The sequence below is a fragment of the Euprymna scolopes genome, chromosome 8, assembly GCF_053919585.1.
Source record: "Euprymna scolopes isolate OS-2025 chromosome 8, ASM5391958v1, whole genome shotgun sequence".
Classification (NCBI taxonomy): Eukaryota; Metazoa; Mollusca; class Cephalopoda; order Sepiida; family Sepiolidae; genus Euprymna; species Euprymna scolopes.
This window is the reverse complement of record NC_136489.1, coordinates 134,802,340-135,051,739: the sequence shown is the minus strand read 5'-3', so window position 1 is coordinate 135,051,739 and position 249,400 is coordinate 134,802,340. Positions and strand designations below refer to the sequence as shown.

At 33.5% G+C, this 249,400-nt stretch overlaps 1 long non-coding RNA gene across 1 annotated transcript; it reads left to right on the top strand.

The window, feature by feature from the left end:
- The first annotated feature begins 7,616 nt into the window (after positions 1–7,616).
- LOC145284066 (uncharacterized) lies at positions 7,617–196,109 on the top strand. Its single transcript, XR_013868795.1, has 2 exons — positions 7,617–7,895; positions 195,806–196,109. It is a non-coding gene; the product is annotated as an uncharacterized LOC145284066 (long non-coding RNA).
- Positions 196,110–249,400: the final 53,291 nt, after the last annotated feature.

Sequence of the window (249,400 nt, the reverse complement as noted above, 5' to 3'; positions counted from 1 at the left end):
GCTACTCTTCAAACGACAAAATACACTATTTATGCATATATGAATATCTTCATATTCTCTATTTTAGTAGAACAAGCATTTGGACCTACCTCCATCCCACTCTTATATTTTCTGTTTGTGTTTTCTTAGAACTTAGTAATCACCCCATTTTCATATTTCTACTTTTTAAATGATATTTCAACCAATTGCATATTTTAATATTAATTATCCTCTGTATATTTTTATATTTTAGTAATTTTTTCCACAAAATAAGTATTTAATTGATTTATTTTCTAAATACTAAATTAAACTTCCGATTCTAGTTCCCACTAAGGTGTTCCAAGTATATCCTCCTCAATCTATAATAGTTTCGTATCAACATCGTTTACATTTTACGATCTCATAATAAATTTTGTTTAATATTAAAAAAAATAACTGTAATTAAAAGGTAAATTTAAATAGTATTAAAATTCATCTTCATCCCAGACTAGTCGTGTCAATAATTCAAATGTAAAGTTTAACGTTTTAATTCTTATTATTATTCAAGTATTTAATTTTAATTTTTATCGCCCTCTTCGTTATTATTCGTAAAAGCTTAACGTTTTAAGAGATATTACTCTGTTTATTCAATTTTTATCAATTTACTAATTTCTGAAAATTTCCATTAAATTTATTTTATTCCATCACAATCTGTTTGTCTCAATATCTTAAAGTTACTTAATGTTAGATTTTTTTTCATTCCTGTATTCTTGAAATAACTCGGCTGTAATATTATTACCCTTAATGATTATTAAAACCAAAACTACTTCTGTTTGTATTTTTAGGTTATAATTTTTAGACTGGTTTGAGAAAAACCTCAAAATACATGCACAATATACTATATCACATGGCAATATATCACGATTGTTTATTTTAAAAAAAATTAATTGTTCGATTTTTATATTTTAATGTTTTCCTCGTCGTCTTATTAAAACCAAAACTACATCTATTTGCCCTTTTAAGGTTTATAATTTTTGTAGTTTCTATAGTTTAGTTTCTATCTCTTTAGTTTATGATCTACTAATTTATTTATTTATTGCACTATTTTAAAATCTTAGTAGAGCAGAACCCTGGAATACAGCATTAGAAATTAGTAACAAAATACAATACAGCATATAATACACACGTATTTAATCAAATAGCATTATGAATAAGACCGTAAAGCTGGGCAAACGTCGTCACCAAGGGCTGGAAAAACATCATATTCAACATCGTAACGTGAAAAAACAGTATCCTAGGGCCAAATACATTTAGTACTCATTAGGTATATTTTTACTATTATCCACCTTAACTTCACAATTATATAGAATTTCAGAAATTAGCAATTTCTCTACAATGGACATTCGTTAGATAGTCTACAGTTACATTTTCTCACCATATTTAGTTCACTTGATTCAATCCTATTATTAATCACGATCATTATTCCTATTGTTCGCTTCATTATTATTTTTAACTTCATTCATTCTAGTGTTCTTATTACTTTATGCATGTCTTTATTCTTTACACTTTTACTTCCTTTCATTTCAATGTTATATGATATTTTGTCTTTCGTCCTGCTATTTTTATTATCCACCTGCTTTATTTGTTTGATTTTACTTTGATATCCTGATCTAATTAAAGTTTCATAATAATAATAATCATCATTCTTATTGAATATATTCTCATTTTTGTTATAACCTGAATATTATTTTTGATATACTAGGGAATACAGCTTTTTTTTTCACACACTTAGGATGATTGGATTTATAATCTATATAAAATAGTGTTTGATTCGGTTTGTGAAATGGTTACGAAAACAATTATAACACATATGAAAAATACTCGATATTGTGTTCAAATTTTATATATTTTGTAGTCTTGATATTTGCGAGAGGATTATATATATATATATATATATATATATATATATATATATATATATATATATATATATACTAAACCTTTCACCTCTCTCTAATAAAATTATGGGGCGTTCGTTCGCACCTGACCTCCATAGAATGGAAATATGTCAAAGTTTAACAAGGTTTTTTAATATAGATCCACAGAATATTGTGATAAGTGTTTCAGTATATATATATATATATATATATATATATATATATATATATATATATATATATATATATATACTAAACCAGTATTATGTGACTATTCTTGTGGGCTCGAGAGTGCAAAGGATATTTTCTCTTCACACACACACACACACACACACACACACACACACACACACACACACACACATATATATATATATATATATATGGGGGGTGTATATATGTGTGTGTATGTGTGTGTGTTTATACATGTGTAAAAAATCGTCGCCGAGAAGAAACTGTAAGTGGTTTATTTAACCAGATTGCTGTCACTCTATGATGAGTGTCCAGTAAAGTATATGTTAGCTACCTTTGGATTAATACCGAGGGTACCTATATTATTTAGATATCTTTTTGTGCATATATAAAAAAAGTATTTATCGTTATTTAAAAAATTTATCGATCGTCAAACATTCTGCTGAGGGTATTAGTCATAAACAATACGCACACACACGCATACATATCTGCATGTGTATGTAAGTGCCCGTTTAAAAAATTGATCCTATTCGATTTCTTTTTAAACCCATACACACTCGCCCCATATATATATATATATATATATATATATATATATATATATATATATATATATGAGATTTGTTCAAAAAGTAAATTCTCTTATTTCCATTTCCAAAACTTAAATAGCTATGAAAACAGTAAAGCTCAATGAGAAATCTTTAATCTGACGCACGTGAACTCTTAAGGCGGTCACACCGTCAATATCCTCAACAGATTAATATAACTTTCAGGTAACAAATAAGTTAAGTCATCCTTTATGTATACAAGGGTGAAATATAATTGAATATATATATATATATATATATATATATATATATATATATATATGTATATATATATATATACATATTCATATATATACATATATACATATCTATATATCTATATATATATATGTATATGTACATATACATATATATATGTATATATATATATATTTATATATATATACATACATATTCAATTAAGATATACGTGTTTATTAGAGATGTTACTGCAGTATAAATTATATTTATAAGCATGTTATATATTATATTAAAATTTGTGTGTGCGTAATAGATTATATTTAAATGTGTGTGCGTATTAGATTATTATTTCAATATAGTCTGAATATGTCTGTGTCTCTGTATGTGTGCCTGTGTGTTTATGCATTTATTATATGCGTATGTATAAATTGTGTTTCTAAAGGTATTTTGTTGTTTATTTGTAGGTGGTTTTCATTTAATAGAAAATAATAGATCGAATAAACTCAAACGTTATATTATTACTTACCCTGTGTTCGTATATTTATATTTTTTGTAATTAATTTTATGTTAATCTCCGAAAGCATCTTACAAAACAATTTCAACACTAGCAAATCTTAAATCGAAATATATTTTGCATGCGCTAAAAATATTATTTACTTCTAATTTATTTATTTGTTTATTACACAAACCTCAACCCACATGCAAGCACATGTATATATATATATATATATATATATATATATATATATATATATATATATATATATATATAAGCAAGTCTACCGGCGTTTCCATTCGTAAATTACGCTAAATATGAGTTTAAATTGACGAAGATTTCCTATTTATTATTATAGAGCCATCTCTTTATTGATTATTTTATGGAGCACAATCTATAGTAGCGGCTACCGGCGTTGCCCGGTCATAAAATACGCAAAATATATTTTAATTCATGCTGATTTAATATTTTTAATTAAAAAACTAATATTCTATTGATGATTATATTGTACCCAATACATTTTAGTGATTTGAAGATGTATAGAACTTCTCTGCAATCAGCTAGAATCAGACACAAAATATATAGCTCTTCACCCGTATTCATTAAAGCTTAGTCTAAGTGTATATACAGACTAAAACCATAAAAACGTTGGTAAAAAAAACGAATTTGTTCCATTAGTCTACACCTCCTTATATCAAGTCTTTAGAAAAAAAATTGGCCGAGTAGTTTATTAGAGACCGTCCCCCAAAATAAGTAGAAATAAAGATAATTAGGCATGGTCACTCATATATATATATATATATATATATATATATATATATATATATATATATATATATATATATATATATATAAATCAGTATGTGCCTGGGCGTCAGTTCTTTTGTCTTTCTACATAGATCAATGTGCTAAACTCTCTCCCTCTCTTTCTCCCCTCTCCCTCTCTTTCTCCCCTCTCCCTCCTCTTTCTCCCCCCCATCTCTGTACATATATATATATATATATATATATATATATATATATATATATATATATATATGCATATTTGTTGTCGTGATTTACGATAAGCACTAAGATTATTGTTCATTTATTTTGTAGATAAATGTACATTTTTCGAATATTCTTCTACTTTATATCGACACATGTCATTGCTAACGTAATATATATTTAGTGATATGCACACGTACACACACATATACACACATACACACATTTATGTATATATAATGAATGTTGGTCTTTTGTTTATGTTAAACATATACATGAACTTAATTGATCAATTAATATATATATTATACTTTATATATATATAATACGTTTTATCTATTTATACATAAACATTTAGCTATCGCTACACATTCATGAGTATATTTCAGTAAACTAGTTTAAAATAACAAGGGACTTCGTCAGGGGATACTGCTTTTACGAAAGCCGAATCTTTAATCAATTTAGGACTTAGCCTTTGTAAAAGCAACACTGCTTGAAGAAGTCTCTAGTTACATTTTACTAGATGACTGAAACATACTCCCGAATATGTAGCGATATATGTTTTTTGTAAAATATATATAAAGTATATCTTGCTCTACTTGAGCATTCTTGTATAAATCTTGTTAAATTCATCAATGGATGTTTACTCTATGAACAATATAAACCTGGTATGTATATATATATATATATATATATATATATATATATATATATATATATATATATATATATATGTTTATAAGAAAAATTAAAAGTGTAAATTGAACTTTACAATCCAAATTTATTGTTCGACAGAATACTCCAAAAAACAAGTTACAAAGTGTTTTTTGGAGTATGCAGTCGAACAATAAATTTGGATTGTAAAGTTCAACTTACACTTTTAATTTTCTTTCTCTTATAATACGCTCTTCTCTCTATTGCGTATTGAGCTTTTTTATTCGGTTGGGATTTAATTATCTATATATAAATACTGTTATCTATATTAGTTTGAAGTTTACCATTGCGTATACCAGGTAAAAACTACACCCCTTTGTTTTAAATACTATATATATATATATATATATATATATATATATATATATATATATATATGCTAGACTAGTACTTAGTAAAGCAAAATTAATTACCCAAAGGAGACAGTTTTGTACAAATTGTCAGGATTTAAACCAAGATATAATGATACTTATTCTCATATGTAGAATCCCTAATCTCATTTATAGCCGGATCAGTTACACTGTTTTAATACTCGAGAATTTCTAAAATTGTATGGAACTTATTTAGTGCAAAACTAATGTATTCGAGTATAACCATATTATTTCCTGCAAAGTCTCCATACAAATATTCCAAAGAAATTTAGTAAATATTAATCCACTTATGAATAAAGTCATTATAAAATTTCACAAATTCGAATATATCTGGATTTCTATGAAAGGGTACTAATCTATTTTATGATAAAATTCAAACAAATATAGCCGACATCACGCGTTGCAGCTTTGCTTCAAACTTTATAATGGTCTGTTAATTATTTTAGGATAAAATGTTTTACATACACATATATTAACATATAAACACAAATATCTAATTTGATATAGATCTTTAAAAGAATAAATATATCAGGGCGATAAAAGTATTTTTTCGAAATAAAGAGTTTTGTACGAATTTTATATGTCATTAAAAAGAAATCAAGTAATTCTAAACTTTACGTGTAGTATTTTATTCTAATTTCTCATCAAAATCCATTAAATGATGTTATTAAAAAATAAATAAATTTAAGAAATGTTCGGATAAAAACTGAATTTCATAACATTTTGTTTAATTGATCTATAATAATAATGAATACAATTCAATGCGAATCTTAAAAAATGTGAGAGTGTTCTGATATTATGCACCTTAAAACTCCTGTAACGACCGAAAACAAAAACCCCTTAAAATTTAGGGGAATAAAAGATTTTGAAGTATCTTATTGTCCAATACGCTTTTCAATCCTTACCTTTTTTACGACCTTTGCATAAAATTCAGCTAAACTAAATATAAACCACATGAATACCTCTTATGCCTACTAATGATGATCGGTTTTCGGTTCATTATTTTAGAAATGAATAAAAATATATAAACATATAAACGTATATAAGTATATATAAATAGGTGAGTACTTTGGGGTAATTGCGCCAAGTCCGCTGTAATTGCACCAACTAGTTAAACGTGCTCCTTTGTTAACCACGCATATAAAGAGCACTTATATATATATATATATATATATATATATATATATATATATATATATATATATATATATATATATATATATATATATATAGGAACAAACCATGTTATGTGTTCATCAACGTTTCGTCTTTATTTCGAGACTTCATCGAAATAAAGACGAAACGTTGATGAACACAACACGGTTTGTTCCTTTTTATTTTTCTATTTTGTCGGAATACTATTTCCATTATTCTCATCATATATATATATATATATATATATATATATATATATATATATATACATGTATATATATATTTGTTTATTTATTTATTTATTCATATACAGATATATATATATGTATATATATATATATATATATATATATATATATATATATATATATATATATTGATTATAATGTTGAGGTGCAACTCTTTTTGTATTTATGTTTATAATATTACGTCTACTACTACTACTACTACTACTACTACTACTAATAATAATAATAATAGTGATAAATTTTAGGTCAATTAACTGTTGCTGATATAATATGAAAATCCGAATTACACTATATCGGGCCGCAAACTAATATGGTTAGGAGTTAAAAACAGTATTGACAATTTTTTACAACCATTTAATTGGTTTTCACCTATATTTTTTACAATTCCTCATTTTAAAGTCGTTCAGCTATAAACATTGATGAATGAACTTTGAACGCTTGACCACAGATACACAGACTATCTAAGTCCTGAAACAACCCCGTATTCCTGAATTTATCAAGGTGCCCTGTTCTGGAGGTGTATAAATTATCAATAACGAGGCTAGGGGCCTATGTCAGATAATTCTTTCCAACTCCAGTCGAAAAACGTGGGAAAGTTAATTTGTCTCGAGGGGATGGATAGCTTAGTCCTAATGTGCAGAACATATCCGTAATAGTTTAGAATTAAAATAAATTGCTTGTGAGACAAATTCCGTTACTTTTCAGACATATATCGTGTATATGAAGCTACGCGTGTGTGTGATGTCTAATGCGTATATATCTATATAAATACGCTTCTTTGAATATTTTTACGTGATTTACCGATTCGCGGATTGTTGTATGATCACAGACAAAGAAAGTATCAACTACAAAAACACAAAACAAAAACAAAAACAACAAAAAATAACAAAGTAAAAAACTAAACAAAAACAAAAAAAACAAACAAAATAAAACGAGACGAACGATCAGTAACCGCGAAAGAATTCCCTACTTCCCGTGAATACATGTGTTTCTCTGCTCTATGGGTATGGCTGTCCTCACACGAAGAGGAGTGACTAAGAGAGACCGAGGTGAGCGTCATGTTTACTATGTAATGTCTAAAGAAAAGGGGGAAAAAAGGAGAAAAAAAAATAAAAATGGCAAGATGCCATTTTAGTAATAATGTTTAACCCCGCCATCTGATCTGACCCCTAGGTCATTTTTTTTTTTTTTTGAAACTTAGCTGCGGGTAGAATCCAGGGGTGAACTTATAGTAGACAAAGACAGACGAACGTCGAAACCCACTGTTTATATATGTGCGTACATGTGAGGGGGATGTTTCATTAGCGAGAGTAGTATAATGACCTCATCTATCGCAGGTCTTTTATTGTTGTATATATGTGTAAATAAACACACACACAGTCACACACACACACACTCAAATACACCCACACACACACACACATATATATATATATGAAGAGAGAGAGAGAGAGAGAGAGAGAGAGAGAGGTAGAGAGAGAGAAAGACAGAGAATAGAAAGAGCGAGCGAGCAAGAGTAGATAGATTCTATATATATGGACACATGCACGTGCGCGTCTTTGTGATTATGTAAATGCTTACGTGCACGTATATGCATATACAATGTTTTTTTTTTTTTTTTTACCTATTTCTGCTAAAACGCGCGATCATATCAGCGTGCGCTAAGTTGAATATGGGCCATAGCCTTTCGCTACCAAATCCCACGCGAACCTCACTACAGTAGCAAAATAACATTGCAATATGTGAAAGATCTATTCTTGCATAAATAGTCGCACACATATATACGCGCTCGAACATGTAAAAAAAATTTTGTATTCGTATATTCGTATATCTATCTATCTCTCTCTCTCTCTCTATGTATATATATATATATATATATATATAAAGATATATAAATACATACATGTATATATATATAATATATATATATATATATATATATATATATACCTACACATAGATACATACGTGTGTGTGGGCGTTTGTGTGCGCGTGTGTGTAAATGTATATATATGTAGTATATATTGTATACACATGCATATACATACGCGTGTGTGAGTGTGCATATCTGCAGGGGGATGAAAAACAGCATTAATTGAGACATGTCTTATATCTAATGTCTAATAAATTTTATTTTCATTTTTCTAGAATAAATATCTTTGAAATTAATTATATATATATATATATATATATATATATATATATATGTATTTTTATGTGGACATTTTACAAAAACATACTGTAAGACACAAGCTCGGTTTTTAATGTAAGGAACGTGAACCTCTTTCCGATTGGGCATTCTTTGTTTACACGCTTATTTTTAAATTAGTGTAGTGTAGAAAGATTTCTCTTCTAGTGAATGAAGATGAAGACATTAACTAAAACGGGATTACCACAATATATATATATATATATATATATATATATATATATTGTATTTCAAGTTTCCTATCCCTTCATCTTTTACATAAAAAACAACATTCAACAACACACTACTAGGGCACATTGTATATTGAAAACATCATTATTATACGCATCTTTATATATATATATATATATATACATATATATATATATAGGTATATTTATATATATATGTATATAGACATATATATATGTATATTATTACCGTTTTATATATATATTTATACTATTAACGTTACCATTATATATGTGTGTGTATATATATCATATATTTATATATATAAATATCTTTATTTTTTATCATAATAATTGTATAAATATATATGTATATACACACACATATATATACACACATATATGCATTACTGCAGAATAAAATATTGTAAATACACACGCAGACACTCACACACATATTACGTTGAAATTTTATTTATTAGTACGCACTTGTTAGTACACACGTGCGTGTGAAATAGACATATTACTCCAAACATCATCTATATATATGTGTGTTTATATATTTCTGTAACACAAAATATTTATAATATACACGGAACACACACACACACAAACACCCACACACATATATATATATTTATACATGTATATCGATATAAATATATATATATATATATTTGCATATATATACACTTATATACACACAAATATATAGATGTATGTATACTTGAACATAAAATATCAAAAAATCATTCATGAGTTATATGTAGGTATACAATATATATATATATATATTTATTCACATATATATATTTATAATATATGAAATAAATACACATATGCATAAACACATATACACATATTTATATGTATATATTTATGTTTATAACATATTTACATGCATATTTATATGGTATAAATGTATTAGTCAAATATAAAAGGCTACATCCCTGTCTTTCTGTCTCCATATTTTCAAACTCTATCTCCGCCGAAACTAAAAGTAGCTGAGCGACTCTTAGACGTTTCAAATGTTTGCATTTTTACGTACCGTTCTTTTATTTGCCTTCGGCCGGTGAAAATAGTTTTAAGGGGTAAAACATGGGTTAAAATTTAAAAAGAATGTCATATATTTTATACTTTAACCTTAGTTTATTTTTAATTTTGGATTTTTAATCACTTCATATACGTCGGTACAGTGGTAACGTCGGTGTCACGTCGGTACAGTGGTAACGTCACCAGCTTTGAGTTCTTACAGATGGCATCCGAATACATTTTTATTTACTTTTGAAATCACAAATTTATACGAAATATGGACAAATTCAAGTATAATATTTAAACATATTTTACGCCTGGGCATAGCTGCCCCGCCTAAGTAATATATATATATATATATATATATATATATATATATATATATATATATATATATATATATGAAATTGGTATATATTGGAAATATATATATTTCCAATATATACCAATTGTGTGTATATATATATATATATATATATATATATATATATATATATATATATATATATATATAGGTGTTGTTTTGATTTGGTTTTAGCGATATGTTTTGAATGAATTCAATTATTTACGAAAGTACATTTTTACCTAAATGCGAGTTGGGAATAATTTTCCCTTTTAACCAATTTGGTACACCCACATGGGGAGCAGTATAAAAATAATATATATATATATATATATATATATATATATATATATATATATATAGAGAGAGAGAGAGAGAGAGAGAGAGAGATACAGACGCACACAGACGCACACACACACACACACACATATATATATATATATATACATATATTAGGTATACAGTGTTATTTTATTCTTTTAGTCTTTAATTCACATAAATATGAGAGATGAACACTACTTTAAGAGTGTATGCAGAAACTCGTAATATTCCTATATAAATTCATAATTTCATACCGCCACGCGCACATCCAATAAACATTCAGTTGCAGAAAGGCGGTCTTGCGTATTTATATATTATGCCCATTTTTGGTATATATACATATATATAAAACTGTGGAGTCTATATCTGTGTATGAGTGTGTCAGTGTGTATTTGAGAAATTGTAGGTTTGTGACGGAGAGAGAAATAGAGAGAAAGAGTGTCAGTGAGAGGGATGAGAGAAGAGACAAGCTGCACATGGTTTGTGGGTCATGCACATTCGCCTTAGTTCATCGTTTTGTAATAGCTCAATTAGCTGAATGCGACTCTTTATTATTACCGCAGTGCATTAAAGGACACTTAAACTACCGCGGATAATAAGCACACCACACGCACGAATCGACAAGTATTCATCATATTAAAGGAAATACGCAACTAATAAAAGCAAAGTTCAAATTATCTTCATACGCACACACGTGTGTACTATCAATCGTATAATATATATATATATATATATATATATATATATATATATATATATATTTGTTTACTCACGGTCAGCCTTAACAAGGTATATCGCCACTTAATGTAAGAGGCTACTATTTGGGACCAGGCCTAGGAAAGAATAACAAGATATTAGTTTACGTTGTGTTGAAACTTCTGCAAATCAGTACAGTCAGAGAAGCAGGTAGTAGGGAGGGAATTCCAAAGTCTATTTATCAGAGGGAAGAATCTATTAGAGTAGAAAGCTTTAGGAACTTCAACAGTGATAGGGGTAAGTCTAAGAGGGTATGTCGGAGATATGTGCGTCGAAGGGCATATATGCAACGCGTTCATCAGAACACTTTCCATGAAACTATTCGTAAAACGGGCACAGAGATGCAACATTGCGGCAATGGCACAGGGGTTGGAGCTTAGATGAAAAAATGAGATCTTTTTGGGCCCTATCTAAGATGGAGAGGTAATTATACACAAACTATAATACATAATACATCATATCTGTACACAGTATTCGTGTTAAATATTTCGAAATGTGTCCTTATCTCATTATTCTTGCAACTACAATGTCTACTGATTAGAAATAATGAAGTTATTAGCCTTTCCTACGCAAACAAATTTTATGATAGAAATATATGTAAACTGTTGCATTGCCATCATCATTACTATTTTACTTTGATTTCATTCGAAATTTCATAAATTCTGACTTCTACTGAAAAATTCTTTGAATAATTAAAAAAATAAGTATGTTTACTTATCTATTATTCACTCACAAGGGGTTTTCACACAGGTTATCACCAATAAATACTCTTTGAGGACAACTAGTGGTGTTCTACTGTGTCTGAGTGACAATAAGTCTCCCCAAACTTCCAGTACTCGCCACCTCTTTCGATACCATTTGCAAATTAATTTGCGTTATCGCACCAAACGTTTTTTTTTCGCTGGAAAAATGTAGAGGAAAAAGAATTGAGGTAAAAGAAATAGGGAGATGATAGGACAAGGAGGAGGATAGCCATATTTCACATTTGGTGTACCAGTTCTCTTGGTTGCGCCTTTTTGTTTTATTTCTGTTGCAGTTTATATATACCCTGTTAGAATTTGTCACACATGTGACCTAGTTTCTGCACTCTTTGATATTTCAGCTATTTTCAGCATTACCATTCATTGTATAATCTCTGCCTTCCTGTCGATTCCGATTACCCTTAGTCTTTTTTCCAAGTTTTTTAGAACTGTTCCTCGTGCTCCTACAATTGTTGTGGAGTTGAGGTTTCATATTGGAGAAATATGACGCCGAGTTAATATTGGACCAATACATATAACGGATATAACGATGATGATGACAGGAAGACATTTATACATATTACGATAGTGATTATAGGGAGAGAAACATTTATATATCAGTTGTTATATTTCTTATAACACATATAGAGAGGAGGAGGGATACATATTCTTGTAAGGGCTACACAAAGTTCGTTATAAGATGATGATAGACAAAACACATTTACCTTTTAATTTGTGGAATTACGACACGAAGACAAACAGTTACAAAATATCGATGGTGATTCTTTATTCATTGGACCGGTCGAATGATGATGACGTCAGGAATTCGGGATCTACATAGTTTAATCTTCTACCCTTCGCTTTCAAAGGGGCAGCTGACCACTGACTGCCAAACTCAACTGTTCTGCCTCAACTGCCCTGATCTGACAACTCTAGCTCCTATATTGAGACCCCCCTTTTGCTATGACGTTAGAAGTGTGTTTCCCAAACGTGACCAATTCACGTGGCTATGAACACGTGTTTCCAAAACAAACTTCTGCAATAAAGAATCCTCTCGTAACCTATTTTTAAACTAATCTATTTTTTAACAATGTATTTTTAATTTGTATTATTCATTCTTTTTAGCTGACATTTTTAATATTCAGTTTTGTAAAAGAATGAACGATCAATTCTTTTTTACAATATAAACAGTATCTAACTATTTATAATAGAATTTTACAATATACCTTTTTAACATTCTGATTTCTAACATTATATTTTTTAACCTTGCCTACAAGGTTCGAGTCTTGGCTTATCCTAATCTCATTTTCACTTATCTAATGTTCTTCTTATTTACATGGAAAGGGACAGCCCTTTTTCCTGTAACACAATGATTACTATTATATTGATTTTCTTCAGATTCATTATTCCCCAAAGTTCTCTAGCAAATTCTGCATATTTGTTTCGTTTATCTGTTTCTTTGATCTTCACCTTGAGGGGTGTTGGGACGGCAAAATCTCTAATTTGGCAGTTTCTTTTCTTCTTGTTAATTATTATGACATTCGGTCTTTTTGCTTTGACGTGTTTATCTGTTTGTATCTCCATGTCCCAAAGGATTTTGTGGTTTTTGTTTGTCCTGCACTACTTCTGGTTTGTGTTTGAATCATTTATCAGTATGTTCGATTTGTAGTCAACTGTAAAGTTCTCAGTGCACTATCTCTCTTTTGTAGTCGTGCGTGTTCTAATATTCAATTTGGGCTAGTGTTGTATTGTTGGTTCTGGGTGTGTATATTCACTGAATGGTCATACTGCGAATGTGACGAAAGGGTTCATCAGAATGTTTATACTTGTCATTAAATGTCTATGGTGGTCCTTTACTAATTAAACCTAAGCTTATCATGTCGCATTCAAGGTGTTTTCTTAACATTTTCTTAGTGTGTAATTAACTCTTTTCTTTAGCCCTTTTAACCCTGCCATGATTGTCAGTAGTGTCTCTTTTAGTGTATGTGTGTGTGTGTGTGTGTTTGTGTGTGTTAACATATAACACGAATACATAAACGTGGAATACATGGTTCTGCTGGTCAGCCTTTTTCTGCAAGGTTCTTCTCTCATCTTATTTATTTCTGGTATCATCGTTTCCTGTATTGTTGTTCTTGGTGGTGTCTCTTGCTGCGACGATCAATCTTTCTGACTTATATACTTTTCTAGATTTTATTCTTCCTTCTATACGATCTTCTACGTTTTCGCTCATTTGCACATAGAGTCAGTCAGTATCGTCTTTTGGGTGTAATGCATTGTGCATTGTCACTAATTCCAACGTCCTCTGACCAAGGTGTCTATGTTCTTCCTATGATTGGTTCAGAATATCTTATAAGCGATACTACCCGTGTTTATTCCCTTAATTAAATTTCTACTGTATAGCTTTGTTTACAAACAGTTTCCTTATTCTTCTCAGGTATTTTTTTCAAGATTAGCTTTCATTTCTGTAGATTTAATGGTGTCTGCTTGTAGTAGCCTTAGATATTTGTGTCACTTTTATTGAGCGCTCTCATCTTCTTTTAGTTCAGGAGTTCCGCCCTTTCTGATATGTCTAGTTTTCCTTTTTCATCTCAAGTAACGCACATTTGTCCATGTCATTATTCTATTCCAATATCCTGATTGAATATTCTGGTTGTATTTATAAAATTTTCCAGATCCATTTTTTATTTTACCAAACAACGACAGGTCCTCCATATATATAAGGTTGTTTATTCTTTGCTCTGTGTCTGTAAATTTGTAATCAGTATTACGTTTTCTCAGTATGTAGTTTAGTGGCATTATGACTATTATAAACAGTAGTGGTGATAATGCGTTTCCTTGGAAGATTTCTCTCTGTATTATTATATCAGCAGGGTGCTGTCCTCTAGCTGTGAGTTCCAGTCTCAAGGTTTCTATTGCTTTCTTAATAATATTAATAATTTTGTCAGATATTTTGTACATTTAAAGACATTCTATTATCTATGTTTGTGGGGTTCTGTCTTACGTTTTTTTAATCAATCCATGCCATGGTTATGTTTTTCTTATTTGCTTTTTACTTGCCTTACCATTTTTTGATCTATATATAATAAGGCGTGTGTCTCCCCTTTTCCTTTACGACATCCTTCTGTTTCTCAGTTGTGCACTAAAAAATTTTCCACATAGTCGGTAAGTAGGTTATCGGTCTGTAATTGCTTTGAGTTGTACCTTTTTGTGTCTTTTGTATAAACGTAGTCGTTCATTTAGTCACACATTCTGGTACTTATGTTTCATAGATTCATCTTTTCAGGCTTTGCACCAGTCTATCATGTAACGTTCCTTCATGTTTTGTCTCTGCAGCAGTTCGTCTGGCTCATGTATATTAGTCCCCGCATTCAAAGGTTTTCATTAATATTTCAGCTGTTTTCATTATTGTTATTCGTTGTATCTTTCCAGTAATTCTTCTGATTCCAATTCCTCATATTCTTTTTTTTTGTTTTGTTTAATTTTTCCAAAATTGTTCTTAGTGCTCCTACTATTATAGGTACTATCTTGATTTTTTTATCATTGATATCCCTTTAAGTTCTCTGGCTAGATCTGTGTATTTTTTTCCGTTTCTCTTCTTCTTTGATTTTTATCCTGTGGTCAACTGGAACAGCAAAGTCTACGATTTGGCAGGACTTTGCTTTATTGTTAATTATTACGACATCCGGTATTTTTGCTTGGATAGGTTTATCCGTTTGTATGTCCATGTCCCATAGGATTGTCTGATTCTCGTTTTCAGTCACTGTTGCTGGTTTATGTTTGTACCATTTGTCTGCGCGTTCAAGATGCAATTGTTTACATAATTCTTAGTGTACTGTCCTTCCCACATGGTCGTGTCTGTTCTTGTATTCCTTTCGGGATAGTTTGCTATATTCACTTACTATATGGTTTATCGTTTTGTCTCTTTGTTCACAGAGTCTGCATTTGCTGTTTTCTTGTGTTTTGTCGATCTTTTCTTTGATGTGATTGGTTCTCATCGAGTTATCTTGTGATGCCGTTATTAGGGATTCAGTTTATCTGTTTACGTGTGATTTTCTCAACCATGTCAAAGTTTTTTCGTTATTTTCGTCTTCTCTCATCCTTACGAATCGTCCGTGTAGTTGTTTCTCTTCCCATATTTCTTTCCTCGTTTTGTCCTTTGTCTTTCTGTTTTCTGTTTAGTTGTTTTCAATGTCTCTCGCTGTCATATTATCCATTCAGTGTTTTGCCTAATGTATTTTTCTAGTTCTTCTTTGGTGTCATTCACACAATCTGCTATACAGACCAGTCCCCTCCCGCCGTCTTTCCTTTTGACGTAGAGTCGGTCAACATCGTCCTTCGGGTGTAGTGCGTTGTGAATGTTTCCTAGTCTTCTAATCGAGCTGTTTCAGTTCTTCTTTAGCCCACATTATGAACGATCCAGATTATCTTACTAATGATACTGCCTATGTATTTATACCTTTTATTAGGTTTCTGCTATATAATTTAGTTCCCAGAAGTTTGCTTGTTCTCCTGGGGTATTTCTTTCAAATACTCTCTTTCATTTCTGTTGCTTTGATGGTGTTTACTTCCAGAAATCCCATGTATTTAAAGGCATCTTGCTCCCCTAGTGCCCTTATTTCCCTTTGTTTGGGTAGTTTCATGCCTTCTGTGTCTCCAGTTTTCCCTTTCCTGTAACTAGTAGTGCACATTTTTTACATACCAAATTCCATTTGGATATTCTAGCTGAAGATCCTGGTAGTGTTTATTCATATCTCTAGTTCATTTTATGTCCTTGTTAAAAGTTTCAGCTCATCCAGGTGCATCAGGTGGATCATTTTTTCCTCAGCTTTAAAGAACTTGTATCCGGCTTGGCACTTTCTCAGTATATTGTTCAGGGGTATCATGGCTACGATGAACAGTAATGTTGATAGTGAATTTCCTTGGAAAATGACTCTTTGTGTGTTAAATTCTTTTATGTGTTGTCCATCAGCTGTCAGTTCTAATCTCCACGTTTTCATTACATTTTCTATCATGTTGATGATATTGCTTGGTGTTTTATACATTTTTAAAAATTCTATAATCTAGCTTTGGGGGACCTGTCGTATGCTTTTTTGTAATCGATCCACGCTATGGCGAGATTCTTTCTCCTTCTTTTCTCTTTAGGATTTTTTGTCTATCTATACATTATGTGTTCCGCTTGTACTTTTTTGGCATCCTTTCTGTTCTTCGGAAAGAAGTCTCCGATTATTCATGGAGTGGTAGATTTGTTCTATCAGTTGTGCTGTTAATATTTTCCATGTATTGGGTAAACACGTGATCAGCGTATAATTGCTGGGTGCGGTTCTTTTATCTGTGTCTTTCTCTATCAGTGTGGTCTAACATTTTGTCAACCAATCTGGCACGTTTATTTCCTCTATACAATTTCTCAAGCTTTGAGCTAGCCTTTCGTGTGATGTTGTGAATTTTTTTAACCAGTATGCATATATCCCGTCGTGTCCTGTTCAGTGCGCCATTTTTTGCTATGGTCTTTCAGGTTTCCTTGCTAATTTCATTCACTGTTCCTTCTTCGATTTGTTGTAACTCTTCTTCATATCTCTCTGCCATTCGGCATTTCTATTATGATTCCGTTGTCTTTCTCATATCTTACTCCAGTAAAGATTTGTTTCCGTCGGGTTTGGTTGTTCTGTTTTTGTTTTTCCTACGTACACATTTTAGGAGAATTGGCTTTCATTGTTTTCAAATGTCCTTGCACTGTTCAGATTTGCCACTATTATCTCAGTATTTTGCTGTTATGTTTTGGTTCAATTCTTCCTGTTTCTTATTTAGCCTCTCCCTGATAGTTACATTTACAATATTTTATCTTAACCACGTCGAGTTTTTCTTGTTTATCGTTTTAGCTTCATTTTTATGTTCGTTTTTTTAGGGTTTCTAGCCTTATTTCCCATCAAAGTTTTGTCGATGCATATTTCCCCGGTTGCTTTTTTGATTCGAACTTCATACATACCATCTTGGCTCCTGCGTAAATTGAATTGTTTAGGTTTTTGATTGTATATATTGTGATTTGTGGGAGGTTCCTCGTTTCTGTTTTTAATCTGTGGTGTTTCTACTTGTGGGGTTTCCACAAGTGCGGTAACAGTGGGGATGCTTCACACTCGTTTTCTTCATTTATTTTTCTCTGTATTTCTGGTAGTTGTTTCATGTCTAGTTATGTAGTGACTAATTTTATATTCATAGACAGATAATAACAAATGACTATATGCTATACACATTGTCTTGTCTTAGGCCTCAAGTACTTTTCGCAAGATTCTGGTGGGTCCTAAGAAGGCAGTCTTCTGAAGAACTCCAGCATCACAATGGATGCCAATTGTGTTTATATCACTTGTCAAATCCATTTGTCACAATCCCTAAGGTTCACATCACAAAACTTGCAACTTCTATCTTTCTCAACTCCACAATCTGTTTATCTGCCTTTTATTTCAAATCCCTGTTTGGTTCGAACATTCCTTCTTATTCCTACACTCATATAATCTGGTACAGTTTTATCAATGATTATTAACTTGTGTTCCGTTTTCGACAAGACTAAATTTAGTTTCCTTGCTTCAATCAAATTATCATATTAGATATTCATATCTCACATTAATTTCACGTTATCACTTTCTAAAATATGCTCATACAATTTTATCATTGCATACAACCCCACTTTGCTTGCATATATCCTAATGAAAGTTTCTCGTAATATTGTAAAAACGCCACGTTTTAAGCTAGGTTCTCACAATTACTGACAAGTAGTTGTACATTCTCACTATCCTGCCCACATAGGCGACGTATTATTAATGCGATACTTCACATGGATCGTTCTGAGCGCTTGCGCCTGTGCGGAACATATCAGAGCTTCTGTCATAACCACATTGTTTTAGAGCTTCTGTTCCAATCATATTTTTCCTAGCCAAATGCCTCCGGTAGAACCCTACTAAATAGACTATGCATTTAATCAAATCACTTAAATGTGGCTTTTTGTTCATTTATTGCCTTAAATTCTATAAGTTTTTACTATCTTGCTTTCACGTTTTCTAATTTTGTCAAACGATTTATAATTTTTTTCTTAACAGTTGAAGATGTAAACTTTCAGATTATTTTCATCTTCTTTCACGCATTGTTTGACACCTATTAGTACTCGTTGTCTTTTCTTTTCAGATATAACCTATTGATATTACTCTTTCGTTGAACATCTCCAGTAATAACCGCTACTGTTCCCTTTGTGCTCTTGTCTATATCTTTATTATTTTCCAAGTAATATTTCACCTTCTCTCTTGCAACCTCTTACTTTTTTCACTTCAGTCTTAGTATACTTTCCTTTTTCAATTCCTAATAAAGAGTTTTATTACTTTCAGAAATATTGTTAGTCAGGCTTCATTCCTCTATATTTACCATGTCTTCAACCTTAAGAAAGCCTCAACCGCATTCGTTTTTTAGTAGATACAATTGATCTACATATCCGTTCTTTGCAAAAGTCTAATAAATGGTAAGTATTTCTCGTGTTTTATGTGGCTAAATAATTTAATTTATTACGTTTTACACAGGCTATCATAAAATAATTTTTTAGATCAATCTGTGCCGTTCTCTGGAGTTTAAGTGACAACAAGTTTCCTCAGATTTCCAGTACTCACAACCTCTCTCGACAACCTTTGCACATTAGTTTGCATTATTGAAATAGGCCTTTACCATAGATTTCTCGTTGAGAACGATCATTGATCTTCACTGGAATTTTAGTGGCAATACACCTCCCCATGTTCCCTGTCCTTTTTGCACTCATCCAATGGAGGTCTAGTAAGTGCTTTCTCTCCTCGGTTTTTTCATCCTCTGTGCCCCTCCTCGATTATTTGTTGAAGCATCAGTTAATGCCGACACTACAATTTTTGTTTTCTGAGGGAGTTACTTACATTTGTATAATTTTTTCATGATTCCATGTTTTTTTTTCCTTTTTACAGCTATAACAGTTTCTTTACGTTCGACTCATTAGTTTCCACATTCAAGAGTTTTCCTAAATATTTCAGCCGCTTTCATTATTATTATCTCTTGCATTTTCTCAATCATCCCTCTCATTCCAATCTCTCTCATAATTTAACAAATATTTTTCGGGATTGTTCCTGGTGTACCTACTATTAGTGGTGTTATCTTCATTTTATTCATCTTCCATATCATTTTGAACTCTCTAGCTATTTCCCGTATTTACTCCGCTTTTCTGCCTCTTTGATATTCACCGAAACGGCGAAATCTACAATCTGGCCTGACTTTTCTTTTGTTAATTATTATGATATCCGATATTCTAGCTTGAATAAGTTTATCTGTCTGTATATCCATCAATTATAGGATTTAGTGACTTTTATTTTCAAGTAGCACTGCCGATTTGTACCTGTATCATTTGATAGTGTGTCCTAGATGCAATTGTCTGCATAAAACTCATTATTATTATTATTATTATTATTATTATTATTATTATTATTATTATTATTATTATTTAGTTGAAGTAAAGCGATTTATCATCTCGCCGTCCAAGTTATATACGAGTTAGTTCTATGCACAGAAGTACACATGGAAGATGCCGCATCGAGAAAAGTCGTGCAATCTTTCTACAAATGCTCACAGAGACATACAAATATTGAAGAGCGTTTGAATTAACATAGAGAGCGATATACAAACGATAGCTAACATATTGTGGTCTTTGTTTTGGATTAATTATGCATCACAGCTTATTAGGACTATCAAAGCGGAATGTTTTTCAAACATCACTGAATTTCAATACTACAGTATATTTGAACATATTTGTTTAAAATTATTAAGATTTCTAGGCTCTACGTTGATAAAAACATTCATCTCCGCTTTCTTGAATTATGCGCTAAAGAACTCAGAATATGCTTAAAAGATTAAGTATAATGATAATAAACACATGACTCTCCGTTTACCTTTAGTAATTACACATAAGTTTTCTAACACTAAAACAAACCATTATATTAAATTTAAAAACAATAATAATTGCAACCTGCATATCCATAATAACACTATCATTCTAACGATAACTTAATTGAAAGAGTACTATCTGGTTTGACCATCTTTTCAGCTCCAAGGTAAGAAATATTGTAGAAAAATGATTTAAGTACCTTCATAGATACAGTGCTATGCTTAATAAAAATTCCATTAAGATTTCTTGCAGAACAATACTTAACTTAGCACACACAATAATCTCATCAAATAATAAGAAAAATTAAAGCAGCGCAAGACATTCATTTCACCTTAGTCTCTAAAAATAAGTGTACCTACGAAGAAATGTGTTATTGCCCTCTCAGAAACAATTGCATCCATAAAGATGTTGTTTATTCTTGCAGTGTAACCGACATATGAACTAAAACTGCAAAAAAAGCACTGCAAATCATTCTCGACCTCCAACCTTTCGTCAATAAACTACAATGGACCACGTCTCTTTCATTACACCAAAACTTCCACCAGATAACAACATTGACAATATGAATAGTAACAACATTTCGCTTAACAATTCCCATAATAGAAATACCAACGACCCATTTCTCCTCCCTGACCTTACTATTGTGTCTCTTTCAGTTCCCTCAATAAATAATCACAAAAATTATGATTTACTTTCTTTCTTTGCCCAGAGTCATTATAGAAACTACTATTACAGCAACAATAATCAGACTCAACTCAAAATATACACATACATTATATATATATACTTCTACTTAAATAAAGCTAAGATCTCTAACCACACATTTTCATTTAATATAAAGCCAGATAGTTATCAAAGGACAATTTTAGCGACTTTTATAAAAAAACACTTTGATCTAACAACATTCCCTTCTTAATCAATTGGGCTATAGTCAGTATATCTAAATCATATACCCCAAGTTTTAATCATGTTACCTGTGTATTTCTGAGCTGTTAGCATAATAATATCCTCTCAATGTTAAAGAAGTGAATATTAAAACCGTACTAAGTTTCCAATGCAAGCATAAGGCAAAATGCAAATACAGCAACTTTAAAATACTTAGCCTCAATTAAATCCTGTAGGCTACCTAATCACCAATTTGGAATAACTACAACATTTCGCATAACATCTATAACGTACTTCTGAGAAATTAACCAGAATTTTTCTAAGTATTTTACTTCTATTGTATTTTTTAAATCTATCTTTTCGCAATTACAAAATTTGGTAATCGACCATAGAAAATTCTGTTATGCTAGTTCTGCTACCTTAGTAAAAAAAAAAACTTTAACCATTCGAAATAATCTATCTTCTTCGACTACTTGCAAACAGGATTTCTCTAAAGACTGGAATTACACGCATTTTGGATTTTTAATTTGGATCTATCTGTCAACATTATAAATCCGACTTTTTTCATTGTAACTCTTATAATCAGTTCCTCTTGGAAATACCTAACTACTCCATATTTTATCTGAATTTTTTATGTTTAATTTTTAACCCACGTTTTTATTTTATTTTTCGTTTTTTTTCGCCATTTCATGAACTAAAACGTTTTTTGCATATAAATGCACTAAAACTTTTTTTCTTTACATATAACGCAGTTTTAATTTATGCCTGCACGAGCAAATTCATCATTTATTTGCTAATATCTATCTGCCCTCTGATGAGAACTTCTTAGAACTCCGCGGATTAAGAAACTCTTAATATTTCTTATTTGAGTATTCCATCAAACAATGCATTCATTTAAAGTATAATCTATAGTCCTCAATTGTGTTCTCTCTCTGTCTCTCTTTCTCTGTCTGTCTGTCTTTCTGTCTGTCTGTCTCTCTCTCCCTATATATATATATATATATATATATATATATATATATATATATATATATATAAAGCTATTTTAAGTCATATGCAAACGCTAAAACACGCATACACATATTGCACCATTAATATTACAATGTAAACTAAAATTAGCAGAATTTATATATTTCATATGCAAAACACGCTATTACGACACAGCTCCCTCTGATAAATATGCCGGAGCATTTGTCTATTCTCTATTCTTAATGATAACTGAACACATTTCTAAAGAAATGGCAGAAACACTAGAGGAAGACCTCCAATCTGTGGTGGAATGGGGACAAAAGTGGTTGGTCGCATTCGATGCTGCCAAGACTAAACTTGTTTCATTCAATAATTACAAGAAAGCCTCTCTACCACCTATAGCAATGGCCAATGCCTCTTTATCTGAGAGTACATCTTTCAAACTCCTTGGCCTAACGTTCACAGGAAACATGAGTTGGAACAATTACATTGAAGGCATTGCCAGGGCCGCTGCAAGAAAGGTGGGCTCTCTCTACCGTGCTAGACAACTACTAACACCCGAAAGTATCATGTACCTCTATAAGGCCACCATTCGCCCATGTATGGAGTATTGCTGTCACATCTGGGCTGGTGCATCTGCTACTAGTCTCTCGCTCCTTGATAAGTTTCAAAATAGAGTTGCAAACCTGATAGGCCCTGAACTGGCATCTAAGCTTCAGCCTCTGTCCCATCGACGAAATGTTGCATCCCTCTGCCTGTTCAACAAGTATTTTAGTGAATGCTCTGATGAACTGCAATCACTTGTGCCCCCGCGACGTGAGCACCCTCGACAAACCCGACAGGCTGCTAAATCACTGTAGAGATCCCTAGATGTAAAATATATTTTACTCCAATAGTTTCTTCCCCAGAACCGCTAGACTCTGGAATTCCATTCCAGGTCACTGCCTCACTAACAGTACAGACGTGCAGAAGTTCAAGTGTAACGTGAACCGACATCTTGCTGCCCAAATCCCTACATAGTACCCCAGTAGTTGTTGCCCCTGATAGTAACCCCCTACACCAAAGTGGCAATTTACCTTGTTTGGGGTGAAAATGTAATTAAAAAAAAAAAAAAATTCTTAAAAATAATATGCCACGACTAAGGGATTTATAACTTAAGGGCACAGACTAAATCCAGTAATTTAACTGGTTATGTTTTATGAGTATCATTCTAATTTACATATTTCAAATCACACCATTTCCTTATCAATTTAATTTTATATAAAAACTCAGTGGCCATAAAACGATTGTGAGGACTTGGTATTTTCTAACTTTGTAAAACTCTTGCTATTCGTATGAACGTACAAGTCGCTATGTATGACAGTGTTCTACAGAATAATAAAGAGAAACATTACTTTTTATTAATATTCAAGTAAACAAATTGATTTTGTTATAACGTCAGTCTCTACTATTATATAAAAGTCACTTTGCGTATGCGTGAGTTCCTTTCTGATAGGTTTCAAAACGACTGAGCTTTAAAAATAGGTTTCAAAACGAAGTAGCTTTAAGTGAAATTTGCAAATGATATCATTTGCAAATTTCACTTAAAGCTAATTTATATGTCTGGTAGTGTTCTTTGATACGTTCAGACGGAATTTGATGAACGACATTATCATTATTTTTATATTTTTTTGCGAATTAGTCCATCGAGCAAATTCTTCCTCGTCATAAATAATAATCAATAGAGGATTGATCCTATAATAATACACACGCAATCTTCATAAATTAAAATATGTTTAAGCGTAGTGTACGACTGGGCAACGCCGGGCTCCCAGCGAGTGAACAATTAATACCTTCAATGTAGAAAAGTGTATTTCCAAACGAAATTCTTCTTATCCTATATACACATTATATATATATATATATATATATATATATATATATATATATATATATATTAAAAGCACTCACATGCTTGATTCACATATGTTCAATATTAAAAGCGTCCTTGCTTCTTTCTGCTTGTGTGGAAGGTAATTAGCTTCCTATTAAAATATATTTTGTATCAAATAGACCTTTTTCCTTTTCGTCTAAATGTTTCGGTGTTTGGGCGACGACTGTGTTTTCTGATACTAACGTAATTTTGGTTCTTCTATGTAGGAACTATTTATAAAGTTTCTATAAATCATCTAATATATAACATTGTGGCAATCACAGACTAGGCATGTCGGTTCACTGCAAATATGTTTGCCATATTGTGCGGAATTATCTCTCCTTCTCTTTCTTTCTGTCTGTCTGTCTGTCTGTCTGTCTGTCTCTCTCTCTCTCTATCTCTCTCTCTCTCTCTCTATATATATATATATATATATATATATATATATATATATATCGATGTTTAGCAGCGCTGTAGATCTTTAGTAGGACAAGTTTTTCATATTGTGATTCCAAAACACACTCTATGATCAGAAGTCATGCCTTTCATGAAGTAATACCTTTTATTACGTCATGTTCTTTTTATTTTCCTTCAATCATGTACCTAAAAAGAACTTCTTCTTAGAAATAGCAATGTCTTACTCTAAGTGGTCGCTGTAAACTTCAATACAAGATAGTTCAACTTTATACACACACACACTCACATACACACACACACATATATATATACGTATATATATGTGTGTATACATGTGTGTTTGCATATTTGTATGAATGTGTGCTTATGCGTTGTGCATGCATGTGTTTTTTTATTTTAAGCTGTATATATGTCTGTGTGTATGTGTGTGCTTATATATATAAATATATATATATATATATATATATATATATATATATATATATATACTCACACACTATATGTACTTGTACTGACCTGGGTTGTTTTTGTATTTGACTTTTTTAAACTGGTAAAAATACTAAAATGTTTCAAACTGAAATCTAAACCCTTATAGAAAAAATAAAATTTAGTTGTCTTTATATTCACCATCTGTTTTTAATTTATTAATGCGTATATTTCCTAACTAATGTAACTTTGATGAAGATGGATTTATTTTAAATCACTTTTACACCCATATGCATGCAAATTAGTTACTTATTCAACTAAGTAGCCCATTCAATAATCATGTATATTTTAAAAAGGCTTGTGATTATGACAAATTATTTTTGTAGCTGTAAACTGATTTCTTGTACAGCTGAAAGGAAGTTTTCCGTTATTGTAAAGAGAAGACAGAAAGTTTACTCATGGAAATAGTACGCAAACAAAAAGCTTTAAAAGGTAAATTTTATCACTCGGTCGTCATTCTCTATACACGTAAATATTATAATTAGTAGTGAATGGTTTTTATTTGTCCGGAGAAAATATAAAAGTGTAAACATCGTTTGAAAATATTACTTTTAGAACACAAACAACTATTTCTTTCATCTCATTAGCTAAATAATTATTTAATTTTTGTAAGCAAGCTTTTGTGATAAACTGTAAACAGGTGAATCTGTTTCATGACTTTTCCAATTCGCCTTCATTTCCCAAATTAAAATAGGTGAAACATTAATGTAAAATAATAAGCAATTTATTTATATTTTACTTTGAAACGCGAAACAAAAATGTTCTCATTTAATTAGGGCTAACGATAAGTATTCACACCATAGTATGAATATATTATGGTGTGCATGTTTATATGAACACAACTTTCTGTTTGAAAATGAGCATTAAAATTTATTCATAATCATTAACCATCATGATGCTCTAAATTTTAATTTCATCCAAAGTTTGTCACAGTTAAAGACAAGTTATTGCTTGTATTAAATTGGGAAAAAGCTTTGGGGGATCATCAACTCAGTCTCGATAGAAAAAGTAACACATGGATGTTAGAGAGTAGTTACCCACGATGGTGTCACACACGCACCCAAAGCTCATCTGGCATCTATAAAATGGAGTTTTTAATTTTTGTATTCTTTTCATTTTATTATATACTTGTTCACCCCTGTGAACCCTTTCGGCAGTCGCCCACGTGAGAGACAGGGATGCGCCTAGAGGAGAAGATGAAGGAGAAGAAAGCGACGGAAAATATTGGGATCGGCGATGTTGTCGATCACATGGCCATGTTTGTTCACAATAATATTTCCTAAATTAAAAAACAAAACAAAAACAGAATAATTTGTTATGTTTTATGATTCTTCTGCTATTTTGACTGTACAAAACAAAATGCAACAAAAAATTTTACTTTCTATAATATTCAACTTTAACTATCAACATCTTGAAAGTATGACTTTCTAAAGTAAAATAGTTGTTTAAGTAGTTAATGCTCTTTATCTATGTTTTAAATAAGGAAAAACTATTTTTCTTTCGTAATTTAAACATGACAAATCTAAAACAGTAATTTTCTAACGCCAGTGTAAACCAGATACCTGCTTAACAAAATTAAGAAATGAGGACTGTGGTAACTTTGTTATTCACTACGTTAACCGTTTGATTGTATCACTTTTCGGCAAATTTCGGTTACATGCTGTAAAAGAAAATAAATGTCGCACAAAATGATACAAAAATGAGATTAAAGAAAGGTAAAAAGTAAAATTCCGTCTGTCACGAAATTCTGTCTTTTAAACATCTGATACTAAAGACAATTAAATTGTCGGCCACGTTCGCTACTTTCACATGCATGTGTGTTAAGTTACTGATTCGTAAGCGAGTTATAATGTTGGGTTTTGTTATACCACGCATTAAACTACTGCAATAAAAGCGGGAATTATTTCTTTTAATGCTAACCACATTTATCACTCTTTTGCTCTGCCATAAAAAATTAAATGTTTTAGGAGGAGTGGCTGGTTACTTTTAATGCATCTAAAACCAAGCTTCTATCTTTACATCATCAACGTTCTGATCCCCATCTGGCATCAATTAAAATGAATGGCTCTCGTCTTGGGGAGGCCTCAAGTTTTGACAGACTTCTGGGCTTGACCTTTACTCCTAATCTTAAATGGAATACGTACATCAAATCTGTTGCCAAGGCCGCTGGAAAAATGGTCAGTCCAGTAGATATCTCACTGCTGATGCAATTATCTATCTATATAAGAGCCAGATACGTCCAAGGATGGAATACTGTTGCCACATATGGGCAGGAGCTGCTAGAAAAGACTTATCCTGCCTTGATAGGGTTCAAAATAGACTTCGTGACCTGGTGGGAGATGTCCTTTTCTCTTCGCTGCAACCTCTATCTCACAGAAGAGATGTTGCGAGTTTGTTTCTGCTTTATCGTTATTTTCATGGAAAGTGTTCGACTGAGCTTCAATCTATGGTCCCCCCTCGCCAAACTTTCACAAGAAACACTAGACTAGCTGAAAACATTATCAATAATTTCCCCCACTCTTTATCTGTGCCTAAACCTAAACATAGATTCCATGATAAAAGCTTCTTTCTTAGAACTGTATGCCTGTAGAATTGTCCTCCGTTTTCCTGCTTTCCAGCTGTCTATAATATGGTTGTCTTCAAGTCCAACGTGAACAAGTTTCTGATGAGCCGTTCCACTTAAGTTAACAAATTTATCGAACTTCCATTACTATCGATTACTATATTGTCCTTTTGACTACTGTACACTCTTTAACCCTTATCCTTGAGTGGCCTATCGGCCTTGATATGTGGTGACGCCTATGTAAAAAAAACCTGCTCAATCACAAAAGTTTTTTTTTGTCATTTTCTCGTGTAATGTATATAACAATATATTACGCAACACCATGTTGGTTTGAACGTTATAACGTTTCAATACATTTGAAAAATCCGAGATCGCCCTAGCGTTGAAGATGCGATGTTGATTAATAATATTTTAATGCCATTGTTGCGGCTCTAAGAAAGTGCTATAAAGAAAGACTCGAACAACGGGTTCAGGTCTAAAAGAATATATTGTACAGTTATGAGACTCCTCCGACTGTTATACAGTCTGTATTGTCGCGGTAATTCCCCACGAGAGTATTAGACTCGGGACTTTTATAATGATTAGAAGAGTCTGTACTCGTAAATCGATGAGTCCAAATAACTCTCCCTCCAAGACATTTACTTCGTAAGGGGTACTCGTACTTTTTTAATCGATAGTTAAACGATCCATGAAGTGTATTCTTCTTCCCAGTCAGCGACGTTAGGGGACTTCTTGAGGTGGTTCGATGTAGAAAGTGTCATATATCTTCTCAATTCATTCAAGGTGTGTTGTTAGGATAATCTCTTGTCGTGTAAGACAATATATTCAAATAAAGTATACGTTGTTTTCTTTCAATCCATGCCCAAAAGTGATACAATTATATCGAGAGATTTGCGTCACGTTGGACGCCAACAGAAACAACAAATTCTACAAACTTTTGGAGAAAGAATCCCATGCGCAATACAGCTACATACAGCAGATGAAGGATAGTGTTGTTGAATTCCACATCTACCGTTAATATTTATCATTTCGTATAGAAATACTATTGTTGATAGTAAATTATACAAATACATAAGGAAATTATCCGTAGATTTTCTAGGGGTTCGCTGTAAATCACTTAATTTACATCACTTGCTTTGTCGTTCGAATTTTTCTTATAGAAAGATGAACAATTTGTCTTATTTAGAATATATACGCTACTATCATAATGTTAGTAGTGATTAACCAAACGTTTCGGCAGGTATAACTTCAAAACTTCTTTAGTTTCCTTTATTGTTTTTAATACTCTATGATTATTGCTAGTTTTGCACTAACAAATTATAGAATATCTTACATGAAAATTTCCAAGGTAGTTTTACCATTAATGATCCAAAATTTAATTTTATGATAATTAGTATTACCTCTTTCACTATTAAATTATACAGAAAATATATGCAAATGTTTTCTTATATGGTATTCTTTCTCCCCCCCTCTCTCTCTCTCTCTTTCTCTCTCTCTCTCTCTCTCTCTCTCTATATATATATATATATATGTATATATTCATTCTATAGGTCATTTCTGACTATCTCATTCTTTTCCCGTAATCTTCTATCCGTGTCTTCTTACTTTTTAAATAATTTGCGTTTTCTACTTCTGACTAATTCTCTTATTATTTTTCCTAAAGACACACAGTAAGCACATTGACGATATAAAAAGAAACATAATACCATTTACAAAACGTTATTATATACATGTAGACGGCTTAAGATTTGGTCGTGAATACCAAACCTGGAACGTTGAGAATTGGAAGAAAGTCCTGTTTTCTGATGAGAGAAAATTCAATTTAGATGGCCCTGATGGCTTCCAGCGATATTGGCATGACAAAAAATTGGCCCTTGAAAATTTTCCATACGTCATATTGGTGGAGGGTCCGCAATGGTATGGCGTGCCTTTTCTTACAGAGGAACGATGGAGCTCCAGGTGGTGCAGGGTCGTCAGACAGCAGCTGGTTATGTTAGCATGCTACAAAAAGCATATTTGATGATGGAGGATCATCGCTTGTGTGGGGATGGATGGTTATTCCAACAGGATAATGCTGCAATCCACACTGCAAATCGACCTTGAGCTTGCTACAAGAAAATGGAGTCTATCTCTTGGGACACCCTGCATGCTCACCGGACTTGAATCTAATTGAAAATGTTTGGGGATTGATGACAAGAGTGATTTATCGAAATAGCAAACTGTATTAAAAAAATGAACTTCGTGAAGCCATATTCAGAACTGGAGCAGGATCTCCCGCACCTTAATGAAGATCCTTATTTCTAGCATGCCCCAAAGAATTTTTGAGGTCATCAAAAGCAGTGGAGGTAGAACTCATTATTAAGTTTGATTGTTGAATGTTTTCATACAATTTTCATACACTTTTGGTACAATTTAATAGAATTTTTGATCACGCGTGGAAAGCCTGATTTAATAAAAATGTAAAGTTTAAAAATAAATCTTGAGAATGTAGCTTTTTGTTCCCATAACTTTTTAGATTGTAGTATTCGTAACCTTAAGCCGGAAGAGTTTAAAATCTATCCTTAAAAAAAAAAAATTTTTTTTAAGATTTTTAAGTGGTCTTTTGATCAGCAGTATATATATATATATATATATATATATATATATATATATATATATATATATATATAAATATATATATGTGTGTGTGTGTGTGAGGATTTTTCTAGTTTATCCGTTAATTGTCAAATATGAAGAGTAGAACGTATTTAAGAGCCATGAAAACTTCTTTTTCAAATAGAAACAATCGTATCGATACGTTCATTAGCAAACTGAAACTAACATAATAGCTGCACGTTCTCCAAACACACGTCATATTATGATTTATGAGATTCTTATGTGTTTTTTTTTTCTGTTTTTATTTCGATCGAAATTTTGCAGAATTGATTTCGTTGGTTTCTGTTCCCTGACTGTGTTCTATCTTACTTTGACACTTTGCATAAAGATAAAGTAGTGCGCGGTATATTAATGCCTCAAACTAGAAAAGATTTCAGTAAAAATACCAGCGTTCACTAAAACCCAGGATTGTTTCAAAACTTATTGTATGCGTTTTTAACTATTCCACGTAAATAGGTGATGTCTTTTTCAAAGGAGCTCATACACAAAAATCAATGAAATTAAAATTGAACGAATTGAGATTATAGACAATATAGTTTCAGCAGAATTTATGTCCGTAGAATTTGTCCAACAGCACATCATAACGATTTCTGTACATATGACAAGATGCCAACTTCAAGCGGGCATACATATGTCTACATGGTAGAAATTCTCTTCAGACATTTTGCCATCACACTCGTAGCATCAAATTTCATGACAACAAGAGCGCTGCCGAAAGATGCGGGAGAGCATAATGCCATTCTTCCAGATACCATTGTACTTTAAAAGACCTTAGGATACATGTGTCAGATATTATCAAGTCAGAAGTTTTCATGAGTGTTGTGTAACACGTCTTAAGAGATGTATTCGACTTAAAATGACTTTGGTTGACATGATGAATTCCTCCATACATTTTCTATAAAGTGTAAAGATTGTCATCATTCATGCCTAGAAAGTCTTTATGTGATTTCCAAGAAGAAAGAAAAGCTGAAGCGAAGAGAACTTCTCGGTCAAAAAAAAAATGTATATATATATATATATATATATATATATATATATATATATATATATATATATATATATCTTCCATCCTGTTTGTGGCTTACGGTTTTAACAAATTCGTCTGTTTACCTATTTCATGGCCGCCCTGTCTTAAGTCCGATTTTAAAAACCATTGCTACGATTCAAAGCATGCAGAGGTCAAAAATATCTCTTTGTTTTAATTAATTTAAATTGTTTTCCTTAAAAATAAATGTAAATAAAATTTGTTGACAAAAAATGATTTTTATATAAATATATAATACATAATTATAATCATATGTATAACCTATTTACTGCTTTTAGTAAACTTCCTGTGGATTCTGACGATTTATTTTTGTTTCAGGCCTTCAAACATATTTTTTCTTCAAGTTGGATTGGGTAGAAACATTTTTTTAGTAGCGTTTTTATTAGAACCTCCCTAATTTTAATTAGTGCTCTGGAGGCTTCCTATGTTTTATTTTTTTCACTCGTCACTTAAAAAAAAATGAAAATAAAAGACAATATAATCTCAAAATCACTTTATATATATAAATATATATATGTATATTTTTAAATAGTACTAGTCCCCCTCTCTCTCTCTTTCTCTCTCTCTCTCTATATATATATATATATATATATATATAGGGTTGCTTTATTTTGCACACACTAGTAATACTATTACATCAAACATCTGAATATATCTATAATAGAGTTAATGTTATAACTAAGTATAATAAAATAAGGTTCGAACACGATTCCTATCTGTGCTTAAAGGGGCAATTTAGAGACGTTGTTTGTTTATTATTCGCTCACTCGACTCTACAGTTATTCTAGACTATATATATATATATATATATATATATATATATATATAATCAATTGCTTTTGATGCAGTTAGGAGATTCGGCGTTCCTATCCCGTTGAGGTTTGCTACATGACAAAGGCCAGACGAATGGTTGACCGAAACGTCGTGAAACAAGTAGAAGATGAGGATAATAGTCCGAAATAAATGAATAAATAATGGAAATTACTCATATCAGTAAGAATTACAATTAGTTAAATAATTAATTCGCTATTAGTTTTTTTTTTTTGTTGTTTAGGTGATGCTCATTTTTAGTTAACTGTTACGTGTAATTATATTCATGCAAATATTCTACATTATATTTATACTTGCGTAATCTCGGCGTAAAAGGTTATAACGAATATAAACCTCCTTCTGTATATATTAATGTATGCGTATATATATTTGTTTCAAAAATTGGCTACCAAACTCCTCTGTCAGTTTGTGTCTGCAGACATGAAACTTAATATATAGGATATTCGAACCAATGTGAATCTTTATATTTGGATTTTTTTCCAGGAAAATTGGTGCAAAAGTGTGTAAATTAAAAAATGAATAAATTTGCCAGGTAAAGGTCGAACTACGGCATTATGAATATGAATACGTAACGTTAAAGCTATTGGTTCATGTTGCAGTAAATATTCATAGCTCAGACATTAACGTCAAAGGAAAAAAGTAAATCGTAAGCTAAACGTTTTGGTCTCGATTCCCGGTAGTGGCGCACGAGTCATTTATTTGAACTGTTTAAATTATTACTATATATTGGGTCCAATATAATCTATATAAAAGTGAACTTTTCTCTGTGTGTGTGTGGGTGTCTGTGTGTCTGTGTGTGTGTGTGTGTGTGTGTGTGTGCACATTTCCCTACTAAACTACGCTGTCTATTTTCAGTCTATAGATTTTCCCAAGTCTCAATGTATTGAGATTTGGAAAATCTTTTTCATCGGTTTTCCACGAGAAGTTTGGTTGTCAAGAGGTCAAAGTTCAACAATTTGACCTTTAAAAACTCTACCATGCTCCTCCAGCAATTTTGGGTCTGAACACTTGAATTTTAGATGCGCGTTACTCGGACATTTATCGAACATTTTAATTTAATTTGAATATAAAACAAAAAAACTGGTAGGGGTCAAAATTTGGGTCAAATTTAAAAAAAAATTGATCTCTGCCATCTCTACCAAATTACTCAGTCATTTTATAGACTAAACATTTGAAATTTTATCTAAAGTGTATTCATACACAGCGCGAGCTTTTTAATTGGTTTTTGGTCGAAGATTTGGCTGCCAGTGGGTCAAAGTTCAAAAGATTTGACCTTTGCAGTCTCTAGCAAAGTATTTAGCCAATTTTAGGTCTAAACATTTGAAATTTTACATAAAAGGCAATCGGAATTTAAGCAAGGTTTTTGCTTTGTTTTTGGGCGAAAAGTTGGCTGCTTAGAGGTCAAAGTTGAAAGAGTTAGCCGATGCAGACTTTACCAAACTACTCCGTCGATTTTGGGCCTAAACACTTGAAATTTTAGATGTTGGTTATTTGGACATGAGCCAACTTTTTAATATATATATATATATATATACATATATATACATATATATATACATATATATATATATGTATATATATATATATATATATATATATATATATATATATATATATATATATATATATGTATGTATAAGGAATGTAAAAATACCAGCGGTGGTTGACGTTATGTTTTGAGAAAAATAGAAAAGCCGAATGAAATTATTAAAATAATCAACGTTTCGTCCTTATTTCAGAGGACATCTTCAGGATAATTGAAGTAAAAATGCAAGAAAAGAAAAAGTCACAGATCTTACGAAAAAGAGGACAGTTTTTGAACCCTACCCATGTCGGGAAGGACAAACATGTGTGCGTATGGGAAGGTTGGGTTGTTCGATGTCTATATATACACTTTTAAAATGCGATAAAATAAATATGTACATTTTTTTTCTCCTGTAAACTTATTCATTTTGTTGAAATATTTAAGGAAAAATGGTTAGCCAGGATCTGTTTTGATATTTTGTTCTTTGATTATTATTTTCCCTATGCTAGGGGTTAAATGGTAGAATCCTTTTCTTTGCGTAATAGTATTAGTATTTAATATTAGTGCTGATTCTAAAAGTCTTCTTTTAGCTCTATCTATCACGTATTTAATAATTTTCGCTTGATCTAAATTAAATGATTGATCGTGTTCTTCACAATGGCAAAAGAGTGCATTTAGGGCGTTACCATTCCTTATATCTCTTCTGTGTTCGTTAAATCTTAATTTCAATTTTCGCTGTGTTTCACCTATGTACACAACGCATTTTTAAAAGTGTATATATAGACATCGAACAACCCAACCTTCCCATACGCACACATATGTTTCTCCTTCCCGACATGGGTAGGATTCAAAAACTGTTCTCTTTTTCGTACGATCTATGACTTTTTCTTTTCTTGCATTTTTACTTCAATTATCCTGAAGATGTCCTCTGAAATAAGGACGAAACGTTGATTATTTTGATAATTTCATTCGGTTTTTCTATTTTTCTCAAAACATATATATATATATATATATATATATATATATGTGTGTGTGTGTGTGTGTGTGTGTGTGTGTGTGTGTGTGTGTGTACATATGCACATAAAGTCGATAGGACTTGAGCAAAAGCCGGGCTGAATTGCTAGTATAATAATAAATACGAAATCTGCATTAATCAAACTATCATATTTAAGCGCATTTTACGACCGGGTAATGCCGGGTGGCCTACGAGTACTATATATTTTCTTATTTGTTTCATATTTTGCTACGATTAAAGTATTTGTGCATTTTCTCCGCCCAGAATCAGTGTCTATATTGGAGTCTTGTTAAAATTGTGTTCACCCTATGATATATATATATATATATATATATATATATATATATATATATATATATATACCCACACACACGCGTATTTATGTGTGTGCTTGTGTGAGTGTGTCTATCTGTGTGTATACAACATACTCCGGCTATTTATATACAAATACTTTGACGTTTTTAACTGCAATTGTCCGTTTCTTTATTTTGTTTCAGCCAAATAAACAAACACGGGTTTATTTAATTTTTCTATATAATTCTTGTCGCTTTTGTCTTATTCGGCAAATAACCATTAAAACAATCCAAACATGCCGTTAGCTGTTTTATGGTTTGACAGTACATGTACATCAAACAGTTACATATTTTTTTTCTGTTGCTGGTTATTATTATTATTGTTCTTTTTCTTGTTTATTGTCTATGCGTTTTCTTTTCGTTTTGCTTTTTAATTTAAGAAGGTGGAGTAATCTCTGTTTGTTTGCTGTTTATTTTTTTAATACAAAACGTGTATACAAATCTATAATTTTTCCTTGTCTATGATATAAACATTTATAATGTGATAATCAAAATAGATTAAATAGTAATATGTTTTACTAAAAGAAAAGAAAATACACAAGACATTGAAAACAATAGGTTTGAAAAGATAAGATAGGATAAAATGATTAAAGCGGAACTAGGAAATGGGTGAACTGTTGTAATCTTATGCAGTCGGGTCTTTGCTGATTTATTTTTTAACAAGATAACGGTAAAGTATCTATATTTGTATATACCTCGACCTCACCCTATAAAACAAAACTCATACATGTTAAAATATACAAATAAAAATTTTATATGATAATATAAAAGACAAGAAAGGAGAATGGCGACAAAGATGGTTCGGAAATACAAAGAAAGATGCCGTCTCGAAACTTGATTTTGCATAAAAAACCATCGGGAAGCGCCGGGGAGCAAGGCCGATGATGATATAGGCAAACGCACAAAGATATTCTTAAAACCAGCCTTCATCTTATCTAAGCCTAATATTGTTGACAAAAAATTCATTATTGTGATCTCCACTTTAGTTTCGGATTAACGCATAAGAAAATATTACTACTACTACTACTACTACTACTAATAATAATAATAATAATAATAATAAGAAGAAGAATTAGATGATGATGATGATGATGATGATGATGATGATGATGTACCGTTGCAGAATAAGCGCAGGAGAACATGAAAGTTTTTTAATCCAACATAGGGTAGCAATATGAACTGTGTGATTTATCTCATGGTATGCATTGTCTTCATGATAAAAAGGAAGACACGTCTATAACTAACTTAATTAAAAACCTTATATATAAAAAAACACACTTTTTTAAAAAATGGACTATAAAGAATTAAAAAGCATATACACGAGAACTAAATCTTTTCTGATTAGAATATCAGAAGCAGTAAGGATAATTACTACTTTTCCAAATAAAGAATAGGTGCAATAAATAATGCCCCTGACCCACTTCCCATAGCAGTAGAGCAACGAAACTTGGTCTTTCCATACATAGGAACCACCAAGAGTTATGCATTTCTCCCATCGTTGATGCAGCTCTGGAGACTGTTTTTGTAGAACAACCCAGGTTGGTCATCCAACCACGACGTGACTTCAGAAATAAAGGCGGCATAATCTGGGAAACGCTTTTCTTTCAAAAACAACTTCATGGCTGGGAAGAGGTGAAAGTCAGAGGGTGAAAGATCAGGAGAGGATTTTATAACCACACGCCCGTGCTTCTGATTTGGCGACATGCGAGTTGTGGACCGGAGCGTTGTTCTGCAGGAGGAGAGTACCTTTGCTGATCTTGCCCCGCCTCTTGATTTTAATAGCTTCCCTTAATTTCCTCAAAAGTGAAGCATAATAGGCTCCTGTAATTGTAGTGCCCTTTACCAGGAAATCTGGCATCACTACTCCGTCCTGGTCCCAGAACACTGTGAGCATGACCTTGCAAGCGGAGGGCTGCACCCTTGCCTTCTTTGGAGGTGGTGAGTCCAAGTGCTTCCGCTGCATTGACTGGGCTTTGGTCTCTGGATCATAGTGATGGACCCAGGTTTCATCCTGTGTAATCAGTCTTTTGAAAAACTTTAACTCATCTTCTTAAGACATCTCCAAATTTCTCCTCGAGCACTCGACGCGTTCTCGCTTCTGGAATAGTGTGAACAACCTGGGAATCCATCTAGCAGACACCTTATGCATATGTAAATGGCCATGAATGATAGTTTCTACAGACTCTGTACTAATCTTGACATCTTGGGCTATTTGGCGAATAGTAATGCACATATCTTCCAAAATGGCAGCCTCAACTTGACGGACAGGTGCCTCATCAATGGCAGAAGGGGGCGACCAGGTCTGGGAGCTGTTTCCACAGACTTCCGGCCATGTTTGAATTCAGGATGCTAGCGTTTTACAAGGTCATATGATGGGGCATTATCACCAAGTTTTTTCATTTCATCAAAAGTCTCCTGCGGTGTGCGTCCTTTCAAATACAAAAAACCGCATGACTGCTCGCCATTCAACAGGCTCCATTTCACCCCTGACCCAGTTCAAACACCTGTAAAACAGAAACCACAATTAGTTCAGAGCTGGAATTTGCCACATAACCCGTAGAGATATAAATAATTGCACATTTCAGCTAGATCAGACAACTGGAAGTGGGCCAGGGGCATTACTTATTGCACGCCCTTGTATTATCAATACGAAAAATAAGCTAATTTCACATTATAAAGACATGAACAAATTCAAATATAAACAGCTAGACATGTTTGCAAATATAATTCTTAATACTTCTTATTTAAAATATGTTCCTTATCATCCCGCAGTCTCTATATATACTAATATATCTATATATATATAAAAGTGAACGTGTCTGTGTGTGTGTGTCTGTGTGTGTGTCTGTGTACATTTCTCTACGCAATAACTCTGTCAATTTTTAGTCTACAGGCTCGAATTTTGACATACAGGGTACTGAGATTTGAGAAAATCGACGTGATCGGTTTTTGGTCAGATATTTGGCGATTAAGGTGTCAAAGTTCAACGATTTGACCTTTGAGAACTCTACCAAACTCCTCCGACAATTTTGAGTCTACGCACTTGAAATTACTTAATAACTTGATTTGAGCCCAAAACAATAAATTTTAAGGGGTCATAATAGGGGTCAAAGTTAAAAAAAAATGACCTCTGCGGTCTCTTCCAAATTACTCAGACAATTTCTGGTCTAAATATTTGAAATTTTACATAAAGGGTATTCAGAGATAGGGCAAGCTTTTTCATCAGTTTGAGTCGAAAATTTTTAGTTATTAATATATAAATGTATGTATGTATGTATGTTTGCATGTCTGTCTTAAACTTTCAATAGGGGCGACGGATTTTTCCAAGATCAGTATCGTTTTAAAGTTCGACCTTTCATAGGACAAATATCGAAAAATTGGCTAAAAACATTAATATCTCCCCTTCAACTAGACACTTTTCTACAGGGGTGGGGGTCATTTTTTTCGTCGATATTTTTGAAAGTTATCCTCTCCTTTATGTTGTCTAGCCGGTTTGGCGGTGGTCGTAACAGCCTAAATGTTAGGTTTTACCCCGTTCTTTTCCTCCTTTGCGGTACGGGTTCGAGCCTGCCTTCCTACTACCACTTTTTTTTTTTTTTGCTCAACATACACATCCAAACACCCGGGCAATGCCGGGCTGAAATGCTAGTATATATATATATATATATATATATATATATATATATATATATATATATATATATATATATATATTTTAAGAGTATACGATTTAATACTAGCTATGTACAGAGCGAATTTATAATAATGATGAATTTAAAAAAGATGTTATAACGCGGGCTAAAATTTAGGTTAATATTAATTAAGAAAAAAATATATGAGATAGAAATATGGCGTGGGACAAATAGAAGAAACAAGGCAAACTCCAGATAGAAACTATATATAAAGTCCTAAAAGATGTTTCATTGTTTGCAAAAAGAAGGTCACAAGGACATAATATAGATAGTTTCTTAAATTTTCAAATGAAAGATAGTGTGACTTGCTCAAAAGAAGAACAAGTCGACACTGATGTTAAAGGCGGTTATTTATTAAGTACCCACAGATGGTCGAACCATATGCAAAACACCTGATATCAAAGCTTGGATGAGACATATTGTTTGATACAGGAATCTAAAGTTTGTGATGTCCGCCCAACGTATTTCACAACTACATTTAAATAAACAATAGAATTATCATGATGGGGGAGACGACCTCTTTTTGAATAGAAGACAGCACAGGACTTTTGGAAAAAAACGAAGACTCACACAAAAAACACTGTTGAACAGAAGTAAAATTTGTCTGGCAAATCGATCACTAATGTTACCTAGTCAAGGTATGCGAAGGTAAAAAAGGTCTCTATCTACTTTTAAACTTGTAAAGTTTATTTTTTTTATAGTAGATTTTACCATATCCAAAGTACACTGAGTCTAAATGATGAAGTGTATCTCATCATTCTAATAAGGCTGTAAACAAGTCACTATAGCGCTCTGCTTTAATTAAATTCAATTTTTGTTCTTTTTTGGGGGGAGGGCAAAAAAGTCCCAGCGGGTAAAACGACCTCAACTTAGGTTAACGACAAACAGAAGTAAAAAATCAAAAGAAGTCTTAGAAACAAATACATACAAAAATAAGAAGACTAGAATTAGTTTCTTTTTTCAACTGTAATGGGTGAATTTTACATAAAAGGTATTCAGAGATAGGGCAAGCTATTTTAGGGCCGCATGGTATCGTCAACGTAACAGAAGCAATAAAGTATATATATATATATATATATATATATATATATATACATATATATATATAGCGTTTTTATGTAGTTTTTAGAATATTACTTATATCATAAGTATAAACTTTTGTGCGCATCATTAAAATTAAAACTAATCAATATAAGAGTTATTTTACTAACAATGTTTCTATTCCTTGAAACTCCATAGAATAAGGAAATAATTATCTTGACTTTGTAACCGGTGTTGCACATAATAATTTGCAAATATTTCACTTCATTTTATACTATGCTTTATCTCGAATATTGAACATTTTCATCTCGAGAGGATTTTCCTATAAGTTTAAGAATGAATAATTATATATTAATTTTAAGATTTAAAATGTTATACATTTAACTCTGAACTATATATATATACACACACACACACACACATATATATATATATATATATATATATATATATATGTGTGTGTGTGTGTGTGTGTGTGTGTGTGTGTTGCATTTTCTACAGTCGCAAATTTTTTACTTCCATGAGTCGTATTTAAGCGAATAATAAATTAAAAAGAAGGCATAACTTTTCGACGGTCCATCGTTTAAAATTTGTGCTTTCCCATAATATTAAACCTGGTGACTAAAAACTAGCAATGCTGTGTATGTTTTTAAATGCCCTATAGGGGTATCTGTCTAAAAAATCAACTCATACATCGGAATGACTAGAACCACTATACCTCGCCGGCTTACATGTCACTTGTCTTCTCCGATAAGCTCCATCTACCAACGCCTGGTAGCACATGACACTCACAAAAATGAATGTAGAAACACCACCATTTTAGTTGTCTGACATTGTAACTTGCATAACATACGCATAAATAGACGGGTCAATCACCAGGCTCAATATTAGTGGGAGAGCACGCTTAAGTGCTTTTAACAATTTATAACGATTTTAATTGATTTTTTCAATAAATTCAACAAACGCAATGTTTTATTCATCATCCACTTCGAGACACCTCATGGAGGTGTCTTCAGCTCATAATTGATAATATGAACTTCTTTAATAGAAAAAAATTATACGGGGGACAAAAAGTAGATCGTTTTAATAGTTCGACTCCCGTCTTTGTAATTCTTTTACTATTCGGGTTCAAAAGATCGATGGTCGTTCCAAAAGTAATCCTTATTTTTAACTCAAAATATTGCACGACTGTGAAGGTGGTAGTGGTACCATTAAACTAGCAACTTTTTGTGATCCCGAATTTATTTTTTCTACATAGTTACCATCATTCTTAATGCACCTACGTCAGCGAGTAATGAGAATCTAAATGTCTCGCTCTTAAAATCCAGTACCTGCCGATCCAGCCCTTTTTTTCACAGCCGCGTCTATGGCGTTGTTGTTGGGGAAATACTGTGCATGCAAAGTACCATTGAGAGGTCAGAACAAATGAAAGTTTGACGGTTCCAGGGTCGAACTATACGGTGGGTGAGACAGTACCTTCCAGCTGATCTTTGTCACACATTTTGTGCTCTTCATACTTGTGTATGGTCTAGCGTTGATGTATTGCAAGCGGAATGTTTCCGTATTTGTCTGACTTTACCGGAGCACTCCGGGCCTCAACTTAATAAACTATGGTTCCAGGAGACGGTGCGCATCACTTTAAATGTAGATGTACTCTTCTTGATTTTTTTTCTTTGCTGAGGAGGGTGAGTGGGATCAATTAATCATATGCCGAAATGCAAACACTTTGCTGTATCTGAAACATGGCAACATTGTTTCCAGTGATATCGCATTCCACACGTTTACGGTTATCCACCGATGAGCGCAGATGAGTTTGTTTCGATGCACACTATTTTTATAAAGTGGTGGCTGTGCATAAGTGTTAGGAACGCGCTTTGTCACATTTCTATCTTCCCTCTGAAATTGACGGACCTATCTCTAACTGTGCTAACATCAACTGCATTAGCTCAGTAAACGATCTAACAGGCGCCAGTGAATGTTGATGGGTTAAATTTTTTCATATGGATTTGTTCAGTTGAATCTTTGCTTGTGGCGCACGCCCGTTACAGAGGGTACTTTCTCAGAGTGTCACATTTCAATATTTGCAACAGAGAGATTAACCTTTAAGATCATGAATGCATCAGTTTAATCACCATAACAGTGCAATTTGATCCATTACGGCGGAAATGAAAAAGGAGGCAGTCATAGGAGTTTTTTGTTAAAACCACCCTTGTACTTTTAAGAGTTTTTATTAAGATAAAGTGATACTAAAACTTATGTTGAGAATCATTTTTCCAATTTGATCAAAATATAATCCGGGATTGTATTTTTGTAAAAGTCAAAAGGCAGTAATAAAGTTTGAAATATCTAAAAAGATCACGAAACTAAAATAAATCTTGCTTCATTGGTGTCTAACGACTATGAATCAGATTAAAAACAAATGTGAAATATATGAATTTTTAAATGAAATCTAGTGCTCATTTTAATAAACCTAGTGCTCATTTTAATAAACCTTTTAAAATACGTTAAATAACATGATAACTTTTTTAGGAATATATACTAATTGTTATGCAATAGTATTTTTGGGATTTTCATAAAAATCAAGAATATCTGAATATTTACGAAGTTCGCCGACTCCACTTTTGTCTCCTTTGCATAAAACCAAATTAAATTAAATAAAACCAAATTATATTACCCACGTTTAAACTTTTTCCTATTAACAAAAGTGTTAAAATACATAATTATTCATGATTAGGTTGGTAATAAACACCGTATATACAAATATATAAACGTTTAGTTAAAAAAAATATTTGGGGGTGGGCATCGTTTTCTATTTTTATAATACAATAACAGAATTATTTTGAATTGCTTGGATTTAACATGATACTAATTTTACGATCTTGCCACAAATACAATCATCAGCAGCATCATCAGCAGTAGTAGCAACAGAAGCAGTAACAGCAGCAGCAGCAGCAGCAGCAGCAGCAGCAGCGGAAGCGTCATCATCACGATTATACTTTTGGCTATAGTATTTTCGAGTAATACCCATTTCTTCCACCTCCACATCGTCTATTTCTTCCCACAGCTATTTTTTCTGCCTGGTTAAAGCAATATAGCCATCCCTTGCTGGCACGCGATTCAAGTAACCACGTGTTCAGTAGAGCAAGAAAAACGCAGCCACGTGTCAGACAAAATTAACAATAAAAATGCATCAGGCAGCACTTAAGCTACCCCCTTCCTCGCCGAACCGGGTGCGTTCTCCGAGGCATTTACTTACCGCTGAGTATTAATGTATAACACATATCAAGTATATAGTCTAGGAAAGAGTCACGTAACTATGATGAATTTACATGTTTTTTTTCTTGGTCACCTGACTTGATAAATTTTCTTACTATTACAGTTTTGCCTCCCATAAGATCATTGTTACTATTACATTTTTGTTACTTTAATATTTTTGTTACGATTGCATTTTTGGTAGTATTATATTTTGTTCTTGTTACATTTTTGTTACTATTACATGGTCTTGATATTACATTTTATTTCTATTACATTTTTGTTAATATTTCATTTTGTTACGATTATATTTTGTTACTATTACATTTTGTTAATATGACATTTTTCTTAATATAACATTTCGTTTCTATTACATTTTTTTGCTATTACATTTTATTATTACGTTACTATCATATCTTTGTTAATATTACATTTTATTACAATTACATTTTTGTTTATATTACATTTTGTTCGTATTATATTTTGTTCCTATTACATTTTGTTACTCTTACGTTTTGTTACTGTTACATTTTTGTTTATATTACATTTTGTTTCTATTACATTTTTGTTACTATTGTATTTTGTTTCTATTACGTTTTTCTTAATATTACATTTTGTTGCTGCTACATTTTTCTTAATATTACATTTTGTTACTATTACGTTTTGTTACTATTACATTTTGTTACTATTACGTTTTGTTACTATTACATTTTGTTACTATTACGTTTTGTTACTATTACATTTTGTTACTATTACGTTTTGTTAATATTACATTTTGTTACTATTACGTTTTATTACTATTACATTTTATTACTATTACGTTTTGTTAATATTACATTTTGTTACTATTACGTTTTATTACTATTACATTTTATTACTATTACGTTTTGTTAATATTACATTTTTCTTGATATTACATTTTGTTTCTATTACATTTTGTTACTATTACATTTTATTTCTATTACGGTTTTCTTAATATTACATTTTGTTGCCGTTACATTTTGTTTACTATTACATTTCTGTTATTATTATATTTTGTTACTGTTACATTTGTGGTATTGTTACATTTTGCCACTCTTACATTTTGGTAACGATTACATTATGTCACTATTATATTTTTGGTTCTATTATATTGTGTTACTATTACATTTTGTTACGATTACATTTTTGTTAATATTACATTTTGTTACTATTATATTTTATTGCCGGTCTACTTTTTTATCTTTTACTTGAAAATGTAAGATTTACTAAATTGGCATCTTTTAATGCTGATAATATTTTCCATTTAAAACTGTTTTATTGATATAAAAGTGAGCTTGTTTTTTATAACGATACACACATATACATATATATGTGTGTGTATTTTTGTGTCTTTGTATATATATATATTATTTACCCTTTCTATCTCTATTATCTCTGTATCTATCTCAGCTTTTATATATATAATATATCTAGGTTATTAAGACTTGTTCAATTCCACATAATGCTTAATGACACTATGTTGAATTAAAGAATTTTCAATAACCTAGATAGAATGTAATACCCATTTACAAGATCTTCAATCGACACAAGCACTTTTTATAATACATTTTTATTGGTTCATTTTCTATAATTTAAGAATTTATACTAATTTCCACGTGAAATGTGCGCGTTTTACATGGAATACGTTTGCTTAAAAGTTCATAATCTACACACGCACCCTATTATTTTCTTGTAATCATTTTTCTATCGATTCATTTTCTATCATTTTTGGAATTTATACAAGTTTCCACCAGACACGTAAATAGGTAATATTGCTTTTACCTTAAATACTTTGCTTTAAACAATATCTAATAGGGTAAATACCCTATTTAATTACTTCATGTATTGATTATTTTCTCATAAATTTTTGAATTTCTACTAATTTCAACATGACAGGTAAGTAGGTAATAAATATTTTTCCATGAAATACGTAAGCTTAAAATGTCTGATCTACACAAAAATTCTATGCTGGTCGTATTTTTCTATTGTTTCATTTTATATACATTTTGGAATTTATACTAATTTCGACATGACAGGAAAATAAAAGAAGAAGAAGAAGAAGAAGAAGAAGAAGACGAAGAAGCAGAAGAAGGTAAATAAAAAGAATAAGTAGGATGAAGAATTATAATTTATTTATTCGATCAGTTTTATTAGCTAGAAGAAACTGGCTTAATCGGCCAACGAATATATAGGAAGTGTTTCGTAGTATATTTTTAACTAGGTGATTTAGGTACTATTTCTAGAACATTTTATTAGGCAGTAAATTATTTCCCAAATTTTTTATTAAATTTGAATAAAGAAAATCAAATTATCGAAGACAGTGCAATATTAAACTTTGAAAATCGAGTGAAAACTACACAGAGAATTTCCAGAAAATGGATCCATCAATGGAATATACGAAGACTTTACTTGACTTTATACAAAAGATTATTTTCACTTTTAGGTAGATTTATTTTTTGTTCAAATTACTTATCTTAAAAATATTGATTGGTAAATTGTCAGGAGGAGGATGAAATAGACAGGCTAGTTGGCCGAAAGACATATCATGTGATTGTTTTTATAAGGTTGAAAAGACGTGTTACAGCAGAAATATCTGCAAATTAAATTGTATTTCACATGTACTCATATAGTACGTCGTCAAACAAAAATTGAAAACAATATTAACAAACCGGTAAAACTTGAAGACACATATGCCTGTCCTTGTGTCAACCTGTAACCGAAACTTATAAAATCATTAATTAACAAGAGCAATGGCTACTAATGAATTCCGTTGGTTTAAAGACCAGTTGTTAATCGTATATACTGCAAATGAAATGCTGAGTTAATCACTCCTTCGGGATTACTTTGAAGTGATTGCTCTGATTTTGTCAGTTAAAGAGCGATTACTTTCTCGATAGAAGATTGGTCGTTTTCATCTTGATGAAAATGGCTGCTGAGAACCAATACAACTTGAGCAATCATTACAGAGAAAGGAAAGACATCGACAAGATAAACTGGAAGTCGGAGTCAGGCGGAAATTGATATAATCCGCCATAGTCAGCAGATTGTAAAAAGGTCTGATAACATCGATCTTTCTATTTCAGTGAGAGATCTGGGTGAACGGTGAAGATAAGAAATGGCCAAGATTTAGCAAGTTATCATTAGAAATAGAGAAAGAAAAAATACTTCATAAATGAAAGATCAAAAGTATTCTGAATAATCAATCGATAACACCATCCTTACACTTATATACATATACATATACGTATATATATTTTTTATTCTATTTTCACCCCAAACAAGGCACAGTGCCACTTTGAAGCAGGGGGTTACTATCAGGTTCTTAATTTGTAGGGGCATTATGAAGGGAGATGAGTAGAAAGATGTTTGTTCACATTACCCTTGAACTTCTGCATATCAGTACAGTTGGGAAAGCAGAATCCCGGAAGGGAGTTCCAACGACCTGCAGTTCTGGGGAAGAAACTATTGGAATAAAAGGCTTTCTTGCACCTAGGGATCTCTACTGTAAAGGGATGAGACTTACTAGCTTGTCGGGTTTGTCGGGGGTAGTTACGTCGAGGAGGTACAAGTGTTTGAAGTTCGTTAGAGCATTCACCATTAAAGTATTTGTAGAACAGCAGAGGGATGCCAAATCTCGTCGATGGGACAGAGGCTGGAGCCTAGATGACAGTTCAGGACCTATCAGGTTGGCGACTCTCTTTTGAACCCTGTCCAGGAGCAAGAGACAAGCAGCAGATGCACCAGCCCAGATGTGACAACAGTACTCCATACATGGGCGAATGGTGGCCATATAGAGGTATAGGATACTTTCAGGCGTAAGTAGTTTTCTAGCACGGTAGAGGGAGCCAACCTTGGCAATGCTCTCAATGTATCTATTCCAGTTCGTATTCCCTGTAAACATTAGGCCCAGGAGTTTAAAAGAAGTACTTTCAGGAAATGTGTTCTTAGTCATTGCTATTGGTGGTAGAGAAGGTTTCTTGTAGTTATTGAAGGAAACAAGCTTAGTCTTGGCAGCATTGAATGTGACCATCCATTTTTGTCCCCATTCCACTACAGATTCGAGGTCATCCTCTAGTGTTTCTGCCATTTCCTTGGATATGTGTTCATTTGTTTTCCCCTCATACCTGTTATAGAGAGTGGTGTCATCGGCAAATATACCCATCTCCGATACAATTTTATCAGGAAGGTCATTTATGAATATCAGGAATAATAAAGATCCAAAGATAGACCCTTGAGGTACTCCCGCATTTATATCATATTGTTTATATGTACGACCGTCGAGAACAAATTGGATTTTTCTCTTACTTAAGAATGATTTAATTACATTATATATTCTTCCAGTGATACCATATAATCTAATTTTCCTTAGAAGACCATTGTGCGATACCCTGTCAAAAGCCTTAGATATATCAAGGGCTACCGCTCTACCCTCCCCTGTTTTGTTCAATGAACGGCATATACGTTTGCATATATTACGTGTATATATGTATAGACATATACTTGTTGATTTAAATCCGTTTAAAATCACGTTGTAAAAAAAGGGATTACACAATTTTAGAGAAACATTGTTTATTATAAGATATAGGAAAAACAAAGTAACAATGTCTACACGATTTTAATATTTACTTAAATATAAGTATAATCAAAATTAGGGATCTCCTATATATATATATATATATATATATATATATATATATATATATATAGGAGATCCCTAATTTTGATTATACTTATAATATATATATATATATATATATATATAATATAATATAATATAATAACTTATTCAGAGAAAAATGTAAACCAGAATAACTAAACAGTTTCATTCAAAACAGTGATTTAGAAGTCGAAAACTATTTTATCTGATTTTTTGTTTATAAGGTTCGGTTGGAATTTTGAGATGAAGATTGGTAATTCGTATAATTTTGATTCTTAGGATTACTCGCAAGCATCCATGACGCAGTGGTCAGAGTACTTGGAAAATCTCTGTTGTAATATTCTCCTTAAGGTTCATGTCTTAGTGGGGGCGACCAAAAATACAATTGCGAATAACATAAGTCGTCTGTCCAGTCATGGCAGACCGAACGAAAGCATGCTACTCTCTTGATGTAAATAAAGTATTCCGTTCAAAATTACGACCAGATTTCTGAGTTCGACATAAACATTTTCGTGTTCGAGAAGATACACCTTCAGGTCGTAGGTTATATCGACCAAGACGTGAAAATAACTCTCAAGATAATCACAATAGTTTAAAGGGGTATGATCGCAACTGTTCTTCTAAGGTGGCGATGTGTTCTTCTTCTGATATACCCAAAGCGTTACACTGTTCATAACCGGCTTCTGTGATCGCTTTAGGATTTATGAAAGTAGTGATAGTCATGCTTCCTTACATTTTTACACAAGGTGTTAACGTTAATACTACTGGGTATATTGATGTTCTTAACGCCTAAGAGACATAAAATGCTATCGGTCAAAAAGACGCTTTACCTTTTCACTAAACCAATGAAACGATGGACGGTAGCAGCATAGACGCATGTATTGACACTATTTCCGGTTGATGTGCGAAATGAATGAGGAGAACATAATTTATACTTGAGAAGCAATCATTGAAGCCAACGGTAAATTCATTACAAATAATTAAAGAACTACCATCAAGTATGGTTTATGTATTTTGATTGAAATATATACATGTTTTGTTTAATTAATTGTTATATAATTAACATGCTAAAATGCTTCTCTTGTATTTAGACGCATATATATGCAGTTATAACAATACATAATGTCATGTGATTTCAGTATTAATGCAGATATTGACAGTGGTTCATATAAAATAAATCTTGCGTAATAACGGTGTATTAGAAAATGGAATAACTTTAGAAACTTTAAAGCAAATTGCCAATTTTCGTTGATGTATGAAGACAACATATGTTTCTAATGTACGATAGCATTTTTGTGCGAAAATAGCTTTTATATAATAGCAATGAATTTGAAATGAGAGAAGAAAATGTGTCTAACTAAAATGTGTCTAACTAAAAAGTTATAAGGCTGTCACAAAATCTGGGCACCGTGGAGTTCAGCAATTATCTTATGTTGTATTCATATATACGAGTTTACCAATAAAAACATTGTTTATTTTGAAAACTTCAAATAAGGAATAGAAGTGTTTAAGACATTGCAAAACTAGAAAGTTAAGTGCACTAAGATGACGTGTCTTGTGTAAATAAAGTGGACACAAATGCAAATAAACGTGTACGATCTATTTACTTTTATGGTGCGCACTTTTCATGTAAAGACATTATTTTACACATTTTCATAATATTCAGTAACAATAAAGTTGGGAATAGCTATGTGATTTGCGATTAAAAATTACGTAGCACGATTACTAAACGCTAACCTTACAAGTAACAGAGTGACCCCAAAATGAACGGTCCCGGCAGCGATTTTGTCATATATCTTTCAGCGAATCATCAATTTTTTTTTTTTTTACATAGGCGTCACCACTTATCAAGGCCGATAGGCCACTCAAGGATAAGGGTTAAAGAGTGTACAGTAGTCAAAAGGACAATATAGTAATCGATAGTAATGGAAGTTCTGTAAATTTGTTAACTTATGTTGAACGGCTCATCAGAAACTTGTTCACGTTGGACTTGAAGACAACCATATTATAAAAAGCTGGAAAGCAGGAAAGCGGAAGACAATTCCACAGGCGTGCAGTTCTAAGAAAGAAGCTTTGATCATGGAATCTATGTTTAGGTTTAGGTACAGATAAAGAGTGGGGGAAATTATTGATAATGTTTTCAGCTAGTCTAGTGTTTCTTGCGAAAGTTTGGCGAGGGGGGACTATAGATTGAAGCTCAGTTGAACACTTTCCATGAAAATAACGATAAAGCAGAAACAAACTCGCAACATCTCTTCTGTGAGATAGAGGTTGCAGCGAAGAGAAAAGGACATCCCCCACCAGGCCACGAAGTCTATTTTGAACCCTATCAAGGCAGGACATGTCTTTTCTAGCAGCTCCTGCCCATATGTGGCAACAGTATTCCATACTTGGACGTATCTGGCTCTTATATAGATAGAGAATTGCATCAGCAGTGAGATATCTACTGGATCGATAGAAGGATCCCACCATTTTTCCAGCGGCTTTGGCAACAGATTTGATGTACGCATTCCATTTAAGATCAGGAGTAAAGGTAAAGCTCAGAAGTCTGTCAAAACTTGAGGCCTTCCCAAGACGAGAGCCATTCATTTTAATTGATGCCAGATGGGGATCAGAACGTTGATGATGTAAAGATAGAAGCTTGGTTTTAGATGCATTAAAAGTAACCAGCCACTCCTTTCCCCATTGTACAACGTGATCAAGATCAGAGGAGAGAGAATCGGAGAGAACTTGGTCGTTTACTGTCTTAGATGTGCTACCATAGATGGTAGTGTTGTCAGCAAAAATGTCTACGAATGATGTGAGGATGTGATTTGGAAGATCATTAATGTAGATCAGGAAAAGAGTTGGGCCCAGGATGGACCCCTGAGGGACTCCAGCATTTATACTGTGAGCTTCTGATTTTTGCCCATCAACAACTACTCTAATGAACATAGAGAGAATTGATTTAATAACTGAGAAGACATTTCCAGCTATACCATAGCTGGAGATCTTGTGAAGTAAACCTTTATGCCATACCCTATCAAAGGGCTTTGATATGTCGAGAGCAATTGCCCTAGAAAGGTTGCCTCTGTCGAGAGATTCGCTAATCCTATGAGATATAACTGTAAACACATCTGTTGTAGATCTAGCAGAACGGAAACCATATTGTGTGTCACTAAGAAGATTATTTTTGCTGAGATGGTTGATTACTTCTCTATTTAACACAGATTCCAGCAACTTACTCATGACGCACAGGAGACTTATTGGCCTGTACTGAGAGGGGGATGAACGATCACCTGAATTCTTAAATACAGGGCATCCTGATGAGATTTTCCAGGGTGATGGGAAGCAATTTTCCTTAAGACAACGTTTAAACAGTTTTGTAAGTACGGGTGCTAGTTCTGGTTGAAGTTTTTTGAGTACTATAATTGGAATACCGCCAGGGCCGGTTGCTTTACAGGAATCAAGGTTTTTGATTAGCTTGGCAACATCACATACAGATATTTGTATATCACATAGTGTGTTTTCTGATACAGGAGGAAATATTGAGGGTTGGCGGCCTTGGTCGCAAAGGGTAGAATTGGCTGCAAAGTTCTTGGCAAAGAGTTTGGCTTTGTCTGATGCTGACGAGAGTACCTCAGTTCCATTAATGATAGTTGGGATAGAGCACACGCTTCTGTTCAGGATTCTGTTTGCTATTTGCCAAAACTGGTGGGAACCAAGCCGCTGCTCATCTACTTTGGACTTGACGGACTGAGCATACGACTCTCTTGCGTTCTTTATTACTTTCTTACAATGGTTGCTGGCAGTCCTGAAAGCGGCTTTAGTTTCCATACATCTATTACGTTGGAAGCAGTGGAAAAAGTGATTTCTGTGCGCAATAGCAGCAGCAAATTCTGGAGAAAACCATGGCTGGCTGTTTGTTTTTTGCTGGAACTTTTTCAAGGGTATGAAATTATCTATACCTACAATTAACCATTCTGTCAGGTCGGATACTATAGACGACACATCCTTTTTAAACATGGATCGCAGAGGAAGATCCGATATAAATGTACGGAAACTATCCCAGTCAGCCATAGTGTATCGATATACTGAACGATAGAGAGGTACGTCTGAGGACTTATTACATTTCATTTTTATCTTAATTGATACAACTGATTGGTCGGAAGATCCAAGAGGAGACAGAAGGGAAACTGAACATAGTTCAGGGCAAGTTGTGAGAAAAAGGTCTAGGAGACTTGCATACTGGCCGTCATTGTCGGGCACACGGGTGGGTTCATGAACAATCTGAGTGAGGTCATAAGCAATGGAGAAATCATGACAGAATCTCCCCTCATCATCGGTCTGGTTTGAGTGGGTCAACCATTCTACATTGTGAACATTGAAGTCGCCACATACGTGAATGTTAGCTGAAGGATATGCTGATAGAACTTGGTCAATTTTCTCAGATATGCTTTTAAAGATAGTAACTCCGCTGTTATGGGGGCGATAGAGAGTAAATATAAATGCCGTAGTGTGAGCTAGTGCTACTCGGAAGCACATATAGGGTAAGTTATGGTCTTCTCTGGAGATGTCCCTACCACATGGAAAGCCATCTTTTATATAGGCACATATTCCATGCCCATGGCGATCTTGGAGGTCAGATTTGGAAGTTAGGTTAGAGTATCCTTTAATTACGAACTCATTGAGGGAAATAGTCCGACCAATTCCAGTTTCGCTTAAAAATAAAAGGTCTGGTTTAGTCTCCTGTAATTGGGCTTCAACCTCTGGAAGGTTAGAACGTAGACCCCTGATGTTGGAGAAGGAGACATATTTTGCAGAACTGATTAATCAATATATGAAGAGAAATTGAAACCTATTAGGCACCTTCCTCGAGTATGGAGGGTTTCTATATACAGGTGTTTGTAAGGACAACCTGGTATAAGGATTTTTTCTCTACAGGTAAACTCTGACTAAATATTCCAAATAATATACTAGTCGTGGCCCAAATAAAATCTATTCGATATGATTCACTTACAGTGGCTTGTATATGAAACGATATATCGTCTTCAAGTGATTTGGCTTTTCGTAACAACATTAAGCTGGATACTTCACCTAACAAGATGTAATTTGCCCTGGAATCTAGTAAAAATAATAGACCAGAAGATAGGTATACTATAACATACTTATTTGGTAAACTGGGGAGATTTATGTTCTTCCGTGCTGACAAATTTGTAGACGCAAAAGAGAACTTTATTGGAATATTGTAATACTTGCGTACCTTTATTGGAACGAAGTATAAACCTCTAGGAAGTGGCACTTTTATTTGTGGGATCTTCGACTGAATTAAAAAGGTAAAAACCATGTTTAAAATAGGAAATTAAGGTTTCAATGGATTATTTTGAGAATATAAGACAGGGGGAAACTCAACTGAAACTAGTGACCACAATCCAGTCATTTAAGATGCCTGAATATGTGTACATCTGAGTTTATCGCTAGCCTAGAATGAGTTTAATAGAGTATAAAATACTATGCAAAACAATGTGTTGAACAACCTATACCCTTCGCTTACTTAAAAGATTTCGTTGCACCCAAATAGAGTAAAGTTTCACAATTCAAACCTGTCACAAGGTTCTATAAAAATAGTTATGTTATCGGGTTCAAGAGTTATGTGTGCGCACTCCGCAGTCAAGAACTTAGCCCACATGTTTTTCTTTATAAGAAATTTCAATAAAAAGTTGTGCATCGAACAGCATGATCATTACAAAACACAAAGATGCCAATAGGAAAGAGGTCAGAGAATCGTTCAGTTTGTTTATAAAACTGTTAAAGACAGAAATGCATTGCACCCTCTAAATGTGTAGTGAATAGGTAAGTGCCTATATGCAAAAGTAAAAGCAATGTTCAAAAATATTGCGATGGCAATGGGTAACGAAAAGCTGGCATTGTACTGTTATACTATATTAATTAGAATTTCATTTGAGTTTGGTTTGTATATGTAACATTTAATTTGGTTTGGTTTGGTTTGGTTTGTATATTTAACATTTAGTTTGGTTTGGTTTGTATATGTAAGTTTGTAACATTTAGTTTGGTTTGCTTTGTATATGTAAGTTTGAATTTAGTATTTTATGTAAACAGTTTCTTTTCTATATTTTGATATAATAAGGAATAAACTGGATAATTAGTTATATATCAGCATGTTTGTTATACTACTAATGATGTGATAAATTTGGTACAAAAGTTAAATTTTTATAATCCCTGTCATTATCAAACAAATAATAACTATATTTATGCAAATTTTGCATATAAAAATGTCTATTTTGAGATAAGAGAAATCTGGCGTCCGGATCGACATTCTTCTAATCATCTATTGTTAGAGACATTAGAACGTTGTTTGTGATACAACTTTTAGACATGTAGATTTAATTAGTGATAACAATGGACGCAAATATGAAAGCCTTTTATCATCCTCATTCGATTTTGCTAAATAAAATGCATATTTTGGCATTCAAAGAGAGACACTTCCTGTTTGTAAAAGTTGACATGTCTGGTATAATTATTGCGGCATAATTAACTTGATGACACTGCATATTAGTAAGATGTTAATGGATTTTATATGATATAATAAGATAAAAAGTAACATTTTACATTGATAATCCAGGTTTCACTGTATCACAAAAGCGTTATCAGACAAGCTAATTATGTCAAAATTTTCGAAATATCAAACAGTGTATTATTCAATAAACCTAGCTTTTTAAATATTTACATGCGTAAAAATTTAATTTAAAATTTAAAATTAAATTTAATAATAATTAAATTAAAATTAAAATATAATAGAATTTATTACATTCGGGTTGTCTGTTTTACAGTATATCAAACGTATTTCTTATCATTTATTTCCATAAGTTTAAAAAAGGTTTTTGTATATAAATACTATGGCTATTTAGCATAGGCAAGGGAATGGACTACTAAACAGAAAAAATTAAAAAAGTTTCTTTCTTTCTTTCTATTTATCTCCCTTATTGTTTGCCTTCATCTGCCACTATCTTTTTCTTTGTTTTCTCAGTCTCCTTTCTCCCGTCCATCTCTATCAGCTCTCTACTCTTTCTTAGTAAAGGATGATTTCCTCATATCTGACTGGGGACTGAAGAGATATTACACTTTGAATATTTTCTTTGCACAAAATATAAAAAAAAACATACAAATTGAACAAATTCACTTATTTAAGCTACTGAGAGGGGAACCTATCGTCCTCTTACATATAAAATATTACTGAGCTTAGTTGTTTTAATAGAGAGTTTAGAATGCATTGTTGATACGTAGACCATATAATTCTCCCTCCTCTTAATTTCAAAGAGAAAAAAAACGCTGCATATTAGGTCGGCAGACTTTTTGTATACATTTGTCGTTTGAGATGTCGAAATTTATCTCTTTCTATCTCTATCCTAGTGGCCATGTCACTAATAAGCATTCTCGTAGTAAACGTTTTTACTGGGCATACGTTATCCGCCTGAGAGTTAGGGACTCTAAACTTGAATTAACCCCGAACAAGGTCGTCCGATTAGCAGGTGCAAAGTACTGGGGCCGTTTTATTGCCATTCAGTGAATAGATTCTGGACCATTCAGTGATTTTTAGTGGGGCTTCTCGGTGCCATATAAGTGGGTAATGTTATTATATTACCTTTTCATTGTCTGCAAAAAACAATTTTTTCGCTTCATTTTCCCCCTTACTTTCCCGCTCTGCTCTGGTATTATGAACACTGCCGACTTCTTCCACATATACCCTTATATTCCACCATGAAAAGTGTAAAGTTTTGAGACATTATGTTGAACAAAAATGGCGGCGTAGTTGAGATCAGTAATTGGCACTATTTTTATAATCATTTTGAAAGGTTTTCATTGGTTGTTTAGCACAATGGCAACACTATAAAGGTCCGAAATGGCTTAAATCTTTCTTATTCTCTCCCATCTGATCTTGAGCACGTGGTTCAATGGTGAAAAACTTTCTGATTAATTTTAGAGCATCTAAAAGAAATCTATCTTTCCATCATCAATGTTTTGACCCATATTTTGCCTGAATTGAAATAAACGGCTCTCGTCTTGAGTAAGCTTCATGTTTACACAAGGTGCTTGGTCTGATCTGAAATACATTGCCAAGGTCACGAAAAATAGTTGGGTTTTTCTACCGCTTCAGTAAATATCTCCTCTACCTGTATAAAGGCCAAGTTCGGCGTACCGTTGCCACACCTTGATAGGAGCTACTCGGACCACCTTTTCTGCCTCGACACGGTTCAAAACTAACTCATAATCTAGTAGTGATGCTCTTTTCTTCCTCTGCAACCTCTTCCTCGCAAAAGAGACGTTGCTAGCCTGTCTGCGCTCTATCGTTATTTTAGCGGCAAATGTTCTACTAAATTATTTTACTCCTACTCAATTCGGTGGTACCCCTCGCCAATCTTTTTGTCGGTACCTACCCCTAAACGTGGATCCATGAACAAAATTTCTTTACTAGAATTGCCCGTCTATTGAACTCTGTTTCACTAATCTGCTTTCCAGCTGACTACAAGTCAGTTCAAGTAAACAAGTTCTTATTTAATCGACTTCGTAAATAATCTAATTACATCACAGCTCCACCACAGTCGATTATTAAACTATTGTATCAATGACTACCGTACACACATTAACCGTTATACTCGAGTGGCCTCAAGATCTTGATATGTAGTAATTCCTTTGTAGAAAATAGGAAAAACATCAATAAAAAATATAGGGATAATGGGTGCCGTTATTAATCCTTAGTCTAAAATAGAGAAACTTATCTATCCTACTCTTTACCAGAAATGTTTCAGCATCCACAATACCACATTTACTCTAAGGACTTTCCTACCTAAAATAAGCTAACAGTTAATTGACGCTTCGACCTTACCTTGACTACTCTCCTAAGCTGAAGGCCTGGTTCGAACAATATGCCAATGATTCGAACCGGGTCATCCGTCCAGCAGAAAAGTGCTGAAAGGTGGTGATGCCGCTCCATATAGACAACTGCTGTTCGAGTGATTTCCTACGATTAATTTTGGCTCCTGTAATCGTTCTGTAACATATGAGTGCCTCTGTCACCGCTTCAATCTCTTGAAAGAACGGCAAAACACCGAACGCGGAAATTTTAGTTCGCGATCCACCAGGCAATGCGATTCCGTGCAGAACTGGACTAGCAACTACACTCATTAGCGAAGGATTGCGGGCGCTTCTCATTGACTTTCACGACTGCTGTAGATGGGCGTATAGAACGGAGATCCATTTGGGGAAGTTTTTTTTTGCGGATGTCCGGTTTAAAGTTTGCAGTGTCTAAAACAGTTGCAAAGAAAGGATGATCGACCCTATCGAAATTATTGGACTGATATAAATTGATCAACGCGGCTTCTGTGTGGTTTTCTCTTTCTCCCTCTAGTATCGTACAGATGAGATGCAAGTTTCAATCGATTTTAACTTCACAAGATAATTTTGCAACCGATTCGATAGGATCCTGGCCCAAATCTTTAACTCCGTGTTTAGTAGTGTTATGAGCCTGTACTCCTCTAGCTTTTCCCTAGCGTACTTCTCTCGCTTTTTAACCAATAGGTTCACTCTCTTGACGTTACCAGACTTCTAACCTTGTAAATTTAATGGATGAACACATTCGTCAGAATCATTATAAACATGTTCTACAGGCCCAAATAGAGTTCGTAGGACAGACCATCAAGTTCTGGATATTTGTTGCAATGGACCTGCTTCAGCGCAATCAACACCTCACGCTCCATAATCCTATCTTCGCAACCAGCCACTATAGCCGCCTAGAGGCTGGCAGAGTCGGCTAAATAGTTTCCAAACTTACGTGCAAGGAGTTTGGACCGTTGGGTGAAGCGCTCCTCTAAATGCTCTCGAAATCCCTCACAGATCACCTGAGTCGATTCTAAGGTACGTCTATCCGGGTCTATCCTGTAATATACTTATCCGAGCCACACACTAGAGATGCCTTATACTCCCCCGCGTCAGAGTTCACGGATTTGCTAGAAACTTCCTTAAGCCTAGTCCTAACTACTTTTCCCTCGTAATGCTCAGTGGCTTCCCGTTTAAGGTAGTTTTTAGTTATTTTTATACTAGCAGTATTTCGCTCCGCCACCACCGAGATTAGTTTATCTAATTTCTGCTTCTTCTTATTGGCCTTATCTGGATAAAGGCGCCGGGCGTATTTGATGAAGAAGTCTCTAATTTTCGTTTAACTCGTCACTTACTCTAAGTAACTGCCCCCACAAAATTAATATGGAAAAGTAACTCTAGTTGTTCCCGAAAGTCTTGTAATCAGCTAGTTTTGGCATATTTCATAACTTCAAACGTTCCAAATAAGTAATCGCGTAAGAAGACACACGATTTGTCCATATCCATATCTCCCGCCTCGGGAGCTCGATACGTAACCTATCAACCAGATCCTATCTAGCCATCAGGTAAGTCAGGGTGGTTTTGCACCTATGCGTCCTTTTATCACCTCTAGACCTTGTCTATATTGAGATAAAAATTGACATTTCAATCTTCCATTAAATCTATACACATTGAACACACGACGCAAACATCAATATCCCGAATAAAGCAGACCCTCTCTTTGAACTGTGATGGACACATGAACCATAACCACCCGAAACACATAGTTTTGCTCACGACGAACCGCCCCTACTCTAGTGATACTATGAACATCAATCGACCATCGCTGAGAGAGTATGTTTCATAAGCAAGGAGTTGCCTTTTCCTCGGAGATGCTCATATGCTGAAAAGACGTCGAAGTCACTTGTCTGCAGCTGAGCATCACGATCAAATGAGGTGCATCTCCTGGACCGCAACCACATTCTCACTCAGGGACAAGAGGTCTCTTCGGACATGCTACGAGGTCTGAAAAACTCAAGCCCTCGCATTTAAACGTCTTCAAGAATTCTGGTGAAAAAACTGACCCACTAAATTATCGCCCCATTAGTCTCCTCTCGCTTTTCGCCAAAATATTTCAGTCCTTAGTTAATCAAGTCCTAGTCCAATACATAACAGCTGCTAAACCGACAAACAATAGAGATTCAGGCAAGCCCGTTCAACAGCAGATATATTAACTGTAGTCTCTGAACGTATATACCGTTCACTGGACGAAAACAGGGGGGGGTGAAGAGGTACCCCTTGATATATCTAAGGCTTTTGACAGGGTATGGCACGATGGTCTTCTAAGGAAAATTAGATCATATGGTATCACTGGAAGAATATATAATGTAATTAAATCATTCTTAAGTAAGAGAAAAATCCAATTTGTTCTCGACGGACGTACATCTAAACAATATGATATAAATGCGGAAGTACCTCAAGGATCTATCCTTGGATCTTTATTATTCCTGATATTCATAAATGACCTTCCTGATAAAATTGTATCGGAGATGGGTATATTTGCCGATGACACCACTCTCTATAACAGGTATGAGAGGAAAACGAATGAACACATATCCAAGGAAATGGCAGAAATACTAGAGAATTACCTGGAATCTGTAGTAGAATGGGAACAAAAATGGATGGTCAAATTCAATGCTGCCAAGACTAAGCTTGTTTCATTCAATAACTACAAGAAACCTACTCTACCACCAATAGCAATGGCCAAGAACACATTTCCTGAAAGTACTTCTTTTAAACTCCTGGGCCTAATGTTTACAGGGAACATGAACTGGAATATATACATTGAGAGTATTGCCAAGATTGCTGCAAAACGTTGGGCTCTCTCTATCGTGCTAGAAAATTACTTGCGCCTGGAAGTATCCTGTACCTCTATAAGGCCACCATTCGCCCATGTATAGAGTACTGTTGTGACATTTGTGCTGGCACATCTGCTGCTTGTCTCTCACTCCTGGACAGGGTTCAAAAGAGAGTCGCAAACCTGATAGGCCCTGAACTGTCATCTAGGCTTCAGCCTCTGTCCCATCGACGAGCTGTTGCATCCCTCTGCCTGTTCTACAAATACTTTAATGATGAATGCTCTGACAAATTGCAAGCACTTGTACCTCCTCGACGTGACTAGCCTCGACAAACCTGACAAGCAACTAAGTTCCACCCCTTTACAGTAAAGATCCTTAGCCTTTTACTTCAATAGTTTCTTCCCCAGAACTGCAAGTCTTTGGAACTCCCTTCCGGGATTCTGCTTTCCCAACTGTACTGATATGCAGAAGTTCAAATATAATGTGAGCGACATCTTTCTACCCATCTCCCTTCATAATGCCTCAGCAAATTATGGTACTTCAAAGTGGCACTGTGCTTTGTTTGGGGCGAAAATTGAATTAAAAAAAACTACTCAATACATGATCTTACCTTATTTAGTGACGCACCCGATTCAAAAATCCCCTAGCCAAGGACACTGACGCTAAGCGCTTTGCTCAAAGTCACAAACTTTTTCGTGTCGTGGTCGCAGCGCACAATATCACTGACGTCTAGGGGAAATGTTAGTTTCAAAGCCCTATGCATAGTCTGATCGACTAAAACTTATACCCCTCCCTTGTCTTCAGGTAAAAGTGCGTCCAGAGAAGTGGGCAGTTTTTTCTGAAAAGTTCTATACTCAGAAAAAAAAACTCCTTCCATGAACTTACGTATTTGCAAGACGGAATTTTTCCGACCGACTAGAAGTCTAATGGAGGTGGTCACGAGAGGGCATCCGGGACCTTTAATTGGTTTTTGATTTATTTACTCTCATCTGACATAGATTTGCTATGGGATTTAAGTTCTTTCTCTGTCAAAAATACATATCCCTACCTATTTTACACATAATTCCTTATGCATCCAAAGAGAAGGCTTTGCTATTTTTCTTGTTGCGAGAAGGAGAGGCTGTCTTCTTCCTGTTCTTCCATGGTTTATAAAGATTAAAAGGGAGTAGGGGAGTGTCTGAGTGAGGTGTCCGTTCTAGTGTGCGTGATGTGAGGGTATGTTTTGCTACCGCTGTTAGTGTAGGGACAAGTGTTTGCAGAGTGGGGATAAGTGTTGTCGTTTTAGTTTTTTCTGGTTGTGGGAGTTGGTTGTGTGCTTGTTAGTCTTACCAGTGGTGGTTCATGGTTCTGGGGAATAAATCCAAATGTTCCTCCTCTTGTTCTTAAGTAGTTTTTTGTCTTTGGATTAACCAGAAAGGAACACGTTTATGTGCGTCGTTTTCTCGCTGGTTCCATCTTCTTTGTCAGAGGAGATATTCACACTCTTTTTAGCTCCTGCTTGTTAAGCTAGCGGACATTTTTGTTGTTGCTATTGTTGCGGCTGTTGTCATATAAAATGTCGATCACTATAACTAATTTTTCCCTTATGATCACCAAAAAAATGATTATTTAAAAAAATGTTTCCCGTCCTCAATGCTGAAAACAAATATATCTAGCTTTTTGTGATTGTATACGTTCTGATTTTTAACTGAACATAGGCAGAAAAACGGCTGACGTTTAAATAATAAATTAACTGTTATCTTGCTTCAATCACATAGACAAATAGGTTACATATCTCCCCCCAAAATAATTACAATAAAACAGATAGGATTTAATCGAGTATATAGACGGACACGGTGTTTATCACTCGAACACGCACCTTGAAAAATATAAGCGCGTAGATTATTATTTCTTAACATTAATTATGAGAAATAGAAAATAGTATAATCTCTATGCGAATACCACTATATTAAATTCACTAAATTGAACTATTTAATCAAGCATATTTAATCGGTTTCTAATTGGCTTTGTTTATTTATTATTGACCTTAGAATTAGAAAAGTTTTTGTGAACTAGTTTCAAGAATACCAACTCATCTAAAACAATAAACGCATCCTAATGTAGCTTTTAACTTACGAACAGAGAAGCTAATGTTACTCATTATATATATAATAACCAAGAGAACTATTTACAATAGCAGCCATGCGAAATTTTTTGCAATAACAAATTGTAACTTCCCAGCAAATTATGTAACGATGCCGGATTTTTATCCAACCGTATCGAGCAAAGCTTGCGAATTGATTATTTACCCATCACCAGCAGATACGAGTTTTCGTTGATCTCTGGCCAAATATTCGCACATATTTTTGGCGTCTGTATGTTGTTTACACACGTCGAAACTACTGAACCCAAAACAACAGAACTTTGTGGGCATATGTAACACTAGTCGACATATCCTTCAAAGCAATCATTATCACATTGGAATGGTAAACGAGAGGACGCAGCTGAATTTATGGACTTCGGCAAGTTTTAATGTTATGGCGTTAATCTCTTAATAAGGAGATATATATTCCGCAACGTTCCTTCAACGTTTTAGATTCTATATTCTTTAATTATGGTTTATATGGCATATAAAGTTCCTATCATAGTTTTTTTTTTAAACAATCAACATGTTTAAAATTTTTAGTTATGTAATTGACATCGGATTTAAATTTCAGTAAGAGGAGGAAGTTTATTTTAACTGATTTTCTGTGCGCGGTCTTGCTATCATTTAAATTCTCTTATAGCTTTCGTTTTCTTTTTGGTCATTTGTTGTCTGTGATAGTGATGTGTTCCAAAGATTGAAACTGTTCGTGATACATATGGAACATACAATACTCTATTTTATTTTAACACAAAAAGATCATTCGAAAAATTGTAAAAATAAAAATCTGTATAAGTAAGCAGTAGAATTTGATTATCTTTTATTATGTTTGCTTATATTCTAATATGCTTTCTACATAAGGCTCCTTCAGTCTTTCACAGACTTTCACGAAGGGGTGCATGCGTATGAAATTGTTTAGCAGGAGATGCGCAATCTCCAACCACACTTCTCCTGAGCCGACATTGCAAAATACCAGTGGCAAGTGAAGCGTCTGTACAGAACAACTGAAAAAAAAACGCCGAGATAAGCGGAGAGCATACACAGCGCCTAGATCCAGTACTATCATCCAGTACTAACCAGGCTTAACTTCGATGATCTGACGAGAACCGGTGTGTCAGCGTTATTATGTCGTATATATATATATATATATATATATATATATATATATATATACATATATATATATATATATGAAATTGGTATATATTGGAAATATATATATATATATATATATATATATATATATATATCACTTTGACAGACGTTAAAATAAATGTTTAAATTTCAACAATATTCCTCGCTGTTTACGGTTGCCGAATGGATTTGATCCTTGCTAATGAAGTCAGAGATCGCTTCGTTGCCGGGTTCGAATCTCTCGACCGGCGTTAATCGTAACACCCTACACTGATGTTTTCCAAAAGGATGAAACACTAGTGTCTGTCGGATTTTAATAATTATTACAGTAAATAATCATGTCAGCCCCTTTATGAAATTCGTTTACAGTTGAAATAAAGCCAGTCACATTCACTCGCAAGCACTGACCATGCAATTTTATTAAGAAGCGATGCTGTATAATAGATGCGTGTTTGCATAGAAGGCGTTTCGCTTATCTTTTTGACGAGTAAATTATTTCTATTCCACTTTGCAATGTAGTCAGAGGTAAATGATAAATTATTTGGGCGTGGAAGAACTGATTTGTGCATTCTGTGTGTTAACACGCATGCATTTTTGTGGTTGGATGTACCGTGGTTGTTTCACTTCATTCTTATTGAAATTGATGTGGTTTATTTTATACACACATATATCCTTATGGGTTAAGTTTGTTACTTAGAATCTATTAGCTACTTAAACTTTGTTATTATTATCTATACTTTTAGTTATAGTACTTTATTATGTTGCCTGCCTAAAAGAAAGAAGGTGATATATATATATATATATATATATATATATATATATATATATATATATATAAGGAGGTATATTTCGTAAAAAAAACAGGGGAAAAGGTGCTCAATACTTTTCTAGAGCTAAATGTGTTTTTATCATTTACACCTTGGGGATTTTTTTTTTTTTTAAATCAGTACAAATTGTTTCTATCAACAGGACAATAATATTATCCTGCCGATCTCTTCAGATAATTAAGGTCAAAATAAAAGATTCTTAAAAATTACAAATGAGCATCAAAAACCAAGATTTGTCGTGCTGGATAGAGATGAGAGGAAAAGGAGTGAGTGGGAAGAAAGGGAAAAGGAAAAGGATCAGAAAAACAGTGTGGGGTTAAATAAGGATTATATGTAGTTAAGAATTATAATTAAAGATTAAGAAAGAAAAAGAAATTAAAGTTAAAATAAATTAAAAAGAAGAGAGGAGGTTGTTGGTTAAAAGAGGAAGAAAAGAAAGGAAATGTATTACGGGCTTAGAGAGAAAAGCTGAAAGAGAAAAATAAGGAAAATGAGTATGTCAGATAAGTGTCAATCGGGACAGCAGTAAAATAAGTTGCACATACTAATGCAGTCATACATCGGTAAGAAAGTTATATCTTTAAGTAGCAATGTGTGTAAATACACTTCTAAACCCATATGCCTAACGATTTTTTAATCTACGCAATTAAAATTTGGTATAGTAGGTATTCAGACATGAGAAAAACTTTCTAATCGGGTTCATCCAGAAAAAGGTCGGCTAAGGGGTAAAAATAAAAAATGGTATGTAAAGCCAATGGAATGTTATCTGTTTACTAACTGTTACACAAATGCGCATGCGTGAATATTTCTCATGATAGATTCGTTATGTTAAGAATAAGTAGATATGGAATCACTTCTTATTGAACGTGTCAAGCTGGGATAATGGTAATTGTACTTGATTCACTGTCTTTTACGTTTTAGTTTCGATCTCACCTCGAATTTGGTTTTTACCTACAAGAAATGAACTATTCAATTTCTGCATGAATTTAAATATATTTATGCGTGTTTTAAATATATTTATGCGTATTTTACCGTATATATATATATATATATATATATATATATATATATATATATATCGTCGCCGTCATCGTCATCGTTTCTTTTAATGTTCCCATTAATTTCCTAGTATTTTCATAAAGATTTCTTAAAATGAACTTTCTTTAGTTTTTTTTTCCGAGATTTACCGCACTACATTTATCCGAAGAAGACTGGTAAATCCTCTTTTTTTAATTTTCCCATCTTTCATGTTTTTTCTTTCTGTTATTCATATATATTACAATATCCATAATAGGAGCTTTATTTTGATTTTTAAACCTTTTTCTTCAGTTGTTTACATTTTCATACGAATGAACTATTCGAATATTGCAATATATCTGAAATTATATGCATATGGACGGTCGAAAAATAACGTGAAAGAATTTAATTTTCTGTCAATTTTAACTGCGAATATTTTGCAGATGAATAAACCAAGAATTACTTCTTCCCTGCGAGGCCTTATACAAATGTACGTCGATAAAGTAAAATTAAACGGCGAATTCAACAGCAACGACGCTATAAGAAATCGCACCGTCATTTTACCCTAGATTATTTTTGGAAAATAAATTAATCAATACTAAATATATGTGTATAAAGCGAAAACCTGATTAAATTTATAATTAAGTTTCTTCTTGGCATTTTTAAAAGAATGGTTTTCACACCGAATATTTCAGATATTTTCCATTCCTTTTTTATAATGTCATCAAAGATGCATGTCTATATAGAGAAGCAGTTTAATTTTATTCCTTAGTTATCATTTTGTTCTCTTCTATAAGAAGAAATAGTTAATTACATTCACACTGTCTCTATCATTTCATAAAGAATAGTTTGCATGTCTAAATATATCTATTCATACACTGCGATACAAATTATGTTATTGGATAAATATTTTGGAAAGATATTTTCTGATCACACGTCGCATATTAAGTGGGCAATGAGAGTAATCTTTATCATAATTGTTCAGCTTGCCAAATTTGATCATAAACGTGTCAGAAAAACATGGTCTTGTTTGCGTTTTACAATAAAAATGATAAATTTTCTAGAAATATGATAATTATAGTTAAAAAGTGAAGCATCCATGGTCCTCCGTAAGTGCACAGTGAAAAGATATAAAAATGACTAAGTTCAGCATTTCCCCCCTCTCATTTAGCCCCAATAGTCTCCAGGGGGGGTCAAATCCCGGTGAAAATGAACAAACGGCGCAGTTTTAGGCCTTAGCATCGGTAAATTTGAGTTCTGCGCTATACAAAAAAAGAAATGACTACGTGCTTCATTTTCCCACTCCTCCCCATTTAGCCCCAAAAGTTTCTATGACCTTAACATATTTAAATTTGAGCTCAGCACCATGCCAAACTGCTAAAAAGACATACACAGAAAATTTCGGACAAATATGGTAAAATAGTCCAAAAAATGGAGTGTTTTTATTAGCCCTAAAAGAGTCTCTGAGGCACCCCCAAACAGTTATCGCGAAGTATAGACAAATACAATTATATAGAAAGCAGTTAGTTACAACTTTTCAGAAAATTTTATAAAAATCCAAGGTATCAATTCTTTTTATTAAGCACGAAAGTGTCAATTATAGCTATTTTAACCCGAAAGACTCCCCTAGAGAAACAACCGGAGTTTTCTCGGAAAATCCGCCCTGTTACCTTTTTACGCATATCATGTTTAATGTTTCAAAATTTCAAAATATTCGAAGGCGTATGATGTAGAAGAGGGCAGACAGACGAACGGACGAACGGACGAACTGATAAGAGTGAATAGGTTCACTCTCCTTTTGTCGGGGGACCAAAAATTATATCATTCTTTCTTAAAACAAAAATCAACACAATAATGCATGAACTAATGTTAAATTACTAACGTGTATGAAATCGATGATGACGTGTTCGAATTCGCTCCGTCATTTACATGCAGTGTGCACGCATAATTTCCTATCACATAAATGAATATTATAATACTTATCCGATACCTTAGACGATTTACTAATATCTAAAATAAAAAAAAACGTTACAGAATATAAATCTTCACTCAAAAAATCAACGGAATCGTCCGAATGCTATTATCTGTCACAAATTTTAGTGTGCTTTTTCCTCTTGGATCTATAGAAAGCATGGCTTAGGATGATGAGGGTCACTACAAACGACGAATATTCATAATGTAATATTAATTCATGTTTCCTCATATCATTTCCCTCGATTTTTATTATTATTGCCTCTTTATTTATTCAGATACGGTGGCAAATTTATTGCAGGCCGTTTATTTTATGTTCTTATTAGGTATAATCCGAGTGCTACCTCGAAACAATGGACCTCATTGTGCGGCCTAGCTCATATAATCAAACGGCCACATTACTCAGCTGATTTTGGTGAATCACCCCAAACAAAGCATATTGCTACTGCGGTGTAACTGCTGCTTTTATAGGTGCCAAATATATACCAGCAACCTGACTGGGGAGTTGAGCAGTAATATATTTGTTTATATTATATTTAAATGTTTACATGGTGGTCGGATAAATGAAACACAGAACATCGAAATGAATTTAACAGACAAACGATTCGATGAAAATAAGTTGTCAGAGTAAAACAAAAATAATCTGGTATTTAAAATGATTTCCAGAGAAGACGATTTATCAGTGACGATCAAAGGAAACAGGTCCAACAGAGTACATTCCATGGAAGTTCGTTTAAAACAGGTATATGGATGCAACATTGCCACGATACAGCAAGGTCTGAAGCTTAGCAGCCTGTTCGAAATTTGTTCATCGAAAATTTCTTTTATTTCACACTTTGTACAAGAGGAAGAGGCTAGCGGTTTGTACATTAGTACAAGACTCGCAATAATACTCAATACATTGGCGAATGGTGGCTTTGTAGAGATATTTGATACTAGTATGCCTGAAAAGTATCCTGTCCGACTTGCGAGACACTTGCGAGATTTCTATGTATTTCTTGTTTCTCAATCGGGGCTAATTTTTCCGAGATTTTTTTTCAATAACATTACGTGCGTTCATTATACGATTATTCTGATCTATTTGGAGACATACATCGCATAAATAGAAAAACGATAAGAAAATATTTTAACTTTCATTTAATTTGTAAAGAACTTTTAAATAAAAGGATATTGGTCACATCATCGAAACATTATTTCGTGAATTTTCGAAAAACTAATTATATTTAGAAATATTTTACAAAATTAGTAAAACCATGTTATCGCTTTTTCTTAAACATTCGATGTAATGCATATTTTTCCAAGAAAACTGTTGATTGTATGTTTTTCTCTCTTTTTGCTGGTGATATTAACTTCAATCTGACATTCCATCGTGGAGAGAGAATAATGTACCGATGTTATTTACGGAAGTTTTCAACCTAAAATAAGTCTGCGTGTTTTCGTGATGGCGCGAATTTAAAATAGTAGTCTTGTGATATCTTTGAAAACATTATTTCTTAAGATCAATTTAAATTATCAGAAAACCGAATAATGTTTAAAATATTTTACTAAATTATTATAATCTTCTACAACATATTTTAATCTTGAAGTTTATCTGTTACATTCGTTGTTTCTGGTATTGCACTAATGTTATTTTTGTATAAAAAGACCACCCAGTTTTATAACAACACAGCCAATGATCTTTCTACATCTGTTTGTGTTAATATATCATTATTTCGTATTGGCTAGATATAAAGTTGTCGATATCCAATGTTAAAAGTCATAGTATCGGTGCAAGAAAAGGTGACATTATGTAAACTGATCTCATATAATTGCAGATATTGACTTAGAAAATATAACATCCAAGAAGAGTAAAAGCTAGTATAACGCTAGGAAAAAGATAAAAATAATTATCCGTGATAAGTTAAATATGGTGTTATCATCATTTACTCCATTATAATCATTATCGCATCTGGTATCATCATTTATCGGCGTAGATTCTATTGCAGTTCCATCGATGTAAATAAGTATAAATTCCTATTTTCATTCATCCTCTTAATTCATTTCATTTTACAGTTATTATAATTTGAACTTCGTACTCAAATTAATTACAATGAAGATAACCATTATAAATGGCTACACAAGCGATTATCATGCACTGGTAATAGCTAGTTGTATTTCATTGAGTTGGTCTTATTCAGACCAAATCTCTCCAGACGTTTATCCCGTCCTGATTCTTTGGAGAAACTTTGAAAACAAGTTTGTGTTATCGCAACGGATGTCTGGCATTGCTTTCTCGTTCTCAAGAAGCTTTGGTTTTCTGCATCATTTGAGTGATAGTAAGTTACAGTTCGTATCTTCCAGTGGAGGTCTATTTGGTGTTCTCTCCCCTCTTTTTTGGACTTCTCACGACTGTTATATGTGGTGCCAGCAAAGGCTTGCGCCACGACATGTCTGGTCGTGCGTGAAAGCAATCAATTTCAAGAATTTATAGACATTTCAGTTTTAATGTGACCCTCTTTTTAGTTTTTTATGTTATTTATATATTAACTTACTTATGGCAAGTAAGCTTTTGTCTTTTATGTGAGGTGTTTTCCGTATTCGAGGATTTCATTTAACATTTCGGATAATTTCACTATTTTCATGCGTAGTGTTTGTTCAATTGATTTTATTTCATTTAGTAGTTTTTATTTTATTTTATATTATTTAGTTTTCTTCATGATTAATTCCAGATGCCTTCGTTGTTAGCCGTCTTTCTCCAGTCTATCTGGCAACAATAGATGGTTTTCCTTTAAGTTTTAGCAACAACATGCCTTGACAAGTTATCCTCCCTCTCTTCCCTATTTATTGCAACTCAATTTGAGTTCTGGGAACAACCATTTACCATTAATTTATTGCTAATACTGGCTGTTGCGTCTCACCAGAATCTGGGTGATAATTTATATATAGGATTCTAGTACTTTCCGTCTTTCTCCGTTCTTCATCACGTCTGTTTTTCTATATTTCCTTATCTTAACGGTGATTTCCTTGAACAGCCACTAATAGCGGTATTTTGCAAACTTATTATTATTATTATTATTATTATTATAATAATAATAATAATAATAATAATAATAATAAAATTTTAAAAAGAAATTAGTTATACAAGCAATAGAAATGTGAAAAAAATCTAGTTTAATAAGTGGAACAACACACTCTGCTAAATTGAACAATTCATATATCTTCAGTTGAACAGAAGAGAGAATTCTTTTCTATTCAACCTTGCTATCTTTGGATTATACTGATTGAATGAACAATTTTTATCAATTGTTATCACTTTAAGTGGATTTTATATTCTGACTGTTACATTCCTTTTAAAAAATTATTTTTCGCTTTTCGGATTACCATTGAAAGAGTCGTCAACAGGAAGGATTGTTATTACCGGTTTTGTTTTTGTTATTTTCCACATTTTTTTACATTTCATCACACGTTTCGTAATGGACATGAACATTTTGCAATTTATTACTTTCATAACTTCAACCAGCAAATGCTAGTCTAGCTACAATTATAATTTGCTAATCTCTTTCTGATGAGAAGAATAAAAAGAACAGCATGCTTTGAAACTCCGCGGAATAAGGAATTTGAACATTGTTTGTGGGAGTATTCTGTCGAATAATAAATTTAATTGTAAATTTTAATTTACAGTTTTAATTTATTTTCTCTTATAAAAAGCTCTACGCTCTATTGAGCTTTTTTTATTTAGTTGGGATTAATATATCAATATGTAAATACTTGTATTTATATCAAATTGAAGTTTACCCTTGCTTGTATCAGGTAAACACCGCATTCAATTTGCCTTTTTTATTTGCAATTAGTTTTAATTTCTTTTTAAGAAAAACAAAACTTAAGAATTTAATTTTAGGAATGTATATATATATATATATATATATATATATATATATATATATATATATATACATATAGATATGTGTGTGTATATATATATATATATATATATATATATATATATATAATTATAAACTCAAATGACCGTGTAATGAGTGTTGTAACCACACATCCAGTTTACGACTTCCGGTTGCGCATGTGTACATGAACATAAACCCATAACAGCTTATACAAATGAACGCAAATTGCTACTTTTGCACAATTTGACCTGCGGACTGAAATGTTAGCGTTATTATTTAGAAATTATTATTTAATAATTAAATAATAATTTCTAAATAATAACGCAATGTTCAAATTCCTTATTCCGCGGAGTTTCAAAGCATGCCGTTCTTTTTATTCTTCTCATCAGAAAGAGGAAGGGTGCGGATGTTTTGCAACTATTCTGTATTACAACTATACTGTCGCAATTTTCTACCAAATAAATCAACTAGTACCTGTTGACAACTATAAGAGCATTTTACAACGGCTATTTACCCACGTTCTTTTTTTTACATTTATTCTCCATTTTTAATACATTTTTCTTAAAAACATTCATACATTTTCTTCTACACTACCAACATAAATAAATAACGCCGAAAATATATATTCTTTTCTACAAATAAATAATCAACACAATAAATCTTATTGTTTTACTGTGTAAATTTTCAGCGTCGCAATTGTTTTTTTCGTGTTTAAATTATCCAAATACACCATTGTTAATACTTTGTGCTTATTTTTACATCGTTCATTTCCACATTGTCTTAATATGTTTTATTGGGCTTATTATTAACATAAATTAAATATTTGACCCAATGGGTCATGAATGTTTATTGAAAATAAATGAAAAAAGTTACATTTTATTTTCATTTTCTATTTAAAAAGCCATTCTTAACATGGGGAGAGTATTTTTAACTATTCTGTACTTTCAACTAACAATTTCCTTTAAAAAAGATATATCAAAATTGGAATTTAACTTTAAGTATTACAGTATCTGTTCAGTGCACATTTGCCCATAAGTATGGCAAACCACTTATAATTCAATGGCTGTAAGATTTTTTTTAAAAATAAAAATTATAAACAGAACCACTCATAGAAATCTATCTATATTCTTTTTTTCATTTTAATATACTTTCATAGAAATATGTCACAAAAACTATTTTCTTTACGCCAGAAGTGTCATGCTTATACATTAATTCCATAGCTAATCAAACATACTGACCCAACTGATCCCGGGTAGTCTAGTATATATATATATATGTGTGTGTGTGTGTGTGTGTGTGTGTGTGTGTGTGTGTGTGTGATCATGCGAGAGAGAAAGAGTGAAGACGAAAACAAATATTTCATGTTTATGTACTTAAAACATGAAAACAGATAAAATGAATAACAGAAACTGATTTATTTTTCTCACCTTACTATGTTCGTTTAAACAAATTTAACTTAAGATACATTCATCCTAAATCTTAGGTCTGGAATCAATATTAATATGTTTATTAAAATATCTTACTGAATTTTGTTTCTAAAATTTACTTCTTAATCTCCGCGTATCTTCAAAAGATGTTTAAACACAAAAACTTGGCTTAATTGGTTTATAATGCCCATGTATCTAATTAAATGCTATATTTTAATATTTAAATAACGAATTGCGCTAAAGTATGCCTCTTTAAGCCTTTGTAAATACTCCTATGGAACTGCAATTTGGTGAATATTTTAATTGATGCATAATACCTATTATCACAAAAGAAAAAAAATCTGGAAATTGAATCCGTAACCTTCATTTTAACAGACTATATCGTTAACATGAGCACACCGAAGTAAAACAATATGAACTGAAACGTAAAATAAAATAATTATATAGCTGTGCTTGGAAAGTACCAATGCGCATGCGCAGGAAGCCGTTATTATTTAAATTAACAAAATTTTAGCATCTTTTCGGACGAATTATTGGAAAACATAACCCCTAAGAACTTCATCAATTTTTCTAAATTTTAGATATTATTCATCCGAGAAGATCCTGGTCAAGAAAATATAAATATTTCAATCCCTCAGTAACTATTATATATTGATCTTTCACCTTTACTTTGGAACTGGTGTGAACCATCTCTAGGTGAGGGACCATCATCCTGCCAGGTTAGTTCATGATCGGTTTAGTGGGGTGGTGTAGGAGAGTATATATAAATAGTCTATGGCCTAGTCATTTGATATTAACCTTTAAAAATGGAGTGCAAAATTTCTAGGTTGGTGACCATCATTATGCCAGGTTTGGTAATGATCGGTCCAGTGGTGTGGGGTGTAGGAGACTTGAACTCATAGACACATACACACTCGCACAAATTACTTTATATATATAGGTGATGAAAAAACAGATTCTATCACGTTAACAATACAATTTTTCTTGAAATTTGCAACTTGAAAGTGTTAATGACAATTACAGTTGAGAGGGTGAAATAAGGACTATCACTATTATTAGTTGTTATGCTTGTCGTTCCTAGAAATGTGACGGTGGCAAAGTTATACCAACAGCGACATTGAGGTGGAGATGTTTGTTAATAATAAACACTCTGATTGTATAATTGATGACATCGAGGACATGTGCAGGGTATGGTGCATGCTGCGCTCGAACAGAAGCAGTATTGGGGGTGTGGACTAATTTGTGATTTTGCATCACGATCAATCAGATGAGAACGGTGACTCAGCACTCGCTTCGTCCGTCTATAAGTGGCAGCGAAGAGAGTTATTTTGACATGATTTGTTCTATTTATTTCCGGACTTGGTTCGGTTCTATACTCGACCCATGATGAGTGATTTCGATTTAGATAGACGCGCAGATAATGATCATATTTTCTCTTTGTATTGCCCACCTTCAAAATTCATGTGACTGTTGTCATTATTCAAATAGTTGGCCTATTAGAGTTTTTTTCTGGTTTTGTGCTCGTTTCCTTGTTTTTTTTCTGGTTTTGTTCTTGTTTCCTTGTTTTTTCGTTTTGTTCTCGTTTCCTTGATGAAATATAGTTGCACTTGAAATGATTGCTTCAAACGTAATGATAATAGAACCAGCTCTGGCAAGTTATCAGTTTCATCTTGCTCATCCAAGAGACATTTTTAATGTCAATGTTGCATATTTAATGTTTGCATCTAAAAGACATAGTTACCGTTTAAAGCATAAATAGTAAAAAATGAAAACTAAATAGAAATTCCGTCCAAGGTTATTACATTCTTTTGTTTTTCTTTAATAATTATCATTAAAAACGTATGAATATCGTTCACATTTATATCACAAGTCTTAGGTATCAATTACTTTACGAAATATTAATTCAGGATGTAATATGAGAGAAAGCTGCTTAGCTTCGATTAGATTTTTTTTAAATATTAGCTCCATGTAAAAGTAATGAACCGTTGGTTTGTAGAGCAAATTTTGGATGAAATTAAGTTTTAAGTAAGATTCACGAATACATTAAAAAACTAATATTAAACAGTTTTTCGAATCGACTTAGTGTTGTTACTATTATTATGCAATTAAAAATTACATGTAAAACAAAAAGGAAACAACGTTTACAGAACTACAAGAAATAATAGGAATGTGAATAATCTAGATGGATTAGAACTGTAAGAAAAACTGTATATTAATGCACTGATGCAAAGAATCATTTCAACATTGCTGACAAACATTCGCCTTTTTTATTGTCAGCTACGGGTTTACCTAAAATGTCAATTTTATTTCAAGATTAAGTATGACTTGTACGACAAGTAATAATTTCTGTTCAAATCTACTTGAAATCAATATTAGAAATTGACCGTCCACTGTTTTAAAAGTGAAATATTTGTCGATAAAATCCTACTTTGATACATTTTCCGATTTAGTCTGACAATGCCACTAGACAATTACTTGAATGTCCACATTTATTCTTGTTTCTGGCTACAACATGCGCACTGCTAAACTCATATATATATATATATGATTGAGAGTTAGAAAGATATTTAGAAAATAATACAAGTTCCTATCTTCTCTCGATATATAACTGAAATAAGGATACATTTCATGGATAAGAGAATATGTATAAAATTAAAAGTTGCTGTTGTCAAATTATCTATAATATCATCAGAATTGCATTATATCAACTGCATTCCCGCAGTGACTACTCCCGTATAATACATTCTAATCTACAATGCACTGTACATAAACTACTGTTTATTTTATAAAACTTAAAAAAAAATAATAGCTTTGATTAAAGTTTAAGATCAAAGCACAAAGTATCAGTTTTGAGCTCTAAATAGAAACATATATTTCAAACGCGCCAATTTCTTATAAAAACCTACTGTTGAATTTATACGCCGGGCAGTTCTGCTTCTGTGATGATAAAAATTCTAAAATGCACTGGTCATGTTTAACGTTTAGATAACGAACCAACGCGCTAACCAACTGAGCTAACGCGACGTACATGAAACTTAGTCAGTTCTTCAAGTATTTAAAGTAAATCAGGTCATGACGCCATCAGAAGCATGCGTAGAACCGGTCGTCGTCACGAGAGGGCCATTTTTGTTGACCCCTCTGTCGAAAATTGTCGATTTCGGGGTGAAAAAATGAACGTATTTGGCCAATTTTCAATATTTTTCGAGCGAAGGATGGGGATTCAATATGATACCGAGTTTGTGAATTTTCGTCGTGTCTGTTGAAAGTTTTTAGCGGACACACAAACAAACATACATACATACAAACAAACATACATACATACACACATTTTCGCTTTTATATATATAGACAACTTAAAGAGTATACACAAGGTACTACTTCATTTCTATTTAATAAAAAAACAAGCTTTTAATAGTATACAACTACTAGGCCCTCCACTAGAACATTTAAAATATATTTTTTTTTATTTCTGTTGTTCATAAGAGTATAATTGTAAAGAGACACAACCATTTGTTTGCAGAAGCAGACAATCTCATGACGTAGCAATGCTGTCATAATGATTATTTGTTGGTGAGTTTGAAGATAATTAGTTTGTAAACTTGTCATTTTATCGATGAACATGAAAGTTCCGTAGTTCTTATCAAGGTGTTGTTAATTTCTTAAACAAGGTTTCTCTTCCGATCTATGAAGGGTTTAATCAAACATCTGAAATATATATGTAAGTGTGAACAAAGCGAAGAAAACGCACATGTCATGGTTAATCAATAAATTTAAATAAAATAGAAAGTTTCTACTTGCATGATATGTTAAGAATCAATAAATATAATTATTGTAATTTCGATTAATATTAATGTACACGTATGGAATCATTCTCTATACTTTGTATGTTATTGTGTATCAACTTACACATGTACAATATCTTTATATATATATATATATGCATATGTATATATATATATATATATATATAAATATATATATATTAAGTTATGAAAGCCTGACGAATTCTCAGGAAAATGAAACGAGGAATATTCTGTATAGTTTAATTGCCATATATATTTTCATAACATACTACCGAGCTCTACCTTTGTATTGAGCACTGTTGAAGTAAATACTAAAAATTTACGCATACAATTATATATTCGTATATTTATGTGATTAAATGAAGTAGTCAAATGTTTAAATGCTTTTTAACGTCTGTCATATATATATATATATATATATATATATATATATATATATATATATATATGGTGATTGTCACTTCTTGACAGAAGAAGACCATCTTTCCCTTGCTTTATTGTTGATTACTCATTCATTTTCATGTATTTTTGAAAATATTTTTAATAACTATGTACAAATATATACTCTTATACACACACATATACATGTGGAGATGTGATCAAGAATGCATCAATTCCTATTTTCTGTGCGAACGAAAATGGCTCTTTAGACCAATTCTGCTGTTACACAGTCTGTTGCAAGGTCACACTTGAACTGAGATTGAGGGATGCCAACTGGTGCTGCACTACCGTGGACGCTCATATGATGCTTCAGGCCTCCACTCGATTTACAGACGACGGAGCAAACAGAACATCTGTGCCCTGCAAAGTTTACCCCATCAAAGAAAGATTGATCTCTATGTGAACGCTTGTGGCTAGCCAGGCCAGTTCCGGATAAAGTCATTTTATCGCATAAATCACAGGTGTGGTTCTGCATGAAATATATGTCTGATATATCTGACAGATTTTTCTTCCGGATACCACGCTTCATTTTTGCATGCTCATATTTTTTCTTCTCAAAACTATCACAGCCATGATAGACCAAGGAGCGCCACTTTTTACGATCACTAGAAGCACTTTCCCAACTGAACACGTCAATACCAAGAGCTTTAAGATTATCCTTGATGTTATCCTTAAAGCGTTTCCTCGGTTTATGTTGTGGACGCTTTCCTTGTATAATTTCACCATAGAACAGGCGCTTTGGCAATCTATCGTCGTCCATCCTTGTCAGATGTCCACCCCACCTCATCTGGTTGCGTATAATCAACTTCTCGATACAAGGTACATCAGCCCACATGAGAACATTCACATCAGATATAAAAGTGCTCCACTTGATGCCCAGAATGTGTCTCAGGAATTTCTGGTGCACTCTCTCCATGACTTTATATGTCTACCATAAGTTGTCCAGGACTCAGAAGCGTAAAACCGGGATGGTAAAATACAATATTAATAGACACTGATCTTTGTATGAATAGTTACACCCCTGTCAGACCATACTCGCTTCTTTTCACCAAAAGCCTTAGTGGCACGCTGTATCCTACAGTTGACCTCAGCATCCAGGGTTCCATCTCTGGCGAGAGTACTACCCAAATACACAAATGTGTCAACCACTGCAAGTCTCTGGTTGTTGACAAAAATATTTGGTTCCACATACAAACTACCGGGTGGAGGTGTGAACATGACCTTAGTCTTCTTAAGACTAATAGTAAGCTCAAAAGAGGTACAGGCCCCCGAAAACAGATCCATAATACCCTGCCTATCCCTCTCACCATGGGTCACGAGATCGGCGTCATCCGCATAAAGCAATTCACGAACCAGGTACTGAAAGGTCCTTGTAGAAGCATGAAAACGACGAAGATCAAAGACCCACCCCGTGGTTCTGAAACGCAAACAAACACCCAAAGGACATTCCCTTAAAGGCATACGATAACATAGTTGCAAAATAAATTGAAAAAAGTGTAGGCACTAGGATATCACCTTGTTCACACCATTGCCAACCGATATGGGTTCCGACAGGCATCCGTTGAAGTTCAGTCGAGCCTTCATATTAGGGTGGAGCTTCCTGAGTAATCGTAGAAATTGAAGTGGGCATCACAACTTCCCCAGAATTATCCATAGGGCACTTCTGTTCACCGTATCAAAAACCTTAGTCAAATCAACAAAAACCTGATAAAGCGGAACCCGGTGGTCAATACATTTCGCCTGCAACTGCCAAGCAGAGAAGATAATGTCCGTGGTTCCTTTGCCCGGACGAAAGCCACTTTGGCTTTCTGGAATGACGGATGAACAAATATACTTTAAGAATCTATTAAGTAGAACTCTGGAAAATACTTTGCCAACTGCTTCCAACAAACTTCCACAGTCGGTCCTGGGCCCCTTTCCCTTGTACAGTGATATAAGAATTGCATCAACCTAATCCTGATGGACGGAAACACCCCTCCAGACATCAGTAATGAGATGAAAAATTTCATGAACAAGTTTATCAGCCCCATGTAAGAGGACTTTCACAGGAATACCATCAAGCCCTGGAGCTCTCCCAACGTTCACTTCTTTGATTGCATCTCTAATTTCATTCTCAGATGGGAACACGGACATTTCATGGATAAGCTTCTGTTGTGATAAAAATTCATTGATGACGTCCTCATCAACATTAGAGGGGTTGTCAAAGAGATCAGAATAATGCTCGGTCCAACAAAGGAGAATCTTGTTAGGATCCTTTATAAGGGCAATTCCATCACTTGAGAGTAGGGGAGATGTAGATAGTGTTTGAAGACCAAAAGCTTTTTTAAGCGAATGGTACATGCGTTTGAGGCCTTTACAATAAAAAGCCATCTGGATTTGGTTGGCGAGTTTAGCTCACCACTGATTCTTCATTTGGCGGAGTCGCTTTTGGAGAATACCCTTGTTTGCTTTAAGTGACTGTCGGAGGGACTCTTTACCTCCCTGAGAGGCAGACAACATCTTATGGTGCAACTCATTTTAAGCACTTAAGAGTTGAGTAATTTCAGAATCATTATCATCAAACCAATCCTGATGTTTAGATTTGCGGAAGCAAAGAACATCTACACTTATTTGATAGATTGTATTTTTAAAATGTGCCCACGACCCATCAAAATCAGCAGAATTAATTATGGATCCAAGCTTTTCACGTACACTTGGATCAGCCAGCCTGGACAATCAACCCGCCTGGGAATCCCAACACCACCCAACCTACACTTTCTCCTTATACAGACCTTCAACTTCCCGCGTACCAAACATGATCTATGCCGCATTCAGCTCCACGCATAACACACACACTACAGACGTCCCGCAAATCTGCCTTTCTGGAAATAATGTAAGCAATCAAGTGGCCTTGTTTTGAACGAGGATGTGTCCAAGTAAACTTATGGACCTCTTTGTGGCTGAAGAAAGTGTTACAACTAGCAAGGTCAAACTGAGTGCATAGATGGAGAAGATGCAGACCATTACTGTTGACCCTACCTAGACCAAACCGGCCGAGTGAGTCCCGGGTTTGATGATCCTTGCCAACCCTTGCATTTAGATCACCCATGAGTAAGATCTTCTCAGATAAAGAAATAGAGAAAATGGTACGACTGAGATCTCGGTAAAACGCGGTGATGGTGTCTTCATCATGACCCATGGTAGGGTCATACACATATAAAATCGTCACATACCTACTGTGTGCAAGAGGGAAGCGCATCATCATAATTCTGTCACTTACACAGATTGGCTGTTCAATCCTCTTCACCAAATCAGAACGCACTGCAAAGCAAATTCCACCCTCCCTTTTCAGCCCCGATGGTTTTACTTTCCCCAAAAAGTGTATCCCGAGCCCACTTCTACTAATTGATCCTCACCACTCAATCGTGTTTTGAACAATGCCGCAATGTCTATGCTGTACCTAGCGAGCTCCTTGGCAACAATAACTGTCCTATGCTCAGGTCTTTCACTATCCAGGACATCTGGCAAAGTTCTCACATTCCACGTAGCAACAGTTAGGTTATTCCTCTCCTGATAAAATTTTGATTTTCCCTGTTTATTATTTTTCTTCAACTTTATCTTGTTTCTCCTGCAACTATAGAGCAGCCGCCAACCACAAGAAGCCGAACAGCTAATAAAAGGGTAGACAATTTTTAGATCACATTTTCTAAACCCTTCCCAAATTCATGGGTGAGCAGTGTATCCCTAGAAAAGGCTGATCAGCCGCCAGATCATCCACCGAAGTTGCTTCCACCCTGTAAGCAATTTAGTCGACGATGTTAGATAAATCACTGGCCGCCTATGTGCAAATTTGCAGCTATGCACTTCCAGCCTGCTAAGCCTGTGCACGTCGCCACTCACCTATCGCCAAAGAACTTTTTTTTCTTTGAAAGATATCTGCACATAAGGATCGCGACACAACATGCTTGTGCTATACATATTGTACCCTGTCGCACCCTACCACTGGTTGCACAATGACAAACTGAAATAGTGAGATGACTGAGCAGTGGCATATTGTTCATGATTTATTATAACGGAGTTTTAACCTCTCCGGCAGCTGGACATATACACACACATACACATAAGCAAACATTCATATATATATATATATATATATATATATATATATATATATATATATATATATATATATATATATATATATCCCTAGTTCGCACAATATAGTAGCCATCCAGAACTTGAGAGGGAGGCTAAAATGTACTACACCTTGCCCAAGGGTGACGTGGATCTATCCAAGGCAGAGGCGTTCACATCTCTCTGAGGTAGTAGGTTACCCGCATACCTATACACACACACATATATATATACACACACACATATATACATATATATATATATATATATATATATGGCAGACGTTAAAAAGCATTTAAAATGTAAATGTTTAAAATTCAACTGCAGTTCTCGCAGTTTATAGTAGCCGAATGGATTAGGTCCTTGCTAATGAAGCCAGGGATGGCTTCTGTCGCTGTGTTCAAATCTATCGACTGGTGTTAATCGTGACACCCTGCACTGATGATCCCGAAGGGTGAAACACTAGTATCTGTAAGTATTTAATAATTATTATAGTAGATAATTATGTCAGCCCCTTTAAGAAACTCGTTTCTTATCGTTGAGCACTTTCAGTTGAATTAAGTAGGTCTATTTAGCTCTTATGCGGAGATCATCATATAATGATTAGATTACTCTGTAGGACGTTAAAAAGCACTTAAAATATGCATGTTTAAAATTCAACATTTCTCGCGGTTAACGGTAGCCGAATGGATTAGATTCTTAATAATGAACCAGGGATGGCTCCTGTCGCCATGGTCGAATCTGTCGATTGGTGTTAATCGTGACACCCTGCACTGATGATTCCCGAAAGAATGAAACACTAGTGTATGTAGGTATTTTATAATTATTATAGTAAATAATTATATATATATATATGTATATATATATATATATATGGATAGAGAGAAAACGAGATGGAGAAAGATAGTTGCTTAACTTCTTATCTGTGGAACACCATACTGTAGGACTGCTTCAAACCTACCTACAAGATTGTTGCTTTGAAGTCAAATCTTAGGAGATAGTTGTTGGGTCATCAAATAATCAAATTTTTTTGTTTTAGTCATCGATCTTGTGGTAGAGTAAACATATTCACTAACAATTTCCTCAATTATCATCTTGTAGTGGCTTTCAGACTTTAATAAGCAACGGAACAGTAAAACACAGACCCACACATACACACACACACGCACACACACACATATATACATATATATATATGTACAAAGTTAGTTCTAAAAGTAGAAACACTCTTAGTTTTTACCTCAAAAAGTTGAAGAGCTATGAAGACGATAGTCATAGCATTAATACAAACGGCCTCTTGTGTTCCAGAATGAATGTTTCTATATCATCCCTATGATTCTCGATGCACCAGGAGGTCCATGTTGCATTTCTGCTTCTACCAGACGTCAGTGACACGGATGTTTTCTTAAAGTTTCATACTGTCAATATCTGAAAGAGAGAGATGAAATTTCAGATCATAAATGCTTAATAACGATCATAACGATGATATTTTTAATCTCCTCTAATCCATTCGAGTGGATTAAAAGTAAAATACATTACTTTTGGAACGAACTCTTCTACTTAGTTATTGATGAACATGTTTTAATTTTTACATACACATAAGCTGCTGAATGTTACAGCAAATTCGAAATATGTGTGCTAATTCCAGCATTTCTTTGTATTGGATGTACTTTTTCTGTTGCGTTATCTGCTTTGCAATAGCCATATTCTTTAGCCATGCATAATAGTTCAGAAAGCTGCTAGTATTTTACCTCACACAAAAGGCGGTTCTATTCGGTTTCATCATTTCCAATATATTCTTTTGAATTGCATTCTTCTAATCAACTTACTTTTTGGTTCTCTTTCTTTGTTTCTCTTTCATCTTTCATAGTATTCTCAGTTATTCGTCAGATAATTGTCACTTGTTCTATTTATTGTTACTGTATTTTATTGTATTTCGTTTCAGTTATTATTAACAATTTCCGCTCAGACTTACACTCTTTTCATCACTATCTTTCTCCTGTTTCGTAAATCTCTTTATTTGTTCTTGTCGTTTTTTTTCTTTGCCATTGCATTTCCCTATACTCCATATAATATCAAACGATATGTACTCTTTCAAAATCTATTATACGTTCTGCAATGAACGCTACCATAAATATGTATAGCCAAACAAATAACATAAAAATAATGATGTCGTTTGCTTTTAATATGCCATGAGATTTCTTATTTATTAGAATCGACCTAATTAAATTTGATTTTTTAGTAATTATTTTGTAACAATAATTGAGAATTACTTAGTTCTGAATATACATACATTTAGATAAATATTAACAATTTAGTGTAAGTAATTGCTTCTGGTCGTAAGATTCGAATCCAGTTGCAAAGATAACTTTTAATCCATTTTCTACGATACTACCACAAAGCCATCACTAATTAACATAAACATCGGTGCAAATAAGGTGACTTTAAATAACAAATAGTCCCATATATACAGTAAACAGCTACAGCGTATTGAACGAAAGGGATAAGTAAAATAATAGATTTCTATAACTTGGAACAAAACTTATGTTAAAGAACAGAGTATACATAAAATAATCGCTCAATATCAAATTCATTATAAATCATGAATGAAGTTCATTTCATTTAATATTCTGCACTTAGTTTTACACATAAAACGCTTTATCATATGAATACATTTAAATGGTATTAACTTTAACCGGAGTGACTCATCAACTTCTTAAGTATTCAATATTTAACAATCATTTGATTCTAGTATATATGTAAGGTAGTGAAGAATAATCAGATGCACGTACGAAGCCTTAAAAATATCATTCAACTTCTGAATAATAATAAAAATGCTAACATTCCAAAGCAATCATTCCATGCAATATTGATACAAATATGTATAACTGTGTGCGGCGTCTGCCATGGCTGATGTCTTAAACTATTTATCGTCAGCAACCGCCGGGATACGTCATTCCGTACTGTAATAAAAGCATCATATTCTCATAAAGATTAGGTCATTAATTTATTAATCGACATTTTTCCATCAAAGGCAACTACCTACCTCATAATTATTTTCATGTTGAGTTGCTAAAGAGAATCGTATCCTTGCGATTGTGTTAAGACAAACCCGCTTTTAAATGTTGAGTATTAATGCTAAAATATTGTATTACTATTTTTATTTATTTCTCGATTGCTGTCGGATATGCATAGTTTCAATCCATAAGTTTCTATTTTATAGAAATGTTAAATAATAATTACCTGCATCGTCACCTATTTGTGTGAGAAGTTTATTCAGTTTTTATTTTCATTAGCGTTACTTTCTTAATAGTGCTGAAAGATACATAAAACTCTTGTGGTCGAACAACATCATGCAAGGAAAGTTTTGCAATTGCATTCATTATGCTTATTCGGTAAATTATGCAAAGCAAGTTATTATCTCTTGAACAATCAATATAAGAAATACACGGTGTACAAGTCTATTAAGGTATGATATGATCAAACTAACCAGTAATTTTGTGAAATTAAATGAAATAATAGTAAGAATAATCCGTATGACTGGTGCTTATCAAAACCTTGTGCTAGTAAATTAAGACGACGAAACAATATGTCGACACAAATATATAATGTCCAGATACTGACACTCATGATTTTAACAAGTGAGTCACAGCTTATCAAGGCCCCAAGACCACTTGAGGATAATGGTTAATAAGTGTACCGTAATCATCAGCACAATAGTTAGTAGGATAGTTTTAGTATAATTTGATTATTTAAGGGGACGTCCAAGGAAAATCTGGAGTATGACTATATTTTAGACAACTAGATAGTAGAACAGAGTTTCACGGGCTCTAAGAAGGAAGCTTTGTTCATGAAACACGTTTAGATTTAAGTCCAGACTGAGGGGACCTGTTGATAATATTTGAAGCTAGAAGAGTGTTTTTTGTTAAAGCTTGGTAAGGGGCTCATAGAGTAGAGAAGAGAGGAACACTTGTCAGAAAAATAACAGTAGAGCAGAGACAGGTTTTCAACATCTCTTCTCTGGGAAAGAAGTTGCGGGGAAGATAAAATGGCATTATCTATTAGGTATATCTGATATAAATGTACGGAAGATACCCAATCAGTAATAGAGTATCGATAAACTGTACGATACATCTCAGGACATATTGCATTTTGTTTTTATGTTAATTTAGACAATCGAATGTGAAAAAAAGTCTAAGAGAATTACATATCGTCAGTTACGGAAATACGGGTGGGTTCGCAAATTATCTGTGTTAAGTCATAAGCATTGGAGAAATCATAACAGAACCTGCCTTCATCATTTGTGTTGTTTTAGTGGGTTAGCCATTCATCATTCTTAAAATATCTACTGACATGTATGTTTGCTGAAGGGGAAACAGACAGAATGTGGTCAATTTAATATGGTAACTTCACTGTTCTGAGGGCTATAGGTAGCAAATACCGACACGGTGCCGTGCGCAAATGCTACATTTAATAATATACATAATTTTTTATCTTCTCTGGAGATGTCCCTTCCGCATGGAAATCCATTTTTAATGTAAGCACATTGGATGTCAGATATTTATACCAAGTTAGAGTTTGATAATGCACTCATCTAGGGTAAAAGGCGGTCCAATGCCTATTTCTCATAGGAACAATAGGTCAGATCTTCTATAATTGGATTTCAACTTCTCAAATGTTGAAACGTAAACCTCTAGTGTTGGAGAAGAGCCATCTTAGTAAAGTTCTACGTTGGAAGTTGGGAAAATTATCACGATGGTTTCCAATTGATCAATCGTATGTAACTATATTATTCAATAATTCATATAACCATCATCCATTTCAGTTTCTATTAATAGATTCTTCCCGTGAGACTGGGACTTGAATATGACAAGCAAACATATTTGACGACAATATAACATGAATTTTAAATGTATATGATGTTTTCTTTATTTTTTTATAGTGCTTTTGAGAATAATTATATTTTTTATCGTAATCATCAACATGATGATGATAATAATAACTTGATGATAATAATATTAACAATAATAATAATTATTATTATTACTATTATTAATATTATTATTATTATTATAGCGCAAAATGATCACGATTTTAACATTTAAACAATATATACTGTGGCAATATCCACATGATATCACTAGAGTATTCAAAACTAGTGCCATTCAAAAGAGCATGTACGATGGATAGAAGCCAGAGAGGGCACTTCACGCAGTTTGTTCGCAAAATATATTACTATTGAGCGCCATCATTGCAACATAATTTCAAATCTCTTGTAGAGAACATTAAATAAACAAATGAATAAATCTTTGTTACGTGACTATCAGATTAACATTAATGATACGATGAATAGAAGCAGGAAATATGCACGCACGCATCGTGCATATAGAGCAACACTTTTGCGTATAAATGGAGATCATGGTATTTAAAATTATATCCATCATTCTATGTGTATTACTAAGAAATAAATATATAGGTATAAAGTTAGTTAGATATATAAGGGTCATCTGTGAGAATTATAGATACGGCATACATTATTTTCTAATTGTTCATATAGTAATGTAAATATTCGGTGACAGAGAAGGCTTAAAACAGAATTAAGTAGCCTTACAGCTTATTCCAATCTCTAAATGTGATCTACACAACTCATCTTCAATGAAACACATATTATTCATCTTGCGATTTCTGCAACAATTCCTGATGTACACACCTGAGCTCCCACGTTAGAGTAATTTCGCTGGCTCCAACACATTAAAAGTGGATCTAATTCAGCTTAACAAAGACGAAAATCGCAATGAGCAATATCACAGAAATATGGTTATTGCTCCAGCGTAGTAAATCTATGCTTATTGGTCAGAAAAGTTTAAGGTCATTGTAAGTAGGTTAATTGTGATTGTGATTAAAATGAAATATAAAACAACTAATGTGAATAAAAGTGGTTGCAGACTGCCACATTTACAGTTATATAATATGTGGATATAATGTTGATAATAACAAAATTCCAACATTCACTGATGGAGCAGGCACTGCACCCTGGCTTGTGACAGATTAACCTTGTACGGTTAGGCTGCACGAAATCCTGCGCCTTACGAAGACCATTTTCCTTCAATTTATCATGTTCTTCTAATGTTTTAAGCATTGGGCCTGTCATGCCAGACCACATCTTTTAATAGGGTGACAATATAAACAAAACCTTACGAATCCAAAATTAAATCTTCTCTTTTGAATGTCCTATGTGGCCATTAGCCATATAAAAAATATAGAATTTTATTTACAATGTAACATACATACTAAGATATATATATATATATATATATATATATATATATATACTAGTGGGGGTACCCGGTGTTGCCCGGATGTTTGTAGGTGTGTGTGGTGTTAAATAAAAAAGAACCCGGAGGGTAGGATCGAACTGGAAATCCTGAGGCGAAGTTTGAAAATAAAATCGGCCAGCCAGAATGAGTTAGTGAAAGATTTTTGAATTTATTTAAGAACCAAATTGACAGGTGCGCGGCCGGAAGTCGTCGAACGTTACGACGACGATGACGACGACGACGACGACGTAAGTTTGTTTGTTATAAGCAAAGTAAAAAAACAAAACAACGTTTACACTTAAGCGGGGAAAAAACACAAAAAAACTAATGTAAGGCAAACGAACGATGAAAACAGAAAAACACGTGAAAAAAAGGCTTAAATAAGCCAGTTTCGATATTAAAATTTAAAAAATCGGTGGGTACCCGGGTGTTTTTGGGTGTGTGGGTGGGGGGTGGATAAGCGAGGTAAAAAAAAACAACAGAAAAACCAACGTTACGTGAAAATGGCTTAAATAACACTGGTGCAATATTTAAATTTAAAAAATCGAAAAAAAAAGACATCTCACACCACGATTCGAACCCAAAACGTTTAGATAGTGAACCAACGCGCTTATCAACTGAGGTAACGCGAAGTACACGAAATTTAATCAGTTTTTCAACTATTTAAAGTAAATCAGGTCATGACGTCATCTGACGCATGCGTAGAACCGGTGGAGAGGGCAGTTTTTGTTGACCCCCACCCCTGTCGAAATTTGTCGATTTCGGGGTGAAAAAAATGAACGTTTTTGGCCATTTTTTCGATATTTTTTGGGCGAAGGATGGAGCTTCGATATGATACCGAGTTTGTGAATTTTTGTTGTGTCTGTCGAAAGTTTTTAGCAGACACACAAACATACACACATACATACATTTTCGCTTTTATATATATAGACTAGCGAGGGGTACCCGGCGTTTCCCGGGTGTTTGGAGGTGTGTGTGTGTGTGAAAACTCCGGGGGGGGGTTAAAATAAAAAAAAATGTTTTGGTAGTTAAGTATGAGGATCGAACCCGAACCGTTGAGGCAAAGTTGTAAATTAAAGTGTGAAAAAAAAAAGAGTGCGACGGTTTTAACCATTGGGCCTCAGCAAGATGCTGACGGAAACACGTTTTAATTTGTTTAATTACTTGGATTTGCCAGGGGCACGTTTTAATGACTTAATGAGATCAAGTTTGACTGCGGAATAGTATTTAATTTACTGCGGGAACGCTTTTTTTATTTTTATTTTCCCAAGATGTTATAGGAAAAAGACTAACCCACATGCTGCGAGCGACAAATATGAAATATTCATCTTCACGAAGTCGAGCAAATTAAATAGACAGGCGAGCTTCGTTGTTAACTCTGAGATATTACGATTTATATGTGGTATAAAATGTTTTAAAAATTTGTGAACCGACCGACCGATTCTCTGCAAAAAGTCTTTTGTAGACATACAGAAAAAGCGAACACACATACAAACATACATACATTTTCGTTCATATATATATATATATATATATATATATATATATATATATATAGGGAGAGAGAGAGAGAGAGAGAGAGAGAGAGAAAGAGAGAAGGAGACAGATAGAAAATTACAAAAACTTCATAATGTTTTGATCACTAACGAAACATAAAAAGCTAGAAATTATTTCTTCATTTGAGAATAAATTTATTTGTTGAGAACAATTGCATTTGAGCAAATACGGATTTCAACACAAGTGTAGATTTTTGTTGACTTACGAATTGGAATAGTATTAAAATAAAAACAAATGTCGCTGTTCTAATTAAATGCATGCAATTTCAATGCTCACGGTATATATATATATATATATATATATATATATATATATATATATATATATATATATATATATATATGTCTACCTTCAACCAAGTGTGTGTGTGAGTATTTGTTATATAAGGGGCTCCTTCAATCTTTGACAGACTATGGATACCCACGAAGGGGTGTCTGCGCGCGAAATTTTGTTGCAGGAGGTGCGCAACTCCAACTACACCTCTCCTGAGTCGACATTGTTTAATACCAGTGGCAAGTGAAGTGTATGTTCAGGAGGACTGAAAACAAATGCCGAGATAAGCGGAGAGCACGTACAACGCCTAGAATTCCCAAATGGGCACCCATCTGGTACTAATCAGATTCAACGTTGCTTTACTTCAGTGATCAGACGAGAACCGGTGTGTCAATGCTATTATGTCGTATATTCGTTATATACAACCGTTTTTTAATCACTCCCTTGTGATTGGAAAACCACAAAAGTTTTGCTTTTCCTTTCTATTTTTTAAGAATTTGATAATGAGACCTAAATATAATACCCCAGCAAAGCAATGTAATCAATTATTCGAAACGCAAATAATAAAACCAAATGTAATCATTTAAAAACACAGATTGACTACAGAATTGCTTAAGCATTTTCATATCGCACGTATCTCACTACTAAATTTCAACGTGTATCATGTAATCAAATATTAATATGTGATTTTTTCTGACGTTGAATGTGTCACATTCGGTTCTGACATTGGTAAGTGGAGCTCACTTTTGTATAGTGTAACAGCTTTTGCATATTACAAGTGATAAACATATAAATATGCTGTTCCAGTTTTACGTAGAGTTTGATTGAATGGTGATTCTAGAAGCTATTGTAATTTTAATATGATTGGAACATTTTAGATCTAGGTGGATTGAGTTGAATACAATAAGCATAATTATTTCCAACCACTGCCAAAACCGTATTCCTTAGCTACACTAAAAATGGTCACACTAGTTATTTCCTGGCAATTAAACGCCTACACATTGTGATTAAAAGACATGAATTTGATGACCCTTATTACATTATAAGCCAATAACAATTACTTTTAATGAGAAATGCCATTATTCTGCATCGTAATCAAAGGATGAAATGTGTTTTTTAATAGAGTAGTTAAGGTTCCAATCTTCAATCGCACTTCTACTGACCAAATATTTTTTAAGTCTGGTTACATAGAAATATCAAGTACGCAAGAAGATGTGGAATCATTTTTTATCATTCTTTCACAAATGCTCGTTGCTTTACCAAGTCATTATGTTTATTCTAATTTATTATACACATATGCATAGAATGCATTGTATAAGTGATGTAACAGCATCTTTTCATTGGAGCAAATTGCCTCTTCTTTTCTCACATCATTTATCGTAAGGAATGTATGTTGTAGATTAAATTCTGACATCTGGTAAAACCGGCTTTTATCGTGATACAATCATAATTTCTGTTCCGACGTGTAAAGAGAATAGCAAAAACGTCACATTTAATACTTCCGTTTCTCATACGAAACGTATTTGCAATTGATCATTTGCAATGATCATAACATATTCATTTATATCACACACGCACACACACATACACACACGCACACACCCACCCACACACATATATATACATATATATGTGTGTGTTTATGTGTGTACATGTGTGTATGATTTAAATCTGTCCAATCGTAAAGATAATATACAACATGAAAAGCATATGATTAAGTAAAATGTATTTATTTGTCAGTTTTATTAGAAATAAAACACTATTGGTAGGGGGCTATAAATGCTCTGTATACGTAGGCGTTTCGAATCATAATACTTTTCATCAGAAAAGGAGAAAGAGCTAGGTTACATACATAGAGAAATATGACGTCATACTTATGATATATTAGGAGTGCAATGTTAAAATATGAATACATACACATATTCACTTTATCGTGTCTATACATTATATATATATATATATAACTACTTAATTTACTCACATAAAATTAATATACGAAAGTATAGATTTATGCGTAAACTTTAAGTATTTACTTCAAAAGTGTTCAATACGTAGGTAGAGCTAGTTAGTAATTTATAAAATATATATGGCGATTAAGCTACACTGAATATTTGAAGAGTCCTAGAGTGGATGAAACGCAGAATATTCAGTGTAGCTTAATCGTTATATTTATTTTATAAATGACTATATATATATATATATATATATATATATATATATATATATATATATATATATATATATAGGCTATCCTATCATAAATACGTCATTTGAATGTGAACACTGAAAATCCTTACTCATATTTATGAATGATTTGAAATTTTTTCTTAAAACTATGTTTATATACTACTAGCATACTAGCATATCTCACAGCATCGTCCGGGTGTATAGACCTTTGTAAATTCTGGTACTCTCAATGTTCTGTATTACAATATTATTAATTTGTTAATTGCATATGCCAAATAAAAATAAAAAAAATCAACCTTCGTCTCTTCTGATTATGTTTGTCCGCTAAAAATATATACAACACGATTCCATCGTAAACAATCACAAATAATTTTTGACACGAGCACAACTTGATCGTTCAGAAAGTTTTATTACAGACAAACATTGGCTTGTTATGATGTATGGCTGTTTTTAAATTGCATACACGGATATACAGAGATACGAAAATATAGTAGATGTTTTCCATTAGAAACTTGACGTTTTCCTAACACTTCTATTCTATAGATGACTATAATTATTAAAATGCTCATCCTGATATTAATATAATGATCATCTTATTTTCACATTTTTTTCTTCTCATTTGCTCACTCTGCTTCGTCTCGGCTTGTGCTGTAATTGCATTTGCAGCGCCATCAGTTCTTCCTCATTCTTCCTCAATGAATATGCCGAAGTACCGTTTAGCCAATAGTAAAGATTAAAAACGAAAACCAAGCTAAACGCAAATTGAAGCTTAAGACCCATGGGAGGAGATTTAACTTAATTACATCCTCTCACAAAAAGTCGGACGCGACCAGAAATAGATAAAATTCTCGAGAGAATCAAAATAAAATATTAATATTGGTTGGCAATGGCAAAGTTTCATACGAAGAAGGTTAAAGCCTTGAGCTTTTTTTCCTGTCTTCATTTTCATTCCTTGAAACTTCCTTGAAACTTCATCTTCTTTATTATACATTGATGATTATGCTATTTTATCATTTGATATCGATCGAAATATGTGTTTACCATTATCATTAGTTTCTATGTCGGATTTGAGATTCGCAAATATAGTCAAACAAATAGTAACACTTGTCAAGTGAAAAGCTTTGCAAAGATTTACCTGAAAATATATATATGCATTTCAGTGAACATATCCCCACTTCTATTACTATCTTTCTCTTTCACTCTCTCTCTATAACTCTCTCTCTCTCTATCTTTCTCTCTCTCTCTCTCTCTCTCTCTATATATATATATATATATATATATAAGAGCAAACAGTTAATAAAACATGTTAAAAACACCTTGAAAAAGAGTTAAAAAAATATTTTATCTGAAAAGCAAACACTTGATAAGTGGATAGTCCTTAATCCGCGGGGTTTCGAAGAAATACTTTCCTTCTCATCAGAGGGTAGGAATTAGCAAAATGCGGGATCGGATTTTGCATCCAAAAGTATTTGATGAAACTACAAGTAGGTCAAAGATCTTACTTGATAACAAAAAGTGAAGCAGGGGGAATATGGTGAAGAAAAAGGTGATTACACGTGAATGGATGGTCTGGTGAAAGGGATATATATATATATATATATATATATATATATATATATATATATATATATATATATTGAACACTTTCAGTTGAATTAAAGTCGGTCACTTTAGCTCTTATGCCCAGATCATCATATAATGATTAGATCACTCTGACAGACGTTAAATAGCATTTAAAAATAAATGTTTATATTCAACAGCATTTCATGCTGTTAACGGTAGCCTAAGGGATTAGGTCCTTGTTAATCAAGCCAGGAATGGCTTCTGTCGCCGGGTTCGAATCTTTCGACTGGTGTTAATCGTGACATCCTGCACTGATGATTCCCGATAGGATGAAACACTAGTGTATGTAGGTATTTTATAATTATTATAGTAAATAATTATATATATATATATATATATATATATATATATATATATATATATATCGGATGATTTGGGGGTATCGGAATTGAAACTATTTGAGTTTAATTTACGATTCCAAAACGAGTCTTTTTATTTATATTTTTGACAATAAGAAAATGAAACAAACACAAATTAATTGATTTATTAGAAGTTGTTAATTTACAACATAAAACTAATGTCTACGATTTAAGTTATTAATCCCACTTAAACATTGATTCTCATTTTCTCGTATTTGCTACTATTACACACAGAACAAAAACTACATGAAAAACAAATATTTTCCCAATAAATGTTACCAAAAACATGGCTCTTCTACGTACCTGGATAAGTTCATGTGTGTGTTTAACTTATTTTAAAGCGTATTTTAGTTAAAAAGCAAACTTAGTGTTCATTTCGTTTAGCCAGAATAAAAAATGGCTATTCATAATCTATTCTACAAAAACCCTTTATAACAGCTCAAAATCGAAAATTAAAAAAACACTGGTAAAAACACATCAAATAAATGTAAACAATAATGCAAAACTTTTAAGCTCCTCGAGTATATTGTTTCGATTTTTGAGAGATTAGACATAGTTAATAAGTAAGAATGGATCGAAAATGATTATCATTTTACGTTTGCGAAACTGCTTCCCACTCATAATTCTAAAAATTTTTTTTTCTTTCCGATACTTAATCATCTCAAAACATAGATTATTGTAGCGAGGGACTGATTTAGCTAAAAGGGTTAGTCTATTTGCCATCATTATTATCAGTAGTAGTAGTAGTAGTAGTAGCCGTTATAGTGGTAGTATCTTGTTTTTTATTTTTACAGAAGAATAAATCAGTCTAATAATCGACAAAATATTTATAATTACTAGAAAACAAAAGAACATTTCATCAAAGGTTAAGTAGAGAATAGTTAACAGAGAACCATCACAATGTTTAGAATGCTTTTCTAAATAGTGAAAGTATTATGTAGAAACCCAATTTTAACGTAGCAGGAATTTGTTAACTATTCTGTTCCTAAACTGTTTTCTTATTTTACTAAGCAATCGTTGACGATCAATCGTTTATAAAAATTAGAAATTATATTAGCGACGACCAAATGCAAATTAGATTTGTTGTAAAAGCAAATTAACTCTTGCCTCACAATATTCAATAACTTACAAGGACACATCAGATAAAATATTTAGACATGTCTACTTCTGTAATATAAACTCCCTCCCAAGTATATTTTTACGTTTTTCAAAATACATACATTACAGAGGATACAATCATTAGAATACTTTTTAAAAAACATCGAATATTTAATTAAATGTTAAGAAAGTTTAAAAGAATAGGAATCAGTATATGCATCGGAATCGGGAAATATTTAGAATTATATATAATTTATATATATATATATATATATATATATATATATATATATATATATATATATATATATATATACGAAGCAGATACCTAAACTATTTGATCGATTATTTAATATTTTATATCACAAGTACTAGCTGTTAAAGGACTTATCATGCGCTGTATTTTATTTAATCTAATTTAAGCACAGAGTGCAAAAGAAGATGAAAATCTTCGTAAAAAATCCAGATATACAATATATGTAATTTTCATTATGTTTTGATAATAGCTATTAGGCAACAATTAATAAATATTCCTCAAATGCCAGGTTCTATGAAGTATTTTAAAGCAACTTATGAAAATTTCACTCTTTTATGTGTCCTTTTGGTTGACCATCGACATGTACAGCTCGATACTGTTTAAACAATTGCGACATAAACCGAAAAGCCATATATATATATATATATATATATATATATATATATATATATATATATATATATATATATATATATATGAATGTAGTACCTCTACTACACATAGAACCCACTACTTAGATTGTTTTAAACGTAATAGATTAAACTCAACCCTATGCGATCGAGGTCACTAACCTCGCTACTTTCCCCCCAAACCAAAAATAATCTAAGCGACACCGGCATATATGTTCCTGATGTTGTAAAACTTATCTAGAGCATTGATGCAAGCAAAGACCTGACAACTCAAAATGCTGTAAATATCAATGTGCTTAATTACAATATTTTAAAGTAATATCTTTATAAACAAACATTCCCCTTTAAAAGAAAAAAAAGTGAAATGGATGGGAGCCCATTGAAAATATTTGGTGGCTTAGAGAACAAAAATCGATATTAAAAGGGAAAGTAGATTTTAAATAATAAGTTCTGATTAATAAAGTAAGATCTCGTGAGAGAAGAAATATTTAAATTTTAGTTAAATTAATCGGCGAGCGACACCAAACCAAGTAATGATGGCCTTCATTTAAGTCAGCTGCAAAAGAGAAACGGTGGTGTAAAATGCTACATCTTTATAATGCTGTACACTATTGGCATAGGTATACTTATAAAATAATTATTTTATACATTCCAGCTAACTCATTTATACATTCCAGTCTAACTCATATGAAAGCCTTGCTAAAGTTGTCCGCCGATAACCTGTAATATATATATTGTATACATTTTGTAAAACAAATAAATTATATTTCTTATATATTACGATTGTGTCGTGTTGTGTGCTTTTTGTGTCTGCCATAAATGTCTGCATTAAAGAATGAAGCGGTCCTGAGGAAAAGGAAACTTCCAACCCGAATGTCACTAAAAGTCAAGACATTTTCTTGGGAGACGAAGAAGACACACAGCCACATCCAGCATCTCAGGAATGATTTTTCTCTTGATACTCAGACCCTAGTGACTGGCCATTTAGTGCAACACGTGGGTCGGTCACACACCAGTTACCGGCTGATCGTGTCATAGAAGACGTGGATACTTCTATCTACATATAAAACAACTTAGACAAACATTATACAAGGTAAAAACGCAATAATTGTTATAAATTGTCATAATTTTTAGCACATACATTTATTTTAACATGTAAAATGTCATATTCTTATGTAATCAGAATGATTTTATTCAATGTTTTGAAGTGAATGTAAGCATTTTGAATTTAAGGAATTTTCTAAAAACAATGAATACACAGAAAATGCCACCTGACAGGTAGTTAATTAAAACCGCTTTCGTTGTTTGCACTCTTAAAAAGGCATATAATTTGAAATAAAAATTGAACTTTGTCTCAGATGCATTTTTGTGAAAGCTACACCTGAGCCTCGATTTTATGCACTAGAATTGATAGAAAATGAAGCAGTCCTCAGATGTTCCCATTAAATACACTTATTTGCTAATGTCGCTTCGTCGAAATTTCACACACAAAGATAATTCTTATTAGCATCTTTATAGAACGTGCAAAGTCGTGCTGATATCTTTGTAAAAGTTAGAAAACACACGCGTATACATGTGTGCGCGTGCGTGTCCTTTGATGTGTGAGAATTCCATTTAAAGAGATTGATCATCTGTGAATTTCTCTGATAAAAAATGAAAATGGAACCGATTTCTTATGGGAGATAAAAAATACGATCTCATAATGACAACTTTTTCCAATTTTCCATTTTATAAACGAAAAAACTGTATCACACGCAAGTTCCATATATATATATATAATTATATGTACCACACATGCACACACATACACACAAATTATATGTACCACACACACACATATACACACATTTATATATATATATATATATATGCATATATATATTTAAATATTCAAATTTATTTATACACATATATACAAGCTTCACTATACTAACATGCCAAGATTTCGTTCCATTGTTTATAAGAACTAAGTTCTCCTCGGGTATGAAATGTATTTTTCTTTTTTCATTTACGTGTTCATATTCATTAAGATGTTTATATCATTTTTCCTAATATGGAATTCAGTGTAATTGTTCTCCTAGGAACACATCTTAAACCTGGACTTTAATACACTCAGCTTATATATACGTATGTGTATACCTATTTTCATTTATAAAAAGCAGTTATATGTATGTGTGTCGGAACAGAAAAAGAATTAATAAAATTAATAAAAAATTAACCGGATGATCTCAAATATAAATAAACTAATGATTGGAAATTAGACGCTTTAAGACGCTGTCTCTATGCACGTAAAAAATTCTTTAACCATTTTTAAAACTCGTTACTAGAAAATAAAAGTACATAGACATAAAATTGGTAGCAAATGTTACCCCATTTAAAGTGTTCATTTTTCGTTAAGCAATTATTTTTCACGTCAAATAATCGTGCGTATTTTAATGGAAATCATGCTTTTTTATGAAAATTGGATAAAAATACTTGATACATGTAAAGCAATAGGTTGTTACATAGAATTTTGAACATTTTATATTAATGTTTATCTATTCTTTAGCATTTTAGATGATTAAAAACTTCACACGTCGGACTCAGTAATTTACTTGCAATTGTAATATAGTTTTGTTAGATCTGTGACTTTGTGTTTAAACTGTTTGCTTTCCGTTTACATTTTTTGCCATTGTCGGACCTATTTCTACATTAAAAATATTTTACTATAGAGTTTCAGTTATTTCCTAACCAGTATCAATTATGTTTTTAAAACTAATAAATAAATGAGAAATATTAAATGGATGATTTTAAATTCAATCTAGGTTGTTGTTTTTTTACATGGAGGTCACCACTTATCAAGGCCCAGGAGCCACTCGGGGATAAGGGTTATTGTGTATACAGTAATCAATGCGATAGTGTCGTAGTAATCGTTAGTATTGGAGATTTGATAAAGTGTCTCACTTAAGGGGGCGGTTCATCAGGAATTTGTTTATGTTGGACTTGAAGACATCCACGTTGTAGTCAGGTGGGAAACAGGCAAGCGGAAGAGAGTTCTACAGGCGTGCAGTTCTAAGAAAGAAGCTTTGTTCATGGAATCTACGTTTTGATTTAGGCGCATATAAAGAGTGGGGGAAATTACTGACAGTGGTTTAAGATAGACGGGTGTTTTTCGTGAAAGATTGCCATGGAAATAACGATAAAGCAGAGACAGGTTCGCAACGTCTCTTCTGTGGGAGAGAGGTTGCAGGGAAGAGAAAAGGGCATCCCCCACTAAGCTACGAAGTCTATTTTGTACTCTGTCAAGGCAGGATAGGCTGTTTTTAGCAGTTGCTGGCCAGATTTGGCAGCAGTACTTTGACGTACTTGGCTTTTATATAGATAGAGAATTGCATCAGTAGTGAGATATCTTCTGCAGCGGTAGAAGGATCCCACCATTTTCTCAGCGACCTTGGCAACAGATCTGATGTACGTGTTCCATTTAAATCAGGAGTAAAGGTCAGACTTAGAAGCTTGTCAAAACATGCGGCCTCTACAAGACGAGAGGCATTCATTTCAATTGATGTCAGATGGGGATCAGAGCGTTGATGATGTAAAGATAAAAGTTTGGTTTTAGATGTATTAAAAGTAACCAGCTACGTCTTTCCTCATTGTACCACGTGCTCAAGATCAGAGGAGAGAGAATCGGAGAGAACTTGTTTACAGTCTTAAATGTGCTACCATAGATGGTAGTGTCATCAGCATATATGTCTACGAATGATGTAAGGATGTGATTTGGAAGATCATTAATATTGCTTTTAGTAATTTTATTCTTAGTGCACAGCTGTTTCGCTATCTAATTTTAGTATTACTTGTTCGTATATTTGTATATATGCTGATTTGAATTTTTTGTTGTGGGAGATAAGGTGCTGTTAGCTGGCACTATTGAGTAAAAGGGGATATGCTTATCATCGGAAGACAGTTGGTGTCGTGTGACAAATACATGCGCTACATAAATGTTTAGATTAGTGTGGAGGAGAATTCATATATTACATTTGTTTTGTTCATTGTGGTGTTAGTCGTATTAATGTTTTTAATTATGATATAATTTGAAAAGTTACTATTATTGTTCATTAGTAAAATTATTATTTACTATTATTAGTAAATTTACTATTATTACTTATTAATAAAATTATTAAATTTTAAAATTTATTATTATTACTTAGTGCGATCGTTTAGTTTTGCTTCATGTGTTTGGTTTAACATTTAATTAAATGGGTTACTATCTTTTCCTCTAGTGTATAGTAACTAGGTATTTTTTATAATATAGTTTGATGATGTTGTTTTGTTAAGGCTAGGGTTTATGTTCATATTATTTATAGAGTTTTAATAAAGTTTTATTTGTTGGGCGACAATTTTGTTAGGGTAATTTTAGTTTATTTAGTTTGTTTTATATTCGTTTTACATCGATTTCTTTAAAAAATATTTACACTATTACTATTTTTTGTTTTTTCATTGACACTAGAGACTTCCCAGACATATTCTGGGGCACATATGAATGAAGTAGGCTTTACTTTCTCCTATGCATGTTGTATGAGTATTGAATATTGATTTCCTTTAATTGTGGCTTTTGTAATTTCATAGTTATTTCAATCTTCGATAGGCACCATTAAAGGGACATTCAGTCACGCCTGTCTGAATAGCAAACTCTTTTCAAATCACCCAATAGCTTACAGCTAAAGCGATCACATTTCGTTCGGTGACAATTGTCCATCTAGTGTTTCGCTCTATTTGCTGAGCTCAATTAATGGGCACCTTAGATCTTGACGCAAATAACCAGAGCTGCCATTTTGACAAGTTCCGGCCTTGGTAGAAAAATGTAATAAAAACTCATTGCCTGCCGTAGCCTCACTGGATCATTAGAGACCTAAGGAAAATGTATATCTTTAATTCATTAACTAACGTGAATTTCCAAAAAAAAATGAGTGGGAAGTATATATTATTGAAATCTAATCGCGAAAAAAAAATCAATATACGGGTGAACAGGGAGTTTAATGGATTTTATCGCGAATTATTGAATATGCCAAGGCGAATTTAAATCTATTTGCATACATTGCATTTCTGTATAATTCCACTGTACCGTGAATATTTATAAAATATCAACTTCTAGGTAGAAGATCGTTTTTAATATATATTCTATTTCTGTGTTGTCTTTAGTTTCTCTGCTGATAGAAATATAGTTAGTCATTTTCTGTATCCAATTTAACTATATATTAAAGTTTGTATCGTATCGATTAATCCTCGAGGGTTAGTGCATCGTTTTTCTTTTTTACAATAGGTGAAGTTCTTTATCTCGCTATCTCAATAAGCCTCACATGGTTGTCTCAACTCTGAAATCGACTAAAACATCTCTCATCAACTGCATTGGCTTCGTACACATTCAAAAAACGTCGCTGAATTTTGATTGCCTTTCAATTTCTTTAATACCTCATCTCTGTTTCTACCGCGCGTAAATGTTTTACATTAAAAACCATAACGAAATATTATAAACATGAAATAATACGTTAGTCAATCTTATTTTTCTTACGTTCAACAATTTGATGTAATCTTGCATTTAAAAATCGAAAGGCACTGAAGTCGCCACTGCTGACCAAACTTGTGTAAAATGTTACCATGCGTACGCAGTTTGTAAATACGAACTTCACTATTTTAATTTTTAAAACGATTGAAAATATTTTATTGTCCTTTGCTGCTATGATTTTAATAAAAAATGAATTATATGATGTAAGATATATCGACAAGTAATTGTTAATTGTATTCTTCAATCGCTTCTCTGATAGCTAGTAAGCGTGTTTTCAGACTTAAGTTCGATCGAAAATGTATTTGCACCGTAAAATGAGAATATTAACGGCCAGATCAGAAATTTAAATGTTTTATTTGCTTTAAAACATGTGATTTACTTTCATTTAAAAATGTTCTTTATGTTACTCAATTAGAAACACATATTTAATGAGGTTTAGGTGTTAATCTTACTTATAAGTCATCATTGTTGACATCACTTTTCACACACTATTATTTTCGTCATGGTGGATGTTATGATTTTAGTATGTTTGTGCAAATAATGCCGCTATGATTTTAGTATGTTTGTGCAAATAATGCCGCTAACATGGCTTGACCAATCGTAACTAAACTTGCTCAAAATATCGATAATGATTTAATAAAAAAACGATTACATATTTAGATTTTTTGGCAAAAATCAACGTCACGGGCCCGAGTGCTTAAATGATAAGTTCACCTCTGTTCACCGCATACGTGATTTAGTTAATAGATTAATCGATAAAATATTAAATCACATCCGACCTTGAGAGAAATTTGTACTAAATTTGAACTTATATATATATATATATATTGTACTAAATTTGAACTTATATATATATATATATATGTGTGTGTGTGTGTGTGCGTGTGCGTGTGTGTGTGTAACACGTCTGATAAAGGCATATGCGTATCTGGGAAGAAACGAAAGAGGCCATCTTGTTCAGTAAGAGGTCCAATATACTATAATTAGTTTGGTTCATCTAGAAATGGATAACATTATGGGATGGTAACGCTTAAAGGTTTTTATTCTAGTTTTAGAAGTCTTGAGTTTAAAATGGATCACCAGAAATGATGACCTTCAAGAACGTATATGGATGAAGTGAATTTTTTATTGTAAAACTAAAATCGGCCCATCAATGTATATGATATTTAAGAACACAATACTTGGGAGGGGGATGTAAATATATTATATATTGTGAGGCGATAGAAAAATCCAGCTTAATGTCAAGTTGGCGGCAGAAAAATGTTAAAAAATAACAAATATGAAAGAGTTCTAAGAAGAAAGGACAACGGGAAAAGGAAAGAAACAGAGACAACAGAAAAACTGAGGTAAACATTCGTAGACGTAGAATGGGTATTTCAATGGCAGGGAGGAGAGGGGTATGTTAATTTCAACGTTTTTTAAAAGTGAATGATGCTTAGTCGAAGGAATCTGCAAGTGGGAAAATGGGATATTTATAAGGAATAACAAATAGATAGTTTATGGGAGGAACGGATAAGTGCGATAGATGTGAAAGTTGAGGGAGCAATTAGTCGTTATTAATATATCCGAACTAAAAGGGAAATTTATATTTTAGGCTTTGAAGAGAAGGTTCAATTAAATGAAAGCATCGTATAGCTAGGTTAACTGTGGCTATCAAATATTTGGGGTAAGTATTTGCTTGAGTGGGAAAATGGTAATATGTATAAATAGTGAATAGGTCGAGAGAAAACAAGAGATCTGAATTTCTGTACCGTCTTAATTGAATAGGGAATTATGTTAGAGAGGGTAGTGACGATCATGTAAGGGTCAAGCGCAGTGTTCTGATATGGTGGGCAAGAAGGGAAAAGAGATGGGTAAAGCATAGTATATGAGCGTGATACGTAGACACTATTGGTTAGATGAACTTAAGTTAATTTAAAACTAGGTTATTTGGGATGTGATTCTGTTAAATCAAACGTTAGGACAATATTATGATGTGATCACTTTGATTAAACTAGAGGGATATAAGGATTGACTAAGGTAGAAGAAGTGAGGTTAAGTGTCTGATGGGAATAAGTAAGATAGAAGTAAATTTTAATAAGGTTTACTAAGTTTAATGTTCATAAGTATCACCGGTAAAATTAGAGGTCGACAATATAGATGAATTTATATAGGGGGTTAAAATGTAAAAACAAGTGGGTGTACAAAGGTTTATAACAGATATATGTATTAGGGCGTGTATAAATATATAATTAAGTTTGTATGAAACTTATAATGACGTTGTGTATTAGTTATGAAGGAAAGGTGTAGGTAAATCAGAGGCTGTTAAAGATCAGAGTTAATTACGGTGGCTTATTGGTGGAACTCAGAAAGCTCACATATTTATTTTTGTGTTTACAATGAGCAATGAATTCATTTGTAGAATTATGTCATTGAGCCCTCTAGCATTGTATAGATGGTAACCCTTAGATTCTGGGTAGTAAGTGTTAGGTAATTTATATATGGCCCATGTTAAAAAAATAATTGTTGTTTCTAATATTAAGATTTCTTATTAGGGTATGTAGAGAACATTTTTTCTTTAGACGTGTTCCCAGCGAAAATAAAGAGAACAGACGTGTGGGTGTAAAAAGAAAAGCGGACGATCTGATGAAAATGTATTCTCGGAAATGCATAAGAATAAGTAGGAGATGGCTGAGTTAAGTTTTACGTATAACGTAAAACTTAACTCAGCTACTGATAAGGTAAACGTGAGAATTTGGGGAAGGGTAGAATATTTTGGGGGTGTTATTTTGATTTGGATTCTGGGTGTCAACTGAGTAATTGCCGGATTGTTAGTCTTTGTGTTGGGCTAACATAGAGGGAAATTCATTGACTCGTTGTTAACTGTGCAATTTCGGAAGGATTGGAACTACTGGCCACAATGATAAGACTCAAATTTCAATGATATTTTAAAATTGCTTTGTTCAATTCAAAAATGATTAGACAAGTATTGGATAAAATTAAATTTTGGATTAATACAACCATTAGAAACTTCTTTCGCCATAATCACAAAATATTTTCGCTAGGATCTTGATCTTGAAAAACGAGGAGGATGTCAGAAATTGAATATTATAGGCTTGAAATATTTTTGTTTGCATTTCGTGCGTTATGCATTGCTATGTTATCTTTTTTCGAAAATACATTTTACCCTTAAGACTAAAGGAAGTTAGTATAGACGCACGTTCGAGCATTACAACATCTCTAAAAAAACGCTTGGCGACTTTCCAGCAACTGTAATCGATGCTTCTTTTTAAAACTGAATACACTTCACACCATCGATGATCCTTCTCCGCTGTGCCTCGTTGAATTTCATTTGTAATGTTTTTTGTAAATGGCTATAGTGCTAAGAAACATAAGGTCTATTCAAATCTAATGTCTACTCGTATGAAAATACTACTTATTTCCAATTTTCAATATCACAAATTTTGTAATCTTCAAAAAATTGCAGATGGAAGGCTTCACGGCGAGACGTGGCCTTGGCAGCCTTTTCTTTTTTAAAACACCTTTTAGTTTAAATGGCGCTGAATTGTTAGAGACTTAAAAACTGAACTGATATTACACTAAATTTGAGTTTTCCTCTTTCTCTTTCATTACTTGTCTGTTGATGTCAGAAGTGATTTTCATGGGACGATGAGTTAATACGTTTGTTGCATATTCAGTGGAAATTTTTTAAGACGTTTCTGGCAGAGTTCTTTCTTCTATTAAATTCACTTGTGAGTGATTTGTCTAAAGAAGCCTGTTTTTCCAAGTTTTACAAGTCTGTCTCGCTAAAAGTCAATCAAAACGTTTCCTTTCGCCATCATAAAAATCTACAAGTGAAAATAACACGTCCCAAATGACCTCTCCCTGCATCATTATTGAGACAAATGACTGATTTTTTTCATTGTGATTATTAACATCGCAAACAGTCAATGTTTTATCGTTATATCTAGGCACAAGGTGACGATTTTTAAATTCTGGTAAACAAAATAGTAGATACATCATTTTGAGCAAATCATTCTGTTTCATAAGAATTGTAATATACTTTTCCAAAAAAATGTTGTACGTACTCAAAATGCCAATTTTAAGTTCGGTTTTATAATTTTGCTTACCAGTCAAAACTGAGACTTTCTGAATTTGTTATGCTGCAATTCTTGTGTTTGTTCGAAAGAAACAAATTAAAAGGACAAACGTCGATACAATCTGTTCGATTGAATAGAAAGGAACAGAAATCATTTCGCATTGAATAAAAATGCGATCCTTATCAAAGTAAGAAAATAAACATTGTCAGGTTTTGAATGTTTTGATATAAAATAAATCGATGACGAATTCGGTGTCTTAATTAGAAGAACACGTGTCTTATCTTTGCAGTTTAAAAAATAAAGTATAAAGCAGAACTGAATACAATATGATTAATGAGGGAGAATCGTAAAAATTCGCGAAGAAACATATTTTACTATTAATCTTCTTTCACTTAAAAAGTAGATTAATATGCCAAGTTATCTTATTTAGTTTTAAGTCTGGTTTTAACATACAATAAGTTATAAAAGTGTGATAATTTGCCCTCTTAAGCAAACAAGTGTGACAACAAGTGTGACAACACAGTTTATGTAACTAAAGCAGTACTTATACATTTTACACTATTAGCACATTTTTTGCTAAAAGAAAACCTATTGAAAAATTAACGAATTGTCATGTTTGAATTGTCATATAATATTGACATGTGTTATATTACTCCAATTGTGAAACTAGGCTTCTTAAACTAATTTGTGAATTAAATAAATTAAAAGACTTTCTTGCTTTCTTGATGCATATGAAATCATCGATAAAAACCATACACAATTTACGAAATATTTTAAAGTTTTATATTGGATCGTATGTACTAATAAGAAACAAAGAAACGTGCACACACACGCATGCACACACACCACACACACACACACATAAATATATAATTATATATATATATATATATATATATATCAACTCGTTTACACTACACTTGTTAATTGTCTGTATTTTTGAGATGAGGTGTTTTCAGTTATTGAGATTGTCGGACTGACTTCCTCATCTTGGTTGTTATAATCACAACGTTCCGGCCGTTTTGCCCTCCGGCCTTCATCAGGTGTTTTGTATGGTCCCCCTCCCAATCCAGACATTATTTTTACTTCATCCCATAGAATTGGAAGAACACCGAAAAGCGGTAACTAAAGGAGAGACGGAAAAATCGGGTATACCCGATTTTTCCGTCTCCCCCCCCCCGATGTTTCCGTCTCCCCTTTAGTTACCGTTTTTCTTAGAAGAAAACCCGCAAGTTTTTTCAAGAAATTATTCCTGTTTGTAAAACATAGAAAAGATGTACTGCCGAATTAAAGCGCATAGAATATATATCATTGATAATTCAGCGTATGTAATTATAACGTAGAAACATTCTTGTTGAACACTTAATCAGTGATAGTGATACACGGAAGCAAAAGCATCAGCTTTTTGATTTAATTCCGTTAATTAATTGCTAACTATTATGTATATCAAGACTAATCAAAATATTATTATAACTTTTTATTGTTTATCAGTTCTGTCGCTGAATTATAGGCTCCAAAACTAAACAGTATATTTGAATCGATCTGGGCATAAAGCAGGAATTACGTGATCATTACTTAAATTACTTTACATTTGTACTTTATATGCGTGGAATGTTGTGTGGCGTTGGTGTAATTCGTAATTCGTAGAATTCTTTCCTGTGATGAAACTAAAATACACAAACAAATAAAAAACATTATTATCAGTTATATATGCAATAGCATTAGCATTTAGGTAGAAACATTCATTATGAAAGCAAAGTTATTTTCTTAAACATGTTTCAAAGAATTTCGCGTCTCACTTTATTTAATTACTTAATTAACCCATAAAAAGATTTTCAATTCATTTCCTAAACATTAAAATCAATATGAAATACAACGTTGAAAATGTAAGGAACATTCCACATTTTTAATTAAGAACTACGAAATTTACAATTTATATTGTTACTGTACACTCCCCTTGTTATGCAAAATATGTATACATTTTCTCGTGAGAAATTCTAAATAAAATGAATGGAATGACAATTTAAACGATATTGCATGTGTCTACTATATGCTAATCAGTGTATATAATAATAATAATAATAATAATAATAATAATAATAATAATAATAATAATAATAATAATAATTCTGATTTCGCTTATCAACGTCTCTCTGCAAGGAGATGGGATTCATTACCAGAGGATTTTCCTCAATCTCGGTTTCAAACCAGGAGCTTCAAAGATCAAGGGTTTTCCTAAGGATGTTGGTGGTACATACAATAGCAGAGGTTTGAAGGCCGCCTAAAACATCGAGGATTTGTAGTTTTTTTAATTGTCCTTCCATACGACTGGATACTACTCCTAGTGTACCAGCTACGACCGGGATTATCTGTGTTTTAACCCCGTGTATACGCCTTATATCCAAGGCCAATGGAGCATAATTGCTCCACTTCTCATTCTTTTTCTCTCTCACATTCCTATCCCAAGGTACTGAAAAGTCTACAATCTGCCAGGTTTTTAGACCTTGTCAATGACGACCGAATCCGGACGATTATGTTCCAATTGCTTGGTCGTTATGACACTTTTGTCCCACCATACCTCTACCTTACCAGCCTCACTTGTTCTCATATCATCAGGAACCTCCTCAAACAATTTTCCAGCACACTTCACCCCAACCCTCTTACACAACGCCCAATATATACGGAGAACCATGTGATCGTGTCTTTTGCGGTACTTCTCTCTGGGCAAGTCCACTACACCCTGCTGCAATGTGCGCAATTGACTTTAAGGTCTTACCACAAATCTGTCATTCTGCAACAACTTCCTCTCCTAGAACCTTTTTTTTAACAATCGTGTTCCTAATGCCTGCTCTTATGCTGCCCTTTATCTATCAATGCGTTTTACATAATCAGACTTGGTCTCACATACCTCCACTTCATTGGCAACAACCTTAAGCATCCACTCCTCACTTCTAATCACATGCTCCTTCAACGACATCTCCTCGGTTCTAACACAATCTTTTTCACTTTCAATCCTCTCTCACCGTTTCCTTTTTTTGATACAGCCTTGCTTCGCTACTTCGAATGTGAAATATACAAAACATTGCTAAAACTTTGCTTGTTTTGATATCCATGGCATGCAACTCATTGTCAGACCATTCTAAAATTCCCGCACTGTATCTCAAAACAGGTTTCCTCCATACAGTTTCGACTTTGCAATTAGTTTCATTCTTCTAAGATACTCTTCCCTGACTTTTTCCTTCATTTCTCTGTTCATGATACCTACACCCTCCAGCATTCCCAAATACTTATATTCTCTATCTTCTATTTCTTTCATTATTTCTCCATTTGGCAGCACTATTCCATTCGAATGAAACTTTACTCCTCTTTTCATCACCAGCACCGCACATTTACTAATCCCAAACTCTATCCCAATGTCTTCTGAGTATGTCCCTACAAGTTCTACTAGTCTCTCCATTTCCTTTTCATTACTACTGAATATTTTCAAATCATCCATAAACAGTAGATGGTTTAGGCGTCTGTCACCAGATCCAAAGTTATACCCCAGTTTTTCTCTCTTCAAGAGGATGCTCAGTGTCATCATTATCATTATAAAAAAAGTGGCGATAACGAATCTCCTTGAAATATTCCACGTTTAATAACACCATTCCCCATCTCCTCTCTGCTGTCAGGATCGGTTTTCATTGAGCCATACTTGTCTCCAAAAGCCTTACCACATTCTCAGCAACCTTCATCATCAATAGTGTTTCACGTATCCATGAATGAGGAACCATGTCATAAGCCTTTCTCTAATCGATCCATGCTACGCTCAGATTCCTCTTTTTCTTCCTTGCATCCTGCATTAATGCTTTATCAATTAGTAATAGCTATTTGGTACATCTCTAGCCTTTCCGGCACCCCTTCTGTTCATCAGAAAAAAACACCATTACTTTCAAGATGTTCATAAATTTTCTCCGCAAATATTCCAGTCAACAGTTTCCACATCAATGACAGACATGTAATTGGTCTATAATTATTGTAATCCGTTTATTTTTTCAGAATCTTTCCTAATCAGTGTTGTTCTTCCCTTCACAATCCAATCAGGTACATCTCCCGACTCTACAATCCTTTGCAGAGCAGCAGCTATAGGTGGATAAAGGCATGAGAACTGTTTAAACCAGAAGCCCATCACGCCATCTGGACCAGGCGCCTTCCAGTTTGTTACCTTTCGTATGCCAGCCTTAACGTCATCGATGGTTATCTCAACGTTCTTCATCTGCTGCATTTCTGATAGCCTTTCTCTAACCTCTCCCAACCAGCTAGCGTTCTTATTATATCGCCCTTCGATAGAACAATACCACTCCAGAACTTCCTGACATCTTTTGCATTTGGAGTGTTGTTATTTCCCGCCTGTTTACTACCATGTAATTCTTTATACAGCTGAGGCTGATTGTTCCGGAAAAGATAGTTCTGCCGAAACGCAACACTTTTTTTCCAACAAAGTTCTGAATTTTCATACCACCAGTGTGAATCTTCTCTTTCAACATTGTAAGATGCTCATGACCCCTTTTCCGGCAATCCATCCCCCCTTTCAAGCTTGTCCTTAGCTTTCTGTCTGAATTTAACTGCTTTTCTTATTTCCTCGATTCTACTAATGTCTTTCCGCCACCGTTTAATACCTTTTTCAAGCCGCCTCTGGCAGTGTAGCCTTCTATCCTTTAATTCTCTCCTTTTCTTCTGTATTAAGCCAAAACGCTTTGCAATAACGTTAAGTTCCGTAATCGATATGTTCTTTCTTATGATGTTGTGAATTACTCCTTGAACTATTTTTTACCTCGCTTTTCACCTTCCGCCTATCACTACTCTTCATACTAGGAATCTTTATGATATTGTCACTAAGAAGTACTCCTTTTTCTACAGAAGTCAAAGTTCAAACTTCATCACCACTTCTCCATACATCTGCTCCTTTCACTGGTTCCATTGTCTCAGAGTCAATGATCTCATCTGCCTCAAACTGCTTCTCATCAATTCCCCTAACTATAGGATTCCATTCCTCCTCAGTTGTCCGCCTCCCATCATCGCTTACATTTCCCTTCTGCACTTCCACTCTCTCAGTTCTTTTATCAGAGCTAGTTTCATCAATGTTACTTTCGTTATTCATTCCATTCCTAACCACGCGTTCACTCTTCTCTTGCAATCACTAAAAGTAGATTGCTCTAGCTCCTCCTCTATTATGGAGTATAATAATAATAATAATAATAATAATAATAATAATAATAATAATAATAATAATAATAATAATAATTTCGTTCATCAAAGTCTTCCTGAAAAGAGATAAGATTCATTTTTAGAGGACATCCCACAATCCCGCCTCCCAACTAGGAGCTTAAAAGATCAATGGTTTACCTAAGGATGCTGGTGGTGCCTACAATAGCACACGTCTGAAGGCCACCTAAAACATCGGGGATTCATAGTTTTTTATATATTTTTCCAGACGACTTGATACTACTCCTACCGTACCAACTATGACGGGGATTATCTGTGTTTTAACCCCGTTTATACGCCTTATCTTCACGAGCAATGCAGCATAATTGCTCCACTTCTCGTTCTCGTTATCTCTCACATTCCTGTCCCAAGGTACTGACAAGTCTACAATTTGCCAGGTTTTTGAGATTTTGTCAATGAGAACCAAATCCGGACGATTATGTTCCAATTGCTTGGTCGTTATGACTCTTTTGTTCCACCAAAGCTCTACATTGCCATCCTCACTTGATCTCACTGCATCAGGCATCACCTTAAACTACTTTCCAGCACACTTCAGTCCAACTTTCTTACAGACTTCTCAATATATCAGGAGTCCTTTGCGTCGTGTCTTTTGTGATATTCTCTCTAAGACAATTTGCCACACCCTGCTGCAATGTACGCAATTGCCTCTGAGGCCTTACCACAAATCCGGCATTTTGTAGCAACTTTCTCTCCTTTTGTTTTTAATTCCTGCTTTTGTGCTGCACAAACAAAAACTTCAGTACTTTAGCCAGATACCCAGCTCTAAGTAAGGACCATGATCTTTCATCAGCCACATCTGTTACATCCTGGAAGAATTTTCCATGCAGTTTTTTCCTAGTTCGTTTCTTCTGACCTTTCTCTGTCCATATGTTTCATATACTAAGCCTTGGTCTCACATGCCCCCACTTCATTGGCCACAACCTTGAGCATCTACTCCTCACCCCTAATCACATACTCCTTCAACGACATCTCCTCAGTTCTAACTTGTCAACCCTCTCCAACAATATTTCCTCTTTTGATACAGCCTTGCTTCTCTACTTCTAACGTGTAATATACGAAACTTTGCTAAAACTTTTCTGGTTTTGATATCCATGGCATACAACTCCTTGTCGGTCCATTCTAAAATTCCTCCTCCGCATCTCAAAACACTGACTGTCCATGCAGTCACCGCTGTCATTAAGTTTCCTCAATACAATTTCGACTTCGCAATTAGATTCACTCTTCTAAGATACTCCTTCCTTTCTCTTTCATTTCTCTCTTCATGAGGACTACATCCTCCAGCTCTCCCAAATACTTATATCCTGTATCTTCTATTTCGTTCACACTTTCTCTATTTGACAACACTATTCCATTCGAATGAACCTTTTCCCCTCTTCTTATCACCAACACTACGCACTTACTAATCCTAAATTCCATCCCGATATCATCCAAATATGTCCCGACGAGCTCTATCAGTCTCTATTTCTTTCTCATTTCTACCGAATATCTTCAAATCATCAATAAACAGGAGATGATCGAGGCGTCTTCCACCAGATCCAAAGATTTCCCCAGTTCTTCCCCCCCTCTATCTCTCTCTCGTTCTCTCTCTCTTTAAGAGGATGCTCAGTGGGATCATTACTATTACAAAAAGAAGCGGAGATAGCGAATCCCCTTGGAATGTTCCACGGCTAATATCAACCTGCTAAAGCCCGTCTCTGCTGTTAGCATCGTTTTTTATTGAGCCATATTTGTCTCCAAAAGTCCTATCACATTCCCAGCAACCTTCATCATCGAGTGTTTCACGGATCCATGAATGAGGAACCATGGCGTAAGCCTTTCTGTAGTCGATCCATGATACGCTCAAATTCCTCTTCTTCCTCTTTGCATCCTGCATTAGTGCCTTATCAATCATTAGTTGATCCTTGGTACCCCTCCAGCCTCTCCGGCACCGTTTCGGTTTATCAGGGAGAACACTATACACTTTTTCTGCAAAGATTCCGGTTAACAGCTTCCACATTAGATCCTGTCAAAGGACCAGATGCCAGCAATTACAGACCGATAATAATAATAATAATAATAATAATAATAATAATAATAATAATAATAATAATAATAATAATAATAATAATAATAATCAGAGCAAATACACTGAACTTGACAGAGAGCTCAAAGGGATATGAAAGATGAAAAAAAGTCAAGATAACACCACTAATTGTAAGAGCGCTAGGAACAACACCGAAACATTTTGAAAAAAAGAATGGAAGAGATTGGAACTAGGAAGATGGATGAGAAGCTACAACGGATAACAGTAATGTAAAAGGCTGAAACATTGCAGAAACACTTTTGAATGCGGAGACTAAAACATGAGGTACAGGCACAAATTGGGCGTACATAAAATGTTACGGATGTAAAAGACAAAGGAGCATTATATGGAATCATAAAAGCTGAAACTGTGTAATTGTAAGTAAATCCCCCTTCATCCCCATTTTGTGTGTGTGTGTGTGTGTGTGTTAGCAAAACATCACACCAAATCATCGCGGAGGGTCAAAGAGGCTTGAAAGACCGAGGAGAAAAAGCAATAGCGGGACCTCTGCTGGATGATTGAGAAGTGGACTGGGACCTTAAGGAAGGTTTTTGACGCCCAAACCCTAGTTAAGACCAATGGATGCCGCTACCGAGAAATAAAATGTAAGCAGCTGTTCATCCGCAATTGTTATAAAAAGAGGTGGAAAGGACTGGAAATCTTGTGTGACTTGTTGTCATTCAGACTTGAGAGAACGCCACAACTTATTCTTAAAAGAAATCTTTGATGATGGCCTGTATTACTACCCCTAGTGCGTAAATAATAATGACAGCGTTAATTTCAATATAATAAATATAATAAGGTTTCCCTTAATTCATCTAATAATTAAAAAATACTCTAATCCGTTCCGCCAGAAACCTATGTACATTCCTGAGTCATCTTTCATAAAAAAGTTGACAGCAGTGCACAATGCTTGAGTATAAAAGGGAATATATGAAACACTGGAGGGTATGAGAGTGCTAAATAAAGTAAAATATAAAAAATCTATAAACATTAAAGAGTTCTGGAAGATGAAATATACAGAATGTAAATTAAAAAAAAAAAACGGAGAACTTAGAAACGAGAATATTTTATAAAAATTTATTTAAAAAATTAAAAATCTTCTATCTTCTATCTATCTATTCTCTCTCTCTCTCTTTCTCTCTCTCTATATATATATATATATATATTTATTTATATATTATTATATATATATTATATATTATATTATTATTATTATTATTTATATATAAAAAATGAACTCATTTTTCACGTATGGGGTTGACCTTAATAGGATTAAAAATCACAACATTACATTCAAATGTAATGTCCCCACACTTAAGCACAGCATCTGAGGTGTGCTATAGACCTACTACCCTTACAGTTCCTTGATATTCGTACATTTCTATTTTTTTCCCGATGAGAGTTCACTGCCACAATCGGTTAGAATCAATGGAAGTTGCAAAATCTTTTCTCTCTATTCGATTTATACTCCACCCTTGACCACTTAACACCGCTGCGGATACGTCCACAGGGGAATATACGAGGAACACCGGTTTGAGTTCTTAGTTGCTTAAGAAATATGGATTGGCATTTTTCGCAAACGCGACTTTACATTCCAGTTATTCTGTCGGTTTTGATGTCTTGACTAGACGACTAGGAAATACTACAATACACATTTCCAAACAGTTTAAGACGATGTCGAAGCCACAAACGTAATTGGAAAACAGAACACAGAGAGGCTGATTACCGCGTGAATAGACAACTCCAAATAAATAATTTATGTTAATAGGAAACCAAAAACAACAACGAGAAAAAGAAAAGTTGGAAGAAAAACAGCTTCATTGATGATTCATGAACATGACAAGAGAAGAGAATTACGAAAATATAAAAATATGGCTAAGAAAATAACACATGAACAGAGAACTTGACACAATTCTGAGATGCGCATACATAAATAGCTATAGTATAGTTAACATAGATTAGATACAGAAAAAACATGGAATTTAATCAACGAGCAAAGACAAAAATATGGTAAACTAAATAATAAGTGAATGCAGAAAATTAGCGGAAATAATACAAGACAAGACATGGCCAGGTTGAACGGCAGTATAGTTGAAACTATGCCATTTGCACCCACAAAGAAATGCTATAGACAAAAACCGTAATCAGTAGTGAAAAACAAAGATAACAAAATAATTATGAAAATATGTGTAAAACAGCAAACAATAATAATAGCCAACAAGTAGGAAAAACTGCCACTGTTAGTGGATCGCAAATAATGATCAAGGAGATAGAAAGCGAAGTAAATATACGGGCCTTTCAAGAGAATTGAATGGAATATAGACAACGAATTAAGTAAATATTATATTATATTAATAGTCAGAGGAGCATTAGGACCAGTAAATAAAGTACTGGAAAAAGTCGGGGGAAATTGGAATAGAATGTAGGACTGAGATTAAATATCAGAGAGCAATTATGAAAAATGCTGAACTTTTTCGAAATATCTTCGAATGTGGGACCTAACTTACATACATTACAAACACTAACAAGGAAATTGCGAGTGAAATAAAAAAAAAAAGTCAACAGAAAACCGTATAAACCTGTAAGAATTTATGCTGTAAGAAATCTTATGGACTGTCACCTAAATAAAAAAAATAACGGTAGCATTAGCTTCGACTGATAGCACAGAAAAAGTCATGAAAGGCTCAAGCAGAATGATATAATAGAGGAATGAAAGCATTGAAATGAAATTGTGTTTAGTGCACTGGTTTCCTGAGGGACTTATTGACACCAAACTCTAGGAAGATGAATGTTCGTTGTCGACTAAATAGTAAACGTTGTTTTGTTTTTCTGCAACACCAAGTGATTTTCAAATATTACTTAAACAACTGTAGAGAACTGAACACATTTCCGGGAACAGCACAGGTTATTATTATTAGTGAGGAATAATTGATAATTTATGAAAAATGGGTAAATACTACTACTACTACTACTACTAATAATAATAATAATAATAATGATCATAATAATAATAATAATAATAATAATAATAATAATAATAATAATAATAATAATAATAATAACTAGCAGAACCCGTGGAAATTTCACGGTAGTTTGAAATTTTTAAAACACATAGCAGATGTTTATTTTAAGCGAAAAAAGTCAGAGACACAGGTCTGTATTTCTAACATGATCCGAGAGGGCATTAAAAGCATCACACCGGTGCCAAGGTAAAGACGTCAGTATAACCGATTAAAGAGTTTCATTTTATTTTTTAGAACTTAATGTTAACGAACAATTACTGAAGTTAATAAGAAATTTAAATAACTGTTTTATTTATAAACAATGATCAGAAGATACACTGACACTCATAAAGCACCCGATTCCATATAGAACCATTTGTGTAGATTTAACAAAATTAAATAAACAGCAAAAAAGGGTTAAATAATTCAGAATTCTTTTTTTCCTTTTTTTTAATCATATGAAAATTTTTTTTTTTTTTTTAAATGTAGGAATACTTTGATATAAAAAATTCTAATTGTAAGATTCATAAATTTTACAATGAGGAAATGTAAAAATAATACTTATTTTTAAAATTTCATTTTATTGACATTATTTATAAATGTTATTTAATAAAGTTCACTGTCTGCTGCTCTGCCTGCATTGTTTATAAATAAAGTAGTTGTTTAAACAGTTTATTTTATATAGTTCTGGATTGTTTTAAAATTAAATACTTATCAACTTCGATAATTTTTGTTAACATTAAGTGAAAACAAAGGCAATGAAACTTTTTAATCGATCATATTGATGCCTTAACCTTCGTACTGGTGTGGTCCTTTTAATGTCCCCGCGAGTCATTTAAGAGTTACATCCCCTTGTCTCTGACTTTTTTTCGCTTAAAGTAAACATCCGCGTTTAGTAGAACGCTATAATTGAAAGCTGATCCCGGGCGATAAAAGTCATTAAAAAAAATGTCAATTAGTTTGTTTTGATCTAAAAAGTAAGTTCGTAATAGATGAGTTTATCGTGAAAAAAGAAAGAAATATGTACATTGTGGAATTTAGAGGTGTGGTGCAACTTCCTAAACGTCCGCTAAATTAACTAATTAATTATTAATTCGTAACTAAACTAAATTGCTATAAAACTAAGTGCTGTGAATGCAATGTTTTATCACCAAATATTTTTCAACTGTTAGTATTAAAATGGCTGACTTGTTTACGAAGAAATTAAATGAAATAAAGTTTTAATTCTTATATAAATTGGCATTTATCGTGGCAATTAAAAGTGAAGAAAATACAGGAAAGTCTGCATGATGTACGCAATCATAACAGAACGATGATGTCATATTCCAAAAATCACTTAAATCGATGAAGTATCTTATTTTATAAAAAAAAAAACGACTAAGCGAGTCGCAATGTTTTCCTCAGCTATCACAAAATCTGATGAAATAAATAGGGAAGGAGACAACTCAAATTAAAGTGTTGATGTAAAGAATCAGACTTATGTTCAATACAGTTTACTTATTCAGTTATCAGTAAGTGGCCATTAAATTATTAATTTAACTAAGTTTTTATAAAACTAAATGTTAATGTAATTATGTTTTTCATAAAATTAATAAGAGTAAATATTTCTCTAATCATTAAAAACTATTAAAGTAGCTGACTTGTATCCATTTAGTTGCCTTCCCTCGAGAGCAAAGTTAGACATAAGATCGGTTTTTAATGTGGGGAAATCCATCTCCCCAAAACGTAGCACTGGATATAAACAAAAATAAAAACTGTCTCATTCTAGAAGGATTTCTTCTCCAATGACCGAAGACAAAAAAATTAAGTGTACTATCAGATAGATACTACACTTTGCTCCTAGCCAAAAGGTCACCTTAGTTGTTTACGAAGAAACTGAACTGTATGTTGACGAAATTTTTTAATAGGATGTTTTAAAAGTTCGTTTTAGTGGTATTTTTTTTATTTTCAATAATATTAAATAATAAAAAAATATTGATGTGGAATACGGAGCGTGCTGAAATAATTACGCTATTATTTAGAAACCCATTCTTAAAATAGAGAACTTCAGATTATTGCGAAACATTTTGACTTCTCTCCTTTAAGTTAAAAAAATTGAATTTCTCAAAAATACTATTTTAAAAATCACACTGTAAGATAGATGCATACGCACCAGAAATTATGTATTTAAACAGTTTAATATTTCAGTAACAATAAGAAAAAGCCTTTAAAGTCCGTGTTAATAAAATTAATATGACCCGAAAAAAATAATTCTGTACTTTAACCTACCAATTTAATAGAAAAAGTTTCCGTAAAAATTGGATTAAACTTGAAAACCGATAAAAAAATAGCAGACTTCGTATTCTTAAAAATAATCTATACGTTTATTTAAAATTTACATAATAGAAACGGCATATAAACAATTTAGTTTTTGTTCTATATTTCTTTCTATAAGTATTTATGAATAAACCTCAATAGTACATTATTTAAGTATTTAAACCAGGGTATACATTTGAATAAAAACTTAACACCGCCATTTTTTAGTTTTTCTTTTATCCAATCAGGCTGTTGCTAGGGTGTTCATCATCCAATCGGAATGTGGCTTAATTTTATCTTCTCAGCGACACTTTTTTTATGAAACTCAAATGCTTATTAGCCATTTAGAATATTTCATTTTCAATTCAAGTGATAGCCAAGATGATAACGATCGAAGCGAATACGAATATTAATATATAGATAATAATAATAATAATAATAATAATAATAATAATAATAATAATAATAATAATAAAGCGATTCTAACCTCGCTTAGTTTTATTCAAAATGATCTCGAAAGCTCTAGCAAGATGAAAAAAAAACCACAATGAAATAAGATCGTAATGTCGAATTTCGTTGAAAAGCTTAGAGTACCTTTGATCCTGAGGAGACATTTTGTCACTCAGATTTTAGGGACTATCATCCGTGTCTGCCAGTGGATAATAACTGTTAATGACCTATGGAGAGAACACCTAGTGAGTATGAAATAATAATAATAATAATAATAATAATAAGAAGAAGAAGAAGAAGAAGAAGAAGAAGAAGAAGTATTGCCGGTGTGAGTAGATCTATGATTTGCCTTGCATGACGTGCTCTCAATCACTAGAGTATTAATGATAGAGTCAAATTTAGCGCAGGTGTTAATTATAGGGCAACTGATACTCCAGTCATGTGAGGCGCGGTAAAGAAAAATTATTTAATCGAAAGACGTCCAAGCAACACTCACGTTACATACCTATTATTTCCGATTTGATTATCAGAAAGGTATATCGGAAAAACGCCTACGTGTACGCATGGTCAACCAACCAAATCGTAAGGCATAATAACAACAAATATAAACAGAAAAGTCCCATATATTATTATTATTATTATTATTATTATTATTATTATTATTATTATTATTATTATTATTATTATAATTATTATTATTATTATTATTATTATTGTTATTGTTATTATTATTGTTATTATTATTATTATTGTTATTATCATTATTATTATTATAATAATAATAATAATAATAATAATAATAATAATAATAAACAAATTTACTGGACATTCTAAAGTGTCGGACAAATAGTCGGTTAAAACCAGAAGACCTCTTCAGGCGACTTAATAAACCGTTGCTTTAAACATAAGAAACCTGTTTTCCAAACATTTTTTTTATTTTGAGGACTGATTTATTCTGTTAAAAACAACCATTTATTAAGTCACCTGACGAGGACTTTTGGTTTTAATCAACTATTTGTCCGAAATATTAGCATGTCCTGTGTCGTGTACATTTATTTATATTTATAAAATATATCTTGCACTTCTTTTATTGAGCACTCTTATAACCTCGTCAACTTTATTATTTATCATATTTGAAAACCTATAACCTCTCATTCTTATATATATATATATATATATATATATATATATATATATAAATATATATATGCGTGTGTGTGTGTGAGTCGGAATTTTAAGTTACACTTTCACTTAATGTTTTTAAACCTCATTTCTGTTAGAAAAATTACTGAAATTGAGGTATTTTTTACATTTCTTAAACAGCAATCTAACATATTTTTTATAGGAATGTACTCGTGTCAAATATAAATAAGTGTTTCATAATTTACTTGACAAATTTACGTAAGCTAATTTGCTTTCTAAAAGATAATTAAGTTTGTTTCAACCAATATTGTTAGGCTCTCTCCTTTACATATTAGTCATTAGCTATATAGATTATCCAGCCGTTTTTATTCTCAGGTTATAATTTGACTATATGTGTATGCATTCATACGTTGTTTCAAAATTTGTATTTAAAACAGTAGTTATTATCATTACTTTATGCTTGCATCAATTAAGTAATGTTCGACATGTAACTCCATCATGATTAAAAAAGAAAACCTTTTAATTTCGTACTGCCTAGGCATGGAATTCACATTGATAATTTTTTGTGAAAAATTGTGCAAATGAACAAGAATTACAATGCTTGTCGAGATAATAGCATAGCGGCATGTTAAAGTGGATGTTATGTATTCCTCAATTTTTTTTATTATAGCCTGGGACAAAGGAAAGATAATCACGTAAAAAACATGGCTTAAATTTATTTCGGTCATACAATTTAGTGAAGTGACTGAATTTTTGTTTCAACTAAATTCAATAATTGACATCAAAATTGTTATATTATTACATTGTTTATAGACTGTTTTCATCATCTTTGAAATATTTTAAATTTTATACTGTTCTGGCATTCTTCAGTGTTTTTGTCGTAGTCGATAGTTATTTGTTATTTTCAATTGTACTCATTCAGAGTTGGACACTCGCCTTTTTATCGACTATCAGTGTATGTAATTTCTGCACCTAACAGTCTCTATCAATGAATCTTGATCTATTTTATCATGATTAAGTTGAAAACCATCTACCGTGATTTGTTATCTATAATATTGATGCAGGCATCATGTTTCTAGTATTTTTTTACATAGAAGTCCCCACTTATCAAGGCCCGTAGGCCACTCGGGGATAAGAGTTATTGCGTGTACAATAGGACAATATCGTAATAATCGCTAGTAATGGAGATCTGATAAAGTGTCTTATTTAAGGGGGCGGTTCATCAGGAACTTGTTTATGTTGGACTTGAAGACATCCAAGTTGTAGTCAGGCAAACGGAAGAAAGTTCCACAGGCGGGCACTTCTAAGAATGAATCTTTCTTCAGGGAATCTACGTTTTGATTTAGGCACAGATAAAGAGTGGGAAAAATTACTGACAGTGGTTTCAGATAGACGGGTGTTTTTCGTGAAAGATTGGCGGAGGGAGACCAGAGATTAGAGCTCAGACGAGCATATGCTATAGAAATAAAAATAAAGCAGAGATAGGTTCGCAACGTTTCTTCTGTGGGAGAGAGGTTGCAGGGAAGAGAAAAGGGCATTCCCCATTAGGCTACGCAGTCTACTTTGTACTTTGTCAAGACAGGATATGCTGTTTTTAGCAGCTCCTGTCCAGATATGGCAACAGTAATCCATCCTTGGACGTACTTGGCTTTTATATAGATAGAGAATTGCATCAGCAGTGAGATATCTACTGGAGCCGTAGAAGGATCCCACCATTTTTCCAACGAGCTTGGCAACAGATTTAATGTACGTGTTCCATTTCAGATCAGGAGTAAAGGTCAATCCCAGAAGCTTGTCAAAACATGAAGCCTCCTCAAAACGAGAGCCATCCATTTCAATTGATGCCCGATTGGGATCAGAGCGTTGATGATGTAAAGATAGAAGCTGGGTTTTAGATGCATTAAAAGTAACCAGCCACCCCCATTGTACCACGCGCTCAAGATCAGAGGAGAGAGAATTAGAGAGAACTTTGTCATTTACGGCCTTTGGTGTATTACCATAGATGATCGTGTCATCAGCATAGATGTAAACGAATGATTTAAGTATCTGTTTTGGGAGATCATAGATGTAGATCAGGAAGAGAGTTGGGCCCAGGATGGGCCCTTGAGGGACACCAACATTAATACTGTGGGCTTCTGATTTCTGCCCATCAACCACTACTCTTATGAGCCTATCAGTGAAAAATGATTTAATAATTGAGAAAACATTTCAAGTTATACGGTAGCTGGAAATCTTGTGAAGTAGGCCTTTATCCCATACCTTATCGAAGGCCTTTGATATGTCAAGAGGAATTGCCCTAGAAAGGAAGCCTTTGTCGAGAGATTCACTAATCCTATAACTCTTAGCTCATCTGCTGTAGATCTAGCAGAACGAAAACCATGTCACTAAGAAGTTTATTTCTGCTTTATTTAATATGGATTCAGGTACTTACTCATGGCACACAGGAGACTTATAGGTCTGTACTGAGAGGGAGATGACCTATCACCTGAATTCTTAAATACAGGGCATACTGATGAGGTTTGCCAGGGCGTTGGGAAGCATTTCTCCTTAAGACAACGCTTAAACAGTTTTGTAAGTATGTGAGCAAGTTCTGGTTGAAGCTTTTTCAACACTATAATTTGAATGTCGCCAGGGTCAGTTGCTTTACTGGAATCAAGTTTTCTGATTCACTGGGCGATATTACGCACAGATATTTGTATGATGCATATTTGTCTGTTATAGGAGGAAATACGGAGAGTTAATGGCCTTGATCGCATAGGGTAGAATTAGCTGCAAAGTCCTTGGCAAATAGTTTGGCGTTGTCTGATGCTGACGAGATGACCTCAGATCCATTGATGATGATTGGGATAGAACGCACGATACTGTTCGGGATCTTGTTTGCTTGATATTAAGCGAAAACTCGTTGGAACCAAGCCGCTACTCAGCTACATTGGATTTGACGGACTGAGCATATATCTATCTTGCATGTTCTATTACTCTTTTACAGTGGTTGCTGGCAGTCCTGAAATCAGCTTTAGTCTCAGTACATCTATTACGTTGGTAGCTATGGAAAAAGTGATTTCTATGCGCTATTGCAGCAGCACATTCTGGAGAGAACCATAGCTGGCTGTTAGGTTTTTGTTGGAGGTTTTGGGATGGTATTAATCGGTCTATGGTGAGAGCAGGTTAGAGAGGAAAAGTAAGAGAAAAGGGATTTTTTGTAGCACATGATAAGGCAAAGCCGTAACAATTATCCACTAGTATGGCATCGAGAGGCCCCACTAGAAACTACTGCATGGTCCAGAATCCATTCACCAAATAGCAATACAGCAGCCCCAGTACTTTGCACTTGTTGATAGGAGAGCCTCCTTAGTGGTTAATCCAAGGTCCGGATTCCTGACTATCAGGCGGATAACGTCAGACCAGACGTAACGTTTACCCCAGTCGTACTACTAATAATTCTAAAGCTTTATTTCTCAATTACCATGTTCATATTTTGTGAAACTTAGACTAGGTCTGTGTAACAGATCACTATAGTCTATCATACTGATTAGTTTACAGGGTTTTCTAAACTTCAGGAACGTACATTTTTATAATTAGAATCGTAATTAATTGTGGTGGGATAACTGTAATAAATTCTATTGAAACATTGCTTTTCAATCTGACTCCAGCCTTATGTCATGGTTACATATTTTTTTACATGGGGTCACCGCTTATTGAGGCCCAAGGCAACTTGAGGATAAGGGTTAATGGATATACATTAGTCATTGTGCTTTTAGCATAGAAACCATTAGTGGGAACTTTGTAACTTGCATTACTTAGGGGGACGGTTCAATAAGAACTTGTTCACGTTAAACTTGAAGACTTGAAAGCAGGTAAACGGAATAGAGTTCCGCATCAAGAACTTGTTTAGATTGGACTTGAAGACAATCAGATTGTAGTCAGCTGGAAAGCAGGCAAGCGGAAGAGTTCCACAGGTGTGTAGTTCTAAGAAAGAAGCTTTGTTCATGGAGTCTACAGTTAGATTTAGGCAAAGATAAAGAGTGTGGGAAACTATTTATAGTGGTTTTGGCTAGACGAGTGTTTTTTGTGAAAGCCAGCAAGTGCTCCTGCCCAGATGTGGCGACAGTACTGCATCGTTGGCCGAACCTTGGCTTTTATATAGGTAGAGAATTGCATCAGCAGTGAGATATCTACTGGAGCGATAGAAGGATCCCACCATTTTTCCAGCGACTTTGGCAATTGATTTGATATATGTGTTCCATTTCAGACTGGGAGTAAAAGTCAAGTCCAGAATGTCAATACATGGAGCCTCTCCAAGACGAAAGCCATTCATTTCGATTAATGGCAGCTGGGCAACAGAGCGTTCTCTCATATGTGCATGGGGTTGAATACACGCAGTACTTATTCATAGTGACTTCCAAATGAGACGTCGAACTACTCCCGTATTTTAGTCTCATATTATAGCAGTTACAGTAAATCGAGGACTTTGTGAAAAACAACCTGAAGTAGTTTACAGCGGCTAAATATTTTAACCATGACTACAACCTATAGCCAGCTCCCATAAAGCTGTTTAAGCGTTATCTTAATGAGAAATGTTTGCCAACACACTGGAAAACTTTATCAGTATGCTCCATATTTAACAATTCAGTTGATGTGTTCTCTCTCTCCCTCCCTCTTCTCTCTCTCTCTCTCTCTCTCTAAGTACAAACCAATCAATCTCGTGTGCATCATAAGTAAGTAACTGGAATCTGTGTTAAATATAGAAGTAGTAAACCACCCCAGTAAAGGTAACCCCCTTCGTGCCATGCAATATTGTTTGAGTACTGCTAGATCTATAGCAGATGTGCTAACTATTCTATCTTATAGGATTAGGGAATCTCTCGACGCAGCTTTTCTTTCTCAGGAAATTGCTTTATATATCAAAGGCATTGATAGGGAATGGCATAAAAGCTATCCACAAGATTTCCAGTTACAGTGTAGCTGGAAATGCCTTCTCAATTAAGTTTCCAAGAGTAGTGGTTGATGGTCAGAAATCAGAAGCTCATAGTATTAACACTGACGTCCCTCAGGGGTTAATCCTGGGCCCAACTCTTTTTTATGTACATTAATATTAAATATGGAAAATGAAAATAGTAAAATTAACACCACTAATAGTTGAAGCGCAAGGAACGATACCAATAAAGCTTTGAGATAAGACTGGGAGAGATTGGAATAAGAGGGATGGCCGAGAAAATGCAATGACTTTCAATAATAAAAACTGCAAAATATTAAGGAAAACCCTTGAATGTCGAGACTAGCACTATACATACGCTACACACAAACTGGATACAGAAACGGCTACAGATGCAAAACAAAAGCACATCATATGAAATCATCAAACCTGAAACTTTATAAATGAAAAAATGAAAAAAAACGCCGCCACCTTTTTTTTCTGTGAGTGTCATCAAAAACAGACACCACACCAAATAATGAGAGTCAAGGAGGAGGGTAAGACTGAAGAGAGAAAGCACTGGCCATTCTAATCCTCAAATTTTCGTTGGAGATGTGCAAAGTGGACTGAAACCTTGGGGTGGTTTATTGCCACACAAATTTCAGTGAAGACCAATAGTCACCGGCAACAAGAAACCAATGGTAAGCGGATGTCGCGATAACGCCAAGTCTTTTGCAAAGGTTATCAAAAGAGGATGAGAGTACTGAACATCTGGAGAGATTTGTTGTCACTCAGAATCGAATACACCTAATTGTTCTCAAAGAGCAATCCTTGATGATGGCTTGTGTGAATACGTATAGTGAGTTAATAATAATAATAATAATAATAATAATAATAATAATAATAATAATAATAATAATAATAAAAAGAAGAAGAAGAGGAAAAAGAAGAAGTAGATTTTCTTTTCAAATATTACAAAAAGCTTGTCTGTTGGAAACAGCGAAAGTGTTAAGGTATAGTTTGAATCACTAAACCAAAGCTGTAAAAAATAAAAAATAAAAACATCAGAAAGTTGAGACTACAATAAAACAATAATAATAATGCAATGCCAACACCTCGAACTGTAAGAAAGTCAAGGTAATTCCCTTGTGATTGAAACGCTTAGGACCATAAAAAAAACACCATGAACGGCTTTATCAGATTGACAAGCCATTTTTTTCCAGTTTTGCAAAAGGATGGCCTGTTGGTAACAATGGTAGTGTTAATACGGCTTACATTTCTAAAGTCAAAGAATTGACCAGATGTTCAAGAAAAAAAATCTACCTAAAAACATCCAAAGGTTGTGAGCACTATAATAATAATAATAATAATAATAATAATAATAATAATAATAATAATAATAATAATAATAAAAGAACTAAAGAAATACATAATGCAAAACACTGAAAGGATAATTATGGCAGCGAGAGACACTGAAAAAAATAACAAAGCAGAAAACAAAGAGACAAACAACAAAACGAAAAAAGAGAAATGGGAAGAGAAACAACTCCACGGATTATTCATAAGAATGACAGAAGATGAAAATAACGAAAACACCTGAACATGGATGCGAAAAGGACATATAAACCGAGAAACTGAATCTCTAATAACTGCAGCACACGATAACTCGATAAGAAACAACCATATCAAAGCAAGGATTGATAAAACACAAGGAAACAACAAATAATGACTATGTGGACAGAGAGACGAAACGATAAACCATATAGTAAGTGAATGCAACAAACTGACCCAAAAGGAATACAAAAACGGGCATGACCAAGTGGGGAGGGCGGTGCACTGGGAATTGTGTAAACGACTGCATTTTGAGCGTACAGACAAATGGTACAAGCAAAAACCCGCAACAGCACTCGAAAACGAGAACCACAAAATCCTATGGGACATGAACATACAGACGGACAAACCAATCCAAGCAAGAAGACCAGATGTCGTAATAATAACAAGAAAGAAAAAATCCTGTCAAATAGTAGACTTTGCTGTACCAGCTGATTACAGGGTGAGTATGGAAGAAAAGGAGAAACGAAGCAAATACACAGAGCTAGCCAGAGAGTTAAAAGGGATTTGGATGATGAATAAAATCAAAATAGTACCGATAATAGTAGGAGCACTAGGAACAATTCCGAAAAACTTCGAAAAAAGAATGTCAGAAATTGGAATCAGAGGAATAACTGAAAAAGTACAACCACTAACGATAAAGAAAACGACTGAAATAATAAGGAAACCCCTTGGACGCGGAGAATAATACAAGAAGACAATATAACGAATAAGCGTTACAGGGAATGAAGAACACCGAAGCTGCATATCTACAAGTTCTACACTCCCATCATACACCGCCCCATTGTTTCATTACCATTCCCCCAAATAAAAAAGTGATACCAAAGAGCCGAGAAGGGTCAAGAAGGACTGAAAGCCCAAGGAGCGAGCGCTAGCCAGACCTCGGCTGGACAAGCGCAAATATAACTGGGATCTTGAGGAGGCCGAGTGCCACTAAAATTCCAGTATAAACCAATGGCCACTACCAGCGAGAAATCAATGGTAAGAAGCTGTTGCGATGATGCAAATTCATTTGCAAATGCTATCGAAGGAGGTGGAGAGAGCTGGACGTCTGGGGAGACTTGTTGTCACTCAACTTCCAGAGAACACCACAGGTTTCCAATCAGATCGTTTGTTGACTTGTGTGAAAGCTCCATGTGAGCCAATAATAGTAATAAAGTCACTCAGACTCCAGAGAACATAAGTGGTGCTCAAACATAAATATTTGATGATAGGGTACTTCTAATGGATAAATAATAATAATAATAATAATAATAATAATAATAATAATAATAATAATAATAATAATAATACCCCAAAACTTGGAATATATATCAGGAGAAATCGGAATCAAACAGAAGACTAAGAATAGACAAATCATCTTAAAACATGTGAAATCTTAAGGGAAACGCCCAAGTGAGGAAACTAACTCATATTTGCAACAAATGCTAACCTGTCACATAGAAATTGCTACAGAAGTAAACTAAATATATTGGGAAACAACTTATGGAACCAAGATACGTAAAAATTGACAGTTTCATACGCCCCCTTAACAAATATAATAGTGCCGGCAAAAACTGACGCCCCACAAACGGTTGTGAAGAGTAAAGAGGATGGAAATACCGAAGACTAATCACTAATCAAACCTCTATTGAATGAGTTTGAAGAGGACTGAGAGCTTGGGGAGACTTTGTTCCAATCACATTTTCAGTGCCAGAGAGAAATCAGTGGTAAGCGGCTGTCGCAATAGTGCAGAAGCCAATGTTACCTGGATAGGTGAAGAGTACGTGAAATCTTAGGAGACTTGTTTTTCAAACAACAGACTTAAAGGAACACCACCAATTATTGTCACTGAGTAATTTCTGATGATGATCTGTGTCAAGTTTAATAAATAAGAGCTTGGTATATAGATTTGCATTATAAATTTTCTCGTGTATCATTCACTAAGCGTATTAATATAATTGTACTTACCCATTCTGTGTTAGAAATTAGTTACAAGTTTTCTCTGCGCAAACAACATTTCCTAACACTTCTCTGTGAAATTATGGAAGACACTATTATGAGCAAACGTAATATTTTGCTTTCCCTTCACACGGTTATTAAAAAAAAATTATAGCAAAATCTCTCAAACGTTTGAATGATATAAAACACTTTGTTTTCGAGAGCTTATAGAAAATCCAATTTAGTTAAATGCATCGAACCGTTAAATGTTTCTGACATCGATATAATTCGAATATAATGTTATTGATTGTTTATCCATTTTTATATTCTTTCCTGAACACACCTGAGATTTGTATTTATTTGAATCTAACACAGTAATGTAAGTTTCTTTCTTAAAGTCTGTTTGTTTTAGATGCGATTTAATTTGATGACTCAATATTTCTTGACTTTTTATGGAGAAAATTTTAATTTCTTAATTGCAATATAATTGAACCGACGTGCACATGCACACTGAAGCTTTCAGTTACCATGGAACGAATATTAATTTGAAAATTAAATGTTTGGCTGAACTAAAAGCATAACGGAATCTCGGTGTATTTCAATATTTATTTCATTTTTTTTTTAAATGTAATTTTAATATTTTATTGTGTTGGAAAAAGCAAAAAATACAACAATTTCACGTTGCTTTTAAAAGATTATTACTGCGAGATTTATAAAGTTCTGTATGTATTTCTATGTTAGTGGAAATATATTCGATAACTTTACATTTATATGTAGGCTAAAGGCGCAGTTAACATCATCTACAACGGATTTGGCTTGTTTTATGTAAGGAAGTGATGGGAAGAGCAGTTCAATAACAGCATTTTAGCTGGGAGAAAGGTCCAAATCAAACTCATTATTATCTTTCATAATTACCTGCGATTAATTACATCCGAGAAAGGCCTAGTTTCGAACAGAATATTGTATTTCCATTCAATATTTTGAAATAATGTCTTTCTCTTTCTCCCCCTCTTTCTCTCTCTCTCTCTCTCTCTGTATACACAGATATATATATATATATATATATATATATATATATATATATATATTTAGAAAGAGAGAGAGAGAAAGAGATGTAAGATGTATACCTTGGATATTTGCGTGTGATTCTATGCGCGTGGTGTATGTGCGTTTTACCAGCGCATGTTAATTATCTAAAAGAAAGAAAATAAATGACAATCGAAGTCACATGTCATGAAATTATAAAGTTGAATAATTAAAACGAAAAACATCTATATTTTCAACGTATCAATCCGATAAAGTAAAGATTCTCAAATCCATTTAAGGCTTTAAATATATTTTTCCAGTAATATTTATGCTAATTCTTTATATTACTTAATATATGATCAATCTGCGCTCAAGATATGACATATGAAATATGGTTGTGCATGTGACATGAACAATCAAGTTATGTCTGCAATTTTCTTGTCACTTTTAATATACTCGAATCTATATTAAGCCAAAGTTTTTAATTGTTTGTAAGCTTTATACGGCAAAGATTATTTACAACGATATAAAATTAAAGAACGCAAAATGATAAAAGTACGGTTTTTGAAATAAAAATAGCATTTGTTACGTTTAATTTCATCTCTACGCTTAGCTAAACATTTTTGCCAAAAACTATTTACAGCTTTCTTGGTAACAATAACCCTAACCCGACTGATAACACTGGTTTACAAAGAAATTTAGGCAAGCACAAAAATACCCGTTTTACTTAATTCGGGGGCGCTGAATTCAAATTTGGGATCCGTTCTTTCTCATAATCTCTAGTTTTTTATATATGCATAGTGTTCATTTTGTGCATATACAGTACATAGAAGCATACATGAATTCAGGGTTAAATTTAATATTGTGAGACTTCTGGCTTATTTTTTTAGTTATTATGCACTAAATGTAAGTAATAGCATCACCCACACACACACACACACACACACACACACATATATATATATATGTCAAAATCCGTCTATATATATATATATATATATATATATATATATATATATATATATATATATATATATATAGACGGATTTTGACAGTTAAGGCTGCAAGTCTCAATCCACACTCAGTAGTGCTCTGGAAGTCATTGGAACATTTTGTCTCGGTTGTAGGTGGCGCTGGAGGTCGGTGTCCCTAAACTATCGTGTTACACATCTTTTGGGTTGCTTAAATGCACATTTTATTGCCTTGCATATGATTTAGTTTTACTTTGTTATATTTTCAGATTCTCCAATATCTAAACAAGGCTATTCTTTCTGCTATGTGTATGGGAACTTCACAACATTTGCACAGCGTCGAACCATTATTTCCCTCCTCAGAACCGCCTACTTCTACTATTTTGACTATAAAAATGGTTCCCACGTCTTAGTGCTGCTAAGCTCAAAGAGGACATCTTTGTCGGACCTTAGATCTGACAAGTGCTGATTTTAAGGAGCTTCTTAACTTAAAGGAAAGGAACTGATAGCATGGGAATCATTCAAGTCGGTCTGTAGTGGATTCCTTGATAACGTACGTGTACCAGATAACGAAGTCTGTGTTGAGAAGTCGCTAAAGTCTTATGAGGATATGGAGTGCCGAATGTCACTAAAGATTGATTTTCTCCATTCCTACTTCAACTTCTTCTTGGCAAACGTTGGAGCAGTGAGTGATGACCATGGCCAAAGATTCCACCAAGACATTACGAATATGAAGAGCAACTATCAAGGAAAATGGACCCCCAGCATAGTGGGAGATTCTGTTGGATACTCTTGCGTGACATTCCAAAGGCAAAATACACCAGATCTTCTAAGAAAACACACTTTCGACTGTCTCTGTTACTTTGAATTGTGTAATTGTGTCATGCAAGTATATTGATTCAATCAGTGTTCTTTATCCTGATTTATCTTTTATAAGCTGCTGCAACTCTTGAAATATTCACATATATTCTCTGTTTATACTAAAATTAGACTATTTAAAATCCCGAACACTAGATGATAGAGCAAAACTATTCATAAATTTGAATTCAGCACATCCAAATTAACAAACAACAACTATCCCCATTCTTGCCTCAGGCTAAAACTTTATTTTTATAAGCCAGTGTTGTTGTGTATAATAGTTATTAAATCGCTTTTGTCGTCAATCCACTGAAATTATACACAAATAATTTAAAACCATTGTACTTATATACGATTAAAATATATTTGATTGCAATACTGTAATTGCTAACAGTGTACTGAAATCTAAATTTAAATAAAGGAATATTATTGACTAACACTTGTTTTCAATGTGAAGATGATAAAAAGCCAAAAAATGATTCAACATTTAAAAAAGTTATAAAAGTTACTTTTAATTAACATTTTATTTTAATGTTTTTTTAGTCAATATTAGCTCCTATGTTTGCCATTATGTATCAATAAGCATTTTATCATCGCATCAGACATACACAAATTGTTTTAACGTTGGAAATGTTGACGACATACGTATTAAAGAACAATAGAATTACTATTATAATCGAGATGATATTATGTACATGCAATCTTATATTATATCAGATTGCGATTAATAATTTTTATAAAAGTGAATTGCATGTCACATTGTATTACTACCATGGTAATATATGGATTCATAACAATAAATGGCACGCATTGGCTTGGGGTAAAGGAGACCTGTAGATATGGATTAATAAATAGCACAAACATACGCTCAATTCTTTAATCTTCTACAACAAAGATACAGGTTAAAATAGCATATTAAATATTAAAAGTAACTACACAATTGCAGACAGACATAACTGGATTGCTTACATCGCATGTACAATCATATTTCATATGTATGTCATATCTTGAGGACAGATTGATCATAAAGAAGTATACACAATTAGGATAAATATTACTAGAAAAATATCTTAAAAAGCCTTAAATGTCTTTGAGAATCTTAACTTTATCGGATAGGCACACTTCAAATATAATTAAATGCTTTTTTGTTTTAATTATAAGTTTTTACTTATATATATATATATATATATATATATTATTGAAATTATATCTACTGATTAAAATTGAGCGTGCGAGTGTTGGCTAGAATAACAACATGAAGAAGATAAAGTAGGTGGAGACGAACAAAATTGAAGGTAGGAATTGGTAGGCAAAGTAACGAAGCTACTTTTGCTTTATTTCAAAGCTTGATATCGGTCAACAATGCATAATTAAGATTTCAAGATTTCGACGGCATCGGATACGGCTTCTTATGAGTCAAATAGTAAACATTTCAATGATGAGAGAAAGGGAGAAATAGAGGGAGAGGGGATTAGCCATGATTGTAAAATTCTCTTCTTTTACTTGTATCGTTTTATTGATTTTGATTAGTGAATATAGATTAATTTGGGAATAGATAGTAAACGGGAAGAGGCAAATAACATATAAACATTATAACTAAATAGTATAATAAATATGTGTTTAACTTTTGAAAGCGAATTTATTAATAACAAGTGAAGCATGCATGATCCTCCATGTGTGCACAGTGAACGAGACATAAAAAATGACTAAGTTCAACATTTGCCCCTCTCCATTAAACGCCAAACATCCCCAGGAGAGTCAAATCCTGGTCAAAATGAACAAACGGTGCAGTTTTAGGCCTTAACATATATAAATTTGAGTTCTGCCCCATGCAAGAAAGAAACGACTAAGTCAATCATTTGCGTCCCCCATTTAGCCCGAAAAGTCCCCAAAGCTTTAACATATATAAATTTGAGGTCATCACCATGCAAAACTGCTAAATAGACATACACAGAAAATTTTGGACAAATATAGTAAAATAGTCTAAAAAATGGAGTGTTTTTATTCGCCCTAAAACAGTCCCCGAGGCATACCCAAGAGTTATCGCGAAGTATAGACAAACAAAATTATATAGAACTCGGTTAGTTACAACTTTTCAGAAAGTTTTATAAAAATCATCCAAGGCATCAATTTTTTTTAATGAGCACAAAAGTGTTAATTTTAGCCATTTTAACCCGAAAGGAACACCTAGATAGGGATGGGGGCAACTGGATTTCCCGGAAAATCCGTTGTTACTTTTTACTCATATCATGTTTAATGTTTGTGTATAATTAAAAAAAATCCAAGACGTAGTTATTGAGAAAAGTGTGAACAGACGAGCGGACAAGGGTGAATTTACAGGTCGACCTCCCTTTTGTCGAGGGAACCAACAATACGATATTCGATACAATATAAAATACGAGTTTTTGTAAAATTTACATTTTAAGCAAATATGGTGATTTGACACCGAGAAAGACTTACATAAGTAATCGCGAATGTGATCAAGCGAGATCAGAATTCGAGCTGAATTCTGAAGAAAAGAGTACGTGTATTTTAATAAGAGATTTTAAGCAACGAATATCTGCAATGAAAATACGGCGTCGGAATCTGCTGAATTAGCCCTTTCAAAAAATAAACATGCAGAAATACCTAAAGAAAGACTGTAAAATTCATTGACCTTAAATCTAATGCTAGCTCTAAAGTTTCTAGAAAAAGCATTCATCGTTTCGAAAAACTAGAACAGTTTAAAGTGTTTGTGTACTTTCGAGAGAAAAAAGGATAAGCCCTTAAGCAGATAATCGTACATTTTTGTAGTTTTGTTATTATCGATCAAGTTTTATTGTCTTTTACTTTATTTAACGCATTTCTGTCTAGAAAAAAGCTCTTGCATCTTTATCTGCAAGCACAGATTGGGGCAACTATTGGATGTATTTTTATTTATTTGTTACTCATCAAATCTTTTAAACGTTTTTCACCCACGAAATGCCTACATGAAGCCTCTAGCTTCTACTAATATGTTTTGTTGTAATTCTAGAACAATTTAGTTAACTAACATAATTCTATTTATTTTTTGGAATTTCACAGAAAATTTAAGTATGCCTTACTGTTAAAATGTAAAAAAAGAAGTTTTTACTGACTCAACATAAAAGAATAATTATCCATATTATATGCCATCTTTGATGTCTTACCGACATTTGTAAAGCTTTATCAATAATCTTCAGCAAGTATCATTAAATTTATGTATACTAGTTTTTTGTACATCAATGATTACAGTACCACCTTTATAAATGGATGTGAAAAAACAATCATCAACCCACATGCATTAATCACTAGGACTATGACAACAGCAGATTCTTTTCATTGTTTTTACTCTCGAGTATATATTCGACACGATTAGACACAATCAACTGAGGATCATATCTCTCTACATAAAAAAAACATAAGATATGAATGGCTATATACCTGAGAATTAAAACAAGAAAAAGAAAATTTGATTGCCATATCCTTATTAATCACATAGAATATGTCGTATTTGTAGTTTCTTTTAAAAATGTCGGTGCATATACACGCAAAAAATATTCGAGCCCCGGTTACTGCATTTTCATCCGAGAAAAACAAATAAAGTAAAATATCTATTTTTCTATCATATTTAATATGAAACAGATTCTGTTGAGCGAGAATTGAAAAATCAAGCAAGTATTAAATGTGTTTAAGCGTATCAGAAATCCAAAACGTGTTTGACAGTTTAAGAATTGCTGTTTTTTTATCCAGTAAATGAAAATTGATTGGCGAATAAAAAGCGTCAAAATAAGTGTACATAGAAATGGCGTGTCGTTTTCTGTTGACAAATATATAATACGTACATATAAATGGCATATTGACCTATCTAATAATCAGTGCTACAAATGAAATTATCTCACGAGAAAATGTTCACGTATAAACATTGTGTATCGCTTTATTAAAGGACATAATTTTAAAGATATTTCTTAAAATTCTAAATAAGACAGCTTGTTATGCTCTTCCAGTGTCCCAAATTTCACTTCTCTGCATGTAATAGCATTTTCAAAATTAAAAATAAATAATGATTTGCGATAAAGCGATACACAGGGTTTAGTGTCAGAATAAATATGAATTTAAATAATTCATATCTCAAAATATTTAAATCAAGCCAAATTAGTTTTAATAAAAATAGGGACTGTGTAATTAAAACTCCGTTTATTTGTAAGAAGATTTTCGTTCTGTCGGAAACTGTTAGAAAAACGAGGGCAGACAAATAAAGGAAGAAGAAAAACTTGTAAGAAGGGAAAGATAGAAAATACGGAAAATTTACAGGAATTTTCGAGAAATCGTGAATTCGAAGAATTTAAACGAAAGCATTTCAGTAATGATATAGAAACATAATGGTCTGATAACCCACTCTACTGTAGCGTCGCGTTATGCATAGGTAAAAACGAGTTCATGCAACGTCTTTTATTAGGAAAAAATAAGACGAAGAAAATGTTTTAAACGTAAATTCTATTCAAAATAGTAGTTCTTTTCTTTTCTGAACAAGATTTTTTATAATAGATTATATCGATTTGAGCAGGTGCAACCTCTTGCAAAAATCTTTCCTTTTTTATTCTTACTAGATCACTTTACAACCATTTGCTTTATTATATATTTTTAATCACTCTCGAAATGTTGAAAATTGCTTTCACAATATACTTCCATCGATAATTAACTCCACATCTCGACACACGAGTTTTATTTCAAAATCTCCTATAACAGTTCAAATCGTGTAATTATTTTGCAACTATATCAGAGTTGTTATGCAATTATTATTGTTAGCAGTAGCCTAAAAGTAAAAATTATTAGGTGAAAATATTCAAGCAAATAAAAGATTAACAATTTTTTCCAAAAATATGTAACCAACATTATTTAATATATAGTGATTCGTGGAGAAAATTTTGGAGAGATTATCGAAAAATGAATTTTGCTATCAAAAAACCATATTTGGCAAAATTCGTGGGGGACTATGTCCGTCATTATATTTCGTTAAACATTATATATAATACAATTGGTCCCCGTTACATACTTGATGTTTGTATTAGAATACACCCTACTAACGCCTGATTGTCACAGTTGGTTAATTTCAGAACTGCAGCTTGACGTAAGAACACTTTAGAAAACAATATGCAATAAAATTATGTCTTAAACATATGTCTAATTTATTGCTATTGAGCGTCTAGTTTTACTTTTGAAACCGAGAGTATTAATAACAATACAACATTCGATACAATATAAAATATGAGTTTTTGTAAAATTTACATTTTAAGCAAATATGGTGATGTGACACCGAGAAAGACTTACATTAATAATCGCGAATGTAATCGACCGAGATCAGAATTCGAGCCGAATTCTGAAGAAAAGAGAAATGTATTGAATGCTTCAGACTGCTTTTGGACTATCTGCGTTAATCATGCACCAGTTTTTGAGTGGCATAAGAGATTCAAGGAAGGTAGGGGGTCTGTAAATGATGATGAGAGGTGTGGGAGGAGTAAAAAATCAGAATACCATAGTTGATTGGCCAAATTAAGAATTTCATGGATACGGACGGTCGTGTGTCTATAGAAACAATACGTGCATGATTTGATGTCAGTGTGGGAACTGTAAACACAATTATTTGTGAGGAACTGAAGATGCGGAAGATGTGTGCGAAGTTTGTCCAAAGACTGCAAAGAGAAGATCAGAAAGAAAAACGTTGTCATAATCAAGGCAACATTAGTCGTTGAAGCAACGTGGTTATAGCCCATTATATTTAAGACCTTGCTCACTGTGATTTTTGATTGTTCCCTAAGCTCAAACAAAATCCTTAGAGGCTGTCTTTATAAGACAATTGAGGAAAAGAAAGAGACTCACACACACAAAAAACTTCCATGGGACATTCCAAAGGTTGTTGGAACGATAAAAGTGCATTGCAGCCAGAGGAGATTACTTCGAAGAGAACTGGATATTTATGTGTCTATTATCAATAAAAGTACTCGTACGAAAATAGTCTGGAAATTATTGAAGGCACCCTGTGTATACATACAGTTAATATATTACGGTTCATACATACAAATTTACCCATGGTTTCATAAAAACAACTTCAGGTCATTTCGGAACACAGAAGAGACCATTAAACGTTCATTAAGGAAAAATCATATGATTAATATAACTATTTTTTACACTGAATAATAGTACGGCTTTTCGCAGGTATAACAGTCAATATTAGAGAGAAATCGATTTTAAAGATGAAAAGGGAGCAATATAGAGAGGGGAGAAATAAGAATTGATCTTACGTTTAACACTGGATAATAAAAGTATTAGATCATTGAAAAATTCATTGCTTTTAAATAAAATATGAGAGGAATCTGACTTCACATATCAGATTTTACAAATGAATTACAGTATTTGTACAGACATTTGTCAAACTAATTTCACGACAGCACGTTACTACTGATCATTTGTCATATATTAATTTAGAGTTATGGACATAACTACTGCTTTGAAATAGCGAGATAATTTACTGCTAGAAAGGTTTTAAGAACGATGAGGGATCGATTGGTCCGAATTATTGCTTGCAATAATCCATAATTTTAAATAGCATGATCTAATGTCGTTTCGTTACATAATTTCTGAATACTTTTGGCATAATAATTTTCAAGCTTAAATTCATATTTACAAAAAGCTATGGCTAGTGTTGTGTCATCATTTCTAATTATTAGTATGAAATTCATTACTACAGTAGTAATCAAATCAGTCACAAATATCTTAGGGAAACTGTAATTTATATATTATTCCATCGAGATAAGAGCATGTAACTATTTCCAACCAGTCATATACAATTTTTGAAACACAGTTACGCCTCCATTCCCTCTAGCCACTTTAACATGCCTGGTTATCTCCCACTCTGCCGTAAGGACTCTGCCACATGCACTGGGTTGGATTCTCTATTCGTAACACCCTCCCAGTGACTAGAGAAGCAAAATTTGAATCAGACGACCAGGCCTTTATCCTAATAAACAAAGTCTCTGGCAGCATAGATACAGCACTTTCCCTTGATACTAGTGCACAAGTACATGTATTTGGTGACTTCAATGCCCACCACAGTAACTGGCTTAGATTATCTACTTACACAGACGTAGCTGGTGGCATAACACATAGCTTTTCTATATATCATTCCCTATCACAGACGGTTACATTTCCAACACGGTTCCCAGACCAGCAAAATCAGCATGCCTCACTTCTAGATCTATTTTTGACCACATTTCCCGATGATTGTACAACGAATGCCCACAGCCCACTCGGGAATGCTGATCACGCTGTGATAATGGTAGAAATCGCCCTTAATTCTTGACCCAAAGCTGAAAACCCACTGCTCAAAACAACGAGGTATTACAAAAAAGCTGACTGGAAAACAATCAGGGATCTCATCAGAGATGCCCCATGGGAAAACATCTTTTCTCTTCCAACTGAACAGTGCGCAAATGAGACAACTGAATGGTTCAAAACTGCAACTGAAGCACATGTTCTCACAAGGAAATTCTGTAGAAAGTCCCACTCGCTCCAAGGGTTTACTTCTACTTGTGCAGCTGCCATTGCTCAAGGACAGCATGCGTACCGCAGATTCAACTGATATAAGTCCAATTCAAACAGACAGAAGTATATAGAAGCTAGAAGTAATTGTAAGAGAGTAATAGCGACAGCTAAGACGGAATACACTGAAACCATCAGAAAACGCATCGAAGCACAGAAATTAGGAACCCGTAATTTTTGAAAAAAACTACAACAGCATTGTAAACAATGGGCATCAACGATTCCCTCACTATCAAACAATCTTGAGGTTGTTTGCACGGCAACCGAGAAGGCTAACCTATTTGCCAGTCGGTTTGCCTCAAACTCCACATTGGACCCGGTACATCACTCCCTCCCTTACTTTCCTTGTAGACAGATTTGAAAATCACCCCTTCTCAGGCACATGGTATCATAAAAAATCTAGATACCTCAAAAGCATGTGGACCGGATCTCATCCCGGCTGTGCTATTAATAAAATCCTCCGCTGAGGTTGCTGCAGTTCTCGCCAAACTTTTCAATAAATGCGTAAACAAATCTTGTTTTTCTGACTGCTGGAATGCTGCTTCTGTGGTACGAATTTACAAGAATTCTGGCGAAAAAACTGACCCATTAAACTATCGCCCCATTAGCCTTCTACCACGTTTCGTCAAAATATCGAGTGCTTAATTAATCAAGCTCTAGTCCATCACCTTACAGCAGCTAAACTCCTGATCGACAAACAATATGGAGTTAGGCTGGACAAAACAGGCGAGGGTAGAGGGTCCCCTTCGATATATGTAAGGTTTTTGACAGGGTATGTCACGATAGTCTACTAAGGAAAAGTAGATCATATGGTATCACTTGAAAATACATAATGCAATTGAATCCTTAAGTAAGAGAAAAAATCCAGGTTGTCCTCAGTCGTACATCTGAAAAATATGATATAAATGCGGGAGTACCTCAGGGGTCTATCCTTGGGCCTTTATTATTTTTGATATTCATAAATGACCTCCCTGATAAAATTGTTTCGGAGATGGATATATTTGCTGATGACACCATTCTCTATAACAGGCACGAGGGGAAACAAATGAACCAAAGTCCAAGGAAATGGCAGAAACACTAGAGGGATACCTCAAATCTGTAGTGGAATGGGGACAAAAATGGATAGTCACGTTCAATGCTGCCAATACTAAGCTTGTCTCCTTCAATAATTACAAGAAATCTTCTTTACCACGAATAGTCATGACCAAGAACACATGACTCGGAGTACTTCCTTTAAACTCATCGGCCTTACGTTTACAGGGAACATGAACTGGAATAGATGCATTGAGAACATTGTCAAGTCTGCTGCGAGGAAGGTGGGCTCTCTCTACCGTGCTTGAAAACTACTTCCGCCTGAAAGTATCTTGTACCTCTATAAGGCCACCATTTGCCCATGTATGGAGTACTGTTGTCACATTTGAGCTGGCGCATCTACTTCTTGTCTCTCACTCCACGACAGGGTTCAAAAGAGAGTCGCCAACATGATAGGTCCTGAACTTTCATCTAGGCTTCAGCCTCTGTCCCATCGACGAACTGTTGCATCCCTCTGCTTGTTCTATAAGTAATTTAATGGTGAATGCTCTGACGAACTACACGCACTTGTACCCCCTCGATGTGAATACCCCCGACAAACCCGACAAGCAGATAAATCCCACCCCTTCACAGTAGAGATCTCTAGGTGTAAGAAGGCGTTCTACTCTAATAGTTTCTTCCCAGAAGATCTCCCTTCTTGGATTCTGCTTTTCTACCTGTACTGACATGCAGAAGTTCAAGTGTAATATGAACAAGCATCTTGGTACTCATCTCTCTTTATAATACCCCTGCAACTGATGTCCCCGATAGTAGCCTCTTACTCCAAAGCGGCACTGTTCCTTAAAAGGGGTGAAAATTGAATTAAAAAAAAGATAATCCCTGTTACAGTTAGTCTAATTTTAATCCAATGCAATATTAAGAAAGAGCATTGGAAAATCTTCGTGAAAACTCAAATATCTACAATTTTTATTAAATGTTATCAATGAATACTTGACATCAAATAATAAATGATTTCTAAATTTTAGATTCTTCGAATATTTAAACGGTTTTAGTGATCATAATATCGACGCACCCTCCAATATGTAACCTAAAATATCTCATTCATAAAATTTGATTATAATCATTAGACATTGATTCTTTGTTAAGTTTGAACATTTTTAGAATAAAATGCATATAAGAGTTTTCAATGAAAATTTCAAAAAATTAATTAAGATTCGTCATTAACGTAAAGTAGAAGAAAAAAATTCAGCTCAGGAAAGTAATTTTTCCCATTCTTGGAAGTGTATTTTTCGAGCGAGCGTGTGCATATATATATATATATATATATATATATATATATATATATATATATATATATATGTGTGTGTGTGTGTGTGTGTGTGTGTGTGTGTGTGTGTGTGTGTGTGTGAGGGAAATAGAGAGAGAGAGAGAGAGAGAGAGAGAGCATGATCCAATATTGCTCGAGATTAACTGAGGATTAACGCATTTTCATTCTTCCAATACTTCGAAATCAGTGAAGTCGCCCATTTTAAAATCAAATTGATTGATTGCCTGCTCTGGTCAGGAACGCACCGCAGTGTAACCAAACGAATCTTTCTATGCTTTCCTGCAGTGATTGTTCCCACTGACCATTGTACTACTGTAGAGAACTCTCTGTTAATTCAATTTATTAATTTATAAATTATCTATCTACTTTCATATAAAAGACAATTTTTTTGTGTGTGATTACACAGAAACGGCAAGTCTAACATTTTCGAGATTTTACACAAATGTATTTTCTGTGCTCAGGGATATTGTTAGGCTTATATCGGAATGCCTTCGATAATACTAAAAATAAGAAACAGTCCGATTGTAACCAAAGTTTACATTCTGATACGGCCTAACCGCCTAAATTTCATATTTATTACTATAGAGCAAATTTTCTATCAATTATTATATTGTACGTAATATAGTTATGATTACAAAAGTAAAAAACCATGACTTCGGTATTATTAGCTGAAATCGAAACCAATACATTCAACGTTCCAGCTTAGTCGTTATTTAGAGCTTCAGACTTCAGCGTTTTTTCTGATCTATCGCCAGATCGAATAAAAGGTTGAAAATTATGCGACTCCAACTTAAAAACATGCAGCTTCTGAATTTAGTAGAGTTTCTCCTGCCAACATTTTTCAATGTTGATCCCTCTGCAACTATTTTACATGTTAAAAACAAAATTCAAGATGTTTTCGGTGTCCAAATATATTATATATAAAGTGTCAGGTCTGTAGAGAAAAGTGCGGTAGAAACGTTTCACATACAGGGAGACAATCTCACTTATATATATATATATATATATATATATATATATATATATATATATGTGTGTGTGTGTGTGTATATATTTGGGTGGGTGTGTATACTTAGAAGCCTATATGCTAGAAAGTTTTCATCGTAAATGCAATTATATGCTATGTAGAAACTATGCATAAAAAGATTAGAGTAATATTTAAATGAAACCAATGATCTAGTTAGCAACTATAAAACTGAATTATTTATTAATAACGCTCGTTTTTTTTCAAGGGAATATGCAAATTAGTAAATCTTAATGAAATTCATCGTATATCGATGAAAGTATATTAAAAAGTTCGTTTTAATAAACTTTTAACAGAAAAAGTAGACTTTTAATATCAATGTTAGAACGAGAAAAATTAATCTTTATATTTATATTTATATATATATATATATATATATATATATATATATATTTATTAGTGTATCACAGACGATAGTACATCGTTTACATTTCTGCAGATATTAAAGTATATCTCTTTATGAGATATCACTTACAAAATGACAATTTGACACCATGTAAAGCAGTTTGTGCACAGCTAATGTATGAGTTAATTTGCTTTCTCCTCAGAATAACTCAAATTATAACCATTAAAAGCTTAACCCTTTTGCCAGCAAAAGTGAGTACACCTTTTAAAATCTTCACCCTTAAATGTCTAAATTGAGTGTTGTCAGTCATTTCCCCTCTAAAATGTCATGTGACTAACTAGTGTTACTATGCCCATGTGTGCATAGGGTGTGTTCCAATTTTTAGTGCAGCTTTTACACTCTCTCATGATGGCCAATGAAAGTTCCAACATAGCACCACATGGCAAAGAACTCTCTGAGGATCCTAAGACGTATATTAAGATGGCCACAGCTACAAGAAGATTGCTAATTCCCTGAAACTGAGCTGTAGCAGCTAAGTTAATTCATCGTTTTGAAAGAGCAGAGATCACTCAGAACAGATATTAAGTAGGTCGCCCAAAGGAGTTGGGCGAACGTTCTTAGCATCACAGCAAATGATTGCTTTGAAAGATCGGCGTAGAAATGCTGTCAGTATTGCTGCAAATATTGAAGAGTGGGGGTGAACCATCATCGTAGAAGAGTGGAAAAGCATCTTAGTGGCTACTTGTGAAACCCTGGCAAACTACATGATCAGGAGACTAAATACACTTCTGAATAATGATGTTTGCTACAAAAATATTGACAGTTAACATGGTGTATTTCAAATTTCTCTAAGGAGTGTGCTCATTTTATTGGCAGGGGTTTAGCTTTTAATGGTTACATTTTGAATTATTTTGTGAGGAAAATAAATTAACTCTGTTATATAAGCTGCACACAGACTAATTTTCATTGTGTCGAAATGCCGTTTTGCCAGTGTTGTTCCATGAAAGGATATACTTAAATATTTGCATAAATTGAGGGGTGTGTTTATGTAAAATGATCAAATATTTGTAAATAATGCATACCATAAATAGAAAATGTATATGTATTTTATAATACCATACACCTTTTCACACTGCCCTAAAAGAGTTTGTGACTCGCTCGATACTATCTTAATTTCGAATTTTACTATGTTTTACGACGAAACATATGTCCGTTGATGATTATATATTATATATTCATACATATTGCTTTAATAGGTACACATGTGTACAACATGTCGCATTTATTTATTTATATATTTTTTTTCATTTTTCTTCCTTTGAAGATTGTAATGCTGGGTATGGGGCAGCCAAACCAGCTGCCAACATTGCCCCGCTTTTTATTGAAACCAACATAGAGCTCTTTTTAGTATCAGTATGTGACTGCGTATGAAATAGATAAATGTTCTAATACATTTTCCCTAAAAGTTTTTATTTTACATGAAATGAATACAAGAATAAAAACTTAATCAAGTAAATACTTTCCTCGACGATTCAGATTGGTACAAATGAATGAATTTATAATACAAAATTCCCGAAAAAGTTCCCTATTTACAAAAAGAGTATATAAAAGAACGAGGAAAAGGGCAAAGGTTAATTAGTTAATTTATAAAGAAAACGAAGAATAAAAATAAAAGGCAGGTGCTATTCATCTAATCAACTTTAAAAATGTCATCACGTTTCACAAGGGTTACCCATCCTCATTAGCGTAATTGTAAAATTAGTTTCATTCAAGTGCGAACAGCCATTCGATAGTTGCATAATGCTTCTTTCCTTTTCATTCACAGATAATTTAAATGCTGAGGGTGATATTTCAATAATAAGAAGTAATTGATTGTTTCTTCTCGTATTTATGCTTATATAACCATATGAATTAAGGACGATTCGTCCACGAAAGATTAATCCATTTTGCTAGGTAGGAAAATCGGGTCATTATTGAATAAATATCGATTGAAAAAATAATTTTTGGCCGGTTCTTATGAAGATATTATTTAAAAATATTGTAAAAAAGTTTAAACTTATTTACCGTTGTTTTAAAATAGATGAAATCGACTTTTCTAGAGAATTGCTTTCTACATTGATTGGATAGGATTTTAGTGATTTAACTTATTTTAATAATGTTAATCAATTAAAAAAAACAAGTAGTAGTAGTTACATGAGAACAAGAACAATGTCCGATATGAAATTGATAAATATGTTTGGTTTCACGCATATAACTGTATAATATATACAATTTTTATTACAAACTCAAAAGATCGTTATCTTTTGAGTTTGTAATGAAAATTGTATATTTCATACGGTTTATTTTGCTATCCATTGTTCGAATTGTGTTGTCTCCGTATTTATAAATGATGGCCGAGTAAGTATTGCGGTTCGATCAGTCATAAAATGTGAATTTCTTAGTAATTAAACGACTAAATATTTAGATGATTATTTTTTCCAATCGGACATCTTCGTCTTTCGAGTGTAACGTGAGAACAAGAAAATATCCGACATATAAGGATCACATTTGGGGATCTAGATAATCGCTCAAAAATAGAAACCTAAACAAAATACAGAGAAACATATAATTTTAAAAAGAGTCCCCCCCAAAAGTTAATTTAAACATTTTAAAATATAATTTATTGAAGGAGTCTTTTTTTAAAAACTATATCTCATTCAAAAACCAAACAAACAACGACAAAAAATAAAATTAAAAAGATTCTTGAACAACGTCAGTAAAGTTTTCGATCAGATAAATGGATAAATTTCCTTATTGATTATCTTCGTCTTCTCGTCAAAGAGTTTCGAGTTTATCTTCTCGTCAGAGAGTTTCGAGTTTGGGTATAACAAAGCGCATTTTTTCCTTAAAAAAATGGCGTGTAGGGAAATTCTAAGGATATTCAAATGACAAATTATAAAATAAAATAATTATTATAAACATTCACTTAAAATTTCATTAATATTTGGTGTTTTTGTCACCTCCACTTCCATTGCTCGTTCTTATGTAAATAACTGTAAATATATGTGCCATTTTCGAAGGTTTACCTGGTGAATAGCAAAGATTTGCTTCTTTGCAAAGATTTGCTAAACAACACCAGACTGCATGTCACGCAAGTGATTAAGCATCCCAATAAGCAAATTAGGTGGGAGATTTTGTGGAAAGCCCCTTATTCACATGAATTGCGCTATCGGTTTATAACATCTTTTTTTTTTTAATGGTTAGTTAACCATTTTAATAAAAAAAATCCTTTGATAATAGAAGCAAAACCCACGTGGACCTCTTTACTTCCAAAATACTCAATGTCTACCGGACGGGAGTTGAACGACAGGAGACATGTTGGCAAAAGGTACAGGATGCCGATGCTGACAGCGATTACTTCGAAGACTTAATACAAGTTACACATACTGTAGGTGTTTTCTTTTTTTTTTTAAACGAATATATCTTTTTGGCTACCTAAATACATTTACTATAAAGTGACGATTTGAATTTCATTTAAATAGTCAATGGAAAACATTTTGCCACACACACACACACACACACACACACACATATATATATATATACATATATATATATATATATATATAATCGCTAGCAGGGAGAACCAACATTGTCTAATATTCAATGCGGATCAATAAATGTTCCATTCTCACATACTTTTATTGTCATCGAAATCGGTAAAATGATTTTTAATCAAATCGATTGATTACCTTCTCTAGTAAGTGACCCCACCCTCACAATGTACCGAGAGGAAGCTTGACGTGTCATCCCACATAAACTTAGTCCACAATATCTTGTATTTAAAAATCCACTATGCTGTACTGTAAATTTATCTGTAAATAATTGCTCCACTTAAAGTTTAAGATGCAAAAATCAAGCGTCAATATTTAATTCTGTCATAAACAGAAATATTCATTTCAAATACGACCCTGTCTTATCCAAGAAACAACTGTTTATGTTATGAAATTATTGTTACATTATCACTTGAACTAAAGTTAAACTTACAAAAGTCAAGTATCATGGTCCAAAAGTGCATTAAAAGAAACATTAATTTTGAACGCGTTCATGTCTTATAAAAATTCTACAGTTTATTTTATAGGTTGTGCTTTTTTGCTTGTGCGGTAATACAACTTCTCAAATGTTCTTGTGATGTTAGCTTGTATAAAACTGTTAACTATGGTAAAATTCGGACTCTCTTCTTTATTTGGATTTTTTCGATTATCAATTTACGCACAGACAAATCGCATATATATATATATATATATATATATATATATATATATATATATATATATATATATATATATATATATATATCCACATTACATAATATCTTAGCTTGTAATACACCCTTGACACACACTTGGACGTAATTAGTTTTTTTAATAGACTTTTCTGTCAAATACTTGGTATGCAAGTTTCATGAACCCATAAATATTCTGCAGACACTAACTGCATGTAATAGTGGCTATTTATTTGAAAAAATGTGTAACACTAAATCCGGATGGTGTCCAGGCATACACTTACTTGCACATTTGTTTTAAGTCCTGGGTTTTTATTTTTGTTCACCAAATAGTCCATATCCAAAGAAATGCATATATATATATATATATATATATATATATATATATATATATATATATATATATACATATATATATATACATATATATATGGTGTTATAATGGAATAATTCCAGGAGGAAATCCGGGTATGAGAGCTCAATGTGGTAAATAGAGCAATAACATAAAAATATAACACGGAAATTACATAATTGTCGATGCAATAATTTATTTCAACCTTATGGTATTTTCAAGCATCTAAACTAGACAATTACATTTTTGATACTGAAATAAAAAAAGAAAGAAAAAGAATCGGGCCTCGACCGTCAAAAAACCAGAGGGGGTGGTAGTAGCAATCCACTTAATACATTTTATAGAGAGGGTGGGAGGGATTTTTAAAAAAAAACAACAAGAACATTATTATACTTATAACGGCTGTCTTCCTTCTTCAAGTGTATCTTGTCGAACTTAGGAATGTTTCTGCCAAATTTGGACGAAATTGCCAACGGAACCTATTATGTACTTCACGAGAGAAGCATGCTCTCTATTCGCTATTATATATATCGATCGCCCATAACCTTCAGGAGAATATCACTTTTACAATTGATTTTTCAAGTACTCCAACCACTGCACCACAGGAAATTGTAGATCGGAGGTTATATCGACCGAAATGTTGTAAAAATGGAACTCAAGATAAGATCAGTAGATTATGAATAATAAATCCTCATCTCCAAATGTCAGAAACGTAAGTTTATATTGCATCTTTATGTAGCTCTCTGCATTCCAAAATGCAAAATAGAGTCACGACATTATAATCTTCATTATGTAAATTCGATATTTGCATAATCGCACCTTAACTTAATTTAAATTAGATTACGTGTTTTCATATTTAAACAGATATGTTTTTGCGTGCATGAGTTATTAAGCATATGTGCCCGTATTAGGTGAAACCATACCCATTGGAATTTTTAATTACTCGTAAACACAGCCATATACTCATCATTGCTAAGTGTTTCCCTGTTCTTTAATTTCTGTTTTTATTTCATCAAAAACAAGAATTAATAAACATATCTAAATATTCGTGACATTTCCTCAAATTACACACATATTTCTAACCAATTGTCCGAAAATGAATCTTCGAAATTGCTATTTTTTCGCGTAATAACAGAACGAAATTGGATTTTCTGTCGTCTGTCAATACAAACCGTCATATTGAAATTATTTTGATGTTATTTGCATCATGCAGAGTATTTCTAATGATTATTTATATAAAAAAAGACGGTATTGTCGGAATAACCGAGTTTGATGCAAAAAGTTCACTTTTTCTCTGTGCTACACATTAAGATAGTTCTTTTTTCCCAACCCAAGTCAGATCCTGCTTCATTTTAATACCATTTTGATCAACAGAATAAACATAAAGAAAAAATAATTCTAAAAGCTCGTTTATAGTAAAGCGGGAATGTTCAGTTGTGTTCATATACGCAAGTTCGTCATTTGAGCTTTAATTGGCAGTTGGGATACTCTAGTATATAAAAATTGCTTCATTCAAACAATATGTACATAAAGAATATTCGAGCATTTACTCTGATTAGTTTTATAATTTTATTTTATATAAACTAACTGATATAACATTTTTGGCAAAATAATTATTCATCGAGTTCGACTAACACTACCAGCTTACATGGAGAGACGATGCTTCACAATTTTAACGGGGTGAGCTATTATATTTATGAAGTGAAGTTGATTACCGAATTAGTAGGAATTATCACAGATACATTTTTGCACGACAGGTATCTTTAATTTTGACTTAGATTTGGTTCGATTGTACAGCTCGACCGAGCTATTCTTTACGTGCACTATACAAATACAAGATTTATATGAATCTCTATCCCTTGACTAATTTCAGTAATCTGCTGTCCTCGACCCGCATTGTCGTAAAGCAAAAAGCATTAGACATATAAAAGAAATTAAAAAGACGTCAATTGAATAGATAATTCCGACCAGCATTTATTAATGAAATGAAAGAACAACTAAAAATAAGATTATATTTAGAGAAAAGAGAAAACATCGTAGGATTCAAAAATAGTAAAACCATTTTTTTCGTCGAAAATTATTTTATGAATATATATTTCATTTTTTTTAAATAAAATATTTGTTTGTTTTTTTCTTCATGCGAAAACAAAAGCTATAGAGAAAGACATAGTGAAAGATGAGAAGGGTTTGGGAACCGCTATAACTGGTTATATAGTTTGATTTTTTGAGGTTATAATATAGTCTCAGCGAGCTTAGAAACGTAAACAAATTACATGTTATTTAGAATATGTGTAGCTAATATATATATATATATATATATATATATATATATATATATGCATACATAATAATATGATCCTACATTTCTTAGCTATAATCAGTTTCATGTTTTGAAGGAAGGAAAGTAAAGGAAACAAAAGCAAGATAAAAGAACGGAATCAATAATGCTACAAAAAATAATCGTCTATGAAATGTAAGGTTCGAAAACACGAGAAATGACATATAGCGGGAAAAAGCTGCCGGCCAAATCTAAAGTGAAGACCCCGGGAAATAATGGCTTCAGTGGCATTTGTTCATTTAGCCACTTTGTATTTCCTGGGTCCCCAAAACAAACAAGTAAAAGAAAAAAAACAGATTAACAAAATAGGAACTATAAAGTGCTCATGTACCCAGTTAAGTAAATCATTTCGCATTCTTTTTGTCTGCATTCTTTTTAAAGTCAAACAGCATCATTTCCGCTAGAAATAAAATTATTACAAATGTCAAAGTAATAAATTTACCTCTTCCACAAATATGCGCTTACCTTTTTTATACGTGTGACAGATTAATATTGATTTATTAATCTATATCTTATTTTAACTCTATGCTTATTTGCCCCCTCGCTCTCTTTCGTACTATCTCTCTCTCGTCACACTCTCCCTATATACACACAAACTCAAATATATATGCATACATATATATATGTATATATATACATATATATATATTTATATATATATATATATATATATATATATATATATATATATATATATATATATATATATAAATGAGAGCGGGAGAGAGTAATGCACATATTTTGAACAACTGTGTGCATTGCATGAACCATTGCTATATAATGCAATGAAAATATTCCGCACACGGGAAAGAAACATTCAGATAATATACAGAAAATAGCAAAGGTAACGCATGTGATAATGTATTATTTGTAATGCATTTTTTATTTAATTTATATCAATATTATTTCAAAGTTATGAATCATTTGCTTATAAACCCTATGTATCCATTTATTGCAGGTCAATATTTTTTAAATTTTGAAATGGCTATGAAATGCAGAGGAGTGAAATTTGGTAATCTGGAAGAACAGAGCAAGGGACCTTATTTCCCTGATTTTTGTGGAATTTGAACAAAGATTTTGAAAGTTATGCTAATTTTTTCTATTTTCTGGTAATTTACAGTGTGTATCACTTTATTGTAGGTCTCCCAAACTTCCTAAAGAGGGTCGCTTGACAGCTAGTGAAAAGAACGTGTTGTTGCAGGCCTTGCAGAAGGTTTATCTCTCTCGTAGATCTTAAAGGCTATCATGTTTATCAGGTAGTAGGCCAGTGGTACCGTGTTCCACAGGCGGGGAGTTCTGGAAAGAAGCTTTGTTCATGGAATCTACTCTTAGATTTAAGCACAGATAAAGAATGGGGAAAATCATACATAGTGGTTCTAACTAGTCTTTTATAAAAGTTTATCAAAGGAGAGCCATAGTTAAGAGTTCAGTCGAGCACTTGACATGAAAATAGTTATCCAACCATTTTTCCAATGATTTTGGCAACAGATATGATGTGCATGTTCCATTTCAGATTAAGAGAGAAAGTTAGCTTTACGAGCGTGTCAAGCATAGAGCTTCCTCTAGACGAGAGCCATTCATTTCAATTACTGCGTGATGAGTGCCAGAGCGATTATGATTAAAGAAGAGAAGCTTTGTTTTCGATGGATTAAAATTAACCAGCCACCTTTCTCCTCATTGCACCACGTTCTTAAGATCAAAAGAGAGGGAATCAGAAAGATCTAGGTCACTACTGGTATTTGAAGTGTTGCTATTGTAGTATCGTCTATATAAATGTCTAAGAATGACCTAAAAATGTGATTTGGGTGATTATTGATTAGGATCAGGAAGAAAGTTGGGCCCAGGATAGAAACCTGAGGGACGTAAGCTTTAAAACAATTAGTTTCTATTTCTTCTTATCGCCTACTCTTATAAGACTATAAGAGTGGAAGGATTTAACAGTTGAGAGGCCATATAAAGCTAATCCATAGCTGGCGGACTTGTGAAGTAGACTTTAATGTCATACTCTATCAAAAGCCGTTGATATGTTAGGGGTTGTTGCTCTAGAAACTAAGCTCCTGTCATATATAAGTTAGTACACTAGCTGTAGATCTCACAAAACGGCAACCATAGTGCATGTCATTGAGCAGAGTTTTTTTTTCGCTGGGGTGGTTGACTACTGATACTAACAACTTACTCTGTTAATCAAAGATATTAACAACTTACTCATGACACACAAGGGATTGGTAGGTCTTTATTGAGAGGAAGATGAGCGAATTCCGGAATTTTAAATACTGGGTAGACTGATGAGGTTTTCCCAGGCGTTGGGAAACATTTCTGCCTAAGGCAATGTTTAAACAGTATAGGGGCTAGTTTTGGTAGAATCTTTTTGAGCACTATGCCCGGAATGCCGTCGGAGCCAGCCGCTTTACTAGAACCAAGTTTTTTAATAAGCTCACCAAAATCACGTACAAATATTTGTATGTCGCATAGTGTAATTTCAGTCACAAGAGGAAATACAGGGGAGGTGTAGGCCCTGATTGCAAAATGTAGAACTTGATGCAAAGTTCTTGACAAGCAGTTTGCTTTGTCAGATACTAATGAAATTACTTCAGGTAAATTTATAATGGTAGAGATAGAGAACACGCTTCTGTGCAGGGCCCTATTTTTGAACTTGAGGAAAGCAACTCGCTGCTCAGCTACTTAAAACTTGACGTTTAGCGCATGCGCAACTATTTCATTCTTTATTACTCTTTTACAATGGTTGCTGGCAGTTCTAAATGTGGCTTTATTTTCACAACATCTATTACATTGAAAGAAATAAAAATAATTACTCCTGTGCGCAATGGCATTCTGGGGTAATTTAATGTATCTACACACACGTTAACAGAAGATACACTATTTGATACATCAAGTTCAGTATTCACTTCAACAATATTAAATACGCCAATAGAAATATTAAATTAAATATGTAGCAATTTTGCTATGGAGCATTTTCCGCTTTTCATGCCAGACTACCATAATTTTACATGTTTAAACTTATGGCGGAACAATAGTTATTTATTGTCCTTTTTTTTAGCCTAAATATTTCCTATGCTGTAAATTCTATGTAGCTGAACACACATACATAAACACACGCAATACATACATATATATATATATATATATATATATATATATATATCCTAAAAATATTGTATTGTAAAAGAAATATTACCTAAGAATATTTTTTTAAAAAATACTGTTTTCGAAGAATAATTTGTTGTAATAGTAATAGTTTCTAAAAATGCGTTGTAAAAGTACAACGTGAAAAATGTGCTGTATAAGTAATATCTTCAAGGGCTTATGTGCTGTAAGAGTACTATTTACAAACAAACATGTTTCTTACAAATATAACGTTGTAGGCGTAATATTTTAACAAAACAATGTGTGGTATGAGCCGTATTTTCAAATGAATAATATATTGTGGAGGTAATATATTCTACAAATAATGTTCTGTATGAATAATATTTTATATGAATAATGTTCTGTATGATTGCTATTTTCAATGAACAATGTTCTGTAGGAGTACTATTTTCACTGAATAGTGTTCAGTATAAGTAATATTTTAAATAGACAAGGTTCTATATGACTACTATTTTTAATAAATAATGATTTGTATGAGGACTTCTTTAAAGGAACAATGCTTTGTATGAGTAATATTTTTAATAGAGAATGTTCTGTAGGAGTAATATTATCTATGTATAATATTCAGTATAAGTATCAGTATATTATATGATCTATGTATAATGTTCAGTATAAGAATCAGTATAATATTTTGAACGAATAATGCTCTGTATGAGTAAGATTTGTAATAGATAATATTCTGTATGATTACTATTTTTCATGAATAATATTCTGCAAGCGTAATATTTTATATGAATAATGTTGCATGAATAGTAATACTGAAGAACTATGTCTTGCATGAGTAAAAAATTAGTGAAGATTAAAATTTTGTAGGAGTAATGTTTTCTAAGAATGATGTTTTGCAAGAGTAATTGTTTTGAAAATGAATGCCTTTTAAGAGTAATATTTAGGAATAATATATTGTAGACGTAATATCTTCTAAGATTAATATTTAGTATTAGTAATAATCTCTAAGTATTATATATTTAATGAGTATTATTTTCCGATCCTAATGTGCTTTAGGGCCAATATTTTGGATGAATAATGTGTTATAGAAGTAACATATATAAAGTGATAGTAAGTGTGAGTTTACTAAATATGTGTGCTTTAGTGTATATGTGTTATATGAATTATGCAAAGTGCATACCAATATATTGCGTTGCTTCAAGGATAATGCGTTTTCTAATAAAAATAATAGACATATTCTACATAAATTATGTTCGAATTTAAGTCAAAGATTTTAACTGAAACTTTTTATCCGCAGATAATTAAAAAAATATCTTGTAAGAAATGATGAATGATTGGAAAGTTCCCACTATATATATATATATATATATATATATATATATATATATATATATATATATATATGTGTGTGTGTGTGTATGTGTGTGTATCTGTGTGTATGCATATATATATGTATGTATATATGCATATATATGACTATATATATACATATCTATGTATATGCGTATATCTTTATTCCTCTAAATTTGTTTTTGTGCATTGCTATTCATATTAAAAAAAAACGTGTTTTTTTTCTATTTATTTAAAAAGAAAATACATTTTTCTTATGCATGGGTCGTGGAATTGCATTCATCTGCTAGTATATACACACAGACACACACACGTGTGTGTATATGTCTGTGTGTGTGTGCGCCTCTGTGTGTTTGATTGCTTGTTTGTGTGCGGGTACCCGTGCTCGTGTGAACATGTCAGTATACAAATTGTATATCAAATTTTATGTCTAGGTTCCATGTCTACTGACAGACTGTTATACATCATCACTCACTAGAAAGAAGTGAGATAAAGAGTAATATATCCCGTACAAATCTGTGTCTGTTCAAAGTTTCTTATTTATTTGCCCTTTTCTCTTTATCGAATTCAAATTCGCTCCATCACGATTCGCTGAAGTAACAAGTGATGTTTATTTTCTTTTCCTTTAAGGTCTGTCGATACTTTGCTTTTTGAGCTCCTCTCTCACCATCAAATATCTGGGTCACAAGATAAACGCTTGATTTTAGGCTGCATCAAAGAATACGTAGCATGGTAGATTTCGCTAGAGAATTTAGGTATAGAAGTTTTACTGTTGACTTTTTTGTCAGCGTTAATATGTTTATTATGATAATTTTGTTTTGTGCGTGTAAGTACGTGAGTATATAAGTGTATGTATGCGTATTAACAATGTATACGTCAGTTTTGTTCTCATCTTAAGTATGATTTAAACTTTACAGTTTTATTGAAAAATTTAGGAGAAAACGGAATATTTTCTGATACGAATGGAAACAAGGGGAAATATCATTTCGATCAGCATAAAATATTTTGAAGACTTGTCAATGCTCTTTATCACTTATTATGTTTTGTCTTGCAGATTAATAAAATTTACTCAAATCAAAATTAAACAAATTTTGAAATTAGTATTATACTTTGATATGCACTTTTCTGACTCTTTTAACTGAAATATAATTTAGTGCTCTGCGTTTGTTAACGAAAGATTAACACTCTGTGTATTCGTATAAAATATTTAAACACGTTTTTAAGCTACTGTTGTGTGGAGCGAATCGAGTTAAATGTAAGCAACACGATAACTAGTGCCAAAATTCTGACACCCATTGTGTTCATTTTGTTTATCTGTTCAAGTTTGGAGCTTTAGCTCCAAACTTGAACAGATAAACAAAAACACAATCTCATCATATATTGGTCGAGCATTATTGTATGTCGGTAGATTCCGGTTGCCATTACTTTTATTTTGGATGTTAAAGATGATTCTGTTTGCATTTTATTTTCTTCTATTCTTCGTTCCTTGAAGTGTTTTGATTTATTTCGTCAGTTCCGGTGTTTATGTTCTGCGGGAAGTGTATACACAAGTTTTCAGTTGAGAATGTTTCGTAGACTTTTTTCTACACCACTTATATTTATTTTTTATTTGCATGGGTTCTAGCCCCGAAAACATTCAAATTAATCTGCGATCCTCTATTACCTTGAGACATTCACACAATTCAGAAATCTTTCTTTGTAAAAACATACCATCGCCATCTTTAGCTCATTTTTTGGTATGGGTTGTTTTTCGTAGGATGCATTAATCATTTTTATTTACGTTTTGTCTGTGGTATATGAAGTTTTAAGAGACAAGATTTGCAGAATACGAACAGACTTCGGTGTTAATCACCAAATGACACACATTTCGAAGTTTTTGATAAATGTGGTAGCATCACGTACATGAATTTGCATGTCGCATAGTGTCGTAGGGCAGGTGTGGGAGCATTCATCGCAAAGGGTAAAGTTTGATGCAAAGTTCTTGGCCAAGCATTTTGCTTTGTCAGATGCTGACTCAGATACTCTTTCCTTGATCCACAGTTTCTGTTACTATATAATGCTATTTTCACTTTTATTGTAAAACTTATGCAAATCCATGTTTTCCCTGAAAGTGAACAATAGTTATATCATAATACGCACTATCATATGTGTACTCATGTGTATACGTTGTCATGTTATTGCTCCGTCAGTAATTTTCTAATGCATATTTTATTTTCAAGAAGGTATATTTTTTGGTAGTCTCTTCTAATCACTGCTTTAATATCTATTAATATAATTGTGTCCGTTTTTAGAATGGCAAAATATTTATCGATGATCACTTTATATGATCACCTTCGATTTTTATTTTTGGTGACTCCCAGAAAAAATTTAAATACAGTAATTAGATATTAAGACAAATAAAACCATAAAACTTTCCTTTGTAAATAGCATTAACTGAGTAAATTAAACCATCTAATAGTGTCTATAGAGGTAATAGTCGTCGTCGTTTCACGTCGTTTTCGATCCTACAGCGCAAAGAGGAATACATGACCCAAACCATAACATTAACAAAACGCTACTGTATTAGCAGTTAGCAAATCTAGTACACATTTATATATCCTATTTGCATGTTTAAATATAGAACCTATTATAACCAGATTTTAACTAATCAAACTATTTAAGGACTACTAATTTTTCGTTGTTAATGGAGTAACGGTTTGAACAGAGAAATCTTATAAAGACGCACATCATATGTACTAAACTAGGTAGTTCAACGTTGTTCGCAATAGGAGAAAAATTCTACTGGTAACCATCAACGTCAGATGCGACAATTCAGGAGGAGAATGTGTAGTAATATACATTTCATCAAAGTATATGTTCTATAGTTCAAAACATGCACTTTTACCTACTTAATGTGTATCTCCAATCGAGTGGAATCCAAATAATTATTACTACACAACTGGTAAACGTTTGTTTTTTAAAATGAAGGTATATAAGTATTATCGTATTTATTACCATTACATTTAAGAAAGTTGTCCATAATTAATGGTGAATTGAATTTAACATTGAACAACATTATAAATCAATAACAAATGTTATAATATTCAATGACGTTTAGTTGTATTTGTCCAATTAATCCTTTACAACACGTAAATTTTAAGTAAAGAGCATCTACAAAAATGTGTTAATATAGCAAACGAAATACATGCTATAAAGCATAACAAGTATACCAGCATTTATTTTTATGAAAAATTAAAATACCCAACAATTGAAACAAACGTTTTATTTAACATATTAACCCATCGGTTCTTAATATTTAATTATCTTAAATGGTGAATTTGAAGTGAAGAAAAGCTTCGAGTAAATTAGGTAAGCTTGATTCAAGGAATATAATTGTATATACCGAAGTAAATAATACCGTATTTATACTTATAGGAATAATTAAATAGATGATAAATAGTAAAGTAGATAAACAATCTACACAATTCCTGTTGTGTTCCTCTTGATAATTTTATGTAAATTATGATGCATAATTTAATTTAAAAACCATCAAATTATTTACAGGATATGTAAAACCATCCTTCAGTTGCTCTATTTTTAGCACACAAGAAACAGTAGATTTTACATTCCAGACGCTTTGAATTTTTTATGAGAAATATTCTTTATTTTCGTAATGTTTGACACTGGGTACATGGAGACTAAACATAGTCAGAAAATGTAAATACTGCATTCAAAACCATTGGAAAAAAGTTCGCTGTGTTTGAATACTTAAATTTAACTTAAAGTAGGTTACGAACGCTAGCAAGATAAGCTCATTTGAGAAAAAAAAACTTTGAAAAAATAGTTATACGATATATGTAAGTTAAATACATCGATCTACATTAATAACAAAAAAAAACTCATGAAGTTCAATTAATGTTGTCCTCAACAGTTCCAACTTTTTTATGTACAATATATTCTACGGAAAAAAATCGGATGAAAATATTCAAGCAATTTTCTTTTGTTTTACATACTAAGACGTCATTATTTGACATACGTGCATTAAATTCCAAATCTAATAATATTTATCCTGCATTATACAAAATACTTTTAAAATTTAAATATATTTTGGTTAGCCGTAGGCATTTTTCATTTACACACAAAAACGTAGCTCATATGCAGGACAGATAGGCAATTCTATGTCTGCTGAGATTTCACGTTCAATCTAAAGATTTGTTTAAAATTAAAAATATATTTAGTCTCATTTCGCGTATATTTTATACAAATTATGTACTTCGTCGTAATACATTAACAAATATACATAAAGAACATGATTGTTCTACGCTAATCTTTTCTCGATACGTTAAGAAACATTGAAAATAGCAGACAAGCTAGTAAACCCCGACGACTATTTAGTGTATGTTTCAACCGTATAACAATCTCTGATTCTCGCCCTACTACGTGCGTTACAGTATCAAAAACTGACCTGAGCATCGGTTAATCGGTATCTTAAACCTTGTGGGTTTATTTTTCGCAAAACTGTATATAGAAGAAAGATCCAAATGTAATGTCAATTGAATAATATATATATATATATATATATATATATATTATATATTGATTTCTGTCTGTCCTCTGATGAGAAGAATAGCAAGAATAGCATTCTTTGAAAATTCCGCGGAATAACGACTTTGTAAATTGTTTTTTGGAGTATTCAGTCGAACAATAATTTTTTACTGTAAAGTTCAACTTACAGTTTTAATTTTATTTCTCTTATAATACGCTCTACTTTCTATTGCGTATTGAGCTTTTTAATCGGTTGGGATTAAACTATCTATGTATAAATACTGGTATTTATATTAGATTGATATTTACCATTGCCTATATCAGGTAAACACTAAATCCTGTTAATTAAAAATTAAAATAGAGAGAATGACTTTTGAAAGTAATTAAAGATTCTTGTTATTTGTTATTCGACACTAAATTAGATAAAACACACACACATAGTTAATTTATATAACTCAATATGTCTAGCTGCCTGTCAATCTTTCTGCCTTTATATTTTAAAACTCTGTCTATTCCGAAACTAAAAGTCGCAAAGCGGCGCTAGGACTTTCAAATGATTGGCTATTTTATGAACTGTTTTTTACAGGTGTAAAAATACTTAAAATAGTTTTATTTTAAAATAGTTTTAAAGGGGTCAAAATTGAAAAAAATATACATTTTGTACATTCGTTTTAGTTTATTTTTAATCAGTCCATATGCTTTCGGTTTCGATTCCAGCAGATAGCACACAAATATATATTTATGCATACCCCTAGCGCTAGTATATAATAAAATGAAACAGATTTTTTTTATTATTATTCAAGGCAAACTTATCTGGATAGAAAATAAATCTACCTCGCTTCCTCTCCTAATTGGAATGATTTAACAGTCGGTGTTGTCTTCCTGCCTTTACATTTGTTGTATTCTGTTTTTTTCTTTCGTTTTTTCCCCTTTATTTTTTGTTTGTTAGTCTTATTGAATTGATAATGAAATAATGTTCATATGTAGCTTTCGTCTTTATCTTTTTAACTGATTATATATATATATATATATATATATATATATATATATATATATATATATATATATAAAGTTAGGTATGTTTATATTAACATATACAGGAATCGCTCCTAAACTAAATCAACAATCATAATGGATTTTTTAACACAGCTGTATAGAAGGAGGGAGCCAAATTCTTGCCATATCAACCTTTATTATGGAAAATGGAGTGGAAAGTAAGTGAAAATCCTCGTAAAAATTTATGTACGGCCGATTTTGAGATATCAATTATTAAATACTTCCAAAATTTTAGGAGATATAATACGGACACTAACTTTTATTCAAACAAAAATCAAATACATCAAATTCGCAGTTTGGTTATATTTATTTCTTGTTTTTATCTGGTTTATTTCAGATTAATATACGTAAGGAAAACTCAATATAAACATAAAATATTGATTATTGATAAAATATTGATTATTCATAAAATATTGATTTTTGATTATCCGCGTAAACCAAATAAATCTGTAAAATGTTCCGAGTTTTGATATGTTCCATTTATTGTTAAGATAAATAAAACATTCGGACTTAATGTATACTTATACTTTTTTTATTTGTATAAACCCTGCTGTTATATTTAATAAGCAAAGAGTTCTTAACAAAAATGATTGGTATACACAATGCCTGAATCCGCAATATATATCTATATATCTATAAAAGTGAACGTGTGTGTGCGTGTGTCCATTTTAAGTCTACAGACTCGAAATCTGATATAGAGGGTACTGAGATTTGGGAAAATCGATGTGATCAGTTTTTGGCCACAAATTTGGCGATTAAGGATTTGACCTTTGAGAACTCTACCAAACTCCTCCGACAATTTTGGGTCTACACACTTGAAATTTTAGATATAGGTTCCTTGGATATGGATCTAACTTAATAACTTGAGTTGAGCCCAAAACAATAAATTTTAAGGAGTCATAATAGGGGTCAAAATTTTAAAAAATTGACCGCTTTTTTTTTGCTCAACATACACCTCCAAACACCCGGGCAATACCGGGCATCCATGCTATTATATATATATATATATATATATATATATATATATATATATATATATATATATATATATATTATGTATATATATATATACATAATATATATATATATATTATATATATATATATATATATATAATTCGCCCAATCCCTCCTGCACTCACCTTTATAGCCAATAAAAAATATAAATACACCAAGCCTCAAAGAAAAGAAAAGGAAACGAAAACAACAACAATTGCTCCTGACGATAATCAGATGCACCGATAGAAAGCACTTGAGAAAAATATGGCCGAACAACAAATTTTGGGCGCCATTCTATATAAATTGCCGTAAAAAATAAAAAGGATGCCTCGGAAGATGGAAAATATATCCAGAAAGATGGGAAAAGGGAATAACTCTTTCGTGTTCAATCAGACGTGTCTAAATAATTACTTGCTTCAACATATATATATACACACACACACACACACAGACAGACACACACACACACACACATATATATATATATATATATATATATATAGAGAGAGAGAGAGAGAGAGAGAGAGAGAGAGGCAAAGAAAGCATAAAAAGCAAATGTGTCATAGAAAATAAATATTTGCACGTTAAAACATTTCCATTTACTCGGTGGAAAAAGATATCGGATTAGAAGAGGTTGGGAGGAAACGCAAGAGGAAAACAGATTTAACATTCATATAAACACATAGAGAAACGTCGCAAACAGGTACTTCACTAAATAATTAATATATGTGTTAATTTTTCCTTAATTGGATGAAGAGAAACAGTAATAAAAATTCGGAATATCGATATTTTATGCTGTTTCACATATGAATATATCTATCATTTTTGTCTGTTTCACATATGAATATATCTATCATGCACTGTCATTTAAATGCGACAATTGCCAAATAAACTGAAGAATCCTCATAGTTTTCGATGAACTGTATATTATGTCAATATCAGAATGGACTTAATCGTTCGGAAATCGCCACAAACCCCAGGCTTCTTCTTTCTAATGTTAAGTGATTGATGTTTCAGCTAATTGGCAGAGAGAAATAATCGATATTTTCTTGTCCATATCCATCAGGATCTTCTGATATCAGTCTTTATTATTAATGAGAATAAATGTCTTTTTACCCCTTTGTATATATATATATATATATATATATATATATATATATATATATATATATATATATATATATATATATATAAATATATATACTAGCTGTTATCAGTCTTTATTATTAATGAAAATAAATGTCTTTTTACCTCTTTGTATCTCTCTTTATATATATATATACAGAGAGAGAGAGAGAGAGAGAGAGAGAGAGAGAGAGAGAGAGAGAGAGAGAAATAGTTACACATAAAGATTTGTTTAGAATATGTTTTTAAATTCGTCACTTTTAGTAAAAGTATATGGTTTGGCAAATTTTATGATTGTCTGATTCTGAATTTGTGAATTTTAAAAAGAAAGGCTTCAAGTGTATTCCACGCCAACAATCTTCTAAATTACTTACCACAAAAACTCATTAGTCAACTGCTTATAGCAAAAGAGACGCTTAATTAAATTTCATTTCGTAAATATTAATGAACAACCAATCAAGTGTGAGAAAAGAATTAGCCGCTAATTTTGATGAAAAAGGAGAATTGAAATTTAACGAACCTGCTGTCGCCTCCAGATTTGCGATATTTTTTCTTTCGCTTGAAATTATTTCCTTTAACTTAAATCCTTTATGTTTCAGTGTAACCTTATATTTTACATTTTTCTTACTTTGGCGTATATTTCACGTGGAATAATTACGCATAAAGTTCATCATAATTTGCTCGCGGAAATTTAACAATATTTGTCATTTAACAAAAATGGCCGAGGAAAGTAAAAAAAAAAAAATGCGCGAAAAAATAAAATGAAATAAATAAAATCAAACTTGCCAGCCCAGAAGAAAAGTTAATAAACTATAAAGTAAATGCGAAGCTCAATGTGAGAATCTAGGAAACTTTAAGAGAAAGATTTTCATTGGTTAAAAATCAGTGAACAGCTTCAAGCATATATCAAAATTTGTCAACATCTTTTCAGAAAGTGAAGATTTGTAAGTAACGTTGGGCAACTACATACGTTTTAATGCGCGCACATAAATTTGAATGATAGCTTAGCTGTGCATGTTCTTCTAGGTTTATCTGATTTCTTTATAAAAGTTTTTGATGAAACACTAAATGTAAACACGGTATAGTTTTAATGTTAATACACAAAGTATAGTTATATATGACAAAATTAAACACATTTACAAACTTTAAGCATTAATCTTAAGACGCTTTGGAGATATGGCTTTTAATTTTGATGCGGTATAGAATTTAATAACCAACAAACTTTTATCGATGTACTTAATAGGAATCACCGCTTATCAAGGTCAGGTCGTTATCGGTAATGTTGTACTTGGATAGAACTTTATTTTATTAAGAAAACCGCTCAACAATAACTGGAATATATTGGCAGTTATTGTAAATTAGACGAGTATTTATGGCGAATGTGTTGTAATGTAATCATTGCTTGAAACTCAGTATAGCACTTGCCATGAAAATAAAGGCAGAGCAGATACTGATTCAAAATGTCTATTTTGTGAGAAAAAGAAAATAGTGAAGCGAGAAAATATCTTATTTATCGAAAAACATCAAAGGAAAGCCACGTGAGAAATGCTTAAAAAATCTAAGCGATATAGAAAACGCCTTTAGCGACGTCATCGCCACCAGAACACAAGATTTTTATGTTACTAGCATAAATAATTGAATTAGTAATTGTTTTTTTTTGTTAAAAAATTAAAAAAATTAATAATTTATTAACCAATGAAGATTAAGTATCCATACATATTAATAATAAAAATCGAACCAGTTAAATTAATCTCTGAAGATGAATTCTGAAGTATTTGAAAGTGCTTGAACAAATCAAAGTTATGGTTATTCATCGGCCAGTTTCCATCTGAAGTAAAGACCACAATACAAAAAATGGCACTATGCAATGTAAAATTAATAGACTAAAAACGCCTATTAAGTTTAACGAATTATATATATATATATATATATATATATATATATATATATATATATATATAATGCGTTAAATGTAATAGGCGTTTTTAGTCTATTAATTTAACATTGGATACGTACCATTTTTTATATTGTGGTCTTTACTTCAGATGGAAACTGGCTGATATATATATATATATATATATATATATATATATATATATATATATATATATATATGGGGGGGTGTACGTGCGTGTCTGTGTGTAAGTATTTTTCGGGTCTCATTTCGCATTTTATATGAGATGGATACATATATTTAGAAGCAAAATATATTCGTGATAAATTTACGTATTTTTTTGTGCAAACAGGTTGCATGATAAACTGTCATTACGTAACATAAGTGTACAGTATTACTCATATGAGAACCTTTAATTATATGTCGATTTTTTATATTTATATATATACGCATACATACATATATATATATATATATATATACACATATATATATAGCTGCTATAGTCATATCACAGATGCTGTTGATGAGTAAATTCTTTTTAACTATGTTATCTAATCGATTATTCATTTTTAATATACTTTCGTACGTAGAATAATTTCATGATGGCCATATACTTATCTTAGGAAGTAATAAATATACTTCTGTTTTGAACATATTTTTTCTCTTTATATATATATATATATATATATATATATATATATATATATATATAGACTTAATTAACATTACGCAACTTTATTTTCATAACAAACTTAGTGGAGAGGAACATAATTGGATATCCATGCAGTGAATGTTTAATTTACTTCCGATGTAAATATTTACTTGAAACAATATCAAGTATTTGTGTTGAATCCGTGTAAATACACGATAGTATTCTCAATCACCTAAAATATGTGTCAGATAAATATGTCTTGACAAATCCACGCCTTTCTCCCATTCTTGTTAGTTGTTAGTCTATATTACTTTAATTTTAATCATTTCTATTAGTATAATATGACTCGAAATTAGTTAATCTTATGTAACGTATCCATCCATTTCATCTCTCTTTGTTTTTACATTTGTTTAATTCAGAATTTGTACATGTTCTAAAGAATAATACGTATACATACTAAACAGTAAGCAAAACAAACATAATTTAAACATATGTAAACTATGATACACACACTGTAATAAGAGAAGTTTACCTAATAGCTTTTCTACCAGAAACCCATTAAGCATAACAATTAGGGGGAGGAAGAAAAGAAAAACAAATCAGAAAAGGAAATATTTTAAAACAAAACAAAAACAATGCAATTGGTTATATATGGATGTAGTTTAAGCATGTTTTCAAATTATTTAATGAAAACTGAAATACCGCGTAAAACAATTGGCAAATAGTTTGTTAATATCAACAAAAGTTCTATGCTTGCGTATTACCTTTACAACAGGTCCGTGGCATAGTAGATAGGTTACTTTGTAACACTCAATTTTTACGTTGCATTCTACTGGGGGTTAAATGTTTAATCCTCAGCTTAGCCGAAACTCAAAATACAAATACGAATTGCTAAGGACTTTTACTCAGGCATGGCTGGCGCAACGAGAGCATGCAACCGTTGTTGATTAAATAAAGCGTACCGTTCGTGCAGATTTCCGACTCTAACAAAAATATCCCGATTTTGCCAGAAAGATTTCCATATTCGACAAGGTACACTTTAAAAAAATATGGAAAATCAATTCTCATCTCCACAAATTTGAAACGCTATGTGGAAGTTTTCAATGATGTCCAACCTCCAACTCCGACTCAAATAGAAACTTTTGGTATAAATAATTAATGATTCATTGCACCAATGCAATGTGATTTTAAGACGTTATAATGAGAGATATTAGACTAAATTAATTTGGGGGTTCTTTTAAGATTATATTACACTAATATTAAAAACCGCTAAAACTGAACGGGTAATTTTTAAAGCAAAAGGAAATCAAACAGTATTAACGGTATAGTTGAAAAAAGTTCAAAATTATATTATCCTTACTAATTGATGAGATTGTTCGACAATATATAATATAGAGCAACCTCACACCATGTTATCCTGATAAGGTACATGCTCGAAATAATGATTTATTTTTGACAGTTAATTACAATTTGTATTCTTCATTTTCATAATTATTTTAATAAATATTTTAGTTAATAATAGTTTTGTACTAAAAGACATGGTATTATCCTTATTAATAATATTTCTGGACAACGGTAAAATATACCTGAAGCAACTTAACAAGTTGTTATCAAGTGCAACTAGTAATAATTCAAAAACCCGTCTCTTTATAAACTCCCAGCTTATGTTAGGATTATCTTCAAGAGTATTATTTTACAAGACATGATCATTAAATTCATCAGTAAGATAAGAACGCATGATTATTTGCTTTCATTTTTATTTTATTTTCAAATGCACTTAACAGAGTAATAAATATTGTTGTTGCAATTATTAAGTTACAGATGGAAACGTGTTTGCAAAGTTAATCATTATCTATTCGAATTGGCACTTTTTTTTCAAATATAATTACTTATTGGATCTGGAAATAATTCTGTGAATATGCGTTCTAGAAATGCAAGACGAATATACACATATCCAAAGTAATATCAGAAGTCTTGGAAAATGACCTTCAGTCTGTATTGGAATGTGGCCTTTATAGATGTTGACATTTAATACTTATAGGACTAAGCTTTTATCTTTTAACAATTATCAGACATCTTTTTAATCACCGATTGTCATGGCTCATAACATAGTACCCGGGAGCTCATCGTTAGAATTGCTCGGCTTGTTTATTGGACAAAATACATTGCGGACATTTTCAAAGCTGCTGTTGAAAAATTATTTACACTTAAGAGAATCCTACATCTCTACAATACCACCATTCGCGAAGTATTATTATCCCATCTGGTCTTCTGAATCTATTACCTGTAAAATTTAATAGATCCTGCATTATCAGTTAAACTCAAACCTCTGTTCTATCGCCGCAATATTGCATACCTGTGCCTGTTTCACATTTACCTTACTAAAATGTCATCTGATGAACCCATAGCAAATGTGCCTCCATCGACGGACATATTTCCGATTAACTCGACAAGCAGAAAAAAACCCGCACCTTTACTATTAAGGACTGTAAAAGCTGCAAAGCTTCAACTCTAATAGTTTCTTGGAATTCCCTCCCTGTTTTTTTTCATCCATGACAGCACTACCATGTAGGTGTTTAAATATAACTCGAAGAGACATATCCTGTTCAATCCCCATATATTCTTCTGTAGACGTGAAGGACATTAGTAGCTCCTTCTGTTAAAGTGGCAACACGCATGACTTGGGGTGATAAAGAGTGAAAAAAAAGTATGAACATGCCAGTGTAAAAAATACCACTAAACAGGCTATAAAGGTAAGAGGAATAACACATTGTCTTAGAGCCTTTTTAGATCTGAATATAAAACTTGCATATTTAATAAAATACATCGAATAAGGTAAGGTTTTGTTTGGCAAACTAAATTTCGAGGTTTTTTTATGGGAAACTAACTCTCAATTAGTTATTTAATGTCGGAGTGCAATGCCAATCTTAAACAATTCATTATGTCGTATTTGAGCTACAGGTATAGTAAAGAAGTAAATTGGATCTCCCCAAAAATTAAGCCATACATGTTTCAAGATTCTGCAACCTCTGCTGGCGGCCAACACTCGTACAAAGAATACTACAAGTTTGAAACGTCGATATGTTATGCCAATTGTGAATTATAGTGTTTCAGTTATAAATATATCTATCAAATATCAGAGTCTACGTATAATACAGACCAAAGAAGCATTGAAATTTCTTTGGTTTCAGATTTTTTTATAGATTAATATGAGGTAGAATTACTCGCCGTTATGTCGGGGAAAACTTCTGGAATTCCACATTTAGCTATTAATCTAGTTATTGTTCATTTCATGAGTAAGGGTAAATAATATGATTATACTTAAGTCTATCATGCCCCTCTGATATTGATTATTATTAATAATGATAGTAATTGGTCCTAGTTACCTCGTTCATGCATGTGTAGTTGATTGAAGTAATGGTTTCTTGTAGATATCAGATTTGCCAATGCATAAAAAACATATTCGCGCCGATAGGATTTGAACTCGGCATAGCAGATTCGATATTCTCGATGGTAAATGTGTAAGGAAACCATTCGCCTATCAGACTAATGTTTTCCAAAGAAACTCTAGATTTCCCTTGGGTAGAATCAAAGCGAGCATTAATTGATCGCCAAATGTTAGTTCCCAGTTTCAAATTCCTTGTATCTGTTTTTAATAAGTTGAAAGTGTCAAGTTAAGGGATTAGATAATTGGGTAATTGCGTCTAAGGATCGACTTGCAACCAAGTCCGATTTACTAAAGTTGTTTATTTCCCTTTTTTTATCTCATTTAATTTCGATTTGATAAACATTTGCAAGTTGCATGTTGACATGAACATGGGATTGATATTCGCGAGAAACTTCATACATCTCTTCATCGCTTTAGCCAAGTTGTACACGTACCCTCGCCGTAAAACATTATTCAGTTGTATACAGTTCACAACCACCAAAGGCGAGGCATATCTGCTCGTAATATTTTACATAAATAATGCATATTATACAAACAATTTAAGTGAATAATATATTTGGTTTGAATAATATAAACCTGGGTATTATTGGAATGTAAATGATATCCTGATAATAATATTTACTCCCACAGCAATCTATGTCGGCTTGAATTTCAAGTAAAACATTGTGAAACACAAGTTTGTTTTATACATCTTGATGCGTTTTGCATTAAAGTAATACAATTAGGTCTTTTGGTTGGGTTAGGCTTGTTTTTTTACTATATACTAATAATGTATGGGTAATTTAATTAGGTTGTATAACTATTATATGAAAGACGGTTATTTCTCTTTTTTTATATTTTACTTCATCGAAGTTCTCAGAAAACAAAGGGCCCACTACCTGGGGCTAAAATTTGAACTCTATATGAGATACATAGATATTCGAATGATTAATTAAAGTTCTTTATTTCTCAAACACTGAGTTAGTAAACAAATGGAGAACATAAGTTTTCTCTCCCCAATTAACCATTTTTATATGTTGCAGTATATATTTTGTTTTGGTCTCTTGGTCTTACTGGATTCCAGGACAAGAATTTATCATGTCTGGTGGAGTATCCAGCGTCGTGCTATTACTTGATGTAACACCACTTGGAGAAGGTGCACCATTGCTCGTAAAAGCTTATGTGGATAATCAACGGAAAGATCTTATTTGGGTTTCGAATACAAAATGTGATTTTGAATATTTGGTCAGGGTTTACTTCTAGGGAAAAGTATCCTCATGCCGAGTTGTTCCGACAAACCTCCGTACAGGGAGGCTTTAGACACCCGAGGAAAGTGTTTAGTATGCATTCAAGTTCTGTATGTGTGTGGGTGTGGGTGTCCAGCTTAATGATTAAGAAACTACACACATCTACATAAAAAATAGTATTTTTCGGCAAAATATAGACACATTATATTCGATTAAATATTTTGGGATAATCAATATAATTATAATTATTTTAGTGGTATATATTAGAAATCCCTGAACATTTTGCCAAATTCCAAAAAAGAGAGAGAAAGAGAGAGAGAGAGAGAGAGAGGAGAGTAATAGAGAAAAAAATAGAGATGGTAAGGAGAGAAATAGGAAAGTGTAGAGATGGTAAGGAGAGAAATGGGAAAGTGCAATAGAGATAGAAATAAGGGGTTGAGATGGTGGGATATTAGGAATAAGACAGAGCGAAGTGGGAGATAAACAAATAAAGAGGGAGGGTGAATGGAGGATATAGATCGAAAGTTTAAAAAAATAAGCTACATTAAAATTTATTTATTTTTTCTTTTGTTCTCCATGCTCCCCAACAATTAAACTATTTTATCGCTTTTATTAACAAATATCTCATACAGACATTTCTGTGCATTTTACATTTCAAATACTTTATAGATCCACCGACTTAGTCGGATTTGGACCTTAGAATTGATCACTGTTCGTTCGTTCTAAAAAATTCTCAATAACTACTCATTACATTTTTTTTTAAATTTGGCATGAAATGACAATTAGACTAAGTAGGAAATTCTCAGATTAAAAAAAAAAATTGGTTTCATCCCCAGGGGGTCAAAAGGGGTAAACATGGTCCAAAATAGCATTTTTCAGGATAAAAAATATTTTCCGACCATTATATATTGCTGAAAATTAACTAAAAACAAGACCACATGATATACATCTGAAAACGTAATATTTGACCCTGTGAACATTCTGGTTGTATCCCCAGAGACTAAAAATGGGCAAAAACAGCACTTTTCGGTACATAGAATATTTTCCGACGATTAGATTTTACTGAAAATTACCCAAAGGCAAGACCATATGAATATACATATGGAAACATAACATTTTATCATGAAAAAAGTTTGGTTTCGTCCTCAGGGGTCGAAAGTGTAAAAATGGTGGTATTTTTCCCAGAATGGACAAAAATACACATTAGGGACATATACTCTTTTCTGACCATTAGATTTTACTGAAAATTACTCAAACGCAAAACCGCATAAATATACATGCGTAAACGTAATATTTGACAATGGGAAAAGTCTGGTTGCGTCGGGTTAGGGAGTCAAAAGCGGTTAAAAGTATTTTTAGTCCAAAATGGACAAAATGACAATTTTCTGGGCATAGACATTTTTCCGACCATTAGATTACCCAAAAGCAATACCACAGGGATATGCATCTGGGAATCCAATATTTGATCCTGAAAAATCCTGGTTTGTTCCCAGAGGGTAAAAAGGGGTAGAAAAAACATGTGAATTTTCTGATATCAAAATGTAAATTTCTGGTGTATTTGTTTCTCTGTCTCAGATAAAATTTTTAGGTTATTTCCCTTTGATTTTTAAGTCTTTATTTATATTTTTTAAATATTGTGTCTATTTACTTGCCTCCTCACGAGAGCAGAGTTAGATACAGGTCGGTTATTAATGTGGGGAAAATCTAGCTCCCTAGAACGGGCACTCTTGATAGAAACAATAATAAAATTTGCCTCAGTCTAGAAGGATATTACTTCTACGTTGAATTTGAATAAAAATTCTATTTTGGCACTTATGCATTATGCGGACGGCGCCATTGTTAGGGGCGATAACTCAAATTGCTTCTTAGAATAGTTACAAACCCCTCCTCCCATGTTAAATAATAGGTTTCTAAATAATAACGTTAAAAAAGAGCATCACGCTTAAACTTTGCATTTACTAAAAACGCCATTGAATTGTTTTCCCGTCCAAATTTTATAAAACATAACTTCTTCTTGGTCAAATCACACACACAATAAATAAATAAAATAAATAGCACCAAAATATTTGAACACGAAAAGTTATTGTTTAAAATGTATCAAAATATAATTGTAAAACATTTATTGAAAAATACATTTTTGTGTTAAAGTAGCATTCCTTGGCCTTTTGGCTAGGAGCAAAGTGTAGTATCTGTTCTGATACTACACACCCTCCTTTCTGTCCTCAGTAAGTAGATTAGTCCTTCTAGACTAATCGTAAAACAATAAAATCTTGATAAAAATTAAAGCAACATTGTTTTTTTCCAAACTATTTAAATATTTTTTTTAATTGAATAATCATTGATTTTCTATTTGAAACTATTTAATGGAAAGAAGTCGCTGTAAGAGAACAATAAAATTTTAATTAAAAACTGTTGGAATTAAAGTAAAACTATACAAAATATAATTTTAATTGTTGTCACTGTTGAATTAGGTTGAAAAGTTGCGCCCCCTATCGATCGTTCAATGAAACTAAACAAACTGAATGACCCCACCTGTGTAATGCCCAAATGCCTCACTGTTGAATTAGATTGGAAAATTGCGTCTCCTATCGGTCGTTCAATTACACACAACATAGCAAAAGGCCTCCGCCCGTATATGCCTTATATTTTGAGACAATGTTTTCAAAATTTTATTTTGATAAAATAAATGTTATTTTGTGCTTTTGTATTTATACGCCCCCCCCGCTATTTATTAAATTGTATTTATAAATTAATTCAAGTTTTACGATATAACTTTTATTAAATTGTTAGATGAAAGTACAGAATAGTTACAAAACACCATCCCTTCTAATGTTAAATAATATGTTTCTAAATATTAATGTTATTATTTACGCGCGGGTTGTTAAATGCAAAAGTACGTGCTATTTTTGTCGCCTTTCACTCGTAAACACGGGTTTCACAAATTTATTTTTTATTAATAATTAATTTTCTATCTCCTCGTTTTTCCTAATTTTTGGATATGTTAGTCTTTCACCATGGCAATAACGTAGGTACCATTTGTTTACGTGAAATTCAATATTTTGTTCGCTCGAATAATATAGAAACACCAACTGCTGTTTGCAGCTAAAGGTCTACTTCTTTTTTGAATTTAGTCTTTTATTCTTAAACATTTGGCCTTGAAAAATAATACTAATTTGGCAACTGTGTATCTCGGTCCGTGTAATTCATTAGTGCCAAACGCTCTATAACTTACTTTTTTTTTTAATTATCATTTTTATTATTATTACAAACATGGTTTAAGTAGAGATAATTTGTTTGGAAAAAATGCCAAAATCATTTCACTCTAACTAAAATAGGCATTAACGCGGCAATGCGGCAAATTATTCATTTTTTTCACTTAATAGGAAAAATTATCGATTTTCTAAAGTTTTCAAATTTATTTATTTTTTATTTGAACAAAGTTTCTATGAATTTGACGCGTTCTGGTTGTTTAAAAAATTTTTTTAAATGAGGATTGATATTAATTATGATTGTGTTAACTATCGCTCTTATCTTGGTAATTCTTCCCACAATAGAATCTTTTCCGACACTTAGATTTTGCTGAAATTACCCAAAAGCAAGACCATATGAATATACATCTGGAAACGTAATATTTTACCCTGGAAATTTGTGGGGAGTGTTTTAGGGGTTAAAAAATCTTTTGGGGCTAATTTTTATTCATACTTGTGTCTAAATATGGATTTTGAATGGTACCAAATTCAAATTAATGCATCGTTTGTCATGAAACGGTGCCATTGGTAGCTTTACCCTGATGCTTTACACTAGGCCAGGGGTTTAAATGGAGAAAATAGCCCAACTCAGTCGGAGGACGATAAGATTGCGGCTTGTGTTATTTCAAAATATTCATAATTTTAGAGGACGCTCTATGAACAATGTAATATGTTAGATAAATTTTATATTCAATTTCCCAGTTGTAAAGAGAAAAAAATGAATCAATTATTTTGAATGTAAACCATACTTTGATTTTTTTTTTTAGTGAACTTGAAAATTTTAAAATCTAGTAAAATAGTTTTGCTTAAAAAATAGATTCGTCTTCATTTTACTTTTTTAACCCAAACAAGGTATATGATGATGCAAACATAAGTAGATATTGTGAGAGCCAGGAAAAACAGGGATTATGGAAGGAATTTCAAAAGCAATCTACTCAAGGAAAAAAATTATTAAAGAAACCTATACATTAAGGAGGTGAAACATTTCTGCGTATCGCGTTTTTCGAGGGTATTTCAGAAAATGCCTAGAAAATAAGCATATGGATGCAACATTGTTAAGATGTGATATGTAAGATCTATTATATTATGATTTGTATTGCACCTTGTCTAGATATTGCAACAACACGCCATGCATGGGGGAATATTGAATTTATAAAGATATAAGATGGGTATGGGAACTTCTATATACGGGCAAACAAAACCTACTTTCTTTGGAGATTTTGTTTGGCAGCAGTTTTGGTGGTGTGTCCTATGTATTTATTCCAGTTCATGTTACATGTGTATGATTGCCCGATATGTTTTTTACTCCCCCGACAAAAGGAGGGTGGACCTGTTAATTCATCCTTGTCTGTTTGTCCGTTCACACTTTTCTCAATACCTACGCCTTTGATTTTTTTTTTTTAATTTTGCACAAACATTAAACATGATATGAGTAAAAAAAATAATAGAATGGATTTTACGGGAAAACTCCAGTTGTCCCATTAGGGTTGCCTTTCGGGTTAAAATGGCTAAAATTGACACTTTTCTGCTTATTAAAAAAAATTGATGCCTAGAATTTTAATAAAACTTTCTGAAATATTGTATAACTAATTGATTTCTCTATAATTTTGTGTGCTTAGCGATAACTCTTGCGTGTGCTCTAGGGGTTCTTTTAGTGCTAATAAAACACTCCATTTTTAGGATTATTTTACCAAATTTTTTAAAAAAATTCTGTGTACGTCTATTTAACAGTTTTGCATGGTGCTGAACTAAAATTTAAATATGTAAAGGTCTTGGGGACTTTGGGGGCTAAATGTGGGGGGTAATGATGAACTTTGTCATTTATTTTGCATAGTGCAGAACTCAAATTTACAAATGTTAAGGCCTAAGACTGCACCGTTTGTTTATTTTTACCAGAATTTGACGTCCCCTAGGGTTTTTTGGGGGCTAAATAGGGGAAACAAAAGCTGAACTTAGTCATTTTTATGCCTTGTCTACGGTGCAATCACAACGGACCATGCATGCCTCACTTGTTTTTACACAAGAATCACCACTTATCAAGGCCCAGTGGTCACTCGAGGAAAAGGGTTAAAAGTGTACAACAGACAATGGGATAATATCGTAGTAATTGTAAGTAGTGGAAATTTGGTAAATGGGGCAACGGCTTATCAAGAAATTTTCTTTTAATTCAATTTTCACCCCAAACAAGGTACAGTGCCACTTTGAAGTAGGGGGCTACTATCGAGGACATAAATTGGAGGGATTTTATGAAGAAAGATGAGCAGCAAGATGTATGTTCACATTACACTTGAACTTCTGCATGTCAGTACAGTTGGGAAGGCAGAATCCAGGAAAGGAGTTCCAAAGTCTAGCAGTTCCGGGAAGAAACTATTGTAGTAGAAGGCTTTCTTACACCTAGGGATCGATACTGTGTAAGGGTGGGATTTAGCTGCTTGTCGTATTTACGTCAAGGGGGAACAAGAGCTTGTAGTTCGTCAGAACATCCACCAATTAAAATACTTGTAGAACAGAAATGGGGATGCAACATCTCATCGATGGTACAGAGGCTGAAGCTTAGATGACAGTTCAGAACCTATCAAGCTGGCAACTCTCTTTAAAATCCTGTCCAGGAGTGAGAGACATAGCAGATGCACCAGTCCCAATGGGCGAATGGTGGCCTTATAAATGTACAGGATACTTTCAGGCGTAAGTAGCTTTCTAGCACGGTAAAAGGGTCCCACCTTTTTCGCAGCAGCCTTGGCAATGCTCTCAATGTATCTCTTCCAACTCATGTTCTGCGTGAACTTAAGGCTGAGGAGGTTAAAAGAAGTACTTTCAGGTAATGTGTTTGTTTTTTTTGCCATTGCTATCATTGATAAAGAATGTTCTTGTAATTATTGAAGGAAACATCTTTGTCTTGGAAGCATTGAATGTGACCATCCATTTATGTCCCCATCTCACTGCAGATTAGAGGACTTTCTCTAGAAATTGCCGCCATTTCCTTAGATATGTGTTTATTGTTTTCTCCTCGTGCCTGTTATCGAGCGTGGTCATCGACAAATATAACCATCTCAGAGACAATTTTATCAGGAGGTCATTTATGAATATTAAGAATAATAAAGGTTCAAGTATAGACCCCCGAGGTACTTTCGCATTTATATCATACTGTTTAGATGTACGACCGTCGAAGACAACCTGGATTCGTCTCTTACTCAAGAAGGATTGAATTACGTTATGTATTCTTGCAGTGATACCATATGATCTGATTTTCCTGAGAAGACTATCGAGCCATACCCTGTCAAAAGCCTTAGATATATCTAGGGCTACCGCTCTACCCTTCCCTGTCTTAGTAGCATTAAATGTAAGCATATATTTATAGATCCATGTTCTGCTTTTGTAATGAATAATTTTGTAATCTATTTCTCTTCAAATTCTTCAAATTATTTGAGTTTATAAAAATATCAGTATATATGCTGAAATATTTTATAAAAATGTCAGTATATATGCTAAAATATTTTATAAAAATGTCAGTATATATGCTAAAATATTTTATAAAAATGTCAGTATATATGCTAAAATATTTATTAAATTCACTATTTGGAAATGCATTATATTTTCAATAATTTCTCAATAAAAACAGTATTTGACTTGATAAAAATAATAACCAAATATATTCATTAAATAAACACGCATCTATAAATATAAAATGGATATTCTACTCTTCCATATAAAGTTAAAAGTAAAAAAAGTGTTAAAGGCAAACCCTTTTTTCGTACACATAACGATGCACACTATCAACTCATTCAACGATATCTCATCTATTTTGCAAAGATATATGTGAGGTTTTCATGTGAACATACATATAAGCATATGGTTATGTGTTACTTTGTACTTGCTAACAAATACAAATATAAAAATCAAGAAAATATTTGACCAAAATAAAAGGATTATAAAATCGTCAAGATTTCTTTGTCGCCTTTCGAGTCGATTCGCTTTGTTTCGTTGCATCCTGAATATATTCAATATTTCGCTCCTCTAATCGCCTTCAGGTGTTGGAAAAGTGTGAATTACCTAATTAATGTCAACGAAATCTCATTAGAAAATCAAAACAGCGTTGGAAATGTGCCATCATTTTAATGAAGTTCTTGTTCACAATTTAATTTAATTTTTCACAGATTACTTTCACCTGCAAGTTGAAGAAATCAACTTACGTACATATCACATATGTTGTGACCGGTAAACCATATTGCATCAGAGTCGTTGACTTTATTATATCAATATGAATTAAGTTCATAAAATACACAGCGAAGAAACTGCAAAAATATGAATACATATTTAATCTGAATATATTTCTATTCATTTCATGTGTAATGCAAATGCCTCTTCCTACACTGATGGTACTAAGAAACCAATCGCAGTCGGTGTTTTTATTGTTCAGGTAATCGTTTGGTAATTACAATATGTTTGAAGGGTTATTAAAGAATAGAAATCACCAGGGTTTTGTTGAATCTCGTAGTTCCTGCATCGACTCTTGAATGGAAGTTTACATCAATTCACAATCAATAAAACCATTCATGTGTTATATATTGAGCTTGATTTATGTGTAATAAAATAAGCATGGTATATGTTTTATCGTTACGTTATCACTAATTTCTTTATTAAAGCTCTTTCAGCAAAAATTGAATTTTTAACAAAGCTAATACAACAACGTTAACATAATATCGTTGGGGCCTAAATATTTTACTAAAAACAATTTATCCCAAAAGATCAGAATGAGAAATTATAGTTAATACAATTCACTAATAATCATCAATCATTAAGTCAACAACACAGTCGTTCAGCTTACATCCACGGTGCGAGGGGAGTAATCTGTTTGTCACTTTCCTTTCTTGCATCAACTTGTTCCAAAATGTCAAATTGCAAACTGTTTGGAAGTGAATGGCTTAGTATATTGAAATTGTGCTCAATAGCCGCATATAGTGAATATCACTTCCTTCTCTTTCGATTCTGAGAAGTTAAAATTGTTGACCATTGAATTGTCTTTAAGAGATTATATAAGTTGTATGTTTACTCTATCATATTGATTTAAGTAATAGAGTCCAATTTCTTCATCTAGTTATGCATTATATCTAACTTCTCTAAGATGTGATCAACAACTGTGCCCAATTTAAAATGTCTCATTCGTCAAAAAGCTAAACTAACTAAAACATTATTAACGTTTACGATGGGAATCATAACATTAGTATCGCCATAAATTATTCTATTAAATGTATTCCACTGTCTGTGCAAAAGCAATAGTTAGTTATATAAAGAGTTTCAAGATTCCTTCGAATGTATCTGGTATATCTATTACATATTACACTGAGTTTAACCTTAACTATATCATATTTACTATTTATTATTTCATAGCAATTTTCATTACCTAATATAATAATTGCGTATGAAGGATTTCCCTCAGTGGCCATAATGGCTGACAATGATAATACGCTAAATGTTTCAAAATCAAATCTAATATCAAATTTACTAATAGATAGGTAAATTATTAATAGATAAGTACATTATTAATAAATAGGTAAATTACTAATAGATAGGTAAATTACCTTATATTACAAACTACTTAATTATCTGCTTTATATATATATATATATATATATATATATATATATATATATATATATATATATATATTAATATCACACTTCTGTTTTCCTCTTACGGGCAAGAGTTGAAAACAAAGGTATGACTTAATGTTATGAAAATGAAGGACCTCTTTCTATAGCAGTTAAGTTATGAATTTTGTAATTTCTTTCCTAGATGCAAGTGCTAATATTATATTTATTTCAGTTTGTAATCTTTATTTTTATTTCATTGTTTTATTAATTGTGTAAATGGTTTTCCCGTGGAAAAATGTACCGAATCTATCTGGCAAGTTCCTTTCGAATATATATTTTTGTTTTATTTTATTCTTGTGTAATGGTTAACTCACTCAAACAAGACCGATGATGAGGGGAGGTTCTGTCATGATTTCTCCATTGCTTATGACCTCACTCAGATTGTTCACGAACCCACTTGTGTTGCCGATTCTGACGGCCAGTATGCGAGTCTCCTCGGCCTCTTTCTCACAACTTGCTCTTAACTGTGCTCAGATGCGGTTCTGTCTCCACTTGGATCTTCCGACCACTCAGTTGTATAAGTCAAGATAAGAATGAAATGTAATAAGTCCCCAGATGTACCTCTCCATCGTACAGTATATCGATACTCTATGGCTGACTGGGAGAGCTTCCTCACATTTATATCAGCTCTACCTCTGCGTTCCATGTTTAAAAAGGATGTGTCCTCTATAGTATCAGACCTGACAGAATGGTTAATTATTGGTATAGACCGTTTAGTACCCTCGAAAAAATTCCAGCAAAAACCTAACAGCCAGCCGTGGTTCTCTCCGGAATGTGCTGCTACTATTGCGCATAGAAATCACTTTTTCCATTGCTTCCAAAGTAATAGATGTACTGAGACTAAAGCTGATTTCAGAACTGCCGTCAAACACTGGAAAAAGTAATAAAGAACGCAAGAGGGTTGTATGCTCAGTCTGTCAAGTCTAAAGTAGCTGAGCAGCGGCTTGGTTTCCACCAGTTTTGGCAAGTAGCAAATAGAATCCTGAACAAAAGCATGTGCTCTATACCAACTCTCATAAATGGACATGAGGTAATCTCGTCAGCATCAGATAAAGCTAAACTCTTTGCCAAGAACTTTGCAGCTAATTCTAACTTTTGCGACCAAGGCTGCCAACCTCCAATATTTCTTCCTATATCAGAAAACATGCTATGTGATATACAAATATCTGTACGGAATGTTGCCAAGCTAATCAAAATCCTGGATTCCAGTAAAGCAACCGGCCCTGACGTTATTCCAAGTATAGTACTCAAAAGACTTCAACCAGAACTTGCGCCCATCCTTACAAATCTGTTTAAACGTTGTCTTAAGAATTGCTTCCCATCACCCATCAGTATGCCCCGTATTTAAGAATTCAGGTTATTGGTCATCCCCCTCACAGTACAGACCAATAAGTCTCCTGTGCGTCATAAGTAAGTTGCTGGAATCTGTGCATAAATAGAGAAGTAATCAACCATCTTAGCAAAAATAACCTTCTTAGTGACACGCAATATGGTTTCCGTTTTGCTAGATCTGTATAAGTGCTTACAGTTATATCTCATAGGATTAGCGAATCTCTCGACGGAGGCTGCCTTTCTAGGGCAATTGCTCTTGACATATCAAAGGCCTTTGATAAAGTATGGCATAAAGGTTTACTTCACTAGATCTCCAGCTAGGGTATAGCTGGAAATGTTTTCTCAATTATTAAATCATTTCTCTCTGATAGGTTCATAAGAGTAGTGATTGATGGGCAGAAATCAGAAGCTCTTAGTATTAATGCTGGAGTCCCTCAGGGGTCCATGCTGGGCAATACTCTCTTCCTGATCTACATCAATGATCTTCTAAATCACATCCTAACATCATTCGTAGATATCTATGCTGATGACACTACTATCTATGGTAGCACACCTAAGACAGTAAACGACCAAGTTCTCTCTGATTCTCTCTCCTCTGATCTTGAGCAATTGGTACAATGGGGAAAGAGGTGGCTTGTTACTTTTAATGCATAAAAGACCAAGCTTTTTATCTTTACATCATCAACGTTCTGATCCTCATCTGGCATCAATTGAAATGAATGGCTCGCGTTTTGAGGAGGCCTAATGTTTTGACAAGCTTCTGGGCTTGACCTTTACTCCTGATTTTAAATGGAACACATACATTAAATCCGTTGCCAAGACCGCTGAAACAATGGTAGGATCTTTCTATCGATCCAGTAGATATATCACTGCTGATGCAATTCTCTATCTATATAAGAGCCAGGTACATCCAATGATGGAGTACTGTTGCCACATCTGGGCATGAACAGCTAGAAAGGACTTATCCTGCCTTGATAGAGTTAAAAATAGACTTCGTAGCCTTGTTGGGGATGTCCTTTTCTCTTCCCTGAAACCTCTTTCTCACAGAAGAGATGTCGCGAGGTTGTCTCTGCTTTATCGTTATCTTCATGGCAGCTGCTCGGCTGAGCTCCATTCTATAGTTCTCCGTCTCCAAACTTTCACAAAAAAAACACTCGTCTAACAGAAAACACTATCACTAGTTTCCCCCACTCTTTATCTGTGCCTAAACCGAAACGTAGATTCCATGAGCAAAGCTTCTTTCTTAGAACTGCACGCCTATGGATTTGTCTTCCGTTTTTCTACTTTCCAACTGACTACAATATGGTTGTCTTCAAGTCTAACGTAAACAAGTTTTTGATGAGCCCTTTCATATAAGTTAACAAATTTATCGAATCTCCATTACTAACGGTGACTATATTGTCCAATTTCTACTGTACACTCTTTAACCCTTATCCTCTAGTGGCCTCTTGGTCTTGATAAGTTGTGATGCCTATGTAAAAAAGGGGTACGCTCTATTAGAGGTAAAATAAAATGTCTTCTGTCTCGAAGGATAATGTTACTGACAGAATATTGTAAAGATCACGCGAACTGTTAGAACAGATATTATTTTTTTTTTGTATTCTTTATCATCAAGCATGTTTCATGATTCATCGTATGTGGTATTTCGTATATGTAACTAAATTTACACCGTGATATTAACAGTTTGTGATATTAAGTTTGATATTTGATGAATATTCTTTTGGATTAAAGTTTACTGTTGGACATAGGCACATGTATGCACTTTACCGGGATATATTGTAATCATTGCTACTATGGTGAAAAATAAAGATAACATTAATCTTTAACTAATGTTGGATTTTGATAAAACGAAAAAGTAAAAATAATAAAATATATATATAAAAAATAATATCTATTTTTCTTTCATGATAAAATTATTTGCTTATCCATTAAAATTGGTGTTGCCAAGACCGCTGGAAAAAATGGTGGGATCCTTCTATCGATCCAGTAGATATCTCACTGCTGATCCAATTCTCTATCTATATAAGAGCCAGGTACATCCAATGATGGAGTACTGTTGCCACATCTGGACAGAAGCTGCTAGAAAGGACTTATCCTGCCTTGATAGAGTTAAAAATAGACTTCGTAGCCTTGTGGAGGATGTCCTTTTCTCTTCCCTGCAACCTCTATCTCACAGAAGAGATGTTGCGAGTTTGTCTGCTTTCTCGTTATTTTCATGGCAGCTGCTCGGTGGAGCTCCATTCTATAGTCCCCCCTCGCCAAACTTTCTTTTCTATTGTATCTAAATTCATAAGATTAGAAAAATATCTCGATAGACGGAATCAATTTTCTAAAGCCAAATTTAAGTAAAATTAAATTTATGGTCAAACTTTTTCTTCCGTTTTATCTTTAATTTAACATTTTATGTTTTGCTTTATTTTTCTTATATTTTCCTTACGAAAGCCGTGTTCAATGTTAGCAAATGCGTTATTCGAGGGAAACTTCCTTTTACCTTGATTACTTGATAAAAATTAAAGTAGCACCTTCTAGGTAACTGAAAGATCCGCCATTTTTATGCATTTATTTAAATTGTCGCCTCAGAGAAAAGAAAATAATTTCTAAACATTTTATTCTCATTCAAAGTGCAACTTAATCTATTTTTTTTTTCATATTCATACTGACATCATTAATTGATTTTGTTTTACTGTGGAAACGCTTATTCGATCAATTCGGACTCTGAACTTCTATTTAGTATCATTAAAGTATTTTGCCTTCCTTTATATTCATCACTGTGGAATTATTTGACATTAGTTAATTCAATTGTTTAGAGTTTCGTTGCATATAGACTCCAAAACGGCTGAACAGACTTCCTTTGAATTTACAGACCTTTATTGTATAAGTCCGGGCGTGATCTTAGTTAAGTTTTGTTTCAGAACAGAATACCCCCGATAATTACCGATAATCGATAATCAAAACCGTTGCTTTAATTTATCGATCATCGGTAAAGCCATTTTTCCATGTTGTCGCTTAGCAACAATCATAGAACAACGGGCCGTGAAATTTCTACTGTTGGTAAGTTGACAGCGTGGTTTTTGTTATCTTTTTTCTTGCATGATGTGGTCTGTAGGTTCAAACCCTGCACGTAATTTTTTTAATTTTTTTTATTGTTAACTGGAAAGAATTTTATATAAAATAAATTTATAAAATAAACAGTGAGTTCTCTAGAGTGTAATATAGAATAACATATATTTTGGACTAAGTTAGTACATGGAGGCATGTGAAACTTCCTTCTAGGCGATTTCACGGACTTCGATGACCAAAATAATATAGGAGTGCGAAATATTCTAGGATCATCGTTCAATCCCAGGCAACGTAGAGTCTCCTTGTGAGTATTACTGTAAATGTGGGTGGCTGAAAAATGATCCAACATCATCATACTTATAAAGGGTATGAGTCGCGTTCGATCAACAGTCATGTTGGATGCGTTCAAGAATTATTTTGTCGTCTTTGCTGATTGGTTTCTATGGGTCTTTATCATTGTTACGTGGCTGGAAAACATCTCGTAAAGACGAAATTACAGTTGATTCATTCAGAGAATAATAATAATCATGGAGTCCGGGTTAAGAAGATAACAGAATTATTTTCTTGTTTTTCTATTCCGTGTCTATGGTGACACAATCGTATTTACTATCGTCATCTTCTTACGTTTTACTTGTTCCTACTTTTCTTTGTTTGTACTGATTTTAGTTAAAAATATTTCTACTCTGTTAATTTCATATAAAACCTGTGACATTTTTTATCGCTATAAACGAATGTTGATAAGAGAAAGGCAAAGGTGTAAGAGTAATTGATGTAATAGCATTATTATTCATAGAGATTACGGTGATCTTGCTGCGGCTTGTAATTTCTGCAACTCTATCTTATAATCTTTCCCGTCATTGGTACGAGTTGTACTGTCGTTTTTTTTTGTGTGTGTGTTCTGATTATATGTCACCATTTCCATAGCGAGTGTTATGTTAATACTGTCTTAGAGATATTGAGAAACCCATATAGGCAAACATGTTTACGCTCTTTAGCGTTTGGGTGTAGAGACAGAAGACGAAAAAGATTAAAACGAAAGAAAATAAACAAATTAAAATAATCTCAGCCAGATAAAAAAAGAAAGAAAAATAGATTCAGAAATGTTCCAAGGTGGAGTGAGAATAGGGCACTGACAATATCGAACTTGGGTAAATATTGTCAACATAACCAGGATTATAAATATGATGATGATGACGATGATCTTGTTACTGCTGCCGCTGATGATAATAGCTGTGTTATAAAATGCTAGACACTATTTACGAGATATGATGCGTATTTTGTTCAGCACAATATCTGTGTGTGTGTTCACACACACATATGCTTATATAAGTACATGCTTGCATATATATATATATATATATATATATATATATACACGCACACACACACACACACACATATATATATATACACACACATCTGTGTGCGTGCAAGGTTGTGTCATTGTGTGTGTGTCGGTTATATAAACGCTTACAATAAAGCAAGTTTTTGATAAACATGAATTGCTTTACATTCAAACAATTTTAATAAGAATTATATTTTCATAAATACAATTTATATTCCCTTTTTTTATTTTACAATTTTACAAAATATCAATATTTTCAGTTTATTTAACGCAAAAAATAAGTGTTAATTGGTAATAAATAATGTTATTTTCTTCTTGAAATGCGGCCACTAATTCAGTGTATAGACAGACACATTTAAGTCTACACAAATATACTTTTTATACCAAATCTGTCTTTATCAATACTTGTTTTCCTTAAAAAATCTCTACATTTAATCACCATAATATATGTTTAACGACTCTCTTGTTTATAGGATCAGTATAAAAATACAGAAAATCACCACAGTATTATAATTATGTTACCCAAAGTTGCGGTTTAATAAAAAGTGAGACATATATATATATATATATATATATATATATATATATAGAGAGAGAGAGAGAGAGAGAGAGAGAGAGGGGGGGGGGAAAGTGAGAGAGCGAGAGAGATTCAGAGAGAAAAAAGAAAGAGAAAGAAAGTACGATACAAAAATCAGAAATATGGATTTTAGTTGTTGCCTTTAATGTAAAAATTGACAAATTTTGAAAAATTGTTTTTTTATGCTGTGCACAGAATTTTTACTAAACATTTTTCATGTCCCTAGAAGACAATATAGAGACTGTTTGGTCTGTTAGAATATTCTTCTTGGTTGGAATAAAAGATCTGTGTCGCCTTCCCAGCCATTAACTTCTTCTTTTAAGAGAAAAATAGCTCATTCCGGTTGGCCAAGACGCTCGTAAAGCATAATGCCGTAGGTTCGTTCTCATGCTATTGTATCTTTGTCGACGAAGGCTGGTAAATTAAGGCATTTTTTTACATATCCTTCCATACCAACTAGCTAATCCTTGGAATATTTTGATTCTAGGCTTTGGTTTATAAGCAAACAGACACTATTCTTAATTAGGTATAGTGTCGGCTTACTCATATTTAGCCATCTCTCCAAGTATTATCTCTTTCTCTCAAGAAAGCGCCGGTTTATTACCGGACACTTTTTCCTAGTTCAAACAATCTTACCCCAAGGAAACAGAACATGATAGAAACGGATCCATCTATCTATCTATCCATCCATCTATCTATTTATCTATCTATCTATCTATCTATCTATCTCTCTCTCTCTCTCTCTCTCTCTCTCTCTATATATATATATATATATATATATATATAGAGAGAGAGAGAGAGAGAGAGAGAGAGGGAGGGAGAGAGATTATGTATATATATTATATTTGTAGATATGTATTTGTTTTTTTTTCTGATATAATAGCTGGATTGTATTTCTGGTTATTTGCTTTAGCTTTAAGTTTGGAAATCACATCTCAATCATGGACCCAATAAATTATACATTTTACATGAATGATTGATGCAAATTGAGAATTTAAGTTCAGATACTAATAACAGACGAACATGTACGAATGAATTAAGAAAATATTATTTCTTAGTTTCGAGAAGAAAATTTTTTTTATCAAGTTTATATGTTTGAATAGCTATGTTGAAGAAATAAACATCCACAAACAACTAAAAATGATTACTTAAACAAAATAAAAAAGAGAAAAAGCAGTAAGTGTTTTCATCAACATTTCAGAGCAGATAGATGCTACGTATTAACTCTGTCGCTTTAATGAATAAGATTCATTTTATAAATACTGGTATCCAAGATGGGATTTAATTTGATATTTTTCACAATATATTCTTAGATCAAATCTTTCATTAAACTGGGTGGACTTTTGTTTTAGGATATTTTTTGTTATTTTTTCTGAAAGAAAGTCGTTTTTTCTCTTTTTCTCCTGTTCTTTACATTTTCAAAAATCCCTAAGAGTTATGTGTTCAAGTAAATGAAGGTAAACAGCCCGACTTTATATGTAAAAAACGGAATGAACAGGTGTTAGTATTATAAAATTGAAGCAAATCTTTTATGCAATAAAAACGTAAGTAACGAATTGTTGACATATTTTTCTTATATATTTACATGTTTCTATTTCTATTTACTCCAGGTTTTATCGATATTATTTATTTACGGTGATGTATGCCTATATATATATAGCATTGTGTATAACTCTTGGTATACGTAAAGCAAGCCAGATATGTAAAACTTGCGGCTAATACGTCGAATGTTGACATGTGCAAACACATTAGTGCACATATTAAATATGTTATTTAACTGCTAATCGTGTATTTTTTTCAAATTTAAAGAGGATAAACTTGCGTAGTTTATTGAAGAATGAGAGGTCTATTTTATCTAGAATATTAGGCACCCCTGAAGCGGATCACGGAGTATATACAAAACGTAGTAACTTTAATACAAGTTATTATTATAATTAAGTTTGTACTATTTATAAGAAGCCTGGAATAAACTAGTAATCATTAAAAATGTTTAAAAACTATTAAACAACATTTAGAATATATTTAATCAGAAAAACATGAATGCAAAGCAAAAGTTTATAAACCTCAATTAATTTTAATTAAAGTATCATTATAATAAAAAGAATGATTATAAAAAATATATGTAATTTGTATGTTTATAAGTAATAATTGTTTGGCAGTAATTTTAGTAAAACCACTTCCAAAGCAATAATTGTTTGGCAGTAATTTTAGTAAAACCATTTAAAAACCAATGATTATTAGGCAGTAATTTTAGTAAAACAACTTCTCATTGCAGGAGAAATTAATACACATGAGCATCCAAGGATAATGAGTTAGACATGCTCGTCTTAATTGCATTAAATTGATGATTTACCCGTTATTATTTAATTATTAACAACTTGTGCATAGATTGACTTAGGCGATCAGATTGACCGTAACATACCATCCTTATTGAATGTGATTTTTAAATGTCCATATAATATATATGTAGCATTTTAAAAAAAACTTTCGAAAGCATAATGAGCTATGAGTTATGAGATTTGAGTATAGTATCAGCTTGTTTTCGAGTAACTATACGAAAATGAATTCCTTACCGCAAATATTGTTTACCTGATATAAAATAATAATAAATGGTGCTACTGAAATAATTGATGTTCAAAAAGTTATAAAAATAAATTATAAAGAAGCAGGATATATTAAAAGAAATAAAAAACGGCAGGAAAGAACTTTTAAACTTTTCACAGCAAAGGGCAAACATTTATTTTTGATATTCTAGCAAATCATGCTAGCAAATTATGTCCCCGGTTCACGGCTTAAAAAATAAACATTCTTAAAGAATGTGTCCCTTCCCTTAATAAAGTTTTTTATTTATTGCCTATGCAGAGTGAGGTTGATGATTTTTGCGAGGTAAAATGTCCTCTTTGTAGTTGTTCATTTTTTTTCTTTTAATCGCCATGCAAATGGCGACGACTGAAGCAGCTGTTAGATACATTATTTCGCGTCAACAACATGATTAAAGGCGGCAAAAAAGACATGAGTTCTATGCTGTTTTCTTTCATATACAATACACCGGAAGTAATAGAAAAAACGTGTGAATTCAAGAAAGTAGGCCACCATGTAGACCATCCCTTTTAAGATAAGCGTACTTGCAATTACGCTGCAGAAATGTTACGTTATACTTTTTAAGGATATATATATATATATATATATATAGAGAGAGAGAGAGAGAGAGAGAGAGAAAGAGAGAGAGACAGGCAGACAGACAGAGACAGAGATAGAGGAAGAAAGGGAAGAGAGAGATCAGGTACAGACCGAACAGAAATGTAGTATTACAATTATTTGATGAACATGATACGATATTACATAGATTTCATAGATACATGGTCAGTTATATAGCTTAGTATATATGAGTCATCATGAAAGTGACTTTGTAATTGTTATGACAATACCTTAATATATATACATGGTGGAACGATAAATAACAGTAGAACTTTATTTTAAAACTTTTATTGAAAAATCAATTCCGGTAACTTGATTATATAGTAGAGCTGATATCTATTCGATGTAACCGCCCTCACTCTCAATCACCGCCTCGATACGAGTCCGGAACTGCCAGCATGCCTTTTCCACAAGCGCTGGCGGGAGCTCAGCAAATACTCGGCTGACGGCGACGATCAAGCTGGCTTTGGTGTTGTGAGAAGTCATGTTTGTGATGTTCTCGGCATATGACCAAACTAAGTAGTCCAGCGGATTCAGGTCGGGGAAGGAGGGGAGACAGTGAGAGAAACGCACAAAGTCGTAGCACTCCTTCTGAAGTCAAGTCTGGGTCTTTTTCGGTTTGCAGGCCGACACCTAGTCCTGTTGCCACACTCAGTGTCTGCCAACTGCCACCTGATTGCACCAGAGTATCACCACAATCTTCAGCACACCCAGGTACACTTTGGTGTTGATTTTCAAGCCGACTCGAATATGTGAAGTGGCATGATGGTGGCCTCACTTAAAACTACACCAAACACCATAACCGTGACCGGGAACTTTATTATCTCTGTTATTCGTGGCAATCCAGTGATGCATTTTGAGGGTGCTGGCAATGGTCCTGTTGTCATAACTTGGATCGGTAGAGAGCATGAATTGTACAGTCTCTCATCTCCGATCTCGCTCTTAGAACATTGTGTCACTTTCAGACATAATGGAAGGCTTTTATCGTTCTTGGGATTGATACACAACTGGTCAACTAATAGATTGTCTGCAAAAAAAGAAAAGAAATCCGGTTTTCATAAAACGGAAATAGAGTCATGTCATCTTTTTTAGAGCGACATTATATCGTTTCACACTGTATGTATTAATATATAGAGAGATAGCGTATTTCAATGCTTTGACGAACACACACGTATATATGCACATATAATGGTGTATTCTATGCTTTATATATCTTCTGATAATACATAATATGAAAGTGTTTTATTTCAGTATTTACATTAATAGAGCTCAATAAATGAGTAGAGCTTAATTCTAGTAGAAATGTATTTCATGATAAATGAGTTACACATAAATATTAGTGATGGAAACCAATACGTTACTGTGTAGCACCTTTGTTATGAACATAGTTTTCCTGAAGTTTCGCTCACTCCTGTTTTAATTTTTAAGCTGAGTAGCAATTTTGATAATTAACATATTCCTCTACATATGACAGTTTATCATAACCCTGCGATTTTTAGAGCGATTAGAGGCACTGGTATACATTTGGAAGGGTGTGCCATATTAATTGAGGATCATCGTTACCAATTGTTGAAAATATCAATCCGGAAATAAGAGTATTTAAGACTAACAGTTGATCTACACGCACTATGAGTGAATACCAACAGGTTAGAATGGGACCAGTGAGGATCAGATGTGTTCATAAGTAAGGATAATTTAAGCCAAGAAGAACTAAGTACACAATGAACAAAAGTAAAGCTTAGTTATTAACGTAGCTATTCATTCCTCGAAAATTTAAGCTGAAGTATACAGAAACCACTCAGAACGTTTACTGGCTATGAACAAAAAGAGTGGGTTCAGCCAATAAAGTGCTGGACAGAGAACATTTGACCATGAAATTTAGTGAAGAGAAAAAAAGCTAAGTCATTTTGCATTGGTCGCTGATTACGTTGAGATATCTAGAACCAAACGTGTTACGTTCACTAAATGATAAACGAGAAAAAGAGGCAAGTCCTTAAACTGTCTGGCTCTGGTTTTATGTGTAGATTGCTTTCGCCTATCTATTTTTTAAAATTATAATGCTACTAAATAAATACTTAAGTTTCGATATATATATATATATATATATATATATATATATATATAGTTATCCACATACAGTACTGTTTCGCTGTTTCACAGCTTATCATCCAAATGCCTCCGCTCGATTTGTTTACACAAAGAGCGTCGTTTAATACGCTAATAGCAATTTTACATATTACTTCCCGATATGCTCAACTCAAGATAGAGAGCATTATAATCCTCCACATACAGTACTGTTTCGCTATTTCACAGCTCATCAGTGCGGCTAGACAGCCAACTGCCTCAAGCCAGAATCGAAAACCGACCGCCCAAATGACAGCCAAGACTTCTCACCATTGCGCTATACGGCTGCTTCTGTGTGGGTAATGAACTAACGATGTTTTGACACCGTATAAATGCCCCCGCTCGATCTGTTTACACAAAGAGCGTCGCTTAATACGGTAATAACAGTTTTGTATATCAATTCCCGATATGCATGCTCAACCCAAGTTAGGGAGCATTATAGTCATATATATATATATATATATATATATATATATATATATATATATATATATATAGACATATCTATTCATCCACACACACACACACACACACACACACACACATACATATATATATGTATATTTATATTCATATACTTTATATATGTTTCATGAGAGCTTGTTATCTTAATCTTTAATCTATGTAATATTATTATTTTGTTTTTTTATTGTATCGTTATTTTTTTTCTGATACCTTTATTTTTTATTATTTTTCTATTTCTCACATTTCTATAATTACATTTAAACCTATAATTTTAATCTATATATCTATAAAAAGTGAAATTGCCTGTATGTGTGTCTGTATGTGTGCAGTCATCTACCAAACTACATTTCCCTACCAGTCTATAGACTCGAGATTTGTCATAAGAGTTATTGAGATTTGAGAAATCTTTATAATCAATTCAAAGTTAACCGATTTTAGCTTTGAAACTCTACCGAACACCTCCGCCAATTTTGGGTCTAAACACTTGAAATTTTAGATGAAGCTTACTTGAACATGGAATAAATTATAAATATTTAGGGGTCAAAAAATTGGGGTCAAAGTTACCTCTGCGCCAATTTTTGGTCTAAACATTTGAAAGTTTACATAAAATGTATTCAGGCATACGGCAAGCTTATTAGTCATTTTTTGCTGAAGATTTGGCTGCCAATGGGCTAAAGTTCAAAAGATTTTACCTTTATATCTAGAAAACTGTTCAACCAATTTTAGGTCCAAAAATTTAAAAAAATTTACATAAAAGGTATTTAGACATGAAGCAAGCTTTTTACTCAGATTTTGGGTGAAAATTTGGCTGCCAAGAGGTCAAAGGTGAAAGCTGACCTTTGCAGACTCTACCAAACGTCTTCGCCAAATTTTGGTCTAAATACTTGAAATTTTAAATGGACTCAAGCATTAATACTGCAGGCCTCTGATTTTTGTCCATCGACCACTACTCTTGGGAGCCTATCAGAGAGAAATGATTTAATGATTGAGAAAACATTTCCACTTATGCCGTAGCTGGAAATCTTGTGAAGTAGGCCCTTATGCCATAACTTGTCGAAGGCCTTTGATATGTCAAGAGCAATTACCCTAGCAAGGAAGCCTTTGTCAAGAGATTCATTAATCCTATGAGATATAACCGTTAGCAAATCTGCGGTAGATCTTGCAGAACGGAAACCATGCTGCATGTCACTAAGAAGGTTATTTTTGCTGAGGTTGACTATTTCTATATTTAATATAGATTCCAGCAACTTTCTCATGACACACAGGAGACTTATTGGTCTGTACTGAGAGGGAGATTACTTATCACCTGAATTATTAAATACAGGGCATACTGATGAGGTTTTCCAGGGTGTTGGAAAGCACTTCTCCTGAAGGCAACGCTTAAACAGTTTCGTAAGTATGGGAGCAAGTTCAGGTTGAAGCTTTTTTAACACTATAATTTGGATGCCGTCAGGGCCAGTTGCTTTACTGGAATCAAGGTTCTTGATTAGCTTGGCGACCTCATGCCCAGGTATGTTTATGTTACCTAGCGTGTTCTGTGTTATTCGAGGAAATATGGGGAGTTGATGGCCTTCGTCGCATAGGGTAGAATTAGCTGCAAAGTTCTTGGCAAATAGTTTGGCCTTGTCTGATGCTGACAAGATCACCTCAGGTCCATTGATAATGGTTGGGATAGAACGCACACTTCTGTTCAGGATCCTATTTGTTATTTGCCAAAACTTGTGGGAACCAAGCCGCTGATCCGCTACTTTGGATTTAACGGACTGAGCATATAGCTCTGTTTCATTTTTTATTACTCTTTTACAGTGGTTGCTGGTGTTCCTGAAAGCAGCTTTAGTCTCGGTGCATCTATTACGTTGGTAGCTATGGAAAAGGTGATTTCTGTGTGCGATGGCAGCAGCACATTCTGGAGAGAACCATGGCTTGCTGTTGGGTTTTTGTTGGAATTTTTGGATGGTAGGAATCGGTCTATGCCTATAATTAACCATTTGGTCAGGTCTGATACTATAGAGGACACATCCTTTTTAAACATGGAATGCAGAGGTAGATCAGATATGAATGTACAGAAGCTATCCCAGTCAGCCATGGAGTATTGGTATACAGTACGGTGGAGGGGTACGTCTGGGGACTTATTACATTTCATTTTTACCTTAACTGATACGACGGAGTGGTCAGAGGATCCCAGAGGAGAAAGAACGGAACATGCACATAGCTCAGGGGAAGTGGAGAGAAAAAGGTCTAGAAGGCTTGCGTACTAACCTGTAGTATCGGGCACACGGATGGGCTCGCGAACAATCTGAGTGAGGTCATAAGCAATGGCAAAATCATGACAGAACCTCCCCTCATCATCTGTCTTATTTGAGTGGATCAGCCATTCCACGTTATGGACGTTGAAGTCACCACAGATGTGAATGTTAGCCGAAGGATGTGCAGACAGGATGATGTCTATTTTCTCAGATATACTCTTAAAGATAGTAACTCCGCTGTTATTGGGCCGATAGAGGGCAAATATAAATGTAGTAGTGTAAGCAATGCAACCCGGAAGCACATATAAGGTAAATTAGGATCTTCTCTAGAGATATACCTGCCACATGGGAAGCCATCTTTAATGTAGGCACATATTCCATGCCCATGGCGGTCTTGTGGGTCAGATTTATGTTGTTCCTTTCTTTTTTTCTCTCCTCTTAATTTTGTGTATTTTCAGTTTTCTCTCCCCTTCATTTCGTGTATTTTCAGTTTTCTCTCCCCTTCATTTCGTGTATTTTCACAGTTCACCACGTGATTTTTTTAGCTTCCATGTATATATCATTGTTCTATTTTGTTTTTATTTGAACATCTGATGTCTTAAACAAGACACTTTTTTGTCACCTAATGAGGTCGTTTAGCTATTCATAACTAACTGGACCTACACATTATAACGATCATGTAGAAACATGAAAATATTGTTTGTTTTAAAATAGATAAAATATGTGGTCAGTTAGATCAACACTGGCCAAGGGAGAGAAAAATTTTTTAGCAAATTATTTCTGTCTAAAAATAAAGACTTATTATAATCTGGAGATATAGCTTAATGGTAGAGCATTCGACTACAGATCGAATGATCCCATGTTCAAGCCTGTGTGTACCTAACCATTATATTTTAATTTTTTTATTAATGAGTTCAATTCAGGATAAAGGAGATGTACAATTTAAAATCGCTCCAAATCATTTCTTCGTTTGCGTATTTCCAAGCTAAACATTAATCAGAAGTGACTTTTCCAGGGCATTCATCGTCAAGCCCAAATGTTAGCTGACATGATATTGTAAACTAACATAGACAGAATTTGATGATTATCATTATTTATTTATTTATTCATTTTCGAATTAGTCTATCGGCCAAATTATTCCTAGTAATATATAATAATCAATAGAGGATTGATTCTATAATAATACATACCCAATCTGCATAAATTAAAATATCATGTTTAAGAGTATTGTACGATCGGGCAATGCCGGGCTGCCAGCTAGTATACATACAAACAGTGTCTTAATCCTAGGTACATTAGACAGTATTACTACTCCTGATAGATTACTGCGTGAAGCTTAAACTTAAACAGTGAATGCTGATTCCCTTCCAATGAAACAAAAGCATCCATGGTACGTCCTTCGGTGGAGTCCATAGAGAATATGACCTTAATCCGGGGTAAAAAAAAAAGATCGAAAGGTAATCTAAATTCTGGTTTATACGCCAAAAATATGTCCGCGTACATCCCCAACTACTAATGTTAAGGGCGGTCACCCAAATATTAGTGCCTACAATCTATCTAGTGCTGCCCCGGCATATTCGTCCGTTTGTAGGCTGAACGCAGATTCTAGCAACCCGTTTTACGGTGTAGATCTGATGCGAAAAGGACACATTTCAACGATTTAGCAAATCAAATTCTCTGAGCTTCATCTTGTTTTCTCAAATTAAACGACATTCCCTTATTTTTCTAGATGATATTTCTGGGATAAATTCTAGGTTAGTTGGCTTGTCACAGCGATAAAGTAAATGCCGACTTTTTGTTGATTTTCCTCACTCCTATTGGTTGTTAGCCACTTAGAAATTTTAATGTTACATATTGCCTTGTCTGGCTACTTTTAGAGAAACGCGTTGGTGCCTTTTGGCCTTCATGTTTTGATCGAGTATTTACTATATAATATATTGACTTTATTCGGTAATGAACACTTCACATTTCTGTCTTCCCCTCATAAAGTTATTAATATAAATGTTTCGTTTAATTCATGTTCCCACTTTCCTAAGGGATCAGACATATTAACACCGCCATACAGTTCGTAGTTTAGCCGAGCTATAAATAACCGTTAAAACATTAGTAAACGTACTCAGCTTGATTTATTACATATGTGTTCATAGTTGCATTATTATATATGTATATGTTTGTCTATTATTATTGTTGTTATTCCATAGTAGTCCCAACCTTTGGATACTTTTAGTTGGGGGTTTTCCTTGAAAATCAGGTTAATTTCATTAACTTAAGACATTTAAGCTGTATTAACATTATCGCCGTCCCTAGCAGACAAGCTTTTTACAACATTTTTTTTACACAGGCATCACCACATTATCAAGGCCAAGAGGCCACTTAAGGATAAGGGTTAAAGTGTGTACAGTAGAAATTGGACAAGATAGTAATCATTAGTAATGAAAATCTGGTAAATGTGTTAACTTATATGGTACGGCTCATCAAGAACTTATTTACGTTAGACTTGAAGACAACCATATTGTAGTCAGCCGGAAAGCAAGAAAACGGAAGACAGTTCCACAGGCGTGCAGTTCTAAGAAAGAAGCTTTGTTCATGAAATCTACGTTTAGGTTTAGGCACAGATAAAGAGTGGGGGGGATTATTGATAGTGTTTTCAGCTAGACGAGTGTTTCTTGTGAAAGTTTGGCAAGGGGAGACCATAGACTGAAGTTCAGTCGAACACTTTCCATGAAAATAACGATACATCAGAGACAAACTCGCAACATCTCTTCTGTGAGATAGAGGTTGCAGGGAAGATAAAAGGACATCTCCTACGAGGCTACGAAATCTATTTTGAACTCTATCAAGGCAAGACAAGTCCTTTCTAGCAGCATATTGACAAACAATGGTTTTGTTAATCTTATTAAGCTATATATGGTGACTTTTTGTTATGGTCTAAAGAATTTCAATGGGTATCACCTTAACTTTCTTACCGTTCGAGGTGTTAGCATTGTATTATTATTATTGTTTCATATCAGTCTCAACTTTCTGATGTTTTTATTTATTTATTTATTTTCTATTATTATTATCATTATCATTATTATTATTATTATTATTATTATTATTATTATTATTATACTTCTTAACATAGTTGTAATATTGAATTTTAATCTTTTTACTTAATTTTACTATAATATTTTAATATTTTAGCCATAGTATTGTATTTGTATCCGTAGACTCCGTCGTATGATTATATTATTGCTCACCTAGTTATATTTTTCTATTCTCCCTTCGTATTGTTACTGGTATATTTGTTTTCCAATATTATTATTTGTATGGTGTTGCTCTGTCATATTGTTTCGTTTGTATAGTCGTATTATCATATTTTTAATTCTTTGCCTTGTTCTTATTGCTTTTCAAATAAGAGCAGAGTAAGACACACAGCTCAACTACTTAAAAGAGGCACTCCGTATTACGACAAAAATAAAAGTGCCTTCAGTCTATAATAATTTTTTTATTAACTCTCTGAGTACAGCTTAATGAGGTGTAATATCTAAACAGATACTACACATTGCTATTCTTAGTGGGATTGTTATATGATGCTTGACTATTTTATTTAATGTCAGATGGTGTAATCAGCAAAGGTTATAATGGACCAGCACGCGGAGGAACCCGATCGATCGTCAACTACAGTGAACAGTCGTTCATTTGTGAAAGTGCCACCCATATGTTGACGCCAATAAGAGTTTTTTTTTTAGATTTGAAATTATTCTACTTGTTTACTTAGTCTTAAAGTGATATGTTTGCTTACCTAGTTGTATTATTATATATGCGTGTTATATTTTTACTAATTTCCCTAATCCTATCAAATTAGGTCCTTTTTTATCTTAGTTACATTTTTATATTTGGGAACATATATAACGCTCATTTCAAATTATAAAAAGAAACGTAAAAATTTGGATTCTTTAGACTATAGTACTTATATTTAGTATTAGTTTCCGAATGATTTAGTCAATGCAATCTCCTACGTTTTTTTTTTTTCTGGCGAATCTTGTTGAACACGAAAATGTTTCCCTCGAACTCGAGAATCTGCACGAAATTTGTAAGGAAACACTTTATTTAATCCACGTAAGTAGCATGCTTTCATTACGTCTGCCATGACTGGATAGAATCCCTGAGTAATGTACAGTTGTATTTTGAATGGCGCCCGCACAAAAGATTGAACGTTTAACTGTCAGTAGACAGTAACTTACAACTGAAAATCATGTACTTTATCCAATACGCCATGTTTTTCGAGTTCGACAGTACATTACTGGGTTCGACAAAAGACCGAAACGTTGTAAAGTTTACACTTAAGATGAGAACAGTAGTCCTAAGAACTCAAATACTAGGAATAATCAATTCTTCTCAAACATTCAGATTCATAATATCAGATTATTATAGCGATTAAACTTTAAATTTTATAAATATAAAATAAGGCAAAGCATACATATAAATTTTATAAATGTTTCAGTTTCTAATACGATAAAATTGTCACCCTAGAAAAGATGACATGACTTCATTTCCGTTTCATTTTGTTGCAGACCATCTACTTGTTGGCTACAAGAGCAGTAGACCTTCTGTAATGTCTGGACGTGACACAATGTTTAACGGGCAAGATCAGAGATACACCACTGTACAACTCCTGCTCTCTACTGATGCATGTTATGAGAGCAGGACCATTGCCAGCACCCTCAAAGTGAAAATCCGTCGATTCAACGCGTGAGGACACAGTAAGTTTAATGTAAAATACCCCCATGCTGATCCTTCCGAAAAAAATATATCTTAAACGCATGGGAAATACAAAGGAAAAATCAAGAATAACGGCACACTTACACAGCAAACAGATAACGCTCTGACAATTGAACTCATTAAAACTATTAAAATTTAAAAATATGATGGTAATTCATAGAACAAAATAAATACATCATTTAGAAAGAGGCGTTGTATACGTTGACATTGATTTTGTATTTACTCTAGTTATTCTATTTTTATTTTTTCGTCTAATCATATTATGATTCTACTTTGCTAGCAATACTATCCACACTGGTAACTTATTAAAACCTTTAATAAATAATTAATCTAATTAAATATAATTGGTTAAATGAATGAACTCATATTCTCGTTTATATTTACGTTCTTTTATTTTAAACCTTGTTGTGGAGAATATTCTAGTAAACATTAATATAGAATATCAAATCGATATCGATTGAAAGGAAAATGTCGGTGGCAGAGGAATCATAAACACACTTAAATCAATAAAAAATAAAAACATCAATAGGACAACCACAGAAATATTTTTTTCTTTTTTACTAGTTTTTCTTCACACTCCCCTCACTGACACATAACCCAATCAAATTTCTTAGTGTACGTCTAGATTGTTTCATTATCGTTTGTACGTCGATGACAATAAATAAGAAAAACACAAACCGTGCAACGAATTCAATCGCATTGCTTTTTTTATTCAAGGGCAAACTAGAGTTACACCTCTAAAGTCGGTGTAAACCTTGATTAGTTCGTCATACAACATCTTCCCTTTTCTGAAAAAGCAAAGCGAGAAAAAAAAGTCTATTAAATCAATATACAACAATTAACTATGTATACTTTGATCTGCCGAACCTTTTCCTCAACAGGGATTATTCTGCCCATTTCACTTTTGACTTAATTTAAAAATATTAGTCTTTAAATCAAGCAGGATTTCTTACTAGTCTTCCTGAATGTGTCATCCTTGCCTTTTCTGGGTTTGATTTTGTTGGAGACGGTGTTGGACCCTCTTTCTTGTCTATCATTTTTTTGTTAAGATATTTGGAGGTTACAACAGTTTTCTGTTTCCGGCACCGCAGTCGCTGGTACCTCACTATGCAGTTAGAATGGCTGGTAGATCATGCTTTTAATAGAACTGATTTTTTCAAATTCATACCAATCTTTTGATGCAGCTTTTTATTAATCTTTAACATCATATGGCCTCTCATCCAGTCTCCGCCACATAGCGTCTTTCTTCCACTCTTTCTGAGCTTTTACGTAGGGTTTAATCTATATTATACCTTAGCAGTGCAATATTTGAAGTGGTTTTACTTTACGATTAAAGTAATGTTCTTGTTCCTACTTCCGTACTTAATCATCTTGTTTACATTGTTTGGTAATTCTGGTTTAAGTATATTGTCTCTGGTTTGAAGAAGTGTTTTTATCTTTCCAGAAACCAGTTTCTGTGCTGGTAATAGAGGATCCTTAGTTGGCATTTTGTTGTGATTCAGCATCGCTAGGTATGGATCGACCTTAACATTCACCGCTTTCCGCAAGAGATTCTTTGCCATTTTAAACCGTAAGTTTCAATTTTTTTATTTGCCTTGCTGGGCTGATAGGTGTGTGCGTAAAACACACTTTCTTGCATGTGGGAAATTTCTGACTTATGAACTGAGATCTGTTATTAGTGACCACCTGATCTGGTATCACATGTTTGTCGTGCAAAATGGGGTTTAAGTTGAGTTATCACCGTTTTGGCCTGTGTAGCTGCAAACTTTAAAAGATATACTTTTGTCCATGAGTCTCATAGACTACAACATGCCCTTCCTTTATATTTGTTACATGTGAGACATTTGAAATAGTCTCCGATATCATTGTCGATATGTGGCCATTACAGATAATCTGTTGCTCTTCTGTATTTCGACTCACAGGTGTGTAGAAAACAATATGTGTTTTTAACACAACCCGCTGGGTATTTAGGGTCACTACTCTGTTATCACTGAAAAAAATAACATATCTTGTACAGTCATTTTATTTTGCATGTAAAAATATTGTGTCACCTCTGGATTTAAATATACTTTTGTCTTCTGGCCATACTTCACAGTTATCCACTGAAACAGCTCCATGATTCTATCTTCCCTTATGGCTGGGAGCAATTTTAACAACCTTCCCTTTTGCGACAGGAACCTATTCAGTTCCCTTACATCATCCTTATCTAGATATTCACTACTCACTCCATGGATGTATGTCATTGATAGTGTATCTGCAAGTAACAGTCTGAACTACTGACACTGTTAACTTGTGTTTCGGTTGTACGGATATTTTTCTTCAAACATTTACATTTAATAGCAAAGTGGCTCCTCCCATTACATTTTAGAATATAAGTTTCATATATTCCCAAATGCAGAACATAACGCTGTACTCAGTTCATGTAGCAACACACCTGCTTTACATTGCCTATGACTTTATGCTAATGATTTTCTCTGTTCACTTCCTCAAGTTTTCAGATTTTTTTTACTCTAGCGTCTGACAAATTTTTTATTCCTATGCATATTTGTAAATCTGTCTCCTTTTTTTTTGTAATTTTGCTTGTGTATGGGGATTATATATTTCAAGAATTGCCTGGTCTCGCAATATTGATGAAAGAAAGCTGTCACAAAAAACTAATCTTTTTTATTAACAACGTACGATGCGGCGTAATAAATGCTTCAACACTTTCTGATTCTTCCCGTGTCTTTGTATTGAAGGCGTAACGTTTATATGTTTTGTCTGTTTCCACTATAGCGTATTTATAGAATTATGAATTTATTGAATTATTTTGCAGGACGTTCTCTCATCTTCAAGAGTTAAAAATAAAAACATATAATAGACCTTTAATACCCCATTTCAAAGCAAATGAAGCCAAAACGTTGTTTTGTATCGTACTGGCTGTCTTGGTAGATACGTAATAATGGCATAATTTTGCTATTTTAACTTAAAATTTGTCCTATTTATTGCTAATTATATTTCATTCACATGTAATCAAAATCTTCTGTCAGCCACAGATTTGTTTGTTTCCTTCCATGCTGGCTTTAGCATTCTTGTTACTCCACGGGCACACAAATTATAACAAACCAATAAAACGGCACTTATCTGCGTTCGTCATCTCTAAAATAAATTCTCCATTTCCACCTTCATACTTAAAAATCTTTTGATCTCACCGCTGCCTCCATATTTCATTATCATTTTTACGTGGATGGCAATAGATAAAAGAAAGCACAAGATTTGCAACGAGTTCAATTGCATAGTTTCTTTATTCAGGGGGAAAATACATTGACATTACTAAAGGCGGTGTAAGGCCTAATTAGTCCCTCATACAACATAGATCACATTGAAATATCGGTACACCCGAAGTTAAACAACATGTGAAGTCTTGTGATAGTTTGAAATGAACAAGTGACGTACATGACATAGTTGATTTCTCACTTGTTATGATAATGTTGAGAAACATATGGATACAGTTTCTTTCACCTAGTTATGGATCAAAAAATAAGGATATGACAAAAGAATATCATTGTAATTATTTAATTATGTATCAGTTAATATCTCATATGTTTTTTTAGATAAATGGATGTGGTTCTCGATTGTCTTACTGTGTCGGATACATACTCGAGAGTCAAAACAATGAAAAAATATTCTCTGTATAACTAAACTCCTAGTCAGAATAATTATAACGTCGAAATATTTAAAAAAGTTATCTGCCGTTTATACCAACATTTCCACAATTGTCTAGGATTGGTTTATAATATGCAGGTGCCCTTTTTTCTTATCGGGTTGGTGGTGCTTCAGGCGGTATCTAGTTTCAAGTTAGAGAGAGGTCGATCAATTTGATTATCAATTTCTACTTGAACCTGCATTCCGTGGGGATAATTTCAAATAAAAACGACGCACTATCTTCTTTTTCCTCTCATGCCTTCTTTCTTTTTGATTGAAACACTCATTTATATTTCTCTCCTGAGCTGTTTAAATGGTTTTCCCCGACTTCCTATAGATTCAAGGAAACATTTTAAAATATTTTGAAAAACAATGTTGTTCATCGCGATAAACCTGCATTTGCAGAACTGGATCTTCGTAGATAAAACTGGAAAATAAACACGCAACGGAAAATTCTATTTCAAGCCATTCAATTTTTTTCTTTGCGTTATTTTTCGTTAAAATATCCATCTTGAATTGAAAACTGCTATCGTTTACTCAAGGTTAAAAATGTTTATTTTTTCAAGAAGTACGTACAGCCATCAGCCATAATTCTCATACAGTTTAGAAATTCCAGCTACATACCACGAGTATTAGGTACCAATAACATATTTTTTCCTTCCTTTTGTTACCATTTAGATCTTCGTAAATGATCACGGACGTTTACGAAACAATCCTACTCACGGACAATAAGATGTATCAACTGAAATAGGGGTTTGGCTTATTAAAAAAAAAAAAACTTTTAATATTCATGTAATTATCTGCTTTCTGCTTCTTATAAATTGTTCTAACGCAGAAATTCTAACAGGCGACATAAACTAATTCTTCGTTTAAGAAAACGATATCTGATACTACTTGATATAATTTATGGTTTTAGAATTATACAGCTTGCTAGACAAATAAATCATCGCCTCTAACTGCAATCTGACAAACGACTTTCAGGGTTGGAATAGACGATGTAATAGGTTAGTGTAACCTGACAATACTATTAAATGTCTTTAATGATACTCTGCCTTTACTGATTTCTCGATTGCAATCAACTCCAATATTTTACGCTCTTAATGATACTTTCCGAAGGATGTTAAACTTAATTATATATCATTATTCAGTTAAATTACTTCCAAATGCTGTTATTACTGCAAAACGAAAATATATTTACATCTAGAACGTAAATATATCAACGCCCCAGACTCTGCCTCAATCATAATTCATACGATCATTAAAATGTACAGAGAATTAAAATTCATGATAACAATTTGACTGCAATTTACAAAAATTATAATTCGATTCCTAAGTTTTGCATTACAAAGGAAATTAACGAATGCACATGTGCGGGAGACAAGATGTTCTTTAATTATATCGAGAAAATATAATATTTTTTAATATCTGTTTTTGTCCCAGATAAAGTTATAATTGTGGGTAAGTAATTATTTTATAGCAATTTACTTAAATTTTTTACTGGTTTTATTACATTATGCAGAGTTTAATTATCGTTTCTTGTTTAGTCGAAATGTATTAGACAAACTAATATCATTTTGTCCACGCAATCAGGTTGAAAAGTCAAATAATAATGACACCTTATTACAATTCCATGAAAGTTTGTTAAATTAATTTTCTCATGATGCTATATCTTTTCACATTTTTGTGACAGCGTTTTTAGATCTCAGAGAAGTTGTAATTGCTTCAGATTACTGTGAAGTTCGCTCACAGGGTACCCCAGAACCAGCGGCACTTAACAGAACCCATCATCATAAGTTGTTTTTATATTAAATAGTTTGTTGCTGACTTTTGTGCCAGAAATGTATCCCCTCCCTCTTTTCATTTGTATCAACATCATATACTTAGAGACCGAATTCGGTTCCAATCAAAGGACTTTTATTATTTTAGCAATCTTTTTCCACTTTGTATTATTGTTTCATCCTGCAAGATAAAGGCAAGTAGTAGAACGATCGTATACTTTATGTGCATCATTCACTTCATCTAATACTTTCCACGTTCATCTTTTATTGGTATTTTAGCTATTCGTTTCATACAGCCTACTCACTTCTCTTAATAACTGTATTTATGTTATTTTAGAGTTTTTTTTCTGCAAAAAGAATCTGGCACATTCAGTGTTGTTGTAGGGTTTTTTTTCAATGCACTTTCTGAAGTCAAATTGAAGTAGTGATTAATTTAATTCAAGAGGAAAATAATTGTACATTTTATAGTATTTAAATTTTTAAAATTAGTTTCATTGAAAAAAGTAATTAAATTAAAATACACATTCGATATTTTAAAGGGAACCTAATACATTGTCTTCTAATAAAGATAGATCATTTTAAAAATAAATTTAAAGACAATTAAATTATAAACGATTCAATAAAATTGAAATGAATGTAAAAAGTATAATTTACTCGGCACGTTCAATTAAGCACACCAGCTTAACCAGGGAAATCTCAAAATAGTAAAATAAAATCAAAATGCACATATGCTAAGTTTTAGTGATTTTTCAATCATGTCGAGTTTATTTTACGTTCAGACAAACATAACTGTATTTTCATATTTTCGCACCCTACACTAGATATTAAAGAGATTCACCAGAGACTCATCGCTGCTCAACAAAGCTTAGTGACAAGTTTAAAGTTATGCAGTTTTTCCCCTCTGGACTTTTCCCCTCTAAAATATCAGCAGTTTATTTAAAACTTCTTTTTTAAATGGTAAAAAAGTTAGGATGATAATATTAAATTACAGTTACATGGTATTACATACAGTGGCGCGTGTTGGTTGTACGCATTATACACTTATTAAAAAAAACAAAACAACTAATTATGCCATTTTGGCAGTACATACCCCTTTCTTTTCTTCGACCTTAGTACATTTGATAATTAGCACATTGATTATTAAAAATAAGATGTACAATTACTTTGAACATAGATATCATTCTCGAAAACAAATATTGCAGGTGCTCTGTTTTATTATTAAATTTTATAAACATTGTCCAACAAAACGAAGCAGTTGGTTTAATTCTACAGTAGATAAGCTTCTGTTTACATTACGCGACTTTTCGATGTCCACCGACCGAGTCACTTTCAGTGATTCTTTGTTTAAAAAAGTCATTTCGAGGGCTGTAATCTCGTACTTTACTCGTGAAGCAGTAAGTTAAAGCGTTTCCCTTCTTCGCATCTCCTTTTACAACTTTTCCTGCACGTTCGATCCTGACCTTTGCGAATAATCTTTGTATTTTTTCATTTCTTTCACATAAAAGTCATGGATAACTTCTTTCCCACTAGTTTTTGGGAAACGCAAATAGGTCTAAAATAAAAATATTTTTTTCTTCCTATTTCACCAGGGTTTGTTATTTAAATAAATTGTTCTGTTTATAATGTTTACTTTTACAGCTTACTTAAAATTGTCATTTTTTAAATACCGTTTACATTTATTATTGGCAGCGTACAGGTGACTAAAGGAATTTAGTTCCCTTTAAAGGGACATAAGGTTTGATAATTTTTTGCCACCATAACTCCAGTATTGTCAACAAAAATACCTTGCCCAGAACTTTACCTTGTACCATACCCTGAAACATACACTGAACCTTCCAGCAATTTTTGTGACAACCCCACCCCCAAAGCACAATATAGGGTGTCGATTCCGAAAAGCATTTTTAGCATGGGGAAGCTGGGGGTTGGCCAACAAAAAAACAACAGCCGTATTTTAAATTTTTACGCGGGTGGGGTGCATGCTACCAACGAGCAACGCCGGTTAACGGGTCCTGCTAGTGATAAATATGTGTTATAACTGACAAAAATTTAATACAATTATTGTCCATAGTGAATTGTATGCATCGATCATATTTCGTGCAACATCCGTAAACTGGTTTTCTATATTTTTAGGTATGATCATTAATTCACGAGTATTCATTATGCTTTTTCATCATAAAACGTCTTTTTGTTCTAGCCATTTTATTAATTTTTTTTTATCATTGCATCCAATGTGAACATGGTTATAATTCTGTTGTGGTTGAATCACCCTCCAAATGGACTGTTCTATCCATTATATAAACCATATACCTTTTGATTCCAGAGGTGCATTAAACACCAGAGCTCCCGGAGTCTTTATCGTCATGTTGGTTTGTTATTTTTCCTGCGATTGTTTTACATATTATTATTATTATTGTTATTGCCGTGTTAAATTTGTTTTATTTGTTAAAGTTGTTATTTTCCTGCTGTTATTTTTGAACGGGACTTTTACCTTATTTTTTTTAAAAATTTTTTTCCCCCTCTCTAACCCGTCGGCCATGGCGTCCGCCAGCAATGTGCCGTCGGAAGAGGACAAAAGTGGCGAACAAAAGAATGGGTGGGCAAAACCACCCAAAGTTAAAATAGACGTTAACAACTTTTTAACGGAAGCAAGGAAATGTTTGCAATATGTTACAGAAACAGCAGTTACGTTAGAAGCACCACGGCTACAGGAATTTGCCAAGAAAACGATCTCACTTTTTGTGGTAGATCGCAAGACCAAAAAATTGATCAGGTCAACAAAGGAAACTGTAACTAAATTACTGGCAACGGCAGGAATGCGTGCGGATCGTGTAACGAAATGCAGAGGCTACAATACCTGGGCCGCCCTGTTTAAAACAGAAGAAGAATGCGTCGCACTAACTAAAAAAGAAATCATTACACAAGAATACATTTTAAGAATGGAGTACCTAGGACGGAGGAGAACGACTGTTTCGATTTTCGAAGTGCCAGGGGCGGTCCCAGGTGAATATCTAGCTGCCTACCTCCTGAAATTCGGTGATATTACTGGTATAGAGGTGGACCAGTACAACGGAGTCTGGTCCTTCGACATCCTTTTAAACAAAGAAGCTTTCCTCGAAATATCCTACTTCCTGGAAGCGGGAGCTGAAAAACTCCCCATTGTGGTCACAGGGAGGAGGCCGACCTGCTGGATTTGTAGTGAAGTAGGTCACTTAACCTACACATGTCCGAAAAAGACTAAAACAAATGTGACAAACACAACACACCCTAAAGAGGTGATTGTTGGGCACCTCGAACCTGAGGCTAGAACGCCAAACACAAGCAAAAAAATTGAAGTGATTAAAGAAATCACAACAGAAGAATTCGAAAAAAAATTCAACTCCGAGATGGAATCACCTAAAAAGAGAGAATGGACGCTGGTACCGTTTTCTAAATCGCCTCGTAAAACGTACGCGGATAAACTGACCAAAGAGCAGATACTAGACATTAGGACCAGTAAAGACCCGGGGGGCAACAAGTTTAAGGCCCTGCTAAAAATAAAGGACTCGCTTGATGAAAAGCGCAAGCAAAGCGAGAAGAAAAAAGAAAAAGAAAAAATATTAGATTTCCCCGAATCTCTCTTCCCCGAAAAGCCTGCCCCTCCTCCAAAAGAGAAAAGATCACCCCGTAAAGCGCCACCCCTCTCTCCCGCAAACGTACCAAAAAGAGACCCAAAGTTGACAACCCTAGGCTCCCCATCCAAAAAGACCCCTAAACCGTCCCCTAAACCGTCTCCATTCTGCTCCCCAAACAATACACCCCAAAACTCCCCTCCCGCTTCCCCTATGAAAATTGACATGCCCCCTCCTCCATCACCTCGCCCTTCTACTTCTGAAAAGAAAAGACAAAGAAGTCCCTCCGTGGAAAAAGACCAGAAAAAGAAAAGACCCCCTTTTTTTCAGGGCAAAGACGTGTGTAAGATCACGGCTAATATAGAGACCATATCCAAAAATCACGTTAGAAAAGACTACCGAAACCTCTACGCGGTGAAGCAGATAAGCAAACTGGACATCACAAACCCAGAAAATTTTCCTAATGCCAAAAGACTTTTAACTGTGGTCAGAAGTCGTGAAGAGGCCAAAGGAGTTTGGACTATGCTGGAGGAAGCAAACTCTGCTTTTAATATCATTCCTCCAGCAGCCTTTTTTAGCGACTCCGACATACTTAAAATGGAGAAACTATGTGTTGGACGGGTCCCCATAAAAATCCACCCTTCACTTTATAGAGCGATTAAGTTAACATTTCCTCTAGACATCGGTGGTCTGTCCCCTGATGGGGCCATCACTAATGAGATGACCTCAGGATCATTGGGGACAGCTGTCGGTGTCTTGGCACCGTCCATGTTTGTTAAGGATACCCAACCCTAGATAGATCACAATGGCTTTAAGGTTAGCTACTTTGAATGTCCGAGGGTTGAGGGACGCCTCTCGTAAACTTCGAGTTGCACGCGACCTTCAACGCCTCGGGGTGGATATATGCTGTGTACAGGAAACGCACTTCATTCCCAGTGATTATCAGGGTGTGCTGCTTAGAGACTTTCAGCTCTATTCAGCACATTTTGATTCCCACTCGAGGGGTGTTTCCTGGCTAGTTAGACGCACGCTTGATGCTTCGTGTGACCCAGTCTATGCTGATCCAGAGGGAAGAGTGCACGTGCTGGATGTTACCGTAAAGGATGTGGCATTTCGATTTATTGGGGTTTATGCTCCACATAGCCATGGCGAGAGGGTTTCCTTTTTTCGGGGGATTGAGCCCTTCATGAATTCATCTCGGCGGATAGTTTTAGCGGGAGACTGGAACGCGGTCCTGAATCCCGATTTAGATCGCGGGGGTAATACTTCAAGGGCTACTAACCAGAACCGGGATGCTAAGGCGTTTCGAGACTTTATTGACAAGTTTGATCTTGTCGATAAATTTCGAAACGAAAAGCCCGGGGATGTAGTTTGGACTTGGACGGGTAGACGCGGCTCCGATCCGGTGCAACTTTCGAGTTACATCGATCGGTTCTTAGTTAAGAGAGTCGACTTAGGGCTTTTAGACTGTCCAAGTTTTCATAACATAGTTTATTCGGACCATAGGTTAGTCCGGGTTCGGGTAAACTTAGATAGCGTTAAACCTAGGATGGCTAGTTACTGGAAGTTCAACACGTCGTTGTTCGACGTGAAGGGCTTCCGGGAACAGCTTTTACTAACAATACAGAGGGAATTGACGGGAGCCATTATCGGGAATAAGTGGTGGGGAAAACTTAAACAAGTAATTAGGTCCTTCGCTGCTGATTTTAGTCATCGACTCAATCTTAGTTCTAGAGCAGCGAAAGCGGCACTAGATGATAGATTAAAAAGGGCGGTGGAGGAGGGGGATAGTGATAGTTATACTTTAATTAAGGCTGAGCTGGACTCCCTGGATAACAGGAAGGACCAGGGTCTAGTAGTTAGGGCTAGGTTAAAAAGAGTGCCGAACGAGGCAACAAACATGGCCGCGTCAATGCGTGCGGAGGAGCGTCGACGTGCGACTGATCGACACATCGCCAGTGTCACATTGCCGGACGGACGAACCGTAACATCAAATGATGGAATCCTGGAGGGTTTTCGAGCTCATTTGCAGGAGCTTTTTACCGTGGAGCCCGGTCTGGAGATTGAACAGTTTGACACGTATTTAGCTGACTTTTCTCGCCTTGAAGCGACCGAAGCAGCTACGTGTGAAGGTAGCATAAAAGAGGAAGAAGTCCTTGAGGCTCTGAAACAAGTCGAGCTAGACAGGACCCCTGGGATTGATGGTCTGCCTTACGAGGTGTACTTGAGGCTGTCGCCCATTTTTATTCCTTTGCTGGCCACACTCTTCAACTCCTGGTTTAGGAACGGGTCTATACCTCAGTACTTTACCAGGGGAATCATTAAATTGCTTCGCAAAGATAAAAATGGAGGGGATGGGATTAGCAATTTCCGGCCCTTAACGATGTTAAACACAGAGTTAAAGATTTTGGCCAAGATCTTAGCAAATCGTCTGCAGGTTGTTTTACATCGTCTCATAAGTCCCGAACAGACGTGTTCTGTTAAGGACCGGACGATTCAAGATAATTTGCACGCGATACGCTTGATCATAGAGAAAGTCGACACAGAAGCCGCGCTGATCAATTTAGATCAGTCCAAAGCATTCGATAGGGTGGACCATCGTTACCTAGGGGCTGTTCTTTGCTCGGCTGGGTTTGGACCCCAGTTTCGCTCATGGATTCGCCTCTTGTATGCTAACCCCGGCGCTATGGTGGAGGTGAATGGGGTGAGATCGAAGCCCTTCAGGTTAACAAGATCTATCCGTCAAGGTTGTCCGTTATCACCCATGCTGTATGTCATCGCGCTTGAGCCCTTTTTGCGCCAGCTTAGGGTGAATCCGGTCCTTCGCGGGATTACTTTGCCAGGTGGTTCTACCCCAGTAAAGTATACCGCCTATGCCGACGACGTGATTGTGCTTGTAACGAGCAATGCCGAGATTAGAGTCGTCGACATGGAAACAAGACGGTATGCACAGGTAACAGGGGCCATAATCAACCACGTTAAGTCTATTGGCTTACGTGTTGGTGCCTGGAGGGGAACGCCCCTTCAGGGACCCTTTGGCTGGACTGATGGGCCCTGCAAGCTACTCGGCGTCTGGTTTGGCCCCGACCTCCAGCTGGAGAAAAATTGGTCGGAAGTGTTGAAAGCGGTCAAGACCACAGCTCATTTGTGGTCTTTGAGAAATCTAACTTTAAAGGGTCGGGCGGAGGTATGCAATACTCATATCTACCCCCTGATCCTATACCGTCTATCAGTGCTTCCACTCCCGAAGTCCTCACTACTTGAACTAGTGCGTGCTCTTTTCGCGTTCTTATGGCGCGGAAAGCAAGCCATGGTTGCTCGGGAGATCTGTTGCCTGCATCCGTCTGAAGGCGGTCTGGGTATGCCGAATATCAAAATACGTAGACACACTCTAAGGCTGATATACCTAGACCGAATGTGTACACCTGACTTAGGGAACGGTGTCTTCTGGATGGAAGACACTAAGAAAGCCTTTCCGGCTTTGGAGAGTGTGCATTCGGCTGAGGGGGAGGCACGCAGGAGGCCCCGAAACGAATGCCATTTCTATCGCGAGTGTCGACAGGCGTTGAAGTTCCTTCAACGGGTGAATGAAAGCCTCTCTGACACTCGGCTGTTGTCTCGCAAAGCGCTATATAGGGTTTTAGTGAGGGGATCTGTCCGAGACGAAAAGATTGAGGAGTTTGGTTTCACGAATGAGGAGCGTCGCTCGATGTGGCCTTGGGCGCCCGGGATGAGCTGTTTCGATAACTACGACTGGCTGGTAATCCGAGATGCCCTCTGGGTTCACAAAAAACTTTTCATAGCGGGTTTTACAATGACACCTAGTTGTGTCCGATGCGGAGAATGGGAGGAAGACCTAAGCCATGCTTTCTTCCGCTGCACTATCGTTCGACCGTTATGTGAGTTAGTTGAGAGCTTCACGGTTCGCATACTGAACGGGCGTTTTTTTGTGCTGGATGCGGTTTCCCCGTGCTGCAATTGGGCGCCGAGTATGAAGAAAGAGGAACGTTATGTTTTTCTGTGTTTGCTAGCTGTTATGAGAGGCGTGATTTGGTCGACACGACAGAAGGAGGTTTACGGAGATGAGACCTTCACTGCTCCCCAGCTTGTTCTCATGTTCAAGCATCGGTTGAAAATGCGAATTAAGCTGGAGAAGGTGAAACTCACTCCTGTGAATTTCAACGAAAGGTGGGTGAAAGCTTCGCGATTGTGTAGAGTGACTGGAGCTGGCCTTGAATTCGTTTCTGATTTGATTTAGGTCAAAAGGGATTTTGGGTATCCTGAACTAACAAGACATCAGTATCGGACCGATTAGTTTAGTATGGGTTAGTTAGGCTTTATTGTTTGATTTTTTTTAACTTAGCTAGAGTATGTATGTGTTCATCGTCCCAGCCCCTCTTTTAGTTTGCCCTTGTCCCCCCCCGTTTTTTCCCCACCTTAGGTTCGATAACCCCCATTCCCGACCCCAATTAGGTGACGGATGGACTGCTTTGTCAGTGATGCAGGTCGTCTTTGTGGTGTTTATTCAATAAAGTCAGTTTTCGTGTGGACCTGCGTCTTTTCGACTGACAAAGCTTTCTATCTGCCACAATTAGTAGTGGGGGGCTCTTTTACTAACTACTATTTTTTCATTGTAAATATTTCATTCTTTTTGTATATAAAATTTTTAGCCCCCCCCACATCATGTATATATCATTTTTCGGGTTATAATTAGGATTCCCATAGAGTGATTCTGGTATTCTGGTGAAAGAGTCTAGTTAAGTTAACTTTATGTTAGATAGGTCCACATTAACCCTCCCTATTTTTGGCCATGTGCCACATTTTGTGTATATTTATGCAAATAAATATTAACACCAGAGCGAACCTCGCCTGCTCGGTGATGGTTACGACTCTTTTCAGTTGTAACCTTTTTACGTTGTTGTTCCAGTAATACATTGTTTAAACTCTATTCTGTTGTTTTCTTATCTTTGTGACTTATTGCAAGCTATAACACTGGCGACATAGGACTCGGAGAACATACTCACGTTTAAAAAACAGTGTTCTAAACAACTAAACACAAACGTCATTGGATTAAAGGAGCATACTAAAATCGAAACCAGTAACGACAGTGAAAAAAATACTCGCGTTGAAATAGTATTCTAAAAATACTAACGACGTAGGACTCAAATGTTATCAAGTCCAAGGAAATGTCTAACATAACACTTTCAACTGAAAGGTTCACGGTGACTAAAAAAATATACGCAGATAAAAAAAAGAGTAGAAAAGAAAAAAGTTCGTCATGACTTTCAAAGATAGAAACCAAAAAAGAAACAGGTTCGTCGCGACTTAGAAAGGTAATTTTTTTATACTTTTGGAAAAAGAATTCGTCACTTGTGGTTTTCACTGCTAAAATCGGGCGTTATTTTTTTTTCTTTGGTGATTTATTTGATTTATTTTTCTTTAGACAATGAACTTTTTATATATTTATGTTTTTTCTGTTCGTTTTATTGTCTGGAGGAAGAAATAAGAAAGAATAAACGGTTTTGTAAAATTCAGCGAACGTTTTGAAATTGCTAATACTGACAAAGCAAAATGGACGAATTGAAAGTAGCGTTGGAACATTTTGCCAAGTTGCATATCGATGGCGCAAAGCATCAGTCACAATCCGAAAAAACACTGGACTGAACGTCAAACACGATTCGAGGAACAGCAAAAGGAATTGCAAAAACAGTTAACCGAACGTCAATTACAAACCGAGGAACAGCAAAAGGGAGTTCCAAAACAGTTAGCCGAACGCCAATTAGAAGTTCAAAAACAGTAAGCCGAACGTCAATTACGAACAGAGGAATTGTTTACAGAAATTGTTATAAATAATGCGAACGTTGAAAGCAATTCAGCATTTTCTCAGAATACAATCGCATATCTTGATGCTATTATCATAGCGAGCAAAAGCAGGGAGGAATATGAAAAACATATAAGACAAGTATTCAGTCGAATACAAGATTATGGATTAAAGATCAAAGCAGATAAATGCAAGTTCTTTTTACAAGCAATTAAATACCTTGGTAAAATAATCGATAAAGATGGCAGACACTCAGACCCAGATAGGGCGACCGCTATTAAAGAAATGCCAGCACCAGTAAACATAACTCAATTGCAGAGTTTTTAGGTTTCGCAAATTATTACCAGGGGTTAATCCCAAATATGCACAAATTGCGCGCACCACTTAATGAATTGCTAAGAAAGGATAAGGCTTGGGAGTGGACAGAAGATTGCCAGACATCATTCCAAGAAATAAAAAGAATCCTGATTTCAAAACTATCTCTAGCGCATTTCAACCCGCAGTTGGACATATTAGTAGCTAGCGACGCCAGTCAATATGGCGTCCAGGCGTGCATGCTACATCGAATGCCGGATGGCTCGAAACAGCCTATTGCTTTCGCATCACGGACTCTCCTGCCAGCGGAAAAGAATTATTCTCAGATCGAGAAAGAGGCCCTAGGAATTATATTTGCAGTTTCAAAATTCCACCGGTTCTTGTACGGAAGACATTTTTTATACAAACCGACCATAAGCCGTTGATATCCATTTTTGGATAAAAAAGGACTTCCAACATTCACTGAGAACCGAATATAAAGCTGGGGAAGTATTCTGCTGAACTATAATTTTACAATTCAATTTCTCCCCTTAAAACAACTAGCCCATGCAAACGGTCTATCGAGACTGATTCCTGCCAAAATGGAACCTTTTGAAGATTCAGTAATCGCGGCACTACGTATTAATAGTGATGTAAAAGCCATGATTAACAATATTATCCGCGAACTGCCGGTCACACTTCAGGAAATTAAGTCAGAATCCCTAAATGACAATTACATTCAAACCACGAAGCAGAAATTAACAACCAGTGACACCAATTCAGCCATTTTTTTCTGGTTGCGACGAAATACTCTTATACGGTCAAAGGGTGTCATCCTTCAAACTCTTCAAAAAAGAATTCTCGGGAATAAACATAATGAATGGCATCCAGGAATAAACAGAATGAAAAGCCTAATGAGAAGTTTTGTTTATTGGCCAGCTATGGACCAAAATATTACCGACATGGTGAACAGATGCAAAGGCTGTGCTTTGGCTGCAAAAGCACCACCGATAACATATATACCTTGGCCTAAGGCTGAACAACCATGATCGAGGATCAACATCGATTATGCGGGACCTGTGGAGGTTTTTTACTACCTGATAGTGGTTGACTCTTACTATAAATGGACAAAGGTACTAAGATGCGAAAAACCAACCACGGCAACAATGACAAATATTTTATTGGAATGGTTTGCTCTGTTTGGGATTGTAGACTGTATGGTTAGCGACAACTCTACATAGTTTACCTCGACAGAGTTCAGAGAATTTTGCGAGACGTATCAAATCAAGTATATTACGACACACCAGTACCACGCCAGAAGCAATGGCCAGGCCGAACGCTTCGTCGATACGCTTAAAATGGCATTAAAAAAGGCGTCCGGTACACCGACAGAAAAGCCCTTCAGCAATTTCTGCAGGTCTACAGAAGCACGAGATATCCGAACAAACCAGATGCGGGATCCCCAGCAGAAATCATGTTTGGACGGAAAATAAAATCCGTATTTGATAAACTGATACCCAAACACATAGTACACAACAGAAAATCTACAATGCCAACGAAACGGTTTAACAGCGGAGATAACGTGTATTTTAGACATTTAGAAATAACGTTTAGTTTTGGGAACAGGACACGATCTTACAAAGTACCGGCTGTGTTACATACATCATTCAGGGCCACAGTTCCAACATAAGAGGCACCTGAACCCAATCCGGAAACGCTCTACAAGGATCAAGAAGAACCACCGCAGGACGGCAGTGAAGCGATTGAAACTGTGTATGACTGTTTTGACATATACCCTCCAAAAGGGATGTCAGGAGCGAGACGCACCAGCAGAAAGAGGAAGCCCAAAAGTCTGCCCCAAAAGGAAGAAATACTGATTTTTACAACCGCGGAAATCAGCTTGGGAGGGGGGTGTTGTGGGGGAATCACCCTCCAAATGGACTGTTCTATCCATTATATAAACCATAGACCTTTTGATCCCAGGTGTGGATTAAACACCAGAGCGACCCTCACCTGCTCTGTGACGATTTCTACTCTTTTCAGTTGTAACATTTTTACGTTGTTGTTCCAGCAATACATTGTTTAAACTCTATTCCGTTGTTCTGTTTTCTTTGTGGCAAGCCATAACAAATTTATAATTGATTTGTGATCCAAAAATCGTATATATTCATTCCGCCAGCTAATAATATGGAGAATCATTATTATTTAATAGATAATCAGTTTCAATAAACATATTGAATATTTTTGGATTGACCCACTAAAGGGATGTACAATAATTCAATAGTCAAACTGCAGTTACGTTATTCATCAATATTTTTACAATTCGATATAAAGGTTGTGTTTTTGTGAAGATTTTTCCCTGGTTCGCAAAGAAAGAGTAAATGTGCTTACATCCAATTTATATACAATAGATGCACTATAATAGAGCAGTTTACGTCATCGTTGAAAGTTTCTAGCGAAATTCTAGTGCTAAAAACGATGGATAATAATGACAATTATATTTACGTTGCTCGTAGTCGAAAGTATAAATTTTAATTATTTTAATAAGTACTGTAATTAACATCAATTCACAATTGCCCTATTTTGTATATTTAAAAATATGTATGTTTAATCATAATTCTAAAGTTGTGAGTAAGGTTGGTTCACCGAATAAACAAACAATGGAATTGGTGATGCTGAGTTTAAACGTATCTGATATTTTTGTTCAAGTATACATATACGAATTTTAAAAACCGTAAGAATCAGCAATTTACGTTCAGAAAAGGAAAAGAAAGACCTTTTCTAGTATACAGTCAATCGTGTAAAATATGGACTTTACTACGTTATGAACTAATTAAAAGATTAGTATGTAGTAAAATAAAAAAAATAATAAAGATTAGTTCGTAGGAAAATAAAAAAGAAATCAGATTTGGACTCTGTTTGAGGTACGCTCCGTTTGCTGTTTTTATCGTAAATAAATACTATGCGTTCAGTGAAATGAAAGAAATGTGAATTTAAAACTAGTGAGAATTGAACCGAAACAATATCGTTATCTGATGTCATAAAACCGTCTCCGGAGAATGAAGATTATTAATGGTGCCAAGGGAATTAGCTGAGATAACCGCACCTCGCATAAAAATGAAATATCTTTATGTGACTTGTGATAATCGTAAATTTGTTTTAAGCTGGTGAAACCAGGTCAGCAGCGAATGTAGATGAGGAAAGAAAACATTTTGCCAGGTAAATGAAATAAATTGTTAGCTGTTCTATTAAGAATTAATCGAGGATGATACTTATGCGATACAGACATGCCTAAATAAACTAATTACATAATCACATATGAGCTACATCATGTGGGTTCGGTAACAGGCTCTATGGAATAATTAAGCAGTTCTGTTTTCTGGAATTTTGATGTTAATTATTTGCACCGAATACTTACAATCTTGTTCAGAAAATTCAACGTAAAATATGAAGGTCTACGTCTGGTTTGATAAGTTAGCATTCTAATAAAGTATTTCGTAAGTAACCCGTTACTTAAAATATGAATCGACCGTGGTTAAGTGCTCCCTGAGAGTTCGTTTTTCATTGGCTACTAGAAATGTAAAAGTGGTCGTCGCTTTTTCTCTGTACTACTCTACATATGAATTTGCCGTTATAATGCTGTATATTAAACAAGAAAGCATAAAATACATTTGTTGGATCTTTAGTGCACTCAATTGCTGACTAGCGAGGGGGAGCGTTGCTCAGCCGTAAAAAAGAAAAAATATAACCACGGTAGATGGGGGGACGTTGCCCAGTCAGAAAAAATAGTAACAACGGGTAAGAGGGTTGCGTTACCCGATCTTAAAACACTTGGGGCGTTAAAAAAAAAAAAATGGACCCGGGTGTCATAATCCAGAAGCGAAACCGAAAGCAAAATTTTATAAGCAAAAAAAAAAAAAAAAAAAAAAATGGGGCGTTCTGGGCGCGAACTAGCATAACTGAAGTTAGTAAACCAACGCTCTTAACGATGTGGCCCCGATTATGCAAATTTAGTTATTTTAAACAAAAGAAGCTATCGTCGATTCGCGCATGCTTGGTTTGCAAATAACGTAGAAAGGCAAGTGTTTATCTCCGCCCCCCCCTCTTAAAAGAAAACGATATTTCTACAGGAAATAATGTAGATTGTTTTCAAGTCTTCGATATTTTTTGTCCGAGAAATCGCTCTTTCTAACGATGCCACGTTCATGCGTGTTCAATACGCATGACAGGACGTTTTTGCAAACACACAAACAAAAACACACAGACATTTACCTTTATATAATAGAGTAATCGCTAGTATTCAGCGTACATTTTAATAATTTTTCCAAATAAGCTGTAAAGTACTTTTATTCTTTCCGCCAAATGAATTTAAATATTGCTAGCAAAACCCTTTACATAACTGAGTAATTATTGATTCAACAAAGTGAGAATAATGAAAGAATTTCTTGTTTTTTACAAACTGATCTTTACTTTATTGAAATCCTATAACGTCTGAAGGAGATTGTTCTGGGAAAATAAATTTTAAAAGTGTATATATTCAGGGATGGGCATAAGATGATGGGAATCGAAAGTATAATTGGGTTTTGAAAGGGAAGTCTCTATGCCACTTTTTTGCGACTGCTCCATTAAGTACGTATGTCAATATCTCCCACAAAATCAAGAATATTTTCTTGCAAAGTAAAAGATCAGAACATGCAACTAACCCAAAAGGACTTATTTTTTTGATTATTAGACATGCGAAGAGACCGTGTGTCAATACCGTTATATTTAAAAAATAACACGAGGAACAAACTGAGAAGGGGAATGCATCTTGCAGCTCTTTTACCAGCAAAATACAATTTACACATACTCCAAAATATTGGATCCACAAAAATGGTACTTTAAACAAAATAACATTCAGAACGAAAATATCTCGTGTTCATGCAAAAAAAAAAAAAAAAAGATTGTAGAATTGGTGTTTTGAAGCTATACATTACGAACGTTTTTACAATTTGTAGATACTTCTTTATGATTTTCTTTGTGGCAAACCTCTGTGGTAAACTATATATTGCCAATGCTTATTAGATAAGCCATCCAGTCTTTACTGAGATATGATGTTTTGAAGAAAGTTTTTGCTTAGTTTCAATTTACAGAAACTGCGCTCACATGATATCACTGTAATAGGCAATATAATTACAATCCTGCCTGCAACAGTTGTGTTTGGATAGAAATTATAATTTCATGATATAATTTACACATTCCAAAGCGTAAAATGTAATACACTTCTTACTCTCCATGTGGTTGACAAAATTTATAATCTCTCTTTCAAGTTTCTCACCGTCAATATCAGCCTCTTTAACACCTCTTTCCAAAGCAACGCGGTATGACGGCAATGATTGTTACAGCTTGCGCCACCCATTAAGTCGAGAAGTTATGAAACTGTATTCATAACTTGATCAATAAACCTCGCGGCAAAATTCTTCTCCAGAAGTCTGATGATCAGACTTGTCCGACGATTCGTATTTGAAGAGACATGTTTTTTTTGTTTGTGTCCTTGATTCTGAATAGGCACATTAACCAATTTTCTTGTTTTAATTTCGTCAACTGCAGATCGATTACTTCCTATATTGTGAGTAGAAGGAGGAAAAGTAATCTGACGAGGCATATATTTGTCCAATAGTAGTGGTCATACTTCATTTCTTTCTTCATTTCCATCTGATTGTTGGGAAATCTTCTAAGGTAAAATGCAGCCCTGCAGTGACTTTCCATTTTCGGTCATTACTTCACTGAGTTCTGTGAACCTAAAAAAAAAAAATAAAATAACACGCACACTTGCTCTATTTTTTACATGTGCAATTACAATCACTGCGGTGGTTTTACCGTCCCGAATTTATGAATCTAATACTAAACGAGATTTATTTGCAGTCTTATACTGCAACAGATTTCTCAAAATAAAAACATACCGAAGGTAAACCAGGAGAACTCGCAACTAAATACCCATAATAATCGAAGTGCGCGTGTTCCCTCCCCAAATGAAAGATACTCAGAGTGCTCTTCACCAGGAACTGCAGGGTTTTGGTTCTTAAACCCGTTAAGCTTCTTTTTCTTTAAAAATGGTATTTATTGAGTCAATTTTGTTTCCCGACAAAGCCAATACACAGATAAATTACTACTAAAACTTTAAAGGCTGATAAAGAAAAAAATTAAACACTATCTGGAGAATATTTCAGGAAAACCGACTGCATATAAATTTCAATGATTTTAGTTAATCGAAAAGGACAAAATCAGTAGTACATCGCATGGTTGGAGCCTTTAAATATTCGGCAATAGTTGGAGATTTGAAAATATGTTCGTTCATATACTAATGAAAACAAGATATAACAAAAAAAAATTGGACACGCTTGATACCTATAGTCATAAATTTAGTTCAAACTACATTTACTAAGGTTCAGGCGACAAATAATTCAGTTAGCATATTATATCTATAAACTATTCTCTAAAATAATTCCCGCTTAAGCATTATACACTAATTTCATCAATCTCTTAATAAACGATCACGTATCAATTTAAGAGAGAGAGAGGGAGAGAGAGAGAGAGAGAGAGAGAGGGAGTAAATTGTATAGAATCTAAATTAAGAGCAATAATAACAATTTTAAATATTTACGTCATAATTCAGTTCGTTCTGCGTGTGCATTGCTACACACGTACATATGCTTTGTACTGGTAAAAAAACGAATGGATGCAATTGCGATTGAGAGGTAGACATGCACGATAATTTAATGATCAACGCATATAATATGTCAAATATTTTTTACTTGCATTACCGCATATAGCTAGAAGGCATGAGAATAGCGAAGTATTCACACACGCAGTTATAAATGTATAATTACAAGTATACAGATGTGCATGTATATATACATATGTATATACAGACATATTTATATATATGAGTGCGTACATATATTGCGGGCTTCAAAAATAATAGTGTTATATATATATATATATATATATATATATATATATATATATATGTATATATATGTATATATATATGCATATATACATATACATATATATATTATGATTAATTATACTTGGATATTTCAAACCTTAATTAAGAAGTTAATAAAGAATCCCCTTTATTCCAATATTCATAAAGAGGCAATAATTAGTGAATATACATACATATGTGTGCTTGTGAGTGTGTATACTAGTGTGTGCACGTGTGCGTATGTGTCCACGTTGTCACTGGGAACTTGTGTGCGTATTTGTGTTATTTATGTGCATTAAGAAAATTCCTTATGTGCCATATGCGCAAAATTTATAAAAATAATACCCTTTATATATACACGCACACATACATAAACACACACTCACCCACACATATATTTACTTCTTGAGATATATATATATATATATATATATATATATATATATATATATATATATATATATATATATATATAGTAAGTTTTGAACATATATTTATGGCAATTAAATTACACAGAATGTTCCGCGTTTAACCCTCGTGCAGATTCGTCAGACAATATTTATTTCACGAGGATGAAACGCGGTTACAAATATTCAAATTTGATTAATCTTAATATATATATATATATATATATATATATATGTGTGTGTGTGTGTGTGTGTTCGTGGTGTGTATGTTGTGTGTGTGTGTGTGTGTGTGTGTGGAAAATATTAGATTCTTGCCATATAAATATTTACCACATACCACTAATCTCTACTTACATATTGAGCACTGTCGAAGTAAATAGTAACATTAGAAACATAACATTTTATGTAGATATTTAAAGTAAAAACCGATTCGTTGGAATTAGATTAACTTGCGATTAACTTTTATCTTTCATCCTAAATTAGATTACATTTAATTTTATTTATAAAAAATAATGATAATTGAAATGTATGTGATGACTTGCATAAGAAGTCATTTCATGAATATCGGCAATTTATTATTTTATTAGAATATGAAGATGATATTTTCTCTGCTCAGTATATGGCCGGCCATTATCAAAAATATCGGATCCAGAAGAACGCTATGATACACATATTGTAGGGTATCGTAATTTCGGATTAATTTGTGTATATGTCGGTGTATTATCAAACCGATTGGAAGGTGACAGTGCTCTAGTGGTTAATGCACGAGCTTACGAATGTGTGTTCCAAGTTCGAATCCAATTCTTTCTACAAAAATCACGCCCACTAAATATGTTGGCAACCTTCACCTTGTCCACCCCTAATTACTGCCGGTAATTTATATATATATATATATATATATATATATATATATATATATATGAAAAAGTAGTGTACTTAACTTGCGTGCAGGTGAATAACGACTTAATTTCAAAATTAACCTAATTTCAAATTTATCTTCAAAAATTTACTCGTGTAGTAATATTAATAATTTCCGTATTTAAATCTAGCATGTCATGCTTTCCTCTAATTGACGTTCATTCATAGTTTAATCCATGCCTATACAGGTATTATACAAACACGGAAGCATAAGAAAAATCTAGTACTCCTTAAAAATATATGATTAAAAGTGGCGAATGTTTAGTATACATATATATATATATATATATAATGCTTAAATGATTAAAAGTGGCGAATGTTAATATACATATATATATATATATAATGCATGTACTCACACACACACACACACACACACATATATATATATATATATATATATATATATATATATATATACATACATACATACATTAAATCCTTCACCATGAACTGGGCACATTTCTACAGGGGGGGTCGCTTTTTTCGCCGATATTTTCGAAAGTCATCCCCTGTTTTCGATTGACTAGCCTTAATTTACACCTTCGCCACTTCCGATTTGGCAATGGACGCGACGGCCTGCCTGCCTACTACCACATTTTCTTTTATTTTTGCTCAACGCACGTCTCTAAACACTTGGGAAACGCTGGGTAACCAGGCTAGTTTATATCTATAGCATTGTTATCGTCTGAGCTATCTACAGATGGATACGAAGATCAATAACTAAGCGACTTTGAGCTCTGAATGCTTTATGTTCGCATGCGCAAAAGTAACAGAAATAGTACACTTTTATTCAGCTTACCCTGTCAAGTTCAGCTGTATTGTTTTCAATTCTAACCCGCCAATCAGCAATTTTTGCATGCTTATAATAAAATCGAAAGTGTATTAGACGTCCAAATACCCGATATCTAAATACTGTCGAAAAGTCAAGAATCGAAACCAGAACGTCTACCACTCCAGCCATAGTCGTTGTTTATCTCTCCAGGGCGCTATCATAGATTTAACAAAAATCTGAAAAATCAAGCGACTTAGAGCCATGAATGTTTAATACAACACGTTCGCAAAAGTAACAGCAAAACTAATGTTTTATTTCACTTCACTTGTCAGGTTCGATGGTTTTGTTTTTAATTTTTATCACTTTGCAGAACTTTTTGAAATCAATAATGTGTCAAATTTTAACTCAGTAAATCAAATAATCCAAAAAAAAATTGGTAGAGACTTTTCACATACACAAAGAAAGGTTACTTCTATATAAAGAGATAAAAAATGTCAGTGTGCTACAGCTTGAACATCTTAAATTCTACAGAATTATGCAAAATGTAGAAACTATGCATGAGAAAATTCAGCGTAAAAGTGTAATTAAACTAATCATCTATTATGAAACAATAAATAAATTATTATTTAACACCTGATTTAAAGAAATATGCAAAATAGTATACTTTCATGTAATCGCCTGCATATCCATGTCTAAGTATATTAATGAAGTTTTTAAAAAATTTTAATGGAAAAAGTAGACTTTTAATATTAATGTCAGAGCAAGAAAGCTCACATTTATATATATATATATATATATATATATATATATATATATATATATTATAATTATTATTTTTATACATTCAGACACTAATGTTTCATCCTTTCGGGAATCATCAGTACAAGAAGTCACGATTACCGTCAGTTGGGAAATTCGAATGAAGCCACAAACCTATCTCTGAATCCATTACCATGGAACAAACCGAACAGTCCACGATTATATAACATAATGATCTACGCACATAAAATTAAGTGAACGACTTATCTTATCTCAACTTAGAGTGATCGACGTAAGAACCGTGTTAAAAAACAAACATAATTACTACTATAATTTTTTAATATCTACATACACTAGTGTTTCACCATTTCAAGAATCATCATTGCAAAGAGTCACGATTACCTCTGACCGAGAAATTCGAACTCGACTACGAAGCCATCTCTGATTCCATTAGCAAGGAACAAACCGGGTTTCCAAAATTAACCGGGAGAAATACAGTTGAAATATACATTTATATAAAGCGTAAATGTCAAAACGGACGACTGATCTCATGATTATAACAAAACTAGCTGTACTCGGCCACGCGTTGCTGTGGCTCAGTTTGTTTAAATAAAAATACAATAAAAATAAAAATGTAGTGTAAAGTTTCTGAGTATATATATATATATATATATATATATATATATATTTATATATATATATATACATTTATTTCACGAAAAGTTACGAAAAGTTGCATTCTGTAATGTTTATATGCATTTATTAATTTTGCAATTGTTTTAACAATAAAGGTTGTTTTTAGCACACGCACACAAACACACGCACACAAACACACACACAAACAAACGCATACGCATGCACGGACTATAATAAGAACCATGTTAGTTTGTTTATGTTCTTAACATAATACTTTTAGACTTGTTAATGTTTATAGCAAATGTCCAGCAAGGTCTGAAGTTCGACACATACACAAGGCAGTAATGACCTAAGTATGCAACGAACTTTACGGTGTGCAAAGCAATATTTCTCTTGGTTACACCATATTGTAATTTTAGTATAGTGTGTTTTAAACGTTCACATTAACGATATCATATTCCAAAATTGAGAAAAATATCTCATTTTCAACAAGATCTTATATTACATCATTAAAAAAATAGGTTTTACTTGTTCTTTCTGTTCCATGCTGTATATATCAACAGTGCATAGTCATCATTAAGAAGAGTATAGTATACATATTATAGTATATGCAATTGCAAACAATTAAACAACAGGTAGTATGATTTTGTCTCCCTGTATGTTTTAAAAGTATTTTATTATCATTCGTTTGATAGATGGGTGTTATTGCAATAAACTGCACATTCATAGGCACTAATGATGGACCCATCAAGATTCTAAGCAGATACCTTTTTTTTTGTATAGGCCTTTTATTGAAATTGTCCGCTCGTTTATTTAAACGATTATTTATTGGAACGGAAATTGTTTGTATATTTGTAAGCTTTTCAGTCGAACATAATTCATCTATTTTCATGTATTTTAATATGACGAGCATGCTGTTGTTCCAATATATTATATTTCATGTTAAATGTGGTAATTGTCTCCTCAAATTTCTATAACCACTGGCTAAGTCTGTGGTCAAGATTTATTTTATGTTGGCATGAATATCTATGTGAATAAAGCTTATTTGAAATTGCCGTCAACCATTATTGTATATGTTTCGCTCAGTTTATTTGAGATTCTTGCATAATTCTTGCCCCTGTATACGAAAAGCTTTAACCGAACTGAATCTGGTTAGAGAGAAATATTTTCTTCATTTGACAAGGTGTGTTGAGTGCAATCTCAGGGTCAGATGTTATAAAGAGTCCCAAATGTTTTCATGGGGAAGTGTTTTTAAAAGCGGTGCTGAGGACAAAATTCTATCCAGTAATTTTAGGAATATTCGGCCAAATTTGTCCTAGTATTGAAAAATAAGATGCCGTTTTTGTCTCATTGGTGTTAACGTGTGGGAAATGTGTTGGGCATATGAGATATTTGTTTATTAAAACATTTTTGAAACAGCTTGATTAAAAATAACCACGTCATCAAGTAAGACCATATATAAACCAAAAAGAAAAATAGTAAGCAAACAAATAAGATCTAAGGTATAGCAGTTACGTATAATCATAGTAATTAATTATATTAAGCTTGCTTTTCATTATCGGTGTATATCTGTTTTTTTTTTGTGTCTGAATGGAATAAGCATGTATGCTTCGGTGTGAGAAAGCTTTCTTTTCCCTTCATATATACATTCAGTTGCCTCTTCAATAAAAAAAAAACCTTTACAACATAATTTCCTCATGACCTATAACGTGTTATCTCATAGTGGGCCTCATCCTCATATATTTTTATCATAATAATTTGTTTCACTTTTCGTTATTTTTCTTAATATGTTATCATGAAGATTCTTAGCAATTGCTTTTTCTCGTTTTCCACAACGCTGTTTTCTCCGTATAAAGTTTCTCTGATTTTTATTTATATATTTCTTTGATGCTTTTGGGCTATTTCATTTCGATTTCCTTCGCGTTTTCCTGTTATCAGAGCGGCCATTTCGGCTACTCTTATATATATATATATATACGCACACACACACATATATATATTTGTATATATTTATATATATTGCATTTATATATATTATTTGTCTGATATTTTTGTTTGCATTTCCTCAATGTTATACTTTTATTCCTTTTTCTATTTTATCAGTATTTATCCTCAACTTCGTAAATACGTAGACTCACACACTACTTTCCTAATTTCTAATCTTTTATCAAGCATTTTCATTCTTTTTTATCTTCAGTATTTTACCTTCTATATCCTTTTTACATGTTCTATTTTTCTAAAGATATGTTATTTATTTAATTTCTATACATATTTTCTTGTCTTATTTTAATGCCAATAATTTATCACTGTTTCTTTTGTGCCTCTATCCTTACACCATAACTACTACAAAGCAAAAAGCAATAATATGTCTTGTGGTCTAGGTAACAGTAAAGCAGATTCCTTTTAGACTGGAAAATTAAACTATCACGTGTCTTCTGGATGTTTTTGTGTTGTGGACATGTATCTAGATTGACGACATTTTGAAAATGTCAACCCTTTTATATTAATCAGTCTTAGTGAGCTTGTAAGCCTTGTGCCACTAACCCTTGCAAATATAATAAATAATAGAAAGTCATGGTCTATTCGTTATGATCTTCGTCGACTATAGACTGACCGACAATTTCTGAACGAATTCAAATTTCATAACTTGTTCACTTTATTTACTCTCTCGTTCTATTTATTGTGTCAATGTGCATGGATAGATTTTTGGGATTTATCTGACCGCTTTCTTACATTTCCAAGAAATGTTGCATGTGATTGATCCTCCGTTCTTTCACGTGAAAGAACGAGGGATCAATCACATGCAACAATGTATCATTTCCGGTGATACAGAAATCCTCGTTTTGTGTCGTTTTCTTTTTCAATGTTTGTATATTTTTGTTTTCTAAAGATCAAGCATTTTACAGAATGCCATACACTTACTCGCGGTCTAAGACTCTAAGTGAGAGATCTTTTTAACATTCTATTTCTATCTACCTATCTATCTATCTATATATTTTTTTCTATCTATCTCTTTATATATGGGGTATTCGACAAATTTTATAATATTTTAATAGCAGATATGTACAATATATTGTTTAAACTGGGTTTGAATGATTGAGACAATAAATCAATATACATAGGAGGATGTGAAAATAAATTGTTTGTTTTCTAACGATTTGTGCCAGATTAAAAAATTCGAAAAACTTAACAACTTCAGCTCAATGCTGGTGCAATACTTTGAAGGCCGGTAGATGAATGCAGTGGCGAGCAGGAAAGGTAATAGCAGGCGTTTCACTGTACTCACACAACTAACGTTATTAATGACCTACAAAAAATGTGAAGCAAGATCCATCCAATGAAAATTCTGATAAGAAAGATAGAGAAGAGAGAAGTATGATTATGACGAAGTGTTATTTTTCTTAAAATGATTGCAAATATCAACTAACCACGCCAAGTTGCAAGGAAAACAAGTCGAGAAAGTATGGATTTTTACTTCTGAATCTAGAACTTCTGCTAAACCCAATTTTTCAACACACAGAGTACACGTGGAATACTACATTCCAAACGGAATTGTATACGTCATAGAGAATAAGTTCCTTTTAAATCTAATGGTCGTTTAGTATTTCCTGCGAAACAACACTACGCGGGCAGATATATAAAAACAATAACAGGTTTTATCAAAATAATTATATTGAGTTGCTGCGCATTTTTATAAAGCTTTGGTGGAGAGTGACCACGAAAAGACCATCTATGTGACAGTTGTATTAAACGATATGCCATAACTTTGGAAAACTCAAAAAATGGTTGTTTGCGAACATTCAACGAATCCCAACATCTGCACGTCTTAATAACCTTAGTGAGTCTTGAGAAATCATTATTATGCAGTTCAGTAAAAAACAACAACCACGCGGTCTGCAAAACCGAGAAACGACATCGTGAAAACAGAATGTTTTATGTCGAGATACTACGTAGATGGCGCTCTGACGTATCATCAAATGAAGAGCTTTTCCGTCTAAGTTTTATCCGACAAAAATGTTCTTTGAAATCAATAGATATTTTCAATTATTTGAGGTTTCCCTTCTTTAATAAGATGTGTCAAATTTTTATGGAACACAATTAAACAACGTCATGGTTTCTACAATGTATCACCCTTAATCAGTAAACTTGCATTAAAGGAATGGAACTTGATTTTCGAGAAAAGTTAAATAGGAAACAATATAGATAATAAAATATCATATCCATAAATAAGTAAATAGAAAAAACACTGATTTCATTTCATATACACATTCAACAATTTAACATAATAAATCATAATAAAATATCCATCCATAAATAAGTAAATAGAAAAAACACTGATTTCATTTCATATACACATTCAACAATTTAAACTCTTACGACTATATTTATTGCAAAAACACGGCAGCAGCATCACATAGTTTAAATTCTTACAGTTATATGTCTTTATTAAAAAATTCACTTGTTTCATGCCATAAACGCTATGTATACTTTGAAATCTAACGACTATTTTTCCGTTCGAACAAAGAACAGAAACTCCAATGTCACATTACAAACACAACAAATATGTTTTCTAAATATCGTATTTTCTTTCTTCAAATGAATTATTTCGAGGAAGTATAACATCCAATTTGTACGAAGATATAAATAATTATGTGTTTTCCTTTTCCATTTCCTTATATATATATATATGTATATATACATATATATATATATATATATATATATATATATAATGTGCGTGTATCTGTATCTGCGTTTATGTATGTCAGTGTATGTGGGTGTGAGTATATATATATATATATGTTTTGATGGCTATATGTTGCTATATTTTATTCCCTCAAATATATCTGGATTTTCCAATGATTTTCACCACGGAAGAGTATTTTCCCTGTGTGTGTTTACATGTGGTTATACGTGCGTGTCTGCCCATTCTTCCTCACGTTCTTTTTCCTAACCAATTTTGCCGACCCCCTACCTATCGGCCATGCACTCTTGTTCCGGCCCTTCGGTTGATTTCCTCTCCCCCTAATCATTCGACACCGCACGCACAGGTTCACGTTACCATGTGGTGCGTTACCCAATTAACTTTAATTGTGCTGCCTTATCAATCAGGCTCTCACAACCAGACACACAGAGATTTCGTTTCGGATGATGACGATTCACATCGCATTTGCTTGCTTTCTTATTTCGCTCATGTCGTCATCATAAACAGTATCTATAACATTGATAATGCTCTGCTCGCCATACAAAGTTGTAGTAGTCGTTATTTTGATACCGCTATTTGTAATAATTTCATCATTAATTCATATTAACACCAATTATAAATCTATTACTTATAATAGCGAGGCACACGAAAATCTCATTGCTCAGTGAATTAATTAATATAAACCTTAATTTTATTAGTATTACATATATATAGTTTCGCTAATTAATAAAAAAATCACTTTAAATAAATTATCTATTATATAATTAGATGTTTTGTTGATTTTCGTTTTTTTTTATTCAAATACATTGCAAAATGTGACTTGTTCATTAATATCTAATAATTACACAAACACTCACCAGATCTGCGAGAGAAAATATGCTTTATAGTTTAAGATTTTTTAAATAATAATGATAACAATGGCTATTTATTGAGGTAATCTTGTGTGATATTGACCATAAACCCTCTAATAAAAATATATTTATCATTTGTTTACGGAATCTGATAATTCATAACATCCAAACACCTAGTTATCTAAACAGTTTCCTCGCATTATGGTCGCCTAGAAAAACACCATAAAGGATCCGCTTTCTTTTTAATTTGGTTGCGTCCCCAGTAAGATAGAATTAGAATTATTGTTTGTGATCGTAGGTAGCGTTTGGGAAAATATGAAATATTTAATAAAATTCATTAATAAATACAACCATAAAATAAACTAATTTTGATGTAAATATTTTACGCCATTCAAACAAACAAACTTCTTTTATAAAGCATTCCTTTTAAAAAGTATATTCTGTTTCAATAACGAAATGATTTCCAATTTTAATTGATAAGAGAATTTCTTAACTTCACATCTAATGTATAACGCGTTATAAAATTTGGGTAATAGCAGTTATTGCAAAAATGTTGAATTAAAATTTTCAAACGCTTATATAGCATAAAAACAATGCTTTAATTTAGAAAGTGTGTTTAAGAAAATATCTACATATCGCTAAACGATGTTATAAATGATGGTTATACTATATTTTCTTAATATCTGCATTCATAAAAAATAATATTTATCGACGAGTAAACACCTTCCGTCAAAACAGACCAAAAGGATCATTTTATGTCAAAGTCGGTATTAATATTTATATGAAAATTATCAGTAGATGTGAACAATTAATAAGAAAACTACTAAAAATTAAATCTGATAAAATTGTATTAATTAGTATAGCAGAAAGAATGAATCACAAGTAAGAAAACGTTTCTAAAATTATTTAATAACAAAGTATAACTCGTGTCTGTTTTAAACGAGTTATGGTATACGGTAATTTTAACACACTTTAATCTTTTACTAACACATATGATTACATAATGTTGCCTTAAATCATCTAATTATTCCGTAAATAACCACAATAAATTATCAATCATTTAACCTTAGTATGACCGATCTAAAAATCCGTAATCGCATTTGTAAAACTAATGACACGAATATTCAGATGATGAGACTGTAACGTATTAAACATCGATACGTGTTAAGTAATCCGACAGTTCTATTGAAAATTAATGTATTTACAATAATTTTACAGTTTTTGTTATTTTATACAACTGTCCAAAATAATTATATAGTCTGTTCATTGACCATCATATTGTTTATCTTCCTAGAGTTATATTAATATTTTTATGTTTTACTTCTTCCGGTTTTTATTTCGTTTCATTTTCCTTACTCCTTTTATGTATTTACTTCTTCGAGTTGCAAGATCAGTTCTGTGAATCGATTTAAGTAGAGAAATAGCAAAAAGGTGCACAAAGACGAACGGTCCCGTTTGAGACTTGTTGAAGGTTGGGTTGAGGAAGCGGTGTGGCGGTACTTGGATATGCCAAACGAATCAAAGACCAAACTCCATTTCTTGTCTGAGAATTTGAAGTAGATGAGATATCGTGATGTATAATTGCCAACGACGCAATTCAAAGGTAGATGCGTAATGTGCCCTCCTGCTTTTGAAGTACTATCATCGTCATGAACAATGGCCGTCGGCACTTCACCCGGTGACAAAAGCCGACGAAAGACAGTTTGAAGGAATGAAAAGAGCAACAAAATGGATAAACGATGGTATAAAGGAACAACAGAAGATTAGGAACTTTACTTGATTACAAGCTCGAAAAAGGAAACGTGTAGGGTGTAGAGAAATGGGGGAGTGGACTCGAGAGTGAACATAAGTATGTGCCTGCCAGGTCAAAGGAAGCTGACTATATGGGTGCGTGCAGGTAAAGATTAAGCAAACTAATCTAAATGAAAAATAAAACTATTGAATCAAACGATATCAACTATCCAGAAGTTTCTGACGTTGCAACGATCATAAAAACTAATTAAGCGTGCGCGAAAATAGGAGGTTGGTAGCAGAGGAACACGCAAAGTGTATAGTCGTGTTGCAAAACAATCAAAAGAATAAAATCAAAGTCAAAGTGAAGTAGACATCTTCCAAGCCTAAGGTAAAGATTAGGATGGAAAATACAACTAAATGTAAGTATGCATACACATTAATACAGGCCTACGTGCACGACCAAATGTATGCGTAGAGTCATCTATAAACAGACGGTTTCGCTATATCACAACTCGTTAGTGTGGCTATCCTAGCAAGCGCTTCGAGCCAAGACCGATAACCGGCTGTCTAGTAGATAGTAGAATGCTATATATTCGGCTGCCAGTCAAGAAGCGAGAGTAAAGAAAATCTTACTGTTTACTATGAATTGGTGCAGCTGTAACGTGAAATACGAAGTATAAAACCTAGATTCATTTTATACACGTACGTATACACACATACATATATTTTCACGTACATATATACGATGAAACGGCATAATTGTAAGTTACAACCTCCTGCGCCCATGCCTTCCGTCCCCTTTGTGTGTGCGCGTAACGAAGAAACAGGCACCACACCAAATAAGTGAGTAGGGTCAAGGAGTATAGAAAGACCGAGGAGAGAAAGCACTAGCAAGACCTCCGATGGATGAGTACAAGGGGGAATGGGGCCTTGGGGAGCCTTATTGCGAACCAAATTTCAGTAAAAGGCAATGGTCGCTCTCAACAAGAAATTAATGGTAAGCGGCTTTTGCGTAGAGGCACATATATTTGCAAAAGTTTATGGAAAGAGCATGAAGATACAATAAATATATCGAAATAAAGATAAGAGAGGGAAAGACGAAAGAGTATATTTAATTGTATATGCTTTTCTGTTTTACTTTTTTCATATTTTTAAATAAGATTTAATTCATATTTTTACTTTTTCACCCAAGTATTAAAACAAAAAATAATCTCAACATGTTACAGGCATGTAAAAGCATGTTTACAGCTGTATCAAAATTTAAAAAAATAAGCAAAATATAATTTTAAAAAATGAGTAAGAAAAGTATTTCCTGCAAGGCGTGAAAATTGTTAAACCAAACGATTTTTTATAAACTTTAAAAAATCTAGCTACAAGATTTTAATTTAAATTTATCGATTTTCAAAGTTCAATTTTATAACTTTAGAAAGTAAAATATAAGAATTTAATTAAAATTAAATGTGAAAATTACCTTGGATTTATGTTATGCCATACATATTTTGTCGCAGTAAAATATAGTTAAAGTTATTTATCTATATCATTAATTGCTAAATAATCGATACATGTATTTTAAGTGCAACAAAATTTACGTGACATAAAATAAATCCAAAGTAATGTTTAGATTCACTTTCGTTTCCATTTCCAACATAACTTGTAAAGTTTATAACATTATATTTGTAAAATTGATAAATTTCAAATTAAATATTGAACCTTAACTTTTAAAGTTTATAAGAAACGTTTCGTTACTCATTTCATATTTAGCAAGAACTTTCTTTTCTAATTGATATATATATATATTTATGTATATATATATATGTGTGTGTGTGTGTGTGCGTATGTGTGTGTGTGTGTGTGTGTGTGTATCATCAGGCTGAAGGGAAAGCAACATATGTGTGGAGATAAAGCAGTGCGACTGCTTTAATGGTTTGAAAGCAATAGTTTTCTAATGCTCGTTCTTTATTCCGGAAAAATCTCTAATGTGTACAGAATTCCGGAAGTTAAGCAACCCACTTTTTTCAGCTAGTGCATTCATAAATCTGCCACCCAATCTACAGATATAAACAAGTAATCTGATATGGACATGAAGGGAAAAAAGTTTCTTGCGGTTCTACTCAGCAGACATGATGAAACATGAGTGTATATGTGTACTGTTTTACATTCGTATATATTTTCATCACTGTGATTAGTAATTCAAGTATTAGCAGTAGTAATAATAATAGTACAAATAGTAGTATCAGTAGTGATAATTGCAGTAATAGTAGTAATAGAGATAGTAAAGGTTTGATGATAGTGATTATGTTTTCTACTACCACTCTTACAACAACAACAACAACAACAACAACAACAACTACTACTACTACTACTACTACTATTAATAATAATACTTGTAATAATAACAGTGTGGGGGCAAAATACTGAACATATGCCATAAAAAAGAGTTACGATACACAGATATAAAGTGACGGACATATACTGGCTCATTTAAGTTGCATTATGTTGGGAATAGATACATATGCTATCTTTCTATATCTTTATTACACACAGTAATATGCTTATATACATATATATATATATATATATATATATATATATATATATATATATATATATATATATATATATACATCAAATAGAATACGTGTATAAAATACCTTTTGAAGCCATCCAACGCAAAAATAATAATAATAATAAACAACTTTAAAAAATTGATATATTTCGGCGAAGAAGCTCGCCCTTGTCAAGATTCGTTCTTTTTTTCTTCTTACGTTTCATGATGGTACTTTTAGGCGGGACACATTCACTTAGTTGTTATTAACATTTTCTTTTATATTCCAAGAATGCTCATGTGTGTTAAAGGAATAATTAGTTGATTTCCTGTTTGAAAGAGTTGGTAAATAGGAAATCAAAAAGAACATGTATATAAAATACGTTTTAAAGCTATCCAACGTAAAAACAAAAAAATTAAAAATATTAGTTATCGATATATTTCGGCTGAACAACTCGCTTTCAAGATTTTTTTTTCTTTTTACGACTCATGATGGCATTGTAGGCGGGGCACGTCCGTTTAGTTGTTGTTAACGGTATGGGTTTTTTTTATAATCCAGGAATGCACATGGCGTGTGCTGAAGGAATAATAGATTAGGTTCCTTTTTGAAAGCGTTGGTAAATAGGAAATCAAATAGAACAGGTACTATCACAAGACGTAAAAAGGAAATAAAGAAACAATCATTACAAGGGCGAGTTTCTTCGCCAGAATATATCAATAAACATTATTTTTTATTTTTTTTAAATTATTTTTTGCGTTGTCTTGCTTCAACACGTATTTTATATACGTGTTTTATTTAACTTCCTATTTACAAACGCTTTAAAACAGGAAAATAACTAATTATATATATATATATATATATATATATATATATATATATATATACTGTATGCTTTTTTTAAGTACGCGAGTCATGAGCACTTTCTACAAACTTAATGACTTATTTGGCGATGTAAATCATTTTTGAGCATATACAAAGATATTTTACTTGTTTACACCTGCTTCAAAACAGTGTTTATTATTTATTGATTAATTATTTCATCTTACACCGATGTATTAAAAGAATGAATTTTTTTTGTGGCTGCTCAACAAAATCATAAATTAACGGAAAAAATGTTGTTCTGAGAAAGCAACTTATACACTAAAAAAGTGTATTTATAAGTCAATTAAATTAATAATGTAACATATTATGGAACATATGCACATAAAACACCCTCCAAATTTTCACACATATACGCATTGCATCATATGATTTAGCATATATATTATACTAGCGTTGCCCAGGTGTTTATAGGTGTGTGTTGAGCAAAAAACAAGTTGTAATAGACAGGCAGGCTCGAACCCGTGACACAAAGGCGCCAAAGAAAGTGGAGGTCTGTGTAAGGGTGTTGGTTGAGCAAAAATTTGCGAGCGCAAAAAAGGAGTAGTTAGCAGGCTCGAATCTGTATAGCGAAGGAGAAAAAGAAAATGAAAAAAACTGACGTGTTTACTGTTGCGCCCATTACCAAACCGGAAGTGACGTAGGTTTAAATTAAGTTTAGAAAATCGAAAAGAGGCTTTCATATTCGGAAATATCGGCGAAAAAGCGACCATCTCTGAAAAAGTGCCCAGTTTAGGGTGAAGAAATGAATGTTTTTGGTTTATTTTTCGATATTTTTTGTCCGAAGGATCAGGCTTCAAAACGATATCGATCACGGGAACATCTGTAGCCTCTGTCAAAAATCTTAGCAGTCATACAAACATACATGCATACATACATACATACATACATGCATACATACTTTTAAACAGACAGGTGAGATTTATATTATAGATATATACATATCGCTAACATTTATACATGCACCTATATACCTTCTAAATATTTATATATATGTATACATTCTTATAAAAATACGCGTATACACATGCATATAGATATATATTATTTATATATATATATATGCAATTCATTAAACACATTAATATATCTAAGCTACACTTATATCACTACACATGTTAACAATACAGGCCCACGTATATACATATACATATCTACCACTATACACGCAGCAATGCATCTGCACTAACATAAAAATATGTATAAATTTATGTATACATATTAGTAGAAAAACTATGCACAATATATACACCCATGTATATGATTCCCACACACTCCTACACACAAACGTACCTCCGTAATATATATATATATATATATATATATATATATATATATATATATATTTCATCAGTGTTAAAAAAACCTGACTAGAGTCCTCTATGTCTAGCCAGAGCAGTTTATAGGAAATTTATTATACTCACAGCAATAAATTTCCTATATATATATATATATATATATATATATATATATATATATATATATATATATATATATATATATACACATGTATATATATATATACATGTAAAAGTGAAAGTGTCTGTATGTATCTGTGTATCTGTGTATATATGTGTCTGTGTGTGTACATTTCAATACGCAATAACTATGTCAATTTTAAGTCTACATACTCGAAATTTGATATACAGCGTACTGAAATTTGGGAAAATAGATGTGATCCGTTTTCGGTCAGCAATTTGGCGATTAAGGGATCAAAGTTTAACGATTTGACCGTTGAGAACTCTACCAAACTCCTCCGACAATTTTCGGTCTAAACACTTGACATTTTAGATATAGGTTCATTGGACAGGGATCTAACTTAATAACTTTATTTGAGCCAAAAATAATAAATTTTAAGGGGTCAAAATAGAGGTCAAAGTAAAAAAAAATTGGCCACTTATTTTTTCGCTCAACATACATCTCCAAATAACCGACAATGCCGGTTACCCATGCTAGTATATATATATATATATATATATATATATATATATATATATATATATATATATATATATATATATAATTTAAAGTGTGATCCGAATAAACTATATTGTGGAAACTTGGTTAATCTAAAAGCCCTATGTCGACTCTCCTAACTAAGAACTAATCGATGTAACTCGAGTGTTACGCCAGGTCAGAGCCGCGTCTACCGGTCCAAGTCCATATTACGTCACCGGGTTTTTCATTTCGAAAATTATCGACACGATCAAACTTGTCGATAGGGTCTCGAAATGCTTTATCCCGGTTCTGGTTAGTAGCCCTTACTAAGTTACCCCCGTGAGCTAAATCGGAATCCAGGAGTTTGTTCCAATCTTTCGGTAAAACTATTCGACGGAACGAATTCATAAAGGGCTCGATCTGCCGAAAGAAAAGGCAGTAGCTCAATTTGGTTATTGGGCGCCAAAAAAACCCCCATTAAATTGAAATGCCACCTCCTGTACGTAACATCCAGCACGCACAGCCTTCCTGCAGGAACGATAGATACTGGGACACACAACGCATTAAGAGTGCACTTAACTAGCCAAGAAGCCCCTTCCATTGAGTAGGCATCGAAATGTGCTGAATAGAGCTAAAAGTTTTTAAGCAGCCCACCTTCATAATCACTAGGAATAATGTGGGTCTCCTGCAAACCGTATATATCCACGCTAAGGCATTGAAGGTCGCGTGCAACTCGAAGTGTGCGAGAGGCGTTCCTTAAACCGCGGGCATTCAAATTAGCTAATCCCAAGGCCATTGTGATCACTTATGATTGATATTCCTGAACGAATATTGATGGAATTTCAACTTCCTGAACGAATATTGATGGTGACAAAACACTGACGGCTGTCTCCATCGAACAATGGGTCATCTCATTAGTGATGACCCTATCAGTGGACAGACCACCGATGTCTATAAGGAAGGTTAATTTTAAGGCCCTATGTAAAGATGGATGAACTTTAATAGAGACTCGTCCAACACTTGATTTTTTTTCTATCAAGTCTGCATCCTTGTATAAAGCAGCTGGAGCGAAGATTTCAAACGTAGAATTAACCTCATCCAGTATACTCCACAGACTTTTTGCCTCCTCTCTATTCCCTACTACTGTTAATAACCTTTTTGCTGCTTTAAAGCTCTCTGAATTAGCTACGTCTTTTTTTTAAATACATTTTTAAAAGAAAGGAGGTTTCGATATTCTCTTTTGTTATTCTTGGTCATGCGTTACTCTGCAGATATCTTTCCCTGGTAAACAAATTTTGGCTTGTTTTCTTGATTCTCCCTCAATTGAGGAGCTTCTGGGCTTTTTCTTGTCAGATGGGGTGGCGGCAGGAAGAGGTGTTGGAGGGGCTGTCCGTTTTCAGAGGAGAAGGGGATGGGATATTTTGAGGCGTATTGCAATGAGTGTTGAAAGGAGAGTGTTAAGATGACATTTTACTTTTAGAGGAGACACCTAAAGAATTCATTTTTCCTTAATACGAGGGGAAGGTTTACGGGAGCGGTATTTTTCCGAGTGATGAGCATTTTTCTTCGGTAGGGGGAACTGTTTTTAGAGTGAGTTTACAGGAAATAACAAATCTGGGAAAGATATTTCAGTTTTTTTTTTCTCTTTTTAAATTTTCATTTAACTTAAGGAGTTCCTTAAATTCCGGCCTCCCGGACTTTTCCTAATTTACAGTATTTCACTTTTGGTTAATGTTTTAGCATAATACTTGGGGGAGAATTTTTTTAATCGGGTAATGTCCAAGCATTTTCCCCGAAGATTTTTTAACGTGTTTTTAATCCTCTGGTGTAACTTGTTCTGATGGGAGGAGGCGTATTTTTTGTGGGGATAGGGATAGGGACGCTGTGATGATTAGTATACCGACTTTCAGTTTAAGATGATCTTTTTAGACTTCGGTTGCGTTGGGACTCTGACAGGGCAGGTAAACGATAGGTAGCCTATTTTCTTGAGCTGGTCTTCTTCCTGACACAACTTTTGGAATTTTATCATCCTCCGCTTGGTGGTAATATGAAATTTTTGGGAAAGCTTCATTGTTGAGAAAAATAGCGAAACTCCACACACCATTGTACTTATCTACATAAACCCTGATGTCCCAGTATTAAAATAGGAAAGTACATATGTACTCACCGGGGACAACACTAGGTACGTCAAACACCGACACCGTCGTCCTATGTTGCCCCACATATTCCATCCTTTATATACAGTCTTTGGTAATGATTTCCTTTCTTGAAACTGTGATAAATTCCTCGCTAGTTTTTAACATGGCACACAAGATATTGTAACCTCTACACTTTGTTAACCTCTCAGCTCTCATCTCTGCTGTTGCCATCAATTTTTTAACTATGCCCATTTGTTGATCGAATGAGGTTTTTTTGGTTTAACGACATACTACAAATAGTAGTATAGTCTGTTTTTAGAATTCTTTGAGACAGGACGGATCAATGATGATGTTTTTCAGTAATATTATCCATGTATTTTCTTGCATTAGCGACAAATTCCTCCACGTCGATTTTGACGGCAAGCGACTCGGTCCACCCATTATTTTCTGTTGAATGCGAAGAACTGTCTTCTCTTTTAGTAGGTGGTCCTTTCATTGGTTCCACGCTTATTGAGGCCATTGTTGGCAGGAATACAAGAAACGAAAATCCGGCACCATTGATAGAGATGTCGGGGAAAGAAAAAAGAAGAGACAACAACAACAACAACAACAACAACAACAACAACAACACCACCACCACCACCACCACCACCACCACATGTAAGAAAAATTAACACAATAATGCATTAATAATAATAATAATTAGCGCGTTCGAAATATTTAAATGCTGTCTATCACAGCATTATGTAACAGAAGGTATGGACAGTGGGTTGTCAAGCAAGCTCTTTTAAAGGAGGGGCACTTTGCCTGGCAAAAATTGCCTGAGTATCCCCGTCGGTATTCCCCGGTCGGAACGTCTTAGGCAGCAAGCAATAAACTTACTCCATCCTAAAGCAAGGTGGCAAGGTCAGGGGAGAGTGGACCTCCTGGGTGATACCCAGGTGGCCTACATTACTCCGACAGGTACTAGGCCAGTTCTTAGCCGATCACGTGTCGGAGTGATTGTCAATAACGAATTCTTGACTGGTACTTTTCTACCTAGTCTCCAAGTAACCGAAGCAGGTAGCAGAATATAATGGAAGTAAATATTTATTTTCATGAAAATAGAAACAGATTTTTAAGAAAAAAATTGGCACAAACCGAAAATGGGAGAAGGGAAAGGGAAATGTTTACTAGCTAGTTTCTACGTTCACTATACTTTCACTATAATACCGCATTCATACTATACATTCATCGATTACCATAAAAACAACATACCATGAATAACCCACTTAAAACCCATATATGAAAATATGCAACGGGGCATAAAAATTTTATATACAAAATAAAATGACATGTACAATGCTAGTAAAAAGACCCCCCCCCAATTACTAAACTGTGGCAAATACGCCGATTTACCAGTCGAAAGGGTGATGCGGGCCCGAACACTTTATTTCTAACACCTCTTACGAAAATTTCAAAAGAGAACGCGCATCTCTGGTAAATCAAGCGATCTGTCACTTAATTGGGGAGGGAAAGGAATTTAAAATACCGGGACAAACTAAAAACGGTGCCCAATGATCACTAACACACACTAGCTAGTTTATGAACATAAATGCTTTAAAACTGGTCCTTACTCTAGTTTTAACTGTAACCTGCTCTTGACTTACAATGTTTCAAACTAATGCTCGTTTCCGTGTCCCAAACTTTGTTGCCTAAGGCAGGTCTAAGTACCAATCAAGTCTTGCTCCAATCATTCTACAAACACGCGCAACAGACACCCACCTTTCAGTAAAGTCTGACGAAGAGAGTCTGACCCTTTCAACCTTAATATGAACCCCTAACTGATAACGGGAGATTTGTATAAAGTCAAGAGGAGTGACGTCCTTAGATCCGTAGACAACTTTCATACGAGTGTTCCATATCACACCTCTCATTACTGCTAACAAGGTAAAAAACCGTTTCTTTTCTAAGCCCATCAGTTGTCGGTGCCCAATTGCTACAAACATTGAAAGCAACCAGAGTAAAAGACGATATGTTCAGTATGCAAACCATGCCACCTGTAAGAAAGTCAATCATTGGCACAACGATGCGACAATGAACGAATGGCGTGACATAACGTCTGGGCCTCATCGCAACATCGTTTACATATAGGCAAAATAGCCAAGAAAACTGAGTCTAGTCTTTTACCGACCCAGAGAGCATCAGAAATAACCAGCCAAACCAGAGAAGCCTCTTCGTTAGTGAGACACTACAACTCAGGCGCCCACGACCAGATCAAGCGAAGCTGCCCCTTCGTCAAAGGAAGCCTCTCACTTATATTATCCCCAACGGATCCCCTCACTTACACCCCTTTTGGGACAACAGCAGAGTGGTAGAGAAGAAACTTCAATGTGCGACGACACTCGCAAAAACCTGTGTGTCCCTCTCTCAGACAAGTGCACACTTCTCAGAGCCGGAAAGGCTTTCTTAGTGTCCTCGTTCCAGAGACTAGTATTTCTCTCACATGTGTACACATTCGATCCAATTAATAGAGCCGAAGCGTGTGCAGACGAATCTTCACATTTGGCATACTCAGACCAACCTTCAGAAGGATGGAGATAACAGATATCGTGACAGATAATAGGGGCCTTTACAACCCACAAGAAACTGAAAAAGAACCCCCTGCAAATATAGCAGCGTATCTGACGGAGAGGAAGGACGGAGAGACGATAAATAAAGATTGGATAGATGTGCGATATGCACACATCCGCTTTCCCCTTTTACGAAAAATGTCTGCTGATCCACAGACCGGGCCGCTTTTAGGACTCTCGACCAATTTGTCCCCAGCTGAATGTCAGGTCCGAACCAGACGCCGAGTATCTTGCAAGGCCCGTCGCTCTAGCTAAAGGGTTCTTGAAGGATACTAACCCCCAGGCACGGATACGCAAACCCGAACACTTGTCACAGTTAATTTTGGCTCCTGTTATCATTTCATGGAATCTGATTTCAATACCGATGAAACTAATCTCAGTATTGTTCGTTACAAGCACTGCTATATCAACGGCATAGGCAAAGCAAGACCGCGTAGGCAAAGCAAGACCGGCATAAGCAAAGTGAGACCGCGTAAGACTGGATCCACTCTTATCCCGCGAATGAAAGGTTCCAACGAAATCTTATAGAGCATCGGTGATACTGGACAACCCCGACGAATGGACCGGGAAAAGCTGAAGGGCCTCGATTTCTTCCCATTCATATCTATTATTACCGCGGGGTTTGCATAATTGGAGGTGAATCCACGAGCGAAATTGCAGGCTAAAACTGGTCCATAGTATCGATAGAAACGATGGTCCACAGTATCGACAGCTTCGGACTGATCTAAACTGATAATCGCGATCTCACTGTGGACTTTTTCTATCATCAAGCTTATCGAGTGCAAGTTATCCTGGATTGTCCTACCCTTCATGGCATAAGTTTGCTCGGGGCTAATGAGACTAGCCAGGGCAAGCTGCAGACGATTGTCAAGAATATTGGCCAAAATCTCAGAGTTAAGGGTCGATAATTATCATACCCATTCACACCATCTTTCCTTTGCTTAACAGCTTCACAATGCCCATGTATATAATGGATTAAATTGTTCCTAAACCATAAGATAAATAAAACTGTCAACAAGGGAACAAACATATGTGCCAACCTCAAATACAAGTCGTAGGGCAGACTATCGATCCCCAGAGATTTGTTAAGGCGGACCCGCTTTAGGGATTCAATTACTTAATCCTCTGTTATACTAATTTGCACCTAGCCGCTTTAGTCGTCGAAAGAGAAGACAATCCAGACAAATAGGTGCCAAACTGTTCTAATGACAGACCGGGTTCTATGGAAAAAAGCTCCTGAAAATGAGACTTAAACACCTCCATAACATCTTCGTTTGTGGTCACTGAACTTCGACATTCGACAATGTGACACGTGCGATTTGCCGGTCAGTAGCATGTCGATGCTCTTTTGCATGTAGATCTTTACCAGGTTTGTTGCCTCCTGAGGCGTTCTTTTAACCTAACCCTAATCACAAAGGTTTGATGTTCCATTTCAGCCAAGGAGGCAAATTGAGCCTTATATCAAAGCTAGCACTATTCCCCTCCTTCACCGTCCGATCTAATCTCGACTTTAATGTCGCTTTAACTGCTCTAGATTCTAGATAGCATCGTCTTCTAAAATTAGCAGAAAAGAACCTTATAGCTTCCTTAATTTTGCCCCACCATTTTTGGACACCACCTTCATTTGTCCAAGACCCAGGCGAAAATTAGCCAAGGTTCTTTTTGTGGTTGGTCTAAAGGATCGTCATAGGATCGTTAGTTATCCTTCTTGGGTGAATGTTTTTAGTTCTTTAACAGATAACTGAACCCCCTAGATGCTGTCCTATTCTCGATTTGTGGTTCGTTGGGGGTTTCATTTGGGGGCAATCCGATGTGAGGTGGCCAATCTCGCTACAATTCCAGCAGTTGGCCGCCTGTCTGCTACAATAATTGGAGGCTTTGTTTCCCCCATTTCGAGGAAACATTAAATGAAAATTTCTTTTATTAGAAATGTATAAAAAGATCATATTGTTACATGATAACATGCCCCCTTTTCATGTAAGTAAAAAAATAGGGAATTAGTTAAATGTAAATATGAAATAGGATAGTCACGGATTCGATCTTGCGAAGCTAGACTTGGAATTGAGAATTACAATTAAAATAAACATAGAATGTTATTATAAATGGAATGTCCAGTAAATTGTTGATTCTGTTAAAATATTTAATGAATACAAATTTGGCTGGAAACTATTCACGTTCTTAGAAAGAATGCATAATAAAATATGGGTTACAGAATTAAACAAGTAGGTTAAATTCCTTTGTAAAATAACAAAGAGAATAGGAAATTTCCTGGTCGTCAGAAATGGTTTCCAAAACGTGCAAATCGCGCATGTTGGAAACACGTGAGTGGTGTTCTAAGATAGTTAGAAGGAGATTAGAGCAGAAGAGTCAGATCACTCAGTGGAGAGAAGCAGAGAGGTTCAGACCGGTTAGAGTTAAGGTACCCTCTGGAAGTGAGAGGGTTTTAGAGATAACCATGTAACAACTTTGAACTCCTGAAATACAAAATCATGCCCGACAAAACTATCACAGCCATGATAGACCAAGGAGCGCCACTTTTTACGATAATTGGAAGCACTTTCCCAACTGAACACGTCAATACCAAGAGCTTTAAGATTATCTTTGATGTTATCCTTAAAGCGTTTCCTCGGTTTATTTTGTGGACGCTTTCCTTGTGTAATTTCACCAAAGAACAGGCGCTTTGGCAATCTATCGTCGTCCATCCTTGTCAGATGTCCAGCCCACCTCATCTGGTTACGTATAATCAACTTCTCGATACAAGGTACGCCAGCCCGCATGAGAACATCCATATCAGATATGAAAGTACTCCACCTGATGCACAGAATGTGTCTCAGGAATTTCTGGTGCACTCTCTCCATTACATATGTGTCTACCATAAGTTGTCCAGGCATCAGAAGCGTAAAGCAGGGATGGTAAAATACAAGATTGATAGACACTGATCTTTGTATGAATAGTTATACCCCTGTCAGACCATACTCGCTTCTCTAAGCCACCAAAAGCCTTAGTGGCACGCTGTATCCTATAGTTGACCTCAGCATCCAGGGTTCCATCTCTGGCGAGAGTACTACCCAAATACACAAATGTGTCAACAACGGCAAGTCTCTGGTTGTTGACAAAAAATATTTGGTTCCACATACAAACTACCGGGTGGAGGTCTGAACATGACATTGGTCTTCTTAAGACTAATAGTAATCCTAAAAAGCGTACATGCCCCCGAAAACAGATTCATGATACCCTGCATATCCCTCTCACCATGGGTCACAAGATCGGTGTCATCTACATAAAGCAATTTACGAACCAGGTGCTGAAAGGTCCTTGTAGAAGCATGAAAACGACGAAGATCAAAAACCCTACCTGTGGTTCTGAAACGCAAATAAACACCCAAAGGACATTCTCTAAAGGCATACGGTAACATAGTTGCAAAATAAATTGAAAAAAAGTGTAGGTGCTAGGATATCACCCTGCTTCACACCATTGTCAACCGATATGGGTTCCGACAGGCATCCGTTGAAGTTCAGTCGAACCTTCATATTAGTGTGGAGCTCCCTGAGTAATCGTAGAAATTGAGGTGGGCATCCCAACTTCCCATAGGGCACTTCTGTTCACCTTATCAAAAGCCTTAGTCAAATCAACAAAAACCTGATAAAGCGGAACGCGGTGGTCAATACATTTGTCCTGCAACTTCCGAGCAGAGAAGATAATGTCCGTGGTTCCTCTGCCCGGTCGAAAGCCACTTTGGCTTTCTAGAATGACGGATGGACAAATATACTTTAACAATCTATTGAGTAGAACTCTGGAAAATACTTTGCCAACTGCTTCCAACAAACTTATCCCACGATAACTTCTACAGTCGGTTCTGTGCCCCTTTCCCTTGTACAGTGATATAAGAATTGCATCAACCCAATCCTGATGGACGGGAACACCGCTCCAGATATCAATGATAAGATGAAGAATTTCATGAACAAGTTTATCACCCCCATGTAAGAGGACTTCCACAGGAATAACATCAAGCCCTGGATCCCTCCAACGTTCACTTTCTTGATTGCATCTCTAATTTCATTTTCAGATGGGAACACAGACATTTCATGGATAAGCTTCTGTTGTGATAAAAATTCATTGAAGACGTCCTCATCAACATTAGAGGGATTGTCAAAGAGATCAGAATAATGCCCGGTCCAACAAAGGAGAATCTTGTAAGGATCCTTTATAAAGGCAATTCCATCACTTGAGAGTAGGGGAGATGTAGATAGTGTTTGAGGACCAAAAGCTTTTTTAAGCAAATGTTGCATTCGTTTGAGGTCTTTACAATCAAAAGTCATCTAGATTTGGTTGGCGAGTTTAGCCCACCACTGATTCTTCATTTGGCGGAGTCACTTTTGGAGAATACCCTTGTTTGCTTTAAGTAACTGTCGGAGGGACTCTCGACCTCCATGAGAGGCAGAATACATCTTATGATGCAACTCACTTTTAGCACTTAAGTGTTGAGTAATTTCAGAATCATTATCGTCTAACCAATCCTGATGTTTAGATTTGCGGAAGCGAAGAACATCTGCACTTATTTCATAGATTGTATTTTTAAAATGCGCCCACGACCCATCAAAATCAGCAGAATTAACTACGGATCCAAGCTTTTCACGTACACTTGGATCTACCACCCTGGACACATCAACCCGCCTGGGAATCCCAACACCACCCAACATACACTTCCTCCTTATACAGACTTTCAACTTCCCGCGTACCAAAAAGTGATCTGTGCCGCATTCAGCTCGACGCATAACACGCACACTACAGACGTTCCTGCAAATCTGCCTTCCTGGAAATAATGTAATCGATTAAGTGACCTTGTTTTGAACGAGGATGGTGCAGGTAAACCTATGGACCTCTTTGTGGCTGAAGAAAGTGTTAAAGATAGCAAGGTACAACTGAGTGCATAGATGGAGAAGATTCAGACCATTACTGTTGACCCTACCTACGAAACCAGCCGAGTGAGTCTCAGACGTGATGATCCTTGCCAACCCTTGCATTTAGATCACCCATGAGTAAGATCTTCTCAGATAAAGGAATAGAGAAAATGGAACGACTGAGATCTAGGTAAAACGCCGTGATCGTGTCTTCATCATGACCCATCAAACCTAAAATCGTCACATACCTCCTGTGTTCAAGAGGGAAGCGCATCATCATAATTCTGTCACTTAAACAGATTGGCTGTTCAATCCTGTTCACCGAATCAGAACGCACTGCAAAGCCAATTCCACCTTCTCGTCTCAGCCCCGATGGTTTTCTTTTCTCCAAAAAGGTGTATCTCGAGCCCACTTCCACCAATTGATCCTCACCACTCAATCGTGTTTCAGACAATGTCGCAATTTCTATGCTGTACCTAGCGAGCTCTCTTGCAGCAATAGCTGCCCTACGCTCAGGTCTTTCACTATCTTCTAGTAAAGTTCTCATATTCCACGTAGTAACAGTTAGGTTATTCCTCTCCTGATAAAATTTTGATTTTCCTTGTTTATTATTTTTCTTCAACTTTATCTTGTTTCTCCTGCAAATATAGAGCAGCCGCCGACCGCTGGAAGCCGACCAGCTAATAAAAGGGTAGACAATTTTTATGTCACCTTTTCTAGACCCTTCCCAAATTCATGGGTGAGCAGTGTATCCCTAGAAAAGGATGCTCAGCCGCCAGATCATCCACCTGCAAGCGATTTAGTCGACGATGTTAGATAAATCACTGGCCGCCTATGTGCAGATTTGCAGCTATGAACTTCCAGCGTGCTAAGCCTGTGCACGTCGCCACTCACCTATCGCCATAGGACTTTTACTTTATTTTTTTTCGAAAGATATCTTCACATAACGATCGCGACACAACATGCTTGTGCTACACATATTGTACCCTCTCGAACCCTACCACTGGTTGCACAGTGACAAACTGAAATAGTGAGATGACTGAGCAGTGGCATAGTGTGCGTGTTTTATTATCTCACGGAGTTTTAACCTCTCCGGCAGCATGACATATACACACACATACACATAACCAAGCAAATATGCATATGTATGTATATATATATATATATATATATATATATATATATCCCTATTTCTTACAATATAGTAACCCTCCAGATCTTGAGAAAGAGGCTAACAGGTACTACACCTTGCCCAAGTGTTACCTGAAACTCTGCAAGGCAGAGGCAGTCATCTCCCTGAGGAAGTAGGATTACCCGCCTTACCATAGTGTTTTGATGTGATGTTTGCAATATAATAAACTAGTTATGACCAAAGTTTTATTTCATTTGGACAAAACACTAATAAACGGAGCCTAATTAGGGTTACAGCTCGTTTTTTTGGAGTCACCCTATATATATATATATATATATATATATATATATATATATATATATATATATATATATATATATATATATATATATATTTGTGTGTATATATATATGGAATACAAGTGCCAATTAATATAAAGTGGCATACGATGGACATATGCACATATGCGCCATGTCTGTAAGTAGAGTTTAAAAATACAGGAACATTAAAATAGTCAATTTTATATAGAAATAATAATGCCTACCCACTTATTCTGCCAACCTCATATACATATACATATATATTTTGACACAGTTGGAAAAACGCCGGATGTCAATTGCTCACAATAAACATTTAAACATCGAATCGTCTTCAAATAACACATTTTGCAAGTACATATGAAAAGAAACAACAATGTTTTAAAATATTCAATTTTTACTAAAACGATTAAAAATCTCAAGAATACATTTATTGACAAATACTTCGCTAAGTTATTTAATTAATCTAATATCACAATACATTATCATGGAACAAGGGAAATAATTACATGTAATATCACACAGTTACAGTCAGTTTTAAATGTTATGTTATTTAATGGATTTAAAAACAAAAGATATATATATATATACATATATATATATATATATATATATATATATATATATATAATTATTTTATGAATTGCCAGATAGAGCTGGCATTAGCCCGTGTTGTTACAAAGAAAAATATCCATTGCTTTTAATCAATTTTATATTTAAGAGTCCTTCCTTTTATATTATTCCTCTGTTGAAACGAAGACAAATTTTAATAGTGTGCCGTTTTTGGTAATTACCTTTACAGTATTGCTTTCTCTTTCCTTCTTTTATGTTTTGTATTGGCGTTTTCTTCATGACCCTTCTTGACGAAACCGGTTACATATATTATTATTATTATTATTATTATTATTATTATTATTATTATTATTATTATTTCCTAGTAGTCTGAACTTCTATATGTTTTAGATTTTTTCTAAAACATAAGGGCAGGTTTTTGACCTTAGATAGTGAAGCTTTATTATAACACTTTTTCCGTTCTTAATATGTAAGACTTTTGCAAAATTAGAAAATAAATAATCTCGTTTATCTGTTTAAGCAATTTATAGTGGATGTTCGTTGTGTTCTCATGCGTTCCTATTTTAAATTTCCATAGTCTTACTCATTCCAATTTCTGATCTTGATTTTATTAATTTTTTTTCATATTCCGTCTTGTAAACCTCTGGTATCAAAAGGGGGATCTATGTCAATGATTAAGGATGTTCTTGTATAGATGAAAATATGTCAGGTTTTTGAAGTAGTTCTCCTATACCCTCTGTTGTGCATGCTCGTACCACATTGTGGTCTAATTCATAGAGTTTCCATATATGCCAATGTAGAAACTTTGCAAGTTCATCGTGTCCCCATTTTTTATATTGATGTTGACAGCATAGGCTTTCCGACATAATGTGCGTTTCAGTTTATTCGCATTCATTACATAATATGCACCTTAATGATTCTGCAGTTTTATTGATGGGGGGTTTGAGGGACCTAGTGCGAGTGACTTCTAATGGGCTGCTATTAAAGTACTTTCAGTATATCTTTAAAAATCACGGGTGTTTGGAGGTGTGTGTTGAGCAAAAAAAGAAGTGGTAGTAGGAGGACTGAAAATTGACAAAATTGTTGTGTAGGGAAATGTACACTTTTACTTTTATAGATGTACTAGCATTTTATCCTGGCGTTGCTCGGGTGTTTGGAGGTGTATGTTGAGCAAAAAAAAAAAAAAAAAAAGAAAAAAAGCGGTCATTTTTTTTAACTTTGACTCCTATTATGACCCCTTAAAATTGTTGTTTTGGGCTCAAATCAAGTTATTAAGTGTGACCCATGTCCAGGGACCTATATCTAAAATTTCAAGTTTTTAGACCCCAAATTGTCGGAGGAGTTTGGTAGAGCTATCAAAGGTCAAATCGTTGAACTTTGACCTATTAATAGCCAAATTTCTGGCCGAAAACCGATCACAAAGATTTTCTCAAATCTCAGTACCCTGTATATCAAATTTTGAGTCTCTAGACTTAAAATTGACAGAGTTATTGCGTAGGAAAATGTACATACACACAGACACGTTCACTTTTATAGTTATATAGATATATTATCATTCTGCATTATCTTGATAATACTACGAAAAATTTGAAACATTTGAAAAATTTGGAACGATCGTTAATATATGTTTTATACAAAAACCATCAGAAAATATGAAACGAACAAGAAAAGTGAAACTAAACACAGAACTTTGTTAATTTTAATGATGGTTGCGTTTGTTTAAATCAAAGAATACTGCCTAAATACACTCACGCACGATATATATATATATATATATATATATATATATATATATAAAAGCGAAAATGTATGTATATATGTGTTTATGTTTGTGTGTCTGCTAAAAACTTTCGAGAAACACGACAAAAATTCACAAACTCGGTATTATATCGAAGCGCCATCCTTCGCTCCAAAAATATAAAAAAAATTGGCCAAAAACGTTCATTTTTTTACCCTGAAATCGACAATTTTCGATAGGGGGAGTCAACAAAAACGGTCTTCTCGTGACGACGAGCGGTTTTACGCATGCGCCAGATGACGTCATGACCTGATTTACTTTAAATAGTTGAAAAACTGAACAAATTTCGTGTACGTCGCGTTAGGTCAGTCGCTTAGCGCGTTGGTTCCTTATCTAACCGTTTTAGGTTCGAATCGTGGCGTGAGACGTCTTCTTTCTTTTAATTTAAATATTGAACCAGTGTTATTTAAGACATTTTTCACGTAACGTTCGTTTTTCTGTTTTTTTTTTTACTTCGCTTATCCACCCCCGACCATACCTTCCAAAACTCCCGGGTACCCACCGATTGTTTAAATTTTAATATCGAAACAGGCTTATTTAAGCAATTTTTCACGTGTTCGTTTTTATGTTTTCATCATTTGTTTGTCTTAGTTTAGTTTTTTTGTGTTTTTTTTTCGATGTTTTGATTACCCCCCCCCCGCTTAATTAAAACGTTGTTTTCTTTTTTTACTTCGCTTATAACAAACAAAACTACATCGTGGTGGTCGTGGTCGTCGTAACGCTCGACGACTTTAGGGTGCGCACCTGTCAATTTGGTTCTTAAATAAATTAAAACATCTTTCACTAACTCATTCTGGCTGGCCGATTTTATTTTCAAACTTCGCCTCAGGGCTTCGGGTTCGATCATACCGCCCCCCCGGTGTCTTTTTTATTTAACATCACACACACCTACAAACACCCGTGCAACGCCGAGAACCCCCGCTAGTATATATATAAAATACACATTAACAATAATTTTTTAACACTCTAGTATTACATGCTTATGTGATCATCAATGTATGAATTAATAATTTCTGTTTATTGACAAATTCAAATAAAGAACAAAGCCACCTTAGACTTCGTAAGTTCCTTTATTACACTGATAATTAACTCATGAATAAAAGAAAATTATTATTAATACTATGTCCGCGGGCATTTACAGTAATAATTGGGAGAGAATTTCAGGTTAATAACGATCAGCATTGAAGCAACCAATGAAGATTAAACGAGTTCTAACTGCTCAATACAGAATTAAGGCAAATATATATTTGATTTGTTTTACCCAAACGTTTTATGTCCCTACACATTCATGAGCATATTTTGGTCAATTAGTTATAAGTAACTAATGAAGTTAATTGGCGTTTAGATTTCGCTTACAGTGGGCGGATGCTGGATGATAGCGCCAGGATAGAGGCATAGACTCTCAACTTGGGAGTCGAATTTCAATCCTGGCTTGAATTACTTGTTTTTCTAGCCGCACTGATGCTATAGCGAAAAAGTTATCTGTTAATCACTATATATGTGAATACTAACAGACCGCTCGGCGTTTCCAGGTCGTAAAGTACGGATAAATATTATATATTTATTAATGCAGATTTCTCATTTATTATAAACAGAAATACGTAGGAAGTAAA